This window comes from Mustela nivalis, assembly GCF_964662115.1.
Source record: "Mustela nivalis genome assembly, chromosome: 13".
NCBI classification, from domain to species: domain Eukaryota; kingdom Metazoa; phylum Chordata; class Mammalia; order Carnivora; family Mustelidae; genus Mustela; species Mustela nivalis.
This window is the reverse complement of record NC_139032.1, coordinates 66,910,000-67,198,357: the sequence shown is the minus strand read 5'-3', so window position 1 is coordinate 67,198,357 and position 288,358 is coordinate 66,910,000. Positions and strand designations below refer to the sequence as shown.

Below are 288,358 nucleotides of genomic sequence, written 5' to 3'. Positions count from 1 at the left end.
AGCCAAAGGCAGCCGCTTAACCAAGTGAGCCCCCCAGTCGTCCCGCTACATATTATTTCTTTATTTATTTGTATATATATTTTTAAATTTAAACTCAGTTAATCAACATATAATGTATTATTGGTTTTGGAGGTAGAGATCAGTGATTCATCAGTCTTACATAACACCCAGTGCTCATTACATCACATGCCCTCCTTAATGGCCATCACCCAGTTACTTCCTCTGCCCACCGACTTCCCCTCCGGCAACAAGAGGCCACATATTTAATGTCAGGTTTGTTTGTTCATTTTTAAGTGAGGCAAACCTCTCCAACCTCTTCCCCCCAACCTCTCAATCTTTAGTAAAGTCTATTAATATTCATGAATTACTGTGAGTAGGTTTGTGTGTGCCTCTGAGGAGGGTGGCATTATAGAAGGGACTTTGTTGAACACTTGGGGCCACTTAGAGATCACAGGTGTGAAAACAAGATTCAGGAGAGACCCTTGGAATATTGGAAGCCTCTGGCTCCCCAGGGAGGCCTTTGAACTGTTGCAGGGACTTGAGTGGGGACTTTGAGACCAACTTATTGGAGGAGCATCAACTTCCCCCTGGTATCTGAATTATATTAGACATTAAAGCAAATCTCCCAGGGAAGCTGTGGAAGTAAGAATAAGATGCACTTTTATGTCTTAATTTAGCTGCTGGGGCAGCAGGTGGGGCAGGGTGGTGGGGGGAAGCCAGACACCCTTCTTCCAGACACTTGTGCCTCCCTCCCATCATTCAGGTCTGTGCTCGGATGGACCCTCCTTAGAGAAGCCTTCTCTGACTAGTAGAACTACTATACCAATCCCAATCAGTCTACTTTAATTCCTCCTCAACGTGGAAATTCTATACCTGAGTTTCAGTGGATTGTGAAGTCGTGTTAAGTTTAATGGATTTAGAGAAAGTCTCGATCTTGACTAGCCCCTAATTCATTCACTCATTCAGTAAATATTTACTGAGAGCCTACCATGCACCAAGCACTACTCTAGGCACTTGAGGGTACATCTGTGAACACAATAAGCAAAAATCACTAATGTGGGTCCTAAGCATTAAGGCGAACACAGTCTTAATTCTAATCTTCCTAACCCTGCACACTAGGCGAAGTTTGCCCTCTCAAACGCAAAGCACTTTACAGAACTGCTTAGGTAGGTTGCTTCCTGGTAGTGGGCATGTGTCCAGCTGCTGACACAATGAAGTATTAAAAATGTCACTCAGCACAATAGTTTTTCTAAAATGTTAAGTTAATTGATTTTGTGTTTGCATAAAAAGAGTAGGTTGAAAAGTCAAATTTCTAAAGCCTCTGTCTTCAAACTGGGATATTCTGAAAGGGATCCTTTTTGTGCTCTATTGATCTACCAGGCCTCTATCTTTAATGGATTGTTTAATTCAGATAACATCAAACCTAACTAATTTAAGTCACTTATTACAATTAAACTCATCCCTCCCTACCTCCCTCAAAAACCTAGAATACTCTATGAAGAGAGGTCAGATTGAATCCAGGTTGCTCCCCATGTGGTTATACACTACAGCCGTCATCCATTCCTCCAGACAGTGGGAGCTCAGTGGGTGCTGAAATAAGACCCATGCCCCAAAGATGCTCATGACCTAGAGAAGGAACATCCACGGAATCAAGCCAGAGGCACTCCTCGAGATCTGTTACAGAGGACTTATATGCAAAATGTGAATACATAGAGAAAGGAGTCCCAAATTCTCTGAGAACAGAGGAAATGACACTTAACCCAGTTATTAGAACTTAGTTCAATTAGTTATTGAACTCCAGGCAAAGGAAACAGAAAGAAAGCAATCTGAACAAAAAACATAATGGATTCTGCTAAGTTCCCTGTGGCTGGGGTAAGTGACCTCTACAGTAGAATGTATATGGTAGGAGATGAAGCTAGACAAATGGGCACAGTCTGGTAATGAAGGATTTTGCATACTATCCTGTGAGAAATGAGTAGCAGTGTGACATGATCTGACTTAACGTTGCACAAAAATCATTCTTGGAGCAGTGTAAGAAATCAGACTAGAGGTGAGGATACCAGTGAGGTGGGCTATTTCAACAGTCCAGCACCTAGACCACAACAGAGGGGCTGGGGAGAAGGATCAGACACTAGAGAGTTCAAGAGTAAAAGTGGGAGGACTTAACATGAGAGGTCAGAGGACACCAGCGGGGAATAAGGTTTCTTGCTTGGGTAACTGAGTAAATGGTGGACCTCCCAAATTGTATCTCCCTTTCCTTTACTTCTTGATAACATCAGGATGATGTTTAAACAAGTTTTATTCTTTAGAAATCTAGCTGTCCTTAAATTAAATACTTTCCTGGTTTGAAGAATTCCCCACCATGCCAACCCAAGAGAAAGCCAGAAACTTGCCAGCATCCCTTACAGCCAGTAAATAGACACAGGAATCCAACTCCACTAATCAGATAAGAATTTTTTTTGGAGAGGCATCTGGGTGGCTCAGTTGCCTCCCAATCAGGTTATGATCCCAGGGTCCTGGGATAGAGCCCCACATTGGGCTCCCTGCTTAGCTGGGAACCTGCTTCTCCCTCTCCCTCTGCCGCTCCCCCTGCTTATGTGCTCCTGCTCTGTGTCACATAAATAAATAAAATCTTTAAAAAGAAAAGAATTTTTTTTTGGAGCCTAAGTGACACAGAGAAGAGGTGCCATAGAATCCACTTGAATGATGATGGTCACAGGTACATGCAGTTTCTGCATGAGTTAGAGGGAGGAATGTTGCCAGTGATCTGCAGACTCGGCATCTCTCTGCCTATGTTGCTGAGATAGGCTTGGGCTCTCTGCCCAGTGGTGCTGCAGTTATGTCTCCTGGGGGCAGCTCTACACTGTGATTTGGGGGTTATTCCTGTAGATATAACATTTAGCACCCCCCAGGAATTCTGTGAGTTTCCTAATAGCCTTTAATAACTCTCTTTTTGGCTTAAACTAGCTCAAATGATTCTGTTTGCAACTAAAATCCCTAAATGATATACCACTTCTCTGTTATAGCTTGACTGTAAGCAACAGAAAGCTCCTTCTTCTATTTAAAATAAGTAACTAATTACCTCAAAATAAAGGTTATGCAATGGCAGCAAAATTGTTCTACAAATACATAGTAAGCCTTTATTTTGTGCCAAGCATCCTTCTAGGTGCTTTACACAAATACTTCATTTACAAATGATTGGTTTTACTAGTGAGGAAATGAAAGCTAAAGTATGCCAAGGTCATACAGCCAGTGAGGGTTAGAACAGCTCTTTGAACCCTGCCAGTCTGACTCCAAATTTGACCATCTCCATAACTATCCTAAACTATCTTGCTGTTGGAGAAGCTCATTATATAGCCGTATAGTCCGCCCAGTCCAAACTGTATCCCATGCCTGAGTCTGCCTTCAATGAGTAAAGGAGTGGAGAATGATTAACTTGGGCTAGGGGAAGTGGGAATATAGGTGGATTTGAAATTTGAAAGATTAAGTGGAACAAGAAGACACCCTTGAAATCACTACATTATCAGGTGGCAGGTACAAGGAACCAGGTACTGGGCTGTGCTGGTTAGGATGTGTTTGGCTGCAAACAGTAGAAACCTCAAGAAGCAGTGCCTTACATCTTACACGTATTTGTTAAGTCATTTAACAAGAAGACAGGAAGTAAAGTGTTCCCAGTCTGCTTGAGTATCTCCATATTATCATAGACCTAGGATTTTGTATCTTTATTCTACAGCTACAGAGTATTGGATTTTTGGCCTCAGGTTGACAAAATGGCTGCACTAGATACTTGCAGGCATCTTGTCCTTTCAAGACTGCTTCCAGAGTAGGAAGTTGGGTATGACTGCAAAACGGAGTCTCCTTTCCATAAACTTACTGGCTTTTAAAAGTCTCAATGGTTATAGCTGTGTAATGGGTTTTCCCCTAAACCTATCAACAACAAATAGGAATGAGATTACCATGACTGACTTAAATGATTTGTCACCTGGAGGAGGGTGAATCCTACCTTTTCTGAGTACTTTGCTTTCTGCTAAATACCTGAACAAAAATGTGAGTTTTGTATCAAGGAAAGGGTGTGTGGCAGTGGCTTTTGGATAGAAATGGACAGGGTCTGCCATAATGGACACCAGGCTTCTGGTCTGGGGTCATTTGTTTCTTTGCTCAAAAAGTAATTTTTTCATTAGTGTGAAGTGCTGTGTGATCTTTGAGTCTGCCCATTACTTGCTGTTTGTTCTGGCAAGTGATTTGATCTTTCTAGATTTGGGCTTCTATATCTCTATAATGAAATGGCTAAAGTAGATGATTTTGAGGTCTTTCCTCATATCCCATTCATTTATCTCTTCTCTCTTTTATATTCAGAGCTATCATATTTGCTCTCAGAGACCTTTAGGAGGTGGATAGTTTTGTCAGTAGGTAGTTATTCCCTCTTACCACCCAAAGCCATGCTTTCCAAGGTGGGATTCCCACACTCACGGTGTATGAGTGGTAGATTAGTGGATATATGAAGCCATAGGATAAGAATGGTGTATTTTCCAGGATTTTATGCAAAGACTTGGGAGGAAAGCCTTCAAAAATTGTGTTTTCTGTTTTATAATTGTGGACCTGTTATGGAATATGGAATATGCAAAATTCTCAAATTTGGACAATAGCTACATCTCTTCTGGAGATATGTGTTTGTTCTTCTCTGTGGCTGGGGGTCTTTAAATAGAAAACTTTGTGTGTAGCGATGACTAATTAATAATTTCTGAATTCAAAAAGTGAATTTAGTTATTTGCATATCACTTGGGTCTGCTATAAAGTTTTCCAATCTCAGCACACTGGGTTTGGGCCATATATTTCCTTGTTTTAGGGAATGTGTATGCGTTGTAGGATGTTTATCAGCATCTCAGTCTCTTAGGTGTGACTACCAAAAATGCCTGCAGACATTGCAAAATATTCCCTGTGGAGCAAAATCAACCCAGTTGAGAATGATGTGGATGGATTAATTCTCAATTCTTACTCAACCCTTCTAGGATTATTAATAGTTATGTGCTCTTAGACAAGCTACATAAATCTATAAACTTCAGCTTCCTTATCTGTCAAATAGGGCCAGCTCATAAGATTATTGTCTGTATTAAATGAGGTCACAGATGTTGAGTCTAGTGCAGTGCCCAGTCTATAATAGACCTTCCATAAATTTTTTTTTAATTTTTTATTTTTTATAAGCATATATTTTTTACAGGTCTACACACTTCACAGCATTCACGAAAGCGACCTTCCATGAATTTTAATTCTCTTCTTCCCTTCAGTTTTCTGGGGCTGTGGAACTTTTCAATTGGAAGGGATCTTAGAAGTCATCTTTCTAGAATTCTTCATTTTCCAAATTAAGAGATTGAGGTTCATAGAGCTAATCTATCTTTTTAACTCTAAATTTATCTTTATACTCTGTTAATACAAAGGAGACATACTGAAGTGGAATTGTACAGAAGCGGATGAGTTCAAAGGCTCTCTCCTGTCAAGGCTGATTTGCAAGGTTCTTTCCCCTGTAGACTTCCTCATGATGTATAACCTCTGAGAGAATTCGTGAGGCACTAAATCCCTTGTGTGACTCAAACTGAGTTCAAATGTTTGGTTTCAGGGTCCATCAATTGTCTCTTTGGAAGTGCTTGTTTTGTGCACTTTAAATGTTGGAGAATGTTTAACATTGAAACAAAATGTATGGAATATGAGAGTTAATGCTCTGAGTCAGGCAAAGCTTAAAAAAATTTGTAGTCACCAAGAACACATAACAGCTGTTGAAGAAATGGAGCAAAAGAAAGAACCAGAAAGATTAATGGATAACTCATTTTTCTCTTTCTTCTTTGCTAAGGACAAGGCTATTCTGACTAAAAAGACTGGGGGAAACTAATAGAGGGAACTAAAGCCCCTGAGGGGGGAGAAATGGTGTAAGAGCTGTCCTCAAAGAGAACATGTTTCCTGGACCAAACCAATCCCTGTTCAAGCTATTGGGAGATTTGCTGGTGAGACCATAGGACCACTGTTGATCATCTGAGGGACTCAGAAAATAGGAATCATCGTGGAGGACTGAGGATGGGCAAATGTCTTGATTTTTAGGAAATACAATTAACTTTTCCCTCCTCATTTCCACCAACTAGGAATTCGTGAGTTTGGCACCAGTCCTAGGCAAAATTCCGTAAAAGATTATTCTACTAATGGCTTATGAGCGCTTACAAATTAAGCAGCAATCTCTCTAAGCCAGTAGTGTTTCAGCAAAACAGGTCATGCCAGAGTAATCTAATTTCCTTTTTTGATTAAGGCCGTTAGAATGGCTGAGCAGGGATGTGGAATGAGCACAGAATATCCAGATGACAGCAAGGCGTGTCTCTTGTGACATTGTTGAAGGCAAGAGGTGGGAAGATGGGCTGGATACAGATATCATGCAGTGACTTCATAACTGTATCCAGTGGATGCCAATTAATGGATGGATAGTGATAAGGAATCCGATCCCCAGTGGCTGCTGTAGGGCATTGGCCCTGGGCCCGTGACTGTTCATACTTTATTAGCATATTAACCAGGTTAGACAATGAATATGCTATACCCTTGGCTCTTTGGGGGATCTGCTTGGGCCACAGGCCTTAACGAAGAGATACATGTAGGTAACCATGTTTTGTGCTAAGTGACACCAAGTTCCAGAGTACAGCTAATTGAACACATTGCTTCAGGGATATATGTTCCATGGTAGTGCACATCCTTGTAGATCTGGCCCCTGACTACCTCTCTAGTCCCAGTTTTGCTGCTCTCTTCCCCATGCTCCCAATGTTTAGCTATCAACCTATAATCACCTGCATACACAATGTCATTTTATGCCCCCTTCATTTTGTACATTTTTCCGTATCTGACTTCAATGCCCTTTCTTCTCTTCTGCCTATTTCTTTATCTACCTCATAAGCTCTTACTCATATTCTGGACTTAACTAAACCTTCCTGTTCTTCTTTCCTTCCCTTCTCACCCTTTTTTGGGTACCTTTCTTTTCTTTTTTCTTTCTTTCTTTCTTTTTTTTTTTTAATATTTTATGTATTCGATAGATGGAGATCACAAGTAGGCAGAGAAGCAGGCAGAGAGAGAGAGGGGGAAGCAGGCTCCCTGCTGAGCAGAGAGCCTTCTATCCCAGGACTCTGGGATCATGACCTGAGCTGAAGGCAGAGCTTTAGCCCACTGAGCCACCCAGGCCCTCTGGGGCACCTACCTTCCTTCCTTCCTTCCTTTCTTTCTTTCTTTCTTTCTTTCTTTCTTTCTTTCTTTCTTTCTCTCTCTCTCTCTCTCTCTTTCTTTCTTTCTTTCTTTCTTTCTTTCTTTCTTTCTTTCTTTCTTTCTTTCTTTCTTTCTTTTAATTTGACAGACAGAGATCACAAGTAGGCAGAGAGGCAGGCAGAGAGAGAGGGGAGAAGAAGGCTCCCTGCGGAGCAGAGAGCCCTATGCAGGGCTTGATCCCAGGACCCCTAGGATCATGACCCTAGCCGAAGGCAGAAGCTTTAACCCACTGAGCCACCCAGGGGAATCTTTGTTAATACATTTTTCCCCATCTGAATTTTGGTGCTTCTACCCACCACTGTTTTCAGAATTTTCACACTGTATTACCGATGTATTTACTTATCTGTTTCCTCTGACCTCTCCTTTCTACCCTCACCAACCACTCCCCATATAGTCACCTTCAGCTCATTGAGGACAGGGACAGGATCCTTCCCAGAGCCTGGTATATAACAGAGGCATTCAGTGAAAGAATTATTGAATAAAAAACAAATGAATGAATGAATGGCCTATATAAAACACATTATTCTGGCTCTCTGTTACTCAGTGTCAGCCTGCTAAGAATCACAATGACATAAAATGTTTTTGTGTAGCCTGGCTCCTTAGAGCCAGCTTTCCAAAGGATTAAAAAAACAAAACATACACTGAACAGAATCCTTTCCCCTCTAGTCACCTGCTGTCTCAATAAGGGCTTATGAATGCATGAAGCAGCAATAAAACTCTTCATCGTGGCATATGCAGACCACATTGCCACAACCTGCCAGGGTCTCCCAGGGCTGTCAGTGTCTTGATTCACTGGGAAGTCCACACTAAAAGTCAGAATTTTCAAGGTTCCCCTCCTGTGGCACCCAGGAAGGTACATCTCTGCTATCAGCAGGAAGCATTTTTAGAATTATTCCCTGCCCTTCTGAAAAGGGAGTTGAGCCTCACTCACCTTCTCTCTTTTCTTCTAATTGACTTGGAAAGTAAGTACCACCTTATTTAAATGCAACCAGAGCAGAGAGGCTCGTAGAATAATTCAGCTTTTCTGATACTTCAGGAAGAGTCTAATTATTATGAGAAGATCTGGGCCTTTAAAAAGGATGCTCTTTGGTATAATGAAAGAATTAAAATTCAAATAGGGGTACCAAATGCAAGTCAGCAGGCATTTATGTCTGTGCCAATTATTCAGTTCTAAATAGCTAGACCAGGCAGTGTTTGTTGCAGGTTGGCTGAGTTGCCTAACGGGAAGACTGGTATCCTGGCATGCTACCAACATCCCTGAGTCCATTCTGGTCCCCATGTGATGGGAATTGGCATTTAACACCCTCCAAAATGCAAGAAATGATGCTTCACTGGTGATCCTTCACGCTCAGAGTTAAGACAGGCCTCACATCCAAATTCCTGCCAGGCCAAAGGGTGTGAAACCCTGGGGATCTGGAACACACAGACCAGGGTGTGAATCTTCAGTGTGATCACAGAGTCTGAAAGAAACTCAGACTTGATTATTAAAGGGGCATCTGGATTTATTAATAGTGTATCTATAATGACTTTTCTGATTTCATCACAAAGTAGGTGTGAAGCACTTAGAAACTTAGAATTTTTATTGTATGACACTCTTGCCTGTTTGTGAAAATTTCACCTGGACCTCTCATAGTACTTATGGCTAGTGCTTATTAATAATAATAATAATAATAACGATGTTCCATGTTTAGGCAGAACTCACTGTGGTCTCCGAGTACTCACAATGTCCTCCTGGCCAGGAGGCTTTAGAGCTCTTAGACTCAGTTTTGTAGTTGAGAAACAAGGGTTAGAAGGCTTGCTGGAGCATGAAGCGAAGCAGAAACTTCATGTTTTTGTGGCCGTTCTCACAGAGGAAGTGTCATGGGCAGAGATCCCCGCAGATATCAGGATGAGGCATGCCTTTTATTTGCCATGGTTCAAGCTCCCCACTTTCGGAGACAAGAGGACCCTGGATCACAACCTCTGCTCTTCTTGGTTGTCATTTGAGATCTAGGGGCCTGAAAAAACATCTGCAGGCTCTAGAGAGGGGAAGGCCACTCTCAGAGAGAAGGAAATTTGTTGAACATCTATTTTAGCCCCTCAGAATACAGAAGAGAACCTGAAGGAATCAGGGCTTCGTGGGGCCCACTTTCAGAAAAAGGGCAAAGATAGATTCCTGACTCATACTGTCTGTGGTGGTTAATTTTATTTGCCAACATGGCTGGGCCACAGTAGCCTGAGATTTGGTCAACTACCAGTTTGGTATCTTTATGAACATAGTTTTTAGATGAGATTAACATTTAAATCAGTAGACTCCGAATAAAGCAGATTACTCTCCATAATGTGGGTGGACCTCTCTTAAGGACAGCCTTAAGAGGGAAAAAAAAAAAAAAAAGTTTCCCTGGGGAAGAGGGAATTCAGCCAACAGGCAGCCTCAGGACTCAAGCTGCAACATCAACTCTGCCCTTGGGTCTGCAGGTGCCAGCTTGCTCTGCAGATTTTGGACTTGCCAGCCCAGCAATCACATGAACCAGTTCCTTAAAATAAATCTTTCTCTGTGTCTCTCTCTCTTTACACCCCCCCCCCACATACATATGCATATCTTGTTGGTTTCATTTCTCTGGAGAACCCTAATACACACACCATATACCAGATTAAATTCAGATGGATTAAACATTTAAATGTAAACAAACAAAAGGATAAAAGTACTAGAACAAATATTGGCAAATATTTTGGCAGATGTAAGAGGGACTGAAGAAAGCATGCCACAAGCAGAAACTATAAAGGGAAAGATGGGCAGATTTGATTAGGAAAAGTCTCTATCTTCTAATGTCTGGAAATACCATAAGCATGTAAAAGGGAAAGTGGTAACTTGGGGAAAATTCACAATATATGTTTTTTTTTATTATTATTATTTTTAAAGATTTTATTTATTTATTTGACAGACAGAGATCACAAGTAGGCAGAGAGGCAGGCAGAGAGAGAGGAGGAAGCAGGCTCCCTGCTGAGCAGAGGACACCCCCCCCCCCCCGCCCCCGCCGATGCAATGCGGGGCTGGATCCCTGGACCCGGGGATCATGACCTGAGTCGAAGGCAGAGGCTTTAACCCACTGAGCCACACAATATATGTTTTAGACTGAAAGCCAACATATTTAGTACACAAAGAACTGTTACAAGAGAATAAAAGGAGCTGACCATCCCAAAAGAAAAATGGACAAGAACAGGTAAGTTGCAAAGAAAAAATAACTGACCAATAAACATGTGGAAACATAGTATCAAAGAAATGCAGATACAATCTTTGCCCAGCAAGTGATCAGAAACTAAAAAGGATGCTGATATGCAATGTTAATAATGATGCAGCAAGAGGGGCCACTGTTGGTAAGCTATAAATTAGTACACCTGTTTTAGACTTTTAGACTTCTATCGTTAAGATTAAGAATTATATTTACCCAGGCAGATGACCATTATTTATTTATTTATGTCAGTGCGTATTTATTTATTTGTTTATTTAAAGGTTTTATTTATTTATGAGAGAGAGAGTGCAGGCATGCATGAGCCGGGGGAAGGGGGCAGAGGGAGAGGGAGAAGCACACTCCCTGCTTAGGAATGAGCCTGAGGCTGGGCTCTATCCCAGGAATCTATTTTAGGACCCTGACATCCTGACCTGAGCCAAAGGCAGATGTTTAACCAACTAAACCACCCAGGTACCCCACTTATTTATTTCTTTTAAACAAGATTTTTTTTTTTTTTTTTTTTTTTTTTTTTTTTGGTGAGAGAAAACGAGAGAGGGAGAGTGCATCAGCAAGTTGGGGAAAGTGCAGAGGGAGAGAATCCCTCTGCTGAGCCCAGAGCCCAACCTGGGGTTCAGTCTCATGACCCTGAGCTCATGACATGAGCCGAAATCAAGAGTCATACTCTCAAAAGGACTGAACCCCACAGGGGCTCCAGATGGCCATTATTTATTAAGCAAAAAGGGCCGTAATAAAAAAAATGTGCACAGTACAAATCCCAGTTTTTCAAAATAGGTATTATATGTGTGGGTTAAGTCAACATTCTTGAATAGAAGAAAGCCTGAAAATAAATACACCAAAATGTGAACCATAGTGGGTAGAGGGATTATGGGTGACTTAAATTTCCATTTGAGTATATGTATGTGGTGGAGCTTGGGGAATGTCTTTTCTACTATAACCTTACATTGCATGTAGAAGAAGAAAAGAGGTTATTATTTTTGAACTTCTGTTTTATTTTTATACTACAGTACGTATGGGGTAGGGAGGCGGCAAGGTAAGCAAGGTCCCGCAAGGATGGGGCTTGTACAATTAGGAATCAAAATCAAGGACAACAATTTCCGGAACTTGTAATGCGAGTTCAGAAACCTCTGTTCTGGTCTCACATTTATTATGTTGGCCATTCTTTTGTTTCCCTGACTTGATTAACAGTGTATTGGGGGAAAAATGGGGCTTATTTGGGGGTAGCAAAGAATGGGGGAAGCAGAGGAGACCACATCCTGTTCCATAACTTACCTGACAGTGTTGAGAGTGGGAGACAGCGCTGGAGAGGGGGCATATAGCCTCTAAAGAGCGTAGAAAGCTGATAATCGCTTGGGCCACAAAAAGGATCTAGGGGTATGTGCCAAATGGGGGTGAAATGTAGGAGGAAGAAGAAGGAGAGTCTACCTATCAGGAGCTGGGAGTTGGAGGACAGACACCTTTGGGCCAAGCCCACTGCAAATACTTGTTGGCCCCAAAGCAAGAGGCCCACATACGTATCTCCAGATGTATGCCCACGTTTGAAAACCGCTATCTTCTTTCTGTACTCATAAAAATCCAGCAGCCCTGTATGCACTTCGTTTGGAGAAAATCAAAAGATTCTTTTCTGGAAAAACTGTTTCTAGGTGACACACTTGTGTATACTGATACGCCCTGTGAAGAAAGCCAACTTACCCAGCAGTCAACCCCAGAATTTAACAAGGCTTAGCCGTGCAAACACAGTTTCCATCAGCTTTTTAGCGCCCCATCATTAACTATGACTAGACAATCAAGTATCACAAAAATTTTAAGAAAAGCCTCCAAAATTAAAAAGAGAGACCAAACTGAGTAGAAGGGGGAAACAAGACAGTAGATGGGACAATACTTACAAAGTTTAGAATTAAAATTCTCCAAGAGAGAAGAGAAGATATTACATCACTTAAGTGAGCAAAATGCTATGTTTAAAGAAAACGAAGGTACAATCAGAGAACAAAGCAGAACACACAGAACTGTTTTAAAAAAATATGGTGGCTAAAAGTTTAGAGGGTTCTCAAAACTATCCATACATTCAGTGATTCTCTAGAAGGAATCAGAGGCAGTTGTAATCACAGCTATTGTTTTTCACAGCAAAGGAATACACAGCAGGATCGGTAAGGGAAAGATACATCAGGCAGGGTATGCAGGTTTCCAAAGTTTTTCCTCTGGGTAGTGTGGGGTTTTCACACAAAATATGCTTTGGCCTTCAGCAGTGAAATGTAGGAACTCATGCAGTGTTTTTGCCCATATAAGGCATCTTAAGACAGAGTCCTGGATTTTTATTACTGGTTATTTAAGAAAAGAAAAGTTGCTTGTGCAACCAACCACAATTATTGAAGTTCCATCCTCTCAGAAGGAAAGCAGGTGTTCACCCTAAATCACATTGTTTGTGCAAACAATCTAGGCAGGCTGGTAGAACAGAATTCAGTGCCTCAGGCACACAAAACATTATCATTTATAGCATGGGGTACATACCAGAGGCCATTTCCAGGACCCTCCTCGAAACCTCCTAGAGATAGCAACATAAAGCCTGCTGCAATTAACATAGCAGCAGGCCTTTCCTGCAGACTGAAATTGAAATTCAAGAGAAAATATTAAAGATCACATTGGAAAAAAATCTTTTGTGAAGAGGATGGAAAAGAAGATAAAGAAATGGAAAAATAGAATCATGATAAAATTAGGAAATCGGTTCCGGAAGTCTGACACTTAGGATGAGCAAACAGAGAAAACTGATGGGAGGAAAATATAAAAGACATAGTAGAAGAAGAATTCCAAGAATTGAAGAATAAGAGTTTCCGGATTGAAAGAGTCCATTAACAACACAACCTGATAGAGGCCCTGATTGTGAGTGAGTACTAACTCCTTTTGTGTTTGGGCTCCAGTTGTTCCAAGCTGACATGATATCCCTCATTTGCTCTTTAACCAGTCATTAATATTTGAGTTGATTTTTTTTTTTTAGCCTGTTTATATGGCAACTGCCACTTTTTTGCTTTTTTATTTCTCTGCAAAAGCAATTGGTTTATATGTCTTATTTCTTCTTGGAGGTGATTATTTGGAATTTATCTTACTCAGTTGCCTTCTGACTTGAACTCTTTGATAAACTCAAAAATGTTATTTTTTAAAAGCTTATCTGGCTTTTAAAAAGGATTGGAAGTTCTTTTTTTTTTTTTTTTTAAGATTATTTATTTATTTATTTGACAGACAGAGATCACAAGTAGGCAGAGAGGCAGGCAGAGAGAGAGGGGAAAGCAGGCTCCCCGCTAAGCAGAGAGCTGGATCCCAGACCCTAGGATTATGACCTGAGCCAAGGCAAAGGCTTTAACCCACTGAGCCACGCAGCTGCCCCCCCCACCCACTTTTTAAAATAGCTTTCTACATTCTAAGAGAATGTGGAGGTTACATATAGATTTAGAATCAATCCCTATTGCTATGCTATGCCTAATGTTTTCTTTTAAAGATTTTATTTATTTATTTGACAGAGAGAGACAAAGCAAGAGAGGGAACACAAGCAGGGGGAGTGGGAGAGGGAGAAGGAGGCTTCCCACTGAACAGGCAGCCCAATGGGGGGCTTAAACACAGGACCCTGGGATCATGACCTCAGCTAAAGGCAAAAGCTTAACGAGTGAGGCCACCCAGGTGCCCCTGCCTGATGTTTTCAAGTCCTGGGACTTTTCTGTGAAAAAAGGTATTAGAAAATCAGTTCACATATTATCAATGCCTCCTTCTTCAGTAACTTTGCAACTTTGCCTGGTTTGCTAAGTCCCTAAGGAAAAAGCATCTCTATTTGCTTTTTATTTCCCCAGAATTCAGTGGTGTCCTATTGTTTCCCATTGTCTTTATTCTTGTGTGTGTGTTTTTAAAAGATGTATTTATTTATTTTAGAGAGAGAGTGGGGGGAGGGGAAGAGGTAGAGAATCTTTAAGAAGATTCCCCACTGAGTGAGGAGCCTGCCTGCAACCTGGATGTGTATTTCAGGATCAATGAGATTATGACCTGAGCTGAAACCAAGAGTTGGACACTCAATTGACTGAGCCACCCAGGGCCCTCCACTTTTTTAAGATTTATATTCTTGAGGAAGTTTTTTTAAAACTTTTTTATTCTTTAATATCAATTCATGTGGATTTGGGGAGGGAGTTGTAAAGATAAATATACACTTTCATCCCATCCTGTTTATATTAGATTGTTGAATGCAACATTTGCAAAGGCTGAGCCATGAGGTGACCTTAGCTTTATGTTGATTACATAGGAATTATTTTTTTTAAGAAAGAAAATGATTTTAAAACATTGGTATCTTAATTTTTACTAACCAACCTCTATACCTAAGTATACTGGGATGCCACTTTGAGCTCAAGAATTTTTGCTAAACTTTCTATTTTACTTTTCTATGTGATGATTTCTCTTTTTTTTTAGATTGAATTGTTGAGGAAATGTGCTTAGCTCTTTATTTGGCTCAGAAGCTCTTTATTTTCTGACTAACCATCAATGTATAAGTTGTTCATGGGATGTGACTAAACTTCTTTTTGTTCAACACCATTTGGGGACTAGTGACATTCATCCAACAAAGACTTGAAGGCCAAGACTTCAGAGTTCTTTTGTGAAGGCTTCAAAAGGAGGATGTCAGTCAGGGTATGAGTGGGCATGTTTTCCTTTCCTCTCAGGAATCTGAGAATTCTTGCCTTGTTTTGGAATTCAGGTGGTCTTATGCCTCGCTATTAAAGAGAAATTATTCAGGTATTTTCTATTTAAGACATCTTTCAACAGTCTGGGGATTAAGCAAATCTTAGTCAGTCATATTTTATAATATTCATTAAGATTTGTTAAGATGCAGTGAATTTCTGTGAGTCTGTTAAAAGATACAAATTAAAGTATTTTTTATCGTGGAAAATACATATAATATAAAATTAAAATGACGTATTTTTAACATGAAAAATGTGTACCACCTTTGTAGATTCCCTTCCCCCTCTCTGGGCCTTTATTTCTTCAATTTTAAAATGGGCTCTGGGACTAAATAATTTCTGAGCTTCCACTTGGGCTTTTTTTTTAGCAGCTTAATTGAGATACAATTCACATACTATGTAAGTTATCACCTTAAGGTGTACAGTTCATTGGTTTTTAGAATATTGCATTGCTTATTTTTTTAAATTGTGGTAAAAATATATGTAACATAAAATTTGTCATTTTAACCATTTTTAATCATCTAAGCATGTAATTCAGTGGCATTAATTGCATTCAGAATGTGCAACCATCACAAATATTTCCAAAACAGTTTATTATCTTGAACAGAAACTCTGTAATCATTAAGCAATCAATTTAGCTTTAACATATTAGCAATTATTGTAAATTTTTTTTTTTTTTTTTTGTAAGCTCCCTGCCCAATGAGGGGCTTGAACTCATGACCCTGAGATCAAGAGTCACATGACTTACCAACTAAACCAGCCTGGAACCCTGCTATTATCCTATTTTAGATAAAATTCTTCAAAGACCCTTACACCCAAACTGGAAAAAGACTAATTTTAATTCCCAATCCCAGTGTTATTAGCTCTGTTATATGCTATTACACATTTATACACACTCTGAGTGTTGTTTTAAGCCCCATGATGGGCACATTAACAGCTCTAAAGAAAGAGCAAAAGGGGAGAATGAGTTGGAGTTTTCACTGGATCTTGTAATCATAAGCCACCAGAGAGCCTTCATAGTCCCATCAGCAGGTTTCAGTTAATTTTCACATTAAGCCAGATGTCTTTCAAAAAATATCCTACCAGTTGGTGAATTTTGGAGCTTTAGGAGGCTGTATTCATACATTCTCTTCAGGAAGTGACTGGAAAACTGTTACTGATACGTACTGCTGAGATGTCCCCGAATGTTCCTTCATTGTTTGTGAATTGTTCATGGCACAAGAACCAGCTGATACATACTTCCTGGTCCTGAGGATTTCAGGTATCTATCTGCATTGGAATACCTTCTTTGAATTGTTGCTAGATTACTTTCTCCATGAGATCAGGGAGAAATAAAACCAGAATCATGACAAATTCTTAATTTCAGCTGAGGTCATGATTTCAGGGTTGTGAGATTGGGCCCTCTGTCAGCCCCGAGTCGGGCTCCATGTGGGCCTCCACACTGGACATGGAGCCTGTTTAAGACTCTGTCTCTCCCTTTCTTTCTGCCCTTCTACCTCTCTAAAAGAAAGATTCTTAAAGGGTCTTTTTTTCTTTCTTTCTTTTCTATTTTTAAGATTTATTTATTTATTTGAGAGAAAGCACGAGAGAGCATGACAAGGGAAAGGGCAGAGGGAGAGGGAGAGACAGAATTTTAAGCAGACTCCCTGCTGAACATGGAGCCCAGCATGGGGTCAGTCCCATGACCCTGAGATTATGACCTGAGTCGGTTGACTCTTAAGAGTGAGTTGGTTAACTGGGCACCCCTCTTTCTTTCTTCTAATCAAAAGATTCTTTTTTTGTTGTTTTTTTAAAGCTTTTTTTTTTTTTAATTTATTTGAGAGAGAGTGTGTGTGAAAGAGAAGAATGAAAGCAGGGTAAGGAGCAGAGGGAGGAGCAGTCTGATACTCGGTACTCCCCACTGAGTACCGAGTCTGATGCGAGGTTCTATCCCAGGATTCCAGGATCATGACCTGAGCTGAAGGAGCCACTCAACTGACTGAGCCACCCAGGGTCCCATCAGAAGATTCTTTATGATGATTTTATGGGGTGGTAGTTGCATAGAAACACTGAAAGAGAGAAAGACAGCCTGGCCTAGTGGGCAAACTACTGAACTAGAAGTTCAGTCTTTGATTTGAATTTTGATATATTAATCTTGTTCTGATCTGCAGCCTTGGACCACCATTTGATAACTCTGTGACTAGGTCTAACGAAATTAGAAATAACCACCTATGCCTTCTCTTTACTGACGGGATGGTTTGACATGCAGTGAAATAAATGTATTAAAGCAATTTGATTTTTGCTGAAATAAAATGGCCTCTTCTAAATGTATGGGCATATTATTTTTATGAGCTAGAGAATCATGTGGGAACCTCTAACTGACAACGTTAAATTGTCTCACTTTTTCTATGCAAGTTGAGATCTTTGAGATCTTGAAGTGGGAGATTAATTTTTGATTTATCAGGAAGAGTGGAGTAGTGGGCCATTGATGATCTATTACCCTTTTATTGTTGTTGCCATTAAATATCAGTTTTCCTGCCTCTGTATAGAATTTTTTTAATAGTGTATATATTGCTTTTCTGGACAAGTTATGATTTCTACTCTTGTAAAACCAGGGTTCCCAGTTCTCTTTCTTATGTTACCCTTTGTGAGTTTCTTACTCACCTGGAGAACTATGGGTGTGCTAAGGTTGGAGAAGGATGGTGGAAGGTATGGATCTCAGCCTTCCGTCATGTCTACACTTTATAGTGACTGGTAGTGAGCAAGAAGAGGGAGTTATAGAAGCCTGGCAGAAGTAACTGGAGTGTTTCCCCTGAGATCTAAATGGGGAATTTGAATATTCTGTCAGTCAAGGAGGGTTGAACTGGTTCGCAGATGTGGGGAGGAGCAGGGAACAACACAGGTAGGTCGTGAAAAAAGAGAAGAGCTTGGAAAGTCTATTAAGAGAGGCTCACAGGGCACCTGGGTGGCTTAGAGGATTAAGCCTTTGCCTTCAGCTCAGGACATGGTCTTGGGGTCCTGGGATTGAGCCCCACATCAGGCTCTTTGCACAGCAGGGAGCCTGCTTCCCCCTCTCTCTCTCTGCCTGCCTCTCTGCCTACTTGTGATCTCTCTCTCTGTGTTAACTAAATAAAAATCTTTAAAGAAAAAGAAAAAAAATTTTTTTAAAAGGCTCAAATTTACATCTGTGTAAGGGAGATCTGATTTTCCTGCCCTATTCCTTGAGCATCTCCCTCTCCCATAATTCCCAAGCCAGTTAATTTTCTAGTGTCTTCAGAGTCCCAACCCTAGGTATCCACCTGCTACTTACTTGTCCCACAGTTACCTCATACTTATGATGTCCTGAATTAGACTCAAGTCCTGTCTCTATCCCAAGCTGTTCTTTCTCTTATATTTAACTCTTTTAATTCAATCAGCCATCCAGATATGTAAGCTAAAAAACCTGGAGCCATTTTCACTAGTTCCTTCTCATTGACTCAATGGACATTTACTTATCATTTATTATGATAAAATACTGTACCATAACAGGAGACAAAGATGATTAAAATACAGCCCTGAATATAAGTAGCTCAGTTCAGCAAAAGAAGCAAACAGGCAACCACAATAGAGTCAGACACAAATCCTTTCTGTTCTGTCTCTTAAACGATTCTTGAATCTACTTCCCTTCTCCATTCCTACTGCCAGTGCTTAAGGTCAGACTTTTTCTTTGGCCCAATTACTGCAATTACCTTGTGTAGTTCTTTCTCTCTGCTCCTATTCCGGAAATACCCTACTTTTAGAGTAATTACTTCAAAGACACAGTCTGCCTCAGCATAGACACTGTACCAGTTTCCCAGCATTCCATATGTCAGTATTCTACCCTACACCCAATTTTAGTCATAAGAGCTTCTGTGGCCTTGAGAACATAATTTCTCTCCTTAGAATTCCCTTATCTATGTAGTGAATTCCTGTTTATCCTCAAAGAGGCAGTTTAATGTTCCCTTCCTCCAAGAAGCCTTTCTCAAATACTTAGGCAGGATTTAGTGTTCTCATACCTCCATTTATACTATCCATCATGCTGCATTTTCTCTTTCCTATTTATTTATTTATTTATTTAAAGTGTTCCCTCACTGGCCCATAACTTCATTAAAGAACGTATTTTACTCCTGTTTCAAACTCCAGCAGCCAGATTAGTAATTGGAATAGAGTAAGTACTCAGAAATGTTAGAGATGAATGTCTGTTCGTTAAGCGTGGGTGTGAAATAACCATTGTTGTGTGTGCTATGATTTAGGACCAGGAAATGCTGACTTCTTGGGCATTGGGCTTTGGAGTTGACTTGTGGCAGAGATAAAGCCAACATTACTCTGAGCTTCCTTCTGTCTTCCCACAAATGTCGAAAGCCCAGTTTTGTTTTGTTTCAGATTTTATTTATTTATTTGACAGACAGAGATCACAAGTAGGCAGAGAGGGGTGGAAGCAGGCTTCCTGCTGAGCAGAGAGCCTGATGCAGGGGCTTGATCCCAGGACTCTGAGATCATGACCTGAGCCGAAGGCAGAGGCTTTAACCCACTGACCCACCCAGGTGCCCCAAAAGCCCAGTTTTCAATAGGAAAAAGAAATTGCGTATTAGGCAAAAAAGTTGTTTTTTTAATAGATGTCATTTAATTCCAAAAAATTATTATTTCAGAGAGAGAGAGTATATATAGAGTGTGGGGGGTAGGGAAGGACAGAAGGAGAGGGAGAGAGAATCTCAGACTCCCCACTGAGTGCAGAGCTCAGTCTCAGGACCTGGGATCATCATCTGAGCCTAAATCAAGAGTCAGATGCTTAAATGACTGAGCCACCCAGGTGAGTCCTGTTCTATCCTAAAAGCCCTTTGAGGGAAACATTCTTATTCTCATTCCACAGGAAATAGTAGCTCATGGAGATAAGGCACTTTGCTATGATCTTATAGCAACTAAGTGCTGAGCTGGGTTTTGAACCCAAGCCTGGCTGACGTTGACAGTGTCTTATTCCCACTGTTCAATACTGCTCCAAGTTTTAAGTCATGATCTGAGTACTTGGTTAAATTATTACTACATTTTAGGGGTAATAAGATGCTCATATAATGTCACTGGTAAGAATTGGCAGTTACTTGGTGAGTTACTATCCTGTAGAGTATCAGCCTGGAAAATGTAAGACTTCTGAATTTGGTTGTCTAAATTACATACAAAATCATTTGAGCTCATGCCATAGGTTGCAAACATGAATTTTGGGTTATAAAGAATTAAAGTGGTACAGTAATGCCCCATTTGCCACTTTTATGGACCCCATTTGGGTTCTTCCACCATCAGATAGAGTATCAGTGATTATTTATGAGGTTAAGCAATTCAGATAAGCCTTGGTAATTTCATCTATAGATGTGAAAAACATCTATAGTTTTTATACTCCAATCTATGTAGGGACACAATTGTGTTGTATGGATTCACTAGACTTACTAAGTACTCTCCTGTTGATTGATGTTCACGTTGTACTTCATTTTAATTCTTAAAATTGTAAATAATGCATATGGTGAACTTTTTAAAGGTTCAAATTTTAAAGCTTTTATCTTACAATTGATTCATCATCAGACACTTATTAAGCATCCATTCTGTGCCTGGCACTATATATTTTTTTATATCACCAGTTAGAAGAACAAACACTACCTTTCAGGCCACAAGATGAAAATGGGATTTCTCTACTAACCGCCCAGCCTATAACCCTTCACTATGAGAGCTGTAATTACAGGAGAGCCTGCTCTGTGCAGCTACTGTGCCAGCCATCTCATTATCTGTAGATAAGTAATGAGCATTCTCATTGTATGGAGGAAGAAAAATGAGTTGTAGAGAAGTTAAGTCAACCGTTCAAGGACACATGATGAATAATACGTGGCAGTACTGAGCTAGTTCATGTATTCAACAAATTGTTTGCTTTCTCCAGGAAGACCTACTAAGCGCCAGGCATTATTCTGGAGTTACACTGGAAAGTAATACAATACAATAAATACAGTATGGTTCTTATACTCTGGATGACCGATGATAAAAGGTAAACAAAGGTAGAAATGCATAATTACCAATTGTGACAAGTGCTATGAAGGAAACAATTGGCTGCCATGGTAGGGAGTCCTGGCGGCAGAGGCAGGAGGAGAACTGCTCAGATCAGGTGATCAGAAAGACCTTTTAGTGGAGCTGACAGCTGAAACCTTGAAAAGAGAAGGGCCACACCTAGTTTAAAGGCTCTTGTAGTGGGGAAAACCTTGGCCTACTGGCGGAAGCAGGAAAACTCCAGTGTGGCTGCAGGGAAGCTGGGGAGTTCAGCGTGGCCCAGCATGAGAAGGCAGGTTCTGACCCGGCAGGATTTTCTAGACCATGGACAGGAATCTGCATTTTATTTACCATGGAATGGGACAGTCATTACAGGTTTAAGCATGAGGTGAAATGGTCTTATTTGTGTTCTTATCACTTTGGCTTTTCTGCGATGAAAGGATTAGAGAGGAAAGAGTGGGAGTGTTGAGCCAAGTAAAGAGGACATAGAAATAATTCAAGTGAAAGATGACTTTTCAGTTTCGGGCCAAGAGAATCTTATTGAGGAGAGAAGGAAGGAGGAAGATCTACCTGTTTCTTGGTGGCATAAATGACGACTCATCCTAGGATCTGCCCTTTCCTCTGCCACAGAAACTGCATCTCTCTGGCTGGGGATGGGGAGATCTTATGTAAGGTTCTATTTCTGAAATCCTATTTATTTAATCTTTTAAATTTTTTGTGTTGGCTTCTGAAAGTTGAAAGCTCTTCTCTTTCAAAAGACTTGAAGTTTTCTTTGTCTTCAGTTACACCACCCACATTTAACATTTATGATGCACTGGTGAAACATTCTGCAGACCAGGGCTCTTGCTCATACTGATTCCTGACTTTCCGCATTTTGTAAATGCACAGCTTGGTGAATGTGACTTCCTTTTGTTTGTGACTTACAATACTGCAAGAGATGACTTTCCATGAGGCAAAAACTGATCATCGTCTATTATTTTAAGTTAGAAAGAATTGGGTGGCAAAAGGGTTGGGAAGAAAACCCGAAATGTTTTGAATGAATTATTTGGGTTTATAGAGCCTAAAGTGGCACCCCCCCATCTTTTTATATTTTAAATAGGTTTCTTTTATTATTTTTCCTTTTCTCAAAAACAATGAATATTACAAGTAAAAAAACTACAGAGAACAAAATCCACAATTCCACTCATTCAGGGAAATCCACTGTAGTGCTTAGTGTACACGATGTTGCCTTTAAAAAAAAAAAAAAGTTATTTATTTATTCCAGAGTCAGAGAGCATGGACTAGTTGGGGGAGCAGAGGGAGAGAATCTTCAAAATTAGCCCCCACTGAGCACAGAGCCATATGCAGGCCAGTCTCACAGTCCATGAGATCATGACCTGAACCAAAACCAAGAGTCAGATGCTTAACTGACTGAGCCACCCAGGGGCCCCAAAGTTACCTTTTAAACAATTTGTTTTATTTTTACTAATATTAAAAATAAATAAAAAAATCAACCATGCCCATTATGGATAGTTTAGAGAATATAGAAAATTACAAAGAAGAAGGTAATTCACCATCCAAAGACAGCCATTGGTCACATTTTAATGTTTTCAAGTTCTTTTTTAGTGCATATTGTATATAATTGATACCATATCATCTATTAATTTTCCTACCTAATATCGCTACCTATTAATTTTTCTGTTATTAGAATCTCTTCATAATTATTACATTTAATCACTACATAACACCACAGTCTGTATTTGCTACCATGTGCCTTGATTTCCTAATTGTAAAACAATAAATGCATCAGATAAAAACAATACCAAGCTCACTGGATCATTGCGAGAATTCCATGGGTTACATGTGTTGATGGGTGCAGAGCCTGATGCATGGCTAGTGTTCCATCAGGGTGGCAACTATCATCATTTCCTTCCTAGGCATTTAGTCTGTTTCATATTTTTATTATTATATGGAAATCTTTTCTTTAAAGCTCTTTCTGTATGGATTATTTCCATTTCTTTGAGAACTAATTTCCAGAAGTGTACTTAGGGTAGGGATAATGTTAAGAAATTTAACATCATGTTTGCAGGTGTTGGTGCTGGATATTTTGGATGTATTGTGATTTAGATTGTGTTATGAGTGGCTGCCTTATTGACAGTTGCCATGCCTTGGTGGGTAGAGTCACAGGAGATGAACCACAGGGTTAATAGTCTGTATTTAGAACCATCTGATTCTTAGTTGCAACATAGAAGAGAGGGAGGATTGTAGCAGAATCGCCTAGGGGGCTTTTAAAAATTTAATTTTCTCTTCCCTCTCCTCAGCATCCTTATGTCTGTGTCACAGCAGCTTGGGGCATGCTTTTTCCTTCTGAAAAAATCCCACCATCTTCTCCCTCCCAAATCACTGATATAATAACCACTTTACAGATAGAAGTGTGTCATTTCCTTCAGATGCGTTAGATGGGGCAGATTTTGCAATCAATGGTTTAGGTGATGGCGAATAGTTAGGCCAATAATAGGTTAGGACTCAGGGTCTGAAGCTAAAGAGGAGATTGCATTTGTCACCTTCAAGAAGGACTGCTGGGTGCACCCCTGCAGCCGCCCATAGTGGTCCACAGCTTTGTTCTGGACCACGCTTTAGATGCCCCAGGAGACCATCCTCTGAATTTAAAGTTTGTGAAACTTAAAGTTGCTGTGGAACCACAGTGATCTTTTCATTCAGCTCTGAGACCAATTTTCAGGCCCTGAGCTGCTCCCTTTTCATTCCTGTGCCCCAGTCTGGTGGATGGAGGCTGCCTGCTTTTTTCATACTAAAGCTACTATTCCTCATCTGCCTCCTTGTTCCCACCACTCTGACTGTTAAAGGCTGACACAGCTTTTCTGTTGTCTCTTTCCACATTGTTTAAGTGGGACTATGCTCACGCCAGCCCTGAGTCTGGCCAAACATCTTGATGGCCAAGATGATTGGTTCAGAGGCAGGCTTGTGACTGAAACTGCAGCTTTTTTCATGAAGCTATCAGGAGAGACAAGAGTCTTCCTCTGAGATGTGAGCTGTATGGCTGTTGAAAGCACCAGTGGGTGGAAGCCATTTCTGCTATAGGAGAGAATGTGGCCAACGGCAAAGAGAAGCAGAGCTGAGAGCTGGAAGAGACAGGGAGCTCAAGGACATTGTTTGAACTCCTGGTTTTAGTTGAAGAAGTTGCCGGCTTCTTTTTAATCCTTCCCATATAGTCATGAGTTTTTTGTTTGTTTGTTTGTTTGTTTGTTTAGAGGCAAAAGCAATGGTTCTACCAAGGAGGACCTATGGCCAAATACATCTCAGCATTATTTTACTTCTTTTCAAAAAAAATTTCTTTAGCTGAGATATAATTGACATATAGCATTATATTAGTTTCAGATGTACAACATAATGATCTAGTATTTGTATATATTGCAAAATGACTACCTCCAATAAGTTGAGTGAACATTTGTCATCATATATAGTTACAAAGATTTTTCTTACGATAAGTACTTTGAAGATCTACTCTCAATTTTTAAAATGCACAGTACAGTATTATTAACTACAGTCATCATGCTATATTTTTTATGTCCCCATGACTTACTTATTTTATGACAGGAAGTTCGTACTTTTTGACCCCTTTCATCCATTTTGCCCACTCCCTACCTCTTGCCTTTGGCATCCATCGGTCTCTGCTCGGTATCTATGAGCTTGTTTCTCATAGGGGAGTGGTGATGTGGATTTCACCGATAAATGAGATTATACAGTATTTGTCTTTCTCTTTCTCACTTATGTCACTTAGCATAATCCCTCAAGGTCTATCTATGTTGTAGCAAATGACAGAATTTTATTCTTTTTTAGGGCTAAAGCATCCTATTGTAAACATCCATCAATGGACACTTTGGTTGTTTCCATATCTTAGCTATTGTAAATTATGCTCTATGTTCATTGGAACATGGGGGTGCATATACCTTTTTGAGTTAGTCTTTTAGTTTTCTTTAGATATATAGCCAGAAGTGGAATTGCTGGAGTGCCTGGGTGGCTCATTTGGGTAAGTGTCTATCTTTGCCTCAGGTCATGATCCCAGAATCCTGGGATGGAGCTCGCTTCGGGTTCTCTGCTCAGTGGGAAGCCTGGTTCTCCCTCTCCCTCTGCCTGCTGCTCTGCCTGCTTGTGCTCTCTCAGTCTCTCTGTCAAATAAATAAATAAAATCTTAAAAAAAAAAAAAGAAATGGAATTACTAGATGATATGGTAGTTATATTTTTAATTTTTGGGGGGAACCTTCATTGATGTGGTTGCATCAATTTACATTTCCACCAAGAGTGCACAGAGGTTTTCTTTTTCTCTTCATCCTTGATAGCACTTTGTTATTTCTTGTCTTTTTGATAATTGCCATTTTAACAGGTGGGAAGTATATTTCATGGTGGTTTTGATGTACATGTCCTTGATGATTACTGATATGTTTAGCAGTTTTTTATGTATCACATGTCTACATTATTATCTATATCTGTATCTATATTATTTACTTCTGGATGAAGTAAATTAATTACATATATAATTTCTTGCAAATATGGACACAGGTAGTTGGAAAATTGTAAATGCTTACAAATATTTGGATATTAAGTATTAAATGAATGAATGAAGGAGTCAATGGCATAGTATCCTTAAGCAATTCCATTTCAGAGCTAGACTTTTAAATATTTGATCATTAACCAAGACTGCTTAGTGGAGGTTGATGCATGGTATTTAATAAGATTGCCCACCTGTTAAGGGTTCTAGACAGAATCAGGTTCATGAATTGAAATACAAAGTTCCATCTAGTGCCAGAATGGCTCATAGATAATTGTACTGTGTGTCAGAACAGCATCTCCAGATACATAGCACTGTCCTTGTTGTCAGGACTGAATCTTGGAATCATTCCTCCTTACACTACTAATACACAATCTCTGACCCTCTTCAGTCCCCCAACTATCCTGGACAGGGATTTCTTCGTAGATGACACAAACTGACTAGAATGAGAATCATAGGACGTTCAAAACATAAAGTTCTTCAGAGATTAAAGCCAGTAAAAAGGTAGAGACATTTAACTTGCTATTTGTACTGATGAGCATACAGAGGTCAGAAAAGTGAATTAACTTGCTCACAGTCACACAGCCTGGGCAAGAACTAGGCATGAACCTCCATGCTATAACTTCTTCCACTTGACTAGTAGTTCTGAGACCTTGGCGCATGCTCATTATCACCTAAAGGAGCAGCCGTACTGCAGACCCCTTAATTTGAGCGGGTAGGAGACAAAACTTCTCCCAAAGCTCCCCGTTTGATATCAACATGTAGCAAGGTTTGGAACCACTACAGACCCTTTGTGACATCAATCAAAAGTGTGCGACTCAGTTCCGGTCCGAGTAATGCCCGGATCTGGGAACAGCTGGATTTTCCCATGCCTATAAGCATTCTCATATCCAATATCTCAAGTATCCTACCAACAATGTTGTATTATGCCTATATTTCCCCAAAGAAACAAACACTCAGAGAGGGAAAATCACTTGTTTGAGGTCATCCTGGCACTAAATAACAGCTTGAAACCAGCTCTTTGACTCCAATTATATATTGTTCCACACTGTTTTTTTTTTTTTTTTAATGTTATCTTTTTCTTTGAATAGGTAAATCATATACAGGGTAAAAATTCAAAATGTACTGTGAGTGAAAATTTCCCCCACACCCTGCCCCAATTTGCTCTCTGCCAAGTCTTTCTCTCTAGAAATGCCACTGGCCTAACTTGTTTCTGATGTGTGCCTTCAGAGATTGTCTATGCAGTTTGAAATACATACATGTGTATTTCCCCATCCCATCTCCATAAATGGCATCTTAGTATTCATGCATAGCACTTTGATTTTTTTAAAGATTTTATTTATTATTTGAGAGAGAGAAAAAGAGCAAGCCAGTAAGCAAGGCAGTAGAAGGAGAGGGATAAGCAGACTCCATGCTGAGCCCTGAGCCTGACGTAGGATTTGAGGTCACAACCCTGAGATCATGAGCTGAGTAAAAATCAACACAGAGGACATTGGGAGAAGGAGAGGAGAAGTGAGTTGGGGGAAATCAGAGTGGGAGACAAACCATGAGAGATTGTGGACTCTGAGAAACTGAGGGTTTCAGAGGGGATGGGGGCTAGGGAGGTTGGGTGAGCCTGTGTATTGCATAAACGATTGTGGTGCATAAACAATGAATTTTAGAACACACACAAAAAATTAAATTTGAAAAAAAAAAAAGAGTTGGTGTTTAACTGACTGAGCCATCCAGGGGCCCCACACTTTGACTTTTTTAAAACAATATATTTTGGAGACCTTTCTACCTTGATATACACAAAACTGCCTCATTCTTGTTAAATGTTGCATAAAATCCATTGTCTGGATGTGTCATATATTATTTGACCAGTTTTAGTCATGATCTCAGGGTCCTGAGATCAAGCCCTGCATCTGGCTTCCTGCTCAGTGATAAGCCTGCTTCTCCTTCTCCCCCTGCTTATGCTCTCTATCTCTCTCTGTCAAATAAATAAATAAAATCTTTTTAAAAAATGAATTCTGTGTTTTACCCAAGTCTGTTATGGAATATTGAAGAAAATCCAGTTCTTAAGCTGTGAACTGCACTTCTCAAAAACTTTCTCTAGCCCCAATTCTTCTTTTTTTTTTTTTTGAAGATTTTATTTATTTATTTGACAGAGAGAGACAGCACAAGCAGTCTCCCACAGGAAGTGGGAGAGGAGAAGCAAGCTTCGCACTGAGCAGGGAGCCTGATGTGGGGCTCCATCCCAGGACTCTGGGATCATGACCTGACCCAAAGATAGGCACTTAATGATTGAGCCACCCAGGTGCTCCCTTCCAACCCCAATTCTCTTATACCCTGAATCTGCTCTGGAATTTCTCACATGGCAGCCTCTCATACTCCTTCTTTGTCTCTGGCTCCATTTTCTCATCTTCCTCCTCCTAGTTGTGATAAAAACAAACAAACAAAAACCCCACAAAAAACAAAAAACCCCACTCACACACATAACAAGTTCTACTCTCAACAATTTTTAAGCATACAGTGCATTATTAACTATAATGTTATACAGTAGGGACAGCTGAGTGGCTCAGTGGGTTAAGCAGCTGCCTTTGGCTCAGGTCATGATCCCAGGGTCCTGGGATCAAGTCCCACATTGGACTCCTTGCTCAGTGGGAATCCTGCTTCTTCCTCTGTCTGCTGTTCCCCCTGCTTGTTCTCACTCTCTCTGACAAATAAATAAAATCATAAATAAATAAATAAATAAATAAATAAATATAATGTGCAGCATATCTCTAGAACTTTTTCATCTTGTATCTTTCAAGCTTTATGAACAGTAACTCCCCAGTCCCCCTGGCTATCACCATTCTACTTTCTTCTTCTGTGAATCTGACTACTACTTTAGGTACCTCATGTAAGTAGAATCATGTGGTATTTGTCCTTCTGTGACTGGTTTATTTCAGTTGGCCTAATGTCCTCAAGGTCTATTTTTTTTTTTTGGTCCCTTCACATTATATCCCAGCTCTTAAATAATTCAACTTGCCATCTTAAGTTTGTTTCTCTGCTTCTTAGTCATACTTCTCTACCCATTCTACAGATTCTTCATCTTGAAACACAAGACCTGGCTTAGCCAAGAAAGATGGAGAAACTAAATGGAAAAGAACATAGTTCTCTTATCCAATGTGAAGATTATAAATACACACTTATTGCATTACTTTTGTTAGAGCCATTAATAGTGGTCTTAGACAAAAGGCAACTAGATTTTTTTTTTTTAATTTGAATATAGTTGACACACAGTGTTACATTAGTTTCAGGTGTGCAAAATAGTGATTCAGCTCCTCTCTGAGTTATGCTATGTTCATCAAAAGTCTGGCTACCATCTATCACCATATAATGCTATTATAATATCATTGACTACATTCCCTATGTTGTGCCTTTTATTCCCATGACTTATTCATTCCATAACTGGATAAAAGGTAACTAGAGTTTTAACTGGAAATATGAGAGTAGAAGTCAGATTGAAATAGAGAAAAGAGGTACAACTGAAGTGTGCTGGGTCATAGAACTGCAGTATCTAATATGGTAGCCATTAGCTACATGTGGCTATTGAGCATTTGAAATGCAGCTAGCTTGAATTATATGCTGTAAATATAAAATATACATTGGATTTTGAATGAGGACTTAGGATGAAAGAGAATGGAAGTATTTCATTAACAATTTTAATATTGGTTACACGTTGAATTGATAATTCTTTGGATATATTGGGTTAAAAATATATTACCAAAATTAATTTTACCTGGTCATTTTCACTTTTTAAATGTGCGACAGGAAAAATTAAAATTATATATTTGGCTCACATAATTGCTGTTGAACAGAGCTTTTCTAGAAGGATTCTCAGTAATCAAGGGCAAGATGAAGGAGAGGTACTAGGGCTAGAAAAAGGTTGAGGGTCTGGGAGAAGGAAGAAGGACAAGTTGGGGAAAGGAAGAGGGCCCCGAGAGGTCACACTTCTCTAATTTTCTTAAAGCTATCCCGACTGTGTTACAAGCTATCCCGACACACGTTACATGTGTTACATAGAAATATAAACACACCCATATGCATATTATATTTTCTATTTCCATAACTTGATCTTTTGGGGGTGATTTTCTTTTTTCCTTTGGCTTCCTTATGAGTCAATGGAGAGGATAACTGCTTGATATATAGATTTATCCTGCAATATAATCTTGATCAAAGGACTTAATGTTTCAGAGCCTCAGTTTCCTTAAGTGTAAAATGGAAATAAAAATCTTGTCTTATATATTTAGTTAGGTTTTTGTGAAGGTCAGTTAAAAATTGGAAAGTTTTCACAAAATAAAATTGGCTTTTCTGTGTTGGTGTTTGAGTGAGCCGATGGGCCAAGGGCCCTCATCTATCCCATCAAATGTAAAAACATGATCTGAATCAAAGGAAACTTGAAAAGGATCCTAATAAAATTTGAAAACATTTGACTAGGAAATAATGTTGTTCTCTTTCCTAAGCTCAGCTACAGTTTTCTGATAAATTGGAGATGGTGACAGGTAGAGAGGTGGGCTAACTGAAGCGGAGATTGCAAGGTGCATGGTACCTACTGAAGTAGAGTCTACTCCAGGGAGGCACAGTGGGCTTACAGGGGGTGGAGCAGGAAGGATAGTTCTAAGTAAAGCATATGGCAGTCAGGATAATGGTCCTCCAAAGATGTCCCTGTGTCAATCCTCAGCACCTGCACATATAATTGTCATACATGGCAAAAGAGACTTTGCAGATGTGACTAAGTAAAGGATATCAACATGGGAAAATTAATGGGGTGGGGGGCGGGAATATGAAATCACAAGGTTTCTTACAAGAGGGAGGAATGAAGGCTGATGTCAGAGAGAGGAGATGGGATGATGGAAGCAGAGGTTGGAGTGATGAGGTTTGAAAATAGAAAAAGGAGCCATAAGCCAAGGAATGAAGAGAGCCTCTGGAAGGTGGAAAAGGCAAAGAAATATTCTCTGAAGCCTCTAGAAAGGAGCACAGCCATGTGCATACCTTGGTTTTAGCTCATAAGGTCCATCTCAGATTCTGACCTCTAAAACTGTAAGATGATGATTTGTGTTGTTTTAAGTCACTGAGTTTGTGGTTGGTTGGTGTTACAACAACAACAGGAAAAGAATACACAACTATCTATCCTGAACCATGAGTACAACTCAGAGAAAAAGGGGATGGTGAGGACAAACTGGAAGAGTCCTTGTGGCAAACTCTGTCATACTTGAGAAGTCATGTGTGGGCCATCCTCTAACTGAGCTTTTCACAGGAAGGGATCACACTTTCTTCTCATTTCGCAAAAGCACTGTTGGTTGGAATCCATTGCCAGGCCTGGCAGGGGAAACAGGGGAGACAGTGGTGTTGGGAATGGGCTCTTGTTCTAGGAACATGGAACAGTTGCCGATCTCAGAGGAGGGCATCTGCATGCTCTTTCTCAGCTGAAGATTCCTGACTCAGTTGCCATACTAAGTCCCTAGATTGGTGCTGTGGAGTCTCTGTGCCCAGCCTGGCCATTTCTAGAAGTATCTGAGGAGTGGAGAGCTTTAAAATTCCGCTGCACTAGAAATGGCTTTGGGGCTGGTGAATATTAGATATGAATGATAATATGACCAACATTTGTACTCACAGGTTGATGTACTTGAACCATTTGCTTTATACTGTTATAATAGATGGCTTTTTGACTTGAACTTTTAACATTTGCACCTGAAAATGGGCTCAAATTCAGGACCACAGGATCTGCACTCCTGAAATCCCCAAAATTCTGAAAATTAAAAAAAAAAAATCATTTTTATTTGGCAGCAAGGTTAGACATGAAATGATAGGAAACTGTTGTCTTTATTTTTCTCCCTTGGTGTGAATATGCATATACTTCATGATAGAAATAGTAATACATTTGATTATGGGGTGCGGTTCCAGACCTTAATGGGTGGGGTGTTAGTAATATATAGCATATACCTGAAATTATCTTTTAAAAAATCTAATTCTAAAATCATTTAATCCCAAGAGTTCAGATAAGGAATTATGCTGTTTTAAGGGGATTAGCCCTATTGGGCATGCTGGGTTGAATAGTGTCCCTCCAGAATTCATGTCCACCTGGAACCTCTGAATGTGACTTCATTTGGAAATAGGGTCTTCACAGTTATGATTAGTTGAATTAAGATATAGGCATACTAGATTTGGATTGGCCCTAAATCCAATGACTTGGTGTCCTTAAAAGTGAACATACACAGAGAAAAAGACCAGGTGATAATGGAGTCAGAAATTGAAGTGATGCACCTACAAGCCAAGGAATGCCAAGTGTTTCCCGCAACTGTCAGGTACTAGGGAGTGAAGCATGGGGGCGGTTTCTCCTTCAGAGACTTCAGAAAGAACCAACTCTGCCAACATCTTGATTTTGAACTTGCTAAGCTATGAGAGAATAAATTTCTAGTGTTGTAAGCCACCTCATTTGTGGTTATTTTCCATAGTGGTACTAAGAAATTAATACACTGGACCAGAACCAATTTAGTTGTGGGAATAACCATTGGAGTGTCTTAAAATCTTGAAATTTTGAAATATTTCAATAAAATACATTTTTCAGTAGAGGAAAGGTAAATAACTATAGCTTACGTAGTGGTATCTTTTTAACAGTGTTAATAGGATATTCACTGAAGCACTGCTTTTAATAGAAAACATTGAAAATCTAACGATCTAATTATAAGGAATGGCAAAATCAATTATAATACATCCATATTATAGAATAATAACCAGCTTAAAAACACTCATGCTTTTGAAAAACCCTTTAATGATATGAGAAATTGCTCAAACTGGGTTGAAAATAGATACAGTAGTAGTTAGAACTCATTGCATTGTACATGGAGGATTTATACATTTTACTATGTCACACACTGAATATATCTAAAAAAAACTATAAACACCTATTGAACTCTAGTCAATAAACTTACTTTTTGTAGTGGTCTGAGTTAATAGTTCTGAAACTACTTTCTGTGTAATTTAGGCGTAAGCAAATGAGTAGATTGATAATAATGGAAGCCAATTTGTTCACAGTTGGAGAAGAGTTACAGATGTAAATATATGCAAGTTGAGAGCATTCTCTGATGTATTGGATTGGTACTGGAAGTATTAGTTTGAACTCATGGTTTTTAAATATGTAATTAACATATATATAGAGATAGATGGATGTATAACTGTATGAGTATATATTATATATATATAATATATATATAATAATTATAATATAATATATATATATAATAATTGTAGATAGATAGCTCTGTCGGCTGAGGGGACCTAGAAAAATGACTAAGTAGTAACAATGAATATACCTAGCACCCAGAAATTGGTTTCTTTTTTTTTTTTAAAGATTGATTTTATTTATTTATTTATTTATTTGGCGGAGATCACAAGTAGGCAGAGAGGCAGACGGGGGGGCAGATAGCAGGCTCCTTCTCGAGCACAGAGCCCAATGTTGGACCCTGAGACCATGACCTGAGCCAAAAGCAGAGACTTAAACCTGCTGAGCCATCCAGGCACCCTACCTCAATATGTCTTCTTTGGAGAAATGTCTGTTTGGGTCCTTTACTCATTTTTGATTGGGTAATTTGAGGATTTTGTTTGTTTGCTCACTCTTGAGTTATATGAGTTCTTTATATGTTTTGGATATTAACCCCTTATCAGATATGTGGTTTGCAAATTTTTTTCCCCTCTTCTGTAGGTTGTCTTTAGGGAATGTGATTATTCATTCAAATGACTATTGAAGTCCAAATAGTTTTTATTTTAACCACTTAAATGAAAAAATATATATAGAGATGTCCTTCCTAAAGGACAACATCAGAAAGCCTTTTTTTTTTTGGTCTCAGGATTGGCACCTTGGGCATCATTACTGCACAGACTTTCCTTTCTCCCATGAGTGCTACTCAGGGCCTGACGCTACCACCCAGGCACCCCCAGAAATTGGTTTCTAAATACCACTTTCCAATAAAAGGTAAGACTCCTTGGAGATGTGTCAGGGAAGCACAAAATGAACCTGGATCATTTTGTAGAAGAAAGTAGGAACAAAAGAAGGGACATACCAGATGGACACAGAATTCAACTTTTAGAGCTCCCACTGGCCAAATATGGGACAATTTATTCATAAAATTTTATTTATTCATAAAAATAAATAGTGATAGCAATGGAATACAACTCATTACTTATAAAATTAAAATCTGTGAGCCCGGGACACCGGGGTGGCTCAGTGGGTTAAAGCCTCTGCCTTCGGCTCGGGTCTTGATCTTAGGGTCCTGCTCTCTGCTCAGCAGGGAGCCTGCTTCTTCCTCTCTCTCTGCCTGCCACTCTGCCTGCTTGTGATCTCTGTCTGTCAAATAAATAAATAAAAATCTTAAAAAAAAATCTGTGAGCCCATACTTATATCAATAAATGAATAAATAAGTAAATAAAAAATGAGGAAGGAGAAGAGTTCTTTCAATAGGATTCCAACTAAAAAATATAGGGGTGATGGAGGAAGAAATTCCAGAAAATCCTTAATGGATACTAAAACTAGTGGGTGAAGGTTTAAGGGGGAATGGAATATTTACATATTCCAAGTATCTCCTCATAAATTACTTATTAATTTTAAAGGGAAAAACAGTAATGTCAGAATGGAGAAAACTGGCAGGTTCCACTTTATCAAAGAGTTAACAAACTAGTATCATTTGTCTCCTGGTGAGATGCACTAAGTAGGATACAGTATTAGTTTGGTGGTATTCCTTCCAAAACTGCAAAAAATCAAATCAGACAAATCCAAGTCAAAGGACAATGTAAAAAATAACTGGTTTGTACTTTTCAAAAATGTCGAGGTCAAGAAACACACACAAAATAGGTGAGGAGCTGCTCCAAATTAAAGGAGATTAAAAGTTCTGAGAATTAAATGCACCTAAGATTTGATCTTGGACCAAGAAAAAACAATTTATAAAGGATGTTTGTGGACAGCTGACAAAATTTGAATATAGGTTGTGGACTTTGAATTGTACCAATGTTAAATTTCCTGATTTTAATACTGTACTGTGATTACATAAAAGAATTAATGGGGCAGCTAGCTGGCTGGCTCAGTTGGTAGAGCATGCAACTCTTAATCTCAGGGTCATGAGTTCAAGCCCTATATTGGGCATGGAGCCTACTTAAAAAAAAAAAAATCAATGTCCTTATTCTTAGGAAATGCACAGTGACATATCCAACTTAGTCTCAAGTGGTTCATACCAAATAATATGCATAAATATAAATACACATACAAAAGTAGATAAAACAGATGAGGCAAAAATGAATCTAGGTAAAGAGTATATTAAAGTTTTGGACTATTCTTGCAACTTTTCTGTAGGAGACATTTGGAATTATATTAAAATAAAAACTTTTAAAAGTAGGGTACAGCTTTTGTACAGTATGATCATAAGTTTGAAAGAATAAAACATTAAATTATTATTTATATGCTTAGGGAAAAGTTGGAAGGAAATACAACAAACTATTATCAGCGGTTATACCTCAATTTACGTTTTAAGGGTTATTATAATTTTTTTTTTAAAGATTTTATTTATTTATCAGGGGGGGAGGGTGGAGAGAGAGCACAGGCAGACAGAATAGCAGGCAGAGGCAGAGGGAGAAGCAGGCTCCCTGCCAAGCAAGGAGCCTGACGTGGGACTCGATCCTAGGACGCTGGGATCATGACCTGAGCCGAAGGCAGCTGCTTAACCAACTGAGCCACCCAGGCGTCCCATTATAATTTTTTTTTTAATTAATCCCCACTCATGGTATACACATCCCTTTGTAATCACTACATGGTTAGTAACTGGCTTCTGGCCAACAGAATATAGCCAAAGTGATGGGATGTCATGTCTAAAATTTATTTTTTTATTTATTTAAAGTTTTAAATTCTAGTTAGTATATAGTGTCATATTAGTTTCAGGTGTACAATTTAGTGATTCAACACTTCCATAAAACACCTGGTGCTCATCACGAGTGCCCTCCTTAATCCCCATCACCTATTTCACCCATCCCTCCCACCGACCTCTCCATCAGTTTGTTCTCTGTAGTTAAGGGTCTGTTTCTTGGTTTGATGCTCTTTTCCCCCCCTGTGCTCATTTATTTTGTTTCTTAAATTCAACATATGAGTGAAATCATACAGAATTTGTCTTTCTCTGACTTATTTCACTTAGCATAATACTCTCTAGCTCCATCCACAGCATTGCAAATAGTAAGATTTCATTCTTTTTTATGGCTGAGTAATATTCCATTATATATATACACACACCACATTTTCTTTATCCATTCCTTGGCTGTTGGATATTGGGCAGTTTCCATAATTTGGCTACTCTGGATAATGTTACTGTAAACATTGTGGTGCATGTTTCCCTTTGAATTAGTGCTTTTGTATTCCTTGGGTAGATACCTAGTAGTGCAATTGCTGGATCATAAGGTAGTTCTATTTTTAACTTTTTAGCTCCATACTGTTTTGCAGAGTGACTGTACCAGTTTCATTCCCATCAGTACAACAAGAAGGTTCCCCTTTCTCCACATCCTCACCAACACCTATCGTTTCTTGTGTTTTTTATTTTTAGCCATTCTGACAGGTGTGAAGTGATATCTCATTGTATTTTTTATTTGATTTCCCTGATGATCAGCGATGTTGAGTATCTTTTCATGTATCTATTGGCCATCTATATGTCTTTGGGAAAATGTCCATTCATATCTTCTGCCCAGTTTTACTGGATTATTCCTTTTTTGGGGGTATTGAGTTATATCAGTTCTTTATATATTTTGGATACTGACCCTTTATCAGATATGTCATTTGCAAATATCTTCTCCCATTCCATAGGTTGCCTTTTAGTTGTATTGATTGTTTCCCTCACTGTGCAGAAGTTTTTTTATTTTGAGGAAGTCCCAATAATTTATTTTTGTTTTTGTTTCCCTTGCCTCAGGAGACATAGTTAGTAAGAGGTTGCTATGGCTGATGTCAAAGAGGTTATTGCCTGTATTTTTTCAGTTTCATAGTTTCCTGTCTCACATTTAGGTCTTTAATCCATTTTTTTTGGTAAAGTAGGCTCCACACTTAAAGTGTGGAGCACAACGTGGGGCTTAAACTCATGACCCTGAGATCAAGACCTGAACTGAGATCAAGAGTTGGGCACTTAACTGACTGAGCTATCCAGGCAGCCCTGTCTTTAATCCATTTTGAATTTATTTTTGTGTATGGTCGAAGAGAGTAGTCCAGTTTCATTCTTTGGCATGTTGCAAATCAATCAATGTGATAACACCACATTAATAAATGATAGGATTAGAACCATATGATCCTTTCAATAGAGGCAGGAAAAACATTTGACAAAGTCCAAGATCCACTCATGATAAAAAACCCTCAACAAAGTAGGGTTATACCTCAACATGATAAAGTCCATATGTGAAAAATCCACAGTTAATATCAACCTCAGTGGGGAAAAACCGAGAGCTTTTCACAAGACAGAGATGTTCACCCTCACCAATTTTATTCAACATCATACTGGAAGTCTTAGCCTCAGCAACCAGATCACAAAAAGAATTAAAAGGCATCCAAATAAGCAAGGAAGAAATAAAACTTTCACTATTTGCAGATGACATGATTCTTTACACAGAAAACCCAAAAGACTCCACCAAAAAATTGCTAGAACTTATACATGAACTCAGTAAAGTTGCAGGATACAAAATCAACATACAGAAATCTGTTGCATTTCCATACACCAATATTGAAGCAGCAGAAAGAGGAATCAGTTGGTACAGTTGCACCAAAAACTTTAAGATACCTGAAATAAACCTAACCAAAGAGGTGAAGCACTTATACTCTGAAAACTGTAAAACACTGACGAAAGAAAGACAACACAAAGAAATGGAACAATATTCCACGCTCATTGATCAGAAGAACAAATATTGTTAAAATGTTTATACTACCACAAGCAGTCTACACATTCAGTGTAATCCTATCAAAATACCAACAGCATTGTTCACAGAGCTAGACTAAACAATCCTGAAATTTGTATGGAACCACAAAGGTCCCAAATAGCTAAAGCTACCTTTAAAAAAAGAAAAGCAAAGCTGGAGGCATCACAATTTCAGACTTCAAGTTATATTACAAAGCTGTAGTCATGAAAACAATATGGTACTGGCACAAAAATAGACACAGAGATCAATGGACCCAGAACAGAAAACCCAGAAATGAACTGACAACCGTATGGTCAATTAATCTTTGATAAAGCAGGAAAGAATATCCAATGGGAAAAAGACAGTCTTCAACAAATGGAATTGGGAAAACTGGAGAGCAACATGCAAAAGAATAACATTTCTTTTTTTTTTTTTTTTAAAGATTTTATTTATTTATTTGACAGAGAGAGATCACAGGTAGGCAGAGAGAGAGAGAGAGAGGGAAGCAGGCTCCCTGCCGAGCAGAGAGCCCGATGTGGGACTCGATGCCAGGACCCTGAGATCATGACATGAGCCGAAGGCAGCGGCTCAACCCACTGAGCCACCCAGGCACCCAAAAGAATAACATTTCTTATCCATATCTTCATAATGTTCTGGCTTCCTACCACACTGGGAATAATAAAGCTTATTACTTTAGATGCCCATCAACCTCTTCAGAGGGAGGTCTTGTTTATCACTACATCCAAAAAGCCACCTTCGTCTTCCCCATCATTTCCCGTTCCCTTTTTCTGTGTTAGGGCTATTAGCTCCTTTTAATGGCATGATGTTGGAAAGTCAAACATCCAGTCAAGGAAGAAGGGATTCTATATTCTGATACAGCTGTATTTTGAATTATTAGGCAGTCTACACTCTGGAAAAGCTGCCCTCTGTTATTTTCCCAAGAAGATCTTGGCTGTCCTGCTTCCTGGCCAGTGATCAAGCTATTAATACAAATTTCTTTATACTTTTAGCTTTCTTCCCTATTCTTCTGGGCAGTTGGAAATAGCCATCAGAGCCCAAAGTTCAATTCTCATGGCTTCTTTGCTTACCTATTGTATGATGTTAGGCAACTTTCAGTTTATAACTCTGAGCTGTAGTTTTTCCATCCATAAAGCGGGGAAAATAGTAAGCCCCTCAGGGGGTATTGTGAGAGTCAAGGACACGGATGGGTGTGAAGCCTCAGGCAGAGCACCTGCTTCTCTGTGTGAGCCATATGTCGATTCTTTTACAAACTCTTATTTACCGTGTGTGTGTGTGTGTGTGTGTGTGTGTGTGTGTGAGAGAGAGAGAGAGAGAGAGAGAGAGAGACAGTCAGTCCCCAGGCAGAACCAGCTGCTTAGTCTTCTGCGCTCCAGTGGCTTTGTCTTCTTTATCCTAAAAGAACTTTTGCCAGGGTGGGTTGAGACTTTTCTTTTCATAACTTTCTCTTTCCTGGCTAGACTGAAGGCTTTTCCATGAACACAAATGTGCTGGTTTTATCTCAGAATCCAGTGGATTCCGAGTGGAGCTTAAAAGATGCTTATAGAATGGGGAATTCCAGATCTACTGACATATCTCTTATGAAATCTTTTGATCCTCTAACTCTAGTTAGAGGATCAAATAATTTTTCTCTCTATGGGAATTGAGTGCTCTCATCACATTCTGCCTTGAATCATAGTTATTTGTGAGCCCTTTTTTGTTTTCTTTTTGGCTTACCCTCTAGCCTTCTCGGGCAACCCCCAGTCGTATGATTGCTGGAACTGCATCTTATTCACCTCTAAAACCGCAGCAGTGTCTGGCCCCTGCATTCCATCACTTGTTTAAGATATAATTCTTCTTGAGCAAGGAGCAAGGGATATGACTCACATATTTAATGTATAATACAGTTTTGGCCTTTTTTGTGTAGGCCTGCTCAGCACACCACTTCTCCATTGCACAATGAATTGGAGGGTGGGGTTGCTCCCAGTGTTAAGATCAGTCAGGGTTACCAGAAGTCATTCACCTACCTGTGAATAAAAAAACGTTAATTGACAACTTGACCTCAAATCCAGGCCTTTCTATTTTATCAAGAATGTCAGGATAAGAACCTGACTTATTATACATGATGTGCAAAATATAATACAAACTTTGAGCAAGGCAAGGATTAGAACTGATAAAGTAAACTTAGAATATAATGAGGAGATTATAGTTTCTAAGGTCATGGAGTTTTATTTTATTTTATTTTTCTAAAACCTCTAAAAAATATTTTTAATATCCATCACCTGGTTACCCCATCCCACCACCCCCATCCCTTCTGGAACCCTCAATTTTGTTCCCAGAGCCCAGAGTCTCTCATGGTTTGTCTCCTCTCTGATTTCTTCCCTGATTCAGTTTTTCCTCCCTTCCCCTGTGGTCCTCCACCCAATTCCTTCTGTTCCACATAGGAGTGAAACCCTATGATAATTGTCCTTCTCTGCTTGACTTACTTCACTTAGCATAATCCCCTCCAGTTCCATCCATGTTGATGCAAATGATGTATTCATCCCTTCTGATGGCTGAGTAATATTCCATTGTCACAGAATTTTTAAAAAGTTGTTGACTTTAGCAGCAATTACACTGCATTCCATACAGATATTTAAGATTAATTTCACTGGTTAACATTCTGTTGTATTAAACCCAGGATACAGGGCACCTGAATAGAAATTTTGTCAGGGTCTAGTAGCCCCTTCATGAATTTTTCAGCCATTGGACAGATGTTGACTGAGCTTCTGTCATGTGTCAGCTCTGTGCTTGAAATGGCTGAGGGAGAGACAGAAGACAGACCCTGCCGTGGCTCTCCTCCTCCCCAGCTCCTTTCTTGCTATTAAGTAATCTAAGCTGACTGTATTTATCCTGATCACGGAACTTGCAGAATTGCTGGGGGGAATGAAGAGAATGTTTATAAAGCAGGTCAGATGTTTTGATAAGCACTAGGTAAGAACTCTATGTGATTATTCTCCAGCATAATACTAATGTAGTAAAAATCAACCATGAAATTGCAGTTCTAAGGCCCTTTTGCTTTTGGCTTTAAGATTTCTTAATAGTCAAGTCCACTGACTCTCATTTGATTACTGGTTTTTAAAATTAAACTTGTCTGCATCATTTAACAAAGAAATAGTGTTTTGATTACTCTTGGAATATAAATGCTTCAGTCTGAGTGATGTTCTATGGAATTCTTTTTCTTTAATGTCCATATTTCCTCCTTGGTCTCAGAGACATTAGAACCAAAAGGGAACTTGGGTATATCTAATTCAGTGCTGGTCAGACATCTCCATTCTTTTCAAACAGTTGAAAGTGCTTTTTTTTTCCTGAATACTTGAGGTTCTGAATAATGTTAGCATACCAAGCTGTGTTTAAATATTAATTAATAACATTTAATTTTCTTTTTTTCATTAAAGACATGCTGCTCCAAACAGAGCTCTTAATTACTATGACAGAATTAGAATTAGCAGTAAGCAGTGTGGTTACCTGGATTTGATCTTCCTTCCACCACTAACTAGCTATGCAACCTTGAGCAAATTGCTTAACCCTCTGTGCCTCAGTTTCTTTATCTGTAAATTCATGGTAACAGTAGTACATACCTTAAAGAGTTGTTGAGGATTCCTGCATCATCACAGCCCAAACAAAAAAAGGTCCCCTTTAGTTATCCTGTCCAACCTTAATCTATATAATATTAGTTTCTAACAAAATATTAGAAGTAATTCATCTTGTGAATGCTTATCACTACCTTTCAAGATTCCAGTGAGGTTCTAGGATCCCAGGTTGGTAAATGCTATTTGAGAATAAATTTACCCTTTAAAGGGGAGGAACTTGAAGCCCAGAGAAGTGAGTTACCTGAGAACTCCCAACTACTCAGGGCCAGAGCTGGCACTGGAACCCGGAACTTCTAGATTGTGCATTTATCAAGCTAATTAGAAGCCTGTTCATAAAGGTCACAAATGCATCCAGATCATGTGATGTGACATGGACGTAGGATGGGGACATTAGAAGCACTTACTGTCCTGGGTTCTGTGCACCCTGAAAGCAACCAAGTATTTTAAATTCCATTTCGGGGGCACCTGGGTGGCTCAGGTGGTTGACTGACTGCCTTCAGCTGAGGTTGTGATCTCCAGGCCCTGGGATTAAGCCCCGTGTCCAGCTCCCAGCTCAGTGGGGAGTCTGCTTCTCCCTCTCCTTCTGCCTCTTTCCCTGCTTGTGCTCTCTCTGCCTCTCATTCTCTCTCAAATGAATAAATAAAATCTTCAAAAAAAATTCTCTATCATTTGGAATAATGGAAGCCCCTTGACTTATTTAATGAATATATCCACAATTTGGATACCAAATTATCCAATCAGTATGGCATATCACCTCCTCTAGAAAATGCATTAAAGAATAACTGAGAAATTTAAGTAACCCTGTAAGACCTCTAATAAAGTCTGTACTTATTAGACTAGAGTAATATTGATAGTGGTTCTAAAATAAATTCTGCCACAGGGGCACCTAGGTGGCTCAGTCAGTTAACTGTCTGACTCAATTTTGGCTGAGGTCATGATCTCAAGGGTGTGAGATTGAGCCCTCTGTTGGGCTTTGCACTGGGTGAGAAGCCTGCTTAAGATTCTCCCCCTCAGAGTGCCTGGGTGGCTCAGATGGTTAAGCAACGGCCTTCAGCTCAGGTCATGATCTCCAGTTCCTGGGATTGAGCCCCACTTCAGGCTCCTAGCTCAGCGGGGAGTGCTTCTCCCTCTCCCTCTCTCTCCCCCACTGCTCTTTCTAGAGTGTGCTCTCTCTCTCTTTCTCTAATGAATAAATAAAATCTTAAAAAAAAAATAGATTCTCCCTCTCCTGCCCCTCCCCCCTCAAAAAACGAATGAGTAAATAAATTCTGCCATAGAAATAAACTTGCAACCATATTATGACATCATTATTGAAACAGAGCAAACCATGAGCTTACCTGAATGTGCAGAAATTCAGGGATGACGGTGGATGCCAATGACCCCTGCTGCCCGGTAATGTGCTGATGGATGACACAGAGCTCAGAAGCAGCCACACTGCAGGATGAAGTCAGCAGGGCCCTGCTGCAGGGCTGCTACAGTGACTACAGACTCTGGGCCCTTAGCTAGACTTACTGAGTGATGAGAGACCTTCTCAGCCAATCCTGGCAGTTTCTCAGCCCTGTCCCAACCAATTACCAATTACTACCCATCAGGAACCTTTTGGGAAGCTCCCGAGAAGCGGAAATTTGACAACAGTAAAACCAAGAAAGCCAAGGGTCCATTGTTCTCAGTGCTGGTGAGGGCTCATTAATACTCATGTACTGCTGGGGGGATTGCAAATGGAGATAAACCTTGAGGAGGACAGTTTAATATTTCATTATTATAAGTTTAAAAATTTCCTTTTTCTTTGATCAGTAAATCCACATCTAGAAATCTATTCTAAGGGAACAGTAGATTCACAGCTGTCTAATGGCTATCAGTAGGGAACTGATTTAAAAATTATTACACTTTTATACAGTAGAAAACTAAACAGTCATCACAAATGATATTTTAGGATAAAATGTATTGATGTGGGAAAACATGTATGCTCTAAAATTGATTCCAAAAATCAGAATATAACTCTACATGCACATCATGATCCCATTTATTAAAAAAAAAAAAAAGTCTTCAAATAGAAGGAGGATGAAAAGGAAATACAACAAAATATAAGCAATGATGTATTTTAGAGTTGGTATTTTAAGTGATTTTTATTTTTCTGTATATTCTATAGTTACTACACTAAGTGGTACTTTTAAAAATCAACTTGTTTTATTGAATAACACATGCACATAGTTCTAGTATTAAATATGGGATGAAAAGAAATCCAAACATCTAGTTCCTCTTCATAGAAATAATTTACCAGTTTTTTATGTATCCTTGCGGAGATTCTATGGTGTAGGAATTGTGTGTGTGGAAGCAAGATGGGAAGGGCAAGTAGTCAGATAAGGACATGACTTCAGGAAAAGTGTGATCATGACCAGCTCAGGGGAACTCTGGAGCTTAGATCACACTGCAGAGTTGGTCCTATCCTGAGTTGTGGTGCCGGATAGTTTAACCCTTCATCAGACAGTTTCTGGCTTCAAGAGAGGGGAGTATAACCTCCTGGGAGAGTCGGCTCCCATTCTGTGGAGGGCAGTTTCTGTGAGCTCTGAGCCGTGAGCACTCACAGCAGCTGGGGACAGACAGGTACTAGTAAGGCACCAACAGTGTCTACTCTACCAACTCAACCCTTTACTAGTTTTATTTGCTTAAAAAGTTAATTCATAAATATACTCATTGTTCTTCCTAGCTATTGGTTCTGAATGTCCTCATTCCTTATCTAATGTACATATATGTGAAGAAAGGTAAGCACATTTATTGTTTCCCCTAATTAATAAAAATTGGTACAGTATTATCTTTTAATTAAATGTGCTTGCTTCCTTTTAAAAATACACTCAACGCATAGCCAAACTGTACAATAAACTTTGGGAGAAAAAGGTTAAATTTTAGTTTTAACTTTTGGCAAAGAACTAAATAATACTTTAATTGTTCTCAAGTACGTAGTTTCCTGAGTTGGACTTTGCTAATAGATTGTGATTGGTGTTTGCGCTTGAATTTCAACAAATGTCAGTGTTTCACAGGCCTTCTTTTTTTGAGTTTTCTGAAATATTGGCTTCTAGTTTCAAAACATTCCCTGCTTTGGGGGCAAGTAGCAAAACTCCAAATATGTATCAGAGGCAACTGATACTTGGAAAGGAACCTAAAAGTTGACTTGCCTAAGCCTTTAAGTTTATAGGTGTGGAAACAGACTTGGAGAAGGGGCGTGACTTAGCTTAGGCTGTGAATTGGCTTAAAGGTAGAAACACAGTTAGGATCCCAGTCACCTGGGTCTCCTTCTAAGCTCCTGAAATGACTGGCTGCTGGTTCCCCCAAAGGAACATTAAGCTCCTGAGATGAGTTTAGGTGGAATTTAAGCTTCCTGTTTCCTTTTTATGGCCTCGACATTTTCTCCCAGTGACTTAACTCTGGAAAAGAGAAACAACAACTGGGAATTAAACTTTTCTGTGTACCTACTATAGTGTATGCAAGTGTGAAGTGGGACAAAATGCAGAATGGGTTAGACTTGGATACTGTGTAGGGAAATTCCATGACACTTGAGCATTTTTGGATTATTCAGGAAATTCCGCAGAGCCTTGGCTTTCCTCTGTATTGTTGTCCTTGGAACTACCATGAGGCTAGGGAAAGAAACAGGACTTACACTAATTATTTACAACAACCCCCCAGAGGGACCAGAGCTTGTCCTCTGTGGATAGATTCTGAGATCCCAGCCCTTCTGTGTCTCTGCCCGAAGGAGGCTGGGCTCTGACAGGTTGGCCCTGGAGCAGAGGAATTCTCAAGGCAGGACATCTAGGGAGAAGCATAATTACAGTTTGCAGACAGAATAGGGTTATACTTAATTAATAGAGTTGCTGTGTTCCCGAGGGGTGGACATTTGCACAAGTTTTTCTATGGATAAAGAGAAAGCAGACATAGAAATGTCTAGGAGGATGTTTGGAAGTGTTTCTTGGGCCTCTTGTTTTAAAAGAGGCTGTGTGGCTAAATGCAAATAGAGGAGTTCAGTCCTGACCTTCCATGTGGTGGGGAAGGAGAAAGAAGCTGCCATTTCTCCAGAGTTGATGAAGTTCTTGGTTTGTATGGTTGTGGATACTTGACCTTCACCATCTCATTTCACCCCCACAATAATGCTGTCAGTTAGGTGGGAGAGTTCTTACTTTAAAGACAAGGCTACAGGCACAAGAGAAGGTGACAAGCCAAGGCCACAGAGCTGGTGAACAAGTCAAAGCTGCAAAGCTTAACTACTCCCTTGCCTTCCAAGATGACCAAGATGCATTTCCTCGTGCTTTCTTCCTTTCCTTCTAGATTCTGTGAGTAAACCAAAGAAGCATGTAGTATGGCTAAAGTGGAATTCTGCTTGTTTTTGTGTACTTGTTTGTCAGAGGGCGTAAACCCATTTTGTTTTTTCCTGTCCTCGGCAAAATCTGCTTCATCCTTTGCATCTTAGCCAAAGGCTGCCTCCTTGGGAATTTCTCATTCCCCAGTGGGCTAGGTGTCTTCCCTTTTAAACCTTCAGGTCATTCTGTGTTTACAAACTTAATATTTGTATCAGGCCTGCTCTGAATTCTTAGGGTCTTGCATCCAGCAGAGACTCAATAAGTGCTGGCTACCATGAGTTCAGGCTGACCTGAGCAGGGAAATGGCATGTTGAGCACAGTTAGATAGCAGAGTTCTTGAAGGATTCAGTTGCTCTGAGATGTCCCTTCTTCCTGCAGCCACCAGATTCAAGTGACATATCCATATCTCAATAGAAATGTGGCCCAAGGCTAAGGCCCAAGGCCTGTGAGGCCCTTACTTAGTTCCTACACTGTTCCTGGTCAGCGAGACTCTGCTCCTCCATGCTCCTCGCTGCCTGGACAACCTCCAGTCCAAAATTCTTTTTAGGTCTCAAGGTTTCAGTTCCTCTTCCCTACAGAGAGCTAGGTTCGGTGCCTGGCACAACGTTCCCCATGTTCTCTCTGAATAAAGTTAAATTAATAACACTTGTCTCTTATGAATCCCTTCTTTATTAATTTCTCTTGCTATCTGTGGGGTAATTTTATACCCCTTTTACATATGTGAAAACTGAAGATGGCTGAGGTTAAGTAATGTGCAGAAGTACATACCCTGATAAGAGCAGAACTCGAACGAGGACAATTGACTCCACATCTCATGTTTTCCTCACTTGGGAGCAAGGACCATATCTTATGCACTTTGTAACATACGTAGTGTTTCGTAAAGAGTATGTACTAGCACTTAGTGAATGGAATGAAAGGCCTTTCCAACTGATAAAAACCAGCAGCACAAATCACACCCAAGAAGCACCATAAGAGGTAATTCAATAGGAAGGGACTTGTGGACAAGGGCTTAACTGCATCCACGTTTTGTGTATCTACTGATAACCTTGTGGTGCCAGTAAACTTTTCAGCGATAATTCAGAAAGGAGCGTTTCAAATTCCAACAGGATTATAAACTTCATCTGTGAGCTTCAGGTTGGGAAATTGTTTTCCTAAAATATCTGCACCTTACACCGAAATTCTTCCGTTCTTTATATTTTGATTTCTTCTTTCTCTTTAATGGATTCATTAAGGCAATATTTATTGAGTGTCTACTATGTGCCAGTCACATAGCTTTAGTCACATCTCATTTTCTACCTTCTTCCATCCATTCATTCATTCCTCTATTAAGTCACTTGTCGTTTAACTTTGTATAAGGCATGGAATTTCACTTGTTCTACATTTTTACTGAAATATCTCTGAGATAATTAGGGAAGAAGGTGAGTATCCAAGGGATAGTTTTCCCGACCAACTCCAAGTACCTGCCCCATTGGGGTGCTGGGTTCTAAATGCATAGAGAAGTGGGAGTTGAGTTTCAGCCAATCTTTTTACTTGGTGTGTAATGTGGGGAAATCATCCCTTCAGGAGCCTAAGTTTTATCCTTTACAAAATGGGGATGGTTCTGCTTACTGCATAGGGCTGTGGGGGATCCTATGGAAATCAAGTAAAACTGTGTAGCAAAGCACCCAGTGTGTCAGCATGGGGACTCTCAACAGATTGATAGTGTTAGTCCCCAAGCAGCTCTCTTTCTGCCAACACCACCAGGCAGGCAGCTTGCAGAAGCATCTTGATAGTTTCGGGCAACATGTGATCTCCCCTGGTCACCTCAGGGAGGCTACAAGGCAGGGAGGGTTACATTCGGGCAAAGACAGTCCAATTGCAGCCTTTGTCTTTATCAGCCTGAGCAGCAGCACAGTCTTGGGGCACAGGCAGTGACATTCCAATTCTCTGACTGGACACTCAAGGGAAGAAGGGATTCTTGGAAAGAGATGGGGAGTGGGAGGGGGCTGATCAGCCGCCCTACAGCTTTTTCTGCTTCCCTTGCATTTCTCTTTCCGTAGTTGCCTGTTTCCAAGGCCTCCTCAGGAGAGGAGCAGAGCTGCTTTTGTTTTGTGAGTCTGAGGAACAGCTTGGCACGGAGGGAGGGAGCAGTGTGATTTGGTCCCATGCCCCTGAGTGGTGCATTTCTTGTGCTCACAGGAAACCCTGTGGCTTCCACATGCATGGAGGTGGGCAAACTCCCAGATGTCGAGGACTCAGAATGGAGTTTTCGGGAGAAGTGAGGCCTTCCTGCCTTTCAAAGCTTCCATCTTGTTTTCCAGTTCAGTGCACACCAGAGTGGGTGCTAAGAAGGTTTGCCGAATGAATGCAAGAGCTCTCACCAGGGAAAAGTCACAAGAAAGTAATCACTTGACCCAGTGCTGGACACAATTGCTGCTTCCCTCTGGGGTAGTCTGAGGTTGAGTGTGTGTTCGTTTAGTTATAAACTCACCAGCAAATTAAAAAAACCATGAGTCCCTGCACTCAATGAGCTAATACCCCAAATATCTCCTAGAAGGATCGGTCACTTTGTAACTGTGTATTGGAAACCTGCAATGAAGGAAATCTCCTGTGATGAGAACATCTTTGTGTTCCTCATGGCCTGGGCCCTTCAACCCCTCGAGCCCGAAGCTCTCCTATTCTCCACAGTTCTGAAGGATAGGAGGTGGAGGAACCTGATCTTTCTTGATCCCTCGAACATGAGGCATAAAATCTCAACTCTGTTAGTCTCTGTGTGATCTTAGAACAACTTTACTGAGTCTCAGTTTGCCCATCTACTAAAGAGAGATAGTAATATTACCTACCTCGTAGCTTTCAGGTAAAGATAGGAGGAGTAATGTCTAAGAGGTGCCTTGTAAAATGCACTGTACATGTCAGTTACTAGCACTAGGGCAAAGGAAAAAACAAAAGGAAAAAATCTCGAGTCAGGGACCATTTGTGGAAACTGCCCTTTATGGATTGAATGACCTTGGGCAAGTTACATGAAATCACATCACCTCGGTTTCCTCTTTCGTAAATGTGAGGCCATACAGCCTCCTTAAGAGGGTTGCCAGAATTAACGCAGTGACACGCCCAGCACTTGGTGGGGCACACAAATGGCGCCTAGTAGGTGGTTCTCTCCCCGCATCATCCCGGGACCTCCCATGGAGGGCAGAGTGGACAAGAATTTTCCAAGTCTGCCCCTATCCCGCCCCCCAGCGCCTCCTGCACTGCCCCTTCCCAGGCGCGCCACTCCCACAGCTCGCTGAAGTGCAGACTTGGAGAAACTTGGGGAGGTCGGAGCGAGCTGCCGGGGCCCGCACCCGCCCTGCCACGCACGCGCGCTGTGGCTGTCGCCCGGAGCAGTGCCTGCTAGTTACCTTTCACCTAGTTCGCCGGCCAGCCGCGCGGGGTAACTCGAGGGCAGACGCTGAGCCGTGTGCGCCTGCGCGGAGCTCGCTCTGGGCTCCGGCGGGCGTCCAGAGCGCTTATTTTTCAGTGGTTTCCGTTACCCTCTGAAATAAAGGGTGTGGACCTTGCGGATATGCCCTAATTTCTAGGTCTGGTGAGGCTGGGCACAATCTCAGGCCCAGCGGGGCGACCATGGCCTTCTGAGCCATCACCCCCACGCATCCCTACGTCCCGGACACCCCATTACTTCTAGTTCCCCTTACCCCATCGGTTGACTTCACCCCCCCTTCTCCCACAGCTGGCCCCTTTTCAGCGATGCTATCTCCCCACATCCTCTTCCCCCAAAAGGCTGTTAGGAAAGGAGCCCCGCTCACGGAAAAGCCACGTGGGCAGAAAGTTCGGGTTCTTATTTCTGCAAGGGAGGAGCCCCGATCTAACTACCAGGTTTGAAGAGAAAAGGAGCACATTCTCTCTCTCTCTTTTTTTTTTTTTTTTTCTTTTCCCAAGTCGCTACATTGAAGATCGCGGAGGCTGCAGGGCGCCTCGGGGTTACTGCCGGGCACCAGGCAGGGCGAGCGCTGGGGGAGGGAAGGGCTCTCAGAAACCACATTCGTGCAGACGCTTTGCCTTCAGCTGTCTGGCCCAGCCACACAACCCCCAGTGACGCTTTTCAGGGGTCCTTGTTAGCTCTTCTTCAGGGGTCCTCCCTCTCCTGACATTCCATCCATTGAGGGGCAGAACACCGTCTAGGAGGAGGAATAAGAACCAGATGTGTGCAAAATGTACCTCTTCTTACTGTGGCCTGTCCCACTCTCTTCCCACTTAGATTCCCACCGTTTTGTAACAACCCCGAACGAGTCAAGACCGGCCTGAGTTTGCCTAAGTTCTGCCACCGATAGGAGTGATTTGGATTAAGTCCTTTGCAGGATTACTGCACCTTCTCCTGTCAGATGTACAGGTTAGTTTGGATGATCCCCCAGGCCCTTCAGCATTAAAGTTAGGTGATGAATCCTAAGATTTTCAGTTCCATAATGTCATGTCTCCTTTATTTAATACAGAGCCAAGAGGGAAGACTGTTAGAAAGAATTACAATCAAAGTTACAAGATTGTTCCATGTTGGGACATTTTGAGGTTTTCTGGGTTTCTTTGAAAGGTTTTGTAAGTGTTTCAAGACATTACATTTAAGGTTAAGTAGGAAGGTTTTCCCCCAATATACTAGTAGACTTGAGGGTAGCCACCCCAAATTATATTTCTTTGACTTTGCCATTACCCCCAGCATGGTAGATCAGGCAGCCAGTTGGTGCACATTTGTTCTGAATAATAAAAGAAAATTTATGACTAGTGGGGATAAGGTTCCAATGCTTTCATTTTGATATGAATGGGTTTTTTAAAATTGTGAGAATTGGGGCACCTGGGTGGCTCAGTTGTTAATGATCATGATCAGGTCATGATCCCAGGGTCCAGGGATTGGGCCCCTCATCAGGCTCCCCACTCTGTACGAAGTCTGCTTCTCCCTCTCCCCACTCCCCCTGCTTGTGTTCCTGCTCTTGCTGTGACTCTCTGTCAAATAAATAAATAAAATCTTAAAAAAAATACATGAGAATAAATGTATCACATGAGAAAAAAATGTGAAGGCTGAATATAGAAAAGTCACTTAGAATGATGTTAATCTGGGGGCACCCGGGTGGCTCAGTCAATTGGGTGTCCAATTCTTTTTTTTTTTTTTTAAGATTTTATTTACTTATTTGACAGAGATCACAAGTAGGCAGAGAGAGAGAGGAGAAAGCAGGCTCCCCGCTGAGCAGAGAGCCCGATGTGGGGCTCGATCCCAGGACCCTGGGATCATGAGCTGAGTCGAAGGCAGAGGCTTTAACCCACTGAGCCACTCAGGCGCCCTTGGGTGTCCAATTCTTGATCCCCACTCAGGTCATGATCTCAGGGTTGTGGGATTGTGCCCCAAGGTGGGCTCCATGCTCAGTGTGAGTCTGCTTGAGATTCTCTCTCTGGCCCCCCTCACCCCTCTCAATAAATAAATAAATAAAATCTTAAAAAAAAAAAACATTTGGAGAGTAGTATAAAATCCTGCACTTAGTTAAAAAAAAAATCTACTGACTGACTTTATAAGTGGAATAGAAATAAGGGATCGATGAATGTTGAGCTTCTTTACATTTCCATTTTATGTAATCTTTATGATGAATCTGTGAGTTAAGTGAGTACAAAATTATGGTTTCCATTTTGCACAGGAAGAAGCTGTAGCTAAGAGAGATTGAACATCTGGAGACACAGCTAGCATGTGATTAAATTGAATCCAGGGCTTCTAAGGCCAGGCCTTCTTCTTTAGGAGGGTGCCTTCCATTGTGTGTGTGTGCTTATGCATGCTGGCTTGCACAGAGATGGGGGAGACGGAGCAGGGCAGAGATCAGACTTTCTGGAGGTGGGAGAGAGGATGGGCATGTTCAGTGTTCCAGGGACTGGGTTAGCATTTTGCATTCATTAATTCATTTAATTCTTCTAATAACTTGATCAGGTAAATAATATTATTGTCTCTTCTAGAGGAATTGAGGAAACTGGGGCCTAAAAAAGAGGTGAATTGCCCGAGTTCTCACAGGAAGTGATAAAACAAGGGTTCACCCTAGGACTAACTCCAGAGCTCAAGGAAGAACTTTGTTTTAGGCATTTCTGTTCGCTGAAAACTCAGAATGAATCAGCAGTGAAATGTAGGTTCAAGGAGCCAAAGGGACTTCATTCAGGTTGTATAACTAGAAATCCACAGTAAAGAATGAAATGGAGGGTCCTGCTTTCCCGTGTGCTGGTCAGATTCCACCTGGAAGTCTGGGCTCAGGTCTGGGCATCATATCAGGGATACTTACCATAAGATGGCAGCCAGGAGCATCCTGGCCAAGAAAGAAGGGCCTGGGGAGGAGCTGCATTTGGCTCCTCTGATCTCTGCCATCACCCTGGAACCCTTTAGATTCCCAAGGCCTAGCACAACATATGAAGCAGTGTGGTGTGAAATCAGCAAAGGATTCCAAGCCACACCTATGTGGTCTTGACTCTGCTCATCCCTTCCCAGCTACATGATCCTGGGTCTGTTCCTTAACTGCTCTGAGCCTCCGTTTTCCCAGTTATAAAATAGCAAGAGTCAGACCTACCTTGCAGCGTTGCTGTGAGAACTAATGGAAAAAAAAATGCACATTTACTAACCATCCTCTTCCTGTTTCGCATCCTCATATGAACGCAGAGCAAAGATGAATTTAATCTTTGACTAATAATTTAATGAAGTCCTCAAAAAAATAATGTCACAGTTTCAGCAAGGGCTTTGTATGGCAGAAGTTTAGCCAGGTTTTAAAAAAAGTCATGGGCTAGAGAGAGCCCAGTGGGTTTGTCTGCATAATGAAACAAGAGGAATTTGGAGTCTGAGGCAGTCTGGGGGTGAAAGCTTGAGGAGGAGAGATAGTAGGGAAAAGAATGAGAAAGCAGGATTACAGAACCTGGCAGGACGCCAGATCCCAACATGTGGACATGGTCAAAGACCTTAGAGAGAACAGGGATGGTTGATACTGAATTTAAAATTGATTCGGTTGTTGTGATGTAAACCGCGTCTTTCCCCAGAGGTTCAGTAAAGGTTGCTACAGACATGAATGCCTTGATACATTTTGGGGATATTAATTTGAGTTAAATATTTGTGGGACACAATCCCACAATTTATTGCAGAACAACAAAAACAATCCCAAACAGAATAATTCTGAAGAAACTGGTATTTAGAGCCTGAGCTAATCAAGAAATGTAAGATACCCCTGGGAATTCAAAGAACTCTTGGGAAGGTTACTAAGTTTTTCTCTAATCCATACCACTTATTATCTGCATCTGAAGTGTCAGTATAACTTCAGATGGCATCTGAATTTTAGATATAAAGAACCTAGTACAGAGCAGATACTTTAAAAGTAGGTAATTTTTTAAAAATTCAGTTTATCTAATCCTTATATTGCTTTTGTGTACACTAGGAACTGTTCTAAGCACTTGAAATATATAGCAGTTTTAATTCTTATTATAGTACATACTCTCATATGTACTAGCTACCCTCTTTAAAGATGCATACACCAAGTCACAGAGAAGGTATGTAATTTGCCCAAGGTACCACAGCTAGCAAATGGTGCAGGTTGGATTCAGATACAGGCAAACCCATATACTAGGCTGCCACTATTACCGTCCATCCAGCTGTAATGGGGACTACTTTGCACTGTCAGGCTGAGACAAGGCTGCTTCCTCTCCTCCACGCACAGGCACCATTGTAAGTTCATTGACCACTGATGATAGAAAAGCTTCTGCCAGGACAGGAAGTTATTAGGGGAAGAAGAAGAGGAGATGTTGCTTTGAGTATGAAGGCTCTCTGCCCACAGCTGAAAGAACAGGTTTGGTGTGATTAAAGAAGAGTCCCTCTCCCCTGGCTGTTTCCCATATGGGAAATTCTCTCAAGGAGAGAGCACTTTGCAGTAAGTGATTGCTTTCCTAACTGCTGGCTGACATGTGCTGAGCTAGATAGAAGTAAGAGAGCTTTGAGGAACTGGATACCTAGGATGGCTAAAGAGCAACTTCGGGCTCTCAGAGGACATATAGGAGGGTGCTGCAGGTGAGAGCTACAGAGAAACAGTGAGACACCAAGGACACACAGGGCCTCTGAAGCCCCAGGAAGCTGGAGCTTAGATGCTAGGGGCATCGTACTGTTTTGTCCACTCTTAGCCCCTACCCTCATCCCAGGTCCCCCAAGAGACCTCTGGTGGGCTCTTAAGGCCTTTAAGAGGTGTCAGGGACTGTAGAATTGCCCTGGAGGGAAAAACATTATTAAAGCCTAGGATATGGTTGGCAGAGATTGCCTCCAAAAAGCCCTCTGTGGGAACTTTTGGCCATAGATGGACATTTATTGGAGGAGGTGAAGAATGGTAGCATGGTCAGAAAGACCCTGGTGTGGATTCTCCTGTTAATTACTTTTTAATTTACTTTTAAAAAAGATTTTATGTATTTATTTGAGAGAGAGAGAGAGAGGGAGAGGGAGAGGGAGAGCTGGTGGAGAGGCAGATGCAGAAGGAGAGGCAGGGGCCTGATGGAGGGCTTGATCCTAGGGCCCTGGGATATAACCTGAGTTGAAGGAAAACACTTAACCGACTGAGCCACCCAGGTGTCCCTCTCCTGTTAATTACTTCTTTAAACCTTGGGTTTCTCAAGTCTAAAAATGAAAATCATGACACTTCACAGGGTTATTTATAAGATAAAATGAGATGACGCAGGTGAGCATGCTTTGAAACTCTAAATATACTACAGAAATGTTATTTGTATTGCTAAGAAAAGTGGCATTTGGGACATTGTTCATAATCAGTCAATTCAGTTTCCAACTATGTTTCGGTGGTGAAGATCCAGGCTCGTCCTAAAAGAGAAATCAATCACCCCTCCTCAAAACAGAAAAGAAGAACACTTCTGTTTGTTATTTGTATGCATAGGCTGGACCCCGTCATATATTCCATAATTTGATACACTGAATCTTTCCACTGTGCTACAAGCCAAAAGAGCAGTGAGGTGAGCCAGCTGGCTACTGGGGAAAGTGCTTTCTCATCTATTCAAGTATCTTCCTCATCCATCAAAGGGTTTACCTGTGATTGGATGCTTTTTTCATTAGCTCGCCCTTTTCTTCCTCTGGCAAGTCTCTCTGTCCTTCAGTAAATTGTAAATAATTTCCCAGATACAGACTGCCTTCTCCTGAGTTCCCCACTCATCGCTTCAACTCCCCTTCAAGTCATGATACATTTCCCCTCTCACGTCTTGGCACCCCTCAGCTCCCAAATAAAGGTATTTAATAACCGTTCCCGCTCTATAACGAGAAATCAATATACTAAAGAAAAATATAGATTTTGGGGGTAGAACAAAAAGGTTCTAGGAAGCAGAACATCTGTCACCTTAATAAGTTGTGCCAAAGTTTCTCATAAATGAGACAATGAGTTCATTAGCGTTTTCCCTCGTCTTCCTTCACTTCATGAACATTTAAGGTAAACACCTATGACTATTTGTTTTGTATACATTTGCTATATTCAGAGTTAGCAAATACATTTGTGAGATACACAGGAATATAAAAATACACAGCTTGGAAGCATCAGTCATGGAAGCATTATCATCAGAAGACAAATTAATTGTAATTAGTGTGTAAAGTCTGTGGGCCTGAGGAGAAGGATTTTTTTTTTAATTTAAAGTTGACAAAGTGTATAAACTGATAACACTCAAAGCAGCTAATGTAGGTTACTTTATTTTTTTATTTTAGTGAGCACTGGCACCTGCTACTGCCTCCATCTCCACCTCACTCCTGTCTTCCATCCATAACCAGATTTAATAATAACTCTAATTATTGAACATTTGTTGTCTTCTGAGCGTTGGGCTTATCATCATATATAGCTTATCTCATTTAATCCTTATAATATTACCCAATAGCAGTAATTAATACATACTTATTTTTCTCAATCTTATTTTCATGAGAAAGTGGAAGCAAGGGGATATGAAGTAATTTGCCCAATATCGCCATTTTAATAAATAGCTGGACGGGCAAGGGGCCTCAGCTTGTCTGGTTTCCAAAGTCTGTGCTCTGCAGCATTATTTAGATTTCCTTCCCTTATTGCTGACACAAAATCTTCACTTTTCTCCTCCATATCTGGCTTCTCTGGTCCTTGCTCTGATAAACTCCTTTTGTGGTATTAGTTTCTGGTTGAACAAAACCAAGTGTTGTAGTTATAATAATAACTGTATCAGTTACATTAGAGGGTCTCCCATATGCCTGTCACAGGGCCAGACTCACACAAAGTCAGGTCCAGTGAACCTCATCCCTTCTTCATTATCATAATGTGTTAGGAGATCAGGAACAAAAACAGGAAAAAAACTGGATGAAGAATCAAAAGCCCTGGAATTCCTTAGCTAGAAAATTAAAATAGCAGCCACTTCTGATTTACTTCACAGAGTAATTGTGAGGATTAAATTAGGCAATGCATTATAATAGTGCTTTGTAAACTGGCCAGATCTCTAAAAAGTATTTCTGTAAGCTGTCCTAACATTCAGCTGTATGACCTTGGCAAGTGGACATTTCCGAACCTCAGTTCATCATCTCCAGCAGGAACCATATTTCCTACCACTCAAGGGTGTTGTGAGTATGACGTGCTGCCTGGCCTACGATGCAGGCCGGTTGAGTCTGCATTTCACTGATAATCTTAAAGTGTGTTTTCAAGGCCACATTCTTTCCACGTTTCTCAAGCATCCCTCCTCCTCTTCCCTGTTCTCCTTTGTTGGCAGTGTTTTCCACTTAGATCCCTGAGTCAAGTCTGGCTTGCTTCCCTGTGCACTTCCATTGGAGCTCGCCGGCTCATAGGAGCCCAGCCATCACTTTACCTAGGGCACCCTGGTCCCTGTCCCCTGCTGCCAGCCTTTCCAGTCTCTCACCTTTCCCTTCTCTGTCAAAAGGCAGATTCTGATTCAGTAGGACTGGGCACAGCCTGAGTTTGCGTTTCTAACACGCTATCAAGTGAAGTTGATGCTGCTGGCCCAGGGACGACACTTTGAAAAGCAGAAATCTGGCTTACGTGCCACCCCAGAAGTCACCTGACCAGGATGGCTCTGATCCTGCTGTCTTCACAGCAGCTTCCTGGGTCTTCGCAAGGGACTTTAGGCTTGTAACCCCTGCCTCTCTAGGACAGAGACCCCGACGTCTTTTCTACCCCCTTTTCTGTGGTATTGATATAGTCTCTTCTCCCCATCTTTAGCTGGGTACCTGGCCACCTGGAATAAAGGCAACATGTCCTAGTCCCTTCTGGCTGTGTATGGCCAGGAGACGACATTCAGGATGTGAGCAGAATGGTGTGTACTACTTTGGAGAAGTATCTTTTAAAAAGAGAAGATAGGGGTGCCTGGGTGGCTCAGTGGGTTAAAGCCTCTGCCTTCAGCTCAGGTCATGGTCCCAGGGTCCTGGGATCAAGGCCTGCATCAGGCTCTCTGCTCAGCGGGGAGCTGCTTCCTCCTCTCTCTATCTCTGCTTCTCTACAGGTGATCTCTGTCTGTCAAATGAATTAATAAAATCTTAAAAAAAAAAAAAAAGATAGGCTTCCCACCCTTCTTCTTTCCTGTTGGTGGCAATATAGTATGGTGGCCCAAGTTCAGCAGTCACCCTAGGTCACGAGGTTGGTTTGGCATGCCAAGTACCGCAGAGCCACAGCATAGGACCAACCTGACTTATTGACACTGTGGAGAGCCACACCTACATACTGGCTAACTCCAGACTTCTTCCATATGAGCAGGAAATGCCAGGGAGGCTTGCTTGTTTAGGCCACTGATACTTGGGTTTTCTGTTTCTTACATTTTGATCCTAATAGGTCCTGCCCACCATTCAGCTTCTCTCTTGCCCAGACTCTGAGACAGATAATAGTTTCAGCCCCCTCTAGACTCTGCCTGACTCATTTCTCCAGCTCAGTTTCTGTTTTCTACTAATCTGTTTTCCCTTCCTAAATCCTGTGTCAATGCTCTTTTAGGAATCTTCTGGTGGTCTTGTTTGAAATATAGATGGCTGGGCCCAGGCTGGAGTTTTTGGTACTTGGCATGGGAGGGCCCCCAGGAATCTGCATTTTAATTTATAGCTTTGGTGATTTTGATACAGATGGTTGATGGACCAAATATTGAGAAACACTGCCCGAGTGTTTGTTTTATTTGGCTAATTTATAAAATTATGAAATGTTTCAATCACACAGAAAAACAAAACGAGTAATATAAGAAACACCTTAGTACCTACAACCTACCTTTGTCAAGTTTTACTTATTTTAGCTGTTGTGAAGTATTTCACACCAAAAGAACAACTCCAAATTAATCTATTCTTTCATTGATAAGACGTTTAAATTTCTTTCAAATTTTGGCTGTTACAAATAATTCTGGAGTGAGCACTCCTGAATATGGCTCCTTGTGCACACTTGGGGGATTTAAAATATGCTCTACATAAAGTTTACCACTTTTTGTTTTTTAAAGATTTTATTTATTTATTTGACACAGAGAGAGAGACATCGAGAGAGGGAACACAAGCAGGGGGAGTGGGAGAGGGAGAAGCAGGCTTCCCTCTGATGAGGGAAGCCCGATGTGGGGCAGGGAGCCCGATGTGGGGGTGGATCCCAGGAAACTGGGATCATGACCTGAGCTGAAAGCAGACACTAAACAACTGTGCCACCCCGGTGCTCCAAAGTTTACCACTTTCATCACAATTACACAAGGCATTTTGCAGATGTGGTTCCACATTGACAGCTTCTAACAACTCCAAGAGACTCCATGAAGGGGTCAGTACCTTCCACAGAATGTTTCTAGCACCACCTCTTCTTCCTCCAGCTGTTCTCATCACTGACTGGCATGTTCTTTTCTCTGTACCACACATTCACATGTGTTTATAATTCACACTGAAAACAATGGGTATGGTGGATATTGCTAGTTTCTACTTCATATCTATTCATTCTTTTTTTATTATTACCAAAATGTCCATTTTGTTTGAGATATGCCCAGTTTTAAAAAAAATAAACCCATTACTATACTCTCTATCTCCCATGCAACTGATGGGGGATGGTGGGGGGGAGGTTTGCACTGGGGGACTCTGGCGAGGGAGGCTACATGGAAATCTACGAGGGAGTCCGCTGGCAATCCTGAAGTCTTGATCTTTTGATGACTGTGCTGTTCTTTTCTCCTCCTCCCTCTCCTTCTCCTTCTTGTTTTGGTATGAAACTCTGAGAGGCTGGAGGTAGAGCCCCCACCTTGACCCATGGGGCTGAGGCCATATGTGGAGTCTGGTGAAGCAAAAAGACAGGGGGACCCTGAGCACTCGATAGCATCAGGGAGCTTCCATAGGACCCCAAGGACCCCTTCTGAGGCTTCCGCTTACAAGAGAGGAAGAGTCTGTATTCGATTGAGCCTTTGTGGTCAGGTTTCTGTGCAAATACGATCCCTAAATGACACCAGGACTTTCACTTCAGTTATTTGTGTTTGCTCTTTCTTTTAGTCCTTTATGGACTGGAGCTTTTTCCTTCATTACGACGGGTTCTTGGAGTGTGCTGCTCTGAACATAGGTGATGAGAGATGAAAGATTTTAGCTAATTAAGTCAAATTTGATCTTCAAGACAGTAAATTCCAGGCAATTTGAGGCCATCCCAAATCCATTTAATTGAATAATTCAGATTTTCTGACACAAGAGAATCTAATATTTGCCTTAATCTGACTGCTAGAAAATTGCTCTGGCTAAGAGTGTAAATGAGTTATCACATGTGAAATACAATAAACATCACCTTTATAAACTTAGTCTTCATGTACTTGAGATTTAAATGGTAATTTGAACTGTAACATTTAAAGTAAGATCTAATTTAATAATCGATTAATTCCTTCAAAATTAGGGTTCATTTCTGGGGTTGGAAATTGAAGTGATGTAGAAAGAGGTTTTGATTGTTTTGCTAAGATGTATCCAGAGAAACTGGACCGTTTTGAATATTGTCCATGAGTTTTCATTGACATTTCATTTGGCTCCAGCAGCATCTTCCCGATAAGTGCCCATGATTTTTATGCTTGGCTTCAGTAATGCTGAGCTACTGCTACCTCCCAGGACGGCTTTGCAGAAACACTAATGAATATGATTATTATGCACTTTACAAATATAAAGTGCTGCCCAAAATGCACCAAACAACAATATGGCATTCTCTGGGCTGAAAGTTGCACCTACTGTTCCATGCAAGTCTAGAAGAGGCACTGAAGTATTACAGAATAGTCATCTAGCTATGTTCAGTGGCTACCCAGAACTAAAAATCTAGATCATTTTGGAAGCACCATGAGATAATAGATAAATTCTAATTTTTCACTTTTGATTTTTACCTTTTTGTGATGCTTTCGGATAATTTTACCTCTGATTTAAACAGTAAATTCACTTGGGACTATCAGGTTCATATTTATAGTATAGTCATTCATATGGAATGAATTATACTATTATCAATGAATTAATAGTTTAAAATCAGTAATAAGTTCTAGATTAATTATTTATGAAAACTTAAAAAGAACTAAAATTTATCTTAAGTACAGAAATTAGGACGTGGTCTCCCTCCAAATAAGACATTCTTTACTTTTCCAACAACACAGCTCATTCATTAATTCAATAACTATTTCAGTGACTCTATAGGCCAGGCATGGGGACAGGAACTAGGGAGTGGCAGCGTGGGCATTGAGTGGCACAACATATAGATATGAAAACATCCTGTCCACTCTTGTTTTTGTTGCTATCAAAGAGGACTAATAACACAAGGGCCTCAGAGAAATAGAGAAGAAAGTCTAGAATAAGGAGAAGATGGAAATAATGCCAGCCTGTTCTGATAAAGGCTTTGAAATGGAAGGTGAGAACTTAGGGATTGCTCCCTAGAATAGTTGGCAAATCACTGCAGAGCTTTATTAGTAAGAGAAGTGAGGGCAGGAAACAATACAACTGTAACACTCAATGGGATGGAGAATTTGGGATCATGAATCGGAGACGAATTTCCAACAGATATGGTTTAGGGACATGTTTGCCCCAGTGACCACTTGGTCTGATCAAGAGGACTTTAAGCTAATCATGGAAGGAGAGGGGAAAGAAGCCTCTAAAAACCTGCTAAACAAGTTACCATGGAGTAGGTATAGTATTGAGAGAAGAAAAAAGTGTGGGAGCTGCCCAGTGAGTCACATGAGAAAATAATTGGGAAGGGTGTTGGAAACAATACTTGGACCTTCATATATCTTTATGTCAGTGAGCTGTGCATTGGTGATAAACAACGTGCACTTGACTTGATAACAGAAGACAATAAATACAGTCTCTTAAAGTTCATTGAGCTGTGGCAGTATGGGAATCAACGTGCTTGATGCTAGTCCCTGTTTCATCAGATGAAAGGTCTTCCATGATACAGAATGTGAATCACCTAGCATGGTGCTTCACACAGGGTGGTTATTATTTGAAAAAGAAAAAAAAAATAGCTATAGAGCCCTTATATATTCCTGATCTTCACCTCTATTCCCATCAGAAAGTGTACCATCATCTATCTGGTTTTGCAAGCCTAGAAACCCAGCACCCTCCTACCTTTTCAAAGCAAACACCAAATCTTGTGGACACCAATGCTACCCATCCATTTCTGTGTCCTTTATTAAACCACCATCACCTTTGGGTCTATTCCAGTAGTTTCCTAGTGAGTCTCCCCAATTCCGTTCTTACTTCACTCCCATCCATTCCTCACCTTCCTTTTAAAACAAAATCTGTTCACGTATCCTCCTATGTAAAACCCACCCACCGTTTCCCATTACTCAGGGTAAAGATAAGACAACACCTTAACACAACTGCCAATGCCCACATGTTCTTGCTTTCACGGACCTCTCCAGCCTCATCTCTCTGTCCTTATCCATCAAATCTCAGCTCCTAAAATATAACAGGCTTCTTGCTTTAAGATCTTTGAAAACATTACTTTGTTTGCCTGAAAAGTTTCCTCTGTCATTTTTGCCTTCTTCATTCCTACTTACCTTCAGATCTCAGATTTCCCGTTGATTTTCTCTGGGAAAGCACTCCCTACCTCCTGTACTAAGGGATTTCTTGCAGTACACATACTTGTGGAATTCTCTGCCTTTCCTCACCACGGTTTGTAACTAGTTTTTTAAGAAATATATTTCTTTCTTTTTTTAAAAAAAGATTTTATTTATTTGACACAGAGAGAGAGAGCACAAGAGACCACAAGCAGGAGGAGGAGCTGCAGAGGGAGAGGGAGAAGCAAGCTCCCCACTGAGCAGGGAGCCCAACACAGGGACTGATCCCAGGACCCTGAGATCATGATCTGAGCCAACTGAGCCACCAGGCACCCCTATATCTAATTTAAAGAATAGATGTAAAAAAACCATTATGGTACAGAATGTTGATATGGGAGCTGCTGTTGGAGGAGGGGAGGCAAGTCGTATAAAAGAACTCTCTACTTTCAACTCAATTTTGCTATAAATCTAAAACTGTCCTAAAAAAAAATTTAAACTATTATAGAAAATTTCAAATGTATACAAAATTAAGGGGAATAGAATAACGAATTCTCAGGGACCCACCACCTTAGATCTTAGTATCATTTGGGAGCACCTGGATGGATCAGTTAGTTGGGTGTCTGACTCTTGATCTCAGCTTGGGCCTTGATCTCAGGGTTGTGAGCTGGGTGTGGAGCCTACTTAAAAAAAAGAAATTAGATGTTAGTATCATCTGAGTGTTTGGGGTGATAAGTGAAATAACTTCATTTTAAATTGACTTCGGACTTCATGACTGACGTAAGAGTAAAATGATTTACATTTATATGTCCTGTAGAAATGATAAATGAGAATTTCTTTTAGAAAGCATAATATGAGGGGCGCCTGGGTGGCTCAGTGGGTTAAAGCCTCTGCCTTCAACTCAGGTCATGATCCCAGGGTCCTGGGATCAAGCCCCGCATCGGGCTCTCTGCTCCATGGGGAGTCTGCTTCCTCCTCTCTCTGCCAGCCTCTCTGCCTACTTGTGATCTCTGTCTGTCAAATAAATAAACAAAATCTTAAAAAAAAAAAAAAAGAAAGAAAGCATAATATAAGCCTTCACATTTTGGACTTTTCAGTCCCTAAAGACTCTGAGTGCACTTTCATGGCTATCTGATTTCAGTGGAGCAGTAGGGCACATGCTCTTGGCCTCTTCATTATGTCATTTGGACATCAGAATGCACTGGTTCCCTCAAGAGCATTTGAAACCAACATGAAAACCCTAATTCATTTCAATGACCACTCACCCTTACACTTCAGCTCTTTCAGACAAAAGCAAAGACAATTAGCCACTGTGAGCTACACAAAAAGAAAAAAGAAAAAAGCTTTGAAAACAGAGTAAAACAGAATGACTAAGATGCTTAACTAAAGAAATCAGTTCCTTGAATGTTTTGGCTACTGCCCAACCCCCAGGCCTTTGCTCTTGCCCTGTCCAGATGATGCCCCTGGCTGATCTAGCAAACTCCCACATATCCTTCAGATCTCGATTTGAATGACTTGTCCCCTGAGAAGCCATTGGTGGTCCTAGTCTCGCCTTGACATAGATGGCCTTCTCTGTTTCAGCATTATCCTTTGCTAATCTCTGACTCCGTACTTGATTTACTTTTACTGTCTAATTGTCTGTAAGCTAGGCGAGAGCAGAGCCACTGAAATGTATGTAGAGGCATTATAATAGAGAAATGAAACAACAACACATCAGCTCCAGAGTTTATGAGACCTGGGTTCAAATGATGATCCCAGCCCTTACTGGCTGTGAGGCCTTAGGTAACTTCTTGACTCTCACCCCTGGTTTTGCCACATTTTAAGTGAATACACTAATACCTGCATTATAGACTCATCACAAAAGTTATGAGAAATTATGAGTATAAGGCACTTGGAAGAATGAGTACCTAGAACACAGTTATTGTTTAGTAAAGATATGTTGAAAAAAAGAAAAGGAAGAGAGAGAGGAAGGAAGGAAGGAACAAGAGAGGAAGGAAGAGGAGTGAACTCCCGCAGAAAGTGACGGATGAAAAATCCCCACAGCTGTTAATGGATTCTAATCTTGAGGGTTGCTCTTCTCTATTTAGCTATGGCCAAATTAGAGGGGCTTTAACATTTTGAAATTGAAATGCATACGTTGTACTGTCTTTTGGGGAGAAAAACATGCTTTTCAATCCCTTTATGCTGTTACCTGAGGAGGAATGCACAATTTGCTTTTCCATTTCTCCTTATCGACTGATGCGATTTTCATCTTTCAACTTCTCTTTTGTATCTTTGGACTCATTCATTCTTGATGGACATCATGTCTTGTATTAACATGAAAATGATATTTACCAGGCATCTACTAGTACAGAGTATTACAGCTAGCACAAATATGAGACAACATGGTCTTTTCAGCTTTGCCCAGGAGTTGGCAACATGAAGCTTGTGTGAGGTGAAGGGGTGGATGAGGAGATTCAATATGTGTAGCTCATGTACTTGGGTATCTTCTTGCTGGAGCAGGGGTTCAGGACAACGGGTACTTTTATGTTTCTCAGAGAAGCTCGACTTTAAGCACCTGCTGCCCTGGCACTGCAGTAGACACTGCAGGGCACACTAAGGGAAGTAAGGCCCAACTCCTGCCTTCAAGGAGCTGACCACTGAGTAGGGGAGTCAGACACTGAGCTAAAGACAAGCTAGAGAAAATGCTATAGGAAAAACACAAGGAGAGTGTGTTAAGTTTCAAAGGAAGCAAAGTGTCTTTCAGGTTGGAGATATTACAAAAGACTTTATCCATTCATCCCTGCATTCATCCAGTGAAAAATATTTATTGGATGCCTATTATATGTTAGGCAGTAAGCTAGCTATTAAAAACAAGAGATAACTGGGCCAGTATTCCTAACCTCAAAGGCTTCATAATAAAGTGGGAGGGACACATACGTAAACACACTGTATAGTTCGTCCATTCATTGATTTATTCAGCATTTACTGAGTGTTAAGTCCCAAGTTCAGGAATGAAATAAACATGGTCCCTGTGGGAAAAAGAACCTATAGTACAGGAGACAGGTGTATAAACAAAAAATTTCATGTTAGGTGCCATGACAGGTATGTTAAAAATTGCCATGTTCCCAGGTATGTGGCGAAGGGGCAGTTAATTCTTTCTGGGGCCAGGGAAGGTTTCTGAGGGGAACACAATGGAGGGTTACTAGAGGATGAAGAACTTGCCAGGTACTTGTAGAGAGGAGGGAGGTAGAGCAGTTTGTACTTGGACTGCAATAAGGAAACAGAGTAGAGATGTGTTAGGATAGAGGCCAGATCGTGGAGGGTTTTTAAATATTGCAGCCGGAAGAATGGAATGTCAAGGCACAATACCTGCTCAGAGGATCAGGTGAATAATTGAGCCCAGGAGGGCATGGAGGGATTGTCAGGGCAAGATTCACAGTGGAGCAGGTGTCTGAGAGTCAAAAACGATGTGTAGGAACTTGTTAGGTGACCAGAAAGATGAAAGCATTTAGTGAGAGAAAACAGCATTCCTCAGGAAGATGCTCCCTCTACTTGGATTGTGACTGATGCAAATAATGGAGAGCAAGAATCCCAGAAAGAGAAACAGCTTAAGTCAAGGGTAGAAAGCTCACACACGTATATAACTGAAGAGTAGTGAAAGCCTGTGGAAACAGTTTTTCCTGTGTTTCTAATCTCAGTGCACTCTGTGTTTGGCCCTGACTGTGACCATGGCACAAATGAGCAGAACAGGGATGTCCTCTATTGACTCCCTTCTCTTCAAGCATGGGTCTTGGGGATGTAGAGTTTTTGTAAAGTTAGGAGACCAAACTTGGTTAAAGGCCTTCAGATCAGTAGCAACTGCTCCATGGTCTGGGGGCCCTGTGACGAAAAGGGCCCTGAGGCTCCAAGGTAGCAGTGACCACTGGACCCAGCTCCTCCTTCCAGACGGATCCATATCAAGGCTTTAAGCCCTGTGTTAAGGACTGGGAAGGCCAAAAAGGAACATGCCCATTTTCTCCTTCTGAGTTTGAAAGATAAGACCAGGAGTCATGCCATTAGAGAAAGAATAGATGTATGGCTGGTGATGACTCTCCGTGACCGGCTCCTCAGCTTTTCCCTGGCTGCAGGTGGTCCCAAGGGTCTTTGCCCCCACAGCTGGTGTCAGAGTCCTTAGCTGCAGGCTTTGGAACTAATTCTGAGAACCATGGCTCCCAGCCTAGTCTCAGGTCACCCTGTTCTTAGAATGGGGCTCCATGCCAAGTAACTGTCTTGCTTGAATTCTGTTTACTCAAACTGGTCCTTCTGGAGATTAAGTTTTCTACCAGAACCTTCACACTTAAGGCAAAAATCTCTCTTTCCAGCCTCCCGTATGACCTATCTGGGCTGATTCCCACCGCTAGCAGTATGATGCTCCAGTACCTGCTTCCCTTTTTCCAGGTTCCTTCTTCCTGATGAGCCCTTCCTTGACTATTTGCACTCAGCAAGTCTCCGTGGTTTTTGAGCCTCTGCCTTCCCTCCTTTGATTTGGCATATTTGGTGTTACTAGATACCCAGTTCTGAAACCAGGAGGCTGTTTTCTTTGAACAAGCTCACCAGTGCTAGCACATATCCAAATTAGGGCTGTCATCTGAAGGAGTCATCTGGGAAGGTTGCATTGTACCCCTAGTTCAGGGATGCTGTTATTGTTCAAGAACATTTCTGGAATTCCTAAGTTGGATTTCATGTAGTCTTCAGGGCAACACAGGACCCTTCTCAGTTCTGCTTTCCAGTTTGTGGGAACACTGAGAGGCTCTGGGAGCTTTTGAACTTACTGAGACCACACATCAAATTAAGGAGGGACTGAAACCTGCACTCTGTTTTCCTTCTACAAAACTCTCCTTTAGAGCCACCTTGGGAGCCATAGAAGAAACGATCTCGTAACTCTATAGCAGTCATTATTAATCTTTTTTGCATCATGGAGTCCTTGGGAAATTTCATAAAAGCTAAAGACCTGGTCTTTAGGAAAAGACACATACAGTTAAAACTTCTACACACTCCAGGATGAGAACCCCTGCCCTACGGAAACACCATTCCCCAGATTTCAACAGCCGCTCTTCTGCAGCATGAGTGTCTTTCTCATCCTCTAGACCTGCATCCAAAATGACCTGTAGCTGTTCCCAAACATCAAATCTCTGAAGGAACAAGATGTTCCAGTGCTGAGGAGGTCCAAAAGAATGTGCTGTAAACTCAAAAGGCATTTCCACAGAGAGCATTCCGAAGATGTCTGAAGAAAGCCGGGGTCCCTGGAAAGTGTGGCTTCTCCAGCTGACCACCTGGAAGAGGGCAGCATCTGTGTTCCTATGCTGGTAAGCTCTTTATCAATCCCTTTCCCTCTCAGGCAAAGCTCAGGCAGACATGTTGGTATGACAGTTTCCGATCTGCTAATTCAATGGTGGATAATTACAAGACTTAGCAGGTACTACGTCATCCTTCACACAGGCTTCAGGGACCGCTCCAGGCAGTTCATGCTTCTTCCTTCCTCTCCCAAACCTTTGTATAAACCTACCTCACTCTTTTCATCCCTACTTCTCCCAGCCAGCTTTGGGTACTGACTTTGAAGGGCAGACTCTGGATTCATGCATTTCATCATTTGACATTTACGAGAGGCCACTGTGTATTAACACTGCAGGCACAATGGTGAACAAAAACAGTCCAGCAAGAAAGGCAGACAAGAAATCACACAACAAAGTGTGTTGAATGCTATCCTCTAGGAAATTCGGGGTGCTTTACAGTCCACCCTGTCTCTTGGGGAAGGGTATCTTTTAAGCCAAGATGTGATGTATCTGTTTCCAGGGCCCAGCACAAAGTATGTGTCTAATCCTGAACATTTCCCTAGGCCAAAATCCTGTGTGCTTGCTGAAAAGTCTTCGCTCGTTCACTGGGGGCAACTGCTCGCTAATTAGAGTGGCTGTGGTGAACCAGGAAAAGCCAGCTAGCATCAGGGCCTGCTGGTGACATCTTTTAGCTTTTTCTGAGACGGCTGTGAAGTCGTGGAGAAGGCAGCGGATTTAGAACTCCCGAAGGCTGTGGTCCGGAGGCTTTGTACCGACGACACTACACTCGTGAGTTCTCTGTCCTTTCGTATCCTGATGCCCCCTCCAAGAGCAAAGGAAGCTCTGTGAAAGGCCTTGGCCAACTTGAGGACGCAATCTATGTCGCCTTACTGACCCCATCTTTGCAGGGGAAGAGGAGGGCAGGGTACCCGTAGTTGTAAAAGAAACGACAGGCCATTGCTTTGTAGAGCCTGTGTCGGGGCTTTCACTGCCTCACATGACCTGAATTTGGCAGGGGGTGGGGGACAGTTTGAATTCCAGGCGGGCTAAAAGGCCTTGGCTGAGGAGCTCTAACGGATTTCACAACACCGGGAAAAGCTTCCCACGGAGGGAGAGACGGGGGTGGGGAGTGGGGCGGGGAGAAGGCTGCAATTCTGCAAATCCGAAAAGGATAGGCGGTGGGAGAGTCCTGAAACGACGAGGCCGAATGAGAACCAATCCCCCTGGCCTTTAGACAGCTCCCCGCATCGCCTCGCCAACAACCGCGACCCGCAAGCCGTCTTATCTCAAACTTGCCTCTCACCCTACCTACGTCCCCGCCCAACGCGCCCTCAGGGGCGCGGGTGGAGCCGAGGCCGCCTGGCCACCTGCGCATGCGCGGAGCTGGCCCCGCCACCACTTTCTAGACCCTCAGCAGTGGCGTCCCGATCCTGTCGTTTTATCTCCGGTTGTGCCTCGCTCTTAATCCAAAGCAGCTTCAGAGTCTGTAGGCTGCCGGAGGGCGATGGGGTTGGGAAGAAAGTCAAGGAGCGCTCGGCCCAGAAACTCCAACTCCCAGGAGGAGGCGCGCTGGCTCCGCCCCCTCGTGGGCGGGCCGAGAGCCCTCCCCGCGGCTTAAAGCGGCGAGATCGCTTCTTGCAGGCTTGGCTGGCCGCTGAGCTCGTGCGTTGTGTTCCGTGCTGGGCAGTGGGAAGCCTTGGTGTCTTTGCATTTTTGTCTGTCTGTGCCTCAACTAGCGAACAGCACAAAATCCATAAACAATACTTAAGGGCGTTTAGAGGCTTCCCTCAAGATCAGGAGCTTGCAGCTTCTGCTTCACAAATTCTGAACTGTCCATTTAGCACTCAAGAACCTAAAAAATGGCTTGTGTGTTGAATTTCTGTAAGATGAATTATTTTCCCTGCCATATCAAAGCAACTTTATTTTCTTTTCTAGTTTTCGTGTGGCAGTGACTGATATTAAGTCTCACTTATTTTCTCTAAAGACCCAGCAGTAAATAAGAGGTAGTCTGTTTGGAAAAAGTCCTACAGTAAATCATCCTAAAACAGTAAAAGCTTGTTGATTTGATAAATATTCTGCTTTAATTTTCTAAGCTTTACATTTTTGGTAATAAAGTGTCTTTAAAATGTAGCACACTTGGAATCCTGTTTTAACGTGCACTTTTTTGTTTTGTTTTGTTTTTTAAGATTTTATTCATTTATTTGAGAGGGAGAGATGGAGAAAGAGAGAGAAAGAGTGCACAAGCGAGCAGGGGAAGGGAGAAGCAGACTCCCTGCTGAGCAGGGAGCCCTATGAGGGGCTCTATCCCAGGACCTTGAGATCATGACCTGAGCCCAATGCAGACAATTAACCAAGTAATAACCAACTGAGCCACACAGGTACCCCAAGTTGCAGATTTTATCATCTACTTTTAATCATCATCTCATCTTTTAATAGGATGTAGAGGGGTGAGGTTTAGAACTGCTACACTTAGCTTCTTGCTATAGGGAAGCAACAAGTGATGGCTCTTACATGGTGTGAGAAATAGCTGTCAGAAGAGTGCCATTGGGGTCCTAGGTCCTTGTGACTGTTGTGGATTTCTTGAGGAGTAGCAACTGGTAAGAACTGACTTAAGATTTTATGGGCTTAACACTCTAAATGGAAGAACTTCCCTACTCTCTATCTCAAGTCCTAACCCTGATTTTTTAACAGCTGCTAATAAACCACCTCCACTTCCTAACAATGAACTCTTTTTGGTTATAAAGGCCTCAGAGGGAATCAGTTCAGAAGTTGAATGTGGAATTTAGAGTTGGGTTTCTTCTTTCTTTTTGGCTTTCTCAGCTTCAACTTGCTGAGTTTTATGACTACGTATGCATTTAGTCTGTTTCTTGTGGTATTTGTGGATAATATGAAATTGGCCATCTTTGCCAAAAATGAACAAGACATATAATTTCTTATTTGTTCTTTGTATAGGGGAGCCCAATGAGAGGCATACTGGAAAAAGGAAATAATAGTTGATGTATAGTGATTTGGGGGATGACTAGAGCAGCCATTGTGCTGTAAACAAACCCTTCATACATTATGAAACATTAAATCAGGGGTAAAGTAAGACTCGTGGTATTTGGTAAGATTTAAATTTCCCCAAATTCTCAAGTGTTCTCTTTATGGCTTAGAAAAAGTTTTCTGGCTATCAACTGTTTTACTTAACATTTAGTTTGTCAAGTCTTAGCCGGCAGAGTGAGAAAAGAAAGCATAACATATAAGACAATATTATTTTGTACAGGACAATTTCAAGAGAACTTACAAATTATTAACACTTTTAAGAGAAGGGAGCTGGAAATAAATATAATATACAGTAATCAAATTTATTCATGTCACCACCAACAAAGGACAAACATCATTTTGACAAAAGATACCACTTACATTGGCAATAGAAAACATCAGGAACCTAGAATAAATCCTTAAAAATAAAAGGGTGTGCAGAGGGAAGATAAAATAAAAAATAGGTAAAAAAATAGATAAAAAAAGATAAAAAATAAAAAGGTGTGCAGAGGGAAGCGTAAGACTTTATTGAAAAACATTAAGAAAACATTTAAACAAATGGATGGATACATCATGTTCATAGGTAAAAGGATTCTACTTTATAAAACTATCAATTGTCCTCAAATCTATACATTTAATATAACCTGAATAAAATTCTCAATAGTGTTTTTAGTGTATGTACATTTACATACTAAATATACTAAATGTATATTCACATACTAAATAAATATTTAATATATTTAGAGATTATATGTGACCTGACAAACTTATTCTAAAATTTATGCAGAAGATCGTAAATGGTTCATGAATAACATTTTTAAAAGAATAAGGTAGGGAACCTAGTAATAAGCCAGTATGGTGTTGTTGCTGGGAATAGGAAAATAGAGAACAGAACATAGACTATGCATATGTGGGGGCTTAAGTGATAAATCATGGGGAGAAGGTGGACTGTTCAATAAATGGTGCTTGAAATTATTGGTTAGCCACATGAAAAAAAAAAGAATAAATACATTCTAGGTTAACTAGAGACTTAGTGTGAAAAACAAAACCTTAAAACTTTTAGATGTTCTCCTATATATCTTTATGAACTTGTTTAGAAAAGGATTTCTTAACCATGCTGCACAAAGCCCAAACTATGAAGGAAAAGACAGGTAAATCTGGCTCCATTACAAACCAGCAAGAAAGCAAACAAACAAAACTTCTGTACATTAGAAAACACAAGTGAAAAAGCAAGACAAGCACTGGGAAAACATGTACAACTCAGAGATAAAGGATTAGTATTCAGAACATATAATTACTACAAATCAATAAAGCAGAGGCAAATGATACAACGTAATGATACAATAGTAATGAACAAAGATATGACTTAGCAATTTCCAGAAGAGGAAAGCTGAATGGCTAATAGAGAGAAGATTTCAACCTCCCTGGTAATCAGGCAAATAATAAAACAACAAGAAGATATTGTTTCACATTTATCTGATTGGAAAAATTAGTAGGACAAATAATATCCACTGTTGTCAAAGATGTTGAGTAACAGAAACTCTCATCTACTGCTGTTAGTTTAAGTTGTTCAGTTTGGCAGTCTCATGAAAGTCATGGCAATAAAGGAAATCCACTTTGAGCATGTAACCTCGAGAAACTCTACATAAGTATATGCAGATGCATAAAGTGACATGGTGGAAAATATTTATAGATGATGACAGCCCCAAATAGGAAACAATGAAAATGTCCCTCAAGAGCACCATGGACAAGTAAATCAGTTCATTCAAGTAAATGCTATAAAGCAGTGAAAGTGAATGAATTAGAACTGCATTATCAACATATATAAATCTCAAAAACATAATTTGTGCAAGAAGAACAAGTTACAGAATAATGTGTCCAATGCCAATATAATACCACTTATACAAAGTTTGGAACATACAAAACTATACTAGTTATTAATTGTAGATACTTAAGTTTTTTTGTGTGCATGTGCAAGGTGGAGGAAAGGCAGGGCGGAAGAATCTTAAGCAGGCTCCACACTCAGTGTGGAGCCTGATGCAGGGCTCCATCTCACGACCCTGAGATCATGACCTGAGCTGAAATCAAGAGTCACATGCTTAACCAACCAAGCCCCCTCAGTGCCCCTAATTGTAGACACTTTTATATATAAAGAAAATATAAAGGAGATACATAAAATTAATAAACACCAAATTCAAGGGGAAGAAATAAAATTGGAGCTTCAAATATGTCTGTAAAATTATATTTCTTTATTTCTGGAAATTTTCCATTAAAAGAAAAAGAAAAGGACTGGGCTCTGGTGAACTGAAGTTATATTTACATTTTCAAATAACTTTCTGAGTTTCCCTTGTAATGCAATCCTGTGAGTCATTGCTCTCTGTAGGATCCCTTGGCACTGAGGACTAAGGCATGTAGGGGTCTTGCTGAGGGCCATCTGTCTAGCTTTGTCTCCACATCCCCAAGCACAGTTGTATTATTGAAGATAACATGGTTAGCCACATTGAGGAGTTTGAAGCTCGCTGAGAATCCTTACTCTAGGAACAGAACAGGTGTGGACTAAGAGCATAGACTTTTTTTTTTTTTTTTTTTTTTTTCCCATAGAGAAAGAGACAGCAAGAGAGGGAACACAAGCAGGGGGAGTGGGGAGAGGGAGAAGCAGGCTTCCTGCTGAGCAGGGAGCCCTATGTGGGGCTTGATTCCAGGACTCTAGGATCATAACCTGAGCCAAAGGCAGATGTTTAATGACTGAGCCACCCAGGCACCCCAAAAGCATAGCTCTTTACTACTGATCTCTGATAGATGCAGATAGAAGCTACAGTTTCAGGCACTTAAAATACCTCATCTCTCCGTGGGTATCTTCTAATCAAAATAGGCAAATTAGGGGCGCCTGGTTGGCTCAGTGTGTTGGGGCCTCTGCCTTCGGCTCAGGTCATGATCCTAGGGTCCTGGGATTGAGCCCCACGTCGGGCTCTCTGCTCCACGGGGAGCCTGCTCCCTTTCTCTCTCTCTCTGCCTGCCTCTCTGCCCACCTGTGATTTCTATCTCTCTGTCAAATAAATAAAATCTTTAAAAAAATTTTTTTAAAAAATAGGCAAATTAATTTGCTGAAATCCCGGATACTAGTGGGATGGCAGCTGAGCCAAATTCTTGAATGAGGGTCTCTTCTCCCCCTACTGCAATTGGTTTTTAGTTTTAGAAAATGTGATTTTGGGGGTGGGTGATATGGGTGAAGGTGGTCTAAAGGTACAAAATTCCAGTTATAAAATAAATAAGTCCTGGGGATGTAATGTACAGCTTGATGACTATAGTTAACAATAGTGTATTGTATATTTGAAAGTTGCTAAGAGTAGCTCTTAAAAGTTCTTATCACAGGAAGGGGGTACCTGGGTGGGCTCAGTAGGTTAATTGTCGGACTCTTGATTTTGGCTCAGGTCATGATCTCAGGGTCCTGGGATGGGAGAGCCCGCACTGGGCTCTGTGCTCAGCACAGAGTCTGCTTGTCTGTCTCCTGCACCTCCTCTAGTGTGCGCTATCTCTAAAATAAATACGTAAAATATTTTTTTAAAAGCTCTTATCACAAGAAAAACAGTCTTTTGTAACTTTGTATGATGATGGATGTTAACTAGACTTGCAGTGATCATTCTGTAATATATGCATATATCAAATCATTCTATGGTACACCTGAACTAATACAACATTATATGCCAATCTGTCTCAATGTAAAAAAAGAAAAGGTGCTTTTATGTTACTTTTTAATGGATTCAATATAGTAAAGCAAAAACAAAAACAAAAACAAAACCAACTATTCACCTGCAGATTACTTGTTATACCTTGCTTTACTAAAGATACATAGTTACAAAAATTAAGTTTGGCTGAAAAGTTTCAATACTTATTTTCTAAAAAAAAAAAAAAAACCTCTTTTTTTTTTTTTTTTTTAAAGATTTTATTTATTTATCAGAGAGAGAGAGAGGGAGAAAGCGAGCACAGGCAGACAGAATGGCAGGCAGAGGCAGAGGGAGAAGCAGGCTCCCTGCCGAGCAAGGAGCCCGATGTGGGACTCGATCCCAGGACGCTGGGATCATGACCTGAGCCGAAGGCAGCTGCCCAACCAACTGAGCCACCCAGGCGTCCCATCAATACTTATTTTCTTATTATTTTGGTAGCACACGAAATTACCTATTGAAAAATGTATTAAATCTTTCTTTTCCCCCCTCAGAACAAGAGCACTTGAAATAGTACACTTCATAGGACTTATTGGCTTCTTATCACCTTTACTTTAATACCTTGAATCACAGATCCTCCTGGATTCTCAAGTGATGCATGACCTTGGAATGTTTTCCATTTATCAGAAAACAAAGCTTACTAATTAGGCACCCACGTTTGCACAGTACTTGACTGAGCACCTAATAAATAAGTTTTATACTGTCTTTGTACCATAGAGCTTATAAACTAAAGGAGAACCAGTTGTACTGGCTACTCAGCCTTTCCCTTTTTCCTCATTGCTCACCCTTTTATAACCTCCAGGTTATTGGAACTGCTTGAGCCAAGACTTATAGGGTCCCCCACTTACCCTGCAGTCATACAGTGGGCCTTCACTACATGCTTTGCTTGAAGGTGGTAGGAAAGAGTTTCTCTCTCTTTAGGGAAAGTTTGCTAAACTTTTGCCATGGGCCATCCATCCATCCATCCGTTCATCCCTTTGATGTTTACTGATTCCTTCCTGTGTGTCAAGCTCTTTAGACCTGTGGCTGTGGTCCAGGAATAGAGAGGTGGAGGCTTGTTCAACCTCCACCCCCTCCTTTCATGAAGATCTGTAGCTTCTGCCAGACACTCTGGAACATGGGTGCCACCTGAAACAAATAAAACATGCTAAGTACTGGGATCTTTCTATATACACTTAACAGTGCTTAGATGTGCCTCTCAAGGTCCTGCTGAGCAAGGTTCCACTTGAAAACTATAGTCAACCAGTATGCTACATCCAGTGACTGGGTATAAAAGTTATGAGAAGCTTAAATATTGAACTGTATAAATTTTTAATAACTTTTTGATCCACAAAAAGTCATATAAGAAAAACTAATGAGATATAGAACAATCAGATAGGCCAGGAGACCAACTCTAAAGATAGAGAAAACTGATGGAAGAGAGAAGGGCTTGGAAATGAAACACATAAAAATGCCCTGGAACTCATCGTATAGCAATGCTGAGGGCAAATCCTAAACAAACCTGGAAAAGCATACAAGAAATCTTTGTTACAAAGAGCATTTCAGTGCAGGAGTTAAAAATATGCACTAGATTGCGGTGATAGGAGGATTTCTCCAAACCCTGTACGGGGGGACACAGGCAGAGCTGGAAGCCACAGAGAACTAATACAGGAGGCCAACTCAGTACGAATATCTCCATGTTGCTGAATCTAATTGCAAACAACCCTATGTTGCTCTCTCAAGAGCCTGATTTTTGAACTCACTAAGTGCATTGTAATGAAATGTATGAATGAATAAATGCATTACTACTTTAGTAAAATATGCTAAAATGGGATGGCCCATGGATATGCCAAGCACCAGAGGAGGACAAGGACGGCTGAGTCTTGGGCTTACCAGGGCTGCTGTGCCCCGCTGATGGTTACCTTGCCTGTCCCAGGATGTGTCACACAGGTAGTATAGACTTTGAAACATGCCAAAATGGACCTTCTCCCCTGCATGGTCTACTTCCTTAGGTAGGTATATCTCCTAGAGTAATTTCAGAAATAATTCTGATAATAAGAATAAAAGCCAGAATAACTTTTGGCTCTAGTGCAAGGAAGGGGAACAGAGCTAGAGGGAGTGGCATGTAGGTCTTGGATCCCAGGCCAGAGTTCTTCCTCCTACCTCACACAGCTACTTAACATTTTACTTCACTTATTATTATATACAGTAAAATTTCCTTTTTTTTTTAAGTGTACAGGTCTAAAAATTACCAAAGTTAAAATGCGAAACAGTTCCATTACCTCCCAAAATACCCTGTGCTGCTTACTCCTTTGTAGTCAACCCTTCTTCTCACGTTTAACCCCTGGCAGCCAATGGTCTATCTAGTCTCTGTCCCTTTAGTCTTGCCTTTTCCAGAGTGACATGCAAATGGGATCACACAGTAACGCAGCAACTTTTTAATTAGGGGATTTAAAACAAAAGTAAGCAAACACACAAAAACAGAAAGATAGAGCCATTCCCTGAATATTCTAGTTAAGTAAAATTTACTGTGCCAGATTCCTCACATATTCCTAATGCTTCTCAAAATATTTTTCCTGACTAAAGCAACTTTTGCTTCTCTTTCTCTTGGTCCGCACTCTATTGCTTAGGAATTTGGGGGGTTGCTTTGCAGTTATTTCCTATGTGGTGATGATAATTGAGTTTGACTGTACAGAGGAGACTTGCTTTGTAATATTTTAATATTTTACTATTCTGTCTGGAAGAGGGATAATGTATTTTTCTAGAACTTTTACAAATAAGGTCTGAACTAAAGAGGAGAACTAATTTCCGTGGAGTTCAATTAGGATTTTCCTGAAAGAGAGCAGACAAGAAGGATGTGGGAGGCCCAGCTAGGCACATTAAAAATTAGAAAAACTCTCAGGGCCATAATTTATGAAGATCAACTTCCTACATAAAGGAACATAAAATTCCAGGAACATAAAATTGCCAGGCACGCAGAGGGAAGGCAATGCCTGTGCGTTTGTTTGGAAGCACACAGCGTCTTCATGAGGCAGACAGAGCAGCCGTGCTGACAGCATGAGGTCGTAGCCTCATTCTCCATCACCCTCTCTACTCTAGCTCTTCGTGATCCAGAACACAGTTCTTATAAAAAATGAATGGTATGGAGCAAGATTTTACCTTGAATTCCCCTTGACTGTTATTGATTAAAAAACAACAACAACAACAAAAAGACTTTGGGGATGTGGGCTTGTTTTGTTCCATCCCAAGAAGCATGGAATCAATAGCACTTCCTACTGGGGATAAGGGTGGGGTAAAGCGTAGGCTGCTTCCTGCGGTCTCCATTCTTCACTGGTGGTGTTTCCTGCACATCTCTGCTTCACAAGGAGAGTTGCCCTTTGGTGCTGTCTCAGTGCAATTACCGTCTTTCTATGATGATGTCACCTTGCTTTCCCTACCAATTACCAAATCATTTGTATCAAACCTCTGTGTGTGCCTGATGACGCTTATCACCAACATCAGACCTCAGAGCAGTGCATGGCCCCAGGGGTGGGGTGGGGCACTCTAAAAACACAGTGATGGAGAAAGTGGCCTGGAGACCTACAGGGGCAACATATGTTTCAGATCCTGGTATTTTCTCAGCTCTCCTGTTGTGATAAAATCCAGGCCCTGGCGTTCATTACTATATATTTTTATTTGCGAATGCATTTTATACAAACTCTTATCTGAATCTGTCATGCTTTACTAATAAAAATGAAAACAAAACTCAGTTCTGTATGCAGTAAGCCTAAGTTTTAAGATAGGAAAAAGTAAAGTTATTAAACTGGTGTGTTTGGTGTGCAAGCTCTGGCATCAGATGGTGAAACAGATGGTTTGTAAGCACATAAGCAAAGAAAACAGCAGGAGTTTACTAAAAGCAAGCCATGCTCAACTAGCCTTGTTCCCGTTTATGAGAGGGTTGACACTGATCGAAAAGAGAAATTCCTTAAAATCAGTGTATCTTGATCTCAGTAAGGTTAAAGTGTTTTCTTGAGGACAAGATGGAGGAAAGTCACCCAAATGGTGATGTGGTAGATTTGTGCTAGTCCATCAAGTGCCTAATGGGCCAATGGCAACCTTGAGGGAGGTATATAGTGGCTTGTCATAGGACTTTTAATTGTCCCCTAATTTTATCAGTAAGTTAAACGAAGTTTGTACCTACCTTTATACAACACTTTAGAGGTACTCAATACAATGAATATCAAAATCAAGATTTTTTAAAGAAGGAAAATAAAGCCAACTGAAACAACACCCCACGCTAATAAATGATTTTTAATATAGGCAGTGTAAAGTCGTAAGTCTGTGTCTTAAAAAATACACAAGTATTTGATGGAGGAGAATGGACTTCTTGTTAGTTCATGAAAAGAAGACACAGATATTTTAGTCAGTTTCAGATGTCATGTGAGTCAAACATATAAAATGGTTTCTGAATCATAGAATAGTATCCATAGCAGATGGAAATGCCCATCGCACTCTACTTTCCAATGGTCACACTGATCCGTACTACTGTTTCTAAAACCATGTGTCTGGTTTTAGAAAAGACATAAACAAAATGGAGCAGATCCAGAGGATCTGACCAGGTCGGTGAGAATCTGTAAATCCTATCATGGGAAGGAGAGGGAATAGCACCCACAGCCCTGAATGTCTACTCTGAGCATAAGAGAGAAAAGGCTGGAAGCAAAGAGGAGGATGGAATGAAAATTGGTCAGTTTCCTAGTGGTTTAAAGAATAAGGGAATGTGTCGAAGTAGCCCCGGAGCACGCATTATCTAGAACAGGGAGAGTTGGGTAGGGCATTCTATGGTGGTTGCTTTCTTGCCATGAATAAGGCTAAGGGGTGTGTGTGCATGTGCGTGTGCATGTGTGTGTGTGTTTGTATAGATGTCCAGGTAAATAGGTAACTAGGCATGATCAGAGTGTATGGTCTTAGAAATGGCTGCTATCACAGAATGCCACAGATTGCATAGCTTATAAACAACAGAAATGTGTATCTCACAGTTGTGGAGGCTAGAAGTTCATGAACAGGGTGCCAGCATGGTTGGATTCTAGCGCGAGCCCTCTTCTAACGTGCAGACTGCTGTCATCTTGTGTTCTCAGACGGCAGAAAGAACTCGAGAGCACTGTGTAGTGTCTCTTTGCTAAGGACACTACTCCTGCTCAAGAGGGCTTCCCCCTCATGGCCTGATTAACCTCCCAAAGGCCCCACCTCCTAATGCCATCATATTAAGGGTTAGGATTTCAACATATGAATTCTGAGGGGACACAGACAACGAGTCTATAACAGGGTACATTTCTGCTCCCTGTTGTTTCACAGCAGCTTCCTCCAGGAGAATCCTGTTTGTCCTTGGCCACTTTTGTTCCTCATTCCATATTCACTCTTATCCCTTAGTGCCAGCCCTGTGGTAGAAATTGGAGACCCAAGGTAGAATTAATCCAGTTTGCACACAAAATTAGCATAGTATCAAGGGGGCAAATGGGCTCCCACTGAAAGCCCGAGCAGTGCAGTGAGGAGTCTAGTCTAGAGTCACTCTCTTATCAGTGAAGTGTCTAGGTGTCAGCTCTGCTGACTTTCAGAGCTGGAGGGAATTTTGGACATCTGCTCAGTGCATGGTTTTTCAAACAGCGCCTTGTGGCATCCTGGGGGCTTTTGCAGATATTTCTTAGTTGTTGCTGTGTGTGACAGGGAAGGCTGAATCACAAGATGTCTCGGAGGTCCTCCCTCCTCACACTTCAAGCAGAGCTGCTTTGCTTCTCTCTGTTTTATTTGTTCATCATCCATACCCGAAGTAAGCTGAGGAAGGGGTGCTGCTATTGCTAATTGTTTAACCATGTCTCACACCCATGCAGGAATGTAGTGGACAGTAGCCAAAAGGTATTGTGGTTTGCTTGATGTGATTAAAGAAATGTTTTTGTTTATCTGCTCATATAGACTGGTATCTCTTCATTCGGTGATTTACTGAAATACCAAATAAGCAAAGATCCTCTGTGTTTCTAAAATCATCCTAAGATTTTCCCTCAGACGGTTAGCTCTCTCAGAAGACTTCAGACTCCCTGAGGGCAAGAACTTTGCTCTAGTCACTTTTGTTTCTCAGATGAGTAATGCAATGCCTGACACATAGGGCCATTTCAAATGTTTGATGACTCTATGAAGAAGACAGTAAAATAATGTATTAATTGGAACAGATCTTCTGACTGATTATGGAAAACAAAATAAAATTCTGAAACCTCGTTCGGTTCTCAGTAACCCAGTATGCTGAGTATACACATATTCATTATACTCCATTAGCAGTCACTATAGCATCAAATTAGATATTGATTGGTGTCAGAGAAGAGCTGAGCATTTGGCTCTGAAGCGGTGTCATCTCTTCCATCTGTGAACACCCAGTTTCCTGTCCCTTCTTAGTGAATCCTGGAATCTAAGTCATGAATAATGACAGAATTCTGCCAAATCTATTTCTCAGAGGAGGGCTGTGTAACTTCTTTCCTTGTGATGCACTGACTCACTGAACAGCTACCCCTGTGGATTCCAATTAGCAGTAGTTCGTACTCTTTCTGGTCAGACTTATAGGCAAATCTGAAATCTTTAGGATTCCTGTAGCCAGTTCTGAGTGTGGGTTGGAAGCGCTCAGACAGCCCTGGAGGCACTCGGTAACTAACTGATCCATGACTGTCTGGCTTGGGCTTGGCCAGACCAAAACCTGCACTTTGTGGTTCTCCTCATAGAAGGTGCCTTTGAGGTGTGAGATAAAAAAAACAATGTAACTACACAGTGTATGGAGAGGGTGCTTTTTTGAGTTTCACCAAAGGTGTTAACCTCTAAAGCTGCTACTGGTATACACACACACACACACACACACACACACACACACACACTGTGCAGAGTCTTTAGTCAGGAATGGAAGCCAAGATGTCATGTATAGACCAAGAAAGGGAGGGGTGGCATTCTCAGAAGGGAGTTGACAGGCGATAGCTGTAAGTTATACCAAGATGCCGTGATCGTATAGTGGTTAGTACTCTGTGTAAGTTATACCAAGAAAGCAAAGAAAGGCCCTGAAAAGCTATGTGAGGATCCTGCTTTTGATTAGCAGTACATAAGTCTTAAATTTTATCCTTTTCTGGGATGGCCCCCTTATCTAGAGTAAGTAAAATATCTTAAAAATTGTTCCTCAGACTCACTTGTGCATTCTGAGACCATGACTTTATAGGAAGGTATGATTTTCCTCATTCTGAGCGACTGAATTCTATAGCTGAGGACACTGAGACAAACTTTGTCAAGTGTAGACTGGGCACATTGTGTCTCCTCCCACGAATGTGAAATGACACAGGAAGCAGAGACCCACTTTGAGCCGGGGAACTTACCAGTAGTACCTATTTTCCTCATAACAAATCCCAAATCTCAAAGATGGCTCCATTTTGGGAGGAAGGGTTGGGCAACATGGGTGAAGGAGGGAGGGAGATACAGGCTTCTGGTTATGGAATGAGTAAGTCAGTCATGGGCATAGAAAGAAGAGCATCAGGAGTAGTCAGTGATATTCTAATAGCGATGTAGTGGGACAGATGGGAGCTATACTGGTGGTGAACATAGCACAGTATATAAATTTGTCAAACCACTAAGCTGTACACCTGAAACCAATGTGACCTTGTAGGTCAATTTTACAAAAAAGGGGGAGGGCTCCATTTTTTTCAGGGAAGCTGGTTCTTCCTCTGAACTTGCTCTTCAAAAGCTGAAGCTCTCACTTTGGCAGCACATACACTAAAGTTGGAACGCTGAAGAGAAGATTAGCATGGTCTTTGTGCAAGGATGGTATGCAGATTCATGGAGCGTTCCATATTTGAGGCACCTGGGTGGCTCAGTCGGTTACGCGTCCAACTCTTGATTTGGGGTCAGGTCATGACCTCAGGGTTATGAAATCGAGTTGGGCTCCCAGCTCAGTGAGGATTCCACTTGAGATTCTCTCTCTCTCCCTCTCCTTTTTCCCCTCCCCCTGCTCGTGCTCTCACTTCCTCTCTCTCTAAAATAAATGAATCTTTTTTAAAAAGCTAGAAGCATATTTCATTCTTTCACCTACATTGAGTACATACAGAGCACCTACTATATGCCAAGATTGGCACATTCATTAGTTAATTAGCCACTGTCCTTATTTTCAGGAGTGTCCTGGGAAAATGAACAGCTGTTTCCAGTATGTATAGCTGCCTAAAAAGCCAACGAAACCTAACACTGAAAACAAAACCAGTAATTAATTTTGCTCACAAATCTCTAATTTTGGCAGAGTTCAGAGCCCCAGCTTGTCTCTGTTCTGTGTCTTCTGGAAAAGGGCAAAGGACAGGGCTGGAATCCCCCGAGGGCTTGCTCACTAACCTACCTTAACCTAACCTACCTGCTGGAGGTAGGCTGACGTCTTCACTGGCACAGCACCTAAGTGTGGCCTCTCCATATAGTCTTTCCAGTCCCTCACTACATGATGCTGTTAACTTTCCCATTTAAATTCTGTACTTCTAGGTTCAGGATGTTTTTGCCTTCAACTTGCTTTGAGTTTTGAGATGTTGGCTGAGTTACGGGAAGCCCGCATGTCTGCGTAAGAGTGTCATAATTTGGATGTGTGTTCCAGATACTGTTGGTATGTGCAGAGCCTGTAACAGCTGTAGCTGATGCCCTGCTCCTCTCCCCTCTACCTACCCATGCTCACCGGCAGCTGCTCTGGACCTTTCCAGAGCATGGACAGCTTCCCACCCCACCCAGCACCTTCTTCTCTTTTTCTCTGCCTGGGGACTCTCTTGGCACCCTGAGGAACCCTAGAGGGGTTCAGCCCAGAAGTGCAGGGACATCGGCATCCCTGGGGCAGGGGGTCGTCCTTAACCAACAAGAGATGGAAATCAACGAGTAAATAGAGCAGTCTTCCCAGTAGAATGATTCAGAGCAGGCCTGACTCTGTTTTGCATGACTTGACTTGGCCGACTTGAGGGCGAGTGCCTCAGATTTTGCACCCACTTCTCCCCGCCTTTGTCCTGTGATTCTGAGGCAAGTTCTTCACAGTTTCTGAGAGGGTTCTCAGCAGGACTGAGCCCCAGTAGCTCGTAGTTAATCGCTCACTTATTCACACACCCTTTACTGATGTTTCTCCTGTTCTCATCTCCTTGTTCCTCCTTTCACGCTGGGGTGTACTGGGGTTACCATTCGAGTCCTTCTCAGCTTCTACTCCTGCGGGGATGTACATGGAAGGCAGGTTTTGCTTCGGAATGATGCTTTTTCCCCTCTCAGCAGTAATTTATTTAAGCACACGGTCAGCTTATGATATGATTCCAATAACTGTAGTTTTATCCTCTCGGAGACAGAGCTGGAACTCAGATGCTTCTGGTGCTCAAGGTTGGGCAGTTCCTTTCTTCCAAAGGCCTCTTTGTACAAGTTCAAACACATTCGCGTGGGCACTTTTTGTTTTTTGGGTGATTGAGGAAGGAGGTGCCAGATGTTGCGCCTGTGTCCTTTTTTTGGCTGTTGTTGTTGTGTGTGTGTGTGTGTTGGTGGAGAGGCACTGGGGAGATGTGAGGGGAGATAAAGACCATACAAGGTTAGGAAGGCAAAAATTGTCTGGAGAGTTGCCTCAAACTTTTCCCCGACTTTCCCTCATGGCTGAAGGCCTGCTTGTGAGCCTCTGTGGGAATAGTGCCAGAGCAAGGAACAGAGTTTGTATTTCATGAGGGACAGGGAAGGCTTGGGGTACGCACACTCCTGTTTTGGGACCAAAGTGGCCAAAGGCTGCACACAATGCACCACATGTGCCCTGCTCTCTCCTTTCCCACCTCTGCCTCTGCCCCGGCTGGCAGAGTCCTGCAACTGGCTCAGAGACCCCTCTGCAGAAATGTGCAGAACTTGGTGAGAATCAGGGAAGACCCAAGGGAGGACATGGCAGCTGGACTAATCGAGTCTGCACCTTCCATGAGGGGCTCATGGACTACAGACGGTCCCTGAGCACGATCAAACAAAAGACCCTGAGAAGGGAAACTTTGGGGAGGGGAATACATTTTCTGAATGAGCAGGTAGAGACACTGAGCTGACTACGTTTGGGAGACTTTGCTCTCGTGACCTACTTTGTACTCACTGGCTGGCAAAACCTGGGCTCTTCAGCTTTTTGATTTTTGCTACGAGCTTGCTGGCATCCACATGATTTCATCAACCTGTGGGACAAAAAGTTTGGGAGTCAATTATCCCTCTAGACAGAACTCTAGCTCTGCCACTAACAATAACATGGGGCAAGTCATCTGATTTCTCTGTGCCTCAGTTTCCTTCATCATATAATGACCTCATTGGCAGGATGAAAGCTGGAGGTTCTTTTTATTAAGTATTTTTTATTTTTATTATTTTTTAAAGATTTTATCCATTTATTTACTTGAGAGAGCGAGTGAGTGGGAGAGAGAGGGAGAGAGAACCTAAAGCACACTCTTGGGCCGAGCACAGAGCCAGAGGCAGGATTCCATCCCACCACCCTGCGATCATGACCTGAGTCGGAAGCCTAACCCACTGAGCCACCTGCAGGTTCTTTTTATTCTTTTTATTTATCTTATTAAGTTAAACAGAGTTCTTTCTCCAGAAAGCGTTGTTGGATAAAGGATGTCCCATCACGTGGCTCCTGCCTTGGAGTTTGGAAGTGGCCCGGGGGCCTGGGATCCTCTGTGTCCTACAGAACACTTGGAAAGAATGCCAGGTTACGACAGACTCTGTGGCATTGAAGAAGACTGTCAGTTACAGCTTTGCTTTTCCTCTATGAGGCTTTATCTTCAGTGTCTGAGAGATAACCCCTAAACTGATGTGTTATTGTCCTTGAGCCACCAGCCCTCTGTTGGGTTCATCATAGATCATAAATGTGACCTTGAAAAGTTTGCCAAACTGGCAGCGCCTGTTTGTGTTGAGTTTGGAATGAACCTGAAAGTGCCTCTTGCGGCTGTCTGCTTCTTCTCCTCCTGGCCCCTGATTTCTCTCCCATGCTTTATAACTGACACCTTTTTAGTATTTTGACTCCCCACGGAGTTGGCAGGTTGCTGTTTCAGAAAGTTAAGTGGGGTGCTTCGTGTGGAGGCGTGATCTCATGGTACCTCTGCTTTCAGGAGTGGAAAGCTCATCCTCACAGTGTCGTCCTCTGGGAGCCGTAGGCCAAGACATCTCCAACTTAGTGGCCTCTGCGGGCCTAGGCTGTGCTCTCAATGGCGCCATTGATCTGGCTGTGAGCTGTTCATTCATTTCTGATTAGTAGTGAGGCTGGGCAGTGATCACACAAGGCCAGTCTGATGATAGGAAAATGCTGCTCTGCTTCAGAAGCAATTTTTAAGGAAGGGTATTATCCCAAGGGTACCTGGCAAGACTGTTGAACGAAAACAAAAATCACATGTGATCTAACCAGAGGGTCAGTGGGAAAACACATGATGAGAAAAGAAACTTTTAATAGCATCTTATTAATATCTGAATATGCCCAAACAACCTAATAACATTAATATCTACTATTTTTTGGTTACTGACTATTTATCAGTTATGTTCCAAGTACTTCTGCATATACTGACTAATCCTTACCACAACTCTGCAGGGCTGGTACTATTATCCTTACTTTATAAACGAGAAAACCAAAACACAGAGATGGTGAATAACTTGGCCAAGGTCACTCAGCTACTAAAGGGTCACTTCTGGGATTTGAAACCAGACCGTTTGGTTTCAGAGTGTCCACACTTCGTCACTCTAGTGCTTGAAGAGCAAGGATGTGTCTGTCCACATGGCAAGTGAAGAAAGGAAGGTCATTAACTAGAAGCATATTTCAGGCCAAATTAGAAGTAGAGTGGACACCTTAAACTTACACAGTGCAGTATGTCAACTGTATCTCAATAAAACCCAAAAAGAAAAAAAAAAATTGGAGGAGCCACAGTTAATCCAATCCCTCTGGCACAGCTTCTCAGGCCTCCCTGAGCCACCTTGGCTAGGTTTCTACCTCAAAAGCTGCCTCCCCGTGCTGAGCGAATTTCCTGGGCTCCCGCCACAATAGGCAACTTTGTCTACACCCACCTTGATTTGCTCAACTCCCTTTGCTTTCATGTACCTTTACACACCCTTTCTGGAAAGTTCTTCCATCTAAGTTTGGAGAAATCCTCAGCTCTTTGGACTCAGCTTGAATGTCAACTCTCCTTGAAACTTTCTCAGGCCTTTGAGGCTGGGTTGTTGCTCATTTCCTCCCCACCTGGCTTATCCCTTCACCATAGCTTGTTTCCAGTGATACTGTAATTGCTCTCTCTCTCTCTCCTCGCTAAGCTGTGAGCTTCTTCAAAGCATGGTAGCATCTAGCACTGTGTGTGGCACGTAGCTGGTGCTCCGTAAGTGTTTGCTGAAAAAACTGCCTGAAGCAAGTGTGACCATCATTAATTATGGACCTTTAGAGAATCTGTCTTCAAGCTAATGTAAAGGACTTTATTTTGGGCTTTAATTACCCTGATAATTTTCTCAAGCATTTCACTTATTTTGGCTTGTTTGCTTACGTTGTTGACACTTCATAAATATTTGACAATTTGATGCTGCGATACTAATGTATGAATTAAGCAACGACTCTAACAGTGATGTTGACAATAAAACATATATACGCATAACACCCTTATTTTCAGGGCAAGTCCTGAAACCCTCCCATTTCTTTCTACCAGGTAGGCAGGTGTGCAGGTAGAACCTGTAGGAGGATATGGTGTTTCTATACTGGACATGGCAGGAGTTGAGAATTTTTGACATAACTAGTGAGCATCAGAGCATCTTTTTTTTTTTTAATGATTTTATTTATTTATTTGACAGACATCACAAGTAGGCAGAGTGGCAGGCAGAGAGAGAGAAGGGGAAGCAGGCTCGCCACTGAGCCGAGAGCCCAATGTGGGGCTCAATCCTAGGACCCTGGGGTTATGACCTGAGCCAAAGGCAGAGGCTTAACCCACTGAGCCTCCCTGGTGCCCTGCATCAGAGCATCTGCCAATTTCAAAAGGTTTCATATTGTGGGCCTCCAATTTTGTGATATTTTTTGAATAGACAAAATATTATAGGGGCAGAGAATAGTTTAGTGGTTGCAAAGGGTTTAGATGCTGGGGAGGTATGCTTATAAAGAAACAGAACAGGGGAAATTTGGGGGAGATGAAACTGTTCTGATTATGGTAATGGTAACACAAATCTATGTATGTGTTAAGATTCATAAAACTGTATACCAAGGGCGCCTGGGTGGCTCAGGGGGTTAAGCCGCTGCCTTCGGCTCAGGTCATGATCTCAGGGTCCTGGGATTGAGTCCCGCATCCGGCTCTCTGCTCAGCAGGGAGCCTGCTTCCTCCTCTCTCTCTCTGCCTGCCTCTCTGCCTGCTTGTGATCTCTCTCTGTCAAATAAATAAATAAAATCTTAAAAAAAAAAAACCTGTATACCAAAAGGAAAAAAAGTACATTTTCCTCTATGATAATAATAAAAAAACAATCCTAGGCATTTTCATCCCCATTCATGAGAATATACATTGGTGCCAAATTTATGGAGGATAATTTAGTTATATGTACCAAAATGCCAAGTATATCTATTCTATTACCAATCCCACTTTTGCAAAAATATTCTGAGGAACCTTTGGCATGTGTGCAAAGATAGTACAAGGATGTTCATGGCTGCATTTTTTTATGATTATAAAAAAGAAATGGAAACCATATGTCTGTGAGGAATTGATTTCAAGTTATGATACATATGTACAGTGGGAGATCATACATCCATTTAAAATGATGTAAATCTACACTTTTTACATGGGCAAATGTCCATAATTTATTATGTGGTGACAATAATAGTTTACAAATAGTGTCTATGGCATGAACTAGTTTTGTCCAAATATGTGTTCATAGAAAAAAAATCTGGAAGAATGTACACCAGGGACATAGAAATCATCTCTGGGTCATGGGTTTATAGTGATCCTCACTTTCCATTTTGAACCTTTGTAGTCTTTTTATCTTTACATCTTTGTTATTGTGTGAACATTTGACTAGGAGCATGTATTAACTTATCTAGTTTAAACATTCATTTTAATTTTTACAAAAACTCATGCAGAGTTTGAAGGTTTGAGTTTTAGACCATGATAAAATTGTCCCAAGTCAAACAGATATGTTCAAATATTCAAGGACTCCGCAAAAGTTTAGTCTGTCTATATTGTATCCCACATATGCTGTACTGCATACACTATAATAAGGGCTTCTAGCTGCATCTAGGACTGCTGAGACCAACAATGTTATTTCCACTGTTTAACTTTTCACCCTTCAATAAGTGTGAGTTACCAACACTCTCCCTCATTTCTTAGGAGCTGTAACTCTTGGACTAAAGGAACATAACCTCAGGATGCTTATATGGTTAAAACCCAAATAATGTACCTTTTTTAGTACAAGGTGTGATTCTATGCATATGTTGATTGGGAGGATAAAATGGAAAGGTTATCTATTCCTAAATTTAGAAACTATGTCCTGATAGATTGATGGTTGATTTAAATATAACTTCTTGTCAAGCATCTGTTTTTAGAATCAGATTACTATGACTCTACAGTTTTCCTTGAAGTCTCACAGTCTCACATTTCTGTTTGCCTTTGCATGGTTTTAAGAAAATGAAGAGTGTGAGGCTGCAAATTTAGTTCTCGTTGTGTCATATTTTATATGACACACTGGCCATTTCACAGAAATAGAAGGTGACAGACAAATCCCCGAAGAAATAATTGTCATTATCTCCTTGAATCTTAGCTCATTCAGAACTCTTCCCCGGCGCGCTCATTTGGGAATGTCTCCCCAGCTGCTCACATGTTTTTCTCATTTGTTTCTTCTCCAGCTTTGCCTTGCTGACCACCCCCAGTGGAGTGCTGACTCCTTTTCATCTTGCTTTTTTGTTTATCTCCAGGGTTTAATTCAATAAACAAAGTGGCTCAGACCAAACTTTGGGCTCTTCTGGGTGTGGACATGTTCTTTGGTGGCATTTTTCATTACCAAAAGAGAGTGTTGTTTCTGTCCTCTCTGACTCTTCTCTGCTGACTTTTCTAGGCCTTTGATAGTAGTGAAGGGTGAGATTTTGAGGAAGTGGGGTTGCTTTTGTTAGAGGTTGCAAAGCCTTTTATTGTTTTGTGTCTCAAGTTGTGTTTGGTCATAGTTGTAAGAGTGTGCCTTAAAAAAAATCAAACTGGTGAAAGCAGAAAGTCTAGGGAACCATCTGGAAGGAAAGATGTGATCCCTGTTATTGATGCAGACATGAGAGCTATGTGGTAAAAGGACTTTCAGCTAGGTTTAATTTCACCAAGATTTAGGTAATTCACTGCCTACCCCACTCACGTGCTCAGCCACCTCTCCTGACTCCCTCCTGGGGTATACAAGGTACTTAGTCTTTCCTGTACCACCACACCTCCCCCGGGAACTTTTAGGCCAACAGGCTGCAAACTCAAAAGCTTAAAGGGGCTGGGCCAGTGGTGCAGCGTAATAAGTCTGGCTGTTTGAGAAGACAGGGATTAGTGGGGACTGGAGCAAAGTGAAAACAGCATGTTCCTTCCAGCAAGAATTTTTTTCTCAGCATCAGCCAATTGTTGCTGTGCGGGCATGGGCTACATATGGTCAGATCTTCCACCTTTTGAAAAGAAGCCAAGAAATGAAGATTTTTGTGTCACATTTTCTGTCTTATGAACTACTTCAAATAAAGCACAAACACATTTTGGCACCAGCTGTGTGTCAGAGGGCTGTCTGTAGCCATGGGCCAACAGTGTGCACCTTCTGATGAAAACTAGCATGCATGAACTTTGGGAGTCCAAAAGCAGGTGCCGCTGAAGGCTGTTTGGAGATCAGGACCACCATGGACGTTATTACAGCAGTGGGCAGGGTACATGGGACTTTAGTAGTACCTCCGTAGTATGTTAGCAACAAAACAATTGGTTGCTAAAAATGACAGCCTGATTAGCCTCTCTGGATCGCTTTGGAAGCCCCGAGGGCTCTTAGGCAGTTCTCAGGAAGGAAATCTCAAGAAGGAGACTTTGGACATCCTGCTAATAGGCAAGTGGGGTTTGAGTAATTAAAGATTAAAAGGAGATCTGACCATATTGGAACCCCAGCCTGGTGAGGTGGTTTATACTAGTGAATCCAACTGAAAGTATCAATTTAAGAAACCCACAAATTAGGGTGCCTGGGTGGCTCAGTGGGTTAAGCCGCTGCCTTCAGCTCAGGTCATGATCTCAGGGTCCTGGGGTTGAGTCCCACATCGGGCTCTCTGCTCAGCAGGGAGCCTGCCTCTCTCTCTCTGCCTGCCTCTCTACCTATTTGTGATCTCTGTCAAATAAATAAATAAAATCTTAAAAAAAAAAAAGAAACTCACAAATTAGAATTTTGAAAAGGGGGTCCTATTTATGAAGTCATTATTAAGCACCGAGGAATGATTATACTGTTTTTGGGATGATAATAACAATAGTAACAATAAAAATGGTAATAATAATCTAACAGCTGTCATTTATCGAACTTCCATATGCCAGGCCCAGGGCAAGTACTTTTACATGCACGAACTCATCTAACACCCACAGCAGTACAGGGCACGTTCTACTATTACTTCCATTTACTAGCTGAGGAAACCGAGGCACAGAGAGGTGAAGTAACTTGCCTGAGGACACACAGATGTGTCATACAAATAAGGAATATTCACTTAGCAGTGGATCCCTTGGATTAATTTAAAATCTTCTCACTTTTAAAACAAAACAAAACAAAACAAAACAGTTTATAAATCTACTCACCAAGAGGTTCTAGCTGTCCTAATCATTTTCATCTCTCCATATTCCTTTCTGTTCTTCATTACCGTGCATGTATTATTCTGAAATATGTTAGGGTTTACTATTTCCATGTGGTAATTTATGGTTTGCCTTTCTGTGGTTGTAAACTATATCCTCCCACCACTTATCTACAAACTCTCCTCTTAGTGCCATTTTTCTTAGCTAAAAAATAGCGTATGTTCATCCTAAGAAATTTCATAAAAAATAAGACATATGTGAAAGAAATCGCTCCTAGAACCATCATCCGCAGAAGAGAACTGTTCACTTTATGTGGGACTCTCTCCATTCTTCTCTGTGTACATACACTCAACTAAAAAGCCTTGAATATACTACTAATTATTTTTACCAGATATAAATAATATATACATATAACTGTAGCTTTTTTTTTTTTTCAGTTAATGTCTGTCGTGAGCCATTTCCCACATGACTGTCTTTGAAAACATTATTTTTATTTTTAAGACTACATAGAATTGTATCATGTGAGTTTACCGGAGTTGATTGTAGAATTTTCATGCCGTTTGATGATTAAATATTTTAAAAATGTTCACTCTTGCAAATAACATAGGGACAAACAGTTTGAACATAAGTCTTTGACCATATTTGTTGATATTTCCTTAGAATAAATTCCTTCCAGTAAAATTGGTGGGTCAAACCCTCTGAATACATGTTGCTAAGTTGCCTATCAGAATGTTGGGCCAATTCAGAGGTCACTAGCACCCTCGGTTTTTAGGATATTCATGTCTACACCATTTCCCACTTCCTTTAATCTCTGATTTTAATTCGTTAAATGTCTTAGACTAGACACTCAATTTAGCTTTCTTTTCTCACTCTAGTGTGTGTCCAGGACAGCCTGTGCCCAGCAGGAAGTAGACAGATGTGGGAGTTTCCTGCTGAGCTCTGTTGGCTAATGGAGTCAATCAAAAAGAAACCAGTTTTAGGGTCAGCTCTGTTAGAAGCCCCAAGCCTTTGGGAATGAAGCCCATTTCCCACTACATTACAACTTGTGAGTGATTCTGCACGTGTAGGTTTCTGGACCAAATAACCAGCTAAGAAATTGCTTGGATTTCACTGGACAACATCCCTTACTACAAGTGTGGCAACAAGGAAGGGACATCAAGCCCTGCTCCCATGGCATGGTCACAACATGATACCTTTGTCTTTGAGGAGACAAAAATATTCATGCCATCTAGATAATTTCAGAAGCCCTGGAGGGTACCAGTGCAAGGATAGGTCAAACCAATACAAGGCCATCGAGGGGTCGACAAAGGGAAAAACCATTCCTCAAGGAATTGTCCTCAAAATGCTGAAGGGGAAAAAGAGAGGCTTGCGTCTCTAGGGGCTTAAGAGAAAAGGGGAATCTGGAATTTTCTAGGATTTCTTTGTTTTTAATGACTTACTCTCTTACTGTTATATCAGAGAGAAGAAAAGTTCCTGGCTAAGAAATGAAACCAGTCCTCCCTCCCAGAAATCACAGCCAGGAATATGAATTCTAAACAGGTGTCAAAAAAGCACACTGAGAGGGAAAAAAAAACAAAACAACACACTGAATAAGGAGAGAAGAATGCACATACATCACTTCTGTTATGATAAATGCTTGATTTTTTTTAATCCCCAGAGTCCAATTATTTTCTTTCCAAGCTTAAAGGCACTGTCTATCCTTTGAATCTGTTGTTACACTTACAAATGGCTCTGAGCTGACAGTATTATTTGCCCACTAATTTGGGTACTTAAAAAATATCTGTCTCTAATAATTCTCTCTCCTTCTTTTTCATACACCCTGTGTCCCACACCTTTCCATCTACTAAAGGAAGTGGTTTCTGTACCCTTTCTCTCCTCCGTCCCTTTGGCCTCCTGCTTCTAGAAGCCTAGGACAACAGAGTTAGTTGTGTAACCCCACCCGCATTCCCCAGTATGTACTCTGCCCCAGGAGGATTAGGGGCACAGATGAGTAGGGTTTCCCAACATGGGGAAGCTACTGGAGCAGAGACTGGGAAAGTTTGTGGAATAAGGCTTGGGGTGAGGTGAGATAGGGTTGGGGGCTGGGGGATGGAGGAGGCAGCCAGGCCTACAATTAGGCATCAAAGACTTTCAGATGTCAACGTTTGCAGAGGCCTTTTTAGGCTTTCTTAAGGAATTGAGGGCACTTTTTCTTTGTAAGCAGTGGAGAACTAGGAAATTTTGGGTGGGGGTGGGGAGGAGATACGATTTGACAGTTTTTGTTTTTTTGCTGGTTTTCTTAGCTTTCTCCCTCACCAAGCAAAAATAACTCCATTGTAGCAGGGAAGATAAATAGGAAGGGGAAGAAACTAAAGGCAGGAATAGCAGTTTAGAGGTTACTACAACACAGAAACCCCAGGCCTTTGGCTTGGCCTTTGGCAGGGCAATGGAGAAAGGATAGATTTAAGAGATACTTAGGGAGTCCAGGTGACCTGACTTTGGTGGTTTTTAGAATGATAAGAGAAAGATGGAGACAGAGAGAGAAAGATAGAAAGTTAAGCAAGTATGACTATGATTTCCCATAGTCACTGATTGGATGATGAGGTTATTAAATGACATTAAAAATAAAATGCAAAAAGAAAAAATGCAGAGGGAGAAGGGCAAGTTAAAGAGAAGATAAGAAAATTGCTTTGGGGGTTTACTTGAAATTGTCCTGTTCAGTGTTGTGCTAATAAGTGTTAACAACCTCCTTTCCAAAAACAGAAAGGGAAAGGAAAGGAAAGGAAAAGAAAAAGAAAGCCTTGGTTATATCCAATTTCCAATGATGTAAATATTCTCACTGTTGGCTGAGTTTTAAGCTAGCTCCATGGAAGTCACTCATCGCAGAGTTGAGAGGAATATACACAGACCGCTCTTCTGAGCAGGACTGAGCTGACTCTAGCGCGGCTGGTCCTGTGGGATGCTCTGCTATGCGATATGAAGCACAGTCTGGGCGCTGAGCAAAGAGAAGGGAGCTAAAGATACACGGTTTACGCGAAGCCACAGGAGTGGCGCATGTAGAACTAAAACGAGAAAACCAGTAACGGGAGACATCTCTGTAAGGAAAGAGGAGTCAGAAAAAGAGCAGCTAAAGAGACAGGAGAGTCGAAAGAAAACCAGATTCATGAAATACAAGAGAAGGACTAGTTTCAGGAAGGAAGGTGTGGTTAAAAGTGTCAAGTACCAGACAGAGATCAGGTAGCCTAAGGACTTAAAAGAGGTCATCGGCATTACCAGTGAAGCTGTCTTTCTGTGTTTGAGATATTTTTCTATTTTTCTACATTGAAACTATTTTGTAATCTTAAAAAAGACAACACATATGCCTCTCTTTTTTTTAAGGAGATCATTAATGAATTTGGACAGAACACACTCAGTGATGGCAGCAGGAGTTGGCCTGAAGTGGGCTGGAGAGTTTCGATAAAAGGGAAGGAGCAGAGATGGAATTTGGCTATTAAGAGAAGGAATTTGGCTATTAAGAGAAGGAGCGCTTAAAGAGTGGTATATTGGAAAGATGGCTTTTTTTTTTTTTAAGATTTTCTTTCTTTCTTTCTTTTTTTTTTTTTTTTAAAGATTTTATTTCTTTACTTGACAGAGAGGCAGGCAGAGAGAGTAGGGGGAAGCAGGCTCCCTGCCAAGCAGAGAGCCCAATGCGGGGCTCTATCTCAGGATCCCAGGATTCCAGGACCCCAGGACCCTGGGATCATGACCTGAGCAGAAGGCAGAGGCTTTAACCCACTGAGCCACCCAGGCTCCCCTGGCAGGATGGCTTTTAAAAAGAATTACAAGTCATTGATCAACTAGTAATTCAGAGGAATATATCTGTCTATAATTCGGGCTAACTCGCTGATCCCAATGACAAGCAGAACAAACATCTTACTCAAGTCCAGAGGCAATAATGATTTTGAATGTTGCTTACATGTCAGTAGGAATCACATTAATACAGAAGGCAACTGATTGCATTGGCCCAATTAAATTGAATTTGTATGTATTCAGGGCCTGTGTGTTTCCTGGTTTACTCTATAGATAATAGTATTCCTTATATATTTTTAATTTGAATATTGATTGCTTGATGATTTGTGTCCAGCCATGTGTTGGAATTAAACTGACTCAAATATGAATGCTAAGTCCTTTTATTCCTTCTTATATGAGGAAAAGAATTACCTTTTTTTTTTACCCTTAATTTTGAGGTACCTCACATTCTCCAAGAGTTCTAAAAAAATCCAGCTATTAGGTCTTAATTGTAACACATTAAGCTTGAAAAGCTATTTTATTTTTTAGAATACTTTCTTTTTTGTTCTTCATTGACTTCCTGGAATACTGTATTTTTTCAGTTTCCAAAGGAAACCAAAGAGTGTGCCTACCAACCAAAAACACATTTGTAGTGAAAATCAGTTATGTTTTAAACAATGTGTATCTGTACATTTATGCAGACCACTTAATAGATATTATCTAACAAAGAAACATCCAAACAAAGCCTTTTAGGCAATCCCTAATTTAAAAATCTCAATGGAGTGATAAAACGGAGCTTTTCTGAAGTTCCATGACCTCTAGCAGGGTCCCCAAGGCCACAGCTGCCTGAAGGGCAGCAAGTCTGTAATTAGAAGAGACGCCAGGGTGATCTCAGAATAGAACTTCCAGCGACCTGGGCTACATTTACAGAATCAGCTTCTCTAGAGCAACAGCAACAAAGAAGGGCCTTCCTACTTAATGTTTGGAAAAGGTCACTTGATATGGGGACTTGGGATTTTTTGTGTTGGTGTTAGCAGGAATCAAAAGAGTGGAGAAAAGCTCACTACGGCATACTCAGGAACAGATCAACGCATGCTACTCAAGGGAGTGCACTCGCACTGACACTTTCTCAAGAGACACATCCCCTTACACTCCAACTTTTGGAATTCAGTATTTTTGTCACATGAACCCTTCACACTTGCAAATATGGGTTTGGTATCCTCAGACGTAAGTCCTTGGGTCACCTCGCTAAGTCACTTAGCCTCTTCAGGGGCTTGGGCTCCATTATTGGTTGAAATCAACAAGACTAATAAACATGTTTCAACCATTACATGTGTGTTCATGTGTTCGTTGCAGAGGTGAGCAGATTCTTGACACCACAGATTGCTAGCACTTAGTTAAAAATGGTCATGGGCCACCTGGGTGGTTCAGTCAGTTAAGTGTCTGACTCTTGATTGTGGCTCTTGTCATGATTTCCGGGTTGTGAGATCAAGCCCAGGTCAGGCTTGGCATTGGATGTAAAGCCTGCATGAGATTCTCTCCCTCTCCCTTTGCCCCTCCCCAACCCCTACCTCCCTCTCAAAAAAAAAAAAAAAAAAGTCATATTTGGTGTTGGAGCCATAGACTTTTTTCTTTTTTCTTTTCTTTTCTTTTTTTTTTTTTTTTAATTTTATTTATTTATTTGACAGTGAGAGAGAGCACAAGCAGGCGGAGCAGCAGGCAGAGGGAGAGGGAGAAGCAGGCACCCCGCCAAGCAAGGAGCCCGACTTGGGGTTTGATCCTAGGACCCTGGGATCATGACCTGAGCTGAAGGCAGTTGCCTAACCAACTGAGCCACCCAGGCACCCCGGAGCCATAGACTTTTAATTTTAATTTCAAATCATCGGCTTTCCTCTCTCTGAGGCTTTTATTCTTCTTGGGCTCATCTCTTTTCTCCAGAATCCTATCTTTGTCTTGTACAGAATTTACAGTCACTCATTCTCCAGTGGCACATTCTGAGGGATTACTTTAATAGGTGTTTTCTTGAGAAACATTGGCTTCAAAATTCCAAAAACAATGATTTTGGTGGTGGGATTTAAAAAAAAAGACTTTATGTATTTATTTATTTGTCAGAGAGAGAGCACGCGAGCACAAACAGGCAGAGTGGCAGGCAGAGGCAGAGAGAGAGGCAGATCCCGACGTGGGACTTGATCCCAGGACCTTGGGATGATGACCTGAGCCAAAGGGAGTGGCTTAACTGACTGAACCACCCAGGGATCCCTTGGTGGTGGGATTTTAAGCACCGTGACAGGTGGGTGGAGGGTGGGTGATAAGGCAGGGGATGGAGAGTCTGGGACACCTATTCAATTTTCTGATCATACTTGGAATTACGGTATCGGCTCCTCCAGGAGCTTTCCTTTGTATCTAGAGGGTCAGAGAGTTTACTTTGAACTCTTGGCAAGACCTGGAGTTTAATGGTTTGGCATGGGAAAAACTTTGTAGGCCATGGCTGGTATCTGAAAATGACAGTAAAAATCAGCTAATAACACCCTCTTTGTTTACAGTGTCATTCTTCCAAGGGGGTCAAATGAACAAAATTCACTTTCAGAAAATCCCTGTGAAGCAGGGAGAGCATACATAGTCTCTTTCTTTTACAGATGAAGAAATGGAGACAGAAATTTGTACATCATGGGGTTTGGCCACATTTGACTCAGAACCCAGTCTGTTGGCCATGGCTATCCTTTGAACCAAGGCAAGATGCTGGCCCCAGGCTTCAGAAGGCTTGACTCTGGCCCTCCTCAAATTTCAATCCTTCTTAAGGGTGAGCCATACACATGGCCAAGGGGCCATGCCACCAGCGTTATGACTACCCAGAACTCCTTGCCCTAAGGCCTCTTAGTGCACTTCTGGAGCTTGCATGGGCCTCCTCACCACATCTGTCCTGAGTATCATCAGAACCACTGATGTGTGCACGTGCCCAGGTTGTGGCCTTGACAGTGGTATAGTGTGGTGGGACCTTGTGCAGCTGGGGTCCACATGCACACAGTGGAAATTCTCCTGGCATATGACAGAGCTGGAGGTGGGAAGAGCAGGGCTTTGGGGGGCCACCATCTCACTCTACCACTTTCTTGCCAAAAGTCAGGTCAGACTGTGAGGAGTCCTAATGTGAACCTGCCCTTCCAGATTGCTTCAAATACATCTTTGTCAAGGTAGGAGACCTTTATCTTACAGTTTGTTGGCTTGATTTATGACTTAAATATTTAGACAAAGTATGTGGGCCTCTGTTGGTACTTCTGCCTCTGTCCCTCAAAAGTTATGGGCAGTCTGCTGCTGACTGTCGTGGCTCAGCCAGAGGAGGAAGCTGGAGAACTGGAATGGCTATATAATATCACAACGGTGATTTTCTAGCCGCACTTTGCAAATCTATAGAAGCCAAAACACAGGCTCTGTGTATTTATCACTGAGGCTCTGACCGATATAATGAAAGTATAATGTGTATTTATCACTGGGGCTCTTACCGATATAATGAAAGTATAAAGGGGACTGGTTCACTGTGCCATTTTTTTGTGGCCTCCTACCTCCCCCCAGTTTGCAAAGAGAAGGAGGAAGAGGCTTTTCATTGTCCCTTCCACAGACCTGGGAGGCCCAGCCTGGGAATCCCAAAGGCAATAAATAAATCTCCTATTGAATACCAAAGTCAGGGTTTGGGGTGGAAAACAAAAACTGCTAATTATCCGGAGGCTCTCCGTCCTCCCCCCACACCCTGGGCATTTGAAATGGAAGGCCAAAGGGTTGGTGTCCTGAGGGGTTTTGGCCCTCAATCCCTCCGACTGGGTAAAGTAACAAAGGAAAAAAAAAAAAATGCTGAAAGCAGGAGTTTAGAGGAAGCGATTTCCACTCTTGCTATTGGCCGAAGGAAACGTGGAGGAGACAGTCTCTGACTCAGCCCCAAGCCTCAGGTTTCCCGCTTTTCCCAGGCGGGCAGACTCGTGCAGGGCAGGGGGCACCCACCCTGGACCCGCTAGGCCAGCAGCGCCCCCCACTTCCCGCCCCCCGCCCCCAGCCCTGCCGGGAGCAGCGGGACGTCGCCCGTTTAAGGGGCGGGGCGCGGCTCCACGTGCTTTCTGCTGAGTGACTGAACTACATAAACAGAGGCCGGGGAAGGGGGCGGGGAAGGAGGGAGAGAACAGACTTTGACCGATAGTAACCCTGGCGCTCAGCGCAGCCGAATCTATAAAAGGAACTAGTCGCGGCAAAACCCCGGTAATTCTGAGGGAGAGCGAGTGGGGCAGGGACCCGGCGAGCCCAGCCGACACCTCTCTCCTCGGGCAGGTGGGCAGGGCAGGGGGCGCCGCAGGACCGGCGCAGCCAGAGCCAATTTCTCGGGGCCGCTTTGCTCTTTTCCCCCTTTTAAAATTTTATTATTTTATTTTATTTTCCTTTCCCCCTTCTCCGGAAGGGTTTTTCAAGGGGTTGGGGAAAAAGACGCACGCACAAAAGTGGAAAACAGGTAAGAGGTTCTCCAGTGACTTGGGCGTTATTTTGTTTCGGGGCCGAGGAGGCTCTGGGAAGTGCTGGGTTTCGGGGACTAGTCCGAACCCCCACCTCTTGCAGCGCAAGTGGGGCGGGGGCGGTGTAAATGGAGAGGACGTCCTAGGACGAGCTCCAGCGACCCAGAGACGCTAGCGCTGCTGCGTTCGGGGCTCACCCGGCGGTGGGGCCGGGGAAGCATCTCTGGGCGTGGAGACCCGGGAGCGGTACCGCGGGCGCAGTGCGATTGGGGCGGGGGTGGATTCTGGTCTTACTGGGGGCGCTGATGCACGGGCTGGGGGTGGGGGAGCGGAAAGTGGCAGTCCCAGCTCCGAGCGCTTCCCTTTGTTCGGAAGAGCCTGAGCCGGCTGGAAACCCCTCTGGCTGCGGGTCGGCCGGCGCCCACCGGGACAAATGCCAGTACTGACTCCCCAGTGCGTTAAGGAGCTGGTCTGAGTCGGGGTCTGACCTGGGGATCCGCCCCGTCCGCCCCCGGATTGGAGTGGCGCGTTCTTGTTCCCCAAGAACTCGACTGGGTGGTGTCCCACACGGGGTCTGTAGCGCTGTTGATCACTTGAGGCCTCGGGGGCTTTGTCCTGCATCTGGTCCCCGTGCGCTCACCCAGCTGGTGTCCCTCGCGCAGCGAGAGGACGCGTTTTGTTCCTTTTAAAAACAAAAGACTTAGAAGAAGAGCCTGCGGAGACCTGGAGCTGAGATGCCGGTTCCCCGACCCCCCCACCCCACCCCCATCCTTCCTGCCCTTTGCCGTTTAGTCTCCTGGGGCGGCCTCAGGCCGGGCACGGATGGGGAAGCTGGGGCAAGCCGGTGCCGCGGAATGACCGGGAGTAACCCCGGCGGGCGGCGCAGAACTCGAAGCTCCGCCGCCGGGCTGGGCTGGGTGGGGAGCGGGGGAAGGCTGGGCTCTGGCTGCCGGTGGCCCCGGGGGACTGGCCCGCAGCGCCTCCTGTCCGAACGGCCTGGGAATCGACCCTGTGGTTGGAGGGGGGACCGGGCTTCACAAGGGGCTGTCGCTTTTGGGTTCCGACTAAGATCCGGTGAAGACGGATGGTTGGAGATTGGGAGGAAGCCTGGGGGATCAGGCGAAAAGGTCTTTTTTTTTTTTTTTTTTTTAAATCAGAACGTTTCCCGATTCCCAGACCCTTGTTACATGAGAAGGTTCTTGGCGTGGGCCAGTGCCATGAATGTGTGTAGGTGTCTGTTTTTCAGCACTTAATCTTATAGAAGGAAATAAACAAGGTGTGCGTGCGCGTGTATGTGTGTGTGTGTGTGAGAGAGAGAGAGAGATGGAGAGAGAGAGAGAGAGAAGCGTCAGGCTCTGGGAAGTAATCGGCCCTTATCTTTTGCAGTGTTGATATCTTCAGCTTTTTAAAGCCCCAAACTATTATTCAGTGACACCTCACAAAGTGAGTGATATATGCATTAACGTAAAGGAGGACAAATTTGATATTATAAAGCATTTCCTTGGTGATGAAAATCAGCAAGTTACTTTTTAAGGCCCCATCTACACCCCCCCACCCCCCATACCTCACAGAATTTTCCAAGTTCAAAGGCAGTCTTACTGGTTCTTTTAACAATAGTTTGGGACCCAAACCTAAGTTTTGGTCTTCTTTTCAGACAGAACTTAAATCCTAACTAACAAAGTGCTTCATTTCTCATCTCCCTTTTGATTTCAGCCCATTTTCCCTCATCCCTACCACAAAAATAATGGAGGCTTTCTGTTGTTTGAATCATTCCCTTGAGACACTTCTCCCATATCAAAGAAAGTGTGAAAGCATGAAGAATGTTTTGGAGTAGAACCTCTTCAGATAGAATAATAATTTTCAAGTACAAAGTTTCCATTGTCAGCCTGTTCCCCAACTGCTCCTATAAAGCAAATAATTCATGATAGAGTTAAAAAAATATTGGATATGCGGGGCGCCTGGGTGGCTCAGTGGGTTAAAGCCTCTGCCTTCTGCTCAGGTCATGATCCCAGCGTCCTAGGATCAAGCCCCGCATGGTGCACTCTGCTCTGCGGGGAGCGTGCTTCCTCCTCTCTCTCTGCCTGCCTCTCTGACTACTTGTGATCTGTCAAATAAATAAATAAAATCTTAAAAAAAATATTGGATATGCAGGTATCTGCTTGGAAAAAACAAAACAAACAGCGGTAGAATCAGAGTGACCAGGTTTAATGATAACCACAATCCACTTAAGGGACAAGAATTGCTATTCTAGTCAGAGTAATTCCCTTGCAAGGACAAGTCTCATGTTCCAGAATGACATACCTGATTTTGAAGGGGCCACCAGTGATATGTGTGTCTCCTGTCCTCATGAGCTTTTGAAATCCCAACTCTCCTAAATCTTTTAATTTACATCTAAATAGAGGCCTATAATGGACACATTTTTTACTTAGGGCATATTTATAGTTCATGTGAGACTATGGTCAGTTCAGGATTGAAAAAGGGTGGTTAGGGCTTGGTTGTTTTCAACCTCTGCTCTAGGAAGTCCAATGATTACATTGTTAAAAATGAATGAAACTCAGCAACACAGCTTTTTATTATCTTCTGTAGTATTTACCTTATATGGAGAGAAGTTGGAATATTTTTCCATCAAAAATATTTGTTTAGGGATCTGACTTCCCATCAACCAAGCGACTTATGCTAGGCTCATAGCGATTGAGAATTGTCAATAGTTTTGCTATTTCAGTTTTTAGCTTGTAATTAAGTGACATTTCCTTAGACTCTTTAATTATGAACATTTTGGATATCTAGAAATTACCAGTAGACATGTGGTTTTGTATTTCTCAAATCCAAATACATTTTAATTTACTGTGTATTAAATAATGCAAGTAAAATGCTCTTTATGGCTGTTACTTCGACATCAGCTTTTAAATGATCTTTCTGAAAATTTGTTTTATTTAACTGTTCTGGAAGAGGGCCTACATAAAAAAACGGAGACCCTCTTCATATCTGCATGTGGAAATAATCATAAATGCCAACGTTATTGCAATGTTTATTTAATAGACACTATATAGCACTATGTACCAAGCACTAGTCCAAATGCTTTTCAAATTCTAACCAATTTAATCTCTACAGCAAACCCATTTATTATTCCTATTTTACAAATGAAGAGACTGAGAGGTTAGCGAACTTTTCCCTGCTCACACGTCTTGCGAGTTGGCAAAACTAAGATTTGAACCCAGCCAGTGAGTCCCAGAGTACTTTAATGCCCACACTAAACGTTGAGGTGGGAACAATTTCAGCTGCTGTAAGCAGAGGACTTTTGAGGATGCTTGTTATGTTTATGGTACATTCATCTGCTGGAGACCTTATCAGACTCTACAGCCTGTATCGTATTTCCCTTGTTTTTTGGGAGTGAGCCAACCAAATTCTCTTCAGCTTGGGACATAGGTTGCGCAGGGGATTGTGACACCATGGAAAGAACAGACAATAAAATGTACTCAACTCGAATACTTTTCTTGGTTTAAAATGAAAATTTTACTATTGCTTCAGTCAGATATTTGTAAGTAGGTCTATGCTATCAAAGTGTTTTCCTGTGTAATACATATAGAATGGAAGGGCAGAGTATTTGGCCATAAAAATCTAAGGAACAAAAGACAAAGGAAGAAGAACTATTAGTTTAGCTGTCAATTCTAACATGGGAGGTTTTTTTTTTTTTTTTTTGATTGTAGTACAATACAGTTCCTGCTTGTTTTATCCTTCATTATGTTGTGGACCTTTTGAAATAAGCTATTTCTCTGTTATTGCTATTACTGTCTAGGAATCAAATTTAGCCATTTCTTAAGGCATCTTTCTTTGAAAGTAATTACAGTTTCAAAGTCTGCTTTGTAAAAAATGAAATTGTGATAGCAAATTAGAAATCAATTCTTAGAAAGTATTTCTGCTTGGTTAGAAGCAGTTTCATTTATTGTTGATTTCCTGGGTGCTGAATGTTGATTTAGGCATTTTCGATGATGCTTCCGTTCATTGTCATGGGAACAACGTGAGGGTAGGTACTATTATTATCTTCATTTTACAGAGTGGGAGACTGAGGTATAGACAGGTTAAGGAGCCTGCTCATGGAGTTTGTTAGGTAGTGAAGCTGAGGTTGCATCAATTTCCATGAATTTACCAATATCCAGGTAAGGACTTTGTCAAAATACCCAGTTTTGACAAAAGAAATAGTAGCAAAAGGCAAAGAGTGATTCTCCTTTTCATCTGGTTATTTTAACCCCAAAATAGTTTCCTGGATAGGTGACCAGCATACATGCTATTAGAATGGTACATGTTGGAAGTATTTAAGGCCAGAGAATGAAAATCTCTTATGTAAAATTGCTTTCCGATAGAGTTTCAGTTACTCTGCATTCCGTTGAGATGATGAACTGTATGAAAGCAAAGGATTCATGCTGACAACAAATTGCAGGTGCATCACACATGGGTCCTGGAACAAAATAAACTTTGAAGTCCTGTCTGTTTCCATTTTGAAAACTTAACTTTAAGACCTGATTTGAATGCCATCCCTTTCGTAAGCTGGATTCCCTCCTCCCTGCCAACACAGAGTGAAAATTAGCCCCTTCTTTTTTACTCCCTTAAGATTGGATCACTGCAGTGTTCATGCCATGTATTTAATTGCATTCTTTTGTTATAGTTAACATTTGTTTGTATTCCTCTTGAGTGTAAGCTTCTCCTTGAGAACGTCTTTGATTCATTCTCCCCAGTCTTTAATTCAACCCCCTTGATGTGAAAGGGGTTCAATAAAAGCTGACTTGAACCAGTCAGACAAAGACAACAGGAAACTAATGTTTCCTTGCTGTATTCTAAAAGACAAATTAGAATGATGGGATAATTGTAGAAAAGCATTAGAAATAGAGGGATGTGAGTTATAATAGTTAAGGTTAGGTTTATGATAGAGATTGAGAAATGTTAGCACATAGTCAATTTAGGCCAGCTTAGTTTTTGTAGAACAAACAATTCTGATTCCATTCAGTTTCATTTCTCTTTTTTGAGGCAGCTGTGATTTGCGAAAATGCTTTAATCTGTGACATCTCACTGTCAAATACTTTGATTTGCACATTAATTAATTTTTAAGACAAGAATGAGATAATTCACCAAGTAATATAGAATTTAAATACTTTGAAAAAAACAAAATAACCTTTTATGCATAAGATCTGTTCTTCATTCTGTGTGTATGTGTGTGTATTTGTTTAAAACTCTGCAGCATTTTCTATGCCAAATCCAACTTCCAAGAAGCTTTTGGAAGCCAAAGCATTTTATCTGGCTAGTCTTGAAGTCCAGATGTTTTATCAGAACTGGTATTTAGTGTGGGACATTTCCCAGAAAAAAATTTTTACATATATAACCAATCATTTATTGGGAGAGGATTTTTAACAATTTTGAGCATATAATGAAAACAATGGATTCTCTTCAGAAAAAACATACATAGTCATGTACATTTCAAATTTTATGTATAACTACATATAATTATATTCTACACATAATTTCAGAAATCCACTAAAGAGCCATGTGTCCTCAGGGAAGTCATTTTACTTTTTCCAGGATTTACGTTCTTGGTTTATAAAATGAAAGCGGAGGAAGCGCATGACTTTTAAAGAGCCCTTCTAATGTTTACATCCTCCAGCTCTAGGTCTGAATTTAGGAAAAGGATGATTCTTTGATTGTGGCTGCTCAGAGATATATCCTGCAGGGCCTCCTCAACATTAGTGTAACAGATCATGTGGGTTTCCTGAGGTTGAGAGAAGACGCCCAGGAAATGCCTACGAGTATTCCTGATGAGTGTGAAGGTGACACAGAAAGGTGATGGGAGGGGCGCCTGGGTGGCTCAGTGGGTTAAGCCGCTGCCTTCGGCTCAGGTCATGATCTCAGGGTTCTGGGATCGAGTCCCGCATGGGGCTCTCTGCTCAGCAGGGAGCCTGCTTCCTCCTCTCTCTCTCTCTGCCTGCCTCTCTGCCTACTTGTGATCTCTCTCTGTCAAATAAATAAATAAAATCTTTTTTTTAAAAAAAAGGTGATGGGAAGAGAGGAAAGTATAGGCAAAAAGCTGTTAAAATTGCCCTTTTATCTGTGTTAATGGAGGAAGTTGTGAATCATAGATCCAAAAAGGCGTTCTCATCTGAAATGCAAAGGAAGGGGGAGTTGGTTCATCTCAATACATTTCAATAGAGCAAATATGATTTATTGAGATATCGTTCTTGTCTCCTCTTCACCACTTGGAGGATCTCTCGGAGATAAAATATTCATTTGGACTCTCAGGCCTGGATATATCTCCATTATGGGTATAGGTTTTGCTTCTCATACTCACGCCGTAGTCCTATTTAAGCAATTATGTGGAAAGGAGTGCTGGTGCCCATGAGAGGATGAGAATTGGACTAACCAGATAAGGATATTCCTAAATACCGCAGTAGACTCTCACTGGGGGTAGGTGGGCAAGACAAAGAGCTTTCTGAAGCATTGTCCTGAATTTGTTGTTACAGAGATCAAAACAGATTGGGACCAGAAGGAAGAAGAAGGGAGAAAAAGGAACAAGAGGTTTTAGACTTGGAGGAAGGGGGCACAAGAGGAGGAAAGATGCCGCAAAGAAGTTTCATATCCCTATTTACACTTGCTTTGCAAAATTCCTGTGGGATGCCAGGTTGGGAATAATTGCTTTTGCCAAGGGTCAAACCAAGCTTGTTTCCTTGAAGAAGCAAGTCCCCAAGGCGGTGGCAGTGTGAAATCGATTGCGTCTGGTGTTTAGATGATCGAAGTTTGTCATAAAGGCAACACTGAGGGAAGCGATAGCTTTCCTTGGAAAGGCAGCGAGTATGTGAAGACCCAAACTAGAGTTTACATTGACCTGAGGATCCTTCTCTACTCCCAGATGCAGAACTTTGGGATGGAGGTGGCGGTGGCTGGGGTGAGGTGTGGTCCTTGGTAGTGGAAGAGGGAGGGAAGAGGAAGATAAATGATTAGAAAAATGTGTTAATATGCAGAAACTACCATGAAACTGGTTTTTGTTTCTTCAGCAGAGATTTTTTCAAACACTGTGTAAAGTGCTGGGGTTCTGAACAAATGTCAAAAGACTTTGAGGCTCTGCCACCATAGCGATTTTTAGCTTGGCATTCAGGGCTCTTTGAAATAAGACTTTTGACAGCTTTGTCCTCCATTATAAGAGGCATCCCTGAACTTGACTCGGTTTTTCGCCAGTGATGAGTGTGGCTTAATAACTATTTGTTAACTGAATCTCCCTCTACAGGTTTTCCTCATACCTCTGACTTTGACTTGAGGAGCCCCTCCTGGCTAGGTTTTGGCTTCTCATTGCTCTGGAGTCTCACATTCATCCTCTGCGGCTGCTTCTGTTTGCACTATGCCCTCTGCTCCTGTTCCTCACTGACTGACATTCCTCCCGCCAGCCGTGGGTAGATGCGAGCATGGCCGAGGACTAGGCCTTCCGCCAGGTCACCTCCTGTCATTGTCACTGTATCTTTGGTAGGCGGCACATCACCCATTCAAGTTATTTCAGTTGACCCACGTTTTTGTAATCATTAATGGATTTTTAAAAGTCAACCTTACGTGTGTCCTCTAAATTGAGAACTGATCACAGTTGCCTCAAATAAAAGGTTAGTCACAAAATAGAGTGAAAACAACTTTTCTCAACAGTCTTGTCTATAAACTAAACTTGTTTTCGAAACATGCTAACGGACTGTGACACTTCTTCTTACTTTGTTAAAAAGCGGAATTGGTCTGTGTTAAAGAGGTGCTGAAGAAAAGGCCAAACACAGACTTTCTCCTTAATGTAACAAAAATTTTTGTAAAGGCCAAAGAAATGCTGAAAAGATTAAATTTTTCTCATGGTGTGAGTCCGAGTTTAATACTGTGCCTGGCCATCTAAAATCCTCCAAGTGGAATTTGAGTAGCTCTTTTTTTTATTTAAAGATTTTATTTATTTATTAGAAAGAACTTGAGAGAGCGAGCGAGCATGAGTTGGGGGAAGAGCAAAGGGAGAAGCAGGCTTCCCACCGAGCAGGGGGGCTCAATTCCGGGATCCCAGGTCCTGATCTGGGCTGGAGGCAGAAACTTAACCAACTGAGCAACCCAGGCTCTGGAATTTGAGTAGCTCTTAAATCCTTCTTGTGTGGCCTCTTCTCACATTTGGGGGAATGTGGAGGACGCCACCATTTTCAGATGGTGTACCTGATACAGAGAGTGGGTTAGTAACTTGTTCAGTTCACGTAGTTCGCTAATGGCAATGCCTGGGATTCAAACTCGAGTTTGAAGCTCCAGGCAGTTTTTTTTAGATTCAGAAGATCTTCTCCTCCAACCTCTTCATCATCAAGACTTGTTTTCTGTACTGTGGCTCAGAGCAGGAGAGGGACTCGCCTAGATTCACACCCTGGCGGTCATTAACTGGAAATTAAAAACTTGGCCCCGTATGTCTTTAATCCGGGGTTCTTACTGATGTACCAACATTTTGGGTGATATTTATAGTGTCCTTTCAGGAGAGAAAAAAGAAATTGTGTCTATAAAGGTCTGTCCTTTTCAGCTTACAATGGACACTGAATCCTTGAAAATTGGGCTTGCCTCATTGTCTGTTGATCCAGTTTGAATCTTAAGGGGGTTTTTCAACTTTTTTTTTTTTTTTTCCGTTCTCTCTCTGCAGTAAAAACGCTCCTTGGTTATGAGTTTGAATCGGAAGGAAATCCCCACAGTAGTGCTGAAGTTTCAGCCTTTGCTGGGATCTGTTTCCTTTATGCAAAAGTACAAAACCCTGTGCTAATTTTGGCTGGTTAAGATTAATTGTGATTCAAGGCAGACTGCTGTGTGTGTGTGTGTGTGTGTGTGTGTGTTTAACTTTAATGATTGTGTTCATTGAACAAGGACCTTGAATTCAAGAGAAAGAAAGCCTTTGGTCAAGTTATGTTTATTCAGTTGTCAGTCCTTTTGCAGGATTTGCAAATTTAGTGGAATTAGTGCCATTTTCCAGTTTTCAATCCCGGTCACATTTCACATGATCACAGCTTGGCTTTCTCCTCCTCTGCTGAGCAAACGGAGGGTTGTCTGACAGTGGGTTCCATTAAGGGGAGTGCTGGTGCCCCCGTGGGATTCAGGGACCAAAAGGCACTCTGTTCTTTATGCTGAGCTCCGTTTGGGGATGCTGGTGCTCTCCTGAAGTAGATGCTTAGCATGGCTGCCTGATTGTGTAGGTATTTAAATGCCGCTATAAAACCACTGTTGAAAAAAGTAGGCTAGCAAGAGTTCTACCCAAGTTTCATGTTGTTTTCTCCTTGAGCACTTTTTAAAATATGACACATAAAATGTTTGACTTGTGAAAATCTCAGCGACCCTGCTTTCTAGAAGGAATACTCATTATCATATTAATATTGGAATAAGGCAACTCTGTTTCCTCTGAGAAGAACCTCCCAAACCTCAAATAATAGAGTTCATGTGGCTAGTACTTTAAAAAAAAAAAAAAAAAGGCTAAGATCCTTCAGTTTTTATTTTTCAGAATCACAAGTATGCGGATTTAAACTTGTGATCTTATTCCTCTTCTTAGCAAGAGCCAGCAACGTGGTTTGTTTGGGTCACTCTAGAGAAGGACTTCAATGGTCAAGTTGGGAGGGCAGGGCTTACCTGCACTCCTGTGTGTCTGGCCAAGAACCAGGAGTAAATTCCCACTTGCCTAGTTACCTGGTCCCTGCTGGGCTGCAGAAGCAAGTGTCGAAGACACAGGACGCAAGCCTTCTCAGCCGTAAGAGCTGGCTGGTGAAAGGTGTTCTGGACATGATTGCTGGGTTTGGTCACACACTGAGTGAGCTAGAACTGGACAAAAGCCTGGAGATTAGATAACTCGTTTTGGCAAAAGTAAAGGGAATAAAGTAAAGGGAATAAAGTATTGAGGTGCAAAAGTTTTACCGAGGTGTTGCTATGCTTCATTGAGCGAGATTTTGACTTGAGCCTATGGGTGTAGAGTTCAAGAGTCCTGAGCAGTGCTGGTAGTCTTGTGTTTAGGCTTGAGCCCCCAGAGGAGGAGTTCCTGAAGCTGGCATGCTTAATGGGGGTTCTAGAGCCTATGTCTGGAAAATTATAGATTCTTCTTTGCTCACATGAACGCAGTGAAAATAAATGTGCTTCCCAGCAAATTAGAGCAGCTTTGAGAACAACCAAATTAAAGGTGCTCCAGCTTGAACCCGAGTTTCTTGGAGCACAGCTGGAAATTTTGTCATGCTTTTGAACTAACTGAACCTTTCCTTTCAATGCAATTTCTGATTTGTTTCTGTAGGCAACCTGTTTTAATTCTTCTCTCCCATTCCTGAGGTCGGACTTCAGAAGCCCTCTTTCCTCAAATGTTTATGGAGTGTGGAGTCATCCGGGCCACTGGGGTTCGTATGGCAGAGAATAAGATGGTGAGACAGACTAGCTTGCTCCGTGCACGTGGCTTACAGTTTTAGCAGGGATCACCCGATAGGTCAGTGCCCTGGAGAAGACTGTAAGGAGAGCTGAGAAGATGGAGGAAATATAAGGTCCAGATAGCAAGTAGGTAGTTGGCATAGTGACTGCAGCAAGTGGGGTGGAGAGGGACATGGAGCCAGGCCCTGAGGACTTGGAGGAAGGCAGCAGCGTGCTTCCATGAAGAATAGGAGCCAATTGCCAAGAGTGTGGAGAGAATTGTATAAGTAAGCGGTGGGGGTCCCTGAGAAGGGGGTATTGTGGTAAAGCAATGCCAGAAGTGGCACCAGGATTTCAGGGTCACCCCGTCACATTGAGCTGGGCCCTGGAGAGAGCTCCAGTTCATTTTGTAAAGGCCTTTGAGGGAAATAGTACCTTCTGTGAACAAAGACGAGAGAAGAGAGATTCCTTTAATAAACGGCCCACTTCGTGCCCCACCCTTCATGAATGCTTCACCCTGTGAAGTCAGCAGCACTAATCATTATAATAGCTACCATTTACTGGACACTTACTTTGTTCCAGGAACTGACTTAATGTTTTGTATACATTATTGGTCCTATTTTATGAAGAGGATCCAGGGGTTCAGAGTCCCTAGAGTCCCAGCGCTCTGCTGAGCAGAGTCAGGATTCCAACCCAGTTTTCTCTGACTCTAAAACCTCCCTTCTTGCTGCTAGGCCAGGTAATTCAAGAAAATAAAAGAGTTAAGGATGGTTGGGGGAGCTTCCTGTAAAGTAGCATAGGCCCAAAGGAAGGGGGGAAGCCAGTGAAGGGATTTGGGTTTTTCTGTCCCCAAGTCCTTTGAGCACTTTTATAAAAATAAACCCTTCAGGCTAGGAGAAGTTTAGACATCTGAATGAAGATGTTGACCCTTCAGAGATGTAAGCCAAACAAAGTGGTTTTTGCTGATGCAGTCACGAAGCCTTTTATCCTAATATTCTCTTGGAATACCCTCCTGCAACAACGAGAGGGAAGGAACATGATAGTCTGCAAACAGAGGATTGATTGCTCTTGGAGACTTGCTTGCTTGTGTTTCTACAGCGCAGGGGGTTTGTGACTTCAATAGTTCCTTCTCATGCACGTCCTTCTTATTTTGGCATTATGAGGGTGGTTAAAAAAAATGTTTTTCGGGTGCCTGGGTGTCTCAGTGGGTTAAAGCCTCTGCCTTTGGCTCAGGTTATTAGCTCGGGGTCCTGGGATCGAGCCCCACATTGGGCTCTCTGCTCGCCTGGGAGCCTGCTTCCTCCCTCTCTGTCTGCCTCTCTGCCTACAAGTGATCTCGGTCTGTCAAATAAATAAATAAAATCTTTAAAAAAATGTTTTTCTATGATCTATAATGTTGACAGGTTAATTTCTTTTCAACAGGAAAGGTTCTTTTTCCTGCATCCTGGGTAACCACTGCCTCCCTCCCTGCCCCCCACCAGAGAGAAAGCAAATAGTTGTATTGTTTGTTGAAGTCTTCCTTTGAAGGTTGGCCCGTGTTTGTTTAATGGAAATCAGCAGGGGGAGAAGGGCTATCTCTAACATTTTGTTAGAATTTCTCCATAATTCTATAACAGTGAAACAAGGACTTGGGTACAGGATGGATTTGCTTTTGGAACCTGTGGCTCTTGACAGTTTTAGAAGTCTTGAGACTGTTTGAGCAAAGTAGCAACCGCCATGTTGAGAGTGATAACTAGGATCCTTGATTGTCCAAATATCGGTGATGTGATAGAAATAGATTTAAACCTTGTGAGTCTCCTTTAAAATAGAATCGTGAACTACAGGAGGAATGATTCTTCTCCAGGGCTAGTTATGGATTTGATAGTATTCGTGGATCTCTTTCAGTTTTTATGTATTCATTTATGTATTCATTTCGTAGCCTTCATTTTGAAATTAGCTATTAGCAGATACTTTTGTCCAGGAAATTGAATATATATTCCTCTATAAACTAATTGGTAGTAATCATCAAGTATGATGCATTTGATATTTTTTAAAAAGGTCCCCGGAATCACAGATTGTTAGAATTGCTAGAATTCATTGAATCTGTATTTTAAAAATGGGTATTGTGATAGCAGCAGAGCCTCTTCTATAATAATCAAAATCTTCTAGAATGATAGAATGGCTTCCTTTTATCCTTGACTTTTTATCTTGGAGGATTTCTTACATCTTTTTTCTCCTCAAATTTGAGTATTAAAATGTTACGGTTTTAGTAGGAATACACCCTTAGGGGTGGTTGAGTACCCACAAGTGATCTTTCTGTAGGCTCTAGTGACAATTAAGGCCAGTTTCACCAAGTTTATGGGTCTACAGGATGATTAGGAAGTGCGAGGGGTGGAATTGAGGGGATTAGCCAAGATGGCTTTAAGTACAGGTGGAGAGCTCGGTGGCATCTGGAACCCAGAGGAGTTAAACTGAGGCAGTCAAATGAGCTTTAGACTGACTAAAGCCAGGGTCAGCTGGGGAGAAGTCACAGTCCAAATGTCTTCTTCCCATCGCAGCAGCCCCGTCCTGTCTTCAGTCATGGGTGCAGTGAACCTGCGGCAGCCCGGTTTTCTGACTTGTCAGTAATCTCATTAGCCTTTTCCCTGAATGTGGTTACTGATCCAGAGCCATGTGCTCAGAGATGCAGTTAAAGAACAGACCTTTTCCAAAGCAAGCACGCTCTGCTGGCTTTATGGGTTTCTTATCCTAATTTTGCAGGACTTCCCACATCTCTCTGGAGATGAGGAGGCATCTACATCGGGGGTTCTTTCTCTTGTATCAACATCTCATGAATAGACGATCAGTTAAGGTTTAGTGCCAACTCATTTTCAGTTCATATGTGACATGGTTCAATTCTGCCTGAAATCTACCTGCTGCTTTGTAGGTTACTCGCGGGCTGTTAGTTGATATAAGAGGTTTCATAGGGAGAGATGCTAAGATGCTAAGCTATTGTCACAAATTTCAACTTCTGTCTCACTCCTAGTAACTATGTAGATATTTGTCAATGAAGCAGAACATACACTTTGTTTGTTTATTGAAAATTTAAAGAACCAACAGTTATAAGACCACTGTTTGGGAAAAATGAAAACCAGTTGCTGACTGCATGTTCTGGGTGTAGGAACTATTTGGGTAGAACTTGTAAGAAAAATGTGTTCGGGAGAATGAACAGAACTATAAGAGAAATATGATAATAGGAAAGAGCATAGAACAGTTGTTGGAAAAAAGTTACTTCTTGAGGAGTATGGGGGTAGCTCTAACTCTAGGGGTTGAGTCTGGGCAAGTCACTTATTTTTTTGGAGCCTTCAGCTTCTCTCTAAAGCTGGGGCAGGGGTGTGGTAGGAATGGGTCTCCAAAACCACATGGAACTCTTTCTATCTGAGGAGACAACCGGCTGGAGGAGGGCTTTGTGAGGGCTTGTTCTCTTCTGCCTAGAGGGGCTAACTTCTCTGCCCCAGTGAGAAGTGGTGATGGTGTGGTCCCTGCTTGAGGACGGTCCTCCTCTGGCATGTGTCCTGGCTGAGGTGTTATCGTCATGGTTGTCCCCGGCCCGGCCTTAGATGGAAGCTCAGGTCTATAGTTGTAAGTCCTGGCTTCTTGCGCTCCCAGCGTTCTTGCGGAAGGAAAATGGCCAACCCACCCTTTGGTTACTGCAGAGACTAGGAGGAGATCCTGGCAGCAGTGCAAACATGTGCATTTTTTCTCCCCTGTTACATTTCCGTAGACAGATTTAATGCCTGGGAAGGGTAGAAGGCAGTCACGGGAAGTAGTTCCTGTTTTTCTTTTGGCTTTGCCAAATGAGGAAAAAACCCTCCTACCTTGGCTTTGAGCAGGACTTCTTCTTTCTCTCCCCTCGCTTCTTTTTTATATTTTTCATCTCTCTTTGAAATCTACACGTGGTGTTCAAAAGAGCCACACGTTTTGGTGAGGAAGGGCGTGGGAGAGCAGTGGGGTAGGTGCTAACTGGGGTCATCTATTTTCCTCTTCACACCAAGCCTTCTGCAAACCTGTAATTACGTGTTGTTGTTGTTGTTTTTTCTTGTTTCTTTTGGCAGTGTCACTAAGTCTATCTGACATTCCGGGTATTGGTTTAGGGAAAAGTTGAAAGAATTCAGCTGTCATTTGGTGACCCTTTTGCTACTAGCACAGCCCAGTGTCATTTCACTGTCCTAAAGGCACTTCCTCAGAAAGGAGTTACCCCTCCCCCCATACTTTCCCCTGACTCTGCTGTATTTTTCTTCGTTACTCCTACCGCCCACTGCCTTAACAACCCATTGCGATTTGTCTATATTCCATCTAGAGTAGAGGTTCCACAGGAACAAGACCTTTGCCTCTTTTGTTCACTGAAGAATCTCCAGTGTCTAGAACAGAACCAGGCACATAATAGGCACTCAGTAATATTTATTGTGCTAAAGGGATCCTTGCAGAGTGAAGGCTTCCTTATTTGTTGAATGAATATGCAGTGAATATTTTATCAACTGTTCACCTTGCTAGTGAATCACACAATAATCAGACTTTACATTGTACAGTCCCAGGTCCTCAAAGGCATGATTGGATGTGTGGAATAGATTAACTATTAAAATGGAAGGCAAGTGATTTTTGGGGGGAGGGAGTCAGGTTATTGATGTAGAATTTACATACAGTTAAATTTACCCTTTTAACATATACAGTTTGATGAGTTTTGATGTCTCTATAGTTTCCTAATAACTGCCAGAATCATGATCTAGAACATTTCCATCGGCCAATACTCCTTTTGCAACCTGTTTTTACCTCCACCCATTACCACTGATCTGATTTCTGTCCCCATTGTTTTACCTTTTCAGAATGTCTTGTAGAAGGAGTCCTCTAATAGGTGGTCTCTTGTGTCTTGCACATTTCCCTTAGCATAAGGCTTTTGAGATTCATCTATGCTGTTGTACCTATCAGTAGTTTGTTCTTTGTTTATTGCTGAGTAGTATTCCATTTAAATTTACCCCTTAGTTGATAGACATTTGGGTTATTTTCAGTTTCGGCTATATAAGTCCATGTAAGACTTCTATAAACATTCACACACAAGTCTTTGCTTGAACATAGACCCTCCTCTATCTTTTGGGTAAATACCTAGCATGAGGTGGCTGGGCTGTATCATAAGTCTGTGTGTAACTTTACAACAAATCGCCAAACTGTTTTACAAAGTATCTGTTCCATCTTACATTCCTATAAGCAGCACGTGAGAGTTCCAGTTGCTTCACATAACTTGCTATCACTTTAAAATTTTTAAAAATCTTGGGGCGCCTGGGTGGCTCAGTGGGTTAAGGCCTCTGCCTTCGGCTCAGGTCATGATCCCAGGGTCCTGGGATCGAGCCCTGCATCGGGCTCTCTGCTCCGCGGAGAGCCTGCTTCCTCCTTTCTCTCTGCCTGCCTCTCTGCCTATTTGTGATCTCTGTCAAATAAATAAAATCTTAAAAAAAATTTTTTTTTAAAAATCTTTATACTTCCAGCAGATGTGTAGTAGTGTTTCATTGTGGTCTTAATTTGCATTTCTCTGCAACTAATGATGTTGAGCACCTTTGCTTATTTGAGAAGGTTAAGTTTTAGCAGCCTGTTGTATTCTCTAGTTACTAATAATTTTATAATACCAGGGGCATTTGAAGTGAAAATTTCTCTAAAAAACTGGTTAAAGAGTTGAAAAGTCCTGGGGGCACCTGGGTGGCTCAGTCAGTTAAGTGTGCAACTCTTGATCTCAGCTCAGGTCTTCATCTCTGGGTCATGAGTTCAAGCTCTGTACTGGGCTCCACACTGGGCATGGAGCCTACTTAAAAACTAGCAAAAGATTTGAAAAAGGTCCATACTGTACAAAAGAAGGTGAGGGTGTGGAAGCTATGTTATATTTGGCAAAAGATGGTCCACCTGAGTGACTGATGCCAAGAGCTGGAGAGAAAGAGCAGCACCTAGGACGTGAGCATGGAGATTGGCAGAAGGCAGATTTCCTGGCTCTGCTGGCCTGGGGACGGCTTGCTCAGGCCTTAGCTAAACCTGGTGTTTGTGGGAAGTAGACCGTGATTTAATTACATTTTCCCGGATGCCCCAGGAATCACCTGGGAAAGCTCAGCAGTCCTTTGTGGCTGCAGACTGTGTGGTAGAAGCCTGATGAACCTAGAGTTCCCTCTCTGGGGACAATTTGCTGGAATCGGTTAATCAAGGTTGAGAAATCAGTTACCGCAGGCCCAGGAATGCCACCGCCCTTACATCCTGAAACCCTATTTCTCTTGTCCATCTCTTAGTTAATTAAGTAAGCAAACATTCCCTGACTGCTTACCACATGCCAGGTACTAGGAACACAGTGATGAAGGAAACAGAAATGGTCCCTGCAGACTCAGAATGTGAGAGAAATGCTTCCGGGGAAAACAGAGGCATCCCTGAAAGCACCCCGGAAGGACTCCTAACCCAGGTGTCGGTGCCGGGGAGGTCATCAAGGCAGGATCCAGGCAAGGGGCAGCTAAATGGAGACCTAAGATTGAGGAAAAGTTAGCCAGGCTGACAGTACTGGAAGAAAGGGTTTCTGGACAGAGAACACACCGAGGAGTAGGAGAGAGTTTGACCCATTCAGAGCTCGTAAGCAGTTTCTTCTGGGCAGGGTTTGGGAGGTGGGGAGTAGTGTGAGAGGAGTAGGAGTCATCAGGGAGACTGGCTAAACCATCATACGGAGTGGACCTCGTCCTCAGGGCGGTGGGGAGCTGACAAAGGCTTCTGAGAGGGGGATAGCATATGTGGATACACAATTCATCCATCCAACAACTGCAGCTGCTTTGTGATAAATGGATGGGAGGGGACAAGACTGGAGGCAGGGACACCAGTGACGTGGCTGCTGTGGCCACCCAGGAGTGGGATGAGAGTGGCCTATTGACTGGCGGTGATTGTGAAGTAGGACCCTTTCCAGCCAGTAACTGGAAATGTGCATAAGGGCAGAAGCAAGAGTGGGACTAACTTTGAAATATTGAGAAATCTAGTACATAGTACTGCATTCTTCTTGGTTTTGGTTTGTTTGTTCACTTCCTTGGAAAACTAATGTAGAAATATCCCTTTGGCTTCAGTTACCTGAGCAGGGCGTTTTGGGCATTGCCAAACCCTCCTTTGTGGACAGAGTTGCTCTGATCGCTGTGTTCTGAAGTGGGAGGAGGGAATTACACAGAAGGCCAGGGCCATGCCAAGTTGCGAGGGGCATTTGGGAAGAGAAGCCTGTCTGTGTGCACCCAGCAAAGCCAGAGCAGAGTCTCCGGTGCTGCTTTGGGCTACTTCTTCCTGACAACCTTCTATGTCTCTTGGAGGGTCCCTGGGCCCAGAACCCTTGTCTGGAGATCCAGAAACTCTACTTAAAGGAAAAGAGTCCCCAAAAAAACCTCTTCCTGGCCTTTCTCAATTCATGAACACTCTATCGAGGTGTGTCTTATTTTCTGCTGAGATTTCCCCCTCAGATTTGGGGGGGGGGGTCTGTGCTTGGGTTTGACCATGGGGATCTCTAACACTAGACTATTCAGATTTTGTCTTTCCTACCTGGCCCCTACTACCTTTCCTGAAACCCATGATGGTTTTGCTAGAAATAATGGAATAGAAATGAATGTTTGGACAGGACATAACCATTTCTCTGTTAGAAGGTACTGATAGAACAGACAAAAGTGAGGAGAAGGGAACTCATTTCTTTGGCATTTACAGTGTGCCATGTACTGTGTCAGGAACTTATTTATATTATCTTATTTAGTCTGTGAACACTCATGCAAGGTAGTTATTGTCATCTGCATTATTTTGATGGGGGAAATTAGTGCCCATAGAGTATAAAGGCTTGGCCAAGGGCCCATAGTTGGGAAGCTGGGGTTACTCCCTATTGGGGCTCTTTCTGCTAGGTTAATTGTCCTTTTGAAATTACAAACTTGCATTTCAACCTCCTCACTGTTACCTTGGGGATCTGAAAAGATTCCTGTAGCTTCTAAATCAACTAAGTAATTTCTGGAGGGCAGCTTTTGCATGAGAAAAACCTAGCTAATTGTTTATTTCAGTGTTTCTGGAATGCAGGCCCTGTGCTAGGCCACTTACAAAACAATTTGGGATTACAAACATGTTTCACAGTCCCATTCTAGCTCTCAGTGCCTGGGAGGTCAGTTGACATCTTTAAACAATCAAATTGCCAACAGAACGGATGAATTGCTGGTTAAACTCTTCTTTCTGGGGTGAGAAATTTGGGGAGAGGATCCATGTCCTAGAGATTTGCTGAGCAAATGATAAAGAGAAAAAAGAGGTCCTAAAGCTTGAATATTTGGGAGGAATTCCCGATTTGTCCGGTTGTCAACGAATGAATTAAAATACAGGGACACTTGGGTGGCTCAGTCAGTTAAGCCGCTGCCCTCGGCTCAGGTCATGATTGCAGGGTCCTGGGATTGAGTTCCACATCTGGCTCCTTGCTTGGCAGGGAGCCTGCTTCTCTCTCTACCTCTGCCTGCCACTCTGCCAGGTTGTGTGCGCGCTTGCGCGCGCTCTCTCTCTCTCTGACAAATAAATAAATAAATAAATCTTTAAAAAAACCCAACAACAACATAATGTAATAGTAGGGTCACTCTTTCTTCTTTGACACTGAAAACTCCCTCCAATCTCTTATCTTCTCTGGAGGTTTTGAATGCAAGTCCTTGAAGGGTAAGTGACTAAAGAGTAAAATCCTGCTAGAGGTTGATCTTTGCATTGAGATCTCATTTGGACTCAACAGATTTTTATTTTTATATTTTTTCAAAGATTTTATTTATTTATTTGACAGAGAGAGATCACAAGTAGGTAGAGAGGCAGGCAGAGACAGAGAGAGGAGGAAGCAGGCTCCCTGCCGAGCAGAGAGCCCCATGAGGGGCTCGATCCCAGGACCCTGAGATCATGACCTGAGAGGAAGGCAGAGGCTTAACCCACTGAGCCACCCAAGCGCCCCTGGACTCAAATTTTAGTCCAATACTTGGTTTTGTATCCATAGGTAGTCACTGCATTCGTTCTTTTTGCTATTTGTTCCTCATGCCTAATCTACCACTCCCACCTCCCCCTCCACTAGGGGCCACCATGATAAACTGAGCTATTTAGAAGTAAAGCTGGTTTCTGCCAAGAGTTCGTGACTACGGAGGGCCCGCAGAGCCTAGCTTTGACTGTGTGTCCCTCCCTTCTTCTTCCACCTTTATTTATTTATTTATTTATTTATTTATTTATTTATTTATTTATTTTTTACTTTCTGCCCCTTCTCCAACTTTAATTTTAGTACAGGTGCTTAGTATAAATTCCAGCATTTAATAAATACAGTTGTTGAGGGGCAGCCGGGAAACACAGAATGTTGTATCCCCCGTTTATGAGAACCATCCGTTCTCCCACCACAGGGAAGCAGTCCCCGCCGTGGTACCCGTGGCCCCTGACACAGCGGAGCTCGGCCGGTGCGCAGGCGCGGGCAGAGCAGCCTGGCCGTGCGCAGGCGCAGGTGGAGCAGAGCCAGAGCGTGCATGTGTCTGGACAGCGGGAGCTTGCTGCTCTCACCGGTGATGCTCTCCGCCTGCGTTCGCTGACTTGTTTCTCCACGGGGTGTTGTTTTCTTTCCACAGACACACAGCGCCGGGATTGTCCCCATCATCTGGGAACCAGGTGTCAATGACACTTTCCCGGTGTTTCCTCAGGGTCTTCTCCCATGCACTGTGGCTTTCCAGATTGGGAAACTTGCTTTCTCGATGGTGCCATTTATCATTTGAAGGACACAACTGTGTGGCCAGATGAAAATGTACCCCACAGCAGATTTTCAAGGAATAGCAGAAATTACTCCAGATTTGAGGCAAAGTTTATAACCGCGGCTAACATTTTATGAGAAGGGAGGCATTTTCTTAGGGGTGGCGGGTCTCTGGGATTCCCATATGCCATTTCCAACCTCAGTGTTTTGACCCAACACTTGAGTTTGTTTTCATAAGGGCATTTTCCAATCCCAGACGATCACAGCCATGGAGCTAAAATGATTAGAATTATAATGACTAGCTTCCAGGCGGCTGCTGGAAAGCCTCCAGAATCCGCGTTTACAGGAAAACCCCGAAGCCAGAAGCTGGGCACTCGGGACTTCCTGAGAGCAACGAGGATGCCCATCCGGGTCTTGAGGTCTAAGGTGAGGGGGCTGGAGCAGCAGCCCTCCCTGGCGTCTGGCTTTGGAGCAGCAGCTGATAGCGCTCTCCCCTCCTGCTTTATCTTTCAGTTAATGACCAGCCACAGCGGCCCTGCCGTGAGTTGCGGCCACTGCCTCCACGGGCTCCTGAGCCACACGCATCTGCTGGGGGTGCTAGCAGCGGTAACATGGCTTACTGGCCTCAGCTGAGGTTGCTGCTGTGGAAGAACCTCACTTTCAGAAGAAGACAAACAGTAAGCCTGGGATTCTCCGATGCGGGGTGGTGGGTTGGGGTGGTGGGGGGGGGGCAGTGTTCTCCCTTGCTTTTCTTCATGGTTTCGAGTTAGGGGTGGGAGGAAGGAGGAGAGGGAATCCTCTCGGTTTTCTCAAAGGGGCTGGATGACTCTGGCCCTGGTGGGCACAGGTCCATGTGGTCCTGAAGTAGCTCTATTGCTTATCAGAGAGGGAAGATTAGGAGCCAGGCAGAAACGTTAGCTTTAGTGTGTGCTAGTGCCCAGGCATGGGTTCTGACCTCTGGAATCTGTCACAGAGTTGCCTCTGAGCATCCCACTCTTTCCTTTTACTGCAGCCCTGGGGGTCTGTTGGCTCTGCGAGAGCACCCAAGGGCCCATCTGTTTCTGGGAGGTGAGTTAAGTGAGTTAAGGGCCCAGCTCCTGTAGAGACTGGTTCTCGTGGACTCTCTCAGCTCTGACTGCAAGCCAGGAGGAATGTAAAACTGAGATTTGTTTGATTTCTGTGGAGGTTCTAAGCCATTCATTTCCTGGATGGGACACAGAATTCTTTGCGTAATCCTGAGAAGATCATCTTTAATGCTCGGGTGAATGGTATTTTTACACAGAGGAAGGGGAAGGCTGTGAGGCATGGTGAATTCCCTGAAGCCCAGACATTAGCTCTTGGCTTGTCTAGCTCCAAACACTCTTGGACACTCCATTTAGGTGTCCTGGGTTTAGCTGTACTGATCTGTAGTTGGCCTCTTTTTTCTCTTTTCTTTAAAGAGACATTTATTTATTTCAGAGAGAGCGAGAGATTGCCCGCAGGGGCTGGGGGAAGAGGGAGAGGGAGAGAGAATCTTAAGCAGAACCCTTTGCTGAGCGCCGAGCCCAACATGGGTGTCTCTCTCTTATGACCCTGAGAGCATGACTTGAGCCATAATCAAGAGGCAGATAACCAACCAACTGAGCTGCCCCTGTAGTTGGCTTCTAAATCTGTTTCCTGCCTTGCCTTTTTTTCTGAGTTATAAGCCTGTGTCCCTACTGAGCTATCTTTTTTTTTTTTTAAGATTTTATTTATTTGACAGACAGAGATCACAAGTAGGCAGAGAGGCAGACAGAGAGAGAGGAGGAAGCAGGCTCCCTGCTGAGCAGAGAGCCCGATGCAGGGCTCGATCCCAGGACCCCGGGATCATGACCTGAGCCGAAGGCAGAGGCTTCAACCCACTGAGCCATCCAGGCGCCCCCCTACTGAGCTATCTTAACTAGGCTTAACAGGTCTATAACCAAAAGGATAACCAAAATGATCATCTTTCTTAGACTCAAAGAACCATAAGAGACCTTTGAGAGAACTTAGTGTTTCTCAAACTAGCATAATGCTTAGACCTTCTTTAAAGAACAGAAGTGTCAAGGTCTCCTTGTGTTCATGAAATTTCTTTTTTATTGTAATGTTATTTAAATGTGTACACATGTGAAACCTTTGTACTTATAGGTCATTACACAACCATACAACCCGTTCATACTTACAAAGGAAATGCAAACAAAATTGCAAAACCAATACAATCCAATTCACATTGTTAATATAGTAAGACAGCTGCCTGGACTGTCTATATTACTTTGTGCTAATGATTCCATTCTTCAACCACTTTTCTAGTGACCTTCATTTGATGTCATTTGGCTTTCAGTTGGTCCAATCTCATCATTTATAAATTGCGTCTGCATCTGTTCCTTTCTCATTAGTCTGCTATAATTATATTGGTGCCAACACAATCACAGACACAAATACAAACTTGGGCTTTGAAATCTTGTGCCAGAAGTAGTTATAAAGTAGGCATTCAGAAAATTCAGTTATGTTTATTTGAATTTGTTTAGATGACCATTGCAATGAAAACAGAAAATTGTTTAAAATCCTCACAAAGGCCTCATATTTAATCTCTCAGGAGTATGTATTATAGTCTGAGAAACAATGTTTTTTATTTTTTAAGTCCTTAATGTTACAGGTAGGGATTTGAATCTTAAGGTCACTAGCTAGAGAGTGGAAACTAGAATCTATGTATCTTATCTGTCTTGGTGATAATTGTAATCATAAAATATAACATATTATTATATAATATAATAAAAGCAAACACTTAGAACGAGTTTCCATGTGCTAAGCACTTAAGTGGGTTATTAATTGGTTGAATTCTTTAGAACCCCATGAAATACTGTTTTTTCCTTGTGCTGTAACTGGGGTACTTGAAGTACAGAGAGAGATTAAGTAATCAGTCTGAGGTCCGCACCACTGGTCAGGAGCAAATGCAGGCAGGGTTCAAATCTAGATGACCTGACTTTAGCATTGGTGCTCTAAATCACTATGCCAAATTGCTTTTCAGTAGTATCATTATTTTTTCTATTTTCAGTCTCAAAATCTTGACATTTCTGGCCTTTTCCTTGCCTCTGCCCCTGTTTCTCATAGCTGTTCCCAGGTCTTGGTGTTTCCAGGTTCTGTGTTTTCATCACCTGTCCTGACTTCTTAACTACTGCCTCTTCTCATCCTGGTGGCAGCAGGTCACATGATGGGGAACTGTCTCTGTCATAGTATGTCCATTAGCCACTGAGAGATGGAAAGAATAGTATTATCTTAGCAATGAAAGTGGGGCTCTAGGGTAGTCCAGCATAGACCTCTCATTTTACAGATAAGAACACTGAGACGCAAAGCAGAGAAGGGATTTCCCCAACATCAAAGCAAGGACTCAGGAGCACAGGGGCCTGGAATAGGAGATGGGGTTGGGCTATCCAGACTAGTCTGGAGCTTGCTGCTTCTAGCTTAGTATTGCTTGTGGGTTTAAAAAGTTAGGATTGGAGAGATAGGCAGGCTTAGTCAAAGGCGATTTGTAATCGTATGGAAGTTTTTGTTGGGGGAAGTAAAGATACAGCATCCTGACTCAAAAGGGATTTTCTAGGTGATACACCACAAGCCTACTGGCTTGTCCTTCTTCCCTTCCTGATATCTAAAGAAAATATATTTTGCTGAACCAGAAAAAAAGGTGGTTTACTTCAGGTTACAGATGCTTAGATTGTCAGAGCTGGAAAGATCTGACCTGCCCCTTGTCCAGTTCATGGAACTTGGAATTCCAGGCAGCGGGGCAGGGGTCGAGAGTGGGTTAATCATGGAAGGAACACCAGAACCAGTTTCTTGGTGGCCCTACAGGCTTTTTTTTTTTTTTTTTTTTTGGACTTTGCTTTGTATGCATTCAAAGTTTAATGCCCATGGATCTTAAGCTACTTCCTAACCCACCTGGCTTGGATTTCTGGATTATTTTTGAGACAGTGGGACCTGTTACGGGTTTTGGTACCACTTTGTTAGCTCACATAGTCAGAACCAACCCTGTCCACTAGACAGGGGAAGAAGCTCCATGGCAATTCTTGCCTACAAAGTGTGGAAAACCATTGCTTATTTCCCATTTTCTCAGATCCTAGAGTATACACCCTCAGGCCTAGAGCCTGGCACCCAGGATATGCTGAAAACATATTTGCTGAACGAGTGGTGAGTGTGTCCAGTGGGCCATCAGTTTGCAGGTCTCAAGGAGGCTCCTCTGTTGTAGAGGCCTTGTGTCCTACTGCCGGGAAGAATGTTTGAAAGCTGGGTGCTGAACAGTACACCCCAGAATAGCCCTGTGGAAAGCCAGCATTTGCCCTTTCTCTCTGTCTCCTTGTTTGCTGATGAATCCTGGGGACCTCTCTTGTGCCCCCAATTGTGCCCTTCATGGGGACCATCAACCAGGGTTAGCTTTCCGTTGTTGCTGTTAGGCAAAGAATACACTAAGTTACGAAAGTTGGGGGCAAAGCTCAGTTTGGGTTCAAAGTAACGGTTAACTTGTGTGGGTGGCAGTCTTGCAGCACAAACAGGGCTTGGGACAGGAAGGGCGAGGGGCTTCAGAGTTCTCAGGATCCTCCTCTAGTTTCAGGCTGAGCCAAAGGCCAAGGTCCCATGGAACAGATGGGAGTGTGGGGCCATATGGCCTCTCTCTTGTGCCTTTGCTATTGTCTCTGTGAGATCTGATTAGTCATGTGGCTGGGAAAATAGGTAATTCTAATTTTTGCATGGAGTATCAGTATTTGGACATTGGTTAATGACAAGGAATAAACAAATAAATAAAAATTAAAACTCCTCATTTAAAAGCCATTAGAGAATTTTCCAGGGCAGATGAAAAATTTCTACATTCCCTTCCCACTTCCAGTTCCAGCTGATGAATTTCTTCCTTGTCCTTGTTCCTGGGCTGGTAGTGACGGTTCAAATCCAGATAGTATTTCTGATTTCTATTCTATTTTAATTCAGGTCTACTTCCAGCGTGGTCACCATGTGCCTCAATGGCTGAGGGAAACTCACTTCTCTTGAGTTTTAGTTTCGTATTCTGTGGAATTAAGAAAGTTAGAACCCATAGTCATTTATTATTTCATTTGAATACATATTTACGGAGCACCTACTACATGTGGGGGAGTGTGCTGGGTGTGTGGTGAAGAAGTGGACAGACACGATCCTTGTCCTCACAGAGCTTACTGTTAAGTGAGGGAAGCAGATACGAGACTCATGATCCCAGAAGTAAAAATAAAATAATAATCTATATCAGGTGTTAGGAAGGCAAGGCAGGAAACAGATTTAGAAGCCAACTACAGGGGCAGCTCAGACACACTGTGGCACTGTGTTAGATACCACGAGGCTATGGGTAGGGACTTAATTTAGGATGGAACATTATGACAGGTAAGCCAAGAGCTCTGAACATAAAGCTGGGGAAGATCAGGAGCTCAGAGATGAGGAGCACCATATTCCTAGAGAGACAGAAGGTATGATGGCCATGAGACCCAATGTGTGCTTCTGAGTCAAGGAACAGAAAAGCCGGTGGCTCTGGTGGGGTGAATGAGGACTGGCTAGGGATGAGTTGGGGACTGGCAGGGCCAGATCATGCCTGGCATTGGAGCTGGGAAGGGCAGTTGAATTTTATTTTATGTGCAAAAGAAGTCTCTGAGGTAGATGGGTCATGATTGTGAGGGTCGGATTGTGTGGTCCTTGGCACTGAAGGGACTTGAGTGACAATAAGCCAAAGGAGACAATTGTAATCATCACTTGTATATGTACCATTTTATGTTCTGTTTTCTGCTTTCATTTAACGTTATTTGGTGTGTATAATCCCATGTTTTCAAATAATCTTCATCGTTATAATACTGATTTTTGATGTGTAGACTGTGTTTTATAGTTTTGAAATGCTTTTATATCCATTATTTTCTTAAGTTTCAAAGCAGTTCTGAGAGACATGCATTAAAATTTCTGTTTCACAGGTAAAGAAAGTATTGTAACTTAGGAAGTTAGCAAGAGAAGGATCTTTTGGCCCAAAATCTACCATTGCAGGATGCCACTGACATTCCTGCTAGTTTATAATAGTTTTAATTTGATAAATTCATACCCTATTGCCAACATTTGAATGCTTATTTATTAACTCTCTGGACCTCAGTGTCCCCATCTGTAAAATGAATGCAAAAGCACATTGGGGGGGCGCGCCTGGGTGGCTCAGTGGGTTAGGTCGCTGCCTTCGGCTCGGGTCGTGATCTCAGGGTCCTGGGATCAAGTCCCACATCGGGCTCTCTGCTCAGCAGGGAGCCTGCTTCCTCCTCTCTCTCTCTGCTTGCCTCTCTGCCTACTTGTGGTCTCTCTCTCTGTCAAATAAATAAATAAATAAATAAATAAAATCTTTAAAAAAAAAAAAGCACATGGGGGTCACTAGAGCTGGGTTCAACTGCTAGTGCACTCTCTTACGAGGTTATGGGTGATAACCTCTCTAAATCTTAGCTTCATGGTAACAGTTCATCCTATCTCAGTTATTATGAAAATTAAATATTAGAGATGAGATACCTAAAAATACCTGGTATACAGTAGGTGCTCACTCTTGGCGGTAAATATTATAATTCATGTTACTTCTGTGGAACCAGTTGATGTTTTGTGACCTTGCCACTGAATGCGGTCATTTCCCAGCTGGGTCACCTGCTCTGTCAATGCCATGTGGCCTCTGGAGTTGGGCAGAACTAGCAGTTAATCCTAACTCTGCCTCTGTCTCCATTACTTACCCCTCCTTGAGCTTTAGCCTTGCCATACATAAAATGGGGACAATAATGGCTCCTATATCACAAGGTTGTTTGGAGGATTGAATGAAATAATCCATATGTAATGTGCCTACTACATATTGGACTCTAAATAAATAAATGATAGCTACTATTTATCCTAAATGTACAAATGTTAGCTTCTGAGTGCCAAGGTTGGTAACTTATTCATACTCTTCATTTAATTTTGTTTTTGTTTTTTTCTGAATTCATTATTCTTTTCTGACTTCATTCACAGCCCATTTTTTAAAATGGCATAATTGTTTGTTAATATTTGTAAGTGATTTTATTTAGCTGTATGCTTGTATGCTTGTAACATACAATTTTGTGTTCTGGTTTTTTCACTTAATATTACATGGTTAATAGTGTCTGTGTTTCGTACATGTAATGACAGTGTAATACATTGTCCAGTAGGTGTACTGTAATTTAATAATTTCCCCAGTGTTGTGCAACTAAGTTGTTTCCAATATTTTGCAATTATAGGGTTTCAGTGGATGAATAACTTCATGTATATAGCTTTTTGATATTTTAAATTCAATTCTGTAGGATGACTTCCTATACATATTACTTGGTCACAGGGGATAAACATCTTTTTTTTTTTAAAGATTTTATTTATTTATTTGACAGAGAGATATCACAAGCAGATGGAGAGGCAGGCAGAGAGAGAGAGAGAGAGAGAGAGAGAAGCAGGCTCCCTGCTGAGCAGAGAACCCGATACGGGACTCCATCCCAGGACCCTGAGATCATGACCCGAGCCGAAGGCAGCGGCTCAACCCACTGAGCCACCCAGGAGCCCCAATAAACATGTCTTTTGACTACATATGGCCAAATTGCTTTCCGAGAGGGCTCAACTAATGTATATTTCCATCTTTATTCTTTTATAAACTTCAATTCATTCTCTTTCTCAACATTTTTTAAGACTTTCTGTGTGGCAGGCTTAGTGAGAAGAAAGTGACGGTGTGGGAGAAAGTCCTTTTTAAATAGGGCCCCTGCTGTGCCAAGTGCTGGTGAAGGCAGGGTGTACCTGGGAAACTCCAAGGAGGGACTTCCAACTCTGCTGGTAGAAGAGACCAAATGTCATTTGAAAGCTTGGAGATTTCAATATGTGTGGCCTCTTTGGGATTATGTATAGAAATATTAGGAAGTACAGCCATGTCTTTGGTCTTGGAGACCCCATTGACAGCATACTTTCTTCCAAAGAGAGACCCATTTATACCTCCCCATCTCTCCTCCCCCCATGTTGCTGTGTGGTATCAAATAGTATAAATTATTCTTCATGGTTATATGATAGCAGTGGATTTTTGTTCCATTCAAGAAGTAATAACATGCTTATTATGGAAGATTTAGGAAACACAGGGATGTATTTAAAAAAAAAATCACTTGTGTTTTTATCACCCCAGGACATCTACTATTATCATCTTTGTATTTCCTTCCAAAAAGAAGATTTAAAAAAGAGTTTAATGGGTAATCATATCAAAGGTCTTTGGAAATTAAAAGTGGGTTATTTAAAATACCAAAATGCAATAGCAAATGATAAACAAAAAAGCAAAAACACTCTGAAGTACCAGCAAGAGCAGAGAGTTTCATTAATTATGATCTATTCACAGTATGGAATATCAAAGTGGCCATTAAAATCCATCTTTTAAGAAAATATTTTATGTCATGGAAAACACCCCCAATTATAATGTTAAATGAAAAAGGAAAATGAGAAATTATATGTACTGTATGATGCAGTTTTGTAGGTAAAAGTATTCATGTATGCATAGAAAAAAAAGATAAAAGTATTAATAGAGGGCATTGTTAGCTCAGTTTATTAGGAATTGTCTGTGGAAAGTAGGATTAAGGGTGATTTGTATTTACTTTTTTCTACTTTTTTAGAATTTTTTAATTTCAAGTTTTCCATAATAAAAATATATGGACTTAAAGATCAAGGGAAAAAAAATTCTGTTTGAAAAAAAAAAAGGGAGGGTTTCAGGCCAGTGTTCTATTGACTTTGTGGCTCTGCAGCCACAGTTATAATTACTCTTAACCACAAGGCCCCATGACTCTTCTGGGCTCTTTGGTGTTCATCCTAATTAGAACCTTAGGATCTAGAAATGATGGGAATGGAAGAGGTGAGAGCTTCAGGCAGTGAAGCTAGTTTTCTGAACACCCCTGGTTCAATTAAATTATGCCTAAAGATTTCCATCCTGTCCCTGGGCTTATTTATCCCTTGGCAACTCACCAAGGCAGGGTTTAGGTTTAGAGACACCACATTGTTTCAACCAGAGTGGATCATGCTCACCGGTAAGTTTAATGATCTTCTAACCCACTGGAGAATATGGTACTGAGACCTTGCTAGACAGGGAAGAAGAACTTTGCACTTTTCTCAGCTCTTTTCAGTCCCAGAGGCACAAAGGTTGATATGGAACCCTGTGTCAATTTCCATTGTCCTTTGGTGCCTTCTTCTCAGCCCAGTGTGTGTGTAGGGGGGCACCTTTGTGTGCAGTTAAAGGTGCAGAGGTGGTGTGCTGAGCATAGCAGTTTGCCCCGCCCCCTTTTTCCACTAAGGGTCCTTCCTTACCTGATATAGCTCGAGGGCTGGGAATACGAAGCTGACTCAGTGCTTGCCTTCAGGGTGCTCCTGTTGCCGGAAGTGGCCAGTGATAGATGATTTCAGGCTGGAGGAAAAGGCTCTGGGAGGAATATGCATGGGTTACTGTTACAGGAGAAGGGTTTCTCACTCAGCCTGAGATTTTAATAAAGGAAATGGTGTTGGAGTATTCTGTAGAATGGATAGTAAGTAATGAGCCAGAGGAATTAGGATAGGAGGGGTTTCCCTTTCTTATGGAGAACACAGAGGTATGGAATAGTATGCTATGAGAACTGCCAACAATTCAGTGTTGTTGAAGCTGGGAGAGTGGTGGCAGAGGCTGGAGGGGCCATCAGTTGTTTAATTAACAACTGTGGATTTCCCAAAGGCGAGTAGAGTTAAGCATCCATGTTATTTTTTAAATGCACAGTGCTCTGTTTTATTTCCCTTTCAGTGTCAGCTGTTGCTGGAAGTGGCCTGGCCTCTATTTATCTTTTTGATCCTGATCTCCGTTCGGCTGAGTTACCCACCCTATGAACAACACGAATGTAAGTATTGAGCAGCCCGCTGGAGAGTCTACTGGCACGCGACATCCAGGAGTGGGTATAGACTACATTTGACCTGTTCCAAGACACTATCTTTAGGAAACACTGCACATGGTTTGGAATAGAAACGCTTCCAATTTTTTGATAAGGTGTGACCTCAGGAAACCATTTTAGTCCTAGCCAATGGTAATAACAGTAATTATAATAAAAGCCAACATCTGTTTCATACATTTTAGATCATGAAAGTAAAAGCTTACTGATAAGTCAGAGGATGGTGATTAAAAGAGCCCCATGAGGCCGTGCCTTAACTCAGTTGTCATCTGGACCTGCCAGGTTTTTTTCATGTCATTATGTCTTAATTGCACAGTTGTAAATCAGGGAAACATATCATTTTAAACAGCGTTTGTATAGAATTGCTCAGATTGAGCATTATGATTTCATTGGATTGTCGTAACAACCTTGTACAGTAGACCCTCATTGTTAGCATTTACTTTAATTTCTTGATAAGTAAATTGGGGCTCCAAAAATTTCAGGGAGTTGCCCGAGGTCACACATCTAATAAGTGACTCAAATGAAATCGAGCCCTGATCATTTGGCTCCTGGGCCTGTATTTGGATGATGGCCGGTAGAGTGCAGGCTAGAAAATAGTAGAAAATAGAAAGTAGTGGCTAAGAACACAAGCTCTTCATGTCAGGTGACCTGGGTTTGAATCCTGGCTTCGACACTTAGTAGGTATATCACCCTGGGCAAGTGACATCGCTTCTCTGTACCCGAGTGTCCCAAATTCTATCAAAAAGGAACGACAACAATTATCCTACATGGTTGTCCTGAGTGTCGTTCTGTCATCACCATCTTCGTCTCCTGGCTCTGCTCATTGGATGGACTGTCTGCAGAAATGTGCCTGTTTGAAGGGTCAGCATTTATGTGGGAGGTTTCCCTGGGACCTCTGTTCCATTGCTTCCATGTCTTTTCCTACCATTAGCTAGCTCCGCTCACAGCCCGCCAACTGCACCGGCTTTTGCCAGGATACTGTTCTTCATGGAGGAGATGGGGTTAGGGTCACCTTTTAATTGTGTTCTTATCCTGGTCCCAAGTCTCACACAGCACACACTGGTAGTTATTTACCTGCTAATTTGCTAATATAGCATATACATTTTCAAGTTTTAAAAAAACCCCTAAATCCACAAAACCTCCAGAACATCCTACTACATGCGATTTTCTGATTTTGCCAGAAACGAAAAGAGCATAAAATGAAATATACACTCAATTTGTGGACCTGGAAGGGAATTCTGCTTTCTCTTTTGGTGCCCCAAAGATTAATGAACAAATGCTTATTTGATTTTATTTTAGCAGTACCCTAAGCTTTACTGAAGTACAGTTTTAGGGAAAACTCAGCCTTTTTAATCGGCTAGGCGATGCTCTCTCAGGAATGATCACAAGTAGGCAAGACAGTGTAGTGGAAATAATGCAGACCTTGGCATTAGACAAATTGAGGTTTGTTTGGATCCTTGCTACCCTGCTTGCTGAGGTCCTGATCTTGGGCATGCTGTTGAATTGTAACCCAGATCCCTCTAGATCTAGACTATAGATTCTAGGAAATGTGAAATTGCTATACTTAGAGAAGGCAGATGAGATTTTTGTCTCCCACCTGTGCACGTCTTGTAACCTTACTTCCTATTCTCACCACCTTCTGGGGACCTAGCTAGAAGGGCAAAGAGCTAAGATGAAGCCTGCAGAGGTGTCTTGTGCCTGGGAACAAAGGATTAGTGTATGATTGTTTTTCATAAATCTTATTCAGTTTGAGCAAGGGCCGTCAAGGTCCTAGTCATTTCCCTGGGTCATGGGAGTCCTTTATGCTATTTGATTGTCATCCTGTATAACAAATGCCAGGTCCCCATACTGCTTTGTGCCAGGGTGGGGGGGCAAATCGGGTAGGACCCCACCTCTAGGAAAAGTCTTTGTTTTACTCCCCAAGGATTAGCTTGAAATACTTCCCCTCCACTGCCCAGTGCTGCCTGGACCAACATTACCCTATTTTGGCTGCCAGTATCTGCAGGAGATTCAAGAGAATCCCTTGATTCTTCGAGTATTTGGTTGGGTTACATAAGCTTTTCCCTGCATGAGGAGCAGCTGACCTAGGCTAGGGACATTGTTTGGTTTTCCTTGAACTATTAACAGGGAGATAAGGAGGTTAACTGAGTAAATGTTCAACAGGCCAGAGTCCCTGCTGAGGGTGCCCATAGTGATCAGATCTTGTTACATCCTTGCTCTGGAAGTTGCCTTTCTGGTTGCATTATGATAGAAGAAAAAGAAAAAAGGGATCCCACTGTTGGAAAAGCAAAGGGTAGCACTCCCCGGCTGTGGCTTACTTTCTGGGGAGACTCTGTTAGCATATCTGCACAGAAAGAGTAAGATGAATAGAACAGGATTCCTGCTTTGGAGGAAGGTCATAGCTGTGGGGTAGAAGGAGTATTTCTGGCTGGACAGTGGCAGAGTGAGTCCTGTTGTAGGCTCACACCCAGAATGCTGCAGCAGTCCCCACAGCCTCACCACTGCACCCCCCACAACGGGGGCCTTTGCCCTGGGCCAGGCACTCTGCTCCCTGCTTTGCTTGTAAGAACTCACACAGTACTGCAGCTCTGTGGAGTCGACTATATTTCTATCACCATGTTCAGATGAGGAAGTTGAGGTAGGGGTTGAGTAACTTGGTCAAAGTTGCTACTTAGCAAGTTTTGGGGACCGGATATGAATCCCCCATAGATCTGACCCCAAACCCCGTAAAGCTACAGCTTTACAGCCCTTCCCCACTTAGAGCTATTGTTTTTAATGGCTATAAACTCTCAGGGTCACAGGTAACCCTGAGAATATGATGAAAGCTGGAGCCATGGCCTTTCTGTCCAAAGGAATTCACACATGCTTGGTCCTTTGGTTAAAAGCCCTGGTCCCAGAGCACATTTATCTTGAACCTCATTGGTGGCCCCTGTGGCTGCCTACCACACACCAAAGTGTGTCTCTGACACCTGGGACCCACCCATGTCCCCCACACCTGCTGTTTGTCAGCAGCTCCTCCATAATGAAGGGAAAGGACAGTGAGGAGGTGAGTTACGGGATGGGGCTCGTTGTTTGGGTGAGTGACAGAATAGCACTGACAACAAAGGTGGCTTCACAGATGACATCTGACCCCAAGTTAGCATGTTTATTAGGTGCCCTTGAAGAGCTTTTGAGCTGGCAGAGGAGGAGAAACCAGCAGAGGACAGAACCTGAGGGGACTGAGAAGAGTGAGCACAAGGGAAGCCTCAGATATAAGGGAAGGAACATGGATTGGGATCATGAAAATGTGGGTTCCACTCCCAGTCCTGCCCACTGACTTCTTGAGCATTTTTTAAGAAAAGATTTTATTTATTTATTTATTTGAGAGAGAGAGAATAAGAGGAGGGGAGGGACAGAGGGAGAGGGACAAGCAGACTCCCCACTGAGCAGGGAGCTGAACGTGGAGCTTGAGCTCAGGACCTCAGGATCATAACCTGAGCTGAAGGCTGACGCTTAACCGACTGAGCCACCTTGGCACCCCTCCTTGAGCATTCTTCACCTGCCACTTCATCTTGCTGTGGTTTCCTTAGAGCATGAAGGAATTGAATCAGGCCATTCCCGGGGGCCCTCAGGTCTCTGGCAGGTGAGGCAGGCAGTGGAAGGTGAGGTAAGGGTTGTCAGGTACTTGCACATCAGGCAGTTACTGTGTGTGGTCTCCTCTGCCCCTCGCATCACTTCCCCAAGGCTGAGGTCATGAACCCCATTCTACAGATGATGCAAGTAGATGAAGAACTTCTATCTGATGCCAAGTTTCCAGCTCAGGCTGGGATCAGTCCAGAGGTGGCAGGTGTCTGGGATGTGAGGAATGGGACAAACACGTTTGGGTTGGAGCAATGTGTGGGTGCAACCAAAAGAGATAAAGGAAGGTTCCTATCGAGTCCCGAAAATCGCCTCAAAGAATTAATGTTTCTCTTTGTGTTTTTCTTCTTCTTGATTTCATAGGCCACTTTCCAAACAAAGCCATGCCCTCTGCAGGAACGCTTCCTTGGGTTCAGGGGATTATCTGTAATGCCAATAACCCCTGTTTCCGTTATCCAACTCCTGGTGAGGCCCCTGGGGTTGTTGGAAACTTTAACAAATCCATGTAAGTACTATATCGGGTTTTCTTTCCAAACTTGTCAGTTAATACTCTTTCTTTCCTTCTCAACCTCTGGAGAATTTTGAAGGGTTCAATTTGAGTGAAGTTGCTTTTGTAAAGGTTTGAAGAATGAGGGCAGGGAGAATTGCTGCCAGGACCTAAGACTGTGGATCTTACCTTGGTGCATTTGAGGAGTAACAATATGTAGCTCTTATGACAATAAGGCTCCTGTGGTTGGGGGGCCATTCTTACAAAAACTGGTCAGAGAAGAGGGAGGCACAGCATGTCAGCTCTGTCCATTCATTATTAGCCTACTCACTTAGCACATTTCCTGTGCATCTGAACTGGCTGGTCTAGGCCCTGGGGGTGTTGGTACAGAGATAAGCACAGGAGGGGACCTGCCCACAAGCAGCTCGTAGCCTGGGCTGGGCGAATTTGTCCCTTTCCTTCCCGATTCACTCTTACTCTGTCACTCCCTGTCATACTGCAGTGTCCCAGTGTCCGCAGGTCTCTCTCTTCTGTGGTGTGAGTTCCCTGAGGGCCTGGATATTTCTTCCTTGCTTTTATCTTCCTGGCTCCTGGGTCCAATACTGGACATAAACATGGGTTTAATAAGTGTTTGCTGATTGAGCCATTGAAGAGTCTTGGAATGCATGGAACCATGGCATGAGCTTGAGTGGACAAAGGACTGTAGGAGATGTATCAGGATAGTCCCGAGGAAGCTCTGCAGAGTCAGACGGGGCCACATTATAATGTCCATGGACCCTAGACTTTGTAGCTTTCAGGGGCCCTCTCCTTGCATCCAGAAATATTAAAAATTTTATTTGATAACTGTGTTGGTATAAAGATGACTATAATCCAGGTTGGATTCATTATCATATATGTTCTTTCTGAATTTCTGGATTTCATTTTTTTCATTCTGATTTTAGAAGGTAGTAAACTTTTTTGTGGACCCTAAGAGCATCCTGGGCCCTAGGCACTGTGCTTATTGGGTCTCCTGGATAAGTTGGCCCTAGATATGTATGTGTGTGGGTGGGGGCGAGGTGGATATGAGAGCTTCCTGGATGGAGGCACATGGGCTGGGCCTTGAAGGGTAGTAGGATGTGATTGTGTGGACACACAGGAAGAGCATTTGGGGCAGAGATGGTGGGTGAGCAGGTAGGAGCCTGGGGCATTGGTGCACCTGGGTGTGGGGAGCAGTAGGAGTGGACCAGAGCTGGCCTGTGGAACACCTTGTAGCCAGGCGGGGACATATTTTCCTGACAGATACTTCCTTCAAGCAGAGAGGCTGCGGGTCTAACCAGGGCTTTTCTTCTTTTCTTGCACCCCCTACAGTGTGTCTCGCCTGTTCGCAGATGCTCGGCGGCTTCTTTTATATAGCCAGAAAGACACCAGCATGAAGGACATGCACCAAGTTCTGAGGACATTACAGCAGTTAGAGAGTTCCAGTTCAAGTAAGCAAAAGCCTTCTGTGCACTGGCTCATAATTGGAAATTGACCTACACGGGGGTGAGAGGACAGCCCAGGTGCCCTCGCCCTTGCTCTTCAGTGCTTTCCTAGGGAGCTTTCCTCCTCAGTGGCTGGGCTGTCCGGCCTCTCAGCTTCTCTGCAGGAGGTATTTGAGAAGAAACTAGGAAGACAATGAATGTGCTGGCCTCCTCTGGGGAGACAAAACAGAAATCACCAGAGAGGAATGGCACAGGCCTGGCATTAGGGCAGTTGGGGGGTACGGGTTGCTGCCAACTCCCAATTTTTTTTTTTTTGGAGTTGCCCATATGGTTGCAGTGAATGGACAGATTTATAGACGAGGGATGCTTATGTGCACGTAAGAGCTATTAAAGTTGCAACTTGATATGGATAGGTGAAAGGTAAGCCTTTTTTTCTAAAAGGGAAATGCAGTTCATCTTCCACCTAGTCATTTGATTTCGTGTTGATGGGCACTTGACTTCTGATCTTTTAAAAGTGAAGTCTTCATCTCTGATCTGGTTAAGTGCCCAGGGAACTCCTTGCCGGCCACTGAGGAAGTGTCCAAGGAGCAGGCATGGGCAAGGGCAGAAGTTATGGAACAGCCTGCTAGGCAGTGGCCAGCCAGGGGGACAGTCTCCTGGGCATGGGCAGTCACAGCGTGCCTGGTTTGTAGAGAATTTAAAAGCAGTAGTGAAGCTGACTAAAAGGGGTCTGCTTTTTGTCATCACCATGTACCGGTGATTCTAAACAATGTCAGTCATAAATTACTCTCCATCTTGGGCCAACTGCTGCTCTGCTCTAACCAGGAAAGTGCTTTTTACTTAGTTGGGTGTTTTAGGAGGGATGGGGAGGGTCAGCTTCTGCTGAAAAGCCTCACAGTATGGGACCCACTTGGCAAAAGAAGAAGGGATACAAAGTGCTAGACTTTCCACCAGACTTAGAGCCTTTTCTTGGGAAGACAGAACTGTGCTTTCCCTGGGCAAGAGAAGAGGCATTGAGCAGCATGGTGCCTGATGGGCTGTGGGTGGCAGGGAGCAGGTGTCAGAGAGAGGCCTGGCTGTGCTTGGGCTCCTGGGTTAGTTGCAATGAGCTCCTGGCTGAACCTCTCTGGGCTGCATGGCCTGGCCCTCTGGGTGCTCTCTCCTTGCCCTATAGGCCCCTGATCTTGCACACACACCTCTGTCCCAGCATAGGACCCAGAGGTTGAAGCCACCAAAGTGTCTGTCCTTTCTGATCTGCAGGAGAGCCCCTGCCTGGCAGACCAGAGACAGAGCTGGGGTTATTTCTCCTACTGTGGAGATTTAGTGTGTCCCATAGGAAAGAGTGCTAGGGTATATTACTTTGTAGCTTTGTGACTTTGTGAATAAGTCTTTAGACCCCTTGAGGCTACTCTTCTAATCTGTAGAGTGGGGACAATAGGAAAACCTATCTCATAGGATTATTGTGAGGAATAGATGAGATAACACATGTAACTGCTTCAAAACAGCACTGGACACAGAGGAAGCACTTAGGGAACGTGAGCTGTGATTATTTTGAAGAGGTGACTTCTTGGCCAAAACAGTTTACCTCTCTGAGCCTTAATGTCATCAGCTGTAAGATAAGAAAAACTTGCAATGTAGAATGTCAGACCTGGCACAGTGTCTGACACATAGTAGATGTCCGATCAGTGGGAACCACTATTATTCTTAGGTGTCAGTGAGGCATTCCTGAGCACCTGGCCTTGCCCTCCTGCCTCTCAACGTCATGGCTGGGGAAACCGACTAACAGACGGAGCCGAGTTTCAGATCTTAGTGGGGAGTTCTTTCCACACAGATCCATTTTTCTTCTTTGAGCAACTGGAGCCATGAGTTAGGGTAGAGAAGGCAAGACAAACCTGTGTCCAAAAAACTTTCTCGGCAAAGCTCTGACGAGAGGATCTCCTCAGATTTTGATTATATTATATCAATGCTTATTACTTATCTCTGCCTTCACCCAGTCCATTCCCATCTCTGCCCTGCAGCTCCTTCCTAAATTGCTCCCACCTTTCTTTGCCTGTCTTGCATCACTAAGCCAGGCCTCAGGCTGGAGGGAAATGCACAGAAATGTTGCTTCTTCCTAGGTGAAATCAGTAACTTTTTGCCAAATTTCAATAACACTCTAGATTTCAGAGAGAATCCAAGGCTGGGTTATGTCAGTGTAGATCCTAACCTAGAGACCTGTGTTTTTCTGCACCGACGGCCCTACTCGCAGTATGATAATGGGCTTAACCCTCTTAAACATCACTGTTAGGATTGGAAGTATCCTTGGTCTCGAGTCTTGCCCTCATCAACCTTCTCTACCACACACCCTCTCCCTGTGATGGGACCTACCTCTCACATAGCCGCTCATTTTGGGTAATAATAGCTCCAGTTAGCAGAACATATTCACTACCCTGCTATACCTTCCCGTCCATGAGGTTATTAATTCAATTTCCCTTGAAATACTTAAAGACAGCTCTTGTGTTTTTTTTCCCCTTTCTTCCTGAAGTCTTTAACTTTTCTGGGATAGATATCTCCATTCTTCCTCTGGAATATATTTTCCTCCCTGATTTCTGCCTTTGTTCTGGCTGTGTTTCAGTGTGTTTATGTCCTTGAAGTTTATCAGAAATTACAACGGTTTTCCAGCATGGACTAGAAGGGGATTTTTGCTTCCCTGTTCTGAGCACTCTACTTCTGTTCATGCAATCTAAGATTGCTTTGGACTTTTTGGCATTCACGTCACACTGTTGACGCCTATTCCTCATGCAGTCAACCAATATTGCAGTCTTTTAAATACACAGTATTGCAAGTTACTTGTTCTCCATTTCTTAATCACGCTGTTGGCCCTTTAAACCAAAAGGGAAATCATCTATTTCCTTTCTATTTTGCATTTTTAAATTCCCTGTGTTGTTTTGTCCTTCCTACACAAACCATTTTAGATTCTGATTTTGCCGTGTGTACATTTGCTGCTGCTTATTGTTTCCTGTCATGTAGGAATTTGATAACTAGCTCTTTTTGTTCTCATCCAGGTCATTAATAGCTGGACTAAGGCAGGAGGTTTGGATCAGTCCACTGGAGACTAATAACCCCTTTGGACTACTCCTACTCAGGCTCTTACAGATTCACCAACCTATGGTGTCATTTGTGCTGAGCCCCTGCCCTATGATCTAGTTGGAGGACTTGTTATTTCCTCCAAGTTGGATTCATTAGACTATCCGCAGATAATGTGTGGATATGGAGATCTGGACTCAGATACTGTCTTCTAATGGTTTCCTGGACTTGAGCAACATTTCTGTGCATTTTGTTTCTATTTATTGGATGAGAACTTAGAGGTCTTTTAGTTCATTTGCAGATAAATGGGTTGACTCAATCATTCAGCCAATATTTATTGAACCTAATATGTGCCACCCAGTGTTCTAGGTGCTGGGACACAGAGGTGTTCAAAACAAAATGTATCCAGTTCATTTGGAACTTCCATTCTAGAAAATAGCCTGATCTAGAAGGGGGAGTGACTTTTCCAGTTTGCATAGCCATGAGAACGTTATTCTAGGAACGGAGCACAGGTAAATGTCTGCTGCTCCACAAAATTCTCTTTCTGCAGTGGTATCTTCTGCTGGTCTAGTAATCTTTTACCTGAGAAGGTCTCTAGTTTTAAGAATTAGATCACAGACGAGTCTAATTATTCTTGAAACCATCCTGATGAGAAACCCATATAAGAAGCCTCACAGAGGGGCCTTTACCCGATTTTCTCATCACTGGAACTTTTTGGACATTCTGTTATTTTCTTCCTAAACCTATGACTACACAGGTTGAGCAGAGGTTAAATTAATGTTTGGGAGTCCATGTGAGGAGCCTTCATTCTTCATAAGTCCCCATGATGACTGTACCACAGTGAAAATGTAAAAACTGCACAAATTCTTGGACCTGTAGAAAAAGTGACAGGTTTAGATTCTGTCTCTGAGATGCAGACAGGCAAGGAAGAGTGTTTCTCTGAGTGTGTTTGATGTCATATCTGAGATTATTTCAAGAAGTATACAGATGACAGCTTTTAATTTTAACCCCTATCAAATTGCAACTTCAAGGGTATTATCGCTTAGGGGGATGTTAAATGGAAAGAGTTAATTTAAAGAATACATTGTTTTCTGTGCATATGGTAAAACGTGTGAGAGCAGTTTGTAAATAATGGAGAATTGGAAAATGCTGGTATAAGAGAAAGAATTTGGGGCTTTATGTGAAGATTCATTTTGGGAACAAATTCAGGCTCTAGCCTTCATTATCTGTGAACCTTGAGCATGTTTAGATTATCTCTGACCCTCAGGATACCTAGAAAATAGAGATTACCCAAGAGTCATTGAACATGAGATCAGAGGACATCTGTGGATGGCTAATAGTGGGGCACAGCACAAATGACACACAATAAATCTGAGTTGTCTCATCTCTCTTCTGTTCCTGGTGGACTGTTTGGTTTTATCAATTTGTTCAACCTCTCTGGGCCTCGGCTTTCCTTGCCTTGAAATTGGAACTTTGGCAAGACAACATGAAAATGTTTCTTCTTGGAATCTTGGTCAGTTCTTGCAAGGGGTGAGGGGGATCAGCTGGGACTAGCCAGTGATGTGGCTGTCCCCTAGACTGTAGTTCTCGAAGGCAGATAGGGCCTTATTCATGGCTCTATCCCAAGCATTAGCGTAGTAGCCAGTATGTGGTAAGCAATCAGGGGATCTTCGTGGAGTAAAAGCAAGAAAAAATAGCTGCCCTTTCTCCTTCACAGACTATTTTAAGGATCAAATAAAGTGCTTGGAAAGGTGTAAAATCCCAGCATGTGTAATTTTCTAGTTAATTCCCTTGTGTGAACCCAAGTCAATCAGGCTAAATAATAATGACAAAGGTTCTTCAAATAGTTTCAGCTTGCTTTCTTCCACAAGGTTCACCCCAGAACATTCTAGGACATGCTGCCATGAGTCTGGAGGCCGGAAGTGGATTTATTGAGAAGCTAAGGAAGGTTCACCCTCCTCAGCCCCTTCAAAGGCCCTGGGAGAGATCTTAGCTCTCAGAAAGTGTCTCAGTAGGATTTTTAAAAAATACTCTTTTTCATAGAGAGAGCCTCTCAAATCATGTCAGGCTCAGGCCTCACAGACCTGCATCTGCTCTTGCCAGAGGCCTTGTGGAGACAGGAAGAAGTGCCATCTTTTTTAGCCTCCCTCCTGGCCCTTCTCCTCAGGCTCTGTCACCACCACCGCAGCCCTCCTGCATCTCTTTGGTGAATCCGGGAGACTCAGATGGGGTGACTAGCTGACTGACCAGCCCCACTGGGGCTGGTGGCACTCAGATCAGGACTGGGTCTGAGAACTGGGACTCAGATCAGGACTGGGAAAGCTCTCAGATCAGAGCTCTCTGCTCTGTCTTTTCTACTTATTTCCTTTTCAGCTATTTAAATGCATTGGTTAGTGCTACACACCACCAGGCTCTTCCTACTTCCTCCTCAATAATTCTGCTCATACATCCACTTTACCCCAGTGTCTCATTCATTTCCCAAATCCTGGAATTTCCACTCCGCACACTCCTTCATCTGTAAATGGCCCCATGGCCCAACCCAAGCTCATCGTGAGTTTACACTAAGCACCATCAGCGCTTCCTGCTTGGCTGGAAGCTGGGAAATGTACATCCTGGGGCCGAGTCTTGGCTTCCTGGGTGAGCCATCCTCACATCCCTATAATAAGTTCCCAGCTCCCCCACTGTCCACTGCTTTAGCCCATGGCTGCTTCTTCAGCCTCACCATGGCTTCTCCCTCAGCCTCACCATGGCGTATCTGCTCCAGGACAATTCCTGTGCTTATGGAGGTGCCGTGGAAGTTCTCTGTCTTCTCAGCTCTGACCGGCGCAATAGAGAGGATTACGGTTGATGGGGGAAGGTTCTATGGCGTGGCTGGATGCTAGATCCCCAGCCTCCCCTGTGTAAGAGACTCAGTAACTTCCATCCTTAGCCAAGACCTTAACTCTCCAGGGGTCAGGCCCTGTCCCAAATTACAGCCACTGTAATGGTTTTTAACAGAAGCTGGGTAGGTGTTCTGTGGGACTTCAGAAGATCATCTTCGGGACCCGCTGAATCAGGCCAGGACGGGTAGGTGGGACAGTTGAGAGATGACTTGCAAGCTATATACACAGGGCTGGCAAGTCACACAGTTGTGTGGATGCCGTGTGTACTGCCATCCATGTGAATGACCCTCCCCCTGAGAATTACGCTCCCTGGAGTTGGGTATTGCCTGGCCTATGTGGCTCTTTGCTGTGGCCTGGAGGACCTATTTCAGCACCTCCCAATGAGGACTAAGGTGACAACTGGCCCCCCATTGCGCCTGGCCCAGGGACTTCTGAAATGCCTTCTGTCCAGGGTGTAGAGCCCAATGAAGCTTACGAGAACTTTCCTAGGAAGGAACAAGGAAGGGCTTTGGCCATTTTTCACTGGGGTGGAGATGTCACTTTGGAAGTCATACCACATCATAGAGATTGAGAGTTGGAAAGCAGCAGGCATGGAGGGGAGGTCTAGGGCAGGGCTGTGTGCACCCCAACATCCTGACCTGGGCCTTGAGCTTCTCTGTCTCATCAGCTAGATTTTATATGTCAATGCCATAGGTGCCATTTTCTGTATGTTCACAGGGCAAATCTGGTTTTTTGGGCCTTTCTGATGTGGTTCTGTAAGATTTCCATGAAATAAGTCCTTGGGTTATGCTGGATTTTATTAGGGAAATGGGGCCTAACTTTCTGAGTGTTGGATTTACTGGTAATACTGTGCTCTCACCCTGTGGACCTTTGATTCTGCTCTGATCTTTGAAGTCAGGCAAACCTGATCCCCCGAGGGCAGGGCAGGCTTTCGTGATGGGCAGGGTAGTTGGCTGTAGCAGAGAGTTGAGCGAGGAGGATATAAAACCGTTATCTTGTAAACATCCACTTGGTAGTATAATTTAGCTCTAAGCGAACACTTGGCAGCTGGCAGCCTTGGTTCAAATCCTGGCTTTTCTGCTTATCAGCTGTGTGACCTTGGATAATTCCGTAACACCTCTGTCTCAATTTCCTCAAAATGGAGATACCAGGGATCTAATATGGGTAAAGCATTTAGTGCTGTGCTTGGCACGTAAGAGGCATCAGGCTTGACTTTCATTCACCGCATGGAACTACCATCATGGGAGGTGGGGGGGTTTGTTCCTTTTTATGTGCAAGAAGGAGCTGAAGTTCAGAGAGGGGAAGTAACTTTCCTAAAGCAGCATAGCTGGCAAAGGGAGGAAGAGGGCTGGAACTTCAGTCTTTTATACTTTGCTGTTACTGCATCCTAAAGAGAGTAGCCCCGGGGTAGCCAGAAACTTCCAAGGTCACAGGATAACAGGGTATGAATGGCTGGCATCAGCAAGGAGACGAGGTCTTCTGGGAGAAATACCAGACTTCCTCCACTTCCCTGTTCCCTGGGGAACAGGCATGGGTGGAAGGTTCCCCAAGACCCATCTAGAAAGAACATCCTGTGACTCACAGCCATTTCTCCTTCCCTGCCCAAACCCCTTCTTTCCATCTGGATAGCCACCGAAGTTGAGGCTGCAGCCCCATACTTTGTTTTCTGCCCTTGTGGGCCCTCTGTGAGTCATCTTTTGGGGAGATCTGATGACATATGTGTCAACATTATATCATCAGACTGGAAATTTCTTGAAATCTTTGCATGATTGCAATTCACGCTCTGCATGCACTTGTTGAAAGCTCTGATCTAGGGCCTGGGGTTTCATATTTTGGAATCTTTCTGACCTACTGTGAGGAAGTTTTCCCAGACCTGTCACCGCCAGGCTGTGTCCTGGAGCCTAAGCTGCTGGTTTCCATCCAGGGTGGGGGTCTGGCCCTGGCTAGGCTGTAACCAGGTAGATGCAGTGATGCACTGCTATGTTGAAATATTACTTGAACTAAATTGAATCAAAGGTCAACCTTACCCAGACAAGAATAGAAAATACAATTACACTCAATTACAGGACAGCACGTACCCTGCAACAGCAGACTGCCTTTAAAAAGTTGGATTGTTAACATGAAGAATGGTATTTCATGTGTCTTGCTTTTCCAGTACAAGATTTATTTACCCTGTGGGTGGGAAAGAACAGTTTGGGAGTCCAGTGTGCTTCTAGCTGAAAGCCTCCCATTTCCTGCCCTCTCATCACTTGTTGTGTTGAGGCACAAAAGACAATCTTGGAATGACACTTCGTCCAACAGATGAAGTTGCAGCAAATAATGGTACTGTTTTACATTTTAATACATTGTTACATTGAAGGCATAATTAGCAGGTTGGTATTATCTCCATTTTATTGATGAGGAAACTGAGGCTCAAAAGGGGCATGTCTGTTGCCTAAGGTCACAGAGTAAAGCCTTGACCCCAAGGCTTAGCATCTTTCCCCCACACCATGCTGCCATGTTGCCTTATTCCAATACCAGGAAGCATGGGTGGCATCATCCATTATTTGATGCCAAAAATGTGATGAAGTGATTTTAAAGAGTGAAGCGATTCATTGAATTCCCCATAAAGTAGAAAGAGCCAAAGCTTTTTACCCAGAGCTGACTGAATTCAAATTTACCACTTGCTTGCTCTGTGAGCTTGAGCAGGGTATTAACGCCTCTGGGTGTTTTTCCACATTTGAAAAATGGGATGACACTCCTCGTAAGCTTGTTTTAGGCATTCTAGAAAAAGAATACATATAACCAGTCCGATGCTCTGTAAATGCTAATCACCTTCCTCTGCCCACAAATCACAACTCTGTCCCTATCTTGATGCATTTTATTTGTTTTGGAAGTAAGGGAAAGCTAAGTTATTTATACATTATATATATTAACAGTTATTCCTTAGTTCAGCCCTGGAAAGAAGCCCCTTTCAGCCCTTACTTCATTGTAAACTCCTCTTCCTTTCCTCTCCTGTGTTCCCTAGACCTCTCATGGTCCTAGGGCTAGTTACAGTCCCAAGCCGCCTGGTGTTTGGAGTGTCTGGTTGCATTTACCAGCTCATCAGTGAGCACTGATGCCCCAAACTCTCTTCTTTCCAGCCCTTTTTCTCTCATCTCTTTCTCTTTGATTCAGTCTTTCCTGTCCCTGGACTTTGTGCTTCTTCATACTTTTGGCCTCTTTCCTTCTCTTTGTTCTTTGCCTTTTCCAGGCATCTTTTCCCACCTTCCCACCTCCCTGACCTTCACTAAGCATTCTCCGTGCACAGTGTCTTCAGCTCTTTGCTTACTTTGTCAATGCTGGCTCTTTGTCTCTACCACTCTCTTCAGGCCCAGAATTCACGTGGGCCGACGTGATGTCTGTTACCTTTCATCTCATATTATCTTCATTTTCTGCTGGGCTTCTAAAGTCAGCCCAGCTGCCTGTCACCCTCACTGCATCAGGAGTGCTCCTGGCCAGTGTGAACCCATCACCCTTTCCCCGTGGGGCCTCTGTCTGCACTTGTTCTTTGGGGATCTGTTTGCTGTTCTGGTTCTTACCAGCTGACTTTAGTCCTCATTCCAGAGGCTACCAACAGTCTGCCTTGCCCACTTCTCAGTAAGACATGGGTCTGCTACTGCCTCTGTAGATGTCTCTCTCCACTCCCTGATTTTAATGATGTCTGATTATGGAGTTGCAGACAGGGCTGGAAGCTCACAGGTCTGCCCCCGATCCTTTCTCCATCTCCTCTTGGCAAGGACAGGGATCATGTCTTCATAGAGCATCTCGTTATTCAAGCCTTCAAGGAGCACTGAGAAATATTGCTCCTTTAAACCACAGTACTAGTGTTTTGGGTTCAGTAGCCATTCCGTAGTTTGTTGAATTAATACAAGCTAACCCTATGTGTAAAATACTTTAAGGAATATATATATTTAAAGTATTTTAAGGAATATATATATATTCCTTAAAGTATTTTACATATATATATATATATATATATATATATATAAAGATTTTATTTATTTATTTGACAGACAGGGATCACAAGTAGGCAGAGAGGCAGGCAGAGAGAGAGGAAGGGAAGCAGGCTCCCTCCTGAGCAGAGAGCCCGACGCGGGACTCGATCCCAAGACCCTGAGATCATGACCTGAGCCGAAGGCAGCGGCTTAACACACTGAGCCACCCAGGCGCCCCAAGGAATATATGTTTTGTAGGGTTAGATTACTTATGTTGGTCTCAGGAGGAGAGTCCAGCTTCCCTGGCACTTGCTGCAGAGGGTTCAGGGAGCATAACCCTGAATATTCTGGTTTCTCTTGGGACCCCTTCACATAATTGTCATCTGTGACTTTGTACTTGTTTAAAATAACCTGGGCTCCTAGTAAAGGTGAACCTCTCCAAGGCTCCATGACTGGAAAATTCTAGAACTGTGGTTTGAACCAGGTTAGCCGGACTCCAGAACCTGAGACTGTTTGGTTATGCCTAGGTTATCCCCTCAGCAAGCCCTCACTGAAGTGAAGAAATCTGCTGTGTTGGGAGCCCCAAACCCCAAAGCAGAGAGGTTCTGAGGCTGTATACACCCCAAGCTCCTGGCCCCCTCTCACTTGTCCTAAGGAGTCACGTAGGGAGCAGTCACTCACTCTGTCTCACTCTACTGCCCAGAGTCCCCATATTCCCAGAGAAGCCCCAATCTTCCCAGAGAGGAGGGTCCAGCCATCTCAAGGAAGCTGCAGGTAGCTATCCTTGTAGAAGAAAGTAGAGGCCTAATATCAGGAAAAAAAAAAAAAAAGAAAAACCCTAATGAAAACACCTGAGTGTGCTTGTTACTAGCCCTTGTGTAGCAGAGAAATGTTTTAAGGTTTTGTTTGCATGGCCGTACAAACTTAGGCTGAGTAAAGCCATGAGTTAGAATCCAGCCTGGTCCCCTCCAGGCCATTGCCCAATTGACAGGGTTAGGGCTGGGAGACCCTCCTGGGATTCTTTTAAGAAAAGTATCTATGGGGTACCTGGGTGGCTCAGTGGGTTAAAGCCTCTGCCTTTGGCTTGGGTCATGATTCCAGGGTCCTGGTATATCGGGCTCTCTGCTGGGTGGGGAGCCTGCTTCCTCCTGTCTCTCTGCCTGCCTCTCTGTCTACTTGTGATCTCTCTCTCTCTGTCAAATAAATAAATAAATAATCTTAAAAAAAAAAAAAAGTATCTGGGCCTTGGATGCCGCTGTGCTCACTTTCTAAGTCTTTTTTTTCCCTTCTGCCTCCTCCACCCACTTCTCAAGCTGCTGATTGCTGTGGTTCTTTTTCATGTTGAACAAAAGAGACTACAGGGATCTTGAAACTTGAGCTGGGGACTGGAGGGCACTGACCGAGAGTAACCCCAGCCGGCTCTGCGGAGGGCTTCCCTTCTCCGCCTTCCTGCTAGCCCCCCCTCTTCCGCTCGGGCCCTCCCCCTCCTTCCCGGTCCTCTGCTGGCCAGGAGAGGAGCAGAAACCATGCTAAGTGGCCGAGAAAGCATTTGCTGGGTGCAGGGCCTCTCTCCTGGCTGCAGTGGAAGTGTTTCCTTAGCTTGGTCAGTGAGGCCTGGCCCAGAGGATTGGCAAGAAACTGAGGAATCTGCCCTGTTCTTGCTCAGCCCACAAACACACGTTTCACTTGTTTTGTTCTTTAGACTCCAAGATCCTGAATTGTTTTTTTTTTTTTTCTTCTTTCCTTTGCCCTACCTTCCTGCATGCAAGCACCTGGGGAATAGAGAGGCCACGGTTTGCTCCTCCAGGTGGGACCAAGGAGGCTGAGTTGCAAGGGTGGGGTATTTTGGTCCATATTGGAGAGATTGAATCAGGAAAGCGCTCTTGGCCTTTTGATAGATAGTGACTCTGAGTCTTCTCTGTGGGCAGCAGGGACTCATGTTGAATTTACCAGTCTAGCTCCGTGATGACTGTGCTCTGTGGCAAGCATCTACACCTTCTCAGTTTCCAGTGTAAACTCTTGAGGGTCATCAGCTCTTTCCCCTCTGAAAAGAGTGCTTTCCCATTCTTTTTTTTTTTTTTAAAGCTTTTATTTATTAATTGGACAGAGAGAAATCACAAGTAGACGGAGAGGCAGCCAGAGAGAGAGAGAGAGATAGGGAAGCAGGCTCCCAGCTGAGCAGAGAGCCCGACGCGGGACTCGATCCCAGGACCCTGAGATCATGACCCGAGCCGAAGGCAGCAGCTTAACCCACTGAGCCACCCAGGCGCCCCTGCTTTCCCATTCTTGATCTTGGTTTTCACAACAGCTTGTCAGTGGTGTTGGCTCCATTTCACATCAGAGGACACTGAGGCCCAGAGAGATAAAGGAAAGGGGAAAAGCAAGGTTCATGGCTCCACACTTAGGAAAGAGCAAAACCAGGACTTGAATTTGGATCTTCTGGTGCCTCCTCTGGGCTGGGCACTATTGTACTTTGAAATGACAAAGTCCTGGCCCTCGAGATATTAAAAAAAAAAAAATTATTTATTTATCTGAGAGACAGTGAGAGAGAGAGAGAGAATGAGCAGGGGGAGCAGAGGGAGAGAGAGAGAATCTCAAGCAGACTCCACGCTGAGCACGGAGCCCTACACTGGGCTCGATCTCATGACCCTGAGATCATGATCTGAGCCGAAACCAAGAGTCAGATGCTTAACCCACTCAGATACCCATGTGCCCCTCTTCTGGCAAAAAGCTGTGTGCCTAGACAAGGGTAGCTCCATCTGTGTGCTGTTTGAGGGAAGTAAAGGAGGCTATTAGAACACAAAGGACCTCCTAACCCAGCTTGAGGGTGGGAAAGTCTGGGCAGGCTTCCTGGAGGAGATGACTCATGGACCAAGTCATTAAAAAAGGGGGGTGTGTGGGTAGGAATTAGCTAGGCCAAAGGGGGAAGAAGGGGTGTTTTAGACATTTGAATTTCTTTATATTCTTGGCTTCTCCACTCATTTTCCTGCTAGCTCTATAATAGAGAAAATGGAGACCAGAGGTACAAAGCCACCCCATTCTGGCCCCCACTATACTCCTTGGTCTTCCCTCATCCATTTTACTCCCCATATCTTAGGTTTTGAGGAATCTTCTGTATGTTTATCTGCTTGTTGATTTATTTATTCGTTGAAGAACATTTATGGGCACCTAGTATGAATAGAGCACTACAACTACAGGGTGTCCTGGCTCTGCCATGCTGAGAGATCTCCCCAGCCACAACCTCAAGAGATTTTTGGCCCCTTGTCCTTTTCCAGAATTTGGCTTCAGCCAATTCCCCCCTCCCTCCAAGCACTTACAGACAAGCCTCATCTTGGTCACTTGCCTGACCTGTCTTCTTCATTTCTCCTCGTCCTTTACTGACTGTTTCTTCATCTCGCTTATCAGTCTTGAAAGTTCCTCGAGGGCAAGAACTGTGTCCTCACCTTCTCATTACACTTCACTTTGGTACATTGGTAAAGTTCAGTGAAAGAAACCCTTCTCAATAATCGAAAAATTATCACCATTTTTTGAGCATGTACCATGAACCAGTTTTTCACTATTCATGCTTTACCAACGACGATCTCCAATCTTCCCATCTTGGGAAGGTGGTGATACTGTTATCCTTACCTCTTAGGTGAGAAAAGTTGGTCTCAGGAAGGCAAAATGCATTCTCAAAGCCACAGTCAGAAAATGGCAGGGTCTAGTGTCAAAGTTAGGTTTTCCTGGTCCCACATCCCTGATCTTTGTACCACTTCACTGTTTCTCAAACTCCACTACAGTCACCTGGGAAGTTGTAAAATTCTGATACGTGGGTATCAGCTCCGGAGGTTCTCATTTGATGTCAGGGGCTGTAGCCTGGGCATTGGAGTTGTTGTAACACGAGCCAAGGTTGAGAAGCAGTGCACTGCCCTACATTGCCTTTCTTTGTCCATGCTGGCTATAGCTGTTGGCGGTGGTATGTGAATCTAGGTCCACGTGTGTGGTATGCACGTGACCAGAACATACTCCTTGGTAGCCAGGGATCTTTGGCCCGCCCTGCTGCTCCCCCACCCAGCGATCTCATCACCCTGTGCACATGCACTGCCAAGGGTTGTTGACTATTAGGTCCGCCTCTTGGTTCTTCTGTGTCACCCGGGGGTGTCACTGATAGGCGGTTTGAGTTTGATCACACCCAGCTGTTCTCATCCTCAGAGCCTGTTGACATAGCAGAAGAGTCTTATAAACACACTGAGTCTACTTGCTGGTCTCAAGAGTGTCATGACCTCGACCCACTGCAAGTGCAGGCTGGGTCGTCCTGCCACACTTCAGCAGTCCTGCTGTGGAGCAAGGAGGCTGACCCGAAGTTCCCGAGCACAGTGTGCACGTTCGGCTCTGGCTTTTCACACTCGGGAGGAATTGGTGGTCCCCGTGGCTGAGGAGGGCCAACTCATGTGTGTATTCTGTTCTGTCTGGGGCTCAGAGATGTCTTTATTTCACCCCTTATTTTATAGAGCAAGGCAGTGGAGGCACAGTTTGGGTGAAATGTCCTGGCGAATAAATGGATACAGATCCCAGCTCTACTGACTCCCATTGTGTTGTTTTTCCCATTGTTCCACAGTGGTCAGTGTCTGGCTTTTCATGCCGGGCTTCACTTCAAGCCACCAGATTTCCTACCTTCCTTCTTGAAAGCTATGATTGGGGTAAACACCTGGCTGTTACTTTGTGTCCCTGGGAATATAACAAAGGGATCCTGTTTACTCCTGGGTTGTAGCCTGGGGATTGTCCTGATATCTCTGGGCCCTTCTTGGTCCTACTCGACTGAAAGAAAATCTGATACTGCTGAGATACTTCTCAAATCTTCCCAGCCCTGATCTCACCTCCTGGTATTTATGATCTAGCCATCATTCTTTGTAATGACCAGTAATTCATTGCCAGGCTTTGATCTGGGCACAGGGATACAAAGGTAAAACACATATCCTGGGGGCAGCTGGCTGGCTCAGTCCATAGAGCAGGTGGCTCTTGATCTCGGGGTTGTGAGTTCAAGCCCTGTGTTGGTTCAAGCCCCATGTTGTTTGCTTAAAAACAAACAAACCAACCCACATACACATATTATGTATCTCAGAGGCAGAGTTTAGTGGAGATAATATGGAAATTAAAAAAAACATTCCTTAAAGTGTGGTCCCCAGACTCTCTGGATTAGGAGTATAAGGAATGCTTATTAAAATGTAGTCTCTTTTTTTTGTACTTTTAAAAAAATTTAATTTTAGTTTTTCAGTGTTCCAAGATTCATTGTTAATGCACCACACCCAGTGCTCCATGTAATACATGTCCTCCTTAATACCCACCACCAGGCTAACCCAAACCCCCCCCCCCCACTTCCTTCCAAAACCCTCAGTTTGTTTCTCAGAGTCCACAGTCTGTCATGGTTCATCTCCCCCTCTGATTTTCCCCAATTCACTTTTCCTTTCCTTCTCATAATGTCCTTCCCCCACTCCTGACCCACTATTTTAGAGTCTCTGGGAATTGGGTCCAAGAAACAGCATTTTAGTATGCCCCCTAAGTGAATCTTAGGTGCCTTGAGGTTTGGCGATTATAGGAGTGAGTGCTGCAGTAAGAGTATAGTGTCCTGTATGATGGCTACCACCAGGCTGGTGTTCATGTGTAGGAGGACATCTTCTGAGGAGGGACACTAACTGGGCAAGGAATAGCTTCTTGAAATTGTCGTGAGGAATACCAGGTGTTAGTATGTCAGGTGTAACCAGACAGTCATTTCTTTATAGGTGTGAATCATGCTTAACTTACCCTTTCTAATAGCTCTAAATTGTTCAAGTTTGCTTGAGAACATGCCTGGATCTGACAGCAAAGATGAGAGTCTGGTTGGGCATTTGTGCCCTCCTTCTGCTTTATCTATGCACGTGACCCCCCCCCTTCACCCCCAGGATTAATTCCTGTCCTCTTTAAGCCTCATACTGTAGCCCCATTTCAGATCAACCCTCTATTTTGCTTCAGTTAAATGATTGGGTTTGTAAGGTTTGCCCCCTAGAGGTCTGTTAGTGCCTGGGTCTGTGGGCTGCCGTTTGCAAATGAGCCTTGCCTAGTCACAAGGAAAGGGTGGACTGGTTTTCTCTTTATTGAAAGAAGTTGGGTTATTAAGAGGGTGGGGCAGAAGAAGAAGTCGACAGTCAAATGAAATAGAGCAGGGAAAATGGTAGCATTTCAGAGTGAGGGGACTCCCACCTAACATCTGGTCAGAAACCTCTCATTTTGGAGAAGCTGAGATTCAGAAAGAGGATATGAAATGACCAAATGACACTGCTAGTCATAGACTCCAACTCCGGGGACTAAAATTCTGGATTTCTGGCCCGTGCTCTTTCTGCTTCATTACACTGGAATGTACCTGGAGGGTTTATTTTTAAAGAGATTCTTTATGAAACCCTGCGGCCATCGAGTCATTTAGGTGGGTTGATTTTTAAATATATGCTTGTGTTTTCTTAAAATCTAGCAGACCTGGGCTTTGGAGCTTTGTATCATGTGTTTCACGGTTGAAATTAAAGTGAGATCACATCTGTGAGAGTGCTTTGATATGCGTAACACTCTCCTCCAATGGTTCTCAAAGTGTGGGTCCCAGACCGGCATCATCTGCATCACCTGGGAGCTCCTTGGAAATGTGATTCTCTGGTCTCATCCCAGGCTGGCTGATTCAGAAACTCTGGGAGTGGAGGCAGAAAATCTGTTTTAACAAGCCTTTAGATGATTCTGTTGTCCACTCAAGTTTGAGAACCACTGTTCTGCATCAAGAGGAAGATCAGCCTTCCGGGGTTTGTGGATCTAAGGCTTTAAGTAGCTCCGGTATTTAGCTGAGGTGGCATGTGGGAGATAGGAGTAGTAGGGTTAAGTTCACAAATCTCAGATGGGATGGGTGAGATCACTTAAAAGGTTTGGCTTTTGGGGCGCCTGGGTGGCTCAGTGGGTTTAAAGCCTCTGCCTTCGGCTCAGATCATGATCTCAGGGTCCTGGGATCGAACCCCGCATCGGGCTCTCTGCTCAGCGAGGAGCCTGCTTCCCTTCCTCTCCCTCTGCCTGCCTCTCTGCCTACTTGTGATCTGTCTGTCAAATAAATAAATAAAATCTTATATATAAAAAAAAAAAGGTTTGGCTTTTTCCTCGAAAAGAAGGAAAGGCTGTATAAGTGTTCACACCGTTTGAGTCTAGGAGCACACTCGGAGTTGGTTCTGTTAATCTATAGAAAACACACTTTTTGTCTCTCCTGTAGGGCAAAGCTCCTGTCCTTTTTCTGTGTGTTTCAGCCAGAAGCCTGTGGTTATCAACTGGTTTAAAACGAGACCGTCAATATTAAGATGTTTTCTCCAACTGCCTCATTGTCCTAACTTTTTTTTTTTTTTTTTAACTTATTAAATGAAAATAAAATACTTTTCTCGACAGGCTTGAAGCTTCAGGATTTCCTGGTGGACAACGAAACCTTCTCTGGATTTCTGACTTACAACCTTTCTCTGCCAAGGCCTACCGTGGACAAAATACAGGTGGCCAATGTCAGTCTTCACAAGGTAAGCTGCGATGTTCAGCTTCCTCCGTGGGGCTGATGGAAGTTATATTGTTTAAGAGTGTCTGGAAAGAAATGAATCAGCCCCTGTTTTGGTTATGGTGCTGAAGGAGGTTATTAGCTCAAGTTCCGCTTACCCATTTTTACTTCTCTGTTCAGGGTGGCATTGCCAAAGCATTCAGAGAGTGGAATGTGCAACCTGGGGTCGTGGACCAGCTGGTTGAAATACACTGATTTCCTGCCTGTCAACTGGCATTTGTTGATATCTTCCCCCTAGAAAGGGGGGAGGTGAATTTAAGTTAAGATGAATTAAGCATTTTTAAAAATTTTTCACAATTCTCAGACTATAACCAGAGTTGAGGATTATTGAACAGAGCAGCTGTCTATAAAACCTAAGACAGGAGGGGCGCCTGGGTGGCTCAGTGGGTTAAAGCCTCTGCCTTCAGCTCAGGTCATGATCCCAGGGTCCTGGGATCGAGCCCCGCATCGGGCTCTCTGCTCAGCAGGGAGCCTGCTTCCCCCCTCTCTCTCTGTCTGCCTCTCTGCCTACTTGTGATCTCTGTCAGTAAATAAATAAAATCTTTAAAAAAAAAAAAAAAACCTAAGACAGGAGATTTAAAAAACTTCATGCTTCCTTTAAGGATGGATAAGAAAATTATATAAGGAGAAAAAAATGTTTTTCCCTTAATTTGTAAAACCAGGAAGTAATATTGGTGTTTATATAGAATTTTAATCGTAGATTCTTAGAAAACTTCCTTTGGCATAATTAAATATCATAGAGCTCCTGTGCAGTGAGTAGCAGACCCAGGTTGTATGGTTATTGATTTTCTGAGAAGCTTCCCAAGTTTATTCTTTGGCAGAAAAGGGCCCTGCTTCTTTACCCTATCTCACATCTACACACTAGCTTATCTTTACAGTAAGCAGAAGTAGTGGAAATGTTTATGCCTGAAAATAAGATCCTTGCTTTACATGATGTAGAATTTTTAAAATTAGAAAAATGTGCTTACTGCTTTGCCCTTATGAAACTAGGAAAATATGCTTTGTATTTACCAGTTGTATGGTTGGGAGATGGGCCAAAGACAGCAGGCTTATGAAAACAGTTGCATTTAGCACAATTTCCATTTCTCCCTGCCAATTTTGTATCTGCCACATCAGATCAGTTTAAAATGAGGGGCATCCTAAGTGTGGAGGTTGTCCTCGCATGGTTTTAGGGTCTCTCTGTAGTCCACGCTCTCAGACCCAGATACTGAAGGTAGGCTAACAGCAAGGACTGCTTGGGGAAAGGAGTAAAACTGAAGGGCACTTGCATGTCTGATAGTAGGTGAAAACTTCATGGAAACCATGGCAGGCCCAATGCTCTGCAGTATTAGAAAGCTACACAGGCCTGCAGCGGCTTTGGTCCATCACTCACACTGGATTGTACTGCAAGGAGGTCAAGCTACACTAATTTAAATTAACAGGGGGAGGTAATAATGGAGTAATGCAGAATCTGCATCATCCGTTCATTCCACAGGTATTTACTGTCGATAATGTTTCAGTATTATGGACTCAACATGAGCAAGAAAAGCAAGCCCCTCTTACAGAATTTGCTGTTTCATGGGGAGGAAGGACCATGTATGAAGAGGTGCCATCTGTTAGGCCCAGGAAAGCTAATTAAGTAGACAAAATATGGCCAAGGAGAGGCTCTCTAGGAGGTCTGGTATAATGAATGCATAAGAATGATTTACAGTTGGCCTTTAATGAGGCCTTTTCATGAGAGGCTTGGATTTCTCATACTCTGCTCTGGGGCAGACAAAGGAAGAGTTCCAAATTCTAAAATTGCTTCAACATAGTTTTCTGCATCTGTGAAATATCTATCCCTGTAAGTAAATAGTATGAATGCTTTTTTGTCCCCATAATTCAGCCCAACCCCAGTTTAACATATCACAAGTTCCAAAATAATGAGAATGTTTTTCTCTAATAAAATAATTAAAATGGTTTCAGGAGTTTAGACTTACAATTCCTATTTCCTGAATCATGTGTCCCATTCTTTTGAGAAAAAGAGTTGGAATCAGGATTTTCCTTCATAAGGACAAGAGTGTGGGAGATGATGAGTCAAATACAACATTCAGATTTTAGGTTTCCTGTCAAATTGTGCCTTGATACATTCCAAAGGTTCGTAAAGAGATCTGATGCATTGCACTATTGTGACAGTGTCCATTCTTCAAAGCTGTATTGACCCTGCCTCCCGTCTTTGTAACCCGGTTTTGCTTGTCTTTCTTTGCTTCCAGGTATTTTTGCAAGGCTACCAGTTACATCTGACTGATCTGTGCAGTGGATCAGAATTTGAGGAGGTGATTCAGCTTGGCGAACAAGAACTTTCCAAGCTTTGCAGCTTGCCAAGCGAGAAACTAGATGCAGCAGAGCAAGTGCTTCATTCCAACATGGACATCCTGAAGCCCATCCTGGTGAGTAGGCCTGCCTCGTGGAGAAGCTTCAAACACTCGTGCTTTTGGAATGTGAACATTTTCCCTGGATAATATAACTTTGTTTTTTTTGTAGAAACTTAGGGCTGGCTGGGAGTTTGGGAGGTGATTTAGCTCAGTGGTATCGTGTTCTTTGAAACCTCTGGGACTTTTCCCAAAGGGTCAAGGTGGGAAGAGTGAGTTGGGTATGGCTTTGAGTCTAAGCGTAAGGTCCTTTGTGACTATTTCAGAGAAGACCTGTTTTTTATTTTATTTTATTTTTTAATATTTAAATATTTAATTTTTTTAAATATTAAATTTTTAAATTTAGGGTTGAGTATAGTTCCAGAATGGGTATATTTCTTTGGATTTTCTGAGAGCTCTAGTTGACATACCTCTCCAACAACAGCATTTAGCATTTGGTGTTCTGGTCTCCTTCTTACCAGATAGCACTCTGATTTGTCAGTAGGTTCTCTTAAAACCAGGGAAAGACCCTGGTTGTGTCTTTCCACAGAAGAAGGATGTGCCTGGAAAAAGACATTCCTCATTATAATAAAAAGAAATCAGAAACCTTTGGGACTTTGTGGAGCATGATTTCTTTCTAGAGAGATCCATTATCCCAGGTATATTAAGAATGTCCAGTTTTTGGATGCTGTGGCTGGATCATACCTTAGAAAGTGACGTTAGAAACATCTCCTGCCATTTATACACTAGTGACCATCAAGAAGTTCTTGTATCCTACTTGACTCTATGATGGTGCACCTTTTGCCTGATATGAAGGTAATAGAACTCTCTGAGTTCTTGGGATTTTCTGTGGTAGGGTTGATGGTGAACTAGTCAGTATAAAGGGTTGAGGCCTAGTGCCCAAGATTGTTTTTGTTTTATTCCAGAAGTAGCGTTTTCTGTTTCAGTTAAAAAAAAAAATACTGAGTTGCTTTGTTCAGTGGTCTGTGATTCTATTGGTTAATGTTTCTCTGGTATAATTTCAAATAAGATCTGTATTTCTGAATGGGGATAAGGTTTGCAGTTCCAGAATACTGGTCCAAGTGGCTACGTGAGCTCACTGATGTAGACATATGCAGCCTATTGGCACTTTTTGGGTTGTGTGACACAGAGGGCCAAAGGTTATTAGAAATGGTAGACCATTTCCTTGTACAGGTTTAGTTATTTTTGCTTTATTTCTTTATAAGACAGAAATGTTCATCCTTTCAGCCAGAATGATGCAAATTTTGGAAGTAGGGGTGCTTTTAAAAGACATAATAATTTATATTGGTGCCCATTCATTGTTTCATTTCTGTTTAATTAATAACCACTTACTGTGTGCACAACCCAGAAAATCCCTCCACTCATATAATGTATGGATTGCCCTCCAAGTAGAGTGACAGTGTAGCCTTCATGATCTGATGGTCAGCAGCTTAGGTTTCAGCCCGATGATCACTCCTCCTGGTTGGGTGGGTTAGCATGACACTGTATGTGGAAATGCACCGTCAAAACTGTCAGCTACATCGCAGCCTATCTTGTTGTGGTTACGCCTTGTAGATCATTTGGTTCACAACTGGGTATGAAGGTGGCTACCATATGCTTTTTGCACATTTCTTGGGCACAGAGAGCATCTCCAGTTCTGCTCCTGTCCATCTGCTGTTGCTGAGATCTCTCTCTCCATAAAGTCAGAAAATGAGGCTCTTGAATTAGAACGTAGTGAGTGGTCAGAATTGTTCTGTGTAAGGTGATTTTTAAAGGATACCTTTGGGATGAAATGACTTCCAAACATTTTAAAATGTGACTTTTATTTATCGAGTTAAATGGGGCCTTAATTGGAGCACTGGGATTGATACTTGATTTATAGTAAACAGCCTGTTACTCCTGCCGCTTGGTTGACATTTCAACATTTTCGATGTTAGATGAATGTGACATGCGACATTGTTGGCAATGGGCAGTTAATGACACTGAGAAACACACAAGAGCTGCAACCAGATGGATGGTGCAGAGTCGTGGGGAGAGAAACTGGGGTGTCAGTGTGTGTTTCTGTCCTAGAAGTGGATTTTCAGTAAGGACATGTTTTGAAATATTTCTCTTTCTCTCTCTCTCTCTCTTTTTTTTTTTTTTTGGTTAGCGTGGGTGTTTTTCTGTTTTTCAGCCAAGTGTATTCTCTTTCTCCTGTGCTGCCTCTGTCTCCTGCTGACCTCTGGATGACAGTGTTTTGACAATTTGGGGGGAAGTGTGGCAGAGGGGAAGGGCCATGGGCTTGGGGTCAGCTGTGTCTGGGTTCAAACATTGCATCAGCAGTTTTACCAGCTGTGTGACCTTAGATAACTTGAGTGTGAGTGAGCCTCAGTTTCTTTTTCTTTTACATACAGATTATATACACTTTATCCTTTGTCATTATTGGTCATGCATATGAAGAGCATGACAAGGGGACTGACATATGTTAGGTGTTCAATAAACAGAAGTTAGTCATCAATAGAAATATTTTCATGCTGAAAGCAATTGCTGGCCAGATAGAAATTTTCTTCTGTGTTAGGACTCAGTTGTGCCAAGCAAAGTAGTCCTGAAGAATATTTCAGTGAAAAATTCTATTCTTTTTTTAAATTTTTATTAACATACAATATACTGTTTGCCCCAGGAGTACAGGTCTGTGAGTCATCAGGCTTATACATTTCATAGCACTTACCATAGCACATACCCTCCCCAATGTGAAAAATTTTATTCTTTGTCTAGATGTTGTCAAGGCTGCTTACCCTTTGGATTCTTGTTTATGTGTACACCTCAATTATTTATACCTTGCATGAAAATTAATACCGGATGTCAGAATGTTACTGCATCCTTAAAGTTCTCTGGGATTAATAGTGATTTCCATTAGGCATTCTCCTTTTAATTTAAAAACATATTCATTTATTGAACTATGTTAAATTCATTATGTGTCAGGTATGTTCTGGGAGCTGAACTCAGCTGAGATCCTCACAAGGATGGCTTTGAGGAGTACAAGGATAGGTCAATATATGAAATATTATCTCCAGGTTAAATGCATTTGTGAAGGGAGACTTAATGTTCATAGTACTTGTACTGTTAACTTAACAGCCTCTAGGAGGGGATCGTGGCTATTAACAGTGACTCTTTTGCCTCATTGCTCAGCAAGGTGGATTTGGCTGTTAGTTGGTTGGGGCAGGTGAACTTCCCTTTGCTTTCCTTGCATGTCCTTCTTGAAGCAGCACCTACCTTTCCCAGACAGTGGAGTCATCTTCATGGGGAGACCTCTCTCTGCTGTCCTCCAGTAACCTCCAATCTGTTTTGGACTGTGAGAATGAGCCATGACAGGGGACTAACAAATTCGGGCCAGAGGGATTTGTTTGCTTCTCTCGTCAAGATCCTTGCTCATAGTGTTGGTTTCTTATTGTTGCTGTAACAAATAACCATACACTTAGCAGCTTAGAGTAACATGAATTTATTATTTCATAATCCTGTAGGCCAGAAGTCTGGGGCACAGTGTGTGTTTCCCTTGGGTCTACTCCTTAGAGTGTCAAGAGACTGAAACCAGAAGCTTTATAGCACTGTATTCCTTTTTAGAGGCTCTGAGGATACATCTGCTTCTGAGCTCATTCAGGTTGTTAGCTGAATTCAGTTTCTTGCAGTTGTACGACTGGTCTCCTGTTTCCTACCTGGACGTCAGCTAGAGGCTGGTCTTTGCTCCTAGAGGCTGCCAGCATTTCTTCTCATGATTTTCATGTGGATTCTCTCCAGGGACGCTGGGTCAAGACTCTCTCATGCTTTAAGTTTTTCTCTTTTCCTTCTGCCATATCTCTCTGTTTCTAGCCAGAGGAAGTCTTCTGCCTTTATGGGCTCACGTGATTAGATTGGACTCATCAAGATAATCTAGGATCATCTCCCTATTTGAAAGCCTACACATTTAATGATATCTATAAAGTACATTTTACCATGTGATTTAACATACTCAGGTGCCAGGGACTAGGACCTGGACTGCTTTGGGGAGGGCACTCATCCTGCCACTAATGTCTTTTACTGAAAGGTATATTTCATTATGGCTTTGAAATGTTTCCTCAGTGCTCTTGGCTTTTTATTAGTCCCTCTTCAGCTCTGTACATTTTCTTGGCCATATTCTGGGAGTGACTCCAACACATAATAAACATTACCCACTAGGTTTTTTTTTGTTTTTTTTTTTAAGATTTTATTTATGTATTTGACAGAGAGAGATCGCAACTAGGCAGAGGCAGGGAGGGAGAGAGGGGGAAGCAGGCTTCTCGATGAGCAGGGAGCCCAGTGTGGGGCTTGATCCCAGGACCCTGAGATCATGACCTCGGCTGAAGGCAGACCCTTAACCATCTGAGCCACCTGGATTCTCTCCAGGTGCACCAGAAGACATGTGAAGGGAGCACTTTGTTCCACAGAAACTGAACTTTCCCCCGCCCCCACTAGAGTTTTTAATGCGCAAACCGAAGGCAGCAGTGACTTTGGGAAGTAGAACGTCTCTGAACAAGACATGAGATGTTCGCCAACAAAGGAAGGTTTACTGTGGTTCTGCTTTGTACCAGGTCCTGTTCTAAGGCACCAGAGCTTCAGCCCTACTCAGGGCAGACAAATGTTCATGGAGTTCATGGGCACTGGGAACCAACTTTCAGGCTTTGATTGGGAATTTGAGGAATTCTTCACAGGTGCTGGGTCTGTAGACTGAGGGCTGTCTTTCCATCCCAGTTTTCCTGATGAGCCCTCGGCAGCTCCCTGACACCAATCTTTGCCAGCATGGGACACTGGAAGGCTGGAAAGAGCAAGGGGTTAGCTAAGCTTGGGTTCTCGTCTTGGCTCACCGTTGTCGCAGTGATGTAAAAACGGTGTCTGATCCCTGAGGTGGGGCAAACAGTGTCTGATTCTTGAGTTAGGAAGGACAGGCATATGAACTTATCTTCATTTTAATAACAATTTGGGGACTGCACAACCATGTGGTTAGATTGCCTTGACCTCTCCGGATACCTTTACCCTAAAAGGGAAAGTTCAGTTTCTGTGGAACAAAGCGCTCCCTTCACATGTCTTCTGGTGCATGCAGCATATTCTTGCAAAGGCAGAACTCATTTCACGGGACAAAGGAAGTAAAGTGAGTGGTGCCCTGAGGTCCCCCAGAAGAACAGTGATCTCACAGCTGGGCTCTGTGTAGATTGAAGGAACAGACAGAGAAGGATGAAACAAAGTCATTATTGTCTTGCAAGCTCTTTGTTTAGCATCTTCTTGATCCTTAGACAAAGACTTAGAACACAGAGGGGCATGGCTCATTCATTTTGGGGGCTACATACTTCAGCTTATCCCATACAGTCCTTAAGCATCTGTGTGAATTTTTTTGCAGGAGAAAGTTGTTGCTTTTCTCCTTCTGCATAAAATTCATACATTTGTGATAAGTATTAGATTTTGTTTGGTGTTGTTTGGTTGTACTGCCCATCTGTTCACAGCATATGCTTTCATCCAGCAGTCCATTGCAATCCTTATCATTTGGTAAATGGTAGAATGACACACCTCATAGATTTACTCTTAAGCCTGTGTGTTTAGGGGCACTCGAGTGGCTCAGCTGATTAAGCATCTTCCTTTGGCTCAAGTCATGGTCTTGGGGTCCTGGGATGAAACCCTGCGTTGGGCTCCCTGATCTGTGGGGAGTCTTCTTCTCCCTCTGTAGCTCCCCCAGCTTGTACTCTCTCATTCTCTCTCTGTCAAATAAATAAATAAATAATGTTAACTGTTTCCTTAATTCCTATAGGAAAAAGGGAGCACACAACTGGAGATAAATGGGTGAATTAAACAGTATTAATAGGACTTACTCTACTCCATATGTGTAGACATTTCTGCTTCAGACTGTTTCTTCCTTGAAAAGTACTGCTATTTCTGAAATTAAGTTTTCGGTTTGATTTTGGTCCTGAATTATGTGGTAATAGATATATTAAACTGTGTTTAGAAATAGCAAAAAAATTGGGGCACTTGGGTGGTGCCATGGGTTAAGCCTCTGACTCTTGGCTTAGGTCATGATCTCAGTGTCTTGAGATTGAGCCCTCTATTGGGTTCCACACTCAGTGCGGAGTCTGCTCAGGGTTCTTGCTCCCTTTCCCTCTGCCCCCGTCTCCCGTGCACTCCCTCTCTCTCTTCTTCTTTCTCAAATGAGTTAATAAATCTTTTTTTAAAAAAAGAAATAGCAAAAAATTATTTTAATTGCATTAAACACATCAAATTTAAAAGTTAATATTTAAGTTTTTGAGTTGTTTTTAAAAGATTAGTACCTCTCTCAGACATGAGTTTTAAAAGTTTTCTACTTTGGTTAGAAATATTAAAATGTCCCTCAAAGGAAAACTTCCTTGTCATATGAATCATTGGAAAGAGGTAGACATTTTCTGGATGGCAGTAGTCTCTGTTCCTGGTATCTGGCTTACTTTTTTTCAGGTTGAGCTAATACATAAAATCTTGGCCCTTAGTTGGATTTTCTGAATATGGGCAGAAGTAGAGGTTTTTAGCCTTCTTTGAGAGTAAGGGAAGTTTGACATGTCCTCATGAACACCTTGTAACATGTATTCCCAGGGGAAAAATAAAATTGTGCATTATATTAAAAATCCTATTCAAATACATATGCATCCACATTATTTAGTAGTAGGGTCCCTGAAAAACTTGGATGGAAATAAGATTTTTGTAAATTGAAAGGAGTTTTCAATTACATTTAATTTCGTAGGTGTTCTGTCTTCTATTTCCATTTGGCTGTAGCTTCTCAATGCATTGGTAATCTCTCCCAGTCTTTATTTTATATAGTGATTATATATAAACAAACAAATTAATTCATTCAACAAATATTGAGCCCTAATCTGTGCCATGCACTGGGGTGGGGGGCTGTGGTGAGCAAGATACAGCTTTCTTTGTTTCCCTGCTGGTGGGCAGTGGATGGGACAGATCAGGAACAGAGCAGATGCATCCTCTGCTGGGTGTTATGTAGGCCTAACCCACACTAACCCAGTCTTTGAGGATCAGGAAAGAAGCATCTGTTAAGCTGGGACCTAAAAAATAGAGTTCAATCAAGTAAAGAGCAGGGAGAAGAATGTTCCTGAACCTGGCTTGTGTATGGGGTCTAGTGTGGAGAGAGAAATGAAGGTGGTGGTAAGGGGAAACGCAGAGTTCTGAGTGGAGCAGATATAACTATGGGGAGTTTGCTGATAGAAGGAATGGTGAGCCAGGGTGCTGCGGAGGTGACCACAGGTTAGAGGCCAACTTTCAGGATCTGTGTTAGGCTGTTGGGCCTCATCTGTTAGAGCAAGTGAACCCACTGAAAGGCTCCAGAGGGTGAGTGACTTGATGAGGTGAATTTGAATGACCTTTGAATCAGGACTCACACCAGTCCATTTCCTGCTCTCCTGAAGTGCTTCTCTTTTGCTTTTGGTTTTTCTTCCATGCACATTTACTGGGCACCAGATTATTCTGTGCCAGGAGCTATGTTGGATGCTGGGTTGAGATGAAACATCAGCTCAGAAATTAAAGTCAAATTGACTTGGCTAGGTTACTGCCTTTTAAATTTTCAATCTTTTACAATTTAGCTAAGCTACTAGGATAGAAAGACTATAATGAAATCATGTGCTAGACCCAAGAAAGATGGGGCACGATGGCCTTTGTCATTCTAGGGACAGTATTCCAGAATGTCATGCTTTTAGGCAGTGTTGACACACTGCAGAAGTGGGTGGGTGCCTTTTGGGTAATAGAATATGCTTTTGTCTATTCTTCCTGTAATGATATTACAATACTTAGTTATGCTCTAAAAATATCAAATGATACATGAATTCTGGTTAGCTTAACATAGGTCATGTAGTCCCTCACTAAAGGTTTTATCTTCAGTCTCTTTCCCTATTTCATCATATGAGAAAATCACTTGCCTCCTATGGTTAATGGGGACCATGTGAGTTCATAGCCAAGGGAATGTTTTTGTTTAGGAAAAATAATAGTAGGAATTCCGAACTACAGATTGTTTACTGGAACTCTTCCAAAATATTAGTTGGCAAGCTTTGCCTGCCTTTGTCAAGTATTAGCAGGAGGCCACAGTTCATAGTAGGTGCAAGCACGTGGTTCTCAGACCTCATTTTTGTGACCCAGTTTCAGGGCATGTTTCCTGGGGTCAGTTTTATTCAAGGAGCTTAGACTTCTTTCAGATCAGATATGTAGTCAAGCCAGCTTCCACTCTTGACCTTTCTTCCACTCCTGCCTGCTCTGTTTCCTTTCCTCCTCTCTCACTCTTCTAGTCTCTCATTTAATTAGAACGTATGAACTAGTGAAAACTTCAAAAAGGCACAGAGAACACCCTTGCACACAACATCATCTGTTGTCCACCTTGCTTGCTTCTGATTCTTTTCAAAATAAAGCCTTACAGGCATTGTCTATGCCCCCTCTTTCCCTCAGACACTCCCCTGGAGTTGCTTGCTTTTCTGCTTTCTATCATGTAGATGTATTTGCATTCGGTAATAACAGCATACCCTGTTGGTTTGTAGGTGTTCACATTGTGGAAACGTGTATATTCACCTGCAGCTTGTCTTTTTCACTCCACATTATCCTGTTGAGATTAATCAGTATTGATACCTGAGGCATTTGATTCATTTTAACTGCTACCTGGTATTTCGTTTAAATACCGAAATTTTAAAAAATCTGTTCTTCCAAAAAAATAAAAATCTGTTCTTCCAGTCTCTGGCTTATTTTTTCCACAATGCTTATGGTGTCTTTTGGTGCAGTTTCTACTTTTAAAAGTTGAAGTCATTTTTTTCCACTTTGGTTTGGACTTTTTATATTTTAAGAAGGCCTTTTCTACACCGAGTTCATAAAGACATCTTCTCTTATATATTTGCAACTTTCATCTTTTACTTTTAGCTTTATAATCTGCCAAGAACTTAATTTTGTATAGTGGTGTGAGATGGAAAACTTTCTAATTTTTCTGACATGAACAACTAGTCCCAGCGACAGTAATTAAGTAGCCTGTCTTTCCCCCATGAATTTATAATATTTAGTTTGCAGATTCTCATCAGTCTTTCTCTGTATTTTATAACATCCAAGCACAGAAAAGTAAAATGAAGTCCTGAACAAAATATCTGGATATGCTGAGCTCTTAAACAATGCTGCATATGAATTTTTTTTTAAAACCCTGTCTTGTCAACCCACACCAGTGTGTAATTCCAACACATCTTTGAAAATGGGAATTTATTTGTATTGACAATAGGTTGTGAGTACTTCTGTTCATGAATACTGCACATTTAATCTCAAACAACAATTAGTGTAAAAAAGGATTCTAATAATGACGTTGATTGTTCTGCCTATTACTTATGGATGACTTTAGCCAATGTTTCTCTTAGAGACCAAAACCTAAATTAGAAGTAAACCAGAGGGGCACCTGGGTGGCTCAGTGGGTTAAAGCCTCTGCCTTCAGCTCGGGTCATGATCCCAGAGTCCCACTCTCTGAGTCTGGACTCTCTGCTCAGCAGGGAGCCTGCTTCCCTTCTTCTCTCTCTGCCTGCCTCTCTGCCTACTTGTGAGCTCTCTCTCTGTCAAATAAATAAATAAAATCTTAAAAAAAATAAAAAAGAAGTAAACTAGAGCTCAGACTATTGACAGCCATATGATGCGGTATTGCATTTGTGTCTGAATATGTCAAGGTTTGATATCCATGGTAAATGGAATGAAGTCTTCATATTTATGTGTGTGGTCATAGGTGTTGTTCATGGGCTAAACAGTCATGCTTTGCTGAATTCAGCTTTCCTGAATTGTATAGCTTTTGAATATTTTATTTTAATTTACTTATTTCAGAGAGAGAGAGAGATAGTGACAGAAATAGCAAGAGAGACCATAAGCAGGGGGAAGAGGGAGAAGCAGGCTCCCAATGAGCAGGAGGCCTGATGTGGGGCTTGATCCCAGGACTCTGGGATCGTGACCTGAGCCAAAGGCAGATGCTTAACCGACTAAGCCACCCAGGCGCCCCTTGTGTAGCTTTTAAAACAAGAATAAGAAGCCTGCCTCAAAGGTTAAGACATTTAAGTTGAAAACCCCCAAGGGAAAATTAGTACCTATGAAAGTTTAAATTCATTCAGATGAGGAAGGACGTCATCTAAGAACAACATGAACTGCTGATTGATTGTACCCTTCAGGGGATGGGATGCTAATGGTGACAACAGGCCAGTGGCATAGCTGTGAATGGCTTGGCCTCTTTTCAGTGCTTCACCATCCAAAGCAGACAGCGTTGTGCTGACCAGACATGGAATACACAAACGACCTCCTTCATGAAAAGCAGACTGTGAAAAAGAGGCATGAACATCGTCCAGGGGGCTATGGCTTAGAGGTTCTCAAACTTCTCTGTGCAAAAAATTCCCGAGGCTTCTCGGCTCGCATGCCTCGATTCTGAATCAGCAGGTCTCTGAGGGCTGGGAGGCTGCGCTGGACGAACATGGCAGCAGGTGCTGGTGTGAGAGCTCTGAGACCACACCGGATCCATCTGCGGAAGCTGCTTCTTCACAGTTGTCCACCATGATTTTGGTTGTCATCAAGGGCAGTTGGTACCATTTCAATTTAATAGTCTCTTTTTGTAGATTCCTTTCTTTTGCTTAGTAGACTGAGAAATTATATCTACTGTAAAGGTAAAAATCAATATCACTATAAATAGAAGGTACACATACATATGCATTAAGATAAATGGAGTGTGCATGTACATGAGTGTATTTATGTAGGGATAGATATACACGTGTACTTCAATGTAGGTGAGGATTTTTCCTTCCAGTTTTTCAGTTTAAATGTCAACCTTGGAGCAAGTTTATATGTGTGCATGTGTGATATAAATATACATCTGTAGTTGTATTGCATCCACTCAACATTACTTAAGTATGCATTTCATCTGCTTAACATCTTTTGTTTCACAGTTTTGCAAACACTGAGGGGAAAGGGGGCGTAGGGAGGAAAGGAGCATTCATCTCAAGCCTTCAGGAATTAACGTCTTAGTCTTGCACTGAAGAGGATTTCTAATGTTAGAAATAGCACATTGGTATGGCTGATGTGCTTTGAGATGACACCTTTAGCTCTCTTTTCAGTGGAGGGAGGGCCCCTCAGCAGTTCGAGAGCTAGCCAGGAAACAGAAGGGAAGATGAGTGTCTTTTCAAGAACTAGAAAATCCTTCAGTTTTGGTAGGAAACTTTTAGGGAAGGGAAGAGGAAGGCAAAGGTGACCTTTCTGAGAACTGTGAGGGCTCACTGTGTGCCAGGTGCTGCGTGAGGTGCTCTGCACGCACCCTCTTGTTCAGCATTCTTGATACCACTAGCACATCTGCACACCATGAACACTGCCATGTAGCTGCAGAAATCAGGCCGTGCGGAGTTCGAGACATTTGCCTGGGGTTCTGTAGCCACCCCAGGTCTCCATAACCAGAGAAGAAGGGACAGAGTGACAAGAATCATCAGAATCTTTTTTCCATTCAGATTTTATAAAGAAATGGATGGGCTACCAAATTTAAGTTGTGAAAAAGGACATTAAGTTAATTTGACTTTTTTTGTTGTTTTGTTTTGTTGCACAATCGTGAGCGTGCATCCTGTTGTGGGCCTGATGTAAGCAGAGACACTTTATCTCCCATGCCTTCCAAGGAAGACCTCTCAGTTTGTGAAAGTTTTCTTATTGTAGGTTCTGCAGGGTCAACTTTTAATATGTTAACCTTTAGTGATGATGTAAACTTGTAGTAAGAAAGTGAAAAAACCAAAAATCTCCCACTTGTTTTTGCTCAGGATTACTTAATTGAAGGAAAGATCATTAACATAATCGGTGAGTGGCATCACGGAGACCTACTTGAGTATAGTGGTGAAGGGGAATTGGAGGCCCATCTGAGGATGGGGAGTGTGGGAAAGGTGGACCCTGGTGATTAAGCCATTCTAGGAGAGCTCATGAACCAGGCCGGACAGATTCTTTCATAGAACCATTAGACGGATATTATCAGAAATATACATTCAGGATAGTATGGATAGTATGATGATCATCATGGTACTAACTTCTAATTCCAATTTTCTGTATTTGGACTTTTATTTTATCCTATTCTATTTTGTTTTATTTTATTTTTTATTTTTAAGTGGGCTCCACACCCAGCATGAAGCCAAGGAGGGGGCTTGAACTCATGATCTTGAGATCAACACCTGAGCTGAGGTCAAGTTCCTTAACCGACGGAGCCACCCAGGTGCCCCTGGAGTTATGTCTATCTATTTATTAAGATTTTATTTATTAGAGAGATGGAGATATGACAGATAGTGAGAGAGAGCACAGTGGGAAGGAGAGAGAGAAACAGGCTCCCCGGTGGGAGGGAGTCCAGCGTGGTGGGGTCCAGGGTGGGGCTCAATCCCAGGACCCTGAGATCATGACCCTCAGCTACCCAAAGGTAGCTGCTTAACCAACTGAGACACCCAGGGGCTCCCCTTCTCCTGGAGTTCTTTTTAAAGGAACATCCCCCAGCTGCTGTTTCTTAGATTATAATGATTTCTATCCACTTCCAGCTATTTTCCACAGTCTGTAAGATGATTTCACAACATTCCTTGACACAAGACAAAGAGCAAAATAGCCCAGCCTTGGATTGCCTAGTGGCTCTGTCATTTAAGTGTCCAGCTCTCAATTTCAGCTCATGTCATGATCTCTGGGTCGTGGGATTGAGCCCTGCATCAGCCTCCATGCTCAGCACAGGTTCTGCTTGAGTTTCTCTCCCTTTGCTCCTCACGGTGCTCATGCTCTCTCTCTCTAAAATAAATTAAAAAAAAAAAAAAAAGCCCAGGGGCGCCTGGGTGGCTCGTGGGTTAAAGCCTCTGCCTTTGGCTCAGGTTATGATCTCAGGGTCCTGGGATCAAGCCCCACATCGGGCTCTCTGCTCAGCAGGGAGCCTACTTCCTTCTCTCTCTCTGCCTGCCTCTCTGCCTGCTTGTGATCTCTGTCTGTCAAATAAATAAATGAAATCTTAAAAAAAAAAAAAAGTAGCCCAGCCTTCTCTAAAGAGGTAGATGATATTAATAAGTAAAACGAAGCCCACAGAAGTGCCAAGGAAAGATGGGTTTTCCCAGAAACCTTTTTTTTTCTGTTTGACAAATAAAATGATGAAAATGATGAAACTCACCTTAGGTCTTTTTTTTTTTTTTGGAGGCCTGAAAACTCAGAACTCGAATTTGAGGCTCCTCAGCTCTTGCCGCTCTGGCTTCAGGGTCCATGCATCCTTGTTCTTTTTCTTCTCTAGCTTAGGCTTTCTGTCCTAACTAATCTTTTCCTTGGGCCCAATTAATTATTTTCTTATATTTGCTGTGAAACTAAGTGGCATATAACAGCAATTACATATACACATGAGTAAACATAAAGATCTGACTAAAAGTAGATTTAAAAAAAATAAGCGTTCTGTATCTAATTTCCAGTGTGAGTGCTGGTTTGAGTGGAATGAGCGAGAATTTCTCCTTTCTGTGCTTTTGGCAGCTTTAAACTTTACATATTCTTTCTTTCTTGTGCGCCATTACGAACTTGCTTGTCAAGGTCATTTCTCTATTGCCCATCTTGCAGATGGAGTTGGGAATTTGTGGTCACAGTTGCCTGGGGAGCACGTGCACACGCACACACACACCCCAGCATGAGATGGTTTTATTTGTTGCATATCAAATAGTTTTAAATAGATATTTCTACACCATTTAAAAGCATTTGTCAGAAGATTAGTTTCTTATCTGAAGATAATTCTTATTTGAAACAACCTACAGACTGGCAGTTAGAATAATTTTAGTGTCTTATTTTGGTTAGGAGTGGGTTTCTTGTGTTTTAAACTCAAGATTGTGAGTGGTTTTAATTAACTTGTTTATTTTCAGTAGAGAGTTCAGGTTTATATTTAAGCTTAGAAACAAAGTTTTTTTTTTTTTTTCTTCTCATTCCAGAGGGAGCTAAACTCTACCTCTCCCATCCCGAGCAAGGAACTGAGTAAAGCCACAGGAACTTTGCTGGATAGTCTTGGGAGTTTGATCCAGCAGGTAAGTAAGTTGTGTCTTTCCAGCCCCAGGAGGCAGACCACTATGGATTTTTCTTCACCCTGAGTGTGCTTAGAGGGTCCTTTTGATTTGAATATTGTGTGACCCATAAAATCAATTTCAGAAGCATCTGTATCTTAAAAATTACCCGGGTGGAGCTCTTTACTATAGAGATGAAAAAACCAAGATGTAGAGATGTCTCAGAGCTAATTAGTTTGTGGTTGAAGGTTCAGTACCTGATTTAGAACTTTCTCCTAGTGTTATTCCCTGCCCTTAGTTTATGACTCCTTGTCTCACCAGCCACTTAACCATATTTCTTCTTCAGTAGCAAGGCCAGTCTTTTTACCAAAACATTTGTTTGCCAACTAATAGAGTATACCCCTCATTCAGACCTTCCGCTGTAAACACCTGGCCTCTGATGTTCTCCTTTGGGAATGTCATTTCTTTTTCTTTTTCTTTCTTTCTTTTTTTTTTTTTTTTAATTTTATTTATTTATCAGAGAGAAAGCGGGGGAGAGAGTGAGCACAGGCAGACCGAATGGCAGGCAGAGGCAGAGGGAGAAGCAGGCTCCCTGCTGAGCAAGGAGCCCGGTGTGGGACTCGATCCCAGGACGCTGGGATCATGACCTGAGCCGAAGGCAGCTGCTTAACCAACTGAGCCACCCAGGTGTCCCGGGAATGTCATTTCTTGATGAGCATCAAGTCAGATTTGCCTTTTGGGTCTGCATGTTGACAAACATATCAGAATAACCTTATATTCGCAAGATCGGGGGCCTGTAGGTGCTGCCAAAAGCAGTTAACCTTTTCTCTGCCTGCCAGCCTGCATGTGCTTCCTGTCTGTGACGCCCAACCTTGTATCCGGTTAGACTTGGAGAGGAGGAGCTGTCTGGAACTGAGTGGGAGGTGGCGATCAGAAACAATCAGGCCTAAATGTCCAGGACAGTGGATGGGAATACTCTTCTCAGACTTGGTCCAGTCTTATTTTGAATTGTTTCTCTAAATCATTATTTTGGTATTTGTTTTATTTTTCTCAAATATCAAAATTTAGGTTTCCAAGAATAAAAGTATTGTATGTTCAAAATGTTCCAAAGAACATTTAGAAAACACGGAGATTGAGTACTATCGACAATTTGGTGTATTGCTTTAAGTTGTTTGCTTTTTTTCTTTGAATTCTGATCATGGGTGTGTGACTGAAGAGACTTGGGTTTTGGGTCCCTTTCAGGAGAAGTGCTTTCCAGCCTGCTGTTTGTTATTCTGCTTGTGAATGCTGGTGACCTTTATGTAGGTGCAGAAGCTGGATCACCTGGGGCTCTTCCAGAAGGCAGAAAGAAAAACAGAAAATGACCTGCAAGTCCGTAGCCATTTCTCTCAGGTCCCATTAGCGGGCTCCAGTATACCCTGTGCACTCCCAGCTTCCCTCCAGCCTTAGAGCAAGCAGAGCAGAGACTTGATATGGGAGGGTGTCTCTAAATTTAGGGTCTTGGGTACAGTGTTTTCTCTTAAATCACTGGCCTGCCTTTTGTCCGGGGTAAGAAAAATAATTGAAAGCCTGCAATGTTCCCATTGCTGATGAGGCAGAAACTCTCCATTGAGCCATATATCATTTTTCTTGGCAGCTGCTTCCTTGTGCCCTGCTTGCTCCCTGGGCCAGGCTGAGCAAGGGCCACCCACACCTCTCCGTGGAATACTTTCAAGCCCTCGTGACCATGAGTAACTTATTGTCAAACTTGCTATTTCCCTGAGACAAATGGACAGACCATAAATAAATGCACGTGTGTATCTGTATAGTGTTTGAAAGAAAGTTGGATGTTTTGACCAAAGTACCACCCTCGGTAGGAAAAGGGAGCTAGCAATTTCCAAGGACCTCCCCCTGGCTTGTGCAGTTTCCCCCAATTTCCCTGTATCATTCACATGACAAACGTGAGTGGGCCTTATTCTTCCCATCTTAGGGATGGCACGGAGGCTTAGAAGAGTGGGACTTACAGTCATATAGTTAATTGGCATAAGCTAGGATTTGAACCTAGGACTGTTGGACTACAAATCCTATGTTCCTTCTGCCTTTAGCCTCCTTTTTGTGTGATGAACTCTGATGGAAACTAGACTAGAATAGAAAGGATACTCTTCAAAGAAGGACATGCATGGTCAGAGAAGGAAATAAACAGGTCAGCGTATAATGTGCTGCAGAAAAATAAAACAGGGTAAGAAGGATAGAGGGTGCTGAGGTGTTTCAAAGGGGTGATTAGAGGAGTTGTCTCTGACGAGGGGACAGTTGGACCCGAAGAAATGACCACATACTGTCTGCTCCAAGCGGGAACAGATACAAAGACACTGAGGTAGGGCATGATTAAGGAGTGTATTTAAAGATCCAGGAAGGAGCATGGTGAGGGAGCGAGGGAGAGGGCGCTGGGAGCTGAGGCGCAGGAAGGAGGTGAGCACCGTGCAGGCCTGGTAAGGCTGGATTTTTGCTGAGCAAGATGGAAGCCAGTGGGGGGTTTGGAGCAGAGGGCATATGACGTGACATAGAGTATGAGGCTGTTTACGTTCTGGCTCTTAAATTGAGAAGAGACTAAGGTGAGGGCATGGAAAGAAGGGGGCCGTTGAAGAGTCTTGAGAAAGTAGTCAGCCAGCCATTCAGTCCACAGAGAATTATCAAACACCGTCTTTCGTGGGCTGAAGGACAAATGGCCACCCTTCCCCATGAGTAGGAGTGCTTCACGGAGGAATTGTGGAGTGTGAGCTGAGGTGTAGGAAAATGAGTAGGAGTTTGCCCCGAGACAGGTGCTGGAAAGAGCCAACGGTCTGGAATAATTCTGTCGTTTTGGTGCCTCTGTCCAAAAATGTACTGGTTTTATGTGGGAAGAAATTTGTTCTTTCGGTTGGGGGCCAGTGGGCTGGTGGTAGTGAGGCAGTCTGTGGAAAGGGAAGTGAGTGGCTCTCACTTACTATCACTAAAACATCTCCAGGGCTGTTCACCCACCAACAAAAGGAAGAGTTGTCTGGTGACCTCTCTCCTCCCTGTGTAGATGCCTCATCCAAGTGATGAAAAGATAAAGTAAGGAAAAGCTGGCCACCTAACTGTGATCTTGTAGTATGTGTCAGATATACCCTCTTTGGAGGGAGAAATGTTTGTGACTTCTGACCTGCCCCTGGAGTCCCTGGTTTGTCCCCTGGAGGCAAAAGGCAAAGTCAGGATCTAGAGTATCAAGGACCATGGGACCCTAAGGAACCAGGAGGCTGAGACAGAAAACTGGGCACGTGGTGCCAGAATTTAGGCCTTCTATAGGACGTGGGCAGGGCCCTGGGTCTCTCCTCTGCCCTCCATGGCTCTGTCAGGTGGTGAGAACATCAAGTGACCTTTCAGGGAATGTAGAGGTGTATTACTGATTTATTGTGGAATATGTAGAAATGCAAAGTGCGTGATAAATATTTAATGATGAGAACAATTGGGCCAGGAACTCTACAAGGTGCCGGAGCACATTTGTCTCTGAGACAAAGCGCCAGTCTGGTGTGAGTCACAGACGCAGCCCGCGGCTGCAGGAACGTGGGACTCATCCTGTTCAGGGCCTTCTGTTCCTTATGATTACTCTGCCCCATGCTCTGTTTATCTTCATCATCTTGGCGAGAAGTGGGGGCCCTCAGGAAGTGACTTTTGTAAGGCTGGAAGTGAATGAGGCCCGGGGTTGGGACACAGCCTCGAGTCGCCCGTGTTATGCTTCTCGTGTCGTCCAGCACTTCACTGTGACCAGGATGGGCACTTCATACCCTCTGCCTTTCCTCCAAGGCACAGAGGCCTCCTCAGTTTCCACAGGGAAGTTGAAGGTGTTTTAGAGGTGAGGACATGCTCTAGGATATGAGCAGTTCCTCACAGATATATGTGAACACATGACTGTTCAGAGAAAGCCTTCTCTTCCGTCTGCCCGAAGATAATCCAAATGAAGTAAAGCCCATCCCCAGGGGGCTCCATTGACTTCTGGTTTCTGCTACTCAACCTTTACTTTGCATAGGGATCACCTGGGTGTCTTGTGAAGGTGCAGATTTGAATGTACTTGGATAGATCCACACCTTGCCGATAACCCCTCACTGGTCCCCAGCAGAGTAGCAGGGTTCTGTGGATCCCATCACAAGGCTCAGAGGACAGGACACAGTATGTTCTGGGGTGTGGCTCTGGAGAGGTCAAGAAAATAAGCTTTCTTTCTTTCTTTCCCCCACCCTCGTGATACCCTCTTCTCCTCCTTCCCTCCTCCTTCCCTTTCTCCTCCTGATCACGGCCACCAGCTGTTGAGCATGAACAGCTGGAGTGACATGCGGCAGGAAGTCCTATTCCTGACCAATGCGAACAGCTCCAGCTCGTCCACCCAGATCTACCAAGCTGTGTCCCGCATCGTCTGTGGCCATCCCGAGGGGGGCGGCCTGAAGATCAAGTCCCTCAACTGGTACGAGGACAACAACTACAAAGCCCTTTTTGGTGGCAACGGCACGGATGAAGATGCTGGCAGCTTTTATGACAATTCTACAAGTGAGTGTCTGCATAGATGGAACCCCTGGCCGGCTGGCCCCCACCCTGCTTAGTGCTATTCTGGGTCCCTTGTGCCTCCTCCCTAGTGTTTACCCTTGTGCTCTGAGGCACCACTGAAGATGTATGCATCTGTTTGCCCAGGAGGCTGAGCTCCTAGAGGAGTCTTTTCCTTATCAGTGAACTATCCCCCCTGCTTTGAATGGGGCCTGGCGCATCTCAGGTACATGGTGTGTTTATTAAATTCAAGAGTGAGTGAAAGCCCAGCTCCGCAGTTTCCTGGGGCTTATAGGAGGGGAGTTCCCAGAGAAATCAAGGATCTTCTTCTTTGTGCTCCTCTACCCCCGCCCAGGCATGCTTTATATTAAAAACTTTGAAATAAGAGTGATAATGACAGCAATAAAAGCTAACATTCAGGGAACATTTCCTGTGTACTGGGCATTCTGTTGAAGTTTTCTCATTTAACCCTTCCATGAACCCTACAAGGAAGGTTGTACAACCCACATTTTATAGGCTCAGCAAGGTTAAGTGACTTGATCAGAGTCACACCGTAGCAAATCCACAAGATCCGGGGTTAAGCCCAGATCGGGCTGGCCCGGTGCTTTTCCCCCCGTAAACCACATGGCCTCTGTTAACATGGCGTGTGTACCGTCAGACTCAGACATTTGATCTGCTGTTTGTTTTTGGTGCTTAGTTGCAAGGTGGTGTTAAAGAATCTTGTAACTCCATATCTACTGCTCACACTTGGATGGTTTTGTGGGGATGTGTGTTCTGTGTCTGGTGGCAGCAAGGAGCCAGTGTTACAGTTTTAGACAATGGCATCCTTTTCCTTGAAAACATGATGCAAGTGAACCTTTCTCCATTTCCAACCGCAGGTGTCTCTTTCAGACACTGAGTGAGGCAGCTTTTTGTGCATTACTGTAACACAAGAACCTATTCTTCTTCTCTGGAGTAAAGCACTCCAGACATAGCAGGCTGCTTTGCAAGCCTGAAGGGGATGGCGTTAGACACAGTTTTCTGAAATGCCATCCGCTCTGCTCCCTCACTTGTAAGTCAACCCAAGGGAACCTTCATTTGCAAAGCAGATACAACTATGAGCAAATCCTTTTTTTTTTTTTTTTAATGTATCCTCTCTGCAGCATATAGAGGATGCTTGCCATCCAAAAGAACCAAAAATGAAATTTAAAAAAAAAATTCAGAAATCATTCTGGGTAACCAAACCTCATTGTCTATTATAACTTTGGATTTTTCCATTAGGAATTTTTATTACGTATATTAGATATACTTGTGATGACACGTGTTAAGGGAAGTGTTTTATTTTTGCTAGAAAACTAAAGACTAAATTCATCTCTCTGTTCTCAATGAAAATGAGTAGGCAGGCTGACATGAGATTATGAATCCAGAGTTATGCATGTATGTGCATAGTAAAAACATTTTTCTAGATCTTCTTGGTTATGAGTTATCCCTCTCTATAATAAGCTCTGATTACTTGTCAAGCATTCCTGTGGGGGCTCTCTTGATAACATCTGTTAATCCTCACCACATCTCTGCCAAGTACATAGTAACTTTATTTTAACAGAGGAGCAAATTGAGGCTCAGACAAGTGAAGGCATTTGTTATGTAGCTCATAAGTGGTGGAGCTGGGATTTGAACCCAGGACTGTTTGGCTAGCTCTAGAGCCCTTTTTAGTTCCCACAAGTTTATGACCGTGCATGTGAATATCTGCCTTTCATTGTCTTCATAGCTCCTTATTGCAATGACTTGATGAAGAATTTGGAGTCCAGTCCTCTTTCCCGCATCATTTGGAAAGCTCTCAAGCCTCTGCTTGTTGGGAAGATCCTGTATACACCTGACACTCCAGCCACTAGACAGGTTATGGCTGAGGTAGGTTGCCCAGGCCCAGAAATCCCTCTCCAGAATCCTCCTAGGGTTATAGCAAAAAGATGAAGGTGGCTTCAAATGGATTATATCGACTATGCTCATGGCTTTTCGGGGTTTCCAAAGAGGGAGAACCACAAGCGTGGCCAGGCCAGAACTGACTGTGGAGGGCCAGCTCTCCAGCCTTGGGTATTTGAGTCATTGCTGCAGGCATTCTTAGGGATGGGGAAGACTGGAAACAGTGACGGAGCATCTTGCCAGGGTCAGCCTAATATCTCATGGCTCTGCCTCTCCTTTTTTCCTGCTGCCTTTGGCTCCCCAACTGACTTCAGGTGAATAAGACCTTTCAGGAACTGGCCGTGTTTCATGATATGCAAGGCATGTGGGAAGAGCTCAGCCCCAAGATCTGGACCTTCATGGAGAGTAACCCAGAAATGGACCTTGTTCGGGTGAGTGTCCCTCGGATTACTATGTGCCTGCTTGATGCTAGAGAGGTGAGTTTCTGGTCACTTTGTTAGAGGTAACTGAGAAGGGAGTTCTTACATTTAACCAGGATAGATGTATTAATAGCAGAGCTCCAGCTGCCGGTGATAGTGCATGGATGACTCTTTCATGCACACCCACATCCCTGTGTCCGGTGGTCAAAAATCAGTTTTCCAAGAAACTTGGTGAGGGTTGGTATTGGTGATTGTAGGCCCCTGCCTATTGTCAGCTCTGGTCCTAAAGCCAACCACCGCATCTTATTTATTCTTCCTGTATCTTGGTAGTTCTTGACACAAAGGCCTGGGTTCTCCCTCCTAAGGCGCTGTGTGAGTGCTGAGCCACCGTTGAGGTGTGGAGGGGAATTGCCCTGAGTGCTTCTGAGCCCCTTGAAAGGGATGAGTGCTCTAGAGACAATTGGATTCAAAAGCGGAGGAGTCTGAGCAAGAACAGAATGTTTCCTTTGTATGAGCCTGAGTGCCATTTAATCACATCATCCCTGCCTCGGGCTGAGTCAGAGAGTCATTTGACTATTTCCTATCTCCATGGTGAGGGAGGCCTTTTTCTTTTGTTTCTGCTGCCATTAAGAAGCAGGAATGGATTTTACCAGGTTTCTTGTCTTGACACCTCATCGATAAGAGGGGGCAGCTGGGTTTTAGAGGCAGTGCCTACTTGAAAGCTACTCTTCCAGGCTTAGGATTCTCCCCTGATGCCCTGGTTCAGAGCAGGGGGTGGGAAGTGTGATACCCAGGGAGATTAGCCAAGTGGGGGACCAAGGCTTCCATGGGAGGTAAAGCCTCGTGGTTGCTTGATTGTGGAGGGGGAAAGATTTCTAGCAGGAAGATGGTGGGGATGTCCAATGGGCCCATGGGTACTGAGGCCCAGAGTGCAGGAAGGTGGTTCAGCTGGAGACACTGACTTGGGACTCCTCAGTCTGTGGGTGGAAGTTGAAGGAGCCTCTCAGCTGCTCTCTTCTTTCTGAAGGAGTGTTTCTCTAAGTCCACGAGCTTGGGCTGCTCAGTCCTCTGTACCCGCTATAGTCTCGAGTCTGGTATGTGAGGTAATGCCTGAGGCTTCTGCTTCTTTTGGGGTAGCTCTTGTGTTCCTTTCTTTTTTCAGCTTTATTGAAGTGCAATTGATATATAAAAATTGTATATTCTTAAGCTGTACAACACATTCTGATATAGTGTACGTTGTGAAATGGTCATCACAAATCAAGCTAATTAACATATGTTACCTCACAAAGTAGCCTCTTAGCAAATTTCAAGCATATAGTATTTTTTTTTAAGATTTATTTATTAGTAGGAGCGTGCAAGTGAGCCAGGAGAGGGGCAGATGAAGAGGGAAAGCAGACTCCACACTAAGTGCTGAGCCTGACACTGGGCTCAATCCAGGACCTAGTGACCATGACCCTAGCCCAGTACCAGAGTTGGATGCTTAACTGACTGAGCCACCAGGCACCCCAACAGTACAGTGTTTGTAACTACGGTCATTCTGCTGTGCATTAAATCTCCTGAACTTACTCATACTTCGTAACTGAAACTTTGTACCATTTGACCTACCCATTTCCCTCCCTCCCAGCCCCTGGCAACCACCATTCTACTTTGTGGTAGCTCTTATCTTTCTGCTGTTTTCAGCTGTGTCTGCCTGCACTGCATCACCCCCCAGTTCGGGAGGCACTTCTGTGCTGAGTCACGAAACCCAGTGACACTAAACTGTTCTCCTTTCTGAGCTGCTCTTTGCCTCCTTCATCTCAAGACCCTGCTTTCTCCTTGGCTACCACTCCTGAGGGTGATCTTAGGTCTCTTGATCCCCCAAGTACCCAAGAATGGCCACGTGATCGGTGGTCTCACGGGGCACATCTTTCCCGTCTTGCTGCCTTCCTGAACCATATTGCTCAGATGCCACACTGGGCAAGGCAGGCCTAACCCCAAATGCCGTGTGTCTTCATTCAGTTCTTACTTGTTCGAGTCTCCAAAGAAAGCCATTTCAGAATTACTAACCAATACCCTTGTGAATTTTGTGAGGTAAAAATTTGTCATGTTAACAAAAATACTTCACATGTCTTACTGATGATATTGTAAATTGTTACTCCCTATAGGAAAGCAATTTGGGATGAGAATTACAAGAGCCATAAAAAAAAGTGCTATCCTGTATGTCTCCATTCTCTTTACCCTTGGGGATGTACCCTACAGAAATAACTTTAAAGAAGTCACTGTATGAGAGGAAATGTTATTGCTATAATAATTGTTATTGTGAGAAATTAGAAATAGGCTAAATTCTTAGCAGTATGGGAATACTTAATGAAATTATAGTATATATACTCATAATACCATTATGCTCCCATTAAAATAATATATATGAAGCCACATGGGGGAAAAACTTAAATTGTTAGTGGAAATAAGACTGATTTAAAAAGTAGCAGTGTTTGGCCCCTTAGAGATTCCATTTCAGTAGAGCTAGAATTTCATCTTCCCCTTTGAAGCTGTGACAGGAGTTACACTTGCTTCTCCTTTTCCATGAGCTGAGTTTGAAGCTAACCCCCTTTTCTGGCAACACCTGTGCAGGCTTCTGCCCCAGCCCTCTGGGTCTACTGGTTGAACACCAGATTAGTTTTGTCCTTCTCTTCCATGTTGACTTCCATGGGAAACCCAGGGAATAAGACATGGAAGACAGGCCTCTTCTGCACCACAATCCATGCATGCTGAAATTTTACCTGGTTTTATCATGGCAACATTTTCCCAGAGTAAACAGTCTTAATTCAGTCTAGAGATAAGGTGTGTATGAGGCGTCATCAGCTGGATTCTCAAAAGAAGAAGAAAATATAATGCGGGGGGAAGGTATGGTAGAATCAGAGTCCATGTTTCATGCTCCAGCTTTGCTACTTTTTAGCTGTGTGACCTTGTTAGGGAATTTTTTCTCATCTGCAAATTGGGAATTTTTAGTCAGATCTTCCTCATGGAGCTGGGTGAGGTAAAACACATAAATGATCTAATGTAAAAATTGTGCAGAGTAAGTATGATCACTGTTGTTACTGTAGTCAGCACTGTTAAGCTAGGCTGGAAACACGGACTCTGGATTCAGACTAGTCTAACTTTGAGTCTCAGCTCCATGTCTATTAACATTATAACTCAGCCTTGGTTTAAGATCATACTTTTTTTTTTTTGACCTCTGTATTCTTCTCTCCTGTAAAGTGGCAACACTGTTATCTACCTCACAGTTTTCTGTGAAGATAAAAGAGACAACATATGTAAAAAGGTTAGGTTTTATAAATCATATAAGACTTAGTATCTAGACTAGTATCTGAGTTGGTGTTTATTGATCGTACCTTGTCATTGGAATGGCAGATGCTGTTGGCCAGCAGAAGCAATGACCACTTCTGGGAACAGAAATTGGATGGCTTAGACTGGACTGCCAAAGATATCCTTGCATTTCTGGCCAAGCACCCAGAGGATGTCCAGTCTGCTAATGGCTCTGTGTACACCTGGAGAGAAGCCTTCAATGAGACTGACCAGGCAATCCAGACGATCTCTCGCTTCATGGAGGTGAGAACCCGTTCCATGGATCTTTTGGAAAAGTCTTTTGCTTCTTTCTCTGAGATGGTACAATAAGGTTTGGATTGCAGGAAACTTCAGAAATTATGTATAATCTTATTTCCAGTATATGCTGGGCTAAATTCCAGTCCAATATAGGGCTTGGTGTACAGAAGACACTCCTAAATGTTAGTTGAATGACTGAATGAATGAATAAACAGACTAATGCTAGCTTTATCGGTCTCCAAGAAGTGTTTCTATCCATTGCCTTCTAGGTTTTCCCAAGGTTTCATAGCTCAATACCTCACGGCAAGAAAGCATGCCCTTAAAAAGGCATTATTTATGAAGCTTATCTGAGAGCTAATAGGATACATTATATTTTAAAAATCTAGTTTTAAAAATTATGTGACTTCATAGGAGCAAATAAGGGTTTTTGGGGTCTGCTTATTTGGTTAGTTATGGTTGAATATGGCCAAGAAAACAGAGGAAAATGAGGTATGATCATTGTTTCAACCTCTTTCTGTCCGCAAAAATCAATCTAAGTAACTTAACTCTAAATACTTGTAGCATTTCTCTTAAATTGCCGTTAAAAAAACAAAAGGATCTGTTCCCAGTCGAATACTGGAAAATGACTAAGGAGAAGATGAGAGGGTGAGGATAGAATTGTCACGCAGTTAGCACGCCCCTCCCAGGACAGTCTCTCTTGGGCGCTGTGTGTTTTCTGGGCCACCAGAGTTCTCATGAAGGCTGTTCTTCCGTCAGTGTGTCAACCTGAACAAGCTCGAACCGGTAGCAACAGAAGTCCGGCTCATCAACAAGTCCATGGAGTTGCTGGATGAGCGGAAGTTCTGGGCTGGTATTGTGTTCACTGGAATCACTCCTGGCAGCGTGGAGCTTCCCCATCATGTCAAGTACAAGATTCGAATGGACATTGACAATGTGGAGAGGACAAATAAAATTAAGGATGGGTGAGTTCAATCCCACCACACCAGCCAGTTTGGGAGACGTCAAGAGCAGCTAAAATGACTAGAGACACTTTGTTTTAAGTAATAATTTGGTAGAAATTTCACCCCCAAATAACTCTAATTGGTGGCATGATTTTGTTGAAAATGGCACATTCATTGCTAGAGACAGTTATTTCAAAGGTCATAAAATACCATCTTTTGATTCAGCATTTCTGCTCAAGAGAATTAAACCCATGGCATTAAATCAACAGGAAGAAAAGAAGAAATAAAGCCATTAAGGTTCCCTGCGGTAGCATTACCCATTTTTACAAAAAAGGGCAAACTGCCAGTAAAAAAGGGAATAATTAAGCAGATTTTGGTATGTCCACTTGATGCTACGTTAGGAAGCCAAAGAAGGGGGGGGAAACCCCAACCAACATTTTGGTGGTGGTATGCTCATTTCTCATTATATCTGTTTAAAAACACGTGATTTCACTCATATGTGGAATATAAGAAGCAGTACAGAGGATCATTGGGAAAGGGAGGGAAGACTGAATGGGATGTCATGAGAAAGGAAAGAAAACCGTGAGAGACTCTTAACTCTGGAAACACACTGAGGGTTGCTGGAGGGGAGAGGTATGGGGGATGGGGAAACTGGGTAATGAACATTAGGGAGGGCAGGTGATGTGAGGAGCATTGGGTGTTATACGCAACTGAGGAATTATTGAACTCTCCATCTGAAACCAATGGCATACTATATGTTGGCTAGTTGAATTTAAATAAAAAGTAAAAAATGTGCATGCTTGAGACTAGAAAATAAGGTATAAACATTTAAGATGAAAATAGGGGTTCTGTCTTGGTGGTGGGATTGTGGGTGATTGGCTTTTTTTTGGGAATATTTGATGACCTGTGATCTGGTTTTAGGTACTGGGACCCCGGTCCTCGGGCTGACCCCTTTGAGGATATGCGCTATGTCTGGGGGGGCTTTGCCTACTTGCAAGACGTAGTGGAACAGGCGATCATCAGGGTGCTGACGGGCACTGAGAAGAAAACCGGTGTCTATGTGCAGCAGATGCCCTACCCCTGTTACGTTGATGACATGTAAGTTACCACTGAGCCGCTATCCTCATGGAACTGGGTAACACTGTCCCCAGAGAGAGTACCTGCACATACATACTTACACACATGCGTGCACATATATCCGAAGGAGGAGATCGGATGCTTTGGTTTTATGTATTTCACGTATGTGTTGATACAAAAAAAAAAAAAAAAAAAAAGACTGTTGCAATTCATTGAAGATTTTAGGTAATAAGATGCTGGGTATCGGTAGTTGATGGTCCCAGCCACGGCACTGACACACATGTGCACATCCTGGAATCCTTTCTCCTTTTTCATCTGTAGTTACCAGCGCTTCTATTTTTCACATATGCTGCCCTTTTGGTCAGTTATTGCTCAGTCTGCAAAGTTCAGATGTGTTGTGATAAACACGTGCAGGCACATACACGTGTTTGTATGTCCCCCAGACTCAGGAACAGTGGTCTAGACCTATAAAAGCTGCCTGCGCATCCATTTGTGCACTTACTCTTTATAAGTGATAAACAGCATTTTGAAACAATCCAAATAAAACTGAACAAGACCTTTTTATCTTGGACTTTAGATAATCTTTCAGTGCTAAGTTACTAAGCGGTCAAGATCTTGTTATGGGAACCGTGATTTTTTTTTTTTAAAGAGAGAGAATGAGAGCAGGGAGGGGAAAAGGAGGGGCAGAGGGAGAGAGAGAGAATCTTAAGTAGGCTCCACTCGGGTGTGGGGCTTGATCCCATGACCCTGAGATCATGACCTGAGCTGAAACTAAAAAGTCAAGACGCTGAGCGGACTGAGCCACCAGGCACCCGCCCCCTAGAGATTTCTTGGGAGAGAGCACAGCTAGAGGTGTAGTTGTAGGCATCTAGGATCTGTAATGTCCCTCCAAACTCTGGAAATTCTCTCAGTCTCTGTTGTGGTGTGCATGTGTAGAGATCAGAGTGTAGGAGGGGTGGGGTTCCTCTTCTGTTTTGTTCTCTGCTTTGCACTGAGCGGCTATTTCCTTGTGTGGCTCACTCTAGCTTTTCCAAGTCACCCTGAATGATCTTGTCTTTCACCGTCAGAAAGATTAGAGTTTTCCAAAGATCTCCCTCAGCCAAGATTCACTCTAAGAGGATACCTTCAGATGAGGATAGGAGGGGAGCTTAGTGGCATTAAGTGCCTCTGCCTGTGGTCACGTAGCTGCTAGGTGCCCAAGTAGTAAAGCTGGGACTTGGGCCTGGAGTTCCAGGGTCCAAATTCTGTGTCCCTTTTACTTCATGGCACTGCCTTTCTGTTCTAGTTTGGAATCTGAATTATGACTGACCAGAGCTGCCTGGAGTCTATTTCTGGGTTATCTGTGATAAAAGTTGTGCAAGGCATGTCGAACTCCTGTGAGAGAAGGAGTTGGTTTTTAGGTTTTTGTTTTAATCTTTAAAAAAACCCACACCTCACAGTCATCTAGTGACTGAAGCAGGCCCCAGAGAAACTCGACTCAGCAGCATGTCGTTTGTCTCACTGTTAACACTACGTTGTGCTCCTCATGAAGCATTTGATAACTTGTACATTTGGGATTCCAGCGAGCCTGTCCCTTGTTCACTGAGTCTCGGGGCTTCCTCTCCCACGCACGGCTGGGGGGCCTGGGGCTCTGAGCCTGAATCTCACTCCCTATAATTCTCCCCCGCCCTTTCCTGGGGCCTCCAGCTTCCTGAGGGTGATGAGCCGGTCCATGCCCCTATTCATGACGCTGGCCTGGATCTACTCGGTGGCTGTGATCATCAAGGGCATCGTGTACGAGAAGGAGGCGCGGCTGAAGGAGACCATGCGCATCATGGGCCTGGACAATGGCATCCTCTGGTTCAGCTGGTTCATCAGCAGCCTCATTCCTCTGCTCGTGAGCGCCGCCCTTTTGGTGGTCATCTTGAAAGTAAGGCTGCCAGACTGGCTCCCTGCTCCCCGGGGGACTTACAAGCTGTGAGGAGAAAAGCAAAGATTATTTGGGAAGGAAGGGGTCAGACATGTCATCTCCAGTTTCCTCGGTTTCCTGTGTCTGGGGAGAGTGAGAGTGACTTGCCCAGGGTCAACTCAGCTGGTTGGCAGCTGAGCAGGGCTGGAACCCAGGGCTCATGCTTCTCACATAGGCATCCACTTACCTGCGCCATGACGTCTGCCAGGCAGTGGTTTATGCAGCATCTGAGAGCTGTTCATCTCTTCAGATGTATTGGTTGGTGATTCTGCCAGAACTTCTAAAAACACTAATCAGAGGGATATGTATTATTGCAGGTTAGGTTTTTCTGGAAGCAGAGGCTGAGAGAGTTTGGTGCAGGGGTACTTATTAGGGATCAGCATCTATGGAAGCGATGGGGAAAGTGCAAGATTGAGCAGGGGAAGGAGTTGTGAAGCAGGATAGGGCCAATTCCAGGGGCCCTTGGGGGCATATACAGCTTACTGGAATTGTCCCTTGTTGAGCTGTGCCATCCAGGCCCAAGGCCTCCCACCCTGATATCCCAGACCTTGGGCCCTTCCATCAGTCATTGGAATCATGAGCCCCAGGGCCGGGCAGCTTTCTATGGCTGTAACAGACCCAGAGAAGTTGACATCTAGAGTGTGTCTGCTGTGGCAACCAGGCAACACGTTCCCTCTGCAAGGGGCCCTGGGCAGTGCTGTTCTGTGCCACCCCATATAGTAATAAGTTTATATGCTAATCTTTCCTTACAATGATTTAAGGAGGTATCATGTAAAAATAAGTGTTGTCAAAGAGAGGGAAGTATACTTAATCTTCGGTTTCCTGGTCAGAACAGTGAGCAGCACTGCTCCTCCCTAATACCTTACAAAGGAGTATGAATAAACCCTTTTTCCCACAGATCATGCGAGGACGTGCTTGCTTATTGAGGCGGTGTATTTAATAGGTCTCTTCCTTCCCAGTTAGGGAACCTGCTGCCCTACAGTGACCCCAGCGTGGTGTTTGTCTTCCTATCTGTGTTCGCTGTGGTGACCATCCTGCAGTGCTTCCTGATCAGCACGCTATTCTCCAGAGCCAACCTGGCAGCTGCCTGTGGGGGCATCATCTACTTTATCCTGTACCTGCCCTATGTGCTGTGTGTGGCATGGCAAGACTACGTGGGCTTCACACTCAAGATCTTCGTGGTGAGAACCACCCCTGGGCAGTAGCTGCATACAGCCACCCCTGGTGGTTCACCTCCCCCTCACAGCCCAAGCTCAGAGCAGAAAATGAGAGTGTGTGTCCATGTCCGTGTGTGTCTGTGTGCGGGGCGGTACAGGATTGCTGAGTCTTTGGGGCATCTTTGGAAGCATAAAATTCTAAAAGTTTTACGCTCTCTCATGCATGCATTTCTGAAATGTGTGTGCATAATGAGGGGTTATAAATAGAATCCTTTTATATGCTGCTGGTGAGCCCACTCCCCTCAAGGGATCTGTAGGTGAATACTTCCATATCTTGTAATTGATCCATTTTGCAAATTCAAATTTCTCTAGGTGGAATTTATATTAGAAGTGTTAGGAAACGAGAGACGAGGAGATGGATAAGTGACTTTTGCCTCTTTCTCACAGAGCCTGCTGTCTCCTGTGGCTTTTGGGTTTGGCTGTGAGTACTTTGCCCTTTTCGAGGAGCAGGGCGTTGGGGTACAGTGGGACAACCTGTTTGAGAGCCCCATGGAGGAGGATGGCTTCAACCTCACCACTTCAGTCTCCATGATGCTATTCGACACCTTTCTCTATGGAGTGATGACATGGTACATCGAGGCTGTCTTTCCAGGTACATGGAGCTTCCACACACCTTTAGCTTTCAGCTAGGGAAATGTAATTCCTGGCTGCCGAGCTCTGCTGTGTCTGTGGTAGAATTTCTGCAGGGCCTGGAGCTCCCTGGAAAGTGACTATGACTTTAGCCCCACGGCAAGCAAACAGACCAAGGAAAAGCAGCTGATGCTTACTACTGCTGTAGCCCTCATTTCTTGAGCCCTTTGTGCTGGTGCTGTGCAAAATGTTGTGTAGACCAGGGGAGTTGCTCTTAGACCCATTTTTTTGCAAACGAGAGAACTAGGACTCAAGTTAACTTGCCTGTGGACACATTGCTGGTCAGTGTTGGTGCTTGGAAGTGACCCCAGTTGGGTCATACTGGGTCACCTAGTCCAGGAGATTCCTCCTTCCAATGCTGGCCTAGTTCTCTGATTCTGTATGCCCAGGATGAACCACCAGCAGGGTTCCCTGAGTATAGTTTGTGAAGAGTAATATATGTTGGCTTTAAGCCTTTATCTGTTATTTAATCAAATTAACATTCATAAGAATTCATTTTAGTTCTTCCCTTAATAAATCTCCTTGACCAAGAGTTGCCGTGGATACATTTTTGGATAGATCAAATTCTATGAGAATGAGGTTTAATTTTTTTTCTGTTTCCCCTGGTTTTCTTCTGAGGGAGTGTATGCGGAATGTTCATTACGTCTACATGAGCTTCCTAAAGTGGATATGCAGTTTTGTATCCTGCGGATCTGGGTTCAGATTCTGAGTCCTTCATTTACTGGCTGAGTGACCTCAGTAGGCTACTTATCCTTCAGTTTCCTCATCTGTAAAATGGGGCTGATAACCTGCCTTGTGAGGTTGTTTGACTATATAGTAGGTCTCAGGAGATGTGAGCTCCCACTACCCCACCTCCATTCCAGGGTGCCACTGCCAGAGGCTGTGTCAAGGAGGGAGTAGTTCTGGCTAGGAATTGCTGGATGTTGCTGTGCTTGGCTTCCATCTTGGTTTTTATATTTGCTTGCAGGCCAGTATGGAATCCCCAGGCCCTGGTATTTTCCTTGTACCAAATCCTACTGGTTTGGTGAGAAAAGTGATGAGAAGAGCCACCCTGGTTCCAGCCAGAAGGGGGTATCAGAAAGTAAGTGCTACCAAACCTGCCCTCCCCTTAGCCTAAGTGCTTTTGCCCCCACTGTCAGGGACAAAGGATGGCTTTTGCCCTTTAGAGAGTCTGAAACCACTCTAGGAGCAAAGAAATCACATACAGTGCATCTTTCCAAATTCTCCCATGACATTCATGTTCAGTGCTATTGTCGACTTATTGGGGAGTTGCTCTCTGGGTCCTTGAGGGACATTGCGTTTGTTTTCTTGACTTCTAGGAAAGAGGCCCTGATAGATATATGAGCCTGTGTAGGCTGACACCAAGTGGCTATCAGAGCTCAACCTGTGCTTCTTGATGGCCCTAATCTTCTCCTGGCTCCTGATTGTAGGTGGGGGTACCCACAGTTTAGCAAACTGTCTTTTGGGCTCTTTGCTCTGGTTCTTGCAGAAAAACTACCTTTGTGCTAGTGTGGCTTCCTAAGTAGTTAATGAGTTCCTTTCTGCTGATCTCTTCTGTGCCTTCCCCAAGTTGCCAGTGGAAAAGTCTGCTGTTCTTAGGCATTCTAGACAACTACAGCTGGCCCTTGCCCACTGTCCCAGCTCCTCCTACTCTTCTTTCTTACCCAATCTTCTCTTTTATTTTATTTTATTTTATTTATTTATTTGGCAGAGATCACAAGTAGGCAGAGAGGCAGGCAGAGAGAGAGGAAGGGAAGCAGGCTCCCTGCTGAGCAGAGAACCTGATGCAGGGCTCAATCCCAGGACCCTGGGCTTATGTCCTGAGCCAAAGGCAGAGACCTTAACCCACTGAGCCACCCAGGCACCCCTTACCCAAACTCCTCTTAACATCAGCCTTTGGATTCAGTCTCCTAGAACATGTCCTGTTATTCCACATCCCCATGCCTTTGTATGTACTCTGTCTTCTCACAGGAGAACCTTTCTCTGACTTGCCTGCTTTCCTCCTCCTTCCTCAAGATCTAGTTCTGTATCCCTACCGCTGAAGTAGTGCTTCTGGATTCCCAAGTAGTCAGACAGTTCCTCCTCCAAGATTTCATGACATTAAAAACAAACAAGCAAAAGGCCTTTCTATTTAAAATAATTATAGAATCATGGAAGTTGCAAAAAAATAGTATTGGGGAGGTTTCCCTTGTGCCTTTCATTTTCGTTTCCCCCAGTGGTAATATCTTGCATAACTACAGTGCATTATTGAAACCATGACATTGACACTGATACAGTGTGTAGACCTCCTTCAGACTGTAGAGTTTTACATGTACTCATTCATGTGTGTGCATTTAGATCTGTGCACTTTGCCACATGGAGATTCATGTAATCAGCTCAATCAAGATGCAGAACTGTTCCATTGAGACAGACTCCCTCATTCTGCCCCTTGAAAGCCGCCCCCACTTTCTTCCCCAGTCCCTGAGACCTGTCAGCTATTACTCCTTTCTCCACATGGTATTTCTAGAATGTGATGTAAATGGAACCATATACTATGGGACATTTTGAGTTTGGCTTTTTTCACTTAGCATCATTCCCTTGAGATCCATCCAGGCTGTGATGTGTATCAACAGTTCACTCCTTTTCCCTGCTGAGTTGTGTTCCATGCGCTGGGTATTCCACAGCTCTACGGCATCTTTAGATGTGTTTTTTAAACCGCTTTTAGCTTCCTGTGTTTTAATTGCTTGTCAAGTCTTTATATAGATTGTGAATGTGCCTTTATCAGTGAATTCCCATCACCAACACTCCTGCCCAAATAGGCCCTAAGTAAACGTTTGCCTGAGAAACCAGAAGTATCTGTGGAGAGAGGACACTTGTGAGAGCACGAGCCGAGCCCCTGTGTCTTTGTGCCGTGCTCTTCGGTATTTGCCGTGGGTTCATTCCCATCCTGTCTTCTGTCTTCTGACAGTCTGCATGGAGGAGGAACCCACGCACCTGAAGCTGGGCGTGTCCATTCAGAACCTGATGAAGGTTTACCGGGATGGCATGAAGGTGGCTGTTGATGGCCTGGCTTTGAATTTCTATGAGGGCCAGATCACCTCCTTCCTGGGCCACAATGGAGCTGGGAAGACCACCACCATGTAAGAGGAGGGTGTGACTGTCAGAGTCCGCTGTGGGCAGTTTCCAGAGTGCAGTTAGAAATCAGGATGCAAGGGCACTGCATTGGTCACCGGGGCAAGGGCAGCAGCGCTGAGGGGAGGGGTTGAGGAATGTGAGATATTATCTCATCACAAGAGTGCTTTCCTCACTGCCGGTTTTGGCTAAATATTTCCTCAGCCTGAAAGCAGCCTGGCAACCCTCTTGGTGACCTTTCCCGTTTGGTTCTCAGAATTCTGCCCTGTTCCTGGAACCCTAAGGCTGTGACAGCTCTGAGAAATGGTCTCCTTTTGAGCTGGTTTTGTTAGAATTATGAAGTAAGAATATGGGAAGATTTGATATGTTGGAGGGAAGTAGTGATTTCCAGGAGCTCTGTCGCTAAGGAGGTGTGAGAAACAGCTGGCCATGTACTGCCTTTTCTGGGACCATTAGAGACCTATAAAGACCTTATGACAGGCAGCTTCACGGGGGAGCATGGGCCATAAACACCAGAGTTAGCCTCAGTGACTTTCAGTGCGGTTCCTCAACTATTGCCAAGGGTATATCTTTTCCTGTTTTTTTTTGTTTGTTTGTTTGTTGTTGTTGTTAATGCAAAGTCAATATATGAACATTGCAGGTTATTTTTAAAAGGTGCACAGAAATCCTACTGCCTAACACAAAACACTATTTTTATCACTGAATAATTCTTTTTTCATGGACATGATTTTAGACTTACAAAATGTATATTTCAAACTGTACTTTCCATTGCAAAGTGGTCATTAAAAAACACTTGTACTGATACTGCCCTTTCCAACACATAGGCCTGCTCCTGGTTATCCACTAAAGCAAAGACTTGTTTGCTTTGTAGGGGTCAGTTCGGGTCTGTTAGGAAGGAATGGGGGTATGTATAGGGGGACTGATGCCTCTGCTGTAGGTGCCCAGGCTCTGCACCCGGCATGGGGCATTTCCGGGGGAATGGGGATAACACTGACTCTTGCCTCTTAACCTTTTGCACTCAGGTCAATCCTGACTGGGCTGTTCCCACCCACCTCGGGCACTGCCTATATCCTGGGGAAAGATATTCGCTCTGAGATGAGCAGCATCCGGCAGAACCTGGGGGTCTGCCCCCAGCATAACGTGCTGTTTGACATGTGAGTACCAGTGCACACTGAGAAGCAGACCCCGCCTGCATGCGTGTGTCATAAGTCATGGGCGGAGAGGGACTTAAGCATTCTACCTTCTGTGAGGGTGGTGGGTCTTACTGCTCTGCACGGTGAGACCTGGTTGTCCTTACGTTTTAGGAGAAGCAGGAGGTGATTGTCAGGTGAGAGATGTCCCATCAGTCCAGTTGGTGGGTGAGCCCTTGGGAAATGGTGCTTTCCATTACTGACCCTTTAGGGGCCAATTAGCCGGTCCCTTCTCCCACTACACTCTGGCCCAGCATTTCCCGCTGAAGACATTGCTTCCTTTCAGGTTGGCCTGTCTGCAATTCAGGCCCCTTCAGGGAGCCCTCGTGGTGGAGCTTCTTGAGAAAGACCTGGGCTCTGTGACCTTGGGCAAGGACTTCTCCCCTTCTGGGTCCCCGTTTGCTCTTACCTAAATTGAACAACTCAGGTTCATGTTCTTCACAGGGACCTCCCTTCTTGCACATTCTAAGTTCCTGGAGGGGGCTGCTCCAGGTGAATTCTGACCCAGTTACTTGGTCGATGGAGCTGTGGGGTGAGCCCCTTGAGGGTCAGAGATTAAAAGTTGCAACTGCCTGATGTCTGGTGGCCAGGCCTGCTGGAACTAGGCTGGAACAGACCAGTCACATTCCAGCTTTGGCGTCTTCAGCAGTTCCAGTGGTTGCTTACAGTTGTTCTGTCTTGATTCTTCCTATTATTTTTCAGAAGTTGAGAAAGTTAGAAAAGGTCAGGGAGGGGGCAGTGGAAATGTGCCTCTTTTCTTCTGTTCTGGGTCAGGAAGCACTGTGGGGTATGGAGTTGACCTGCCCTTGCATCCCCAGGCTGACTGTGGAAGAACACATCTGGTTCTATGCACGTCTGAAGGGGCTCTCGGAGAAGCACGTGAAAGCAGAGATGGAGCAGATGGCCTTGGATGTTGGTTTGCCACCCAGCAAACTGAAAAGCAAAACAAGTCAACTGTCAGGTGAGTTCCCCTTCCTCCAACACCCTGCCCCCGTCATGGGAAAAGCAACAGCTGCCCCAGAGTCCCAGTGTAGGGGTGGGTGAGTAGGTCAGAAATGTGTCCCTGGCTTGTCCCTGGTGGGTGCCTCTATTTGTCTCTCAATGCCTCTGCTTTCGCTGTCCGGGGCCGATCCTGGAATGTCTCTCTCTCACAGGCGGAATGAAGAGAAAGCTGTCTGTGGCTTTGGCCTTCGTTGGGGGATCCAAGGTTGTCATTCTGGATGAGCCCACAGCCGGTGTGGACCCTTACTCCCGCAGGGGAATATGGGAGCTCCTGCTGAAATACCGACAAGGTAGCTGATGTGTGTTTGTCTCGAGGGAGGGAGGGAGAGGCTCTTGAGCGGTACGCCTGTGGCTCATGGCTGTCCTTGACAGCAGCAGAATTGCTTTTCAAGAGCAATAAGGGGCTTCTTTTCTTTTTTCTTTTTTTAAAATTAATTCATTTATTTGACAGAGATCACAAGTAGGCAGAGAGGCAGGCAGAGAGAGGGAGGAAGCAGGCCACCTGCTGAGCAGAGAGCCCGATGTGGGGCTCTATCCCAGAACCCCGAGATCATGACCCAAACCGAATGCAGAGGATTTAACCCACTGAGCCCCAGGGACTTCTTTTCTTAAAGCTCTATGCTCACGCATGGTATGAATGTGGAAGGAAGGCCTGGTTTCTAAGACACGTAACGTGGATTCCCTTCATTATCTAGGGGCTGGCAAGAAGAGAAATGGGGATAAGGGCATGGTCCCCAGAGCTACCTCTAGCTTAGAGCTTACAATCTCTGTTGTAGCTGTGTTCCCTTTCAGACCGATGACTGAGAACAGAGGCTGTCCCCAGCATGGTACTCTGTATATGTTTGTTGAAAGAGCGGATGAGCAGATTTTAATATGGACTTTGGAGCCAGTTCCCGTTGGCCCTGAGACCTTGGAAAAGTCATTTAACTTGTCTCCATTTCTTTGCCTCCAATAACAGTAGTGCCTGCCTCCCAGAAGATGTAGTTAAATAAGAACGCATGCAGGTCACCCAGCACCCTGCCTGGTATGTGGCAAATTCCCAGATGAATGTTCCTGTTCTGATTTCTGTGAGGGTGGCTTTGCTACACAGGCTTCCAGATTCTGCTGCCTCAGTGGCCCCTGCTGATCTGTCTGTAGTTCCAGCTGCTTCTGCTGTTGAGAACCAATAGGCCTCACTTGTCCCATGTCCTTGTGTTTGTGCCTGGCAGGCCGCACCATTATTCTCTCCACACACCACATGGATGAAGCAGACATCCTGGGGGACAGGATTGCCATCATTTCCCATGGAAAGCTGTGCTGTGTGGGCTCCTCCCTGTTTCTGAAGAACCAGCTGGGAACAGGCTACTACCTGACCCTGGTCAAGAAGGATGTGGAATCCTCCCTCAGTTCCTGCAGAAACAGCAGTAGCACTGTGTCATACCTGAAAAAGGTGAGTTGTATTTTCGGTGCTGGGCTGGTGCCGGGCCAGGGAGTCAGAACTTGTTTGGCTGGGAGTGGCCTGTCCACATCCACCCCACTCTGCCACTTGAGGGGTCACCATCTCCCTGCACTGCGGTCCCTTTGGAGTCACCTTGTATTTCCTTTGTAGAAAGCTCAGGCTACATCTCTTCCTGCAGTCAGAGTGAGGTTGAATCACACATGTTATTACTTATGAACTTTTTTTTAAACTCCAGTCATCTCCAAGTGCAGAGCAATAGTGGGAGGGAGGTATTGTGATTATTATCTCAGATTAGGGAAATGAGGCTTGTAGGTCACTGAGCAGGTAAATAACAGAGGTGGGACCAAACCCCAATAACCAGGTAGGTTTTCCTCTGTTCCACAGTACACCTCTGTGAGTCATTTGTGTGCTGAAACCAGTGGCACCTAAAACATTGACATTCCAAACTTCAACTCCTATCTGCTTATTTACCTTTTAACTAGTGCCCGGTTACTCGAAGTTGTGAGGACCAGCAGCGCTGGAACTACTTGGGAGCTTGTTAGAAATGCAGAAACGCAGGCCTAGCTCAGACTCACTAAATCAGAATCTGCATTTTAACAAGGTCCCCTGGTGGCTCAACAGAAACCAAGCTTTGAGAGGCCCTGAGCCAGACAACTAGGCAGGTGAATCCCATGCCTAGGAGGGTCAGTGAGTGCGTGGTGACAGCACTCTGCGGCCAGCTCTGTGCTGGCCTCCCGTGCGCACAGCACACACGTGTCAGACGGGGGCTTCAGAAGCCACGGCTGCCCAGTCAGTTGCTTCCCAGGAGGAGCCACATGGTAGAGCCTCATGGAAGCCCTCCCTGGCGAAGGTGCTGGTGGCTGTACCTTGCTCAGTCCCTGACCCATTCTCACCTCCTTCTTTGCCATCAGGAGGACAGTGTTTCTCAAAGCAGTTCTGATGCTGGCCTGGGCAGTGACCATGAAAGTGACACGCTGACCATCGGTAAGGACTCTGGGGTTTCTTATTCAGGTGGTGCCTGAGCTTCCCCGAGCTGGGCAGAGTGGAGGCAGAGGAGGAGAGGTGCAGAGGCTGGTGGCGCTGACTCAAGGTTTGCTGCTGGGTTGGGGCTGGGGGTTGGGGTGGGGGTTGGGAGAGGGTGCAGATTGGCTTAATGCTTGCTGGGGAGCCCGGAGCTTGGTGTGGCAGCTGGCAGGGCAGTGTCCCCGAGAGGCTGACATGACTGGGGGTGGAGGATCTCCTGGCGAATAGATCTGGCTGGACACTGGCGACCAGGGATGAGAAGCTGACGGCCACGCCCTGGGGAAGGGATTGGATCTCAGTATCTCAGGAGACTGAGAGCCCAGGAGATGGAGAGCAGTCTGCGGGTCTTCCTTTGGAGCTACATATAGGACACCAGTGTCACCAGTAACACCCATGGAGCAGAAGCCTTTACTGTGTCCATCTGTGCCCAGTCCTAATACTTGGCGTTTTCCAAGGAGATGTCTCCTTCCACAAACTGATTAGTCCCTTATTGACATAAAGAGAAGGAGCCTCCTTTAAAAGGTTAGGAAGGGCGAAGAATCATTTAACTTTTCTTTACTCAGGTTTTCCATGGAAGAATCTTAGAGTCTAGGCAATGGACACAAGACTTTCAACCTCTGAAAGTCTTCCCTCCTTCCACCCACCATTCCTTCCTTCAGCCCTTCTGGCCTTCCTTCCTCTCACCCACCCACCTACCCACCCGCCCACAATGTACCGAGAACCTATAGTGTTCCAGGCTTTGGTGATACAGAGGTGAAGAAGACCTAGTCCTTGCCTCAGGGACTCTCAGGCCAGAGATGAACCTGTGGAAAGACTTGGGTATCGGAAACGGGTATCATGTGTGGGCAGCTGGCCTCTGAGGAGTAGGCAGGGGGAGAAGGTGAGGCATGGCCGGCTCTTGCTGGGAGGCCTCTGAGCTGGCTGAGCCGTCTTTGTGCTTTGGTCCCTACAGATGTCTCTGCCATCTCCAACCTCATCAGGAAGCATGTGGCTGAGGCCCGGCTCGTGGAAGACATTGGGCATGAATTGACTTACGTGCTGCCCTACGAAGCTGCCAAAGAAGGGGCCTTCGTGGAACTCTTCCATGAGATTGATGACCGACTCTCAGACCTGGGCATCTCTAGCTATGGCATCTCAGAGACCACTCTGGAAGAAGTAAGTTCGGTGACTGACTATCAGAGTGGAGTAGGTTCCACAGGCCCAAGGCCAGACAGATAGCCTCCTTTTCCCCCAGAGGAATAGGATTACCATGGAGCTGGTCATTTGAGTCCTTACATCATTGCATTTGGGGTATTATTGGCCACAGTTAACCCTTTAAAGTTGTGGTGGAAGATAGCAGGAGAGCTGTATTAGGATGGCTCCCTGACATGGCTGTGTTGTGGCCATGGATATAGGAAAGAGCCAACATTTATGGAAAATCCACGTGTGCCTGGTGCTGAACTGGGTGTGTGGGGTTGTTTGTTTTAATTATTGTAGGGGCTCCTGGGTGGCTCCTGGCTCTTGATTTTGACTCAGGTCATTATCTCAGGGTTGTGAGCTTGAGCACTGTGTCAGGCTCCGTGTTCAGCACAGAGTCTGCTTGGGAGTCTCTCTCTCTCCCTTTCCTTCTGTCCACCCCCACCCCTATCCCCCCATCCCGCTCATGCATACTTTGTCTCTTTAAATAAATAAAATCTTCTAAAAATCATTGCAACTTAATATTATTCCCATAATAAGATAATAAAGTGGGCACTCAGGAATCTGAGCTAGGGTTCAGCATTGAGGGTTTGGGCTACAAAACCCATGCTCTCTTTACTGTGTAGCAGCATCACCTCCCTTTAGAGATCACAGCTTCATAAACCTGGAGTGCTGGAAAGGATACAAAAGTTGTCTGGCCCATTGGTCCCCAAGTTTGGCCATACAGAGAAATCATCTGTGGGGTTATTATTGACGATAGAAATTCTGAGTCCTCAGCGCCAGGGTCTTTGGATCAGAATTTGTAGAGGTAAGACCTCAACGTCAGTGCTTTTATTACATGCTTTCTGGGCCGTGGTCTGTAGTTCAGAGTTTAGAAATCATTGGCTAGTTCACATTCTCTTATGATGTTTGAGTCTCTGCCATACTATTTCTAGTAATGGGGAACCCATCATCTTTTGATCATTTGGTCTTAGATGACTTATCACGATGCTGGCCTACTCAGAGATCTGGGGGCCATCCACCTGGAAGAACCCACCTAACATGCTCCCTGTAGATTCAGGACACATTTCTTCTCTGGTGTTCTAATGTCCTACCTTTAATTTGAAAATGATTGTCTGGATTGATAGTTCTCACAACTGGGGACGTGTTCTCTGGTGAAGAATGCCTTCACTCCCAAGTGACTGGCAAAGTATTACTGATAAATGCAGCTTTTACTTTTTGTCTTCAGGGGCTAACAAGCCACTCAGTAATGTAATAATCATAGCGGTAATGGTTGCTCTCATCACATGGTGCTTATACTGTTCTCACTCCCGTTTTTCAGATATTTCTCAAAGTGGCTGAAGAGAGCGGGGTGGATGCGGAGACCTCCGGTAAGCCTCTGGGGCAACTGTACGCTCTCTGGGCAGTGCCTCCTGTAGGCTGTCTTAGCTCACCAGTAGTGTGCCTTTCCCTTTCACTTGTTTTATCCTATTCTTATTTTTAGTGTATACATTTGTGGCAGATGAGGATGGCTTGTTTTGTTACAAATAAAATAAAATGTGGGATTCTTTCCTTTTGCCTGCAGATGGCACCTTGCCAGCAAGACGAAACAGAAGGGCCTTTGGAGACAAGCAGAGCTGCCTTCGCCCATTCACTGAAGATGATGCTGCTGATCCTAATGATTCTGATGTAGACCCAGGTCTGTTTGGGCGAGATTTGTGTCCCATTGTTTGAAAGTGAATTCTTGCCTAGTATACTCCCACATTTCCTTTTAACAAACGGCCTTGAGCATGGATGATAGATGCCTACAGGGTCCAAAGGGAAGTGGGAAGTTGAAAAAAGCTGCATTCCTTACAACATTGGGCAAACTATCAAACCTGAAGGATCCCACCCTCCTCACTTTCTTCATTTAGTTGAGATCTTTCACTTGAGAGATGTATAAAAGGACGGCCCCTCCGTCTTCTGAATCCATTGATTATCTTTTCTGTGCAGACCCAGTTTCTTGTCTAGATAGGGTGTTTAAATTGTTAAATAAATATTCTTTGAATGGGTGAATGATTTTTGAACTAAGTCACCTTTTAGGGCTAATTGTACCTAAGACTTAGATATTCTGGTAGAGTGTGTCCCTGTGTGTTTGACTGAGACCGAGAAAGGGAGGCAAGAAGTCAAGCAAATATTGGTAAGATGTGAAAGCACCTCAGTTAGGAATCATTAGTTTAGGACAAGGATTTTTGTACAATTTTATACAATTTTGAGATACAGAAACTTTTTTGGCTCTCCCAGTCCTGCTCCTCTGAGTGTGTGGCCCTCATGTTTTCTGTGATTTCAGACATTGTCAGTACTTAGATCATTTGAACGTATCCACCTTTTACCAAAATAACAGATGGTAGGCAAATCAGCATTGTCTGTTTTCAATTCTGTCAGCCAAATGCATGGCTTGTCTCATAGAATATTCTGTCAAGGATGACGTGGTTCATCTGAATGGCTTGATGTACAACAGTTATGTGTGAACACTTCTCTTCAGTTGTCTCAAGGCACCTTCATTTTCTGCACTCCCCACACAAGAGCCATAGGCAGAAAGTGCCACTGTGGGGCATCTGGGGTCCTGACTTTTCCTGGGACAATGATTTGTCACGAAAGCCCTTGACTTCTGAGAGACTTTGGCTTTCAAACACAAGCCTCCATGAGGATGCTGGAGGGAGGAGCATGGTAATGTCAAAACTGCCTCAGATAATAGGTGACCTTTGGTGTTGGCTTCCTGCAGAATCCAGAGAAACAGACCTGCTCAGCGGGATGGACGGCAAAGGCTCCTACCAGGTGAAGGGCTGGAAGCTCACACAGCAGCAGTTTGTGGCCCTTCTGTGGAAGAGGCTGCTGATTGCCAGACGGAGTCGGAAGGGATTCTTTGCTCAGGTGACAAGTGCTGCTCCAGGCCAGCGACTCTGGCTTCACGGGTGGGCTGCGGACTCCCTGACCAGTGAAGGCGGGAGAGGGTCGTGGGTATGGGGTACATGCTGGAGCCAGACTTTTCGCCTTTCAATCCCAGTCCTGCTTCCTGTCACTCACGCATCTGTGGGCAAGTTACTTCTCTGTGCCTCCTTGTCCTCATCTTTAGAAATGAAGATAAGGTGCCTATGATGTAGGGCTGTTATGAGGATTCAAATGAGTGAGTGCTTAGAGTGGGCCTAGCATTTAGTAGTGCTGTGTGTGTGTGTGTGTGTGTGTATGAGTTTTATGGTAGAGGATGGCATAACAAGGACAGAGTTTAGAAACATTGGCTGGGCAAATTCAGTTTTCATAACCTGAGATGCACTTGACATATAAACTTCTTGGAATTGTGACTTTTCTGTAAGTCGATGTTTAACTGCAAATTGATAGAAAGGAGGCCAGACAGGTCAGAAGAAAATGGGCAAACAGAAAAGACTCATTACACTGTTGCCTATGTGTTGGTGTTTCCATGCTAAGGCACTTGGTCAGTAGGGATAAAGTTATCCTGCTGTATAAAATCGAGAAGTACAGAGAAAGCATCTGCAGAAATTCTTCCCTGCAGACTGTGCGGGTAATATAGAGAGTATGAGTTTGGAGCACAGAGACCTAGGTTTGAATTCTGGTTCTGCCACTTACTGTCTGTGTGACCTTGGGCAAGTTACTTAGTCTCTCTGAGATCAACTACTTTGTTTTTTGATTGGTGATAGGGTTGGAACAATAACGAACTGAGATAATTGTCATACAGTATTTTCTCAGAAAGAAGGATTTAGGTAATGACGCTTTTGGAGGCCATTCCATGGTGACAGGGTTTGCTGTTCCCTTTCAGAGCGTGGGATCTGACTGGGTCCGTTAGTCTGTAGATTACAAGTGAGATTACTGAGGCCACAGCGGGAGTGACTTCCCATGGATACACTCATGGCAGACACAGAACCAGGCTTTGTGTCTTCTGGCTCCTGGTGCAGGGCTGGTTCTGTTGGCCTTTCTCTGAGCTGAGCTGGGCTCATGGCCTGTCGTGGTCTTTCTTGGGTCTTCAGAAGGAAGAGGGCAGGACCCAGTGTTCGGAGTCCCCCTGACATGTGACCACCATTTTGTCTGTAAAGTTTTGAGCTTCCTGTCTCTGCTGGGTGACCACAGCCTCTGGCCTTGTGCTGTCAGCCTCCAGAAATGGCCTGGAGGGAGGAGGTTTTGGTTTCAGGATCTGCTGCTTCCCACCTGCCATGAATGCCTTGGTGGAGCTTTGTTCTGGGTCCTGTGGCACTCACTGCTTGCTGCCTGGTCTGGGAGGCTGGCTGGACTCTTAGGGGCTTGTGCCAGGCCCCTTTCTCTGACATTTGCCCCCCACCTTTTTTTTTTTTTTGCCATTTTCTTTCCCCCTCTCTCCTGGTTGTAGATCGTCCTGCCAGCTGTGTTTGTCTGCATTGCCCTGGTGTTCAGCTTGATCGTGCCCCCCTTTGGCAAGTACCCCAGCCTGGAACTTCAGCCCTGGATGTACAACGAACAGTACACATTTGTCAGGTGCGTGTTTGCCTTCTGTGCCCCAGGAGAGAAGAAAGCTCAGGCAGACCAAGTGTTGACACTGCTGAGGGCCTAGGGGAGGTGGACTCAAGAGTAACAGGGTGGGTTGGATTTTATCAGCTGTTCTAAAGCCCCGACACAAACTAATATCGTATGCAAAGAATGCCAGCGAACTGAACCTCCACTAACAGACCCACCTCTCTTCCTGCTTTTGAGCTCCTTTCTTTTTATTCTGCTGTCACTGGGAATGGTCATCGGTGTTTTACCTAAATAATCTGTCCTTGCAAAACATCTGTGAGGAAGCTATAGTCTGTGGGCTTTTCATAGCTATGTTTTAATTTTGTCATTTTGTCCTAGGGCTTCTGTACATGGTCACAGCTTTACACCTCCAGGTTCTTGTTTGCACAGTACATTTTGTGTATTTATTGTGTTACAGATATTAAAGAGTGTTCTTTAGAGAATGCTAGCTACTCTGTAACAATCCAGTGCTTCAAACAAAGGAACAAAGGAATTTCTCTACTTCCTTCCACAGAAATTTTCCTCAGTCTTATAATATTTGTAGACCTTTAGATGGGGAGAAGTATCTCAGTGATATAAAAGGGAAGCTTTTATGAATACACAAATCGGTTCTTCCTTCTCTAGCCTTGTGTTTCTTCTTGTTTGGATCACATTTCATGGATAATTCTGAAAGTATTTTTGAAAAACTGGTTCTTCACGAATTCCTTCACATTAAAGAAGTATAGATAGATAGATAGATGTGCATGGGTGTTTATACATGTGTGCACACCCATATGCACAACTCTATTCATTACAACTTACACAAGCCGAGAGGGCTGTCCCTTACCTTGATCTCAAATACACAATCAGTGTCCGCTCCTTTTGGGTACATTTTGCATTTTGCTCATTTCGGTGAAGAGAGCTTGGCACACAAGAAGTGCCTAATAAAGTATTCCATTCCGAAGAACAATTCTACTTCCCAGTTCCTGGTTTTAATGAATCGCTGAGCTGGCTGCCTCTCATGTACCCACAGTAATGATGCTCCTGAGGACTTGGGCACCCAGGAACTCCTGAATGCCCTCACCAGACACCCTGGCTTCGGGACCCGCTGTATGGAAGGAAATCCGATCCCGTAAGTGCCCCTTGAGCTCTGAGACCCTTGATCTCTGGATTGTCTTCTGCTTCTCACCTGGTTCGATGTCTGCTGTATTATGTTTATCAACTATGATAGATGTCACATGGTGACTAGGATCATTTGTCATTTGAAGCATTTTTTATTTAAAAAAAAAACTGATGTAATAACCTAACCAGAATCTAGGAATGAACAGAGCCAACTAGGAGAGTTTTCTGTCATCCTGCAGAGCAAAAGCATTACAGATATGTATTTGCTGCTTTAGAGATTAATATTTAATTCAAATAGCACTTTGTACAGATCCAGTGCTTTCCCGTTCTTCCCTTCTGCCATCTCCTGTACCTAAAAGCAGAGATAAGCTGCCATTATATAGAATTTTCAGTTTGATTTATCAGCTACTTCACTTTACCAACCTGAAAACGTGTTCTATATTGTTGTGTATAAAAATGGATATTTTCTTCTTTTGGGGTTGCATATTTTTGTACTTTCCTTCAAAATCCTTTTTTGGGGAAGTAGGTAGTATATGGATAAATGCGGTGAAATGCCTGTGTCTCTAAGTGGGCTGGGGGGAGGGGTGTGTGGAGGTCTTCATGCATAACAACTGTGAAGAGAGGTGAGTTTCCAGGTGACCCAAGCCAAGGCCCATGCAGGTTCCAGGCTCAGGTAGAATGAGATTCTGGCTCAGTTATAACACAGACTTGGAGGAATTATAGAGAGTGTGGAAGGGATAGGAAGATTGGAGAAGGACTAACTTGAATTCCAGGTTTTAAAGGGAAGTTACTGACTTTGCAAGTGGACAGACCAGTGAGCCAGGTACCTGGGCATGCAAGGTTTCAGAGCAGATTTCTAGATAGATAACTACCATGTCCTTGCTAGCTCTTATTATTGGATATTTACTAAACATTTGCTGGTACTTACTGCTTCATGGGTAAGTAAGCCCTAGCAGCCAATATCAGTTCCTAAAGAATGAAATGACTGTGATGGAAAAGGGCATGGGGACATCCTCGCTGAGGTCACAAGACTTTTGACTTTTAACATACCTGCATGTTTCATAGGGGAGGTAGAAGAATGAGATAAGGTGCAGTCATTATACACCGTTGCTGAGTAGTATGGACTCAGATAAGTGGCAGCATAGAAGGAGCTGGGTCTGGGCTCAGGGCTAGACAGGTTCAGACAGCGGAGGTCTGGTCCCTGCTGTCAGAGGATTCACAGGGTTGGGGCAGAGCACCGCTGTGTGTGTATGTGTGTATGTGTATGTGGGAGGGGGGTGATGGAAGGTCTCCATTCAGGCAGCTTTTCCTGAATTCGCATTCTAGGTTCCACCAAAAGGAGTACAACTGAGGGAAGTTTTACTGGGACATTGACTGTGGCATTGAGCTTTGTCTCAGCCAGTCATCTTGTGAAGTTTTTGGAGTATGAGCGCCATGTCTTCCTTTGACATTTCCATCAAGTTACAGTGCTTAGAGAGAACTAGAGAGCAGTGCACCGATTTTGATGTTTTTAGTACATAGAAGAATAACATAAAGAGTGTAGCTGTGCATTGTAGAACCTTGGAACTGGAAGGGATATTAGAAATGACATGTTTCAACATGTCATTTTGTACTTTTATTTGACTGGTGGAGAAGATAAGACCCTAGAGGGCAAGCGTGTTGGTGATGGTCCACAGTGATTCGGAGCTCGCGTCAGGCGTAAAGGCCTCATGATCCTTGCAGACAACCTAGTGCTTCATGTACTGAGCACCCTCACTGCGTCCCCTGCAAACCCCAATTCTGTCCTCATTTTATTTATTTTTTTTAATTAATTAATTTTTTTTTTAAGATTTTATTTTTATTTGTCAGAGAGAGAGACGGAGAGAGAGCGAGCATAGGCAGACAGAGTGGTAGGCAGAGACAGAGGGAGAAGCAGGCTCCCTGCCGAGCAAGGAGCCCGATGTGGGACTCGATCCCAGGATGCTGGGATCATGACCTGAGCCGAAGGCAGCTGCTTAACCAACTGAGCCACCCAGGTGCCCCTGTCCTCATTTTAAACCATGAAGTGAATCTTGCCATTCAGGGAACATTGAGCATAACGCGCCGACTCCTTCCCAGGCCCGTGTCATCTGGCGCCGGCTTCGCTCCACCGTCCTCCCCGTCATTCTCCCTCCTACCTCATCCGTGCCAGCTCACTGCCCTCCTGCTGTTCCTCAAACGTGGGAAGTTCTTTTCTTTTGAGGGACTTTGTACTTAAACCTTCCATTGCCTTTGCCTGTAGTGTTTCTCTCCCCAAATCTTTCCTTGGCTGCTGCTTTCTGGTCATTCATGCCTTGGAAGAAGAATCACCTTCCTAGGAAGAAGTAGTCTGTCTTCCCCTGATTCACTGTTCTCTTATTTTGCTTTGTTTTTGGCTAAGTGACATTTGCTTATTGCCAGATTCCTCTACAGGAGGCAGGGACTTTGTCTTATTCACCCCAGACTCTCAAATATGCAGAACACTGTCTGGCACAGAGTATGTGCTCACTGAATATTTACTGAGTGAACACAGGGGCAAGAGACCAAATGCTGGCAGACTGGATTGCCTGGAGTTTGGTACATGAGCGTTTAGGGCTTCTTTGTGTTCCTTCATCCTTAATTATAAGGTGCGTTTGCAGCTTACAGGTCTGTGGAGAGATCAAACAAATGGTGAGGGCACAGATGCCTGTTTGTGGTTGTTATTGATTGGTCTGTGCTCCTGAGGCTCCAGGAAAGGCCAGGTCCTCTCAGGTGATGCTACCTTTGATGTCCTCCCTTTGCAGAAACATGCCCTGCTCCGTGGGGGAGGAGGAGTGGACCACTGCCCCGGTCCCCCAGACCATCGTGGACCTCTTCCAAAAGGGGAACTGGACGATGGAGAACCCCTCACCCACCTGCCAGTGTAGCAGTGACAAAATCAAGAAGATGCTGCCCGTGTGTCCCCTGGGGGCAGGGGGGCTGCCTCCTCCACAGGTGAGTCGCTCTCCGTGACTGAGCAGATGGCAGTGCAGGCGGGCTGGGAGCTTCTGCTGGGGAGGAAGGAACAGCTGACCTATCCTGTCAGGGGCTTGTCTTTCAGTCTTGAGCTTAATTCTTATCAGAGAGAATAGCATATGGGTTTTGAGGGGAAGAGAATTGGTCTGCAAGTTCCTATACCTTAGTGTAACTTGTTTCTCTATTTTGAAAAGTCAGCCTAGCTTACTTACTTGTTTGAGTTAAAACCAGATCTCAGCACTCTGGATCTGTGGGCTCTGGAAGGCACAGTCTGGTTTCTCCCACTGAGGTAATGTGACACAATATCTTGTGACAGACCCGGCTCCATCCCTGCTTGTGCCACAGATGAGCTGGTGACCTCAGACAGGCCGCTCAGCCCCTGGGCCCGTTTCCTCACCTCTGAATTAGGGAGACTGGTCCATGAGACTTCTGTGGGTCTTAAAACTCTGACAGTCTTTGAGACTGTGAGTGTGGGGGGAGCAGTTCTGAGCCTTTTTCTGAGAACAGTTTCAGGAAGAGGCATGCTTGTGATCGCCCTCTGTTGCTTTATCAGCATCTAGGTTGCAGGGTGAGGACAAGCAATTGTAAATGGGTGTGAGAACTTGAGCCCTGGTTACTTCTCTTTAAAATAATAGTGTATCTAAAAAATAATACATTATATGTTAATAATAAATAAATAAAATAATGGTGTATCTATTCATCAATATAACTCTAATGAACCAAAGAAGTCACCGGGCGGAGTCCGTGATACTGCTCCCTGAGAGTCTCGGTGTCTGTAACGAGTCATGTTCCACTGTCTATTGTTGAGTATCTCGGAATAATTTCCTGGGGGACATCTTGGTTTGGCATAAGTGAACAGCCAATGGTGAGGGCAGAATGGACTAGGCCTCAGTGTTTGGCTGATGGCAGCACCTTGGCTCTGTGGACAAGTCTGGTCACACTGTGATCCATGATCAAGAAACATGTGTCATTGTAGTTCTTAATCTTTTTCTTTCTTCATTCCTGTTTCAATTGTGGTCCATAAAGACATTTGTGCTTGTTTTTTCTATGATGACAGAGAAAACAGAACACTGCAGACATCCTTCAGAACCTGACGGGAAGAAACATTTCAGATTATTTGGTGAAGACCTATGTGCAGATCATAGCCAAAAGGTCATTATTTACTAAACTTGGCCCTTTTTTCAGTCCTGAATAGGGGAATTAAATGTTTAAAAATAGCTTAATTCTGGGGAAAAATATCAAATTTTGGCCTGATGTTGGCTTTTGGAAGTTTAGGATATTCTCCCAACCTAGAACAGATAAATTTTTTGAAGTTTTAATTGTCAGCATCAAGGAAAGGCAGCCTATATCATTGTAGGGCTGTGCAAGAGAAAAATTCCGGAGAGCAGATGTACAGTATTGTGATTATAGTTAGCAATACCAAATTATAAACTCCAAAGTTGCGAAGAAACTAAATTTTAAATATGCTTACTACAACAAAAGGGATGATGATTTCAGGACATGATGGAGGTACCGTGGTAATCCTATTATAATATCTAAATATGTCTTATCAGACTGTTATACGCCTTAAACTTATATCGTGTTCTATGTCAGTTATATGTCAGTAAAAAAGTAAATCTGGCTTCAAATTTGAATTCTGTTACTTACCATCCGCTTTACCAGGAGCAGCCAGTTGTCCTTGAAAAAGTCTTCATTTGTAGAGTATGTGATATTCTTACTATTTTCTGGTTGCTCTTATTAGTTTGTTGTGTTAATTAAATGACATTGATATGTATAAAGTGCTTCTCATGAATGGAATGTGTGGTAATGTGGATGATACTTGGCATTATCAAGTGAGCCCTGGGCCAGCTCAGTGGCCTAACATGGCTGTGGAGGTTTGGAACAGCCCCGAAGTTTCTGAGGCTATCAAAGCACAGTGTTGAACACTTACTTGATGCCCAGGAAATGTTTGTTAGGCTTTTTTGGATTGTTAGGCTTCTCTGTTAGGTGTTCGCAGTGACTTTAAATGACAGGGGTATGCTTCAAGAAAGAGGCATAACATTTCCACGTCCTCCATAGTTGATGTATTACCTTGAATTCAGTAAGTTTTGGGGCACCTGGCTGGTTCAGTTGGTAGAGAAGATGTTTTTAAAGATTTTATTTATTTATTTGACAGAGAGAGAGAGATCACAAGTAGGCAGAGCAACAGGCAGAGAGAGAAGGGGAAGCAGGCTCCCCACCTAGCAGAGAGCCCAATGTGGGGCTCAGTCCCAGGACCAAGAGATCATGACCTGAGCCCAAGGCAGAGGCTTAACCCACTGAGCCACCCAGGTGCCCCGAGAATGTGACTCTTGGTCTCAGAGTAATGAGTTCAAGTCTCACATTGGGCATGGAGCCTCCTTAAAAAGAATTAAAAACAAAACAAAACAAAAAAAGCTTTTAGTTCAGTCACATCTTTGTCTGTAAGGTGGTTTTTTAAGTGGTTTAATCCAAAGCATGATTTTCATATAAATAACAAGGTTTTAAGATGGGGAGAAGGAAAGTGACTGGGGTGGATGTCCTTCTATGCGTACCGCCCCTGCCCAAGACTGATCACAGGATTCTTTCTATCCTGGCTTGTCTCCTCAGGTAGATAGTAACTTCTTTTGTATCATCAGGAATACAGGAATACGATCAATGTTTCTTTGAACTGATTTTTCGTTTCTTTTTCTTTGGCTTCTGCAGTTTAAAGAACAAGATCTGGGTGAATGAGTTTAGGTAAGTTGATCTCTTTCTGTGCTAGCCCATATTTTGTCTGGACTCCTGTAGTTCAGAAGGATGACTTTGATACTGGTATCTCGGGTCCCAGCAAGTTGGGATGTGGGGATTGTTTTGCCCTTGGTGTTTCTGCTCAGTGCTCAGCTGCCGCTTTAGATGCCCTTGAAACATGTGGCATTCTGATCCCCATGAGGAGATTCAGTGGTTCCTTGAAGGTCTCTAGGGATTTAGCGGGGAAGCATGGTGTTGGAAGGGAAGTACCTTACTCTGTTTATACTTCCCCTCCTTCCCTCCTTCCCCCGCCCAAATCAGACTCCCCGTGGGCCCTGGGGACTCCGGAACAATTTCTCAGGCCTTTAGAATGAGACCAAGAAGGTCTTGGATGAAATAAGAGGCATCAAAGCTATTTAGTGCCACAGTATTTGAAATTCTCTCTCTTTCTTGGTTTTGAAGGAACAGGCGGCACTAGGGAAGAAAGGCAGGAGCAACCCTTGACGCCAGTTTGTCCTTCTAGAGAATGAGAAGCCTTCTATGGCTGCCTCCAAACTCAGCTCTGTCACTGTTGTCCACCTTCCCTCTTTTCCTTTTTCCCAGGGGCCAACACCCATAGAACTCTGCACAGAGCAGATACTGACTGGGGCCCCTAAAGTGCCTTTATGCTAGGAAAGGCCCATGGCCTGTCTCTAAGCCTCCCTAGGCTACTCTGGTCACTGTCCTCCCCTAACTCCCCGTCTCCTTGCCTTGACACTCAGAGACCCATGTGGAAGGGCAGACTGGGGTCACTGGGGGAGGGGCAGCAGGAGTATCTATGAGATGAAAGACACCTCACTCTGTGTGTAATCCCAGAGCAGCTCTTTCCCACTTGGGCAGTAACCCTAAGAATCAAGAGATTGCTGGAAGACATCAGAGGAGGCCAAGATGAAGCTTTCTCCAAGTCTAACTTTTAACTTTGGTCTTGCTTCGAATAAACATTCACCTCCATGATGCATACACTCCTTCATGTGATGTCTGCTGCTGAATGATACTGTGTATGGCTCTGTCTTCTAATGTCAGGCTGTCCTTTTAGGTATGGAGGGTTTTCCCTGGGTGCCAGTAATTCTCATTCACTTCCTTCAAGTCAAGAAGTTAATAATGCCATCAAGGAAGTGAAGAAGCACTTGAAGCTGGCCAAGGTAGGTATCCATCCTAGGACGTGTCAGAAAGATGGGCCCAGAGTTGCCACTAAGTGGGAGTAGTTGGCAGGTACATCTAATCACCTTGCCACTTACTGTTTTTAGGACTGAATACAAAGCTGATCTTGCACCAGCCAAGACTGAGCTATTCAGTATATATTTAATATCTGAAAACATAGATCAAAAAAAATTCAGAGGTTTAAAAGCTCTCAGTATAACTTCCTTTATGAATTTAGCCAGTAGGTAAATAAACTGGGCTTCGAACATACTTCCCTGAAACAATCACTGGTTACAAAGGAAATGAATCATTTCCTTTACACTGATGGCAGGACCTCGTAGGCTCTCACTTCATTTCTCAGGGTTTTGAGTTTCCCGTTTTCTAAATGAGAATGAGGGTTCTGTGGGCCTGGATTCCAGGATCATGGTATCCATAATAATCCTAGAGTCTGTATCTCCAGTTTTGAGGCCCAGATCCCATGTGTCCGACACATCTGCCCACTGGGCCTAGTTCTAGATCTTTAGAGGACCCCTGGGGAACATTTTGAAAGATGCTCCCCACCCAGTTAGGCAAGACCTCTGCCCCTGGCAACTTGGAGTCCCAGGGTGTCCCTGTGATTCTTTCAAAAACTTGTGGTTTATGGCAACACCAATGCTTTAGATTTCTGGTCACTTGTTTCTCGGGCGCCCGTCCTGCTGTAGTTTCCTGTCTTGCTCGGCTGAACAAGGCAGCAACGACGTTGCCCTTCACAGGGTTGTCCTGTTGCCCTTCCCTTGTGAACCATCCCAACTGAGGCAGGTTTCTGTTGTTCACAGGACAGTTCTGCCGATCGATTTCTCAGCAGCCTGGGGAGGTTCATGACAGGACTGGACACGAAAAATAATGTCAAGGTGAGGCCCTGTGTTCCGGTAGCTTCTTGATGAACAGTAGTACTTTAGTATTTTCAGCTCCTAATGTTGATAGGCATATTCAGGACAGAAAAGAGCAGGCTACTAATTTTACCATGGAGCCCAGACAGTATGATGATAAAGAGAATTGGCTTTCCAACAGATGTACCAACTGAACCGCTGTGACCTTGACCAAGTTACCTAGCCTATTTAAGCCTCTGTTTCCTAATCCAAGAAACAGAGGCAGGAGTCATGTTTTAAAGATGTGGTAAGGATTGAGTGAGTTGAAGATCAGAAGTAGCGCAGTGGCTGCTGTTACCTCTTTGCCATGTTCTCTGACCCTAATGTTTTCTCTTGGTGTATGGAATTCTAAAAATGTCTTGCATGTGCACCGACCTCCAGGAGCAGGATTTGGAAGCATTACTTTGTACCTGGCCTCTTTTATTCAGGTGTGGTTCAACAACAAGGGCTGGCATGCCATCAGCTCTTTCTTGAATGTCATCAACAATGCCATTCTCCGGGCCAACCTGCAGAAGGGAGAGAACCCCAGCCAGTATGGGATTACGGCCTTCAACCACCCCCTGAATCTCACCAAGCAGCAGCTCTCAGAAGTGGCTCTGTAAGCGTGGCTGTATCTAACTGGGTGGGGGTGAGGACAGGAGAAGCTGTTGGTGGGACCACCATGTTGGGGAGGGAAGTGTGAAGCTGCTTGTGGAGTACCAGCTGAGGATACAGTTGCATTATGAATCCAGGTTCTGGGCAGAAAATGATCGCTTTATGAATCGGCCAGCAGGGAGTAAACTGCAGAAGACCAAGGATTTTGATGGATAAAAACCATTACATGTAGGGAATTTATATAAAGTAAAATTGTCGGTAAAATCCTAAAATAATTTAACTCATCATTAACACAGTGTTTAAGAGAAAACTAGCTCTTTTAGTTTTGAAACCACTGTTTGTAAACTTGGTGAAACATGCTTTTATCAGCTTGTCCTTTTAATTCCTGAATCAAGCTTGTGTGTGTGTGTGTGTGTGTGTGTGAGAGAGAGGGAGAGAGAGAGAGAGAGAGAGAGAAAGAAGTTTAAAGCCAGTATGATACAGTTTAAAGTGCGTAACCTTTGGAATCATAGACATCTGCGTTTGACTCTGGTTTTTATATTTCTAGATGTATGGTGTTAAATGAGGCAATTCATGTAAATTGCCAAGTCCAGCACTCAGCACATTGTTGATATTCAGCACATGTTAGATTCTTTCCTGTGTACAGCGTGTGGCACAGCTATTTCTGTTTAACTCCTGTAGAATACCAATACCACTAGGATCTTTATACCAATACCACTAGGATCTTTATACCAAGTTAAAATTAATGCATATAAAAATAGTTTTATGTTATATTTAATGGACTTATAACTATTCTCCTTTAGTAGAATCTGATAGAATTTTTGCTGTGTGTTCAGTCAATATGCTACACACTATTGTTTTCAAATTTATTTATAGCCAAAAATTATTTGAATAGTTTAATCCTAATACTTCTGCTTTATTTCATTTTTCAGGGTACACTAGTCCTATATGTGTGAACATTTACAACTTAATGCTCTTCAGGGTCAAGAACAGAAGGCCAAAGTGAATGCCTTTTGGCCATTCTTAGACTTCCCTTGATAATTTCATTATGGCAGTGGATTGTTTTTACTTAATTGAAATTAGTTTTGCATTTTAATTATTAGGGTTTTTTTATTTGAAAATAATCATCTTTAATGCTGAGTAAAATACGTTTGGTCAATTGGTTTTTCCCTCTGGGCAGTGCCTCACATCTCCGATATCTGTGTATGTGTGTTTGCATGCAAGCGTGCGTGTGTTCGCACGCGTGTGTGTGGGTGTGTGTGCAGTTGCATGCGTGTATATTGCTTGCTTGAGTTCTCAGCTGCATTAGTGGCCCCTCATATTGTCATTGTCTTTCTTTTTCAGGATGACCACATCAGTGGATGTCCTTGTGTCCATCTGTGTCATCTTTGCAATGTCCTTCGTCCCAGCCAGTTTTGTCGTGTTCCTAATCCAAGAGCGGGTCAGCAAAGCAAAGCACCTGCAGTTCATCAGTGGAGTGAAGCCTGTCATCTATTGGCTCTCTAATTTCGTGTGGGATATGGTAAGAACCTCTGTCTGCTGCTGTTTTATAAATCATTAGGGCCGTGGATTGGATGAAAGAGCCCCTGGCTTTTCTAAAATTGTTTTAGGTAGTCAAAAGGAATGAAAAAGAAAAAGGCAGAAGTAGTTGTATGTACACCCATGACACTAAACATGACCTCAAATACAGATCTGATCTCACATCACAGGAAAAAAATCTGTTTACACTGCAATGAATACCACGACCGTCACTACCACTAATTTCTTGAGTGACTACTTTTCAAAGTAACGTCGAGCCGGAAGATGCTTAGTCACAACCCAGTGTCTCTACCCTGTCTGGTAGGCTTTCACCTCCAGAAGCAGGGTGTTCTTTGCCTTAGTATGAAATCCGTCTTTCCTTTGAAAGCTCTATACATTTTACCCAGAGGCTTATCCATCCATTCCAAATATGTTTTTGTGCCAGCTCTAATAGATTGCTTCTGTTCAGACCAGTATGGAGGACTTCAAAGAATTCTGTAGTTCTGATTTTTGTAAAGTGGAGTTGAAATGTATCTCCCTTGACTTCTATTAACTGTAAGCCATACAGAACAAATTTAATCCTTCTCCCACCGCACAGCCCCTTGGGTATTTGAAGACAACTTTCATTTCACCTAAGTCTTCCCCATGTAAGATATATGAGAACACACTTTGTCATCTTCAAAGCACTGTACAAACGCGAGTGATGACGGTGAGGATGATGTCTTTGCTGATTATACCAAGCCTCTCAGACTTGTGAACCTCTCAGACTTGTGATATGTTGCCTTTCTGTGGCCATGCTCCACACTGTTAGTGTTCCTTTCGAAAAGCCAAGCCCAGAAGTAACCTTGTGTTCAGGCTGTGCTCTGTGTTCCGAGCCTAGAGTGGATCTTTATCCCATACTGTCATTACTCAGCCCATGGTTTTGCGTGCAGAAGGAGAGCTGTCTTGTTAGCAACTTGGTAGTGAACTGAAATTTCCATTTCACAGAATGATTGGTGAATGGGGTCTCTTTCCCTCTACACTAATGCAGTTGACTCTTTTTTTTTAAAGATTTTGTTTTTTTATTTATTTGACAGACAGAGATCACAAGTAGGCAGAGAGGCAGGCAGAGAGAGAGGAGGAAGCAGGCTCCCTGCCGAGCAGAGAGCCCGACGCGGGGCTCGATCCCAGGACTCTGGGATCATGACCTGAGCCGAAGGCAGAGGCTTTAACCCACTGAGCCACCCCGGAGCCCTGACTTTTTGAACCTAAACTTTACATTTATCTGTGTTACACTGCATCTTGTTTCGTATCCATTTGCTCTTGTTTTTGTCTTGCCCAGTAATTACTTCATCCCATAAACACATACTGAGTGCTCATGATGTATCTGACTGTGGCAGGGGATTCAGAGATGAAAGATCAAGTCTGTGGACTCAGAGACCTCACTTAGCTGTCTGTGTGTTATCTGTCACTCCCTGCTTTCAAGACTCTGAAATTTGCTAAAAGCAGGTCTTCACCTGCGTTACTGATAAACATGTGGGGAAGGATGGGACTGAGGCAGAGCCCTGTAGTCTGAAGCTCAAATTCTTCAAACAGCCAACAAGCCGCCTTTCACCTCCCTGCCTGTGCTTTGCCCTGCTAGCTATGAATTCTCTTAATTGTCCTGTAGTCACATCTTTATATCTGCATTGTAAGGCTTGATACACTGTCAGGACAGACTTGAAAATATTTCTCATGTGATGAAACAATTCTGGCATTCATGTTATAAGGTAAGCGCTTATAAATAGATTACATGTGAGCCTGAACTTGGGCAGACGCTAATATAGCATTAATGATGAAACACACAATCATCTTGGGGAAGAATACTGGAAGCTTATTTGCTGCCTGTGAAATTGTAATTACTCTGACTGGGAATCCATCGTTCAGTAAGTTTACTGAGCGTGACACCTTGGCTTAGCTGTTGGAAAGACAGAAAGGGCATGCAGTTTATAAAATCAGCCAAGGGTAAAATGCTTGTCAAAATGTATTGTCCACTATTTTGATGAATAGTTTATGTGGCTTCATTAATTCAAAGTTATTCTCTGCTATGTTTATCTGCCCTTTCTTGTCCTGTGATGGTGAAGACTTGAGGTGTATTGTGTCTCTGACTTAGGGGTGAACTTGATTTTCTTGTTTCACTTTTAGTGCAACTATGTGGTCCCTGCCACGCTGGTCATTATCATCTTCATCTGCTTCCAGCAGAAGTCCTATGTGTCCTCTACCAACCTGCCTGTGCTAGCGCTTCTACTTCTGCTGTACGGGTAAGGCCCCCATGGAGGGCTGGAAGGCATATGGTGCCCAGAGTCAAAGGGAAGGCAGGGGACACCCAGTGAACATTTGTCTCTGTGCCTCACCAGGTGGTCGATCACACCTCTCATGTACCCAGCCTCCTTCGTGTTCAAGATCCCCAGCACAGCCTACGTGGTCCTCACCAGTGTAAACCTCTTCATCGGGATCAATGGCAGTGTGGCCACTTTTGTGCTGGAGCTCTTTACCAACAATGTGAGTCCTGCAGAAGGGGCACCTCTTGCAGCGATGGGCGTCTCCGTGAGCCCGAGGACTGCACCGAGTCATGATCTTAATGCCATGGATCTGTGGTGCGGACACCATGGACCTCTTTGTCCTTTTTCAGATTCTCTCCTTTCTGGGTTTGCATAGCGCCTCCTTCTCCTCCTTTTCCTTATATTCCTTATATTCTCTGACTGATCCAACCCTTTGGTTTCCTTTGTACCCCTCCCTGTCTCAGTGCTGCTCTGCCATCTTTGCTTTCCCCTTTAGATGCTATCTCTGTGTGACGCCCTTCACCTTTACCGACTCCCCTCTCTGGGTCTTACGTTGTTATCTCCCAGATCTTTGCCTTTGACCCTGTTCCCTCGATCTCTAGTCTCACGTTTTCACTTGCCTAGCAGGAGGCTCCATCTAGGTTATTTCCGGTTCCCCGGGACTTGACCTGTCCTCCTCATCGTCTCCCTCAGGACCTAGTATTTCTCTTGCCATTCCTGTCACAGTGGGTGGCACTACCATCCACCCGGTCGCCCTGGCTGGCAACGGTATGGGCATCGTATATGTTGTGCTTTTCTTACCGCCCGCATTCAACTGTTTACCTTGTCAGTTCTTCCAGTTACAAATCTCTTTAAGGGTCTCTGCCTATTTTCATAGTCTTTGTCCAGACACCTTAACTTAGAATGCCAGGCCTTCAGAGCTCTATAGCCCTTCCTGGTCATATCCCGCCACCCCCCTTCCCAAGGCTCTGTAACTTCACCTGAGCTGGTTGTTCCTTAAACCCTCCCATACTCCTGTAGGTCTGACTTCCTTTATCTCTCTCAGCCCTCAAGACTGCGCCCAACTATGAAGCTTTCTTTTCCTGCTGCCTATGGGAGGTGCTTCTCTGTCCCCAGTGCTCCTGAAGCCCTCCCTTCATGCCTGCAGTACAGCACCTATCCAGTGATGTACTCTTTTCCGCAGTGTCGAGACTGTTTATTAACCTTTGCTTCCCCTGGGCCCTAGCACAAGGCCTCCAGCCCACAGCAACTAAATTGTGGGATATTTGGCCACTGGCTTGATGTATACAAGAAGAATTTTTAAAATGCCGACAAAATCCTGAAGCTGAAATATTGACCCAGATATGAGCAATTTGCTTTGGAAATGTTAAGCCAATATTTTATTATGGATTTGCTTCTGATTTAACATAACCGTGTTTCTAAACTTTGCTCATATTTCTCTATATTCATAGCATTACTCCAAATCTTCTAAAGGGGAAATTCTATTATGTTATATGTCATCAACTGTGGCTGCTGCTTTTTATTGCTGTCTGAATTCAAAGGTTCAGTGTGACCCCAGGGAATCAAATTTTTCATCTCTCCCGTAATTCAGACCTTGATATATTTTTAGCCTAAACCATAAATGACATTGAGTTTCTCTCTGTCTTATTATATTTTTTTTTAGAAGCTGAATAACATCAATGATATCCTGAAGTCTGTGTTCTTGATTTTCCCACATTTTTGCCTGGGACGGGGGCTTATTGACATGGTGAAAAACCAGGCAATGGCCGATGCCTTGGAAAGGTTTGGTGAGTGACAGCAGTGACTCGAGATGGTGGTTTTTGTGAGCCTCGGTACTCTGGACGTTGGTGTGGAAAGAGGCTGGGGAATGGGCATAGGACTTCCACCACTGAGAAAAGGTTCATGAAAATGAACCTGGATGTGGCATGGGTCTTTTCATACAACATTCATCTGTGCCTCAGAGAGCATTGAGAAAGGTGAGAGGGGAATTTTAGAGGCAAGGAAAAAATACTGGTTTTATTCTGAATCCAGTGCGTAATGCCACAGGTTGCCTTTCTTAGTTGTCGGAAAAGTCAGAGCACAGTCTGAAAGTTGGATACAGGCCAGAGGATCAGTCGGAAGGGTGCAAACTTTGGCTATGACTATGAGGAAGATCGTGGGCCTGAAGATGTGGTCATCTATTACCTTTTACACAGTCTATAAAAAGTAAATTTACTGCAGCTCTTTCTCTCTTTAGAGTCTTTAAAAATATTTCTCCTGTGGCCACATTACTATTCTTTATCCACTGGCTCATATAGCTAGATGGGCCATGTTATTTAATGGGCATAGGAGAGGGACTTTTTTTTTTTTTTTCCATCTAGCAGGTGCAAAGGAGATGTATAAGGAATGTAAGGAATATTCCCATAAAGCCAGGTGATTTCATAGGTTCACTACGTTATATTATATGCTACTTTCTGAAAGGGACGTCTTTTTAGAGTACTCTCTAATCTTCCTTTAGTGAAATTTACAGTGTGCAAAAATACCCTAGAAGTTACCCCAGATTTTTGGCCCTTTTAAAAAGGATTTTCAGCATGTCTCATTTAAAAAAGAAATGTAAGATATGAAATTATAGATCTAATACATGTTGGTTCTGAACTTGCGACTGATAATGGGTCACAGTGTCATTTCCCAAAACCTTACCCTAAAAAAAAATCAGACATGGAAAGTAGTCACTCCTATAATTTTCCCCCTTGTCATAGGCAATAATCATTGGTGTTCCAAGAACAGAGGTGAATTTGAGCCTGAATTTGAGGAAGGGCCCAGAGTCTTTCTTTGGTGCCTCCATTCTAATTGGATCTCTGCATTGTGTCTACCAGGGGAGAACCGTTTTGTTTCACCACTGTCTTGGGACTTAGTGGGACGAAACCTCTTTGCCATGGCCGTGGAAGGGGTGGTGTTCTTCCTCATCACTGTTCTCATCCAGTATAGATTCTTCATCAGACCCAGGTAAGTTTTTTCTCAGAACTCATGGAGTATCTGGTTGAAGGTCACAGAGGAACACAGGGAAACACTGATCAGTGGTGGTCGCATTGCATTGAACTCAAGATGATCCAGATGATTTTCCCGACATGGGCATTCTCTAGCCCACAGCACTGCTGATCCTAAAAACTGTGGAGAATAGATTTAAAGGACTTTCTTAGAAATTGGATCCTTGTCTTGAGAAATACCTTGAAAGATTGATTTTTTCTTAAAATATTTTCCTCAAGACCTGTAAATGCCAAGCTTCCTCCTTTGAATGATGAGGATGAAGACGTGAAGCGGGAAAGACAGAGAATTCTTGATGGTGGAGGACAGAATGATATCTTGGAGATCAAGGAGCTGACGAAGGTGAGACAGTGAGTACAGGCTGTAACAACTCGTCTTCAGTTTTTCTCAGCTTTGCGTGTTGGAGATGAGCTTTTTTCTGATTTGATTAATGAAAAGAGCATACTTCCAAAAATGTATGTATCTAGACCAAGTTTCTATCAAATTAATTTTGTTTAAAATACACCGAAGGGACTTCTTCATTAAAGAAATCCTGAGACTACTTCTATAATGGGAAATCTGGTTCTCAAGTGTATTTGTTTTTCACACTTACATTTATGTGTTTATTCAAACATACTAAAATTGTATATCCAGTCAAAGCTGACATGAGAAGAATAAATGATTGACTTTTGAGTATCATGGTCTAAAGAACTGATATGTCTGTTACTCAGGAAGAGGGTTTGTTTTCAGCCCACTCTAGGTGCCAGGATTCCAGTACTTCACTTTTTTATAATATGTACAATATTTGCAGTGTTTTGATTGTACATTTGACCCTGTAGAATTTTTTTTTTAATTTTAATTTTTTATTTTTTTAAATGTAGGCTCCATGCCCAGTGCAGGGCTTGAATTCACAACCCTGAGATAAAGACCTGAGCTGAGATCAAGGGTTGGATGCTTATCCAGCCATCCAGATGTCCCTAGAATTTAATTTTTATAATACCTACAATATCAAATAAATGAAAAATTATGTAAATATTGATGACCACTGTCTCTTAAAAAGGTTGATATTAGATCAAAAATAAAAAGAAAAGTGTGTAAACCTGGCGATTCACAGACCTGTACCCCTGGGGCTAATAATACTTATATGTTTATTAAAAAAATTAAGAAAAGAAATTTATTTTTATTTTAAGCTCTCGAATCATTTAGAAGCTGGCTGCCGCAGAGACAGACCATGGCTCTTAGCATATCAGATATGTGACTTTATTTTATTGATGAGCCTTACCTCATCGTGAGATTATAAGTCAGTCTTCACAGTTGCTTGGGATAGTTGTGGTTCGCTATGGCCCTTGAATTTTTGCATTTTGTCGGTTGCAGATATATAGAAGAAAGAGGAAGCCTGCTGTTGACAGGATTTGTGTTGGCATTCCTCCTGGCGAGGTAAAAGCACTGTCTACACTCTACTTGTCCCTGTTAATTCGGATTATCTACCCAATCAAATGACAACATCTATAAGGGTTTGAAAGTAGTTTTTAAAGCCTTCTCTATTTATGTCTATGTGGAGCAGTCAGTCATTGAGAAGATGGGGACTGCATATATTAAAAAGCAACAATTTTGGATAACCTCAGTCAGTTTAAGAAAAGAATGTACATCCAAAATGTGTCTTTGTGATCCATTCAAGATGAGGAAATTCAAGTAGATTTTTTTTAAATACTTTTTTTTCTTTTCTTGTTCATGTTTGTGTTCTTTTATGCCCTTTAGACAAATTAGATGGTGAAAGGTGACTGGTTAGCTTTCATTACTGTTTTTTACACATTAACTCTGGCTTCACCCTGGTAACTCCTATAATATTTACCAATATGCTCAATATGTCTTGTTATAAAATGTTGAAATATCAATGGAAGTTCTTAAAACTCCCCAAAATTCAACTCTTCATTGATACTTAAGAATGTTTTAGAATCATGTTATGTCAAAACTAAGCTGAGGAGACTATTATATAAGGGTCATTTATATTCAGATTTGCAGTTGTTTGCTTAAACAGCTTACCCAATCTTTTTCAGTGCTTTGGACTTCTGGGAGTTAATGGGGCTGGGAAATCATCGACTTTCAAGATGTTGACTGGAGATACCACTGTTACCAGAGGAGATGCTTTCCTTAACAAAAATAGGTGAGAAAAGACACGGACTGTATTTTGCCACAAAGACTCTTTTTCTTATTTTTATTTAAATTAAAGACATTTTTATTTTTCTGATTCTAACAGTACTATATAGCTTATAAAAAGGTTGAGATCTATAAAGGGTAGAGACAAAAATAAAAATCACCCATAATCCCACTACCTAGAGAGAACTACTATTTACATTTTTTTCTCCCAGGCTCCCTCTATTTTTTCTAACAGCTTTATTTAGTATAATTTTACAAAGCGTATAGTTCACTTATCTTAAGAATACAATTGCTTGCGGCACCTTGGAGGCTCAGTCATTAAACATCTGCCTTCGGCTCTGGTCATGATCCCAGGGTCTTGGGATTGAGCCCCACATCGGTCTCCCTGCTTCTCCCTCTCCTGCTCCCCACCGCTTGTGTTCCTCTCCTGCTGTCTCTCTCTCTGTCAAGTAAACAAACAAGATCTTTAAAAAAAGATATAATTCCTAGTGATTTCTAGTTGATTTACAAGGCTATGCACTCATCACCACAATTAGAACATTACCATCACCCCCAAACTCTCTTTTACACATATAAATGTTTTTTAAAAATTGAGATCATACTGTATCTAGATTTTTGAAATTAGTTTATTATTAATGAGTCTAATACGGATATTTCTCAATGGGTTACATGTTCTAAGATGTAGGTTTTACAATGTTGCATAAACCCCCCTATGTATTTTTATCTGCAGTTTGTTTAATCAATTCCTTATTGCTGGACATTTATTAGTTTCTGGTTTTGACTATGTAACTATGCCCTTTACATATGTACATCTATGTACATATGTAAAGGGAAAATTCCTACAAGGTAAAAGGGTGTGTATTTGCCAAATTGCCTTCCCTGAAGGGTGTGTCGGTTATTGAGGTTGCAAAGGCCATTATCTGAGAATGCACAGGTCACTAAGCAATCTGATCTTTAGGGGTGCACCTCCACTTTAGGGACCTATATTAGGCAATGTTGCCCTTGTGTACTCTAAATATGTGAGGCTTTATGGGCTTTCTATATGAAGAGGTGGTACAAAGACCATGGCTTTGGAATTTTTCTGACCATGACCCAAAGTAGCAAATTCATTTACCTCTCAACCTAGTAAATACACAAAATCACATAAACAGGCATATCTTTTTTTTTTTTTAAAGATTTTTTTTTTTAAATTAACAGAGAGAAATCACAAGTAGATGGAGGGGCAGGCAGAGAGAGAGAGGGGGAAGCAGGCTCCCTGCTGAGCAGAGAGCCCGATGCGGGACTCGATCCCAGGACCCCGAGATCATGACCTGAGCCGAAGGCAGCGGCTTAACCCACTGAGCCACCCAGGCGCCCAAACAGGCATATCTTTAAAGAAAAAATCTGATTATGACCCACTAAATTTATTTTGTCACCTGCTAATGGGTGATGGCTCACAATTTAGAAATAGTAGATAGGAGCCTACTAGCCAGTAACATTTGAAAAGAATGAGGGACTTAATGTACTCAGGGGTGCCCCCTTTTTTCTCTTATCAGTTTTTTCCATAGCAGGGTAAAGAAGGTTTAAGAGAACCAATGCTGAAATAGCAGGCCTAAGACTGTGCATCTGCTTCCCCAGGCTCGTTCCTTCTTCCAGGCTCCTGCGGTATAAAGCAGAGGGAGCAGTAACTGGCTCAAACTAAGGTTTATCCCAGTGACCAGTTGTAAGAGGCTGGCTTGGGCAGTGTTGCTGTGAGGGCCAGGCACAGTGTCTGTGGGCATCTCAGTCATAATTCTGGGAAAGGCTGGACTTCAGAGTGTAAAACAGATAGGCAAAGGGGAATGAATACTGCTAACAGGCCAAACAAAGGCCAAATGCTGTCCAAGGGTGGCTAATAAGTGCAGCCATCAGATTGGTTGGGACACTGAACTTCTCCCACATCAAGGATTCTTAACCTGAGATTGGCTTCATAGAGTGCAAAAGCTGCTTCCACCAATATATTTAAAGCTGTGTCTGTAGATGTATGTTTTGGTTACCAGATTAAATTTTAGAGAGCCTGTGATAAAAAACAAAAACAAAACAAAACAAAAATCCCCCAAACAAACCCCTTAAAAACCAAGAGGGTGCCTGGGCTGGATAAATAGTGGGGCCAGGCCATCTGGACCATGTTGTGGCCAATGTATGGGCAGCAAACAGCAGAGGGAGGAAGGTCACACCCAGATTTGCTGGGCCTCCTCTGGGTCTGCAGGGCCATGAGGGAGACTTGGGAGTAACAGAGTACTTGGTGGGTATGACTGGATCACAGGGTCAAGTCTGGGATGGAGACTTAGTGTTAAAGCCCCAAGACTGTGTGAGTGAGGTTGTCGGTAGAGAGAGTGCAGCAGTTGGGATGGACTTGGGAATCTTGAAATGGGACTGAACCTGCAGACTGAGGTGTTGGGAGAGCCAGGTACAAGCAATAGGTGGGCCAGAGGCGGGAACCCTGACTGCCAGGAGGGGCTGGCCTCCGGGGACAAAAAGATGGTGCTCACTGGTTATTTTTGTCACATGCAAGTACACTTTTTAGGAATATGAGACAAGACTGTCCAATCAGTCTCTCTCTAAATGCTTAAAACCTGACCAGTTTTTCCTTTGCAGTATCTTGTCAGACATCCATGAAGTCCATCAGAACATGGGCTATTGCCCTCAGTTCGATGCCATCACGGAGCTACTGACTGGAAGAGAGCACGTGGAGTTCTTTGCCCTCTTGAGAGGAGTCCCAGAGAAAGAAGTTGGCAAGGTACCATGGGCACCAGAAGCCAGCCTGCCCCCTTCGCAGGCTGACAGTATGCCTTATGGTTTTGGCCTTCACAAATGACCGTTGGCTTCAGGCTCTTTTTACGCATGGGTGCAGCAATATGAGATGCTGGCTGCTTGCACCTCCTTTGTGAGGTGGGAATCTGTGGCGGGGGGCAGGGGTGAGTGGACATTCACATGCTGCAGAGCAGAGAGGAAGTGCTGTGCCCACCCCCATGAGTTCTTTCCCTTGGCTTTTTGGCTCCTTGGCACTTGCTATTATAGAATCTACTCAGTGAGAAGAATTTTCCTAGTCCTGCTCTGTAAAGAATCATCTGCATGTGTAAGAAAACATGATAAACACACCAGACAAAAGTCAAGGTGCGTTTTATTACTCCAGGTTGGTGAATGGGCAATTCGGAAACTGGGCCTCGTCAAGTATGGCGAAAAGTATGCTGGTAACTATAGCGGAGGCAACAAGCGCAAGCTCTCCACAGCCATGGCTCTGATCGGCGGGCCCCCTGTAGTGTTTCTGGTGAGTGTGACTGAGTGGAGAACTCTTGTGTGGGCCTGAATGGAAAACATCACTTTTCTGAAGACCCGTATGTCCAGGGATATTGCTGGACTGGCTTGACTAATGGCAAGTCATCCTTCCTCTGACCGGGAACAGCAGAGCCACCTTAGAAAACCAGAGGGAAGTTCCTTTGTTCTTCTCCTTGATACATGTTGGGATGGCTTTGCCATGCCCTCTGATGCTCCAGAGAAGAGAAGCTCTAGGGCCCTTTTGTTTCTCTGGTGTTGGGGAACGCTGGCTCGTGTGGCTGAGTCTCGGATATGTGATTTGAACTTTCTCTGGATCATTCTTTTAGACCATCTGTGTATTCATCTCCTGAAAATGGAGATTGTGGACACAGCTTCAAGATCCCCAGGGTGGCAGCTGGGTTATAGTTCTAACACATAGATAGATGGAAAACAGAAGATTAAACTGGACAGGAGCCCCTTGGCCCTTTTTCTTCTGCTTTGAAGTTATTGTAGGAAGAAACCTTGGGTTAGGGCTTTAATGTTATCTGTACCGTTTGGATCTGCAATTTGTTTCTCTAAGACTAGCAAGTACAATATAACAGGCTAAGCTATAATGAGCTAGAATAAAAAAAGAAAAGTAATTTTACCCAAACCTTCTATGGACTTCAATAGAGACTTCAGACAAAAAGAATTTTTAGTGTATATTTGTCAGTCATGAAAAGATGATTGAAACTAAATAGGTTTTCCCTTTCCCTTTCTATTCATTTGGAGAAATTTAATTTTTTAAAAAATTGAGTTTCCTACTTCCTACATATTGGTAAGAGTGAACTGGTTACAAACAAGTACGCAGTTTATTTTTGTATGCGAGGTCTGATTTTTTGGTCTATCAAGAAATAACTAGAATGGTAAGTTGGAATTTAGGCTATTTTAAAGATGCTTCTGCATTTAAAAAGAAATCTATCTTTGTGTTTTCAGGAAGTAATAGGGCTTATTTTATTCTCATTACAGGATGAACCTACCACAGGCATGGACCCCAAAGCCCGGCGATTCTTGTGGAATTGTGCTCTAAGTATTGTCAAGGAAGGCAGATCAGTAGTGCTTACATCTCACAGGTCAGCAGTGAAGACTGGGCTTGGCATCTGTGTTGTGTATATTTATGATTTTCCAAGTAGTAATGTGATCATTGTATAAAAATGAGAAAATGTGGTAATCACCTGAAATTGCATCATGAGGACATAAACATCGCTGTCATCAGGCTGTGTATCTTTGCAGTTTTCTAATGCGAATCTGTACACACACACACACACACACACACTCACACACCCCAGACGCATGTATATTTACAGGCAAAAACGCAAGCTGTGTACTTCGACTGTTCTTTTTCACTTTGTATTTTGTGTACATTCATATATAGACAGTATTCCAATAGGAAATACCCAAGTTTGTTTAGCTGTTCCTCTTTTTTTAGACATTTGGACTGTTTCCAACTTTTTTTTTTTTTTTTTACAAGTATAAACAGCACGGCAGTAGACAGCATCATGCCTACATCTTCATGTATTTGTGATAGGAGGCAATTATGCCCTAGGATGCTGGAAATCTATCTCTTTGAAATTCCAGATGTCACATGATGTTCGGATGGTTAGAGCAGCATCTTTCTAAAACAAAAATCTCTGTTTTCCCACAGTATGGAAGAATGTGAAGCTCTTTGCACTAGGATGGCAATTATGGTCAATGGGAGGTTCAGGTGTCTTGGCAGCGTTCAACATCTGAAAAATAGGTAACAAAGATAGTATCTTTGGGATAACCCTTACTGAGGACACTTGTATTTATTCTTCTTGTGAGCGTATAAATGGTGGCTCTAAAAATAAAGGGAAATAAACTGAACAAAATGGTATAGTGGAAGGAATAAGGGCTTTGAAGCCAGAGCTGCATTTGAATTCTCTTTACCTTCTCCTGGTGTGGGCCCTTGGACAGATTGCTTAACTTTTCTAAGAGTCTGTATCCGAGAATATTTGCTTTCTGGCTTTGCTAAACAAATGAAATGGGGAATTTTACATACGTCAGTGTGGTCACAGCATAGGCCGTGGGGTCAAACACACACGAGTCTACACCATGGCCCCACCACTAGGAGCTCTGTACCATGAGCAAGCGACTAGCTCCGTGGACTTCAGTTTCTCTGTAACTAACATCTGTCGGACTTCACATGTCCAGGTGAGGAATCCGTGAAATCATGTGTCTGAGGCACTCGGCATGACACGTCACATAGACTAGATCATCAGTAAATGGTAACCAGTTCCTTCTCTTAGGTACTTATTTCTGGGTAAAACTTTTGGGAGCTTCCTTTTTTATAGCACCAGTTGGGTCGGGTTACATACTATTTTGAGAAGTTTCCTGAGGATCTTCCATTGGATTTTTTTTTTTTTTCTGCTTTCAGGTTTGGCGATGGTTATACAATAGTGGTACGAATAGCAGGGTCCAACCCTGACCTAAAGCCTGTCCAGGAGTTCTTTGGACTTGCCTTTCCAGGAAGCGTCCTCAAAGAGAAACACCGGAACATGCTCCAGTACCAGCTTCCGTCTTCCCTTTCTTCTTTGGCCAGGATATTCAGCATCCTCTCCCAGAGCAAAAAGAGACTCCACATAGAAGACTACTCTGTTTCTCAGACAACACTCGACCAAGTAAGCTTTGAATGGCCTTCTCAGGGTGGAGATTCCCGATCCCTGTCCCGCACGCCCACGATGAGTCCTAGAGCAGGTCTGACTGAGCTTGAATCTGATTTACTGTGACTCTTGCTTTTTATTAAACCACCCTGAAGGTGTAAAGGAAGATGATTCTGTTTACTTCCGAGGATTATTGTGAGAATAGGTTGTAGTAATCATCACAGTAACTGTCATTTTCTGAATACCTACTATGGGCCAGACATTTTGCCAGGTGTCTCATTTAAATGAGACAGCATCAAGTACTAACTGGATTCTGGAACTTAGTAGCTATTCGGTAAATGTTAGTTTTTTTGTCTCCCTTCCCTTTTAATCAGGCCTCTATGAATCAAAATAGATGATCGAGTAATTGGTGATTTGAGGGGCAACAGGGAAGCTCAGTTTTCAGATGGTTAATGTGTTTTTCCAGTGTCCCCTCTTCCTCACACACAGTTTCCTACTTAATCTATTTATGAGATCTTGTATTCTCCTACTGTGGCTTAAGCTCCACATGGTGAAAAATGCAACAAGAACAAAGGAGGAGCAAGGAGAGAGCTATTTATAAAGGCCAACCTTTCTTTTGACAGGTGTTTGTGAACTTTGCCAAGGACCAAAGTGATGATGACCACTTAAAGGACCTGTCATTACACAAAAACCAGACAGTAGTCGATGTTGCGGTTCTTACGTCTTTTCTCCAGGATGAGAAAGTGAAAGAAAGTTATGTATGAAGAATACTGTTCATACAGGGAGACTAAAAGAAAGGAGGAACTAGCCCTTCCTTTGCACCACGTCAAGCGTTCCAAAAGCAAGAGCTGGACGTTTTTGTGGGAAGAAGTAAACTGGATACTGTACTGATACAATTCAATGCAATGCAATTCAATGCAATGAAAACAAAATTCCATTACAGGGGCAGTGCCTTTGTAGCCTATGTCTCGTATGGCTCTCAAGTGAAAAAGACTTGAATTTAGTTTATTACCTTACACCTATGTGAAACTCTGGTATGGAACCCAGCGGACAGATGGGTTTGAAACCACACTTTTTGTTTTTTTTCCCTTTGTAGTCTCACTGGGGTTGCAACAATAATTAATCAAGTAATCATGGCCAGTGATTATTTATCAAAGTCAAAAGGCATATACATCTTCATTCAGTAAGCCATGCCATGCCAGGACACTGGTTTCCCAGTGACACATCCATTGCTGGCAATGAGTGTGCCAGAATTACTAGTGCCAAGTTGTTCAGAAAGCCTGAAGGACCGTGGTGTGTCATGCACACTTTTGCAAAAGCTGTTCTGCTTTAGAGTCCATCAGCATCATTACCAGGTGACAAAATGGTGCCCTGGATGGGGAAAGTCCTGTTTTGTTTCCCTCTTTGATGAGCTGCTCTGGTGTGGGTAGCTCAAGACAGGTGAGACTCGGTTCCATTTTTAGGTTATCCCGTGCTTGGAGCCATGGGTCTCCAGGGCCATTTTTCTGGGACTCTTTAAATATACTAAGATCCTGGTGAGCAGTAAAGAGCTGGCAGACCATTGAGGCTGCAGGCTGCTGAGGCCAGGTCATGGGATTGAACATGTTATGTGGCTTGTTCAAACCTAGGGAGGCCTGTGTCCATTTGTCCTGGTTGTCTGCTAACACGGTACATCGCATCTCAAGATCTTCCTGTCTGACATGAGTGTAGTATTATTTCTGGCTTTTTAAATTAACCTAGACTATGAAAGGACAGAGTTATATTTTAACAAAATTCTTCGTACTTTTGATGTTGTTTGGAATCTTATGGTTTGTCAGTGACATGTGAATCCTTGGAGTGGCCTCTTTGTAGAACCCCGTGGTGTAGGGGAGTCAGGCCGTACTGCCTCACTGGCTTTATTTCTCATGGAAGCCTGCATGTGGGTCCTCTGACTAGTGCCTGGTGACCAGAAAACAATGTGGTGGTCAAGATCTCATGACAGCATTGTATTTGAGTTTTTTTAAAGATCATTTAAAATACTCTTAATCTCGGTATGTTAATCAAGTAGTTTTTGAGTGTATGTTATAGCTGAACTGACTATGTATGGGTGGATTGGGTGGGGAGAAATTAAGTCTCAGTAGATGTATTGTGCCATGTTATTCAGCTAACAGGTTTACAAATAGAGGTTGTTTTGTTGTTGTGGTCGTGGGATCCCAGTGAAAGAATACTGGGCAGTTTTTTTGGTTTTGTTTTTAATAGCAACAGTGCAAAAGCCAAAAAAGTTTGTCATAAGGGTTACAAGATTAAACAATGAATACGTTCACAAAAAAGATCACTAACTGCAAAACTTGTTGAGTAACACAACTTGTGCTTGTGGATATTTTTGGTTCTGTCAAATAATCGGCTTTGAAGATCTTAGGTATCCCATGCTGACAATCTCAACTTTTTCATCTCTTCAGTCCTAAGTTTCTCATGAAAAAAATAACAACAGCATATGCCCCCAGGTGAAATATATTTGACTTTTCTGACCCAGTCTTATTTTTTTTAGTCAACAAACACTTTAAGAAATATTTTACTAATGCTTAATGTGATCTGCTTTGAGACAACAAAAATATGTGGGGAGTACTACTGGGTGAAATTCAAGCCACCTTTCAGTATCATTATTAATTTCTTTTTCTAAAATTTAAATATTAACTCTAAAGGTATTAAGATTTCGGATCTATTTCAAATCTGTATTTTTTAAAATTTATAGAATGTTACCACATAACTTGTTTGGAAAAAAATGACTTAGAAATTAATGCCAATATCTTCTAAAATGATAAACAAGTAATGAAGGCCCATTTCCAATAACTATTGGCATGATGAGGTCATTATATTTTGTGCTATCTTTAATGATATAAAATTCATAGAGTAATTTAGTTTTTCCTTATTTAATATTTTTCAAAATCAAACTTTTGTTAGTATTCCCATTTTACTAGAATCATGTTCTAATTCTCTATCTTACTAAATCAGTGAGCAGCTCCTGGCTTTAATTACTCTGACTTCAAGGCCATATTTAAAAAAATCAAAAGACACTGTGAACTGTTTTGGAAAACAAAAAACAAAAAACAATTCAATATAGATTTACAAGGATCTCTTCTGAAGCTAGAAACAATCTATAGCTACACACTGACTTCACACTGTTAACCTTTTAGACTATCCAAATAATCATCTTTTACATTTTCCTGTGTAAACCTAATTCTAGTACAAATTTCTACCAACTCTCTACTATGGTAAAATTTCTATATATTCCCTGTGGAAATGTAAGTATGCGAGTTTCCAAAATTCTCAAAAAAAAAAGTGTTCAGAGGTTGCCACTTTTGCTTCTTTTGGACACCTTGGAAACTCCATTAACAACTGTGAATATGAAAATACAAAAGAAAACAATCACAAAGCCCTTTACACATAAACATTCAGCACAGCTCTTTCTTAAAAAACAGCCAAACCTCAGACTACTGTATTTCCATATCTGTACTGAAGTGTGTGCATTGTGGCGATGAAATGCTGCACATCTTTCAGTCACTGTATAGTGATCATTGATGAAAGGGATTTGTCTGTTTTCTTCTCGTGGTTGTATATATCAGGTAAATTTTTTTCCAAAGAGCCATGTGTCATATATAATATTGAACCACTTTGATACTGAGATATTAATTTGTACCCTTGTTACTATTTACTAGTAATAATAAAGTACTATAGTAATATAGCTCTAATTCTCTTCAAAGTTGTTGCATCCCTTTTATAGAATGTTTCTATTTCCATAAGGATTAAGTATTCTTTCTTCTTATACCCTAGGATGAAGCTATGTTTTTGTGCTTTTTCTTTATCATTGGCTCTTCATTCCAAGCACTTTATGCTGTCTCTAATGGGATCTATTTTTGCACTGGAATATCTGAGAATTGCAAAACTAGACAAAAGTTTCACAATAGATTTCTAAGTTAAATCCTTTTCATTAAAAGGAAAAAAAGAAAAAAAATTTTGTATGTCAATAACTTTATATGAAGTATTAAAAAAAGGCATATTTCTATGTTGTAATGAGTCACGAAATAAAGCTGTGACAGTTCTGCTGGTCTATGCAAATTTATTTCCATGCATTCGCAGCACCACCTACTGTTAAGGCTCATAATGCCATTAGAAAAGTAAGAAAAGTAAGAAATTTTCGTCCACTTCTAGTGGGGAAGCTCTTTCTTTTGCCTGGAGTAGAAATTTTAGAAAAGGCTAAATGTCCTGTTTCTCACAAAAGAGAAGTGAAGGGATTACTTGGAGACAAAGGGTGTTTACACTTTCATAATCAGTAAAGATAGTAAATAACAAGTTTAAGAGGCTGTTAGGTAAAATGTATTCGGCTTGATTTTGAAGCTATAGAGAGATCTCTGAAAATACTCTGTAGCTAAGCCTGTTCGGTAAAACCTTCACTGCTTTATTTGGTATTGAAACTACAAAGGCCGCCTTCCGATGTCTTTTGTTTGTTCAACCGAAAACACGGACAGAGTGTGGCAAGGGTATTGGCGGGGTGTGCTGGGCGTGGTGGCCTGGGTGAGCAGGAAAGTGGAAGAAGTAGAGGAACATTGGCGGTGCCTTCTCTTCCTCCTGTAACAAGTGCTGGGCAACTGAAAGCCAGGGCTATGTGGGGCTGTGATGAGACTTGTGGATGTAATTTTTATAGCTCACTAGCAAAGTCTCAGGAAAGATGTCTGTTTATCTCAGTACCTGAAGAAACCTCCGTCAAACACCCGCTCATAGGCAGCACAGCAGAGTCACGGCTCTATGTGGGGCCTCCTCTAATGGCCGAGAGGACAGGTACTGAGTGAGTGGCCCTTTGCTAAGGTGTGCATCACACTGAATGCGGAGGAAGGATCTCGGTCTGAGAGTGAGCCTTCTTGACCACTTGGAATCAGTGTCGCAGCTGTGTCTTTCTCTCTTAAAGTTCACATTACAGCGACTTCAATGAAATGAAAGAAAACTGTGTTTCTTGGTGAAAAATGACAATCGAGAGAAGAAAGCTCCTGAAAGATGAAAAGGCAAGTAATTTAGATAACCGTGTAAGTCACCCACGAGTCTGAAGGAAAACCTGTCTAGAGAAGAGCCTATATAAACATTGGTAGGTTCAAAAAACCTTGGAACCTTTGAAATGTTAATGCATGCATTAAGTACAAAAAACTGGAAGGGAAAAAAGCTACACTTTTTAAAAAGTGTTTTACTGTGTTGTCAGGGACTTCATTTAATCCCCAATTAACTACCTGCCCTATGAGGTAAGCAGTACCATTTGATGTATGAGTAAATTGTGGCTCAGTGGATAAAGAAAGAACTTGTTTAAAGTTCAGCGGCTACTAGAGTGGCAGAGGGTTCTTTCTGGTGAAGTTGAGTATCATAAAATCTGCCTGGTATCATCATACAGTAATTTCACCAATATTTATTGAGCTCTGTTGTGCACCGTATTTTCTAGGTTCTGGGATGCAGTGTTTAAGGCTGAATTCCTGCTCTACTGAAGTTAAATTTCAGTGGAGAAGTCTTACTTGCATTCACAATGGATGTGTAGACACATATAATACACTCAGACCACAGTAAATGCTAAGAAGAAAATGAGCCATGGTAATAAGTTAATTATGGAAATGAGTCAGAAATGGTGCCTGAAGAGTGATGTTTGAGCTCAGATCTGATCAAATAAGGAGGAGCCAACATTTGAAGGGGGGCAGAGAGAATGCTCCTGGAAGAAAGGGCACCTGGTGCAAAAGCTCCAAGTGGGAAAAAACTTGGCAGGTTGGGGAAGGAGGGAGAGGATCCTAATGTCTCAAGTGGTAGAAGGGGCAAAAACCAGAACCTGTAGGGCCTTGCAGGCCATGTTAAGGTATCTGGATTTTACTGTTAGTGCAATGAGGAACCACTGGAGAGTTTTAAACAAGGTTAATGGTTTGATGTAATCACTGTTTCAAAAAGAATGCTGGCTATGTGGGAAGAAGAGACAGTAAGGAGGCTAACATGTTGGTGGATTGAGCAAGGGTATAGCAGTAGACACAGGGAGGAAGAGTAATGTTCAGGATCTATTTTAGAGACAAAGCCCACAGGAATTGCTGACAAGCACCATGTAGAGGTTGAGGGCAAGAGAGCTATCAAGATGACTTCTAGTTTGTGGCCCAAACTAGGTAGATGGTTGTGCTAAAAGGGCCATTCTTACAACAGTCTGGTGCTCAGGAACAACGATGGGAAGGAAGATAAAAATGTGTTAAGTCATCCCCACATATATGGTATTTAAGCCTTTCGACTCAATGGGCTGACCTAGAGAGAACGAAGATAAGAGAACATTCCTGAGAGCCTACTCACATCTAGAAGAGACGCCAGCAAAGGAAAGAGAGGGTCTGGCCGGTGAGGAGGATTATCTTGAGTATGATGCCATTTACTGAAGACCAGAATCGAGTGTTTCAGGAAGGCAAACGTGGTCAGTTGTGTCCAACACTACTGAGAAGATAAGCAAGGTAAAGGCAGAGGAAATGACTAAATTTGGTAAGACAGAGGTCCCTGGTGACCCTGAGAAGACTCCTTTCAGGAGACTGACAAGGATCAGGTTGAGGGAAGAGTAGGAGGTAAAGACGGGGAATATACATCAGTCTACTGAGAGTTCTGCTTTACTGTGAAGCAGAAAACATGCCACTAGCTGATCACAAAGCTTTTTTCTGGATTCTTGTCTGTCAGTAGTACAGGCTGCACCCGAACACCATCTCACCTTTCAATTTTGTTGTTATATTTAACCCTTTAGACATTTCTTCTCTCCACAGTCTTCTGCTATACTTTGTTTTCCAAGTTTCCCTTAAGACAGCTAATTCATGATTTACTATTTTATACTTTTAGAAACACAAAATAAGATAGCTCTAAATATAGACTTTCAAGAGAGCTTGTAATTACTAAACCTAGTTTTAGAAGGCAGGTGCACTCAACTAAAATGGAAATTAAAGGTGTTTCAAGAAAAACCCTAGGATCTGTGTGGTACTGAAAACTTTCTGGGATTATTATTATGTTATCTTCTTGATGTAACTTAACATCTACAGTAAAGTTGTGAAATTGTTACTGTGACACTACCCCATAGCAACACAGTATAAGTTCTAGAGAAGATAGTATAAATATGAAACACAAAAAAATCTGCAGAATGGGTATGTAGGCTTTTATTCAGGTAACCATTCTCATAACCATAGATATTTTTAAAACAAATAGCTGTCCCAAGTATCTTTGTTAGTGATCCAAAATGAACAAAAATTAACTGTTAAATGAGCACATTTTAGTACATAAAACAAGTCTTCCAAAGTCTTTAACAGAGACCTAATTACAGTATTTTCCAAGTTAGAGTGACTCATAATTAATGTGAAAACCATAATTAATACAGATGACACAGGTGATACTATACTTTGCCAAGGTAAAGAAATATAATTGATCTTAGATTCTAAAGACTCCCATTTGATCACAAAATAAACCTACTGAGCAAAAAAAATAAAATAAAAAAATCTCAGAAAAAATTGACATGAATAGACATTATATATAAATTTTATAATATCAGGTACAAAATATAAAATCATTTGAATATAAAATATAAAAGCAAAGGGTTGTCAAAACAATATAAGAGATATTCTGAAACCAGTGAAAAATCAAGATCATCAAGTAGTAGCAACTATTTCTAATGTGTAACAGACACTGAAATGCCAAGGGGAAAATGAACAGAACTATTTCCCGGGGTGGAGAGGAACAGGAAGGAAGCACAGAGCTGGCTTTAGAAGTGCAGAGACACAAAAGATTAACTTACCACCTTCTTCAAATACAAGTGAGAATCTCTTAGGAGAATTTAAGCACCATTAGCAGACACATCTTACAGCAGTTAATGCGACGCTTCGTATTTCAATGGAAAACTATTTCAAAGGTGAAAATGATGTAGGAATCAGAAGCATATTCTGCTGAGACACGAGGTAATTGACACTCTCCCGAACTGGAAAAACACATTTCATAAGAAGGCATATAAAGTTATTGACCGAATCAAATTTGTTGTACGAATACTTCATGCCTCGTGAAATAGCTTACCAGCTGCCACAACCCTGGGATCCTCATGAGACTGGTGTCGCCCAGCTGCACGACTGTCTGCACTCGCGTTCCACCAAAGAACGTGAACTGCAGAAATAAACCAAAAAGAGCTTCTAAAGACTGTGGCATTACTACAAGAAATACAGAAAAACTAATCAGAAACATGAAGTCTTGTTCTTTAAATCAAAATAGTGAATATCAAAAAGGTAAAATTAAGTATGTTAGTAATAAGATTTCAGAGGGGGTCAGAGATTTGGGAGACAAATTTATAAATTAAATAAAACTAGTTTTATAGATGAAGAAAAGAAAAGCTGGGGAAAAAAAGTAACATCACGAAGACACAGTCAAGGCTAGATCCAAGTCTTATGACTTCCTACCATGTTTTATTTAAAAAAAAAGATGATAAAAAATGTTTATTACTGAAAATTTGGAAAATACAAAGAAGAAAATTAAAAGTAACATAATTTTAACAACCCACAGAAAACCTCTACTGATATTTAGTGTATTTCTTTTAAAAACATGAGTAAAATCAGATTAGGGTCATACTGTATATTATGCTTAGCAGTATTTTTTTTTTTTTAAGATTTTATTTATTTATTTGACAGGCAGAGAGTCAGGCAGAGAGACAGGGAAGCAGGCTCCCCACTGAGCAGAGAGCCTGATGCGGGGCTCCATCCCAGGACCCTGGGATCATGACCCGAGCCAAAGGCAGAGGCTTAACCTACTGAGCCACCCAAGCGTCCCTGCTTAGCAGTATTTTTAAAACATCAACAATGCTTATTGTTTTACATGGCAGTAACTTTAATTTTTAATGACTATGTGAATTCCTTTTTATGTCACTATGTGACAACTTTTTAAATCCCAAGGCTTTATTGCTGATTATTTGTATTATTCAAAATATTTCAGGATCGTATAAAATACTGAATTTTTAAAATAATTAAACATAATATACATTAGTTGTGTAGATTTTGGAAAATGCAGATAAACAGAAAGCAGGAAATCATTTCTATTCTACCATCCTAAAATAACCACTTTCCTGTTTTGGTGCATCTCTTTCTATATTTATAAACATATGTATTTTTATATGTTTACATGTTTATATACATAAAGTGTGTAAACTATATAAGGTATAGGACCTATATGATGATTGCAAGTATATTACATACATATAAACATGAGGTTATACCACATTGTTTCCAGCATTTCCTTATTGTAAACAATGCTGACATAAACTTCCTTCGAGCAGGAGCTGTATGTGTAGCTACAATAATAATAATAATGTCAAAGACAACTACTACTGACATTTTTGGGGTGCTTACTTTGTGCCAGGCTTGGTTCTAAGAGTTTTTCACGTATTAACTCATTTAATTTTCACAATAATCTTAGGGTATTATCCGTATTTTACCGATTAGCAATTTAAGGCACATAAGGTGAAGAAACTCATGCGATGTGACCAAGAGGGCAGGTAAGTGGTGGAGCTGGGATTTAAAGCCAGGCAGTTTGGATCTGATTATTTCCTCAATATGAACTCTAAAATTTGAACTGAGAGAACCAAAAATATTTTGTATATACTTCTACATGTACAGTATGCGTATTATACACCATCCTCCAGAAATTATGTCCTGATTTATACTCAGCCTATTACTATCTCCTATGCTGAGAGGTAATTTAAGATTAAAAAGTATGCACACGTTTTCAGTAGTTTTTTCTTATAAAAGTTATAGATGTCCATTATAAAAAACAGATTTAGTAAACATTAACCTTATCAAGAATATCATTTACATCCTTTCAAACTTCTTCCCTATATACCCTAATACACTACACACCTATGCATATTTCTTAGAATATTGGCAAAAATAATTTAAAAATTAAAGCTTTTTATTTATATTGCCAAATCTTGGGGAGGTTAAAGATTAACACAGTATGACTCTATACAGTATCTAAGTACTTATTTTTCCAACCTATCAAATACTATATATAAATATGTCTTTATTATTATTATTATCTCATTATTATCATTTTTATCTTAATTATCATTATTAGTCTCATTATCTTAATCTCATTATTATCTTAATCTGTATCTTCTATAATATATACATTTAGTAGTCATGTGCATATCTAACTTTGCATAAGTCTTCATTTTTCTTTTTGCTTTTGAATTTCATTTATGGTGTTTTGGGGCATGCAGAAAGAGTGTGCTTTTAAAAATAGAATCAGGGGCACCTGGGTGGCTCAGTGGGTTGGAGCCTCTGCCTTCAGCTTGGGTCATGATCCCAGGGTCCTGGGATCGAGTCCTGCCTTGGGCTCTCTGCTCTGCAGGGAGCCTGCTTCCTCCTCTCACTCTCTCTCTCTCTGCCTGTCTCTCTGCCTACCTGTGATCTCTATCAAATAAATAAAATCTTCAAAAAAATTAAAAAAAATAAAATCATCTATTGATTTTTTCCCTTTATTGTTCCTTCGTTTGTTTTTTGGTTTAGAAATATAGTTCTCATCCATATTATTAAACACATTTTAGGGGCCCCTGGATGGCTTGGTGGGTTAAAGCCTCTGCCTTCGGCTCAGGTCATAGTCCCGGGGTCCTGGGATTGAGCCCTGCATCGGCCTCTCTGCTCGGCGGGGAGCCTGCTTCCCTTCCTCTTTCTCTCTGCCTACCTCTCTGCCTACTTGTGATCTCTGTCAAATAAATAAATAAAATCTTTAAGAAAAACCTACACATTTTATCTGTTATTTTATACATTTATATTTTATTTTTAGTAATTCTATAACTACGTTTTGTCTATACTTAAATCTATATAATCCATTTGGATTCCAGATTTGTATATGGTGTGAGACAGACATCTAATGATTTTCATAGTTTTTCTCCTCTTGATAAAGTTTCCAAATTAAAAATAACCTTTTTTGTATATTCTGATTATTTTCTTAGGATATACTACTAGAAGTTAAATTTCTGGATCAAGATCAGAAGCTCAGCTTTGAGTGTGTTAGGTCTGAGATGTCCATTAGACATTAAATAGAAAGTTAAAGAGGCAAATCAATACGAGGAATCTTTCAAATATTTTATTAGCTATTCTTAGTCATTTATCCTTCCAGATGAACTTTACATATATTTTTAAGGGTTTGCCATAAAAAACTCTCTGAAATTCTGACTGCAGTAACTTTCCACTTTAAAAGTTAAATGCCCCATATATATGTCTTAAAAATAAATTCATGGGGCACCTGCCTAGCTCAGTCAGTGGAGCAAGCGACTCTTGAACTCATGGTTGAAAGTTTGAGCCCCACATTGGGTGCAGAGATTACGTAAATAAATAAACTTTAAAAGTAAATAAATAAATTCAGGTATGTATATTTATCTGTAAACTGTAACACACTGAGGTGTTAAGAGGTCATTATAAATCATGCATTATTTCTAGCATGTGAATGTATCAACTAACATTTTGGTTTTCTTACTCCTATGTCACACACACACACATATATATGTATACACACATATTTATATGTATTTATATGAATACATACACACATATATGTAGATGACATATAAAGACCACAATGTTAACAGTATTATCTCTAAGGAGGGGGAAATATTTTCTCCCCTTAAGGCATGTCCATCTATTTAGTATGTGCAAAAAATATGTACTACTTTTTCATTCAAGATGATTTCTTTACCCCAACTAATATTATTTTAAAAAGTCAATAAAAGTATACTTAGAGGAAAAAAAGGATGAAAGAACATATATTTTCTTGAGGCTCTTTGCAGTTTTTTAATCACTTTGATGAGTCATGGAAGGCATGATATTTCATTTGAAAAAGGCTTTATGACGTATTAACATCCCAAACAAATAAGATATAAATCAGGTTTTTTTCAACCCTTCAAATTATTAAAAACCCTAAAATTTTGGCAATAAAAATTTAAACACATACCATAATGGAAAAAAGAGACAAACTGACCCGAGAAACTTAACAGATCACCAACATACTTTGTAGTTTCATAGAAGAAATAGACAACTATACCTCTGTTGAGTTCTCCATATTCTGTGTGGAAAACGCCAATTAGTTTTGAGTAGCCTAGATCCACATGGGCATTAATTGCCCTTTTAAATGCATCGCCCCATAGAGCTGGCCCACCGGGCTTCATCTGAAAACTAACCAGTTCATAGACTCCTAGAGTAGGGAGAAAAATAGTTTTACAAAAGATATTCAAGAAGTTTCTAATCAGGTTAGTCCAATTCCACTGGAAGGCTAATCTACATACACCAATTTGGAAGATCATACACATGAACATGGTATGTAGCTATATTTATGGATGATGGCATTAGTTTTCCTTGCTTTTATGTTTTGAAAGTCCTTGTCCAAGTTTAAGGATCAGCTGTTAAGCTTATACAGAAAAACAAAAAAGGGAAGATCTATTAAGCTATTATCTGAGATTTTTTTTTTTTTAAGATCTTATTATCAGAAAGGACGAATACCCAACTTTTGTAGCAACATGGATGGGACTGGAAGAGATTATGCTGAGTGAAATAAGTCAAGCAGAGAAAGTCAATTATCATATGGTTTCACTTATTTGTGGAGCATAACAAAAAGCATGGAGGACATAGGGAGTTAGAGAGAAGGGGGTTGGGGTAAATTGGAAGGGGAGGTGAACCATGAGAGACTATGGATTCTGAAAAACAATCTGAGGGGTTTGAAGTGGTGGGGGGGTGGGAGGTCGGGGTGGTGGGTATTATAGAGGGCACGGAATGCATGGAGCACTGGGTGTGGTGAAAAAATAATGATACTGTTATGCTGAAAATAAATAAATGAAAAAAAAAGATCTTATTTATTCATGAGAGAAAGAGACAGAGGGAGAAAACCAGCAGGGGGAGAGGCAGAGGGAAGAGGAGAAGAGGATTCTCCAGTGAACAGGAGCCTGCTGTGGGTCTTGATCCCCGGACCTGGAGATCATGACCTTAGCCCAAGGCAGATGCTTAACCATCTGAGTCACCCAGGTACCCCTGAAGTTTTTTTTTTTTTTTTTTAAGATTTTATTTATTTATTTGACAGACAGAGATTATAAGTAGGGAGAGAAACAGGCAGAGAGAGAGGAAGGGAAGCAGACTGCCTGCCGAGCAGAGAGCCCGACTCAGTGCTCAAACCCAGAACCCTGGGATCATGACCTGAGCTGAAGGCAGAGGCTTTAACCCACTGAGCCACCCGGGCGCACCTGATATATTTTTAATCTATATACTCTGTTAATAAAACAAATATTGAACATTTATAGAAGGGCTAGGATTTCTGAGCTCCCTGAATTTGCACTTTTGGATAAGAAATGAATAAGAAAAGCATTTTCTAAACTCCTGTATTTCCTCTTCTTTCCAATTTTGAGGGGAAATAATTTTTGTTTATATAATTTCCCCCTACAAGATTACATTTCTAATAGGAACAAATGATGGATCCAGTGATGTCTGAGTTTATGAGTGGGGGGGAATAAAAACTGAAACAACTGGAGGAAATGATTTTATCGTTCCTAAATATCCAGGCAAATACTTGAAAAGCATTTTGACTTCTGATCAGAAGTATGGGGCAGGTAGAGGAAGAGGAACTAGGGGACAGGTAGCTTTGAGAAGAAAAAGGAAACAAGCACAAAGTTATTAAAGGATTATGAACAACACAGAAGAAGAGAACCAGGATTTGACATTGTCTAAGAAGCCACTTAGTTTTTAGATAGTGCTGGAAGCCTGTGGACAGGTCTAGGTGGATAAGGATTCAAATAAGACTTTTGAATCTCTTATACTCTAATATACACTACAAAGTTAGGAAAAATGGGGGAAATAAAATAACATTTAAGTTAATTAATACTTATAAAAAATCTGACTTTTTTTTAAAACAATGTTAAGGTAAATGTTTCCTTAAATGAGCAAGAAAATAAAATCAGCAAGAAGACAAATCTTTAGTAATTATTTTCAAAGTGAGAAATAAAAAGAAAGCAAAAATGTTAAATTACAGTAATACAGCTTAACAGTTTAATTTATTCCCCTAACACAGTCTTACAGGCAAAGATATCCCTTAATAATTTAAGATTAGCTGTAATTTGTGTTTAAAAAATACCAAACTATGACAAAATTTCATACATCATCTTTCACCTAACCCCCAAATTTTCAACCTTTACTCCCCGCGTCACCTTTTTATATTTATACTTCAATTTTAAGAGCTTTTCCAAACTGGGAAAAAAAAAAAAAAACTTCATCATTCAGTGCTCATTGTTTTAATAAGCAAAGATCTAAAATTCATTCATTTCTATAATCATAATATATTCCTGTATAAAACACAGCATTAGTTTTCCCAAGGGAAGTTTACTTTTTTAAGTAGACTCCATGCCCAGCGTGGAGCCCAACATGGGGCCCAAACTCACAACCCTGGGATCAAGACCTGAGCAGAGATCAAGAGTCAGATGCTCAACCAAGCCACCCAGGTACCCCTGGAAGTTAAGTTTTTATAGCCTGAAATCTTTTTTCTCCATCAGAATTCAAAGTAATGAAGGAGGAAGGGTTTACCTTCTTTTGCAGGCTTTTCTAATTTGCACCAGGGTACCAGGTAAGTAATCTCGATCTCTTGTTTATCTGTAAGACCCAGATTTGGAATGAAAGATTGTTGCCATTCCTTATCCTTGGCCACAGCTTTCCGAACTTCAGTTCGATGGGCAAAATTATCTAGGGGATGAAAAGGAGTAAGAAAAACAAAAACTTAATTAAAATCACCTCTACCTCTTTTGGATTTCATTCAATTCAGCAAATGTTCACACGGGCCACTTAAGGACACCGTTCTATCCCTGGAGCTATCAACATAAATAGATGTGACATCTGTCCTGAAGTTTCTCATGGTCTAAAAGGGGAGTAAAATTTAAACAACTAATGATAATGTTGCGTAGTGGGGTTTATCGGTTCTACCACTGTAGGTATTTGTGTGGCTTAGGTTAAGTTACTGAACCTTTCTGTTCCTGTTTCTTACTCTGTGAAAGGGAAATAATGACATAGTATCTCCCTCCAGGGTTGCTGTGAAGAATAAATAAATTAGTACATGAGAGGGGCTCTAAGCAGTATTTGGCACCTAGACAGCACTCAACATATATTAATTATTCTTATTATTTGAGGCATTTAAATGATAGTGCCCATTTAGAGAAAGACTATTTTTTCCTTGGTGGTGATGGTGAGTGGTCAAGTCAATGTATACTCTGAATTAAATTTAACACAAATGAAAGGAAGATGTGCTTTTTAAGCCTCCTCTTTGAACAGCTTCCAAAGAAAGAGTGCTGATTCTCTTTCTTAACATCACCATTCTTTTTACCCAGTATTTATTTCTCTTATGTTTGTTATTTACACATTTACTAAACATTTAGGTCTAGTACTGCATTTACTATTAGGGTCTCATTAAAATTAAGGGTAAAGGAGTTTTCTATGGTTTATATTGGGGATCTTAGAGCTTAAGTGAGTTATATCAGGATTTTTCTAATGATTTTTTTTTTTTTTTAACAGGACACGAGTTCACCAGTGGCACATTAAAGCATAAATTGTGTTTTAATGGGTTTATTCTATTACAATACGGGAAACCCCTGAACTAGGGCCATGGTAACTATGGAATGACACTTTTCATAGTAAAGTATCTAATGACTATTAACTTTTGGACACTGATGATCAAACACTAAATGAAGGTATTGAAATTCTCTGGATTTCATTAAGTTCTGACATGGACTTCACAAAAATTAGACACTTGAGTAACAAACATCATGGGGATTTGAGCAACCTGTTCTTCTTTGACTATTAAACCAGGGGTAAATCAACTTCAATATGCGGAGAACTCTGATTGGCTTTACTTCCCTGTAACAGCCCAATGACGGAGAATTTCCTGAAACCCTGGAATGCACAAATGACACCGATATGGTTTTCTCAATATAACAACTTATTAAATCTCAGCAGTGGGTGAAGCCTAGAAGTTAATTATCATCCCCATCAGCCTTTACTACTCCAAAGCCCCTACATAACTGAATTGTTTCTACCAAAATCCAGATATCCAGCCATAGCTTCAATAATAAGAAAAAATAACTCTACCTTCCTTTATGATCTTAACTTACTTGAGCTCTTACAATCACTGCTTTTATTTTTTTTCATAAATCATCTTTATGACAAACCACTGTATAATTTTTCTGAGAATTAAAGTCTATCTAAGAAATTTATGATTTGAAATATGAGATGCCACACTTTCCCATTTATGGTAACATAAGAACTTGGGCAAAGGATTGTTAAAGGTGTACCACTGGGAGGAGTCAGAATTCATTTTTTGCTGCTGTTCCCCTTTTTAAAAGTTTATTTTAACCTGTGGGCATTTATACTAATTTAGATTCAAGAGCTAAGCGTCAAGTAACATTTAACAGAATGAAAATTGATACTGAACCCCACAGCTGGAAAAAATCATACCATACTTCCAAATATGAAACACTTTATTCACTTGGCCTCCAAATTCTACACTCCAGAAGCCAACCAATTCAGAGTGAGCTGTCCGAAGGTGTATGTTTTTCTTAATATTTTCCAGAAACTCATTCATCTTTGAGGGCTTAAGGCAATAAGTACGAAATTCATAGAATGTTCCATCATATTGTCTTGGGCCCGTAGCAAAAGATGAGCACACCTGAAGACAGATAAGGCAAATTTAAATATTTTGGAAAGGTAGAGTTTATAATATTATTACAACCATTTCTGAATCTAGAAACAAAGGGCATGCATTAGATTCATAATCCACGTTTGTACTTCTTTTGTGATCTCTCCTTAGACATTTGTTTAGAGAAATGTCAATAAAAATAACTAACCTTAATAATGCTGAACATATAGTTACTGTTTCTTGCAGATTATTTATTTAGCCAATATTTAGCCAATATTCCATTTTTAGTCAATACTATACATGTCACAATTACACATTTAAGTGAACTTTATAAAATATGCGGGTGTTTTGGCAAGTAAAATGGAAATGTGTTTACTAGCAAAAAAACTCCCTTTTAGGGACGCCTGGGTGGCTCAGTTGGTTAAGCAGCTGCCTTCGGCTCAGGTCACGATCCCAGCATCCTGGGATCGAGTCCCACATCGGGCTCCTTGCTCGGCAGGGAGCCTGCTTCTCCCTTTGACTCTGCCTTCCACTCTGACTGCCTGTGCTCGCTCTCGCTCTCTCTCTGACAAATAAATAAATAAAATCTTAAAAAAAAAAAACTCCCTTTCAGGTTTTTCTTAAAAATAAAAATTGCTATTCAGGTCAAAGTATTTCCCAAACCCGATGAAGCAGATCACTGGTAAAAGATAGGAATGGACTGTTACTATCTATTCAACTGCATTTTAACATACTGGTCGACTGTATGAATGCTGTGAAGGAAAAAATCAATGAATTAGAATTGTCTGAATCATTTTTAGGTTTAATTAAAGATGCAATGTGAAGAAGGGCATTTAACTCATCCAATTTTACCAGATTGATGAAAATATTCCTTAAGAACCTTAGTTCTTGGGGCGCCTGGGTGGCTCAGTGGGTTAAAGCCTATGCCTTTGGCTCAGGTCATGATCCCAGAGTCCAGGGATCAAGCCCCACATCGGGCTCTCTGCTCCGCAGCGAGCCTGCTTCCCCCTCTCTCTCTGCCTGCCTTTCTACCTACTTGTGATCTCTGTCTGTCAAATAAATAAATAAAATCTTAAAAAAAAAAAAAAAACTTAGTTCTTGTTGTATTAGTTGTAGGCTACCCATACAAAGTTTTCTTCTAATCTAGGCCTCCAAGTCTGAATAAACTTAACTTTAGGTAGGAAATGCCTCACTAGAGGGGTACCTGGGTGGTTCAGTGGGTTAAAGCCTCTGCCTTCAGCTCCAGTTGTGATCCCAGGGTGCTGGGATTGAGCCCCGCATTGGGCTCTTTGCTCAGCAGGGAGCCTGCTTCCTCCTCTCTGTCTGCCTCTCTGCCTACTTGTGATCTCTGTCTGTCAAATAAATAAATAAAATCTTAAAAAAAAAAAAAAAGGAAATGCCTCACTAGAGATTATCCTGTGTATAATTACATGTGCATGTGTATATACTCACACCCACACAGTCCTATGGCATTTTCTTTTATAAATTCTTCTTACTGTAGGTTTGGTTATCATGAAACAGTTTCATGAAGTTTTGTTTCATGAAGCTTATTAATCAAAAGCTTTGGTACAAAGCTATGGACAAATTTTGGGCTTATGTGACTACCTGGAACATCAAATGAAACCAGTAGGCTTCTTTATCTGACATAATTTAGGTTAAAACACACAGTTGTCTACGTATTTATGAATAATTTTGTAATTATAATTATATAATTGAGTTCTTCCCATTCATGTCTCCTGAGTTAGGTTCCTACTGCCCAAGTGTCTAAGCTTACTTGGAAAGCAAGTATTCCCTCCAAAACTACTGCAGATACTTCTGTTTTTGCTGGACATGTTTTTTGTGTCATTTTAACCACTTTTTAATATGAGAATGTTATCCAAATAAACAGCTGCTTAGTATTATAGTTCAAAAAGTATTATAAATAAAATATAATGGAGCAGTGTGGTATTTATAACAATTGCTTTTAAGTCATTTTTTCAGGGTATTTGTATTTGGAAACAAATATGTGGTCAAAGGCACGTATTTTTATTTTCCAAAGAAGAAACAGTAAGAAGGAAAAGCCCACGGATTGGAAAAACAACAGTGAATGAGATAAATGAGTGTGCTTAAGGGGGAGGTGACTTTTATTAAGGGCAGAAACTACAAGGATTCTGGGGGTAGGATTCATTAGTGCTCTAGTCTCCCTTATCTCCAAATAAGGGCTGATTTTCCATAGCACCGACTTCCAATTCATTTATGAGACCCACTGGCTGGCATTTAATAATCAAAGTTCAGAATAAAGTTGTCGGGAATAACTCTTGGCCCTGCCCCTGTAGAGCGAGAATCAGGAAACATTAAAGACTGGATTGCTAATCTTGGGTGAACAGGCCATCGTTGGTTCCTCGGTCTTCAGCAGACCGTCTGTCTCTAGAGTAGGTTCAGCCCCTTCTGCTTGTCCCCTTCGAGAAAAGTACAAGCCTAAATATCAGAGGGGAAAAAAACCTGTAGATGTACAGAATAGGCCAAGCCCCGACAGATAAGGCTGAATCACAAAAATCGATTAGGTACGTTTTTCATCGGAGGTTAAATGAGGTTGTAATCATGTTTGCTACTAGGTTCCTGGCTTGGACACCCCCCCCCTCCCCGCAAGAGGCAGTGGACAGGACGCTCCACCAGCCGCACCCTGGCCCATCTCTTCAAGGTTCTCTGCAAAATGCTCGGAAGTTACGTACGTTTCATTTAAACACAGGGAGGCCGTTTTGTTTTGTTTTGCCAGGAGCTGGCTGGCCTGTTTCTCCTCTACCTTAGGTGTAGAGGCTGCGGTGGCTTGTCCAAACAACAAAATCAATAAGAAAGTCTCGACCAGCAGGCACCGGGCACGGGCCCCAACGTGGCGAAAGCTGAGCAACGCTGGGAAGCGAATACGGAGTACCCGGAGCTTCAGTAGTGTCCTCAGGGCGCCTGGCACCTAGGCCACAGACGTCCTGTTCACGGGTCCTCGAGAGCTGGCCGGAAGGCGACACTGGCCAGCGTACTCTCCCCGACTGGCGACAACCTACCACCCGCACATCCTAGAACGCGCCAGCTCGGGGATCTGGGACCCTCTCTACAATTAGAACGATCTGCGCACGCGAACAGACTGGGCGCGTGCGCGGCACTCGCACGTCTGGGCGAGCGAACCCAGTAGCGCATGCGCGGCACCACTGGCTCCCTGCTGCCCCCCGACTAGAGCACTGTTGGGGCTCGTCGGGGCGGCGGGTACCTGAGGCGCGAGCGTCCGCGCAGCCAGAGCCCTAGTCAGGCCGCTTCGGAGGACGAGCATGGCGGGGCTTCGGGCGCTGGGAAGGACAGCCAGCCGGTACTCTTTCTTAGATTCCTCCTGTTAGGATTGACCCGCCTGGAGACGCGCAGCGACTAGACGACTGGCGGACGCAGGCGGGGGCGGGACTCGGCGGCTTCAGCTCCGCCCCTGGTGCCGGAGGCGCGGGCACCGCCCCGAAGGCCGCTCGCTCGGTGGCCCAGTGTCCGGCGCGTCCGGGCGGGCAGTATCGTGGTCTTGGGCTTGTTCCCTCTGACACTCTTACCCCAGCGTCAGAGGGGACATTTCTGAGCCCTTCACCTCGTCTCCATGCGCAGCTGAGCATCAGTTCTTAAGAGTTCGTGTGCAGACCGCGAGTGCTGCCCTTTGAGGAGGGCGGATGCTGCGTGCGCCCGTGATGCTGTGCATTTAAAATCCTCGAGGTCTTTGCCGTGGTTCATCTTTAGTCGGGGTGATTGACGTAAAAACCAGGGAGCCTTAATTTTCCCTCTTTCCCCGATTGCCACCCAGCATGACCTCATAAGGCTTCTAAGGTATCTCCCAGAAGCTCATTGCAGTGGATGCATGGAACTTAGTATTAAAAAGTCATATAGTTTTGTAAGCCTTAAAACATACCAGCAGACCTCCGATCTTGTTCTCCTTATCCCTGATGATTGGTTCCCAGAATAACTGTTTTCAACATTTTCCACTTGTTTCTTCTGATGCTTTCTTCTCGTTCTCTAAATTACAGGCTTTTTCTGGTGTGTCTTGGTATTCTCAATTTTAGATAGTATCTGTTGCTTGGAAAATGAGGATTTAGGTTTCTTACATACCGCTCCCTCAAAATAACAACCTCTTCCTCATCTGATAATGGGTACATTACAGATTAATTGTCACATTAATTTATAGTATTTAATGTTTACATTTTTATTACTAATAACATATAGCAATTACACAGTGCATAATTAGACTGACAAGTTACATTCTTGTATACATTGAAATAATACAGCTTATACTCACAAGAATAGGGAATTATTACAGTGATATCACTCGTGGTTGTATTGGTTGTGCCTTCTTCAAAGACTTGAATTATCTGCTCAGAAAGAGGCTTTTTATTTTTATTTTTATTTATTTATTTATTTATTTTATTTATCAGAGAGAGAGAGAGAGCAAGCACAGGCAGACAGAATGGCAGGCAGAGGCAGAGGGAGAAGCAGGCTCCCTGAGGAGCAAGGAGCCCAATGTGGGACTCTATCCTAGGACGCTGGGATCATGACCTGAGGCTTTTTAAAATTATAATTCCAGAGGGAGTGAGTAAGTTTTTCTGGGTGATAGTCATCGTTTTTAACCAAGTGAGACAAAACAAAGCATAATCTATGCCTGGACTGGATCTTTCTTTATGTTTAAATTTATTTTTTTGGACTTTGCCCCCTCCCTTGAATTAACAATTTATTCACTCATTTGGACCCTAATTATTAAATTTCCTACTATGCCTCAGGTACTTTTCCAGAAGCTGGGGTACGGAGGTGAGCAAAAGGCATAATCCCTGTTTTTGGAATTTACAGGTTGAGGGAAATATTAACAGTAAAGAGAAAAATATATCAGGGATTAATAAATACTCTGAGAAAAAACAATGTAGGATATGAACAGTGGAAAGTTCCACTGGAGGGGGATAGCAGAGACTATTATGTAATATATTATTTGTTTCAGGGGTACAGGTCTGTGATTCATCAGTCTTACACAATTCACAGCACTCACCATAGCACATACCCTCCCCAATGTCCATCACCCAGCCACCCCCTCCTTCCTACCCTGCTCCCCTCCAGCAACCCTCTGTTTCCTAAGAGTCTCTTACAGTTTGTCTCCCTCTCTGGTTTCATCTTGTTTTGTTTTTCCCTCCCTTACCCTTATGATCCTCTGTCTTGTTTCTCAAATTCCTCATCTCAGTGAGATAGTATGATAACCTGTAATCTTTTTTTAAAATTTTATTTATTTATTTGACAGACAGAGATCACAAGTACGCAGAGAGGCAGGCAGAGAGAGAGAGGAGGAAGCAGACTCCCTGCCAAGCAGAAAGCCCGATGCGGGACTTGATCCCAGGACCCTGAGATCATGACCTGAGCGGAGGCAGAGGCTTTAACTCACTGAGCCACCCAGGCTATCTATTAAGATAACCTGTAATCTTAATAGGAGCGTGACTCCTTTTTTTCTCCATCTTTGCTTTCTATTGTTTTCCTTATATCTGTCATTTGTTAATCACCAAACCCTTTGCCACAATATACCTCTCAGTGTATTACGGAGCCCTCTTCCTCAACTGTAGACCCCAGCATTTAAAACCAGAAGTAGGCAGGACTGCTTATCTCATACTGTCAACTAAAACCCATTGTGCTTATTTCTTACCACACTTTCTTGAAGCGTGGTGAAATTTTTTTGCAAGAACTGGGAGCATCCCAAACACCACACCAAGGAAAGCCCTGATAGCAATGTAATACCTAGAAGACCACACCCATGGATCTTCTTTCTGCTCCTGATCAGGGGCTGAATGCATACCAACCCTCCCCCATGATCACAAGCTGTCTGTCTGCTCTCTTGCATGTACCCTGCCACCATCCTCCCTTTATGAATTGTTAAGTGTCCATCTTGGAGGCAGAGAGGTTGGCTGTTAAGTCTTGAGCTTGCTACCTCTCCTGGCTGTCAGTATCCAAAATAACTTTCTCCCTTCTCTTTTTCAAACTCTTATCTCTTGAGTTTTTGGATTCTCAGATCAACTCAAAAGTTGAGTTTATTTGACTGTTCTGCCAGGTGTTGGCAAACCCCACCAATTTGTCCTGTCCCCTCCACAATCGCTGGGATGGAATTGTTGTACCCAAGTTTTTGCGTCTGAGAGAGCACCAAGGAGCCCACATCGATGCGGTCACAGGAGGGTTTATTTAACAAGCTTAAGCTTGGACCCACGTATACCCAACACAGCAGAGTAGTGACTTGAACCCGAGATTAGTTAAGGCAGGGGTATTTATGGGTTCCTGTTACTACAGCAGGGTGGGGGTCTTTGGAACTAAAGCAAGGTGGGGCTTCCTGTTACTAAAGCAGGGTGGGGGGTCCTTAGAACTAAAGTAAAGTAGGGGAAAGTTCAGCCCTTGGGTACAGGGGTCTGAGATGGCTGTACTTAATGCTAAGGCTAAACCTGAGGTGGAATGTCCTTAATTTTTCTCGGCCTCCACAGAATAAAGGCCATGGCGGTGCACCAGGGCTTACCCATTTATTTACTGAGTTAGCAGCTGTGTTGGAGCTTTCGGTAACAAATATGATTAAACCTGTTAATCAGCTTTTTTAGTTTCATCCTTTAGAGTTATCTTTGGAGAGTTCTTTGTTCTTTTGCTTCAGTGAGGACTAGTTCTCTAAGATGGCGTGGTAGTAATTCCAGGATCCCCTTGGCTTTGTGTTGGACTTCCTGTTGTCTGGATTTTGTTTCTTTTTCTTTTAACTTATAATTTTAGGGCAGGGTACATGGAAATTAAACTTTTGGGATTTGTATCTGTAAAACGTGTTTTATTCTACCAGCCCTCTTGATTTATATTTTGGGTGGGTACAAAATTCTGCATTGGAAATAACTTTTCCTCATATTTTAAAGGCAGTGCTCCATTGTATTTTACCTTCTAGTAAGAAATTCATGCCATTTTGATTCCTAATTCTTTGTAGTGACTTGCTTGTTTCTGTCAGTCTCTTTGGAACCTTTTATGTTTTTCTTTATATTCCTTGTGTTCTGAAATTTCACAGTAATGTGCCATGGAGTAGATGTTTTGTGTATACGGTGTTCCTCACTCAGTGTAACCTCATAATGGGGGTACTCTTCAAGCCTGAAAATTTTTTGTTTCTTGGATTTTTACATTCTTCATCTTTGGAACTTTTGTTATCCAAACATTGTACCTCCACTTGATCTTCTAATTTTATTCTTTCTACTACTTTACATTTCTACTTTTTTGGTCTATGGTTTTGGGGATAAAGTACCACAATTTTATCTTCTCACTTATTTTAAACGTATACTTTTACAGCATTTATTTCCAAAAAGCAACTTTTTTTAATGCCTTCCCCAGATTATTTCTCTCTCTCCCTTTTTAATCAGAATTAATATGCTCTTTTTGTTTCATGGGTTCATAATTTGTCTCAGAGGACATTAATTACAGATGTTTATTTTTAGTTATTGTTGTGGGTCTTCTTCCTGAGTTCAAGTTTTATTATTGTTTTTTTTATCATTTGATTTGTTTTCAGCCATGATAGTAGTTTGCTAGTGTTTTTCCTAAAATAGTTTTGTATCTGTAATCCTTGGTAATAAACTCATATTTTGCAGTGAGACAAAATTTTTTGAAAGCCTTTTGGGTATGGGTGTGGCCTCTCAAATGGTGGGCTTCACTCTAGGGTTTTTGTAGGTTATCTGTTTATTTCATTGAGGAGAAAAACTCTCATTTGTTTTCACCCATAGGTCATTTTTTTAAAGTTTAGTCAGTTACCCCAAGTGAGGAAACTTCCAGATTCCTGACTGAGTTACAAGCCTTACTGCCAGTTTTCTGTGACTGAGGAGGGAAAAAGGCTAGATATTTCATTATTGGTAAGTGGTCATTCACTTAATTTGTTTATGACTGGTTCTGACCCCTTTAGCTGTATCTGGTACTTCTGAATATGGTTCACCTTTTTAAGACTATATTAAATAGGACCTGCTAAACTGTTGTAACAAATAGATACCAAATGTATAATGTCTCAGACACAACAGGATTTTATTTCTTGTTCCTTAAGAATCTAAAATGGGTTTTCCTCATTGGCAGGCAGCTCTTCTATCCAGAGTTAAGGATCCAGACTTCGACCTAGTGGTTTTACCATCTGGGGCACCCTGTCATCAACTTCATCTAACCAGCTGAATGGTAGAGAGAATTTCCAAGATGAAAATACATAACAAATCACTATCTGTGATTCACTGTGATTCATTATCGCTGAAAAATTCATGGCTATAACTTAAAGAGGGAAATTATTGGTTAAGTGCTGCTAGGTGCTTAAGACAATCTCCTATTCATGCACAGGTATTTATCATCCTCAGAACCCTGTGAGTTCAACTTTATCTCCAAGTGAGGAGTGGGAAGTTTTGAGAGAATTACATTTCTTAGGTTCACTGCTGCTAAGTGGCACATTTGGGGTCTAAAGCCAGATTATAAAGCCAGTTCATTTTACCATTTATTTTAAAAATATGAGTGGTAGAATATAGCCTCTAAGAACTGTTTAAAAACATGAAACGTTTTTATGTGACATTTTGTTTTGAAACAAATCCTTGTATTGCCTAGAAGATATACAATGTATGTTGAAAATTATCATTGTATATCCTTGTGTATCCTAAACTTTGGGCACAGTTGAAAACTAGGTAACTCTGGAATATTAAAATAGGCTAATAAGATATAGACCAACTGCATAGTTATTTTAGATTGCGTGGAATAAGGTTGCGTGTCTAACATGAAACATGTATTATATACACCCAAAAGTAGGTGTAATGTATCAGTATACTTTTTTTTTTTTTTTTTAAGATTTTATTTATTTATTTGACAGAGAGAAGTCACAAGTAGATGGAGAGGCAGGCAGAGAGAGAGAGAGAGGGAAGCAGAGAGAGAGGGAAGCAGGCTCCCCGCCGTGCAGAGAGCCCGATGCGGGACTCGATCCCAGGACCCTGAGATCATGACCTGAGCCGAAGGCAGCGGCTTAACCCACTGAGCCACCCAGGCGTCCCTGTATCAGTATACTTTAAAGAATAATACATTGAATGCCTATTACCCTACCACCAAGAAAGAAATAAAATATTGTCAGTAATTTAGAAGCCCAAAATGTGTTCCTTTCAGGTCACATTTTCCTCCCTTACAACACCTTCCCCGACCTCTTTGCCTGAAGCAGCCATGACCAGAATTTTGTGTTGATCACTGCACTCATTTTCTTCAAAATTCAACTACATTGTGTATAACTCTAAATTTCATTTGTTTGCCTATTTTCAAACTTTCTAAAAGCAGACACTTTTGTCAAATTCTGTTAGTTGATTCTTAGCTTTGACATAAAGTTTTTGAAATCCTGCATTTTGATGAAGTCAGTAATTAATACATATCTCTGCTATATGTTGTTCCATTGTCTGGATATATATTTGTACATTTGATATTATGAACAAAGATGTTTTGAGTTTTTTTTAATAGATTGCTCCTGTTTCCATATGAAGAATTTCTCTATGGCAGGGATTTTTAACCTTTTTTACGCAATGGCATAAATGACCATTGCACCCGTGGGAAATCTTTCCCTTTAAAAATATTTTATTACTTGAGAGAGCAGAAGATTGAGAGAGAGAGAGAGAGAGAGAGAGAGACCGCGCATGCATGTGGACATACACACATGAGTGGGAGAGGAGGAGAGAAGGGGCAGAAGGAGAGGGAGAAGCAGTTTCCCCACTAAGCATGGATCCAACATGGCCTCGATCCCCGGGTCCTGAGATCATGACCTGAGCTGAAGGCAGATGCTTGACCAACTGACCCACCCAGTCTCCCCAACCCTTGGGAAATCTTGTAGGCCTATGGAACTGTAGGGACTGAGGTCAGGTCACTCCAAGATGGGCCACATTGGCGTAAAGATTATTTTGAGCTGAAGGCAATCAGAACCCTGTAGGCTCAAGAGAAACTTTTGCCCTTCTCTTAAGTACATAGAAAAATCTAAAGATCTTTGCCAGCATAAGGGTTATTACCAGAGATAAATTTTATCTGAGTGACCCATCTGTATGGAAAGACAAACATGTGATTACCAAATGTCTGCTCTTCTTACTACCCTATGAATTGCATTCTATTCCTGTGAAGTTCTAGAACCGTGCACATTTCTCTTCAGTTCAGGATGACATATATACCTCATTTTGCCTCTTCAGAATTTCCATATCTATGTGGATTCTGTACATATGCTATTAGATTTGGTTTCTCCTGTTCTTCTGTCTCTTGTCAATATGATTCTTAGTCCATCTAGAAGAACCCTTGGAGAGGAGAGGAATTCTTGCTCCCTGATACAACCCTAATGTTTTACATGCTTAGCAGATACACAGGTTTGCAAAGAAAACATATACAGCTAGAATGATCAAAATATGAAAGTAAATTCTTTTTTAAAAGTTTATTTATTTATGTAATATCTACACCCAACATGAGGCTCGAACTCACAACCCTGGGATCTAGTCACATACTTCTCTAACTGAGCCAGCCAGGTGCTCCTGAGAATAAATTATTGATGAAGAATCATTGGATTTGACACCTATCGTATATCGCCCTCACCCCGCAAGGACGACAAGAACCCTGGTTTGGATGCATCTTCTCTCTCTTTATTTCCGCAAGTCTACAAACTTATATACGCTTACATGACCAATCAGTGAGCAGGGTACAGGAGATAGCGAATCAGGCTGTGCACCTAAACCAACAGCTTCGCTAGCAACCAATGCTGTTTACTTCCTCTTTGGGCGTTCCGCTTAGTCTCACGAGGCAATCCTAACCTGGCAACTAGCCAGGCGCCATCTTTTAATGGCAGAGGCCGCCCTGGCCGGGGGCCTGCCTCCGACAATCGTAATGTAAATAGTGATGAGCATAAAAGAAATTTGTGTATGTTTGTAACACTTCTGGATGTAATTTGACAATGTCTATGATTTTTATTGGTCATAAAGTCATTGGTCTTATTAATAATACTGTTTTTTGTTGCCTACATCCATCCTTAAAGGAAATACTTATTTTCAGTTAGAAGTTGGTGACAATTGTTAAAAAACAAAATTCAACCGAGTAAATTTTGAAGATCTAATTGCCTTTATTAAATGATTCATGATGGGGGACCTGGCTGGCTCAGTCAGTTAAGCAGCCAACTCTGGATTTTGGCTCATGTCCTGATTTCAGGGTTCTGGGATGGAGCCCCACATTGGGCTCCACACTCAGCAGGGAGTCTGCTTGAAGATTCTCTCCTTCCCTCACCCTCTGCCTCTTCTTCTGCTTGCACCTGCTCTCTCTTAAATAAATCAGTTTTTAAAAAGATTCATGAATTGGGCAGCATCTCCCACTAGTAAGTGGAGGGATGCTCTGAAGAGTTGTACAAGATGGAAGGTTTTTATAGGAACGAGGGTGGGGCAAGAGAGTTATAAACAAAGGAAGAGAAAGGATTGTTTGAGGCAAGGTCACTTTCTCTTGGTGGGGGTGGTAGAAGAGCAGGGATTCTTATGCAGATTACCTCATCTTTAGGGGCTTGGAGAGGGCCACAGGACAGTCTTAGAGGCACCTATCAGAAAATTCCTGACTGACCAGTTAAGATTACATTTCTGGGAAAAGTTGGTATTGCAATTAGGTATTAAGTCCTGGTTTACTGACTTGGGGCCTTAACTGAACTGGTGCCATTTTGGGCCTGCATTTTTAATTAGTTTTTTTTTTTTTAAAGATTTTATTTATTTATTTGACAGATGGAGATCACAAGTAGGCAGAGAGGCAGGCAGAGGGAGACAGAGAAGCAGACTCCCTGTTGAGCAGAGAGCCTGATGCGGGACTCAATCCCAGGACCCTGGGATCATGACCTGAGCCAAAGGCAGAGACCTTAACCCACTGAGCCACCCAGGAGCCCAGGGTTTTTTTTTTTTGTTTTGTTTTGTTTTTTTGTTTTTTTTTTTTAACAACACAATAAGGATGTAATTTTTTTCCCATCTAAGTTACCAAACCCTGTGTATTGTACCATAGAAACCTTGGGGATCTGTGTACTGGAAGCACTGTGTAAGATTATGTAGCTAGGAATGGAATTGCTGGGTCATAAGATATGGACCATATTCATCTCTATTAAACAATGACAAACCATCTTACAAATTCATGCCCTTACTCATAGTGTGTGGGTTTTTTCTGACCAATTTGTCCGTTTGGTCTGATGAGTATGAAGATGCATTTTTACACCTTACATAAGAAATAGGTATCAAGTAAAGGCTGGAGGAAATTATACATGCGCAAAGGCAATAACCCACTTGATGATGTTCCTACATCGTTTTGTCCAAAGGTCCAGCTCATGCACCTCTGCAGAAGGAAGCAGGAGAGATCCATCCAGTGCTGTCTGAACAGGGTAGGAAGGAGGGCTGTAGCTCTACGTGTGAACTTTAGATGCCTTGTATTTTGGTGACGTCCCTGGCTAAGTACCTTCGTGCAATATTTTAAGGGCCGCTAGATGGTGGTATAGACTACCTTTCCTTCATTAAAGCAGGAACTAGCGTGTGCTATTTTTATTGTAATTTTTGAGTTCCTGTAATTTAAGCTATAGTCATTTGGTGTGGAGTTACCTCACAGTTCACTTTTTTGGTGTGTGCATGATACAGGATTATTGACTAGAAGAGAAACATTTCAGTAAAGGTTGTTGACAGAAATTCAAGTTTAAAATTTGAAGATGTGAAGATGTAATTGGCTTTATTCAACAAGTCATGAATTGGGCAGCATCTCTTGAGTAAATAGCTCTGTGGAAGAGTTGTGCAAAATGGAATAGGCAGATGGAGGGTGGGGCAAGGAGGTTATTAGCAAAAGAAAAGGCAGGATTGTTTCAGTTTTCATTCAGTGTTTCTTAAGTTTTCTACTCATATTAGTGAATATTTTTGTTAAGCACCTGTTGTGTGTTGAGCATTGAGTTCTTCTTCAACTTGTCAACATGTCTTGATATTTCTCTACCAGCCTCCTAGTTGCTAGTCTTCTTGGAATTAGTAGTAGGAAAGATTTGTGTGTAACTCAGTATTAAATGTAGTGTGATTTTATTTGAAGTTGTTTGTATTTAAATTGTTTTTATTAGTAAAACACATGAACATATGTGTTTAATATATGTTATTATATACCTTTTTAGATATCTTGTATGAATTGGCTTTTTGTTTTGCATTTAAAAGTGAATTCTAGTGCCAGTTTATTTAAAATGTTTAAACATTTTAAGTTTCTCATTAATAAATATAATTATTTCTTGAAATAGTCTTTGCAGGTCTATTGCTTTGAGTAATTTCTGTGCCTCCCAGCTGGTGTTGGAGAGAGATGTTATGGGAGAAGTATTTTTGTAACTTTTGCTACTTATTTTAGATTGCTACTAAATATGTTGGTTTTTTCCCTGCATATAAATGAGACACTTTCTAGCTTAAAAAAAAAGTCATGCACTTAATTTGTGATATATTTTTTCATGAAGTTCCTCTTTCAAATGACCCATTGTCTACTGTTCTCCAGTATATTTCTTTTCACTTCTACAAGCTGCCGTAGATACCTACTAACTGAGTAATTAATTCATTTCAATGTGTTTTAGCTTTGCTTGACCATCATTATTTTTAACGGCATCTTTGTAATTTTTTCATGTATATATGAGAAATAATTTACATTTTTCTGATTTCTTGTGAATTCATTATCTTTCCAAAATTTCGTAGGTCATATTGTTTTCATTTTTCGAGATCTCATTTTATTACTGTGGCTCAATTTTCTGTTGTATTGTTCAACTTTATATTACTGATTTGAAGTCTTGCTGGAGAAGCCTGAAAAAGAAGAGCAAGGCGGTATCAAAACAGCCTCAGATAATAGGTGACCTTCGGTGTTGGCTTCCTGCAGAATCCAGAGAAACAGACCTGCTCAGCGGGATGGACGGCAAAGGCTCCTACCAGGTGAAGGGCTGGAAGCTCACACAGCAGCAGTTTGTGGCCCTTCTGTGGAAGAGGCTGCTGATTGCCAGACGGAGTCGGAAGGGATTCTTTGCTCAGGTGACAAGTGCTGCTCGAGGCCAGCGACTCTGGCTTCACGGGTGGGCTGTGGCTCCCTGACCAGTGAAGGCAGGAGAGGGTCGTGGGTATGGGGTACATGCTGGAGCCAGACTTTTTGTCTTTCAATCCCAGTCCTGCTTCCTGTCACTCACGCATCTGTGGGCAAGTTACTTCTCTGTGCCTCCTTGTCCTCATCTTTAGAAATGAAGATAAGGTGCCTATGATGTAGGGCTGTTATGAGGATTCAAATGAGTGCTTAGAGTGGGCCTGGCATTTAGTCCTGCTGTGTGTGTGTGCACATTTGTGTAAGTTTTATGGTAGAGGACAGTGTAACAAGGACAGATGTAACCGTCCCTCAGAAAAATATACTGCTTGAAATATAAATAATTAAGAATTGTACCCGTCACGCAAGCATGCTTAAAGATGACCTTGAGAAGAACATGTACTAGCAGCGGGCCTCTGTTGGAGAGAATGGTACACATCTGGGAAGCTGAGCCCCGGGGAACACCTGGCTGGCTCCTGGCGAACACCAACCACCTGCTTCCCGTTTTCATTGTCTCCCCTGCCTCAGAGAAAGCCTGCTGTTAAGGTAATCCCTTTAAGTGCACTTGCTCAACTACTAATTCCTTGCTGGTTGACCAGGCACACCCTACGCTTCTTGTTTTCCCATAAGACTTATGATCAACATAGGACTCAAATTCCTTCTTGTTTACCTACAAGAAGGCTACTATGGCTACTGTATAACCTTCTCCTTTGTTGGTTGTTATCTTGTATCTAATAAATACAGGACTGAAGAGTTTTTCTGGACTGAGTTTTTCCAGCCACAGTCCTTTCAGTTGTCCCCTCCTCACTCTCTGTTACAGTTGACGTGTTTGTGCCTCCTTCTCTTGTGTGCCATCAGGAAGCAGCAGACAGAGTTTAGAAAAATTGGCTGGGCAAATTCAGTTTTCATAACCTGAGATGCACTTGACATATACACTTTTTGGAAATGTGACTTTTCTCTAAGTCGATGTTTAACTGCAAATTGATAGAAAGGTGGCCAGACAGGTCAGAAGAAAATGGGCAAACAGAAAAGACTCATTACACTGTTGCCTATGTGTTGGTGTTTCCATGCTAAGGCACTTGGTCAGTAGGGATAAAATTATCCTGCTGTATAAAATCGAGGACAGAGAAAGCATCTGCAGAAATTCTTCCCTGCAGACTGTGTGGGTAATGAGGGGGTATGAGTTTGGAGCACAGAGACCTGGGTTTGAATTCTGGTTCTGCCACTTACTGTCTGTGTGACCTTGGGCAAGTTACTTAGTCTCTCTGAGATCAACTACTTTGTTTTTTGATTGGTGATAGGGTTGGAACAATAACGAACTGAGATACTTGTCATACAGTATTTTCTCAGAAAGAAGGATTTAGGTAATGACGCTTTTGGAGGCCATTCCATGGTGACAGGGTTTGCTGTTCCCTTTCAGAGTGTGGGATCTGACTGGGTCCGTTAGTCTGTAGATTACAAGTGAGATTACTGAGGCCACAGCGGGAGTGACTTCCCATGGATACACTCATGGCAGACACAGAACCAAGCTTCTTGTCTTCTGGCTCCTGGTGCAGGGCTGGTTCTGTTGGCCTTTCTCTGAGCTGAGCTGGGCTCATGGCCCGTCGTGGTCTTTCTTGGGTCTTCAGAGGGAAGAGGGCAAAACCCAGAGTTCGGAGTCCCCCTGACATGTGACCACCATTTTGTCTGTAAAGTTTTGAGCTTCCTGTCTCTGCTGGGTGACCACAGCCTCTGGCCTTGTGCTGTCAGCCTCCAGAAATGGCCTGGAGGGAGGAGGTTTTGGTTTCAGGATCTGCTGCTTCCCACCTGCCATGAATGCCTTGGTGGAGCTTTGTTCTGGGTCCTGGGGCACTCACTGCATGCTGCCTGGTCTGGGAGGCTGGCTGGACTCTTAGGGGCTTGTGCCAGGCTCCTTTCTCTGACATTTGCCCCCCCCCCTTTTTTTTGCCATTTCCTTTCCCCCTCTCTCCTCTGGTTGTAGATCGTCCTGCCAGCTGTGTTTGTCTGCATTGCCCTGGTGTTCAGCTTGATCGTGCCCCCCTTTGGCAAGTACCCCAGCCTGGAACTTCAGCCCTGGATGTACAACGAACAGTACACATTTGTCAGGTGCGTGTTTGCCTTCTGTGCCCCAGGAGAGAAGAAAGCTCAGGCAGACCAAGTGTTGACACTGCTGAGGGCCAAGGGGATGTGGACTCAAGAGTAACAGGTGGGTTGGATTTTATCAGCTGTTCTAAAGCCCCGACACAAACTAATATCCAAACTAATATCGTATGCAAAGAATGGCAGCGAATTAAACCTGAAATGATAGTCCTCTGTTGTCATATTTGAACTTTATTCCTCTTTATACTGGTATTGCCAGGTACAGTTATATGTATTTTAAGAAAATAATCTGCCCTTCTACAATCTATGATTAAATTATTAATGTATTTGGACATTTATAGCTATGTTAATTTTGTGGTTGTGTTAAAGTATTTGTGCACGCCGTACCTCCAGGAACTTAATGCTTTGTTCTCTCCACAATGCAATTATTGCACTTTTTATCTGTTAGGTTTTAGATATTAGCTAGTATTTGTTCTTTTGACAAAAATACCCCTTACTTATAACAAACAATCCGACACTTCAAACAAAAGGTTATAGGAATTTCGTAATCTTGTCAGGCAGAATTTTTTTTTTTTTTCATATCTGTAGGATTTATAAATCTTTGGGTGGGGAAAAACTTGAGAGTGATATCAAAATCAAGGAAATTTGGGATTCCCAGGTTGCTTGGTTCAATGGTTAAGGGTCCAACTCTTGATTTTGGCTCAGGTCATGATGTCAGAGACATGAGATCAAGCCCTGTTTCAGGGTCTGGGCTCAGTGGTCTGCTTGAGATTCTCTCTCTCCCTCTCCCTGTGCTCCTCCTCTCCACACTCAGAATCTCTGTCTTTCTCTAAAACAAGTAAATGTTTAAAAAAAGAACAAGGAAGCTTTCTTTTAAAACAGTTATACTTTATGTATGTAATATACTATATATAGTGTATATGCATTGTATATACACAAAGTATACATATAGTATGTAGTACGTATAGTGTATATATATATATATATATACACATATACACACATATGGTATTTATACTATATTTATTAGTGTGTATGTGTGTATATATATGTAGCATAGTGTGTATGTATGTGTGTGTGTGTGTATATATAGTATATATACTATAGTGTAGTGTGTGTGTGTGTTTGTGTGTGTATGGCTCAGATTTACTTTATTCTTTCTTTTCCAGGCTCACCTTGTGTTGCTCATGGCTGTAGAACATGGGCTTATCTCATGTTTATAATCTGTGCTCATTATTGTTTGTATTTTTTAGTTGTTCATGCAGATAAAATCTCCCTGACCTTTGTAGAAAGTCCTGGTTGTCAGTGCCTCAGTGGATAATTGTGAAAGTACTTTTGAAATATTGATTCTTACTAAGTTTGTGAAAGTAGTCCACGCCTTAAACTCATGACCCTGAGATGAAGACTTAAGTACGATCAGGAGTTGAATGCTTAACCGACTAAGCCACCTAGGTGCCCCTGAAAGTCCTTTTGAAGTACAGATCCTTAATACGTTTCCTTACTTAACATTAAAATACATATGTAAATGTGTATTATGTATGTGTGTTTGTACAGATATATGTGCACACATATATCTAATTTATACGTATTTATATATTCTAGATTGTTGGTTATCATCCTGGTATCAAATGTATGGCTAGTGCCCAAGGTCCTTATAGGTGAGTCTGTGTTTTATTCATTTTTGTGTTAAGAACCTAACACTCAGGAGGTGTTTAATAAAGTGTTTACTTTGGAAAACTTTACCTCCTGGTTCCCATTTTTTTTTTTTTTAAGATTTTATTTATTTGACAGAGAGAGAGCTTACAAATAGGCGGAGAGGGAGAGGGGGGGCAGGCAGGCAGGGAGAGAGGGGGAAGCAGGCTCCCCACTGAGCAGAGAGCCTGATGTGGGGCTCGATCCCAGGACCCTGAGATCATGACCTGAGCCAAAGGCAGAGGCTCAACCCACTGAGCCATCCAGGCGCCCCCACTTCCTGTTTTTAATGAATTATTGAACTGGCTGCTTCTTATGTACCCACAGTGATGACACTTGTGAGAATGTGGGCACCATGAACTCTTGAATGCCCTCAGGAAAGATGCTGGCTTTAGGATCCAACATATAGAAGGAAAACAAATCCTCTGAGTGCTGTTTTAGACCCTCCTTTACTGGCTTCTTGTCATTGTCACTTGGTTTCCTCTCTAATGTTGCATTTATCAGCTGCATGCCACACTGTTGACTACCATCATTTGCCATTTGAATCATTTTGTTTATTTTTAAAAAAGCTAATAAAGTAACCTAATCAGAACATCTAGAAACGAACATTTGGAGGATGTTCTAAAATCTTGCAAAGTGAATCATTATAGCTGTTTTTTTTTTTTTTAACTGTGATAGCACATTAATATTTAATTTAACAGCACTTTATACTTAAAGGTCAGATGCTTCCCACTAAATCTTGTACCTAAGTTTTGCGATGGGCTGCTCCATTATATATAATTTTTGGTTTTGCTTATAAGCCTTTTCACTTTGACAACCTGAAAACATGATATATTCACTTTTTAGGAAAATGTGTATTTTCTTCTTTTAACATGTATTTTTTATAACCTTTTCTTTAAAATCCTTTTTTAAGGCACTGTATCAACAAATTTGGTGAATGTTCATACCCCTCAAGGTGTCTGAAGGGGAGGCCAAAGGGATTACTGATAAAGACAATGGCAAGAGATAAAGAGCCAGGTGCTGGTAGAGGTGGGTTCAGTTGTCCAGGTTAGAAAGACAAAAGAGGCATGACCCTGATTCCAGTGCTACAGCTTTGATGAAGAGCACCATTGATGTATATTGGAGGCAGTCTGAAGGCAAGATCTCTGTGCTGACAACTTTACTGAAATTCGGATTTGAAGTTTTTCAAAAAGTGGTATAATTAAGGGAGATTTGAGTAGGACACCTACCAGTGGCTCTTTATCTCAGCCAGTCATCTTTTGGAGGTTTTAGAGCATGAGCTTCAGGAGGGCATCGTGTATTACTTTGACTTTTCCATCAAGTTACAGTGCCTTAGAACTAGAGAGCAGTGCACAAATCTGTTCCTTTGATGTTTTTAGTACATAGAAGAATAACATAAAGAGTGTAGCTGTGCATTGTAGAACCTTGGAACTGGAAGGGATATTAGAAATGACATGTTTCAACATGTCATTTTGTACTTTTATTTGACTGGTGGAGAAGATAAGACCCTAGAGGGCAAGCGTGTTGGTGATGGTCCACAGTGATTCGGAGCTCGCGTCAGGCGTAAAGGCCTCGTGATCCTTGCAGACAACCTAGCGCTTCATGTACTGAGCATCCTCACTGCGTCCCCTGTAGACCCCAATTCTGTCCTCATTTTAAACCATGAAGTGAATCTTGCCATTCAGGGAACATTGAGCATAACGCGCCGACTCCTTCCTAGGCCCGTGTCATCTGGCGCCGGCTTTGCTCCACCGTCCTCCCCGTCATTCTCCCTCCTACCTCATCCGTGCCAGCTCACTGCCCTCCTGCTGTTCCTCAAACGTGGAAGTTCATTTCTTTTGAGGGACTTTGTACTTATACCTTCTATTGCCTTTGCCTGTAGTGTTTCTCTCCCCAAATCTTTCCCTGGCTGCTGCTTTCTGATCGTTCATGCCTTGGAAGAAGAATCACCCTCCTAGGAAGAAGTAGTCTGTCTTCCCCTGATTCGCTGTTCTCTTATTTTGCTTTATTTTTGGCTAAGTGACATTTGCTTATTGCCAGATTCCTCTACAGGAGGTAGGGACTTTGTCTTGTTCACTCCAGGCCCTCAAATATGCAGAACACTGTCTGGCACATAGTATGTGCTCATTGAATATTTACTGAGTGAACACAGGGGCAAGAGACCAAATGCTGGCAGACTGGATTGCCTGGAGTTTGGTACATGAGCGTTTAGGGCTTCTTTGTGTTCCTTCATCCTTAACTATAAGGTGAGTTTGCAGCTTACAGGTCTGTGGGGAGATCAAACAAATGGTGAGGGCACAGATGCCTGTTTGTGGTTGTTATTGATTGGTCTGTGCTCCTGAGGCTCCAGGAAAGGCCAGGTCCTCTCAGGTGATGCCACCTTTGATGTCCTCCCTTTGCAGAAACATGCCCTGCTCCGTGGGGGAGAGGAGTGGACCACCGCCCCGGTCCCCCAGACCATCGTGGACCTCTTCCAAAAGGGGAACTGGATGATGGAGAACCCTTCACCCATCTGCCAGTGTAGCAGTGACAAAATCAAGAAGATACTGCCCGTGTGTCCCCTGGGGGCAGGGGGGCTGCCTCCTCCACAGGTGATTCAGTCTCCATGTGATTGAGCAGATGGCAGTGCAGGCCAGCTGGGAGCTTCTGCTGGGGAGGAAGGAATGGCTGACCTGTCAGGGGGTTGTCTTTCAGTCTTGAGCTTAATTGATTTTTTTTTAAATTTCTTTTCAGCATAACAGTATTCATTGTTTTTGCATGACACCCAGTGCTCCATGCAATACGTTCCCTCCTTAATACCCATCACCTGGCTCCCCCAACCTCCTACCCCTTTAAAACCTTCAGGTTGTTTTTCAGAGTCCATAGTCTCTCATGGTTAACCACCCCTTCCAATTTCCCTCAATTCCCTTCTCCTCTCCATTTCCTCATGTCCTCCATGTTATTTGTTATGTTCCACAAATAAGTGAAACCATATGATAATTGACTCTCTGCTTGACTTATTTCACTCAGCATAATCTCTTCCAGTCCCGTCCATGTTGCTACAAAAGTTGGGTATTCATCCTTTCTGATGGAGGCATAATACTCCATAGTGTATATGGACCACATCTTCCTTATCAATTCGTCCATTGAAGGGCATCTTGGTTCTTTCCACAGGTTGGCGACCATGGCCATTGCTGGTATGAACATTGGGGTACTGATGGCCCTTCTTTTCACTACATCTGTATCTTTGGGGTAAATACCCAGCAGTGCAATTGCAGGGTCATAGGGTAGCTCTATTTTTAATTTCTTGAGGAATCTCCACACTGTTCTCCAAAGTGGCTGCACCAATTTGCATTCCCACCAACAGTGTAAGAGGGTTCCCCTTTCTCCACATCCTCTCCAACACACGTTGTTTCCTGTCTTGCTAATTTTGGCCATTCTTACTGGTGTAAGGTGGTATCTCAATGTGGTTTTAATTTGAATCTCCCTGATGGCTAGTGATGATGAACATTTTTTCATGTATCTGATAGCCATTTGTATGTCTTCATTGGAGAAGTATCTGTTCATATCTTCTGCCCATTTTTTGATATGATTATCTGTTTTGTGTGTGTTGAGTTTGAGAAGTTCTTTATAGATCCTGGATATCTACCTTTTGTCTGTACTGTCATTGCAAATATCATCTCCCATTCCGTGAGTTGCCTTTTTGTTTTGTTGACTGTTTCCTTTGCTGTGCAGAAGCTTTTGATCTTGATGAAGTCCCGAAAGTTCATCTTTGCTTTTGTTTCCTTGGCCTTTGGAGACATATCTTGAAAGAAGTTGCTGTGGCTAATATCAAAGAGGTTACTGCCTATGTTCTCCTCTAGGATTCTGATGGATTCCTGTCTCACATTGAGGTCTTTTATCCATTTTGAGTTTATCTTTGTGTATGGGGTAAAGGAATGGTTGAGTTTCATTCTTCTACATATAGCTGTCCAGTTATCCCAGCACCATTTATTGAAGAGACTATCTTTTTTTCACTGTATATTTTTTCCTGTATAATCTTTGTCGAAGATTGTTCGACCAAAAGCATAATCTTTGACCAAAATATATACAATATAAATATATTTGACCAAAGTATAATCTTTGTCGAAGATTATTTGACCATAGAGTTGAGGGTCCATCTTTTTCCTGTATAATCTTTGTCGAGGATTATTTGACCAAAAGTATAATCTTTGGCCAAAATATATATAATATAAATATATTTGACCAAAGTATAGTCTTTGTCGAAGATTATTTGACCATAGAGTTGAGGGTCCATATCTGGGCTCTCTACTATGTTCCACTGGTCTATGTGTCTGTTTTTATGCCAGTACCATGCTGTCTTGGTGATCACAGCTTTGTAGTAAAGCTTGAAATCTGGTAACATGATGCCGCCAGTTTCATTTTTGTTTTTCAACATTTCCTTAGCAATTTAGGGTCTCTTCTAATTCCATACAATTTTTAGGATTATTTGCTCCATTGAGCTTAATTCTTATCGGAGAGAATAGCATTTGGGTTTTGAGGGGAAGGGACTTGGTCTGCAAGTTCCTGTACCTTAGTTTAACTTCTTTCTCTATTTTGAAAAGTCAGCCCAAGTAACAACTTGTTTGAGTTAAAACCAGATCTCAGCACTCTGGATCCATGGGCTGTGGAAGGCACAGTCTGGTTTCTCCCACTGAGGTAATGTGACACAATATCTTGTGACAGACCCGGCTCCATCCCTGCTTGTGCCACAGATGAGCTGGTGACCTCAGACAGGCCGCTCAGCCCCTGGGCCTGTTTCCTCACCTCTGAATTAGGGAGACTGGCCCATGAGATTTCTGTGGGTCTTAAAACTCTGACAGTCTCTGAGACTGTGAGTGTGGGGGGAGCAGTTCTGAGCCTTTTTCTGAGAACAGTTTCAGGTAGAGGCTTGCTTGTGATCGCCCTCTGTTGCTTTATCAGCATCTAGGTTGCAGGATGAGGACAAGCAATTGTAAATGGGTGTGAGAACTTAAGTCGTGGATACTTCTCTTTAAAATTAAGGGTGAATCTATTCGTCATTATAACTCCAGTGAACCAAAGTAGTCACCGGGTGTAGTCAGTGATCCTGCTTCCTGAGAGCCTTAGTGACTGTAATGAGTCATGTTCCACTGTCTATTGTTGAGTAGCTCAGAATAATTTCCTGGGGGACATCTTGGCTTGGCATAAGTGAATGGCCAATGGTGAGGGCAGAATGCACTAGACCTCAGTGTTGGCTGATGGCAGCACCTTGGCTCTGTGGGCAGGGTCTGGTCACACTGTGATCCACTTTCTAGGGACATGCGTCACTGTTATCCATTTTGTTTTCTGCCCCAGTTGTGCTACCCTAAAGACACATGTGCTTTCAAAATTGGTTTTATTCAAAGTATGAGTCTCCTGTCCTAGTTATACTTTTCTTCCAAATCAGATTCCCAGAGAGTTGTGTGGATTCCAAGACAGTTTTTCAGTTTTCACTTTTTACATGGACCAAAGACTTGGATTGAAAAAATGGTATTCAAACTACCTATTTTCCTTGTTTTTTTCAACCCATTTCTTCCTTTGCGCTTTGAAGGAACAGGTGGGACTTAAGAAGAGGAGGAGGAATCCTTGAAGTCTTTTCATACCTCCTGGAAAATGAGATGCTTTATATGGCTGCCTCAAAGCTTAGCTCTTTCACTCTTTCCCACTTTTCCTCCTTTGTCTTTTCCCCAAGAGCTGGTACCCATAGAACTCTGAACAGTGCAAAGTGGGACCCCTAAAGTGGCCCTTTTGCCAGGAAAGTGCCATAGCTTTCTGTTTAGCCCTCTCTAGCTTACTGTGGTCAGTGATCCTCACTGTTTTGGCTCCCCATCTGCCTGTTTGAGACCTGTGTTCAGGCCTGAGCTACCAACGTCAGAGAAGCATCAGAGACATTGAACTATTCTTTCCTCAGTGTGTCAGATGTCAGAGTCCATAATCAGGCTCAGGTCCCTTCTCTTTCCCACTGGAGCTTCTCTTAGCAACCTGGGCAGGAACTGTTAGAGTCAAAAGTTTGCCAGAATCCATTAGAGGTGGCTGTGATGTAACTTTCACAGATTCTAACTTTGAGGAAGAAATATTTCTTTAAGAAGAAATATCTAAATGAAACATGTACATATTCATGTGGAGTCTGCTGCTGAGTGGTATTATTTTCCACACTGTCTACATTTTATATCAGGCTGTTAATATAGGTATGGTGGGTTTTGCCTGGGTGCCAGTAATTTTCAGTCACTTCCTCTGAGTCAAAAGATTCCAGTAAGCAAGTAAAGAAACACTTGAAGTTGTCCAGGACTTGTCAGGAAGGTGGGCCCTGAGTTGCTGGTATGTGGGAATTATTGTAGGTCAGTCAGATCATAAAGCAGCTTATTTAGGACTTTTGCATACCAAGTCATCACTGGTATTTAGTGATCTTGTGGCAGCCAGGACTGAGCTACTCTATTTAATATCTGAAAGTGTGTATCTTGTATATGGAGCATGGCAGTTATTCTTTCTCTTCTACACAGTATCAGTATAGGTCATTAGGAATTTTATAAAAGAGCCTTTGTGGGATGCCTGAGTGGTTTAGTCAGTTAAACATTAGTCTTCGGCTCAGGTCACGATCCCAGGGTCCTGGGATTGAGCCCCACATGGGGCTCCCTGCTCAGTTGGGAGGCACTTTTCCTTCTCCCCCTCCCACATTTGTGCTGTCTCAAATAAATAAAAAAATCTTAAAAAAGAAGAGACCCTTTGTAATGGGCTTATAGGATCATTCTTATAACCAGAATCTTAGAATTTTTTTTTTTTTTTTAGAACTTCTGTGTCTAGTAGATTGATATACTATATACTATTGTTTTAAGTTTATCTATAGCTGGAAGAATTTGAGTAGTTTCACATTAATATTTCTGTACTTGCTGAGTTTTCAAGCCATATTGTATGTGTGAGAATTTACAACCTGCTGCTCTTGTAAGGTCAGGAACAGTGGACCAGAGTGAATGCCATTTGGCCATTCTCAGGCCAAGCAGTGGGAGCAGCAGGAGAAGAGGAGGGAGGAGCAGACTCCCCACTGAGCAGGGAGCCTGATACAGGGCTGGGTCCCAGGGTCCCAGGATCATGACCTGAGGTGAAGGCAGATGCTTAATCCACTGAGCCATGCAGGTGCCCCAGTACTGGACTTTTTAACCCAGTGAGATGTTATGCATTTGTTTTTCAGATTTTTGACTTGAAAATAATCATGTTTAAACTCTGAGTAAAAGAAATGTATTTATTTATTGAACAGATGTTTCTCCCTGGGCTATTCATCAGATGTGTGTGTGTGTGTGTGTGTGTGTGTCCTTCTTGATTGTGTTCTCAGCTCCATCAGTGACTCTTCAAATCTTCACTTTCTCTCTGCAGAGCATGTCACGGACATCCCTGTGTCCATCTGTGTCATTTTTGAGATGTTCTTCGTCTCAAGCCAGCTCTGTTGAGTTCCTGATCCAGGAGTGGGTCCGTGAGGCAGAACAGCTGCAATTCATCAGCAGAGTGTAGACTGTCACGTACTGGCTCTCCAGTTTTGTGTGGGACATGGTAAGAACAACCACCTGCTGCTGCTTTCTAAATCTCCGTGTCAGGGCTATGGATTGGATGAGAGAGCCCCTGTCTCTTCTAAGTGTTCTAGCTAATCTAATGAATGAAAAAGGGAAAGGCAGAAGCAGCTGTATGTTTTCATGACACAGAGCTGATTTATGCCAGAGAGAATATCTGTTTACACCGACTGCAGATAACACTACTGTCACCTAATTTGCTAAGTGACAACTTTTAAAGAAACACTTAGTCAAAACTCAAACTCTGATAGGTTTTTACCTATCAGAGGTAGGATGTTGTTTCCCTCACTAGGAAATGTATCTGTCTTTTGAATTCTTGAGGACCAGGTAAGTGAGAGCTGAGTATGCTTCCTGTTTTTCAGTTTTCCCTCAGGCAGCTAATAATTTAATATGTTATATTTGCAATATATGTTAGAAACATAAAATCATATAGTTATAAATATAGACTACCATGAGAGCCTGGAAGTACCAAATCTAGTTTAAGAATGCTGAGGTACTCAACTAAAATAAAAAAGTTTTTTGGTAGAAAAATCCTAGTACATCTGTGACAGCAATACTAAAGAAAGAAATTCTCCTTGTAGGGTTATTAGAATGCTATTTTCTTGAAGTAACTTAATACTTACAATAAAGACAGAATATTTATTTGTCTAATTTATTTTTTTAGAAGATTTTTTTTATTTATTTGACAGAGAGAGTACAAACAGGGGAAGCAACAGGGAGAGGGAGAAACAGGCTCCCGCTAAGCGGAGAGCCCAACATGGGGCTCCATCCCAGGACCCTGGGATCATGACCTGAGCCAAAGGCAGCCGCTTAACTGACTGAGCCACCCAGATGCCTCAAGACAGTGTATGTATTATTATCTCATTACCTTATAGCAACACAGTAGTTCCAGGTAAGAGGATACAAATATAAAACACACAAAAAAAGACTCAGAATGTATTTGAAGGCTTTTATTAGGGCAAACATTTTCATAACCATAAATATCTCATTATCACAGATAGATTGTTCTAGGTATCTTTGTTAAATAGTAATCCAAAGTGAAGTAATAGTAAAATAAATTGTAAATGAAGATATTTCAGCATATAAACCAAGGAGTCTTCAACAGTTTTTAATATGAGGATCTAATAACATTATTTTCCACATAAGTAATTATTAATGTAAAAACCAGAATTAATAGAGATGATACAGATGATACTGTACTTTTCCATAATAAACATGTTTAATATTTTTATGAATCCCATTCAGTATTACAAAATAAATTTTACTGGACAAAAACTTTTAAAATTTCAGAAAAATAGACATGAGAAGGTTGCCAATGTATATAGTTAAAAAATATTATTATAGGCATGGAAGTGTGACATAGTCACTTCAACATAAGGAAATGCTATAAAAGCAGAGGGTTGTCAAAACAGAGTCCAAGAGATACTCTGAAATAATGAAAAATCAAGATCTTGTAGGAATGACAAGAATTTTTAATGTATGACCGATACTAAAATGCCAAAGGGAAAATGAACAGAACTATTTCCTCATTGTAGTGACAATGGGCAGAGGCAGATTTTAAAAATGCAAGGACATAGCAAATTAACTTACCATCTCCTTCAAATAAAAATGTGAATCTCTTGGGAGAATTTAAGCACCATAGCAGGCACATCTATAACAGTTAGTGAAATGCTTTGTATTTCAATGGAAAACTATTTCAATGGCGAAAATGACATAGGAATCAGAAGCATATTCTGCTGAGACTCAAGGAAGTTAACGCTTTCCCGAACTGGAAAAAAAAATATTCCATAAGAAGGCATATAAAGTTAAAAACTCAATCAAATTTGTTGTATGAATAATTCATGCCTGGAGAAATAGCTTACCAGCTGCCACAACCCTGGGATCCTCATGAGACTGATGTCGCCCAGCTGCACGACTGTCTGCACTCTCGTTCCACCAAAGAACGTGAACTGCAGAAATAAACCAAAAATAGCTTCTAAAGACTGTGGTGTTACCACAAATAAGAAATACCGAAAAATTAATCAGAAATATTAAGTCTTGTTCTTTAAATCAAAATAGTGAGTAACAGAAAGGTAACATTAAGTATGTTAGTAATAAGATTTCAGAGGGGGTCAGAGATTTGGGAGAGAGATTTATAAATTAATTAATCAAACTGGTTTTATAGATGAAGAAACAGAAGGCTGGAAAGGTAAAGTAAATAACACTAAACACACAATTAAGTCTAGAATGAGGCTTCATGACTTCCTAATACATTTTAGTTTATTTAAAAAAGGAAGATTATAAAAATTGTGTTTACTAATGAAAATTTTGATGATATGAAGAAGCAAAATATAAGTAGCATAATTTTAACCACCTCGAGAGAACCTCTATTGAAATTTAGCACATTTCCTTTAAACAAATGAGTAAAATCAAATTAGGGTCATACTATATATTACACTTACCCATAGATTCAACAATGCATATTTCCCATGGCAGTAACCTTAATTTTTAATGGCTATGTGAATTCTTCCCTATAGATATAAGAACTTCTTATCCAAACCCCGACCAATAAGATTAACATTTTATTATTTTTTTTGAAATATGGAATAAATGTTTTTGTGCATAACATTTTATAAATTTTTAATTATTACAAAGTAAGATATGTTAGCTGTATAGGAAAATGTGGATAAAAAGAGAAAAGAGGAGTCATTTCTATACCACCTAGAAAAACAATGCTTTTGTATTTGCTGTATCTCTTTCCATATTTATGTGTATATACATGTACTTTTATGAATATTTATACACAAACATAAAAGTTTATATAAATATATGATGTAGATGATACATATATTTTTCTGGATTATATTCATATTACATAAAAATGTTTCTTTATTGTAAACAATACTGACATAAACATTAGAGCAGCATCTACACATGTATCTGTAATAATTACAAAGCTGATAACGACTACTAGTAATATTTCTTGGGTGTTGATTATGTGCCAGACCTGGTTTTAAGCATTTTTCATGTATTACTCATTTAGTCTTCATAATAATTTTAGGTGGTTGATTATTAGTATCATTTTATGGATGAGGAAACTAAGGCACATTGAGGTTAAGTAACTTACCCAGAGTCACAAAGTTTTAAGTGGTGAAGCTGGGATTCAAACCCAGGCAGTCTAGATCTGAATATTTTCTTAATATAAACTCCTAAAATTTAAATTGAGAGAACCAAACAGTATATCTTATGTATATAGACATTTATAAATATACAGTGTATATAATATATACTGTCCTCCAGAAATGATGTACCAATTTATACGCAGCATATTACCATTCTCCTAGTACACTAAGAATGGATTAAGATTAAAAAGTGTGTGTAGAGACACATTTTCTTTCTTTTTTTTTTTTTTTAAGGATTTATTTTAGAACATACATGCATGAATGGGGGAAGGGCAGAAAGTGAAGGAGAGAGAGAATCTCAAGCAGACACCCTGCTAAGTGGCAAGCCCAATTCAGGGTTTAATCTCACAACCCATGAGATCATAACCTGAGCCAAAAATCACAAGTTGGACACCTAACTGACTGAGCCACGCAGGCGCCCCAAGATTACAGTGTGTACACACGTATTTTTAATAACTTAATCCTTGCAAAAATTATACGTGTCCACTATAGTAAATTAAAAGTTAAAAAACCTTTAATCTCATTATTTAAATATGGCTATATATTTTATGTCATTTCAAATTTCCTTCTTGTATAACTAAACACACCTACATATCCATGCATATTTCCTTAATATTGGCAAAGATGATTAAAAAAATTAAGGGTTTTGCTCAAGGCAGCCTCAGACTGGCCTCTTCACAACACAGGAACCAAACCCTGCCCGCAACTGGCAAAAAGCACCATTGCAGCAACTGGACTGAAGGCAAATGTGGCTCAGCCACAATAGTACAGTGATGCAACATACATTGGAGTCACTCTGGAAGGGCCAGGTGAACAGGGGATACTGCACTGCAGAGCACTACGTAACTGGTTCTTCATAAGGCCATTACTTGCCTAACACATAGAAACAGACACAGAGAGACAAAATGAAGACACAGAAGACTATGTCCCAAATCAATCAACAGGACAAAATCCAGTCAGAGAACAAATGAAACAGAAGCTACATACCTGATAGAGAATTTAAATTATACTCATAAATATACTCACTGGACTTGAGAAAATATCTCAGTGAGACCCACAAAAAAGAGAAAATACAAAAAAGAGCCAGGGAGAGATGAACTCTGTAAGTAAAATTAAAAAATACACTAGAGGGAATATATAATATATTAGAGGAATAATATTAGGGACCAATAAGCTGGAAGACTGTAATGAAAAACAATCAAGCTGAATAGGAGAACAAGAAAAGATTAATTAAAAAAATGAGAACAGGTTAAGGGAACTCAGTGACACGGTAAAGTGTGATAACATCCCCATTATAGGGATCCCAGAGAAAAGAGACAAAAGAGCCAGCAAATTTATTTGAAGAAATAATAGCTGAAAACTGGAGATTCAGGAGGCACAGAGAATGTCTAACAAAATCATCTCAAGGAGGTCCACACCAAAACACTAATTAAAATGGCAAAAAGTACTGAAAAAGAAAAATTCAAAAGCAGCAAAGAAAACAGTTATATGTAAGGGAAATTCCATAAGGTTGTATCAACTGATTGTACAGCAGAAACTTGGCAGATGAGAAGCAAATGGCACGATGTATTCAAAGTGCTGAAAGGGAAAAACCTGCCACTGAGAAAACTCTATGCAGCAAGACTATCATTGAGAACAGAAGGAGAGAGAAAGAGTTTCTCAGATGAATCAAAGTTAGAAGAGTTCACCATCAGTAAACCAGCCTTACCAGTAATGTTAAAGTGGATTCTTTGAATGGAAAGGGAAGACTGTAAACAGAAGTAAGAAAAGGAGGAGAGGAAAAAAATTTCAGAGGTATGTATAAACTTAATAAAAGTAACAGATTAATCACTTATAAAACCGGTATGGAGGTTAGAGACAAAGCAGTAAAATAAGGTGTATCTATAAAAATAAAGTCAAGGGATTCACAAAGAAATGTAAAGTATGACACCATATACCTAAAACATAGAGGGCAGAGGAGTAAAGATTTAGTGCTTTAAAATGGGTTCAAGCTTAAGTGACCATCAACCTAATATAGACTGCTATATTTAAACCTAACGGTGACCACAAGTCAAAAACTGGGATACACAAAAAATAAAGAGAAAGGAATCCAAGTATATCACTAAAGAAAGCCGCCTAACCACAAGTGAAGAGAGAAGGAATAGAGAATAAAAAATTAAAAAAAAAAAAAAGAACAAATTACAAAATGGCAGTAAGTACATACCTATCAATAATTACTTCGAATGTAAATGGACTAGATACTCTAATCTAGGTGACTGAATGGATAAAAAAGCAAGACATCTATATGCTGCCTACAAGAGACTCAGTTCAGACCTAAAGACACCAGCACAAGCCGACTGAAAGCGAAGGGATGGGAAAACATTTATCATGCAAATGAAAAGCTGGGAGAGCAACAAATAGAATTGGAAACAAACAGTGTAATGAGACATTAAAGAAAGACTCTACATACTCACAAAGGGAACAATCTCAAAAGAATATGTAACAATTGTAAATACGTACCTAACATGGGAGCATCCAAATGCATGAAGCAGCTATTAACATAAAGGAAGTAATCAATAGTAATACAAAAATAATAGAGGACTTTTACACCCACTTACATCAATGGATAGATCATCCAAACAGAAAATCAACAAGGAAGCAGTGGCTTTGAATGACAAATTAGATAAGATGAATTAAAGGTATATTTAGAATATCCCCATCCTAAAACAGTGGAATACACATTCTTTTAAGTGCACATGAAACATTCTCCAGAATACATCGCATGTTAGGCCACAAAAAAGTCTCAATAAATTAAAAAAGCCCGAAGTTATACCATACATCTTTCCCAACTACAATGCTATGAAACTAGAAATCACAAGGAGAAATTCTGGAAAGACCACAAATATAACTGAGGTTATAACATAGTCATAAACAATGAATCCATCACCACGAAATCAAAGTGGAAATCAAAAAATACCGGAGACGAATGAAAATGAAAACACAAGTGTCCAAAATCTTTAGGATGGAGCAAAAGCTGTTCCAGGAGGGAAGTTTTTAGTAATACAGATCTACCTCAAGATGCAAGAAAAATATCAAACACCTGAACCTTACCCTGAAAGAAGCCTAGAAGAAAAGGAACAAACAAAACCAAAACCAGAAGAAGGAAATAAAAGAGCAAAGAAATAGAAACAAACAAACAAAAATAGAACTTATCAATGAACCAGGACTAGTTCTTTGAAAGATCAAATTGATAAACCTTTACTCAGACTGTTCAGAAATAGAGAGCAAGGATTAAATAAAATCAGGAATAAAAGAGGAGAAATAACAACCAGCATCACAGAAATACAAAGAATTAGAGAATATTATGAAAAATTATATGCCAACAAATTGGACAACCTAGAAGAAATGGATAAATTCCTAGAAACATAAAACTTCCTAAAAGTGATCCAGGAAGAAACAGAAAATTTAAATAGACTGTGTAAGTGATATAATTCAAACACTGATAAAAAAACTCCCCAAAAGTCCAGAATCAGATGGCTTCACAGGTGAATTCTACCAAACATTTAAAGAAGAGTTAATGCCTATTCTTCTCATACTATTCAAAACAACAGAAGAGGAAGGGAAGCTTCCAAATTCATTCTATGAAGCCAGCATTACCCTGACAACAAAACTAGATGAAGACATTACAAAAAAGAGACCTACAGGCCAGTATCTCTGATGAACTTAGATGCAAAAATTTACAACAAAATATGAGCAAACTGAATCTAACAATACATTAAAAAACAATCATTCACCATAATCAAGTGGGATTTATTCCCAAGATGCAAAGGTAGTTCAATATTTGCAAAGCAATCAACATGATACATCACATCAATAAGAGGATAAAAACCGTATGATCATTTCAGTAGATGTAGAAAAAGCATTTGACAAAGTGTAACATCCATTCATGATAAAAAAACCCTCAACAAAGTGGGTTTAGAGGGAACATATCTCAATATAATAAATGCCGTATGTGAAAAGCCCTATGCTAACATCATACTCAATATGAAAAATAGAGCTTTTCCTCTGCATTCAAGAACGAGGTAAGAATGTCTACTCTCAACAATTTTATTCAACATAGTATTGGAAGTCCTAGCCACAGGAGTCAGACAACAGAAATAAATTAAAGGTATCTAAATTGGTAAAGAAGAAGCAAAACTATTTGCAGATGGCATGATACTATATATAGAAAACCCTAAAAACTCCACCAAATATTACTAGAACTGGTAAATGAATTCAGTAAAGCTGTAGTATACAAAATCAACATACAGAATCTGTTGCACTTCTATATACAAATAAGTAGCAGAGAGAGAAATTAAGAAAACAATCCCATTTACAATTGCATCAAAAATAAATATCTAGGAATAAACTTAACCAAGGAGGTGAAAGACCTGTATTCTGAAAACTATGAATCACTGATCAAAGAAGATGACACAAACAAATGGAAAGATGTTCCATGCTCATGGATTGGGAGAACCAATATTGTTAAAATGTCCATATTGCCCAAAGCAGTCTACAGATTTAATGCAACCCCATCAAAATACCAACAGCATTTTTCACAGAACTAGAATAAATAATTCTAAAATTTATATGGAAGCATAAAAGACCCTCAATAACCAAAGTAATCTTGAAAAAGAACAAAAAAACTGGAGGCATCATAGTCCCAAATTTCAAGATACACTACAAATCTGTAGTAGGTACCAGCACAAAAATAGATGCATAGATCCATAGATCAATGGAACAGAATAGGGAGCCCGGAAATAAACTGATATCTATATGGTCAATTAATTTTCAGCAAAGGAAGCATAAGAAAAAGTCTCTTCAATTAATGGCGCTGGAAAACTGGCCAGCTACATGCAAAAGAATGAAACTGGACCACTTTCTTTCACTATACACAAAAATAAACTCAAAATGGATTAAAGACCAGAGGCATCTGGGTAGCTCAGCCAGTTAAGTGGCTACCTTTGGCTCATGTGATCCTAGGGTCCTGGGATCAAGCCAAATATAGGGTTCCCTACTCTGGGGAACCTGTTTCTGCCTCTGCCTCCTGCTCATTCTCTCTCTCTCTTGCTTGCTCGCGCTCTCTCTCTCTCTCTCTCTCTCTCTCTCTGTCTTAAATAAATAAATAAAATCTTTTAAAAAGTGGATTAAAGACCTTAATGTGAGACCTAAATAAAACCTTAACTCCTAGAAAAGAACATAGGCAGTAATTTCTCTGACATTAGCCATAGCAACATCTTTCTCGATATGACTCCTACAGCAAGGGAAACAGCAGAAATAAACTACTGGGGCTACATCAAAATAAAAAGCTTCTGGGGTACTTGAGTGGCTCAGTTGGTTAAATGTCTGCCTTTGGCTCAAGTCATGATCCTAGAGTCCTGAGATCAAGACCCATGTCAGGCTCCCTGCTCAGCAGGGAGTCTGCTTCTCCCTCTCCTTCTGCCTCTCCCCTGGTTTATGTACACCCTCTCTTATTCTCAAAATCTTTTAAAAATTAAAAAAAAAAAAAGCTTCTGTACAGCAGAAGAAACCATCATCAATACTAAAAGACAACTTACTAAATGAGAGAAGATATTTGTAAATGATGATCTCATAGGGAGTTAATACCCAAGATATATAAAGAACCTATACAACTTAAGACCCAAAAAACAAATAATCCAATTAAAAAATGGGCAGAATACACGAGTAGACATTTCTCCAAACAAGGCATACAGACGGCTAACAGACACATTGAAAGATGCTCAATATCCCTCATCATCATCAAAACAAATCTAAATCACAATGAGGTATCACCTCAAATCTGTTAGAATGACTAAAATAAAAACACATGAAACAGCAAGTGTTGGCAAGGATGTGGAGAAAAAAGGAACCACCATGTGCTGCTGAGAAAAAAGGAACCCTCATGTGCTGTTGGTTGGAATGCACGCTGGTGCAGCCACTGTGGAAAACAGTATGGAGGTTCCACAAAAAATTAAAAATAGAATTAACATAGGATCCAGTAATTCCACTACTGGATAGTTACACATATAATATGAAAATATGAATTTGAAAAGATACATGTACCCAGGTGTTTACTGCAGCATTAATTACAGTAGTCAAGATATGGAAGCAACCCTAGTTCCACTGGTAGATGAATGGATAAAGAAGTTGTGATATCTATCCATCTACCTAACCATCCATCCATCCATCCATCCATCTATCTATCTAATGGATTATTAGTGAACCATAAAAAGAATGAAATCTTGCCATCTGCAACACAAGGATGGATATAATGCTAATGGATATAATATTAAATGAAATAAGCAATCTGGGAAAGAAATACCATTATGATTTCACTTATAATGTAATTTAAGAAAATAAACAGAAAAAAAAGAGACCAAAACTGCCCCCCCTGACTCTTAAATATAAAGAACTCTTGTTGCCAGAGGGGAGGTGGGTGGAAGAGTGGGTGAAATAGGTGAAGGGAATTAAGAGTACACTTACCATGAGGAGTACTGAGTAATGTATAGAATTACTGAAACACTGTATTGTACACCTGAAACTAATGTAACATTGTTTGTTACTTACACTGAAATTAAAAAAATAAATGAAAAATTTAAAAATGTGAAATACAAACAGATAAGCCTTTTATTTATATTGCCAATTTTTTTGAGGGAAGAGGAAGCAGATATGAACCCTACAAGTTTAACCGATTTTTCTCTAACCTGTCTAATACTGTATCTATATAATATATCCTTATTAGGTAAAAACTGACATCTCATTATTGTTTTAATCTGAATCTTCTTTAATATATTTTTAATAGTCATCTGTGTCTACCTTTGTAGAAGTATGTACGTATGTATGTATGTATATATTTATTTTTTCCTTTTTTATTTTATTTAAGGTATTTTGGGAGGCACAAAATTTGAGCTTTATATAAAAAATCATTCTTTTTTAAAGATTTTATTATTTATTTGACAGAGATCACAAGTAGGCAGAGAGGTAGGCAAAGAGAGGGGGAAGCAGGCTCCCTGCCAAGCAGAGAGCCCGATGTGGGGCTTGATCCCAGGACCCTGGGATCATGACCTGAATAGAAGGCAGAGGCTTTAACCCACTGAGCCACCCAGGCACCCCATAAAATGATTCTTTTAAAATAAAATTATTCTTTTTTCCCTTCATAGTTTCTTAATATGCTTTTTTGCTTAGAAATACTGTTTCCATATACATTATTAAATAAATTCACTGGGATTTTGTTTTAATAATTGTATGAATTCAATTTTTTAATTGAAATCCATAATGTATCTTGATTTTATTTTAGCATATGGTATGAGACAGGCATCTGATATTTTTTTCTCCTCTTCATATATTTTCCAACTTGACTATACATCTATAACACATGTATTAGAAGTTGACTTTATGAGCAATGATTAGGTTCAGTTTTGGATATGTTAGGTTTTGAGATGCCTGTTTGACATAAAATGGAGAAGATGAAGAGGCAACCGGATATTCTAAGTCTTTCAAATATTTATTAGCTATTCTTAGTCATTTATCCTTTCAGGTAAACTTTATAAACATTTTTCAGAGTTTGCCACCAAGAAAACTCTCTGAAATTCTGATTGGAGTATCTTTCAAGTTTAAAAAAATTAAATACCTCAGGGGCATCTGGGTGGCTCAGTGGGGTAAGCCTCTGCCTTTGGCTCAAGTCATGATCTCAGGGTCCTGGGATCAAGCCCTGCATCTAGCTCTCTGCTCAGCAGGGAGCCTGCTTCCCCTCTCTCTTTGCTTGCCTCTCTGCCTACTTGTGATCTCTCTCACTCTGTCAAATAAATAAAATCTTTAAAATATAAATATATATATATAAAATAAAAAATAAAAAATCTTAAATAGATATTAAATTAGTAAACCATATGCTTGTATCATATATATATATACCTAAATAGTAGAATATGGATAATTTTTTTTCTTTGGGCTTATCCATGTTTTCAGTATTTATAATAACTACATGTTGCTTTTTCACCCATAAACAATCTTTCTACCCCAAGTAATGCTATTTATAAAAAAAAAAAAATCCCAGGAGCATCTGACTGGTGCAGTTAAGTGTCTGACTCTCAGTTTCAGCTCAGGTCATGATATCAGGGTCTTGAGATTGAGCCCTTCATTGGGTGCCACACTCAGTGTGGAGTCTGCTTAAGACCCTCTCTCCCTCTACCCCGCCCCCCGCTCTCCCTCATGTGCATGTGTGCTCTCTCTAAAAATAAATAAATTTTTAAAAAAGATTTTATTTATTTATTTGACAGAGAGAGCTCATAAATAGGCATAGAGACAGGCAGAGAGAGATGGGAAAGTAGGATCCCCGCTGAGCAGAAAGCCCCATGTGGGCCTTGATCCCAGGACCCCGGGATCATGACCTGAGCTGAAGGCAGAGGCTTAACCCACTGAGCCACCCAGGTGCCCAGTTTAAAAAAAAAAAAAAAAAAAATTACAAGAAGCATAACCTTGAAGTTACAAGAGAAATAAAATTTTAGAGATGTAATATATAAAATGATGACTACCAGTTAACAGTTCTATATTGTGTGTGTGTGTGTGTGTGTGTGTGTGTGTGTATTAAAGATTTTATTTATTTATTTGGGAGAGAGAGAGAAAGAGAGAGAGAGAGAACATGAGAGGAGAGAGGTCAGTGGGAGAAGCAGACTCCCTGCTGAGCAGGAAGCCTGATGTGGGGCTTGTTCCCAGGACTCCAGGATCACGACCTGAGCCGAAGGCAGTCACTTAACCAACTGAGCCACCTAGGCACCCAATTCTATACTGTATATGTAAAAGCTAAAAGAGTGGATCTTAAAACGTTCTCATCATAAGGAGAAACAATTTGTAACTCTGACGTGATGGATGTTAACTTACTGTGATGATCACTTCACAACATATATTAAATCATTATGTGCATACCCTAAACGTATATGTCAATTTTATCTCAATAAAACTGGGGAAAAAAGGAAAAAAAATCACTGAAAGTACATTCAGAGGAAAATAAAGTGATAAAAGAAATAGGTGACCCTTTCAGGTTCCTTCCAGTATTTAAAATTTTATCATTTTGATATATCAGGGAAAAGAACAGTATTTTAAAAAAAATTTTATAAGGTGAAAAACATTCTAAATAAGGTGTAAAACAGGTCGCCTTGGTGGCTCAGTGGGTTAAAGTCTCTGCCTTCGGCTCGGGTCATGATCCCAGGGTCCTGGGATCAAGCCCCACATTGGGCTCTCTGCTCCATGGGGAGCCTGCTTCCTCCTCTCTCTCTGCCTGCCTCTCTGCCTACTTATAATCTCTGTCTGTCAAATAAATAAAATCTTTAAAAAAAAAAAGATGTAAAACAACTTTGCTCAACCCTTAAAATTACAAAACTAAAACTTGGGCAATAAGAAGCAAAATATACTCCATAATGAGAACAGAGAAAAACTGACCAAAGGAACTTAATGTGGATCACTCATGTATTTTGCAATTTCAAAAGAAGAAATGGACAACTGTACCTCTGTTGAGCACTCCATATTCTGCATGGAACACTCCAACTAGTTTTGTGTAGCCTCGGTTGATGTGAGCATGAACTGCCCTTTTAAATGAGTCACCCCATAGAGCTGGCCCACCAGGTTTCATCTGAAAAGTAGCTAGTTCATAGATCCCTAGAACAGGGAGAAAAATAATTATTTTATAGAACACATACAAGCAATTTCTAATCATGTTCAGTTTGGTTCCAGTGGAAGGCTATCTACATCTATAGATTCTGAGAATCATACCTGCATACCTATAGGCATATTTACTAATAATCTGCATTGTTCTTCTTTGCTTTTATGTTTAGAAAGTCCTTGTCCTAGTTTAAGGGTCAGTCATTAAACTTATCATACATAACAAACAAGAATGGTTGGAATCTGTAGTTCAGATATTATCTATTTTTAATCTATAAAATTTGTCAAAAGTTATTAAGAATTTATAATGTAGTAGTATTTTTTAGTTGTCTGAATCTATAGTTTTACAAAAAAATGAAGTATTTCTAGTGTCTTATAGTTCCATTCTTCTTACCAGTTTCTATTAACTTAACTCTCTATATAATTTCCTCTGTAAGATTCCATTTCCAACAGGAACAGCAAGCAAATAATATACGTAAAGTGACAGTCTCTGAGTTGTTTTTTTTTTTTTAAGATTTTATTTATTTATTTGACAGACAGAGATCACAAGCAGGCAGAGAGGCAGTCAGAGAGAGAGAGAGAGGGAGAAGCAGGTTCCCTGCTGAGCAGAGAACCCGATGCGGGGCTCGATCCCAGGACCCTGGGGTGCTCGATCCCAAAACCCTGTGATCATGACCTGAGCTGAAGACAGAGGCTTTAACCCACTGAGCCACCCAGGCACCCCGGTCTCTGAGTTCTGAGGAAAAAAATAATCTAAAGGAGATGGGTTTTATTATTCCTAAATATCCAGGTAAATACTTGAAAAGCATTTTACCTTCTGGATGAAATACAGACCAGGTGAAGAGAAGGAAACCAGGGGACAAGTAGATTTAGAAAATACAAGAAAAACATACACAAGTTACTGAAGAATCATGAATAACATAGAGGAAAAGAACTAAGATTTGATACTGTTTGAGAAGCCAACTAATTCATTTAGTTAGTGCTGAAAGCTGAGGGGGAGCTATGAGAATAAATTTCCAAATAAGATTTTTCAAATCTCTTATAATCTAAAATGCACTACAAAGTTGGGAATATTGGGGGAAATAAAACAACACTTAAATTAGTTTCTTCTTTTGCTAATCTGACCTTTGTTTAAAACTGGATTGAAGTAATAATTTCTTTAAGTCAGCAAGAAGTGAAATCAGCAAGAAGACAAATCTTTAGGAATTACTTTCAAACTGAGAAATAAGAAAGAGGAAGACACGAGAGTTAGACTAGAGTAATACAGCTTGGTAGTTCCAGTTAATTCATTCCCCTAGTCAATTTAATAAGCAGATATATACTTAAGATTTAAAATAGTTGTCATTTATGGAAAAATACTTTTATATTTAAAAGTTTGTATTATTTTAAAATTATGACAGAGTATCACATCACATACTATCCCTCACCTACCCACAGATGTATTCTCTGCTCCCAAGGCCCAACTTCTCAACCTTTACTGACCATGTCAACTGTTTCTATCATATAGCTAAGCTTTAAGAATCAATAAGATACCAATATGGAAAAACACTTCATTATTTAATGGTCATTTTTTAAAAAAAGGTAAGCTAAGAGCACCAATTTATTTTTACCTGAACAAGCAACATATGTTCTATATTAAACAAAGATTAACTTCTTTTCTAGTAGAACTTGAGTTTTTATAGCTTAAAATCTTCAATGATTTCTCTGTCAGAATTCAAAGTGACTAAGAGGGGAGGACTTACCTTCTTTTGGAGGCTTTTCTAGTTTGCACCATGGCACCAGATAAGTAATCTCACTCTCTTGTATATCAATAAGAGCCAAATTGGGAATGAGGTATTGTTCTTGCCATTCCTTATCTTTGGCCAATGCTTTCCGAACTTGAGTCCGATGAGCAAAATTATCTATGGGAAAAGGAGTAAGAAAACCAAAAATTATTAATTTAAAATCACCTGTACTTTTTCTGGGTTTCATTCAATTCAACAAGTGTTCATCAGGGGCACAGAAGGACATTGTATTGTATCACTGGAGATAACATACAGATGTGACATCTGTTCCCAAGTTTCTCATGGCCTGAAAAGGGCAGTAGAAATGTAAACAACTAATGATAATGTCATACTGTGGGCTCTGCAGGCTCTACCATTTAGTAGGCAGTTGTGTGACTTAGGTTAAGTTATGAAATCTTTCTGTGCCTATTTCTTACTCTGTAAAATGGGGATAATGATATAGTATCTCCCCCTAGGACTGTTTAGATTAAATGAATTAGTACACAAGAGGAGCTTACAACAGTGTTGGGCACCTTGTTAGAACTTGGTATACATTAACTAGTTTTATTAATTGAAGGCATTTAAATTATAGCAGCAGTTCTGTGGTGGTGGGGAGGGGTAATCAGGTCAAGATGTACCTTGAATTACATTTGAGGTAAATGAAATTAAGATGAACTTTGACAGCTACTGCTTTGATCTAAGTTTCCAAAGGAATAAGGCTGTTTCTCTGCCATTCCCTCTTTTTACTTAGTACTATTTCTCGTCTTTTTGTTTCCCAAACAACTACATATTTTTGCTAACTTATGGACCCAGTACTACATTTAACAATTAGGGCTTCATAAAACTAATGGCAAAATAGTTTTCTATGGTTCATGCTGAGGATAAAGAATAATATCTATCTTAGAGCTTAAGTAAATTTTATGAGGATTGCACTAGCAGATTTTTGTGTTTTTGTTTTGTTTTTTGTTTTTAACTGGGATATAATTCAACTGGTGGTGCATTAAAGCATAAATTGTGTTTTAATGGGGTTTGTTTTACTACAATTGGGGAAAAACCTCTAAACTATGGACCTACTAAGTATAGAATGAGCACTTTTCACATTAAAGTATTTTATGACTATTAACTTTGGACACTGATGACCAAATACTAAATGAAATTATCAAAAGTTTTTTTGGATATTATGATGTACTACTGTGGACTTCAGAAAGATTAGACAATGGAGTAACAAACATTCTGGGGATTCCATCAACCATACTCCTTCCTCTACTAAACCAGAGGTGGATCAGCTTCAATATGAGAAGAAAACTCTAATTCCTTTTCTTTTATTTCCCTAAACTAGTAAAATGACAGTGAATAGAAATAAAACTGTGTATACAAATAAAACTGTTCCCAAACCTAACAGATTTATTATATCTTACAGAAGGCTGAGGGTTTCAAAGTTTACTATCACCTCCTATTCTATTTCACTAGAGCCCCCAGGCATTTGAATGATTTGTTAAAACACTGATTTCCAGCTATAACTTCACTTTAAAAAAATTCTATTTTCGTTTTATGATCTTAAACCACCTGGGTTCTTGAAATCACTGCTTTAAATTTTTCATAAACCATCTTTACAATAAATAATCTATTCTTAACTTTTCTTAAGAATTAAAGTGTGGTTCATAATTTTATGACTTGAAATCTGAGATGCCATTTTCTTACTTCCACATTCTCATATGGCAATGGAAGTTTCCAGCAATGGGTTACAATAGGTATACCACTGGGAGGCACAATCACTGAATTTATTTTTTGGTATTGCTATTTAAAAGTTTTACTTCACCTCTATGTATTTATAGCAATATAGATTCAAGAACTAAGTAGCTAAGTCACGGGTAACATCTAACGGAATGAAAATCTGTACTGAATACTTAAGCTGATGACTCATACCATACTTCCAAATATGAAACACTTTATTCATTCTGCCTCCAAATTCTACACTCCAGTATCCAACCAATTCAGAATGAGCTGTCCGAAGATGAATGTTTTTCTTAGTATTTTCCAGGAACTCATTCATCTTTGAGGGCTTAAGGTAATAGGTACGAAATTCATAGACTGTTCCATCGTATTGCCTGGGGCCTGTAGCAAAGGATGAGCACACCTGAAGAAAGATAAGGCAAATTTAAATATTTTGGGAAGGTACGGTTGTAATACTATGCCACAACCAAATCTGAGTCTGGAAACAAGGGACACTCAGTAGACTCACAATCTGTATTTCTGTGGTCCTTTCTCCATAGATAATTTGTTTAGAGAGGTATCAGTAAACTACTTTTAAGTATTCCCAATATATAGCTACTATCTGCTTGTAGGTGGTCTACCTCTAGTTGCTTTTTCATGAGAAGTTTCTTCTAAGAATCCACTGGGGCCATTTCTTTACCCAAAAATTATAATTAGGATCATAATAAGTTTTGCAAATAGTTTTAATTATCCCTTATTTAGTCAGTATTACATCTTTAATCAATAGTATATGTTTATGTTGAGTTAAGCATTTAAAACAATTTTAAATATATAGTATTTTGGCTGGCACAATGGATATGTATTTACTAGCAGAAGATGTTTTTTCCTTTTCCTTTGCTTTCCTTTCTCCTTCCTTTCGTTTCTCTTTCCCTTCCCTTTCTCCTTTTCTTTCCTTCTTTCCTCCCTCCCTCCCTTTCTTTCTACAATGGAAATTGCTGGTCAAGTCAAGGTATTTCCTAAATCTAATGAAGTAGACCACTGGTCAAAAAATAGGATAGAGGGGCACCTGGGTGGCTCAGCTGGTTGAGTGCCAAATTCTTGATTGCCACTGAAATAGTGATTTAACGGTTGTGAGATCCCTGCCTCCAGCTCTGAGCTGAGCATGGAGCCTGCTTAAAGTTCTCACTCTCCCTCTCCATCTGCCTCTCCCACTGTGCTCTCTCTCTCTTAAAAAAAAAAAAAAAAAGGCGAGGGGACCGTCTGGGTGGTTAAAGCCTCTGCCTTCAGCTCAGGCCATGATCCCAGGGTACTGGGATCGAGCCCCACCCATACTGGGCTGTCTGCTCAGCAGGGAGCCTGCTTCCTCCTCTCTCTGCCTACTTGTGATCTCTGTCAAATAAATAAAATCTTTAAAAAAAAGGATAGGAATTTAGTAGGAATTTAACTAATGTAACAGTAAACTGTGGCCTATCCAATTGCATTGTAATACAGAATGTGTAAAGCTAGTAAAGGCAAAAAAGTCGGAGTCACAATTGTCTGATTCATTGTTTTTTTTTTTTTTAATTTAAAAGAGATTTTATTTATCCATTTATCTGAGACAGAGTTCATATGAGCAAGGGGTGGGGGATGTGGGTGGGCGTGGGGGTGGGGAGGAGCAGAGGGAGAGGGATAAGCAGACTCTGCTAAGGGAGGAAGCTCCTCCCTTAGCTGGGTCTCAGGACCCTGAGATCACGACCTGACCTGAGTTGAAACCAAGAGTTGGACACTTTACCTTCCTGAGCCACCCAGGTACTCCTGAGTCGTTTTTCATTATAGATGCAGTCTAAAGAAAGGTATTTAACCCACCCAGTTATACCATGTTAATGGAAATACTTTTTAAGAACCATTAGTTCCTTTTCTAATAGTCCTTTATTCACTCTGTAAATTTCTGATTTGGTTCTCTGAGTGAACTGAACTTTCAGTGGGAAATGCTTTTCCAGAAATTATCCTCTTTGTGTTTATATGTGTGTATATAAACACAGATATATGTAAACACAGACACACTCATATGGTATTCTAATTTACGAATCCATCTTACATAAGTTTGGTTAGCATGTGCACATTTCCTAAAGCTGATTACATCAGCATAATCTATTATGATAGTTTTCATACCTATAAAGCTACAGATGAATTTTGGGCTTACGCTGACTACCTGGTACAACAATCAAAAGCAGTCGGCTTCTTGCTCTGACATTTATGTATATATGTGATCTATCTATCTATCTATCTATATGTTTTACAAAGCACAATGGTATTTTACTTGTGTATAAGGCTGAATTATAGTAAGCTATTTTGAGTTCATACCATTCATGTCTATGATGAATTATATTCTTATTGTCTGATTGACATTTGCCATCAAAAACAATGGCAGCTGCTGCTAGGTTTGACAGACATTCTTTTTTGGGCCGTTTTACTAATCTAATAACAAAGCTATGCAAATGAAAACTGCTTAATATTTATAGCTTAAAAATATAAATAAAATATAAATGTATCAAAACTAGGCCAATGGGGTACTTGAAACAACTGCTTTTGAATTTTTTTATGGACCCTGTATTTGGAGAACAAAATAAGTGACCACAGGCGCACATTTTTTATTATCTTCTGCGGAAGCGTACAATAGGAAAGCTCAGGGAGAGGTTAACAGCAATGAAGCAATGAGATGTGTATGTGTGTGGGAAGGGGTACGGCGATCTTTGTTGAGGGTAACTGTGCAGCCACAATATAGGACCCGTATGCTAGGGAAGGATACATGAATGCTTCAGGCCCCCTAATCTCCAAAGAAAGGCTCATTTTCCACAGCACTGACTTCCAATTCACTTATGAGAACCACTGGCTGACATGTAATAAAGTCAAAGTTCAGAATAAAGTTTTCCGGAATAACTCTGCCCTGCCCAGTAGAGTGAGAATCAGGAAACATTAAAGACTGGATTGCTAATCTTGGGTGAACAGGCCATCGTTGGTTCCTCGGTCTTCAGCAGACCGTCTGTCTCTAGAGTAGGTTCAGCCCCTTCTGCTTGTCCCCTTCGAGAAAAGTACAAGCCTAAGTGTCAGAGGGGAAAAACAAAACAGAACAAAACAACCCTGCAGATGTGCGGAATAGGCCAGGTCCCGACAGTTAAGGCTGAATCACAAAATTCTATTACGTACGTTCCTCATCTAAGGTTAAGTGAGGTCATCATCATGTTTGCTAAGAGGTTCCTGGCCCCGTCGGGCTAAGACACCCCCGCAAGAGGCAGTGGGCAGGACGTTCCACCACCGGCACCTTGGCCCTCCTCTTCAAGGTTCTCTGCAAAACGCTCGGAAGTTTTGTTTAAACTGCGAGGGGGGCGGGGCGGTTCTTTTTGCCCCTGGTATGGTTGGCCTAGTTTGCATCTACCTTCTGTCTGGAGGGGGCGGTGGCTTGTCAAACGACAAACGACAAAATCAGTAGGGAAGTTTCGACCAGCAAGCAAAGCACCAGGCACTGGTCCCAACGTGGCAAACGCAGCAGCCTGGCACCTAGGCCAGAAAAACCCTGTTCGCGGTTAGTCGCGAATTGGCCGGGAGGCGACACTGACCACCGGACCATCCCCCAACCGCGCGCCGCTTCCTCCCGCGCGTCCCGGGACGCCCCACCTGCGGGATCTGGGACCGGCACTAGAACCTCCGCGGCGGTTCCACGCCCGCAATCTGCACCGACGAACCGGATGGCCGCATGCGCGGCTCTCGCAAGCCTGGGCGAGCAAAATTGGGCAACGCATGCGCGTGGCCGCTAGTTCCCCCGCTAACGCCCGCTCCCCTCCCCCAAGGAACGGCTTGGGCTCGTCAGGGCGGCGGGTACCTGAGGCGCGAGCGTCCGCGCAGCCAGAGCCCTAGTCAGGCCGCTTCGGAGGACGAGCATGGCGGGGCTTCGGGCGCTGGGAAGGACAGCCAGCCGGTACTCTTTCTTAGATTCCTCCTGTTAAGACTTACCCGCCTGGAGACGCGCAGCGACTAGACGACTGGCGGACGCAGGCGGGGGCGGGACTCGGCGGCTTCAGCTCCGCCTCTCGTGCCGGAGGCGCGGGCACCGCCCCGAAGGCTCGAGTGCTCCGTGGCCCAGCGCCGGGCGCCTCCGGAAGGCACGTGCCCTTTGGTCCTTGGCTTGTTTCCTCAGACTCTCTTACCCCAGCGTCAGACGGCGCGTTAGGATTGTGTGAAGGCGGAGACCGTTTCTGCTCCACCTCTCTGAGCCCATCACCTCCTCTCCACGCGCAGCTGAGCATCAGTTCTTAAGAGTTCGTGTGCCGACCGCGAGTGCTGCCCTTGGAGGAGGGCGGATGCTGCGTGCGCCCGTGGTGCTGTGCATTTAAAATCCTCGAGGTCTTTGCCGTGGTTCATCTTCAGTCGGGGTGATTGACGTAAAAACCAGGGAGCCTTCACTTGACCTCATGAAGTGCATCCTCTTTCCCTAATCGTCACCCCAGCGTGACCCCGTAAGGCTTCTCATAATTGACGTTGTATTTCTCAGGAGCTCAGAAGAATGAGGGTGTCGAACCAGACGTGAGAAAGTCAAAGTTAAACATACGCTGTTAAAAACGAGAGAATTCCGTAAACTTTAAAAGCAAAGCAGCCGACTTCTGAACTAGTCAGTCAGTAGTCCCTGTCTCCGGTTATCGGTGACCAAAATAACATCTTCAGCATTTCAAGCTGTTTCTTCTAATGCCTGTTAGTATGTATGTGTATATATATATATATATATATATATATATATATATATATATTTAAGATTTTACTTATTTATCAGAGAGAGAGAGCGAGCCCAGGCAGACAGAATGGCAGGCAGAGGCAGAGGGAGAAGCAGGCTCCCTGCTGAGCAAGGAGCCCGATGTGGGACTCGATCCCAGGACGCTGGGATCACGACCTGAGCTGAAGGCAGCTGCTTAACCAACTGAGCCACCCAGGCGTCCCGCTGTTAGTATATTTTTAAATAATAGGTGTATTCTGCTATATCTTGATTTTTTCAGTTATAGTCAAAATATGTTGACCTTTATGCAAGAGGATTTAAGCCTCTTATGTACCACTCTATCAAAATAATTTTCCTTCCAGCGTCTACTGCTTACACTAAAAAGTTAATTGATTTCATTAATTTGCAGTATCTACATTATGTTACTGTTAACATTCTTGTTAATAATTACATTATTGCAAGCATTAATGGCATGTTACTTACATTATTAGGACTAGGGAATTAGTTGTGCCTTGTGCGAAGACCTTTTGGTGATGTATACAGCAGGGAGTAGACTTTTGAAAATTATAATTCCAGAGGGGGTGAGTCAGTTTTTCTGGATGACAGGCATCCATTTCTAATACAGACAAAACAAAATTATCTGTACCCAGACTGAATCTTTAATGTTTAAATTTATTTTCTTGGGGGTCCCTGGGTGGCTCAGTGGGTTAAGCCTCTGCCTTCACTCAGGTCATGATCTCAGGGTCCTGGGATCAAGCCCCACCTCTGCTCAGCAGGGAGCCTGCTTCCCCCTTCTCTCTATGCCTATCTCTCTGCCTATCTATGATCTCTGTCTGTCAAATAAATAAATAAAATATTTAAATTTATTTTCTTAGCTCCCTCTGGAATTAACCCATTCACTCATTCCACCCATATTTGTTAAATTTCTTTTATGTTTCAAGCACATTTGCAGTGACTGGGGTACAGAATTGAACAAAAGCTAGCATTCTTATCCTCTTAGAACGTAAAGGTTAGGGGAAACAAAGGAAGAGAAAAATATGTCAGAGATTAATCAATATTCTGAGGAAGAACGAAGTAAGATCTGAAGAATACAAAGTGTTGGAGGGAGGTAGCAGAGACTGTTAGCTGTTTATCATTTTCCATTCACCTTCTGGTCCCCTTTTTAAAAAATTTGCAGTAGAAACTATGCAGCCTCGTGTAGTCATGTGACTGAGTCCTGGCCAGCGCATTTATGACTTAACTGTAATTGATCATAGGCAGTGTAGGAGGGGTGATTCTCCTCTTTGGCCCTTTCTTATTTCTACATGCTGAAATGTGGATATAATGGGAAAAGCTTTTGAATTGTGTGGTAGAAGCCACATGATGGAGATGGTTCTAACACCAGAGAACACCATGCTAGGAGCTGGGGGCCACCTATCTCTGGACTTATTTTACAGGAGAAATCATCTTCTAGTTTAAGCCACTGCTACATCGTTTAAACCTATAACTATCATCAATAGGAGGATGACTATTTTATTTTTCTCTCTCTTTCATTTGTTTCTATTATTTTCTTTATACCTATCGCTTACTGATGACAAAATTCTTTGCCAAAAGTATACATTTTTTTTTCTCACTGTGATTAAACCTATTAATCAGCTTATCAGTTTCTTCTAATAGAGTTATCTTTTGGGAATTCTTTGTGCTCTTGCTCCAGTGTGGATAGTTGTTTTCTAAGGTGACATGGTAATACTTCTGGGATCTCCTTTCGCTAATATCCTGGGGAATAACATTTGCCTTGTTTTCTAACTCCTGTTTTCAGGATCTTGTCTATTGCCCCCCCCCACCGCCCCCTCCTAATTTTAGGAGTGGGTACATGGGAATTAAACTTTTGAGAACTTTATTTCTAAAACTGTATTTTATCAACCCTCTTAATTTATAGTTTGGTTGGGTATAAAATTCTACATTGGCAGTAGTTTTTCCTCATATTTTTAAAGGTAATGATTCATTGCAGTATAGCTTCTAGTGAAAAATTTATGCCATTCTGATTCCTGATTTTTTGGTATGTGACTTGTTTCTCTCTGGAAGCTTTTATGTTTTTCTCATTTTTCCTGATTTTCTGAAATTTCATAATAATGTGCCTTGGAATAGTTCACACCCCCCCCCCCAATCTATTATTTCAGTAGACCTTCTCCAATCTGGAAACTCTTTAAGTTGTGAAAAATTTATTGTTTCATGACCTTTGTCTATCAGCTTATATTTGGAGTGAGACAAAAAAAAGTTGACAGCTATATGAGTATGGGTGGGTCTTGTTAAGTAATGGGCTTTACTGTAATGTGACCTGACTGGACCTTCAGTGGACTTCTCTCATCTCAACTGTTACTGTCTGTCAGTTATTTCTCTTGTCTAGTAAGATTTCCCCTACAAAGAAACTTTCAGTATCCATCTGTGAAGTATATAATCTTTACTGCCAGGTTCCTGACATTGTGGAGGGAAGGAGGCCAGAGATCTCAGTATTGGTAGTCTTTCAGGAATCTGTTAATTAGCATAGGTGAATTTGCTTTTACACATTAACACCAAAAATGTGTTAGACTCAAACTTATTTTTTATAAGAATCCAAAAGTGAGTTTTCCTAGTATATAGGCAGCTCTTTATACATCTTGAATTAAGGACACAGATTTCTTTCACTTTGTCATTTTACTCCTCCCTAGAATCTTATCCATAACTAATTGCTTCTAGCCAGCAGAAAGATCTTCTAAAAGGAAAATGCGTACAATATAGGAGTAAAATTTACAACTATAACATAGAGATAGATGAACATTGTTA

The 288,358-nt window shown here is 42.0% G+C and overlaps 4 protein-coding genes across 10 annotated transcripts; 2 read left to right on the top strand and 2 right to left on the bottom strand.

The window, feature by feature from the left end:
• The first annotated feature begins 98,344 nt into the window (after positions 1–98,344).
• On the top strand, positions 98,345–226,415 carry LOC309846239 (phospholipid-transporting ATPase ABCA1). Of its 3 annotated transcripts, none has more exons than XM_082695096.1 (50): positions 98,345–98,710; positions 119,356–119,519; positions 128,654–128,747; positions 132,777–132,918; positions 134,248–134,366; positions 151,687–151,808; positions 154,075–154,251; positions 168,171–168,263; positions 172,535–172,775; positions 174,517–174,656; positions 174,983–175,099; positions 178,478–178,675; positions 179,426–179,631; positions 180,532–180,708; positions 182,374–182,596; positions 183,595–183,816; positions 184,240–184,444; positions 185,450–185,563; positions 187,430–187,601; positions 188,616–188,747; positions 189,602–189,744; positions 189,938–190,075; positions 190,994–191,214; positions 192,135–192,207; positions 193,199–193,401; positions 194,744–194,792; positions 194,987–195,100; positions 196,166–196,314; positions 197,780–197,904; positions 198,935–199,033; positions 201,804–201,993; positions 203,072–203,166; positions 204,718–204,750; positions 205,817–205,922; positions 206,736–206,810; positions 207,257–207,426; positions 208,767–208,944; positions 211,104–211,219; positions 211,316–211,460; positions 212,904–213,027; positions 214,096–214,225; positions 214,486–214,606; positions 215,618–215,680; positions 216,301–216,407; positions 219,017–219,158; positions 219,555–219,689; positions 220,685–220,788; positions 221,361–221,453; positions 222,111–222,354; positions 222,960–226,415. In XM_082695096.1, the coding sequence occupies exons 2-50, from the start codon at positions 119,454–119,456 to the stop codon at positions 223,098–223,100; spliced, it is 6,786 nt and encodes a 2,261-aa protein (XP_082551222.1). In that variant the 5' UTR covers positions 98,345–98,710; positions 119,356–119,453; the 3' UTR covers positions 223,101–226,415. The 3 variants fall into 3 exon arrangements, with proteins under 3 accessions (XP_082551222.1, XP_082551221.1, XP_082551220.1); XM_082695095.1 differs by lacking the exon at positions 192,135–192,207 and adding an exon at positions 192,235–192,313 and having other exon boundaries at positions 98,381–98,463; XM_082695094.1 differs by lacking the exon at positions 192,135–192,207 and adding an exon at positions 192,235–192,313 and having other exon boundaries at positions 98,469–98,710.
• A 3,078-nt stretch (positions 226,416–229,493) lies between these two features.
• On the bottom strand, positions 229,494–242,464 carry LOC309846251 (protein NipSnap homolog 3A-like). The gene is made up of 6 exons (XM_082695116.1): positions 242,282–242,464; positions 238,860–239,070; positions 236,943–237,098; positions 234,424–234,573; positions 230,413–230,499; positions 229,494–230,320 (listed from the first exon to the last, which is right to left on the bottom strand). The coding sequence occupies exons 1-6, from the start codon at positions 242,339–242,341 to the stop codon at positions 230,244–230,246; spliced, it is 741 nt and encodes a 246-aa protein (XP_082551242.1). The 5' UTR covers positions 242,342–242,464; the 3' UTR covers positions 229,494–230,243.
• A 10,402-nt stretch (positions 242,465–252,866) lies between these two features.
• LOC309846160 (phospholipid-transporting ATPase ABCA1-like) lies at positions 252,867–264,456 on the top strand. Its single transcript, XM_082694965.1, has 5 exons — positions 252,867–253,091; positions 255,116–255,240; positions 256,837–256,892; positions 259,329–259,517; positions 264,313–264,456. The coding sequence occupies exons 1-4, from the start codon at positions 252,972–252,974 to the stop codon at positions 259,448–259,450; spliced, it is 423 nt and encodes a 140-aa protein (XP_082551091.1). The 5' UTR covers positions 252,867–252,971; the 3' UTR covers positions 259,451–259,517; positions 264,313–264,456.
• Positions 264,457–265,438: 982 nt separating this feature from the next.
• NIPSNAP3A (nipsnap homolog 3A) lies at positions 265,439–285,111 on the bottom strand. Of its 5 annotated transcripts, none has more exons than XM_082695113.1 (7): positions 283,999–285,111; positions 281,026–281,236; positions 279,079–279,237; positions 277,184–277,333; positions 267,610–267,691; positions 266,366–266,452; positions 265,439–266,271 (listed from the first exon to the last, which is right to left on the bottom strand). In XM_082695113.1, exons 1-6 carry the CDS (start codon positions 284,005–284,007, stop codon positions 266,389–266,391), a joined length of 675 nt encoding a protein of 224 aa, XP_082551239.1. In that variant the 5' UTR covers positions 284,008–285,111; the 3' UTR covers positions 265,439–266,271; positions 266,366–266,388. The 5 variants fall into 5 exon arrangements, with proteins under 5 accessions (XP_082551239.1, XP_082551238.1, XP_082551237.1 ...); XM_082695112.1 differs by having other exon boundaries at positions 284,672–285,010; XM_082695111.1 differs by lacking the exon at positions 267,610–267,691 and having other exon boundaries at positions 284,672–284,983.
• Positions 285,112–288,358: the final 3,247 nt, after the last annotated feature.

Coding starts and splice junctions, on each gene's coding strand:
- LOC309846239 (XM_082695095.1), top strand. CDS start 119,454: ATGGCTTACTGGCCTCAGCTGAGGTTGCTGCTGTGGAAGAACCTCACT. Junction 190,076..190,993: donor CCTGCTGAAATACCGACAAG/GTAGCTGATGTG, acceptor TGTGCCTGGCAG/GCCGCACCATTATTCTCTCC. Junction 203,167..204,717: donor GTGCAGATCATAGCCAAAAG/GTCATTATTTAC, acceptor TGGCTTCTGCAG/TTTAAAGAACAAGATCTGGG.
- LOC309846160 (XM_082694965.1), top strand. CDS start 252,972: ATGGACGGCAAAGGCTCCTACCAGGTGAAGGGCTGGAAGCTCACACAG. Junction 255,241..256,836: donor GAACAGTACACATTTGTCAG/GTGCGTGTTTGC, acceptor TATATATTCTAG/ATTGTTGGTTATCATCCTGG. Junction 256,893..259,328: donor AGTGCCCAAGGTCCTTATAG/GTGAGTCTGTGT, acceptor CTCCCTTTGCAG/AAACATGCCCTGCTCCGTGG.
- NIPSNAP3A (XM_082695111.1), bottom strand. CDS start 284,731: ATGCTCGTCCTCCGAAGCGGCCTGACTAGGGCTCTGGCTGCGCGGACG. Junction 279,238..281,025: donor GTTTCATATTTGGAAGTATG/GTATGAGTCATC, acceptor CTTTTCCCATAG/ATAATTTTGCTCATCGGACT. Junction 266,453..277,183: donor ATATGGAGTGCTCAACAGAG/GTACAGTTGTCC, acceptor TTATTTCTGCAG/TTCACGTTCTTTGGTGGAAC.
- LOC309846251 (XM_082695116.1), bottom strand. CDS start 242,341: ATGCTCGTCCTCCGAAGCGGCCTGACTAGGGCTCTGGCTGCGCGGACG. Junction 239,071..242,281: donor CGCGGACGCTCGCGCCTCAG/GTACCCGCCGCC, acceptor ATCTGTCTTCAG/GTGTGCTCATCTTTTGCTAC. Junction 230,321..230,412: donor TCCCAGGGTTGTGGCAGCTG/GTAAGCTATTTC, acceptor GTGTTTTTCCAG/TTCGGGAGAGTGTCAATTAC.